General features: G+C 41.0%; 10 protein-coding genes across 13 annotated transcripts; 3 read left to right on the plus strand and 7 right to left on the minus strand.

The window, feature by feature from the left end:
* Positions 1–2,076: 2,076 nt before the first annotated feature.
* rbms2a (RNA binding motif, single stranded interacting protein 2a) lies at positions 2,077–28,341 on the minus strand. 3 transcript variants are annotated; one of them, XM_031747954.2, is made up of 14 exons: positions 28,185–28,341; positions 17,333–17,493; positions 11,383–11,441; positions 11,017–11,108; positions 7,767–7,924; positions 7,535–7,614; positions 7,300–7,409; positions 7,084–7,127; positions 6,795–6,888; positions 6,434–6,484; positions 5,633–5,743; positions 5,422–5,502; positions 4,453–4,540; positions 2,077–2,696 (listed from the first exon to the last, which is right to left on the minus strand). In XM_031747954.2, the coding sequence occupies exons 1-13, from the start codon at positions 28,254–28,256 to the stop codon at positions 4,460–4,462; spliced, it is 1,194 nt and encodes a 397-aa protein (XP_031603814.1). In that variant the 5' UTR covers positions 28,257–28,341; the 3' UTR covers positions 2,077–2,696; positions 4,453–4,459. The 3 variants fall into 3 exon arrangements, with proteins under 3 accessions (XP_031603814.1, XP_039468588.1, XP_039468589.1); XM_039612654.1 differs by having other exon boundaries at positions 17,333–17,490; positions 28,185–28,338; XM_039612655.1 differs by lacking the exon at positions 28,185–28,341 and adding an exon at positions 27,940–28,058.
* Positions 28,342–40,874: 12,533 nt separating this feature from the next.
* Positions 40,875–137,148, plus strand: lrp1aa (low density lipoprotein receptor-related protein 1Aa). The gene is made up of 89 exons (XM_031747979.2): positions 40,875–41,546; positions 58,652–58,774; positions 72,334–72,471; positions 76,779–76,898; positions 77,477–77,605; positions 77,723–77,986; positions 88,897–89,059; positions 90,744–90,966; positions 92,625–92,814; positions 92,898–93,041; positions 94,115–94,351; positions 94,670–94,850; positions 95,898–96,120; positions 97,436–97,625; positions 97,729–97,854; positions 98,443–98,583; positions 99,012–99,137; positions 99,224–99,340; positions 99,448–99,528; positions 100,387–100,554; positions 102,041–102,223; positions 102,340–102,537; positions 102,665–102,910; positions 103,799–103,996; positions 104,984–105,188; positions 105,338–105,502; positions 105,589–105,833; positions 106,382–106,513; positions 107,329–107,556; positions 108,058–108,232; positions 109,747–109,841; positions 109,948–110,097; positions 110,212–110,352; positions 110,586–110,711; positions 110,830–110,961; positions 111,081–111,215; positions 111,479–111,608; positions 111,718–111,844; positions 111,933–112,084; positions 112,233–112,357; positions 113,415–113,789; positions 117,527–117,716; positions 117,816–118,020; positions 118,171–118,363; positions 118,923–119,048; positions 119,639–119,767; positions 119,863–119,982; positions 120,073–120,186; positions 120,282–120,431; positions 120,694–120,816; positions 120,909–121,025; positions 121,886–122,014; positions 122,137–122,259; positions 122,351–122,491; positions 122,856–123,043; positions 123,150–123,333; positions 123,424–123,509; positions 123,602–123,721; positions 123,906–124,093; positions 124,819–125,024; positions 125,109–125,297; positions 125,407–125,555; positions 125,646–125,739; positions 125,836–125,952; positions 126,055–126,174; positions 126,748–126,870; positions 127,273–127,398; positions 127,485–127,601; positions 128,267–128,373; positions 128,463–128,595; positions 128,706–128,828; positions 128,942–129,064; positions 129,259–129,396; positions 129,490–129,627; positions 129,721–129,840; positions 130,131–130,402; positions 130,531–130,712; positions 130,826–130,932; positions 131,046–131,165; positions 131,274–131,450; positions 131,577–131,717; positions 131,825–131,998; positions 132,188–132,349; positions 132,484–132,667; positions 132,760–132,867; positions 133,042–133,112; positions 133,205–133,298; positions 134,204–134,348; positions 135,236–137,148. Exons 1-89 carry the CDS (start codon positions 41,450–41,452, stop codon positions 135,374–135,376), a joined length of 13,671 nt encoding a protein of 4,556 aa, XP_031603839.1. The 5' UTR covers positions 40,875–41,449; the 3' UTR covers positions 135,377–137,148.
* On the minus strand, positions 113,925–116,287 carry LOC120440209 (delta-type opioid receptor). Its single transcript, XM_039612149.1, has one exon. It carries the CDS (start codon positions 115,486–115,488, stop codon positions 114,454–114,456), a length of 1,035 nt encoding a protein of 344 aa, XP_039468083.1. The 5' UTR covers positions 115,489–116,287; the 3' UTR covers positions 113,925–114,453.
* Positions 137,149–137,204: 56 nt separating the features above from the next.
* Positions 137,205–141,334, minus strand: LOC116326633. Of its 2 annotated transcripts, none has more exons than XM_031747981.2 (9): positions 141,223–141,334; positions 140,828–140,933; positions 140,584–140,646; positions 139,787–139,985; positions 139,511–139,659; positions 139,351–139,428; positions 138,053–139,246; positions 137,713–137,930; positions 137,205–137,607 (listed from the first exon to the last, which is right to left on the minus strand). In XM_031747981.2, exons 2-9 carry the CDS (start codon positions 140,909–140,911, stop codon positions 137,538–137,540), a joined length of 2,055 nt encoding a protein of 684 aa, XP_031603841.2. In that variant the 5' UTR covers positions 140,912–140,933; positions 141,223–141,334; the 3' UTR covers positions 137,205–137,537. The 2 variants fall into 2 exon arrangements, with proteins under 2 accessions (XP_031603841.2, XP_039468081.1); XM_039612147.1 differs by having other exon boundaries at positions 140,828–140,950; positions 141,223–141,257.
* A 2,231-nt stretch (positions 141,335–143,565) lies between these two features.
* Positions 143,566–146,866, minus strand: dtex3l2.1 (deltex E3 ubiquitin ligase 3L2, tandem duplicate 1). The gene is made up of 7 exons (XM_031747982.2): positions 146,761–146,866; positions 146,400–146,472; positions 145,421–145,619; positions 145,120–145,286; positions 144,929–145,042; positions 144,704–144,790; positions 143,566–144,556 (listed from the first exon to the last, which is right to left on the minus strand). The coding sequence occupies exons 2-7, from the start codon at positions 146,448–146,450 to the stop codon at positions 143,741–143,743; spliced, it is 1,434 nt and encodes a 477-aa protein (XP_031603842.2). The 5' UTR covers positions 146,451–146,472; positions 146,761–146,866; the 3' UTR covers positions 143,566–143,740.
* Positions 146,867–149,618: 2,752 nt separating this feature from the next.
* On the minus strand, positions 149,619–158,330 carry LOC116326632. Its single transcript, XM_031747980.2, has 8 exons — positions 158,044–158,330; positions 157,717–157,768; positions 157,040–157,235; positions 156,747–156,913; positions 154,888–156,642; positions 150,422–151,540; positions 150,081–150,298; positions 149,619–149,987 (listed from the first exon to the last, which is right to left on the minus strand). Exons 2-8 carry the CDS (start codon positions 157,753–157,755, stop codon positions 149,918–149,920), a joined length of 3,564 nt encoding a protein of 1,187 aa, XP_031603840.2. The 5' UTR covers positions 157,756–157,768; positions 158,044–158,330; the 3' UTR covers positions 149,619–149,917.
* Positions 158,331–158,887: 557 nt separating this feature from the next.
* Positions 158,888–177,330, minus strand: esyt1b (extended synaptotagmin-like protein 1b). The gene is made up of 52 exons (XM_031747953.2): positions 176,648–177,330; positions 175,572–175,613; positions 174,522–174,656; positions 174,337–174,410; positions 174,172–174,244; positions 173,916–174,005; positions 173,696–173,751; positions 172,981–173,101; positions 172,714–172,890; positions 172,411–172,493; positions 172,177–172,225; positions 171,993–172,082; positions 171,786–171,881; positions 171,222–171,293; positions 171,050–171,136; positions 170,803–170,952; positions 170,552–170,653; positions 170,271–170,447; positions 169,904–169,989; positions 169,773–169,821; positions 169,564–169,653; positions 169,381–169,476; positions 169,211–169,282; positions 169,028–169,114; positions 168,790–168,936; positions 168,231–168,337; positions 167,964–168,141; positions 167,689–167,862; positions 167,520–167,602; positions 167,222–167,270; positions 167,043–167,132; positions 166,843–166,938; positions 166,429–166,500; positions 165,920–166,006; positions 165,650–165,796; positions 165,433–165,569; positions 164,973–165,081; positions 164,793–164,887; positions 164,492–164,627; positions 163,495–163,671; positions 163,316–163,398; positions 162,957–163,005; positions 162,750–162,839; positions 162,478–162,573; positions 162,311–162,382; positions 162,129–162,215; positions 161,845–161,991; positions 161,615–161,763; positions 160,539–160,670; positions 160,345–160,447; positions 160,063–160,112; positions 158,888–159,918 (listed from the first exon to the last, which is right to left on the minus strand). Exons 1-52 carry the CDS (start codon positions 177,008–177,010, stop codon positions 159,891–159,893), a joined length of 5,487 nt encoding a protein of 1,828 aa, XP_031603813.1. The 5' UTR covers positions 177,011–177,330; the 3' UTR covers positions 158,888–159,890.
* Positions 177,331–179,061: 1,731 nt separating this feature from the next.
* Positions 179,062–183,080, minus strand: zc3h10 (zinc finger CCCH-type containing 10). Its single transcript, XM_031747970.2, has 3 exons — positions 182,902–183,080; positions 181,241–182,529; positions 179,062–180,185 (listed from the first exon to the last, which is right to left on the minus strand). The coding sequence occupies exons 2-3, from the start codon at positions 182,384–182,386 to the stop codon at positions 179,673–179,675; spliced, it is 1,659 nt and encodes a 552-aa protein (XP_031603830.1). The 5' UTR covers positions 182,387–182,529; positions 182,902–183,080; the 3' UTR covers positions 179,062–179,672.
* A 298-nt stretch (positions 183,081–183,378) lies between these two features.
* LOC116326636 (dnaJ homolog subfamily B member 9-like) lies at positions 183,379–185,031 on the plus strand. Its single transcript, XM_031747985.2, has 2 exons — positions 183,379–183,755; positions 184,641–185,031. The coding sequence occupies exons 1-2, from the start codon at positions 183,524–183,526 to the stop codon at positions 184,934–184,936; spliced, it is 528 nt and encodes a 175-aa protein (XP_031603845.1). The 5' UTR covers positions 183,379–183,523; the 3' UTR covers positions 184,937–185,031.
* Positions 185,032–185,223: 192 nt separating this feature from the next.
* On the plus strand, positions 185,224–191,862 carry si:dkey-28n18.9 (sorting nexin-6). The gene is made up of 14 exons (XM_031747971.2): positions 185,224–185,485; positions 185,713–185,823; positions 185,952–186,059; positions 188,090–188,150; positions 188,260–188,384; positions 189,703–189,786; positions 189,867–189,941; positions 190,037–190,067; positions 190,248–190,335; positions 190,463–190,502; positions 190,585–190,671; positions 190,830–190,919; positions 191,089–191,154; positions 191,286–191,862. Exons 1-14 carry the CDS (start codon positions 185,480–185,482, stop codon positions 191,421–191,423), a joined length of 1,110 nt encoding a protein of 369 aa, XP_031603831.1. The 5' UTR covers positions 185,224–185,479; the 3' UTR covers positions 191,424–191,862.
* Positions 191,863–204,524: the final 12,662 nt, after the last annotated feature.

Raw genomic sequence — 204,524 nt, forward strand, 5'->3', positions numbered from 1 at the left:
ATAATATCGGCAGGCAATATATCGGTCGGGCTGTAGCTGAGTTCAGTAAAGTCTGCTCACATGCTGTCCTGCACTCATTATGTAAGCTAAGGGGAACTAGGGTTAACCAGCTGGATTGTTCTTTTCAAACTTTCTAAGACAGAGCCGAAAAACTCCTCAAACTGTAGTCATAATTTGGAATATTGAGTGTACGTTAACACTCTTATTGCCATCTTTCTCTTTCTTAGAGTCAATAAAAGGCATTTTATACCGTTACACAAAACATACGAGCATCTTGGGAGGAGAACAGGAGATTGGAGACAATGATGGGTGGCTAAAACATCTTTGGTTGCAGAAATGTACAACAGAAAAATTGCAAAAAACAACGTAAGCCTTAGGGAAGATTGTTATCTCGTTCGTCTTTTCACTGGATTCAAACATGAATGGTTAAAGAACAGGAAGAAAAGCTCCTTGTAACCCTACGTCTAACTCAACTAACTCGAAGTTCAAACAACCCTGCTGCCATTTCCACAGTATATACAAACTCATGTCAAATCTATGTGAAACCGGGCAGTTCGTCCAGAGGAAAAACATTAAGGCTTAGCTAGAAAGAGTTTTTGCAGACTTCTTTTTTTGATCACTCACAAAGTCATTCAGACTTGCTGTCTCACTAAAGGCTGTAAGAATCATCTTTAATGGCACTTCCATGGTCTAGTGAGCAGTCCTTTGTAAAACCATTATTTCTATTATCTACATATGTACAGTTTTTGATATCGGTATAAATTAAAGTTCAACATGTTTGGATGTACGTGGTGACAGCTTAACTCGGTGTGCTGACTTAAAAAGCTGAAAACAGCCCAGGTTTGTGTGATTTTGAGCTTGTCCGAGCCCGATGCAGCAGCATCAGTAGAAGTGATTTGGATCAGCACTAAGTAAAGTCACTGTTTGGTTCAGCTCTCCATTCTGGAAGGCTTTCTGCTAAAGAGGCCAGACGCAATGTCGGGACAGACGACACGAGGTTCGGAACGGAAATTCATGTGAAAAGAAAACGATGTGCACAAGAAAACAGCGTCAACAAAACAAACAAAAAACCGACTCCATAAAAAGCTAAAATCTAATCTACTTGTAAGATTAACTCATCAAAAAATAAGGCAAATTAGCTCAAAGACTTTCAAGTGAAAGACAAAAGAGAAAGAGAGAAAAAACAGAAGACACTTAACTTTCTACAAACTAAAAAAAAAATCACTGACAAAGAATCAAACTCAGGTGACAGCAGCATTGGAAAAAAAAAAAAAAGACTTACAGCTCCCTTTCCTCTCAAACTAATTATTCTCAGGGATTTTGTTAGTCTTCCATTCGATATCCCTCATCGCTTTCACTAAGCTATGTCTTAATTTAGTCACTGCATTTGCTCTTTTTTTTCACATAATCTCTCCTTTGTAATGCGTGCACACGTCACCACTTCAGGCAGAGGATGAATTCAATGATACCTGATGGTTCGCCACCACAAAACCGCTTAAAACCACTTCTCATGGACGAGGATGTAGTAAAGTATTAACTATTAACAGTAGGTGCAGGTTTTTTTTGTAAGCATATGTGGACTGAGAGTGATCCAATCGTAAAAAAAAAAAAAAAAATAATTAAAAATTAAATTCATGAGCCAAACACTGGAGCTCAGCTAGGGGGGAAAGCTCTTTCATGTCTTCATTGACTACAGTATTAAATAACTCCTTTTGTATAAACGTATGCCTCGCTGATCTAAAACCTCTAAAAAATAGAACTATAATTCAAATATAAATATAAATAATTGATTGTCTTTTGTTCTCTTCTGAAAGAATGATTTAAAGTTAAACAAAAAAACAAGAAAGAGAAGAATTAATTTGACTAAATTATAAACAGTCGATGTTTGTCATCATCTGTGCGTGATGAGAAATCTCTGCAGCAGTTACAGGAAGAAGTAGCTTTAAACGGTTTGCCTCCCACAGTCAGAGCGACTCGACACACCAGACCAGCGGAAGTGTTTGTAAGGTTTTTTTAAGTTTTTTTAAAATCTGTACAAATCGCCCCCCCCTCCCTCCCCGCCCCCCCGAACCCCGCACACCCCAACCCGTCCCGCTGCTGCAAATAGAATGTCAAACAACAACAGACATCAGGAAATAAAAATAAACCTTTGCATATTTTACAAAAAGAAAAAAAAAATCAAAAAGACACATTGTGTTTCAACTCTTCCTTGAATCACTCTGAAACATCCAGAATGCTCAGTTAAAAATAAGAATTTGCTATATTACGTGCACAAAAATAATGCTCTGTCTTTTCCTCCTCTTTTAATTTTTTTTTTTTAAAGAGTTTTTAAACTTCTTTTTTTGTTACGTTTCTTTTTTTTTTCAGTTATCAAAATAGATCAAAGCTTCTCTTGAAGAAGATTCCCACCTTTGGTTGATCAGCTCTTGAGGATGTGAGCTGAAAAGTCTGATGATGTTAAGTGTTGTCCTTTTTCTTTAAAAAAAACAAAACAAACAAAACAAAAAACACAGAAACAAACAAACAACAGACACACACACGCACACAAACAAACACACTCGCAGGCATACACGTGTTCCTTTTGTTATCCATGTTCAAGTCGGGTTGCTTGGTGATGGTATGGAGCACAGATCTCTTCCAGCTGAATCCTGTTTGGTTGGATTGATTTCACGCCCTCGGCCCCACCCTGCCGGGAGCTGTAAAACACACGGCTCAGCGTTGACACTCTAAACCCACTCACGCAATTCCACTGATCATAGTTTAGAAAACATTACATGAGATGCTTTTAGACCATAGCAGACATGATTAGCTAAAGTTTGCCTTTTAAAATCATATTACGCAATATCAAATGATTCCTTTCTACTCCTTATTTTATTTGAGTTTTTTTGGCCGATGGACACGCGGTGTGACCGCCTACGCCTACGATCACTGAAAGCACGAACCACACCTGATTCCGGTTTGGCTGCTATTGCGTTTAAGGTTGCGTCACTGTGCATACCTGGACCACTTCCAGCGCTGCAGCGATCTTTAGATGCCTTACTGGAAGTCTGTTCTTAGCACCCGCTGACCTCAAACTTGCCTCAGAGCAAACATAAACTTGGTGTCAGATAAAGCCGATGGTGATGAGAGTTGGCTCCCACTGAGGCAGTTTTCAAACCTTCGAGTGATTTATCACCTCGGGAAAAATGATCCGTCATCTGTTTTCTCCTTTTCTTTCTTTTCACAACCACCGGTTAATGCACCAATGAAGTCCCCCAGAGTGAGACGACCACTCGGTGCAAACAGCCTCAGCCGTGCTGCGGCCCGGCGTGAAAATGTTTTTTAGTCACAGCAGCACAATCTTCACTCACCGCATGCCCTGTGTTTTCAACCTCTTCACCATGAGGGTTGCAATTTTGACGCAGCAGAGAAGATCTGGTAACCACTGCGGATAGTTTAAAGTGGGAAGAATGGGGACTTCCAGGGTGGGATCTAAACATGGCAGCAGCAGCCCTGGATGTGGTGCACATGTCCAGGCAAGGATATGACAAACAGCATACAGGCTTCTAATCGGAGGAGTCACAGAACTTATTTATTGTTCTTCATATTATGAGCGTGTTCGGCATAGTCTTCTTCTTGATGCCTCTAAGCATAAATACTGAAGCCATGATGTGTTTGACTCTCGACATCATAACATATATAACTACCTCCCATAACTAACTACTCATAATTCCAGGTTTTTATGCAATCTATACTAGAGTGTCTCAAAAAAATTATTGTGAAAATGTTCTTCTTTGGGTATTTATTTGAAAATGTAATCCTCCTTATATTCTACATGTATGCTGACAAATTCACAGCCTTTTTCTACATTTTGATGGCTTACAGCTCATGAAAGTTAGAAATCCAGTATCTAGTATCAGATTATAATCTTTCATAAGATCAACTAAAAAAAGGATTTACAATACAATAATGTCCAGCTTCTGAAAAGCATGTTCATTCATACACTTGGTGCTTAGTTCAGGCTCCTCCCCCTTGGCTTACTGCATCAACACGATGTGGCATAGAGGCGATCAGCTTGTAGCACTGCTACAAACAATTACATTTAAAATATTTGATATTTTGCTCTTAATCAGCTCCATAACTGAGCTGTTTAACTGAGAAATTTTTAACCACATATGTAGGTGGAGTGTACAGAGAATTTCTCAGTTTTAAAGTCCCTATACAAAGAACTACACACTCATAAACAGACAGCCACAATGACCATCATCTCTTTATTTTTCTCGAGTTTTTGATTTGTGGAAACCTCCTTTAAAAAAGTTATTTTAACTTAGTAATATTTTCACCATTGCAATCATCGGTGTCACTTTTGACCGTTACTTATTATTTTATTTTCATTGCAATTAAGCTAATTAAGCAATTTACAAACGCGTGACTACATATTTGTAATTTGCAGGAAGGAGCGACCTTACCTACCTTAGCTTTACTTGGTGTGTTGGTATGAGTAGTTTGTGTGTTCTGTAGGAGTCTCCATTGCAACCTGCTGCTGCTGGCCACCGTTTTCCTGGGGTAAAAAAAAAGAAAAAAAAGTCAGGTTTAGCAACTTAATTATTCATGACAACCACACAGATGTTAGCATAAAGGAGACAGACGATATTTTAAAACTCCCTTTCTAATCACATTAAATGCATCTTATCCTTTTGTGTACATGCACAAAGAGCAAATATTAGATTTACAGAAAGAATCTGTGAACCTAAACTCACAGCCTCCCCCTTTCATGTGCTTTCTGTTGCACTTCATTCATAAATCATCCATTTTCTCATTCACAAGGTCACCTAAGAGGCCACCACTGCTATCACTGAGCTCCATTCAGCAAATGGCTTAAAAACACCCCACAGGCTCAGAGGCCCTCCTGCAGAGCACTCTGCCTGGATCTGCCACAATACAGCCCTGGAGCACACAGACTGCGCAGTGATTGCCAAAGTAAATAAAGAAAGACATAAAGAAATTGCAAAAGCCTGCCCAGTTAGGTAATAGTCTAAAATCTGAGGTTCGCATATGGCTGGATTCAGGTTATCAAAGGTTACGCATGGACTCAGGCCAATGTTGGGCAGAAACTGAAGCAGACACTCCATTTATACACGTTCTCCCCTGCTGGAAATATTCTCTTTGCTTCAAAATGACTTCACAGACACAGGGACGTACACCGCAGTTAAAGGTTTAGCTGGTAAATTCATGATCACTCTAAAAAGGCTCTCAGGATATCGAGTGAATTCAATCAGCCAGCTGGCACCTTTGAACAACCACCTTTATTACTTTTGTCTATTTCTTTAGCCACGTTCAATTATTAGTTACACAGTATGTCCCACAAAAGAGTTTTCATTTTGAGCCAGCCACTTCATGGAAAAACAAAACATCATTAAGACATTAAGAAACGCTTCATACCTCTACTGGGACGCTGGAAGGAGGCACTGGGGTGTACTGGGGGATGTAGGTCCCCTGCATAGTTGTATTGGCCGGAATATACTGTAGGGAAGGCAGCAAGGAAAATGAAATCTGTAACTGTGTGTTTAGTATTTCAGGCGAATAATTACACTTGTAAATTTCGTTAGTGACGGGGACAGTTGTTTGTGTTTGTGTGTCTGTTGGTACTGACTGTGCCTGTGCTGCCCAGAGACAGGTGGCTTAGTTGCTGGGTGAGAGGTCCCATCATGGATGTGGGCTGGATGGACATGGCATGTTCCATTGTTGGGGTAATAACTGTACCCTGCGAACGCACAGAGACACACACCTAAATGCAGTCCCAGAGTGTGACATGTATCACCTAGTAACTACATTTTGTTAAAATGTAGAGGTTAACATTTACCATATTTTATTAATAACACTGGTACAAGTTTAATATTAAAAAAACTGTAGAAATCTACTGATGAAACAAAAGCCCTTTCAGGTGTGCATTCCTCTTTAAGCTTTCCACATGGCTTCGGCACGCACCATAAAAGTCACCCCAGCAGAAGATATTTGTCCTTTCATTTGGTTAATGCAAATCATAGCTGCCACTGGTCAAGTTCAGATAGTGGCAGCAATGCAACTGATGCTGGGCGGCCATAGATACATTGTACAGTTTAACATGCTGCGCAATTACAACCACAAAAAGTATTAAGACTAATTCATTAATGGCCTTCCCTAAAGCAGGTCAACGCTTAAAGCGTACGCTTAAAGATCACAACTATCAGGGATCCAATAAATATTACAGCTTCCTGTGTGACCACTGAAGCCGCTTGTTCCTGTTGATTTCCATGTAACAGAAAGAACTCTGTTCTCTTTCATTATCACTGCTGTGACACTTTGATTTGTATATCCTGCTTCAAGCGCTTTTTGCATTTACACTTTTGTTTATGCCTTTTTGCCCTGTGGGCCAAGCGAGAAGACCAGAAGGCGCTAAAGGAGAAATACTCACAGCTGGCTGCATGAGGTATGACTGATGGTGCATCCAGGACGGGTTGTGTACCTGTAGAGACATCTCAAAATTACTTTTTGATATTTTTCATCTGGTGCTGTCACAGTCCCCTCAGAGCCCTTAATGTGTAAGCTGGCACAAAAAGGTCACAAGAACAGAGACAGAACCTGGATGAAAGCAGCCGTCCTGCATGTTAACTTACATAATGTGACCTTAATGAGGGATTCGGTACAGAAAAGCAACAGAAAAATACATGATTCACTTTCATGCAGATTTTAAAAGCCAGCAGGGCTAAAAATGAACAAACAAAGAAAAAAATAACTACTAATAATTTGAATATAAACAGAGTGAAAAGTCCCACCTGGTAGGATGAGACAGGAGAATGCATGTAGGGAGAGAGGGAAGTCTGAGCAATCATTCGATTTGGAGCCAGACTGTAAGGTGAGGAGTAGAAGCTGCCAAACACACAGAGCAACAAGAAGAAAACATGAAAGAAACTGCAACATGTCGACAATTCTCAGCTAATTTAGCAACATTTCTGAGTTCCTGCAATGTCCAGCAGAGGGCAGCCTTTTACCAGTCTCTGATTGCTATGTTTATTTTCCTGGAGGGCTGGGACTGTTTTTAGTCAGTCCGTGCATACCACTCACCCATTTTGTAAGGCTGTGGGGTCATACGCAAGCGTCATTCCTCCCTGGGAAAACAAAAAAGGGATTCAGAACCAGTGAGGTCATGCAAACACCGGTGCAGTATGTACTAAAACAGTCTGCTAGCACAGAGTGTGGACGATCAAATTCAAAACTTTCCAGTATGTACTTGATGTGATTATTCTCCATAATTTGAGAGGAGAAAAAAAAAGACATTACCGTATCTCCGTCTCTAGCCCAAGGTCTTCCATTTTGGAGATATTTGCTCTGGTTCTGCCTCTTCTTCTGACCTCCGTCTGCAAACTTACATAATAAAGGCTCTGTGGGCACTGAGAAAGCAACAGGTCAAACAAGAGAGTGAATTCACTGATCACGGTGGGGAAGAAAACACACTCAGCTCCAGCACTTACAACAGTATCAGGTTTCTACAATACAAAACAAACATTCCACGCACCGGGTACTCCTGGTGGAGTCTTGATGAATTTGCCATTGAAATGCTGAATTATGGCCTCGCACTTCTCCGTGGATTCCATCCTGAAAAACCAGACAGAGTCAAATTTAATCCCTCTTGAGAAGCACTGTTTGCATTCGCTTGGTCCGTGCCAGAGCTGCACAAATTACACGTAATTCAGAGCAGAAAATGTGCTCAAGACACGATGGACCACCATGCGACCCCACAGTCTGACCTGGCAAATCCGACGCCGCGGCTGGTCCCATTAGCATCTCGGAGGATGCGTGTGGAAATGACCTGGCCAAAAGACTTGAGCATGCTCTCCAGCTCTTGCTCATCCATAGACACGGGCAGGTTGGAGATGTAGAGGTTGGTGGGGTCCTGCTCCTGTTGCTATACAGAAAGTGAGAAATGAGAATCCATTCACTTGTGCATCTTTTTAAGCTTTGAATGAGGAAACGCGGCGCCGACTTTTTATTATTTATCTCAAAGTGACCGTGTCGGTGCAGACGCCGCTGCTTTAATCAAGTATTTACAGCTGCCTAAAGCGTGAAGTTCTCCGACTTCAATTTAAAAATATATTTCAGCACACTTTCCTGGCACTCTTGCAAATAGAAAAATGTTGTCACTTTCAAAAATCTTTTTTTCCCACATGGCACAAATTTCTGTGTAGGCAGCAGTGCGACCCGTCTTTCCATCAACACCTGCCACTGCACTTGGCAAACTGATTAAATCACATTTGCGCACCGTGTCAAGCATAATTTAGTAACAGAACCTGCTGAAATGTTTTTAAGCAATTAGTGACAGACCAATAAAGGGAAAACCTGAATAATCTCTCACCGCTTTCTATGTGTCACTGCCACAGCTGAGGAGGATTTGAAAAACCTTGCGTGCACGCTAAAAAACCACTCTGACATTTGCAAAATATTAATTTGTGCACAGGGGTAGAGAGTCGCGCTTTTTTGGTATAATTTTGACTAATGAAGAGATCTTGATGGCTGCGAGTAAATTAAGAGGAGAGATCATTTGGTGGCACTAGCTTGAAAGCGAAACCTTGTGTGACTATGCAGAAGCAGACAGGAAGCCAGGCGTGAAGTTAAAGAGTTCACAGAGCAACAGGAACCTGGCAACCATGAAAAAAAAAAAGAGGCTGGGCTAAAAAACAGGGGAAGGAAAAAAAAAACGGAGAGCAGAGAAAGAGGGAGGAAATTAATAACTCAAAAGGCTGATATTTTGTTACGGAAGGAGGAAACTAGCAGGGTAGGACCTACCCAGGCCTCTGCAGTCATTTGGGCAATTAGAAAGGAGAACGACACAAAAAGAGTGAAACTAGAAAAGAAGACAGATTGGTGTCTTCTGACTAGCAGGCTGCTCTCTATACCATTTTATCTCTTCTTTTCAGTGCCTGCTGCACGCAATCAGACAGCTCTGCACACCACAAATAACAAAAGCTTTTTAAATTTGGATAGAGAAGAAGCTGTCAGAAGCTGTCAGCGAGCGAGGCAAATCGAGTTACAACTGTTTAGACTGGACTGATCCAAGCAACAACCAGGAGAGGACAGCCAGTACCTCAGATACTTGCCAAGCTGTTCGGGCACATTTGACAGAGGTGGCGATCTGACAATGAAGAATTCCTAAGAACATTTATGGCATTAAAGTATGTCAACAGCTATCTTAAATGTTTTATAGCCTACGTATCTCCTACTCTCAGCCATCTGGTGGAGAGATAACCTATTTTCTGTGATTGCCGTCATTCCTGCTAACACAGCTATTATGCAACAGAGGAGCAAACCGCAGGGGTCATGGGCCAGCTGAGAGTAATGGAATTCAAAGCCATATGACAAAACAAACACAAACAAAAAACTCCACCCCTTTTCCCTTTTTTTGTTTTCCCCTTTAGCTCGGCCAGCGCACACAGCAGACGCTTTGATATTCTAACAATTTTCCTCCTGCTGTATTAAAATGTTGCCGCACGCAGCTCAGGCGCATGAATGGGATTTGCTGAGGTGTCACCGTGTATTGTCTGTGCCAGGCCTTCACCGAGCCATGTCTGTTAAGGTGTGTCTCTGCGTTAGCTCGCTTGGCTGTTTGTGTGTCGAGCAGCGTGTGGGTGATGACGTCTGAGTTCAAACAGGGAGGTGCTGAGAAGTAAAAAAGAAAAGAAAAAAAAAAACAGAGGGGGTGGGGTGGGGGGCTCTATTTTTAACTTTGCCATTGTTTCGCTGCCCCTACACACGCAGCTCCTCTGGGCTTGCAGCCTGGAGGCTGGGGTGGCCCGTTCAGGGACTTAGCACACACTCTAAGGACATCTAGTTCAAGGTGTGGTTCATTGTGTTTGTGAATAACACTCTGCAGCAGCCATGGTGAAGCTGCTGGCAGGTGAACCTGCCCTTGATATTGATATTACCATTGACTATAGCTCTTTTTTTTTGCTGACCTGAAATACCCACTGACTCTGAGACGGTGGTGTATATTTAGGTTTATATAGTGGTTATCAACACCTCTCACTGAGCACATGCTGTCTGGGTGAGTCAGGTTATGGTGTCCAGTTGCACTTGTCAAGTACAAAGATACGCAGGATTGTATGGCACTCTTAGAGAAGCGGCTCAGTGAACTTAGACTCAGGGTTTAGTTGCACTGGACTGTTTCAGGTCAGCTGGCAGTGTGTATCCGTTACAGTTCTCCAGCGCTGCTCTGAGGGAGACCCTGGTGTTACGTTGCTGCGGGTCTGTTTGGGTGCAAGATTGAGGGAGGAGGTAGGGACGCCGGGGTGGAGTGTATTAAGTGCTGGTGTCTGCCCCAGGCCCAGGCCCAGGCGATGGACAATGCCAGTCCATTGTGCCTGTCCCATTGACAGCGGGTGTAGTGGCACCCTCCCCCCCGGGTTCCTTCAATGGGGAGCCTCAGAGCCAGAGGGATCAGCTTAATGGGCCGACAAGAGTAGCTTTGACTTCAGACACTTGGACAAAGAGTTCAGAACAAGTGCTACAACAGGAGCAGGTTTGTAACATACACAGCGCAGAAATGAAGTACGTGAGGGGGGAGGAGACAGGAGGTAGTGCGGACGACATTGAAGAGAGAGGCAAAATGAGGATTTGAGAGGAGACCGAACAGAGCGGAGGAACAAGCAATAAAAAATATGATCAGCAAACTGTTTCTGCAGGTCTAGTCTGGGCTGTGCATCACTGGGACATCTCAGTACACACACACCTCCCTATAGACAAGAGTTTACTTTGAACCCTTTCCAACAGCACAGTCGCTGCCAATTAGGCCACTGCATGTAACAGTTTTTAACCTTTTACATGATAGTGTGTGTACGTGCGCAGTAATGGGGCCATGACTCTTGAGCTGATGGCTCTCTGAAGATCAATAAGGGTACAAGACTGGGTGATGGGCTAAACAAGCCATGTTTAAATCTAATGGTGGTTGGTAAACTTGGAAGCAACAAGCGGTAGATGGATACAAGATAGTTGGCTAATTCTTACCTTGGCCATCTGAGCCTGGACCCCAGTGGATTTCAGAGCTGTAACAGCTTTCTGTGCTGCTGCCGGACTGTCGAAATCCACAAAGCCATAGCCTGTAAAACAGACAAACTGATGGTAAAAATGCTGTAACATCGGGAAGTACATGAAAAGATGCCATGTGTTTGCTGAATATAGCACCTCTACCAAAGTCTTGAGCCACATTTCTCTACATTTTGCTGGAAAAAATGGGAAATGAGCGTTTTTCACAAATGGCATGCTTCTCCACAGCAAAAGAATGACTGAAAATGACATTCAAAAAAATATGCATATATAATAATAAAAAACAACCCAGTCTTTGAAAAGATTATTAAAAAAAATGGAGTTTACCTTTACATTTGTTGGTAGTTTTGTCCAGAATGGCCTTGGTCGACACAATTTTGCCATAACTTCAGGGAAGAGACAAGAGCGCAGAATACAGGATCAATGACGAGACAAGGTTACTATGAGGCAGCAAGAGGAATCTGCTCCTATCACATGCATGCCAATATTTATAAATTTCCCCTGGCTGCCAGACTACAGGTGTAAACACGAATACAAAATCCTTTGTGCAATCCTTTGTGTGCATTTAATGATCTTAAGAGGCACCTAAAACTTTGTCTGACTCCTCCCTCGTGTCTTTGTTCAGGCCGCTGTACAGTAACTCTGTTCCCCGACGTTGTTTTTGAGGACAGGGGACGGCACCCCAGGGCCAAAAACAATTTGTTCCAGGCCCGTCTTTACCAGACACACACACACACACACACACACACACACACACACACACACACACACACACACACACACACACACTCTAACACCTCTCTTCTAAAAACAGCTCTGCTCTGGAGTATTTTTGACTTAAATACAGCTTAAACGTCTTGTCACTTGCAACATCAGACTCTCAAACTGAGATATTAATTTTAAGGAAAATGCATTCTCATCCACCCATCTACAAACAAAAGAAAGAATATAGCGTGCGTAACACAAGTTTATGTCTTAACCTGTCATTTCGGTTAACAGCTGTCAACAGAGACGCACAACAAGTCAGTCAGTAAAAGATGAAAATCAGTTAATGCATACATCCAGCCACATAAATACTGATAGTATGAAAATCACCTTAAAGGCAGCAAATGAGAAGTGTTATGCAACATGCTGAGACTAATGGAATGCAGTGTTGTAAGACGGTGCATCAGCACTACAGTATAATAGACCTGCCCTTGTCTGGTGAATTTACCCAGTGAGAGAGGCTGGTGCTCCTCTGTTTGGGCAACATGGCGTCTGGGCGGAATGTACACTGTAACCTGATGCTTCACCCCTCCAGTTCGCCTTCCTTCCTTCCCACCACGTCCCGCTCTCTCTCTCTCTCTGTTTTTCCACCCTCACATGGTAGCACACTGCTGGGTCCTACACTCCGGCCTCGTTTCAGTGCACTTTTAACCACATGACTCAGACCAGACTTGATGGTCACAACAGAGACGTGGGTAATAACTGGCAATTCAATTTAAAGACAACGCTACTCCTCCACTTTTGCCCTAAATGCACAGACCAGAAGTTATATAGGAGCAACGTTTATGGCTCCACTTCAGTTACCGCGGTGGGGCATGACTGAATGTTTGCATTGACCTTATTAGCTTATGTCTGTGTGTTAAGTTTGATATTCAAATAAACGTATATATGCATTTTGATTATGATGAATTAAAATAATCTAGAAGTTCAGCTGCACAGTTTATAGTGGTAGACCATAACCTACTTATAAAGAAAAGCTCCTTATTGCAGGCATTAATAATTCATCAGCCATTACCAAATAAACACAGGCTATGTTTATACTGTCCCAGTGTCATCTAACAGCTGCAAAGTGGTTGTTAGGCATGAATGTACACACACCCCTGATATAATGTAACCCATTCAAGCCCAAATGAAGTTTTACAGTTGGACCTCTGGCTTTCACATATGGACACAGTTGATTTTATGGTGGATTTTTGTTAGTATACAAAACTGAACTAGTGCTATGCTGTTTACAGCAATTTGAGAAACTGCAGAATGTGTCCAATGACATTTTCATGTAATTATACTTCAAGTATTTCTATGTTGTGCTGTGTTTTACCTCTACATCACTTTATTCTGGATGCAAATGCCGTACTCTGAACTACAGGACGCTTTGGTTACTTTGAGGCTCCTGTGCAGTTCAACATTTCATTTCTGAACAAATATTCCGATTGCATTTTTTCTACTACTACGATGTTAATGAGAGTGGATAATCATGATAAGGTAAAGCACCGTTCTGCTATGAAAGCAGCAGCCCCACCCACCTGGAGTTCAACCCTTGTGTTTATGAGAGGCAGCCAGTCAAATGAAGTTGACCTAATAGGAGGGTGGCCAGCCCAAATCAGCTGATGGCTCAACCTCTGCAAAACACTTTGCAACCCAACTCCGCCTAATCTCCTCCTTTTCATGTTATTCATGCTCTTGCTGACTTAATCAATGTCACGTACATTGTCAATGAAGCCTGCTGTGTTACATGAAGCATTTGTGGTGGTGCTGCTGCTTTCCCTGTCTTAGGCATTACACAGAACAGTGCCACACTGCCAAATAAAAGAAAAATGCCTGCAGAAGTCATAATAATCCTATTTGGACAAACACGGACCTAACAGAACTGCAAGTTTCAGACAGCGGACAACCTTAGGGACTGCACTAAGGGTTACTTTGAACTTTGAATCATGCCAGGCTAATCTAGCAAGGTCCATGAATAGAAACAAGGAGCTGGAAATTTGAAATAACCAGTCCCCTTTAACTAAAACAGAGCTGAAAGCCACTGGTTTCTTTTTATAGCGGTGTCTTTTCACTGATATAAAGCCTCAGAAGTAAAGATCCCGTACACACATGCACGCACATCCTTCTGAGACAAATTTCATTAAGTTTATCCACTACTCTTTTTATAGAAAGCACTTTGTCACCTGTCACCTAATTATGTCAGAACAGTAAGTGTCTGATTATTTAGGAAAAAGCAAAAATGTCTGGCATTTACAAGCAAAGAGCAAAATGTAGATGAGAGATATAAATGAAGTCTAGGTGAGAATCAAGTCTGAATATTTTTATTATCAATGTAGATTATATGTCAGTACTCGAGGTACAAATATTGTTTGACTGAAACAACATTAAGGTGTAATAAATGTGAGTTTGACCTTGAATTGTACTTAACTATCACTTATCTAGAAACCAAAGGTCTTTAGTGGCATTGCTGTGAGTTCATTAGGCACAGTGAAACTACTATGTTTGTTGTATGGACAACAGAAATGTGCTTAAAAAAAACTGGTTGACCTGATGTTAGGCATCTCTATTTTTTCTGGTTTCGATCTGATACCTTTAAACTAAAAAAATCTAAAAAAAAACCCACTTAAGACTTACTGATCACTGAGAGTTAATTAGAACCAAAGATAAAAATAAAAGCTGTCATTTATGACTTCCCCAACAACAATGCTATAAGAGTTTAAAAGGTCAACAGGCACTGACTGTGTGACCCTGCGCTTACCTCGGCTCCTCTGCAGGAGAACACCAACCAAGCACACTATGGAGGCCACAGGGGCTTAAAAGACAGCCCTAACCCATATATGGTCATCTGACATTCTTTCCCAGCAGGCCATGCTACTTTTTTCCCCGCTCATTTAAGTTTCTCCTTCAACAGTAGCCCTCCCACCCTCCTCTAAAGTCTCCGTCCTCTTTCCACTTCTCTGCCAATCCACAATGGCTTCTCTGTAAATCTCTTTAACACTCAAACTTCCTGTGTTTCACATCTGCACATTTCTGATCTTCTTAGATTGCTCACACACACAACAATTCATGAGTGTGTGTATATGTGTGTGTGTGTGTGGTCACAAGCCAAGTAAATTCTCCCTGTAGATTTTAATACTTCTGATACTTTTCTCTGTATGGTCAGGATGATTAAAATCAAAGTTTTAAAGATGGATGGTCTGTGATGTTGGAAATTTTACCGGGCATTTTTAATTAGAAGTTGTGTACGCTTCTTCGCAGAGACGCGCTTTTACTGTGAAAGAGCCCTGATGGATGTGGGACTGAAGTTCACTTCTGTGGCATACAGCACTCACTTGCAGCAGCCAAAAATCAGTTTGGGTGTTTTTGCCTGCATGCTTGTCTGTAAAGCTAACAACACTGGCTAGGCTGTTTGTTTACAGGTGTACGAGTCTGGGTTCACTGAGTTTAAACCAATTCTCAAAAAAATGCAAAGTTAAATGAGGAAATATTGTAGGTTTCTTTTCTTTATCTCAGCACCTATCCCATCAAGATTCATTCAACTGACTTTAGTTGTGATAAGGCTCACTCTTATCACAACTAACCTTTTTTCTTTCCTTCCTGCCTAAAGAGCACCCCCCCCCCAAAAAAATGTAATTTTGCTTTTGTCGGAGGCATGAATTTAATTTCACGCCTCCCACTGATGAAGTGCACAGCTTCGGACAGCACAGGTCTTATGACTCTTTCTCAAACTTATTCATTAACCATAAACCTACAAAAAGCCTTCAAATAAACATAGAAAGTACAATCACCTTTGAACATTCAGATAAATATTAATGTTTTTGCTCTAACAACATCATGCGTATAAGAGAATAACAGTGAAACAACGACTCTCAGAAACATCACCAGCTCCATACAGCCTTTGAACATTATTTAGGCATTTATTATGGAAATACCACTGCATGCCTGTATGTTTTATTACCTTTTAGAGTTTGACTTGTAAAATCATATTTACCTTTAACAAACACAAAACGGCTTTTACACAAAGTTGTGAATAAGGCAGGCATTTTTAAGTGCTTCATAGACCCAAACTAAGGTTACACCTTGGTATATATGAGCACACCACCACAAGTCCAACAGTGTGAATATCTTAGTTTAGGTTAGAATAAACTTAGCTTAGCAGCTAACCTGATTCTGTTTAAAGGCCAGAAGTAGCAGCACCTCAAAGGCCCCAATCAGCATTCAATACACATGTGTGTCCACTAGCAACGACAGATAAGTCTCGGTTTCTTCATTGTTATGAGACGAACATGTGCGATGAACAAAATTCAACCTGAAAGGCGTGCACCACGCATTCACTCTCAGCATGCACACACGTGGCCCATGGGACAGACTGCTACATACATGAGATTAAGTCTGGAGCTTCATCTACCACTGCAAGACTTAGATGCAAACACAGCATGTCAGCTAAAGGAATCAGAGAAACGTTGCAGGATGTTCTCTAATGTGTTTGCAGCTTCTTATCTCACACAAAGCAGCAAGAGTCCTTTATCACTGCACCCGTTCAAACACAGCAACAGCATCTACACCTAATGTAAGCCCCACACCAACCTAAGGAAAACCCTCAACCGAACTGTATAGCCGTTGTATTGCAAGTCATACTGTCATCTAATCATCACACTGTAGAACAGTGTTATTGCATATCACAGATTATAGTAGGACTTCTGTCTACATACAGAAACAAACATGAATTTGCCTAGTGCATCTGGTTTACGATGGCTACAGTCAAAATAAGACTCAGGAAAAAATGTGAAGTTGTTTGCCAAAAAGTCTCCATTGTGTATCCATTTTTAGTTCTCTGTGTGTGTAAAATCAAAGGCTGTATTTAAAAGATGGAAGTAGCCTCCACATCTGGAAATGGAAGCCAGTGAAGAAGTGCTTTCTTTCTAAGGTCCAGCAGGTGGCTGCAAAAAGAAGTCTGGTTGTATAACACCCCGTGGCTGTCAAATAGCACTTTCCTGATGGGTTTATGGTCTCCGTCAGTAGTTTCCATTTATACTGAAAACGGCACAATGTTCCTTTTGTCTTTTTTTTTTTTGGTCAACAGTAGGATTGTGAAGGTGGTTTTAGTGCCTCAGCTTCACAGTCAGATCTATCTAGCACTCGTGACTGGTTACAAAAAGCTAGGATGGTGAGGGCGAACGCACTCGGCTCGAAACTTGAAACAGAACTTAGCTTATCAATCAGTGATGTCACTGTGGTCACGTCTAATCCTTTATACACAGTGTTTTTGGTAGGCGAGGCTTTCAAAGATGGAATGAAGGCAAGCGAGATTCTTCCTTCGTCCTGTGTTCATGTTATCCAAAGCTAACCCCAGCCGACCTATAGTTTTATGTTCCACTTGACAATAGATAAATGGTATTAGATGTCAAACTTAAAAAATGAGAGTGAAGATGATTTTATAACTTTATGAAAATTCGACTTGCTGTGCTACGTACAAAATAACCACATCTTACAGAGACATTATCAAAAAGTTTAAAAAATGACTTACGGTTGGCAGAGCTTGACCAGATCTTGGTCCGTGGTCCCCGGATGGAGGCCGCGAATATACAGATTGGTTTTGCTCAGCTGTTCCCCTCCACTGCTGTTGCTACTACTGTTGGTGTTGGGACTGGGGGGTGCCATCTGGTGGCCGGAGGACACATAGGTCTGCTGCAGCAAAAAAGAAACCTATCGATTATTTTACTGTGCACAAACATTTATAGGAATAACCATCGCTGATATTCTCAAACGCCAGCAGAAACTGCACAAGTACGCTGAAGTTTTTATTAAAAGTGTGAAAATTCAAAGGCGTGTTTAGAGATGTGGAGAAATGGAAAGTAATCCTGCATGAAACAGATGATTATGTGGGAGCTGCGAAAAGTGATATCACACAGCCCTCATGTCAACACTCACCAATACCGCTTTCTGAGGGGAATGTGGGGCCTCTTGGCCGACTGCTACACACATAGGGAAAAGGGGCCTCTTATGCTTTCTCAATGTTGGGTAACCTTTTTTTTTTTTTTTTTACTTTTGGAACCACACAAAAAAATCCTGTGGTGCAAAAACCAAAGACCTAAAGATCTCAGACCAACATTTAGTTAGTCTCATGATGCAGAAATAAATAATAGCCTTGATGTTAACAATGTCTACTTTGTAGTGCAACTCGGTGCCTCGTGTTACCTCAAATGAAAAAAAGCAGATACGTCAAAAACGAGACACTGACAACGCTGCATTTATTTGCGCTCCCGAAACTCGCTGAAGTCTTCACTTTAACAGTGTAATCTTTTCCCCTCTCAAACAGTCATTAAGGTTAAAGGGTTAACAAGATCCCGAGCGGCTAGATGCAAAAACAGGGATCAGCTTAATCCACGATAATTATGAGTCTGAGAACCCCATCGGCTGATGCCTGATGACAGATATGTGGTTACAGAAATGACTCAAATCTAAACAGAAACAAGGTGAATTTAAATAGATTAATAAACTTGGAGTTTATCACTTTATTAGAAAATATGAACAAACATGCTCATGAGCCAAACATTTGACATTTACTTCAGCTATTATCTTATTTTGGTTTGTTCTCTACAAGGATGCAGTGGCAGTGAATTCTGCTTGTAAACTAATGGATGACTCACAGCTAGGACCATGAAACGGATGTTGCGCAACAAAAAGTGCATCATCTAATCTCTCTGTGGGACCGTGGCTCTCCTTGGAGATATCAAACAAAAAGATTGTGTAACTGTGCAGATGCTTTCATTTTAATGGAATAAATATGATTTTATTATTGCTTTGCCAGTGAAGAAAGAAAAAAAAACTTCTCCTTCCAGGAATAGATCTGGTAGCTTTTTTCCAAACATGACTGGGGGAATAAACACAGAGCACACCAGCTTCACCAGAACAGGCGAAACCGGCTGTCTGCAGTGAGAAAATGACTTCAATCACATTAATTTAACAGTCCAATTTCTTTAACTTGCTGTTGTATAGGAACGAATTAGATCAAGCATGCTTTCTAAATAAGCTCAGCAGGGTGCTTCTGTGAAGCTGTGCAGGAGGACAATGGGTTTATTTCATGACAGAGGAATAAAAACGGCTCGTTGATCAATCTGGTCGGGTTTAAGAAAAGCCCAGCAGGACGACACGGTCGCACCAGGATCACCAACGGCATCGCTCAATTCCGCTAATTAGACAGTATCCATAAGGGCGTGAGGTCCCTTTAAGACAGGCCTTCTGACCTCTACTTTCAGCTTCCACAACAGCAATAACCCTCTACTCCACCACCGACTTAAGCTTGAATGTAGACTTTTTTCATGACATGAGATGAGATGGGAGTACAGCCTCCCTTTTGTCCATTTTCGTTGTATCTTTTATTCCAGGAATATTTAAACATGTTCACAAGTGTGTTAGACTTCACCTTCAAAGAATTTAGCGAAAACAACTAATACTAATATTGGTGTACATATATCTATATATCAATTGCAATCGGAATGTCGTAATGAAAAGGAACGATAACAACTGAATAATTTCAGTATTGTGTTCTTAGTTTTTCCTTTTTTAGGCCTAGTAGAAAAATACATTCTGCTGGACAAATACACCCCGAGTCTGCCTACAGGAGTCGTCCTATATCGTAACAGTGAAATTCTTGATGAATATGTTTTGCAGGCAGCTAATTTGTGAATGAAAGAAGAGGACAGCAGAGGCCTATAATCTCATTCAAACTCTCTTTACCAAAAAGCCAAGTCTCATTCAGTGAGCGTATCACTGCAACAACACCCCTTAAATCACCGGTCTGCAGTCACACGGCTAACTACACACACATACCGCTGAAGCGTTGTTAAGGCTAAAAATGTGCACAGAGAGCTGCATAAAAGTTCATATTAACAATCAGACAGAGATGACTGAAGCTCAGAAGTAACTCTCTGTCAGGCTTTCAGAAAATTCTCTTTATTGCAAAAAGCTTTGAATTCACGGTGCTGTGACTATGCAGTTGATGCTCGGTCATGTTATAGTGGTGACGTGTAATCTTTCTCTCTTGGGTCCTACATTAAAGTGTGCGGGTAAATTCTTATACAAGCAAAAAATATTAAACTTAACTGAAAAATACAAGTTTGAAAAAGCTTTTTTTCCCCCCCCCCAACGGTTGGTAATTAGCTTTCACGTTATTGCAGTAATCATATTTTGTAGTCCTGATGCTGCATTTCTCCTTCTCTGTGAGACTGGAAATATAAATAGATTATTTTAAGGACCAAAGATAAAAATCAAGAAGATTTCTATAAATAAAACCATTTCCTCTATTTTTATGCAAACCTGTATGAAGACTCTGAAGCTGGAAGGAAGTGTCTATTTTAAATATAGTGTACTGCTAGCATTTAGCCCTGCCTTTAATCTCTCAAAATATCAAAGACGTACCCCCGCATTTCATGTGTTGTATTACAGTAAACTCTCAGAGGTGATTCATGCACAGGAACAGCTCACTGGCTTAAGTGAGACGTTTTACCTAATTGAATCGCATGGCTAAAGGTTTAATTCTATCAGAAATATCCTCCACCAACACCCTGAAGACATTTGACACGAGGTGTCACATGAGTGCACCTTCTTCAACCGTCCTTTAAGTCTCACGCCACCTCTGCTTTTATTTTTATTTTATTTTTTTAAATCTCAGCCTCTCAAGCTGACTCACAGAAGTACATGGACTTCCTGGTTGCGGGGGGTCTGACCACCTCCCCATGTCCTGCCGGCAAGAAAGAGCCATGACTGCCTGTGTATGGCAGCCGACTTCTATGCTAATGCACAGATTTAAAGTCCAACTAAATGAGGACACAGCTTCCAGCGTGTATAGAATTACACTGCTGAGCTGCCGCTTTACATCCGCCTCTCTTTAGGACCAACCAGAGCAATGAGTCATGGGAATTCAAAACCTAAGATCCTTCTGAAGCATTAACAAACCTTCCGGAAGAGTTATCCGATGTGTGTAACCACATCCTTTCTTCTTTGCCATGTTGATAAAAACCATACAACCAAAAATGTAACCGCTAATCTACACCCAACGGAACGCTCCGTCCCAGAAAGCAAAAGTGCTAATAATCATAAAAACATAAAGCAGGTATCTATAAAAAAGTTAAACAGTCTGTACATGTTAGCGGAGGATAAGAACAGGACTGTACGTCTCATAAAGTGGTGAGTGACAGTATGGCAGCAGGCAGGAAATCCTGTGTGTCTGCTCCTGATCTTATCACACAGCCCTCTAAATGAGGAGCTCTGCATTCCAACCAGGTGACAGGGACACCAAACTCACGTCCAGACTCGTTCCTGAATCCTCCTTCCTTTCAGTCTGCAACGCTCCCCTTCCTTTCGTCTCTTTATAGGCACCTATTAATCTTGGAATTGTCTGTCTCTTATTGTCGCTGATCACACCTATGTGCGCACGCACGCACAGGCCAAATGCACATGCCTGCGTGGCTTTCAAGCCGGGTCAGGTGGCAAAGGATGGAGAGCTTGCAAACAGATACTCTCAAACACTGGGCCAGAGCTCAGCTAGAGATCTAACAAAATGTGAGACAGAGAGAGAGCGTCTGGCATCAGTGCAGGCCTCGGCATTGGATTTCTGACAGCTGTGCTTTCTCCAAGGACTCTGTCTCCCTCTCTACCTGTTCACCTTGGCCGGTTCATGCGGCTGGCACTCCGGCCAGGGACTGATCCAAAACATCTGACACATTAAACAAAGAGACAGATAAACATATACCTGGCATGCGACCAGGAGGACAAAGGTGGCTGTACAGAAGAGTTCAAAGAAAAAAAAAACTCGCTGCAGCAAAACAGCTGGTTTTTTTACACACAACTGTGTGGAGTAGTTTCTGATACCTTTTTCAGTAGTGACTGATATAAAGGATTGGCTGATTTCAATACAATATAAATAATCTTGATCCATATTCCTCGATCTGCGTCAGAACACGCGTGCATTCTTGTTTAAATAAAAAGGTTTCCAGTTGAAACGCATTCATTTAATTGATTATTGGTACCCACTAAAATCGTGGTATCGTGACATCCCTAATCCCTGCCAATATTTACTTTAATCTTTGTCTTTATCCTCCATTTAGGGATGGGCAAGTCATGTACTGTGGGTTTTTAAGAGATTATTTGCCTGAAAACAGCTGCCTACTGCTTGCTGAAAATAGGATTAATGAAAGCAACAAGACTCCACAACAAAGTAAATGTGTGCGCTGTAAAAAGTACCCAAATAATCATAATTATAATTTTTAAAAAGAAACAGCCACCAAATATGGTTTTTTCCACTCATTCAGACTTCCAAAAACAATTGATCAATGGAAATTAAAGCCTTTGGGTGTACCTATTTTCAGTGTCAGTGTTTGAGCAGGGACGATATTAACCTTAATATGCATTAAACTGAACGTGTTTGTGTCGGGGCACACAGTGTAGAACTTTGTTGTATCAGTGAGAGGGTGACGCAGATGACTGACAGCCAACCAAACCACAGACAGTTTTCAGGCCCTCATTTAATGTGACTGCATGGAACGTATTTATGAAGCAGCGAGACATGTACCAAAAATTTAAATACAAATTGAGCCGTGTTTGTGTGCAATGAAACTGTGAATTAAGCTTGAGACAACCACCTGCTTTCTACCTCCTAGACATCAGCTGGTTTCAGTTCCTGTCACAGTGACAGGAAAATATGACATGAATGAGGACATGAATCATGTTTGACACAGCGCACAGTTGTAATGTATCAAAATGAATCCTAATGAACATTTAGTTCGCTCTACCTTCTTTCTAGCAAAAAAGAAAAGAAAACTCCACCACAGCTGTGTGGCAAAACTATTTCTTTGCACTGTGATTTCACGTACTACATCCAGGTGTGCACAGTTGTGGCTAGCAAAATCTTCACAGTGGTTCTGCTCACTGCTGAGATCACACATGTTTAATATCATAACAGCTAATCCACCTTAAAGAGAAAAAAAAGCTTGTATCACCTCTTTTTCATATACACGCTACTACTTTTTTCATAAATAGTCAGGTCAGTCCTTAAGCTGCAAATTAAAACAAATGAGGTGTATAAGGCATTTATTAATCTCATTTTATTTTTTTAAATTACCTTGCCTTCAGTATGAGGGGGCAAAGACTGCTCATTTACAACAAATAAACACTGAACAGTGTATATGAGTGCTGTAAAGTGGTTGACTCAATAAGCTAAACACAAGCTCGCTATGCTGCACCAATTAACTTACTGTTTAAAGATGTTCTAATTATCATATGAAAGCATGATTACATGTCACTTTATTATCCTGACTAACCCCAATCACTGTTCCCTTTATTTCTCCCAGAGTTACTGAGGCTTTCCATTTATTCTTTAACTCTAAGGTAGGGCTGTGCGATATGACCAAAATCTCATATCCCGATATAAGACATTTATTCTCCCGACAACGATATATAATAACAAAAATTTGATTTATTACACGGCGTGCTGCGGTGAAAAGCCTGTTCTAAGCTTTATTTTTTTTTAGCACCTGACGGCTCTTTTCAGCTTCTCATGCGTAAACACTCTGCATTCTATTTCACGTGATTCAGTTTATTTTGAAAAATCTCAACAGGATCTTCAGCTTTATTGTGAAAGGTTTATGTGGAAAATAAACATGCGGACGGCGATGGTTTTACCGTCGTTGTTGCTAACGGCAACGCATAAAAACAATCGCTTGTCCGTCTGTAATTTGGCTATATTAAATATAAGAGAAAGAAAGAAATTCAGGAAATTATACAGTGACCATCAAAACGATTAAAAAATATTGCCGTAAACAGTTGATTTTGAGACACCACGAAACAAACGATAGCTTAATATGAAAGATAGACGTTTTCATATCGTCATCCGATATATATCGTTATATCGAACAGCCCTACTCTAAGGCATTATTTTTATTTACTTTTTTACAATTACACTGTACAACAGGCATCAAACAAAGAGCTCGCTTAATGGAAAGGACTTTTTATTCACTATAATACACAAATACAGTTTAACAATTTAGTTTGGCTTAAATTTCTAAAATATTTTAGAAATCTGTCTAAAAATGTAAAACTAGATATTATATTTAATTTATTACGCAAATAATAAACTGAAGTCATGTTGTTATAGCCACATTTGAGCTAGCGTACTGGACTCAGAAATTAATGAAGCGTAACATTCAACCACTAAAACTAATTCTTCTGTTTAGGAATGTAAGTAAATAAATGTAATACGTCATCCTAATATAACAATAATAATGATCTTTACATTTTTATCTGCTCTTTGCTTGTAAAACAGTACATGGGAAAATCCATGGATAACAGCAATAATTAGATTTTAGCATTAAAAATATAATTTTAATTCAAAGAACTTGCAGTTACTGGTGGATTAAACATCGCAGAAACGTAAAAATGGCAGCTGTGGCATAAACCTTCCATCGGATGCTGGTCTATTAAATTTGTTGAGCACTGCATATGTTTTATTTCTTTAGTGCATTTAGTGCAATCATTTTGGGAATTTTGAGCAGGTCAACTATTTTCCGCGTGTGACTACAAACTGCACAGTCACGTTAAGGAGAGAACACACCGTACCAAACAAAATCAAACTTCTTAAATGACCCAGTTTACTCTGAGCACGATGTTACAGTGAGAGAGGTTTTCTTTAAACATCAGTGCTGCAAAGTAAAATCAGTTGTTCTCAAATATTTTTTAATAAACATCTGTCTGGAAGCCTTACCATAACTTACTTACATCAACTCTTATCAAGGAGTAACGTGAGAAAGCTAAACATGTGCACTTAAATGTTGCTGGTTTACATAATGCTTGAATTCAGGAATGAATACTTGTGAAAGCATTTGGAGTTAATGTGTAAAAGGATCAAACTACCGAGTCAGAAATGCATTCGAGACTTCACATCTGCTTATTTTCCATCAATGGTCCTTTTAAAGCAAATCTTTCTATCCGTGTGTCAATTTAATGCTCCAGTCAATGTGATTTATTGATTTCTTTGATTTCTTTTCATATACATAGCTGTGCTTTGACTTAGCAGAGTCAATGTTGAGGCATCCACAGCTTTAAATCACAGCACTAAGCTGACATCTGTTGAAAAGGTCTCCAGCCAAGAGGGAAACAAAAATGTGAATGACAAGTACAAAAAAAAAACAACCCACGCCATTCGATGCCGCCCTGACTGAGACTCACGATACCTTAAGAAGCGACAAGCCGCCTCCTGTTATTTTTCCATGCAGGAAGCTTTACACGGAAACCGACCAAATTTGATTTGAGAACATTAATTCTATTTATTTGAAGGAGGAAATGAGGTGCTGAGTCAGGGGAGGAGCAGCAGCCTTTAAGCACAACAGTAACCGAATGCCATTTAGCAGTCGGTAAGTCAGTCTCAGTAATCATCGTGCTCACACAAAGAGCGCTTTTCTCACCCCTGTGAATGGGTTTATTTCTCATTCTGTTTCTTATTTGATGCACTTGTATAGCTCAGGTACGGCAAAATGTGAGCAAGGGACCAAAAGAATGAAAGGAGGTGCGCGCAAATGCTGAGAAACAAAACACAGGAACTTGACCTCTCTGTGAACTTTGGCTCCCCAACATAGAGGAGCTTGGTACTACTAAAGCAACTGAAGGATAAATGTTTTGCCTACACCTTAATCTTCTTTTACATGTTGCTTAATGCCTTTTCACCTTAATTATTCCTTTGAGAAGTCTGAAACTAATCATTATGCACTGAAAACACATATAGGCAAATTTAAATCAACTGAGTATCACACATTTAATTCAGATGCAAATATATTAACTAAAAGAAGTGCTGATACTTATATTTGAAAACAAATTTGACTAATATTTAATGCTGATATCTATTTTATGTCTATTTCATGAAAATCTAAGTAGTAGAGATGGGAGCAACACTCGTGAAGCGTGCTATGACTGTACATGTTGCATGAGTTGACCACAGGAGAACACTTCCCTGTTGCCAGCACACGTGTTTCATCTGAGTCAGGCACAACTAGTAAATAAATAACTACACATAACAAAACGGTAATACAATTATTTAATGGTGTAAGCGTCAGAAAGGAAAAAAATATCACCAATCAGTCTATCTATGAGACTAATGGATTTTTAAGATGATCAGTTATCGGTATCCGTCTTAAAAAGCCGACATGATATGGGATATCATCTTTGCACTCTTTTTTGAAAACAACAATTATTGCAACACAGCAGATAAACAAAGGTCAATGGCAGATGTCATCTGCAGCCTTCATTATACTCGGACACGGTCAGCTAGCAGAGACCTGACGACCAAACAGACAAGCCTGTGTGGATATGCAGACATCCACACAGACTTTCATGCCCACTGTCTGATGATGAAATATAAGTCACTTTGAGCCAAGTGGACCGTAGCGGACTCGCAGATGCAAAAGATATAATCAAGGCCTTTTATTTGGAGTCTGCGAGGCCAAAATCAGCAGACATTTATGATCAGGTGATATCTGGTGTCAAACTTATTTAAAGCAAAGCCCAAAACATTTCAATTTCCTGATTACCAGGATTGTAAGTGATGTACACTAATAAAAAAAAGAAAAGAAAGAAAATTAGATTTAAAAAAAACAATCATATAGTTCTTGAAACATCAACACACATGGGAAAATGAAAGTCTTAATTTCCCAGTGGACATTTTTAAACATCTGAATTCTTTTGAGAAAGAAAAGTGGAAAATCTAAATAGTGTTGGCAATTCCCACAAGAATTTAATACATCACCAAAATATCTGCTTATGCAGGCAATGAAGCCTATTAAATACTGCCACATGATCTGTTGTGTACATATATGTCATTAGAAGACCAAATTAAATAAGTGAAACTGAAAGTGCTGACATGCACACACTCCACTGCTCACACTTGAGTACTTCCTTAAAAAACTGTTGACAATATCTCTTAGTCCCCAGTGGAGTTAAAAAAAAAATAAAAAAAATAAAGTGGGCTTTGATAGTTTAGAGAATGAATCATTTGTCAGAAACAATATAAAGCCCAACCTAGTAACAGCAGTGCATTTAAAAGTCTATTCAGTAACAACCCAGTGCCACTGCATCAAAAACAAATCGCTAATTGCGTTTGAGCCTGCACAAACCAAACATTTTAAGCTATTTGCCCCAGACAAGCGCAAGTGTTGACATCAGATCTGGTAGGATGAGCAGTCCACAGACAATATGTCAATACACATTTTCAAAATGCCATTCGGGGTTCAGGAGCTCACAGCAACACGCTCAGTGAAACGCAGGAAGATCAGCAGGAGATGAAAAGCCACTGTTACTCTACTGGATGTAGAAAAAAAATCACAACACGATGCCTTCACTTTCAAAGGAAAAGCTTTTACCGTCACTTAGAAGTCATTAGGGTCCACAGGGAGAGGTCTGCGTGACTAAACAAAAACACCACTCTGGAATATGGATTATAGGAAGCGAAAAGTTCTCGAAAAGTAGCTTTGCTACTTCACTGTATCGAGCCACTTTTGTTCATTTTTAAATGGCTTCTGTTACGGTGTACAGTGTACTACTCGAAGCAGAGTAGTCAGGCTACATTTGCCCTCACGCAGTTGCTACAAAAAGTGACAATGTCAACAGTGAACGCAACAGAAGAGAGCGCGATTCATAATTCTGGGAATGTAGTCATCGGGGTCCGGTGGGATTTTTCAAGGGGTGGGGCATATTCCGCTTTCTGATGGGAAACGAGGGAAAGAGGAAAAAAAAACTTTGCTAACTTACGCGGCGGCGGAGACAATAAAGACCTGATTTAACACCAGATACTTGTGTCCGGAGCTCTCTCACGGAGGAAGAGGCAGAATTCATTTTGTAACATGTTCCCTCTCAGCCTGCGTTTCTCCCTACCCCCACTTCCACAAACACCATCCAGGCACTGACGCGGTATCCCAGCACCGTACAGTAACCCACAAAAGTTGCTCCCCACCATTGACTTTTCTCAAATGAGTGAGCAGAGCCATAATCGACATCCCCCGCTTGTAGTACCCGCACACAAATACTACTAAATAAAACAGCCAGGCGTCCAGCGTGACAGGGACCGAGCGGTAGAAGGAAATTTCCCACCTTGACACACACCACGGAGCGGGCCTGCTCTTTAAGCTGAATATTTGACTCCACGAAGTCTGAAGTTAAATTCAGCTCGTTTAGCTTCTCAAGGACACTGCAGCTCACTGTCACAAACCCTCTCTCTCTCTATCTCGCTCTCTCTCTCTCTTTTTTTTTTTTTTTTTTTGGTCGCGACAGACGCAGGCGTGTTGCCCTGCAGGGCGAACAAGCCGAAAATTGGGGAAAATCCCGAAAGCGTTTACCTTTTTGCTGTTTCTGCTGTTATAGCCGTTGTATGGGTTGATTCCTGGCCTTGACGGTACGGAGAGCAGCATTTTTCTCGGCGCTATGTCCGGAGCGGCGAGCACAGCCCAGGCTGCCAGCTGACGTCAGCAGCTGGGGAAGTGAGAGCCTGGAGTCCCGCTGCTCGACGGCGAGTGGTGCTGCTGCTGCGGCAGGACAGCCCCCCCCGACCTCCCCCACCTGCCCCTCACTGCTGGCCCCTGGGATCCTTCGGGGGTCCTTCACGCGCCTTTAGGGGTCCGCACAGAAGAAGGGGTTTACCTCAGATTCATTCACCGCCCTGTGTTATTTCACTCAGCAGGGGGATTTCGAGTAGAAATCATCAGACAAGAAGGGTCTCAAAAAATTAGCTTTGTCGGAGCAGAACACCCCCCCCCAAAAAACCCCCATCAAAGTTACAGTGTGCGGTGCTTTTGTCTGAAGGTCCTTGACTCACTCTTGACTTCACAGGCATTCACCTTCTTCAGAATTCTCATTCATTTTTAAAAGCATTGATATATAATAAGGGTTCTCGATCTTTTGATGACCGGGTGGTAATTAAGGAAGCGAGCAAATGACTGAGGCCAGATAGGAAATGCACCAGCACTGCATCTTTCATCTGTAAATTATTGACAAAGTTAAAAACATCCTGTCTCAGAGTGATCCTGACAAACTAGTCCATGCATGTGTTAGCCATCACTTCATCCAAAACCCTAAGTGGGACTATGAGAGAGCACATTTCTGCTACATTAGTTTCTTCTCGTGGACTCCTTGTTAAATCCAGGACTGAATTTGAAATGAATCCTGAATGATAATATCCCAATGATAGCTTTAAGACCTCGCAAAACCATGTCATCCCAAGAGAGCACTTCTCGCTCAGTCTGCAGCCTTACCTACACATTCTGAAAGTAGAATGGGAGGCAGAGTCTTCAGCTATCAGGGCCCTCTCTCGTGGAACAGCTCCCAGTTTGGTATCAGGAGACAGACACCCTCTCTGCTTTTAAGTGCTGGCTTCACGTTTTCCTCTTTTGATGATGCTTATAGTTAGGACTGGATCAGGTGAAACTTAACCAGGCTGCAGAGGGGCATACATGGCGCACTGAGCATTTCTTGTTCTCATCTCACCTCTTTTCCCTCTGGATGTGTTTTTATATTATTATCTTTTGTCTACCCTCTCCTTTAGTTTGTAATTTTTCTGTTACGCACATCTTCCAGAAATATCTACTTTCACCTATTTTTAGCCTATATATAATTTATACTACATTATTCTCCTCATTTTAGCAACGAAGACAAAAATCTAAACTTTAAATTTTGCAAGAGGTGCCATACAGAAGACAATAAAAGCGTAGTAGAAAAGCAGATGCCATCATTTATTTATCTTAGATGTAATAAATTCATAACACCTCCACATCCTTTTCACCCACCTGAAGGGTTGGCTCTTTCCCGTGGGTGTTTTTTGTGCTGTCTCTCTTTGCTCTCTTTTCCCTCACCCCCCTCAACCAGTTGTGGAAGATGGCTGCCCCTGAGTCTGGTTCTGCTGGAGGTTTCTTCCTGTTTAAAGGGAGTTTTTTTCTTCCCACTGTCACCAAGTGCTTGATCATACGGGGCCATCTGATTGTTGAGGTTTTCTCTTTAATATTGCAGGGTCTTTTTCTTTCAATATAAAGCACCTTGAGGTGTGATTTGGCACTATAAAAATGAAACTAAATTGAACTGAACTGAAGCATATTTAATTTTGCTGCTCCTCCTTCCTTTGCATGTGTGGCTTTCTCTCTCTATTTGTTTATTTTTTACTGATAACAAATGCATTTTAAACTTTCTTAAGTACATTTGCAATACAGCGACTCCTATGAACTGAGAATGGTTAATATTTCCTCATTAAACACTGAATGCAAACGTTCAGCTAGTTCACATAAGTCAGTCTTTTCTGGATATCATTATAAAGATGACAAGACATACTGTTTTACAGTTACAGTTCTCTAGTTTCCATTAACATGTTCTCATCACTCCAATCAGTTTTATCCGTGCCATTCTCCTGCTGAATGTCTTTAGATCCCGTTTATTATTATCTTATTTTGCCCAAGAGGGAAAGAACCATTTGTGACAACTCCAGACTGCTGATGCTTATATCACAGATCCCCCAGAGTAGCTGGAGCTTCGAGGATCATTGCATGATTTAACATGCCCCCACTTTAGAACATCTTGTTTGAAAATGTCTAAAATGTAAAATCTGCTCCTAAAAACCATTTTTTAAAAAGTATATCTGTCTTTTTTTCTCTATGATTAATGTCAAAGCAACATGTCTTTTGAAGACATACAGAGCCTTAAAACCTTCAGTCTGGCACAAGAGAAAAATAAATGAATACATTTTATAAACCCAGACTTATAATGTCATTTTGAAGGTTCTCCTTCGCTAGTGCCGCCTCCATTGTAGTCATTAGTTCATCAGAAGCAAGATGAAAATAATTTTATGGGCCAGGGAAGCAAAAAATAATCAAGCTAAGTATGTTGTGTACAACTTGAGATCTTCCTGTTTTGGTCATCTGGAGGGAAAGAGACATATTTAGACATATAGTCAGCTTCTTGCTTGTGCTGTCACTGACCCAATGACTTGTGACCAAACAGAAACAAAGCTATTTTTTGTATTGTTTGTGTAACTCAATTAAGTATCTCAGACTCACCACCACACAGTAGAAATTATTGTGGAACACCATTATGTGGTTTTGTCACAGTGAAATGGGTCAAATGCAACGCTGTGTTGTTTGTTCTGAAGGTCACAGACAAATACTATCAAAGAGCAGACACACATGAGGTGCTAACCCTACAAATTTGACATCAGAGTGTGAATGAGCATTGTCCTAAAGTTACCTTTAACATGTTATCCATGGCTGCCTAGTCACTGACTCTGGTTTCTTATCTACTACTGCTATATTTGAATGGCTTTTCACTTTCTCTTGTTGCCAGCAATTGGCTGGAAGACATATTCCAACACAGATGGCAATTGAAACCTGATTCCTAAATTGCAGTGGCATTCAGTGTAATCAGCACTGACACAAAAAACCCAGCCCTGCTGCTACTTTTAATCTCACACTGCAGCCATCAATTATGAAATTAGCAATCTATTAGTTTCATTTCAGTGTTTTGGACAGTACATCAATATAGAGTCATGAATGATTTATGAGTCAGTGTATTCTTTCAAGCATGGGGACTCTTTGCAAACCAGAAGAAGAGTGATTTGTGTTTTTTCCAGCATGTACACACCAAAGCACAATTTCTGCTGCTGATACAAACACCAGAGATGACTTTTAAGAGCAATGCATGTGTTCGATGGATAAAACAGGCTACAACTGGTAGGCAGAACTGACTTTCCCTTAGGATTGTGTGCCTTCTGTTCAATAAAGCTGTAGCTGTTAGTCTCCAAATTCTCTGTGCATTTTGCTTATAATAAGCTTTGTTTAAGGTAAATTTAAAAACCACAAAAAAAGTTTCCTCTGCTATCATTTGCCTTTTGTAGATTTTACATAATAGCTCTACAGATTGCAGACTTTGTAGAAATGGCACATCCCTGTATAGTCTAGTGAGCAAAAGGCTTTCCTTCCTCCACAGACGGCCCACTCTGCCAGCTGTGAGCACTGCGTGTCCTCTGTGTGGACAATAAAATGACAAGTGCAGCGGTATGGTCAATATTTCTAAGAAATGAACCATAAGCACTTTGTGTTAGTCTGTGTATCTCTGGCTTCAGCAGCCCGTGTGTGTCTGTTCATTCATTTCCCTTTAGGAACACACCAGCGAGACTGCTGCACCAGCAGCAGAACCTCAGTCTGTTACAACCAGCCGCTTTGACGACATGAACATTGTTTGGACATCAACAGGCTAGTTGCTAAGTAACCCAGCCCCCTCCACCCCAAGTGTTATAGCCTGTGAATCCATACTTATTACCTCAAGAGTAGCTAAGTGGTTTACATGTGCACACGGGCATGTGTTTATGCTTATGTGTGCACGCAGGCGTATGTGTGGGATAACCCTAATGCTTTATATTAGAGACAAAAAAAAAGAAAGAGGTGGTGCATTGCCTGTTTCTTTTCTTTTTCCAAAAAAAAAAAAAGTTTAATTTATCATGGCCTCAAAGTGGGAGTGAAACTATGTTTTGAAGCATGGGTCAGAGTTCTTTTCATAAAATGAAAGCTGCATCTGGTACAGACTTGCATTAAAAATGTTCTCATTTTTTTTATTTGTCTTCTAAAATAAATCAGCCTTAGCAGATACTTTTTCTTTGCAAGTTTATTATGAAATGCAGCCAAATAGCCACAGCTATTTTGCAGTGTGGAAGCCATTCAGGACAAAGGCAACTGTTTAGGAAATTCCACCCTGTGGTTTGCTATAGAGAGCATGAATGCAGTGGGGGTGAACCCCTGTCATCAAAGTGGGTTGTTGTTTGGGAGGAAGGGAGCCTGTGTGTGGTGGAAAGGGGATATGAATGCTGTGAAAGGGTTCAGGTAGTTCATGTGTGAGGAAGGGTCTGGGTCACTGAGATTGTCAATGTGGGGTTCAAGGTCAAAATGGCTGAGAGTGGTAGAAAGGCAGAAAGTCACTGCAGAACTTCTAGAAGTGGGCAAAAATAAGAAAAAGACAAAGGTGTCAATCAAAAATGACCACTGAGCACTATGTGGTTAAGGGTGAAAATGAGAAGCAGCCAGTCTTTCTTTCTTTAAATCTTCACCTCTGACAGAACAAACCCTTCACCCAACACCTGCTCCACATAAAGAAACAGCTTACTGCATATTGAAGCAATCTCTGCAGATATGTGAGCTCGAGTTTCATAAGCTATGGCTTTTATTATTTATGTTAATTCATGTGTTTTTCTTTATTTAACATAAACCATTCACTCAGCAGCAGCGTGAGAAATACACTGGTAGTCACGAAATAAACTCTTTTTAATTACAGTAAGCAATAAAAAGTGCAATATCTCACAAAATAGCTTTTTGCCATTTTAATTAAAACCTTAATGAATTTAATTACACATGTGCGTGTTGCTTGTTCTCAGTGCAGGTTAAGCAGCGAATGAATGGCTACAGCTCTGTTGTAGTGAATAAAAGCCATAAAAAAAGATGCATTATCAGAGGCACAGACAAACAAATGGATGCATTCGCTTGCTTCACGTGAGAGTAGCTACTTAACACGTCTGCCGAACAGACCACACACACACCCCTAACACTCATCAAACAATCAGTCAGGCATTCCCTGTGGCTGGAATGTGTTTTTGAGGGAGAGTGTGAAAAAGGAAGTTTTGAGGGGCGAGGCGGCTTGAGGGGAATGGATGGTGACTTTTAGGTTTCACCATAAGATATCGTTTGTGTGCACATGTCCATTCATTATCTTTTTATAATGATAATTAATCTGTTAGCACAGTGAGTAAAAATGTGCAAGCATCCCGGACATCCTGATTCTTCTGAGGCACTATTTCAGATTGTATTGGAGACAAATGGGAACAGTTTACAGTTTTCATTCATACAAATAGGAAATGAGAAAACTATTAAGACAACTGACCTCAACAATCCTCACCCTAATATCAACACTGACCTAATATTAGCATAAAACCTACCTGTTTAGTCTTTAAATCCGACACAATTTTACAAACAACTTTAGGACTGTTACTAATTATTATTAATTTTTTTAAATTTCATAATAATGAATAGAAGCTATTATAAAATAAAATAAAGCACGTAAAGCTGTTTTTAATGGGCATAGTATTTGATCTATTCACTGACAGCAGTGGTGGTTGATGTGTGCTGCCTCTAAATACAAATAAATTAATTAGAAAAGAGAAGAAATGAGTTTTCCTTTTATAATAAACTGAGATTAAAAGCTCGACAGTGTGTTACAATTTCTTTGTTCTGATTTTTTATTTTTTGTTCAGTTCATATTTTCTATTTATAAACTCTTGACAGAGCCACTGAAGTGAGGCCACTGTCTGAGACATCTATATTTTTTAAATTTCTGGATTCCTTTTCCTCCCGAGTTCATGATTACTTGTTTTGTTTTGCTGATTGTTGTTGTGAAAGACTTTCTGAGCCTTATCCAAAAAGGTGCTATATAAAAAAAATGTACTTACTTGCTTACTTACTTAATACAAATAAAAAGTATATATTTTTTAATAGTTAGCCATATCGCTTGATTGGTACACATCAGTTTAACAACATTTCAAAACTCACCATCTGAGGATGTAATTAACAGATTATCACTGAGAAACTATTTGGTGTTAACATGCATAAACATCGGGCTCATTGTCATGACACCACAATCTAAATGTTGCACAATTTATTTTTGTTTCTTTTGATTTGATTTTTTTTAACCCCAAGTCCCAGCTGCAAGTAATCTGAACAGATTCTGAGTGTAAAGAGGCAGAAAGAAAGCCTGATGATGGAGTGGGAGGAAAGGAGAGAAGGGGATGAGGGAAGGGGGAAGGGGAGAGATTGAGCTAAGCGGATGGGGGAAGGGCTGTTTGTGCATGCCTCAAATTCCTTAGGTGTTATCAGCATTGCCCGCTCCATAATTGTTTCTTTCGAGGAGGGGAAAAAAATACACAGACTGTACAACATTGTAGAACTTCCTCTCGTAGGTTAGAGGACATAAAACAAGGGGTCGTTTTTGACTTAGCTACACTTGTATCACTGTAGACTAACATTAAAAGGGCGGGTCTGACTTTTAATGCATAGCACGGAATAGAACAGGGAAATGGGCTAATCAACTGCACAAAGTTAATTGCGTTTTGATTGTGTACTGCAAAAGTCTTCACAGTTTTGAAGTATTTAAAACTAAAAAATTACATTCAAATAATACGGTGTAATCTTGTCTTCTGGTTGCTTACATAAATCAGGCCATATTTCACTGCTCAGCTATGGAATTCTACATACACTTGTCAAATTAAAAGCCCTTGTCCCACCTACAAACAAGAGCACTCACATTATTTTGATTGTGTCATTTTGTCAGCTCAAACAGGCTTTCATGCATGAAGAAAATGAGCTGCTTCCTGTGTATAAGCAGATGAAGAGAAGTGAATGAGACAGAAAATGTCTTTAAATATCTTTTTTTCTCTGTCTTCCTTAAAATGAAGACACTGTAGCGTTGGGACACATGCGCATGCACGCACACACACAAACATGCACAGACGCACACATGCACAAGATGTGATTCTAGGAACTTTGATTGATGAGGTAATCCATCTGGCTCCAAAGCAAGGGAGGGGAGGGAGAGCGCATCAGTGAAGGGAGGAGGGACGGGTGAGTAGAAGATGAGTGATAATCTACTTCAGAGACTGATGCATCCCCGTATCCATTTGTGTGTGCGCGTATGAAGGAAAGTTGAAAATGCTCCAAGTTTTAAAAAACACAAAACAGATATTGACATGAAATTCTAAAATCAATCCATAGTTTATTCATTAGTTTTGGAAAAAATAATAATCCAACATCTTAACATTAACACACTGGAGGGGAGCAAGTACAGACTGCCTCCTCCGCTCTGCGCTTCACCCTGGCTTTCACCACAGCTGCAGTAAACTGGGCGTAGGTGCACCATGAGCCTTAGTTTGAGGATGAAAGAATGACGCACAAAATCCTTGCTCCTTGCTCATGACACAGAGCAGATGAATGGTGTTTTCACTTACTTCATCAATAAAAAGTGCAACGGAAAGAGACGTACCAGAAGCCCAGCACAGCTCTCGGAGAGTTCTCCACAGGTTAGGGTTTCCATTAATACGGTAATTCAATGTCACTCACATCAGATACATTTTGTAAGGAGAAGAGATGTTTTCCCGCTGCACAGTGTGGACACTTTACTTCACATGTGCAGTTGCTTCATCCATGTTTTCATTTAGTATCATGAAACTATCATTTGAAGGGTGGCTGGGGAAATAAAGCATGTCAAAAACATCAACCAAGAAAAGCTACAGGCTACGATGGCTTTACTGGCAACTAGACAGACCAAGAGAAACAAGTGCTTCCAATCCTGATATAGCCTATCATGTGCAGGACTCAGAAGCATGGTGTTTTACAACATGATGGTGCAGAGATACAGAATATAGTGGAGCTACAGGTAGAAAGGGAAGTGCTGAGCAAAATGTCATTATGGTGAAAGATGCGTGGGTGTATATATGCACAGCATCAGAGTCACTTTAGGATCGCTGCAGGGATAAATATTACTGTTAGCTGTTAGAGCAGATCTCTAATGTGTTTCTCCATTTGTTTCGCTGTCACACATAAAATGCATTAAAACTGATCAGAGGAGAAAAAGTGAAGATCCCCAGAGATGGATCTAAATCTGACAAGTAACACATGAGACTTCTACAATAACTTTTAGAGTGGTCACGAGCAGGGTTAGAGGGAATTATGGAAAGAAATCATGAGCGATGTGTTAATAGCAGCATATTCTTGTTTACTTTTTCCTATTTTACTGTTGTTTATAGATTTCATTCATTAATTCCTGCTTAAAAATAGTTAAACCAAAAACAGTCATTTAGTCTAGTCGTCGCTTTTACCACACACAGGGCTGAGGGTAACATGAAAGTGACGTTTGTGAGAGCTGTGGACTCCACGGGCAAGTGTGTCACCTGTGTTATGCTTCCATCTGCTGGTATAAATTAACAAACACCAGCTGATACCTCAACATTTCCCCCATAAAGAGCCTTTTTCAGAGCAATGGCATCAGTGTTACGCATCAGCAACATGCTTGCTATAGTTTTGCAATGTGTGGGTTATATGTTTACATGCACAAACAATGCTGCAAGTCAGTGATGTGGCAGCTCACTCCAAGACTGATTTTCCCTTGTTTCATTAGTTTCACTTGAGTATGTTTTCCAGAGCTGATTAACAAGAAAGAGCAAAAAAGGGAAGAAAAGGGAAACACAAAAGTGAATTAAAATATGATCACCTTTTAGAGTTCTTTAGAAAACTGAAAAAATCATTACACAGCAACTAATATCTCAAGAGTTTAAGTATAGTCTAATTAAAAATGAGGACAAAATCATCTTTCTGCTGCACCCTTTCCCTCTCACCCCATCCCTACCACCCTCCTCTGTCACACTAACTCTGCATGTCCTCCTTCACTATATCCAGGAATCTCTGTGGTTTTTCTCTTTTCCTTCTGCTTGGCAACTCCATATATATCTACTCCAAAATATCCACTATCCCTACTCTCTACGTCTCCAAAGTATCCCAACCTCACCTTGATGCGCTCATTTCTTTCTTTCTTTCTTTCTTTCTTTCTTTCTTTCTTTCTTTCTTTCTTTCTTTCTTTCTTTCTTTCTTTCTTTCTTTCTAGCACCTTGATCTCTGTCATCTCCAGCTCCACTTCCTGTCCTTTTGTCAGTGCCACTGTCTCCAAACCAGGACAAAAACCCAACATAAACATTAGAGTTAAATAAAGACAACACGGAAGACAAAGAGGAAATGAGTAAAAACAATCTTTCAGTTTCTATTTCTTTCCTACAACTTTGATGTATTTTGTTTTTCAACCGAGAAAAGCAAAATGAGCACTGTGTGACGTAAGCGATGTGAAAATACATTCACAAAAAAATTCAAAAAGGGTTCACACAAACATTTGCGCTGTTACTAAGCTCCATAAATTCAGAGTTGTGAGAAAGGTGCCATTGTGGGACAAGGTGGTCACAGAATTATGTCAAACGGCTGTATTTATCACACGTGCATGTCTGAGGTTTGTGTGTGTGACTTTTTGATGCTGTCTAAGAATTTTCTAAAGACTACATGTTTCTTTTGTAAATATATCTCAAGTCTTTTTCCCTCTCTGTCTTTCCATGCTTTTTCAGTGAATGTCTGGTTTTAGTTATGTAAGCATTGCGCAAAAGCATTTGGTATGAGGACATTTTTGGACTCAAACACAGCATTAGATAAGGTAAGAACTGGTAGTGTGGCGCTGTTATACTGTTAGCTATGCTGCATGCACTAAATAAAGCATTTAAACGGCTTTAAGAGGACGATTTGGGTGAAAAATGTGGAATTCCTGATTGAATTAACACCAAATAATAGTTTGTTTAACACTGTAACTGTAACTGTAAATGAAAATTTCAGTTTCATTTAAAAAACAAACCTCGTGACTCATAACTCTTCCTGAGAGGTTTGGCTTCAGCAAATATAATGACCCTGAAATCAAGAAAAGACTGAGGTTAAAAGGACAAGTGGTACTAACATTCTCTCTTTCAGAAACATCTCGGTCAAGTGTTTTGCTGGATATTCTTTCTGCTCGCGTTTGCAACTCATTTATTTTCTTATCCTTGTAAGAGTCTTGAGGGGGGGAGCTGCTGAAACAGAACAGAATACTTAAAGCTATGCGTCACTTTGGTAGTATTTTAAATACAGTCTTCTTCTGTTTTTTTTCCCACTGACACAAAAGACCTTTTGTTCTTTGGCTTTAGAGAATCTGGCACTGTAGACCCTCTAGGTGTCAGTGCTGCACAGCATTTCACAGACAGATTCTGGAGGTCACTTGATATTATTACTCTAAACTGGTGCACACACACTGGGGATGTGTAAGTAAAAGCCGGATTCATTTGTGCTCTCAGGAGCATACACAACCTATAAAAACATTTTTTTTAAGGGTCACTCTAAAGACTCCACACCTGGTCTTATGTTTCTTCCAGTTCTGCGTGATTGTGCCACTTTTTTGTGTGTGTGAATGAATTTTACACTGTAGTTGGGATTAAATTAAATATGTAAAAAGTCACAGAAGTTAAAAACAAAATACAGTCACAACAAATATAATCAGAGTTAACCAGAATAACACTTTGACTCGTCAGATATCAGCGTCAGTAGGACTGTGACCATGAATGACTTGTTTTAATAAAGAGGAAGTAAACCATTAACATATAGCCAGTGTCTTTCAAGCTGTTTGCATGATTTTTTTAAACAATGAAGTTAGAAGGGTTCTTAATAGAAGCTGCAGGCCTTACTTTACATATTTTAAAGAGCAGTTCAACATATGTCATACAATAATCCCAGCAACCTGTTTGTAAATGAAGAACTTTGCTGAGCCACAAATGTTGAACTGATTCACTGCTTAAGTCTATTAAATTCATCTAAGCCATCAATAATTCACCTTATACAGTCACACTGCCATTTATTGCATGTAGTCTTTCTGTGTATTCATCAGATTTTATCATCGATGATTATATAAACCAGGTAATCTAATCCCAAACCTTTAGCTTAGGCTTTTTCTCTGGCATTATATCCCCAGCTCCCTGGAGTGCTCTTCAGTAAAATGAAATATGTGTTTCAGGGTGTTGTTTTTGTTAAATGATCCAAGTACTGCGTGAGAGTAAACCTATTACCTAACACGTTCAAGTAAGCAGTTTGTACTTGATGAATGTAAAGCGATGGTAATGATCCAAAATACCATCAGTTCTGCTAACATTTCTCCGTGTGCTGGAGTATCAGTGGAGAAAGCAGCAGCCTCAAAATAGACAGGATGAGCTTCTCCATATCTTGAAAACCTTAAATTAAGACAAAGCCAAGGAAACCCTCGTGTCCACTGCCTGGCTGTCATTTTGGATAAGCTGGTTTAGCATCCCAACAACATCAGCTGTCATCATTCGGGGTAAACCCCCCCCCACACACACACACACATTTGTTGATGTACAGATGGGTGTTTCCTTCCATACTAGGCAGTTCACAGCTTACAAAACCCTAGTGTGTCAGCTTTGTCTAAGATTGGTTACTTTTTGGTTACGTTTTTTAAATAGTAAAATGGTTGCTGTGGTAATTATGCCTCTGCACACTATTTTCTAACACATTATGTGACTTTCTCCTCATTATCACAGTAAGAAGCTTTTTCATTGGTACTGTTGAACCCTCTTGAAGGCAGAAAGCAAGCATCAGATACCAGTCATGGCCACACACATCACTAAAAAGTACGGCTCTGATTCTTGAGTAAAGCATTCTTCCACTAAAACGTCATCCCATTTCAAGGATCACGTCCTTCAAAGTCGTGATTTCAAGACTATGTGCATCATAATAGTTTTATAGGGCCATGTGGGGTCTTCTTCAAATGTCATTAAAGTAAGTTCTGTGAAGGCCACATCCAGAAGGTAGATGAAAATCTGCAAGTCATTGGGTCCTATCAATATGCAAATTGTTTGTAGTGCTTAGCAAATTTATTAGACCATCAGTCATACAAATAAGAAAGCACAAATATTTTAGAAATCTGACAGAAACTTGTTTAAAGCTAAAGATTAGGTTGGTTTTTATTGGGCAAATAGCAAACTGACTTAATGATGTTAATCAAGCATATCATTCAAATACCTAAACTACATATCCTGTTCAGTGATGCATTTGGCATCTTAAATGAAATAATAATATTCTGCTTTTCATGATTGACAAATGACAAATGATTTTGGTAATTAGCAGTACTGACAAATTTAGGGCAGCCGAAAAATTCATACTAAATCAACGTCAAATCACGATGAAGATGAAGTTGCAAAGTACTTGAAAATAAAGACAATACTGGAACGATCGGATGTTTTTTATGTCACAATCTAAATGTCAAATCCGTTTAATAAGGTGGCCTGAGAATGCCTACCGTGGTAGCAACTGCAGCCTGCGAGTTTACATGAGTGAGCCTAATTTGAAGGAGGGGAATGGTGGTGGTGTCGGGTGGTGCTGGAGGTAGAGGGGAGGGCCAGCTGAGCCCCTGATGTTGCGACGTCACTCAGACCGCTGACTGACTGGGCTCCGGGCTTCAGGCTCAATCTGTGGCCAGCAGCAGCAGCAGCAGCAGAGGTGGCGGGGAGGAGAGGAACATTTGATCCACTTCTTATTCCCCCCCTGTGACTTCTCCATCGGGGCAGGGAGAACAAAAGGCGGACAGCTGCATGATTACAGGCGCCAGCGAGCTCCTTCATCTCGCCTACAAGCCGGGCTAGCTTGATGCTCAATTCAGCCTGCTAGCCTTTGTGGCAGGGCTCTCCATGCATCCGAGGACCCCTTAAGAAACCCCGGGCTGGGAGAAAGCCTCGGCTTTTTGCCTGGACAAGTCTGGAAGACTTACTCTCCGAGTGTGAGCAGACAGCAAGCAGCAGCCCTGTCAGCACTCACTGCGCACCCAGACAGCGGATTTCCAGCAAGGAGCATCCCCGCCGGGGCACACGGTTACACGTCGTCGCCTGTCTGCTCTGCAACCTCCAGCTTTTGACAGGAGCAAGAAGCGATTGATGAGTAATATTCTTCCAAGATAGGCTACAATGTTGCGCATCGCGGCCAACATGCTGGCAACAGGATTGCTTTTCTTGGGATTCATACACAATTTGGAAGTAATCGCTCCAGCCAGGGCCATTGATGGTAAGCAGAGCTGATTGAATGTTACCCAGAGTGTTGTGCCAATTGCTCAAAAGAACTATAGCCGTTAGGGGATGTGTGCACAGTGATTAGTGCGGGATTTATTTTGCTCTGTGTCTGCGTTGCAATGAGAGTAGACTGCACCCGATGGAAGGAGGAATGACTGCCCCCACTGAGCGGAGCAACGTGGAGGGGATGAAACCGAGGCGAGACAATTAAAGCGGTCTTTTGTTACTGTGTCCCGGTGAAGCGTGTGAATGTTGCAATGTCACAGCACCCCCCCTCCAAACCCTCCACCAGCACCCCGCCACCCTTCACTTGATTCAGGCGCTCGCATCCCAGCATAGGCCCCGATAACAGCTCAAAGCTCATGTTTACATGTCGATACCATCATTAGAAAAATGTGTCGACCTGCAGTCTGAGGCGTTTTTTTTTAAAGCTATGATAGTACCATGTCTTATATTAAAAAAAAAAGACAGCTGTGAGCACCTCTGCCGAGCTGTAATCGAGCCTATCTGATGTGTCTCGACTTCAGTCAGTTCACGTTCAACAGTTTTCCCCGAGAGTGCTGATGCGATGACAGCAGCCGAGATACCCCTCAATCAAACCGCACTGCCACACTTTTGTCCCAGCCGTGGCTGGATCGTGCTTTATTAAGAGCAGAGGACCCGTTCGTGTCCATCACTGCACACTTGTGTTTTTTCTGCATCTTTAAGCTCCGACGATGTGCTGCCATCAACAGGCATGCGTAACGCTGTGCACTGTTGCTGTGTGTCGGTGCCATTATTCAGTTTGTCGCCTATCTGTGCCCCCTAAAATGCCAACAGTCATATTGTGATCTGCAGGCAGACAGTGAGCAGCTCTAAACGCCTCTGCTGCCCGCCCCCGTGACTTTGTGAACACACACACGCACACACACACACACACACACACACTCTGGAACAACTTCTGGAAACTATTAAGCTTCACCGTCCCACTCAGGGTTCCTGTTTTTGTGTAAGAAAGGAAACAGGTATTCATTCAAAGACAAAGATTTGCTGACAGACTTCTTAAAATCTTTGCAGGTGCAAAGAAAATCTATAAGCTCGTTCTTCAAACACAACTTTTTAAAATGTAATTTATTTTTGGGGGGATGTCACCAGCGTCAGCAGGGCTAATCAGAGGTCCTGAATTCACCATGTCATTAAATTCAGCAGGACTTGGATTCAAATCCCGAGCTGCATTTTGAGATTATTCATCGAGCCACAAATGGCTCCCTGTGTCTTTTTGAAGTCACCTCATCTCACTTGGCAGCCCAGTGCGGTGAGGTTCTTAAGGAGCACAATCCCCCACATAAAAGCACTACCTTGGAGATCGATAGCCTGCAATCACCTGTAAGTTGAGAGAGAGTTGAGAGGCTGCATTTAAGCGTTTAAAACAAACAGCTTCTGCCTCAATTCACAGTGATTGTTTTAGTAAAATCTTCTCCCCTCGGAGTCTTTTTTTTTTCTTCCCTCCATTTGATGAGTCAGACCAGTGCAGTGGAACAGAGGAGATCACCAAACCTGAGTTTTTCCTAACAATCCACTGGGATGCAGAGCCTGCTGTGCTCGACGGCGTCTGTTAGCAAAGATACTAATTTGTTTACAGATGAGGTGTTTCATTAAAATTTATTGGTTAGACTGACTGTGAGATTTACCAAATAGTCTCTAATTGTAACTCATGCATTTGGAAGATTTCTTCGCTACACTGCCTTCTTTCTAACATAGTTAAATGGCTTTTATCTTTTAGGGCCCCTTCAGTTACACATGCTACTAGTAAACCCTTTTTTTCCCAACTTGACTTCAAGTCTTCTTCCTTTTTTTCCATAACTCTAAAGGCTTTTCTTTCTTTCTTTTTTCTCATACACTGTAGTTAGTGTAAAAGGCTCTGGGTACCAACAAACCCAAAGTTTAATTGGGTCTAAATTGCTCTTTGTTTCCCAGAAGAGACCTCCATGAACAGTCTCAGCTTGTTCAGAGAGCTCTGCTAATTGGAGGCCCAGTGGAAAGGGCCCTAATGAAAGAATTCCCATCACTTCGGTCTATGAAAGTAATTTCACTCTAGAAAGAGATCACTGGCCCCTTACAAATAGACAGTGTGCTCCCAACCCCCACCCCAGGCTTTCAGCGCTAAATATTTTGCTCAGAAAATGACAAAGCAGAAGTGGTGCCTTAAGATCAATCTCTTCAACTTTTGATAATTTCTTTTACTGCCTTTCTTCCTTGATGATGAAAGTGGCACGGGTTCCTTCCTTGTTAATTAACTCACGATGGAGCGATTCTCCTGGCACTTCCCCTCTGTGCATCTCTCTGCTGCAACATTTGGTGGAGGCCTAAGAACTGCCCCATTTGGCTGATAGCGGGGTGCTACTCCCATGACAATGACACCATAGGGCCAAAAGGCTTATTGTTTACTGACGACTGTATGGAATACAGAGTAGGTTTGTGAGAGCTTCACAGCTGTTGACCTCATCTCTCCCCTAAAACATTTAAGCGCAGCAGCTAATGTAAACAGCAGATGAGACATACATTTTTTTAAATATATATATATATATATACATGTCTTATATAAATTTCTAGGTCAGATCAGTTAATTTGTTTGTTGTGAAATATTTTAAATGAAACAATTCCAACCTGCTCCAGCTGCATGAATGAGGAGCTTAACCTGGCAAAAATAATCAGGTGGTTACATAAAGCTCATTCACGTCATTGCACTTATGGATTAAGTGGCTCTGGCCCCACAGGAATCACATTTTTTAAATTTTTTGCAAGATTTTATATCTTTAACTCTTATAGATGCTAGCAGACAATGAGCAGAACAATGGTAGCTGGTCACATTTAGGGGTGGGGGATATAGCCTCAAAATTCTATTGTGGTATTTTGAGGAAATTTGTAATAACAATATTTCTAAAGATATATAGAGAAAAAAAATACTGGAAAAACATTTTATTGGTGATTGTAGCTCGCAGGCAGCAGCATTTCTTAGTGCAAACAAAATGAAGGCCATTCGCCGTCCTTCGTTTCAAATAAGCTGCTGTAGTTGATGACAGGCGACCTGATTCAGAGTATAAATGTAATGCCATGAGGTGCCAGCAGCAGCAGCAGCAGTATTAAATGTGAGCACAGAAGTAGCCTAGGTAATGTTCTTTAAGTAGTGTAACAATAAAGCATTATCAAAACTGCAATTTCACTATAGTCAAAACTTAAGCACAAAATTGTTGGACAGATTGTGAGTCATATTAGTTTTTAAGATAATTCAGTTTAGCTAACGGTGATGTAAAAGGCACAGGTAGCACAAACAGTTGAGAGGTCCATCGTAGTGGCTTCAATTAATGGAGGTGAGGCATAGCAGACACCTATGGCTGCAGATGGCTGTGTGCAAACATGCCATTCAGAGCGATGATGCCCATTATGCATTAGAGTCTATTGGACTGACTTGTTTTGGAGCCAGCCTCAAGTGGCTGTTAGAGGAACTGCAGTTTTTGGCACTTTGACAGGTTCATTTTCCAGCTGCAGAGGTTTTGCCAACACTAGTCTTTATTTAAAGCTAATGTAGCTGTCTCCTGAAGCTCATTTATACTCAACAGGTAAATATAGACTGCAATGCTACCAGCTGGTTGTGTACAAAATCTTCATAATTAGGCGGTACACTGTCAAAATCTTTGAAATTGCAACGTCTTTCTAGCCACTCGGCTCTGGGTACATGTACACTTTTTAGAGCAGTCCTGTGACCCACTTTAGGCTTGTGACCCACTGATTGAGATATGCTATCTATATGGAGCTATTTAAGGACGGAAGATGCTGCACAGAGACGGCTGCTGAAAGAACATGAACGGACAATTGCTCTTGGGATGTAATGATCGTGAAACTTCTTTACATTCACAATACATTAGCCAGCAAATTACTGAACAACCGTCACCGGTACTGTATGTGAAGGTGATGATATTTTAAATAACTGCTTATGAATTGATGCTTAGTTAAAATACCACTCCATCTCATGTCAGGATCCTTTGATTTGTACCTCAGATGAAATATAATCCCTGGAAAATGTTAGTCTTATTCACAGGTCACCTCTCTTGAGAAACAATAACAGAAATAATCCTGCATTAAGACCAAAAATGAGTACAAACTAATACTACAAAACCTTCTAATGACAGTTAGAAGAAGGGAAGAATGAGGAGATGAGCGCGCTTCAACGTGTTTCAGGAGAGAACAGGATTTTGGGGCAGTAGCGATGAGCTGCAGAGAGCTCCATAGTTTACCTAATATAGTGTTCAGGATTGTGAGTCAGTGTCCAGTTGAAATTTGGCTCCGGTGTTTGCAACCACCTGCAAATATTCATAATCGTATTTGATGGGATTTACAGTGAAGGCTAGGCTCAGGCTATGCGGCCTGTTATTTTTTATAAATTCACATATCTGCTTATTTACTGCACTTGTTTTGTTTTTTTTTTAGGTGCAAAGTCCTCAAACACAGATGTTTATTCTGCTTTTATGTGTTTTTGCTGCCTGGTCTTAAGATTTACTCCCGTTTGGAAGCCTGTTTGGCTATTCAGCAACTCCTAAGGGAACAATTTGTCTGTTTTTGCAGCTAAATTCTCGACTGCGTCCAGTAGTTAGCTGGCAGTTTTTTGAGGTTTGTTTTTTGTAATCTGCAGTTTGTTGCCAAGCAGGTAGGTTGGTTTGTAGAGCTTTAGTAAACAGCACGGTAAGAGTGACCCAAATCAGTAAAGTCTCAGTCTGGAACACCAAAAACAAAGAAAATCTGATTTTCAATTTTTCAATCTGAGTCAAAGTGAGGAGGACTTTTTTTTTTTTTTTTGAGCAAAATGACCACTATGATGTTGGATCTGTTTTGATTAGTCGCTTTAAATCCAAAGATGGCCTGTAGATGAAAGTATAGCTATGAAGAAGACAGTCATTTCACTCTTGTATTATACTTGTAGTCTTATGTGTAAAACTCATCAGTACACCTTCCCTCGATATGTACCAGGGCACAGACAATTAACTTTACTTCTACTGCCGCAGCTACTTTGTCAAATTATTGATTTTTCCATACCAGACTTGAAAGAGTTTTAGTTTTCATTTCCTGCAGTATTGATACGCTGATTTGAACTGCACTTCTTTGCTCTCTTCTCTCCCCATCGTCGAGTTCGCACACACACACAGACACACATTGCAGTGCCCACACAGCCCAGCCGCCTCTCACTGACTTACTGCCGTGCTGTCTTCTTCTTCATTTTTCTCATCCTCTCAGGTTAAACAGCATTTTTTTTAATAGTGCTAGAAAGTGCACTTTAAATCAAACGCACCTTTTGGCCGTATTACAGCCTTAATATGTTTCTCTTTTAATAAAACTCTAAACCTGCAGCGCTCTTAATGTTGTGGCACTGATTCCCCCTGGTACTTGTTTGAAATACTATTATTGCATCAAAGTATGTAATTCCATTATTATTGCAACACTTAGTGGAAAGCCGTGTTATCTGCTGCCAGTTGCGAGCACGTGTAGGAGTGGTCTACGTAAGTAATCGAGCTGCCTTGAGAATTCAGCAAAATAAAATATCGGTCTAAGTGTGTGTGTGTGAGAAACAGTTTTCATAAGAAGTGGATGACTAACCTTTCATAACAACCCAATTGTCATGATAAAACAACAACAACAACAAAACAATGACAGTGACACAAAGGTGCTTAAATATTGTGTAATTAGTCCAGTTTTAAGGGTTTTGCCAGATTTGCAAAGAAGTTGCTTTATAGGTGTGTAATGTGCATTATTCATCAACGTCAACAACAACCACATCATGCTGATGCGAGGCAGTGCCATGGTCAGGCTGTAGGATTTGCTGGGACCCTTTTGTCACCGATAGCAAACATGAGGTAAACTCACTCCTCGGGCGTCACTCTGAAAGGATGTCTGTGGGTTTTTTTTTTTTTTTATATATATATGTTAATGACTCAAGCTGTGACCTTCTCTCATTGTTTTTCTCTTTACCGAGTTTCAGATTACGTAAAGCACGAGGGAGGCAATGTGATAGATTGTCCCAGCATAAGGCAGAATTTGTGAATTTATTTCTTTTATCAGTTTGCTAGATAAATTGCTTCATTTTCCTGTTGTAAACGTTGTTGAATTTCAGCTCCGGCCCCGGGGGAAATGTCTTTTTTATTTGTTCGAAATGTTCCCAGTCTTGGTTGCACCAGCAGATATAACCAATATGTAGTCTATTTTATTTTATTTTATTTTTTTAGCACCAGGCCTCTAACAAATACATTTATTAACATCCATTAGGACCTCTCCTAGAAACTTTTTTTTTTCACTGACATCCATTTGTTCAGGGACAGAGTGGACACGCGTCCAGAGGTCTGCACAAACAGGCCTCATCCTTTTCTCCAGCCTTTGCTGATACATCACAGTTTGTATCTAGGCTCCACAATGTAATAAGAGTCCCCCGGCTTCATGCCAGCGAACTCTTCCTAACTCGGATTCAAACAATGAGCGCTGAGCCACAGGCCCAGATGCACCAGCACCGAGGTTATTATTCATAGCACTGTGATTTGGATTCATTTACAAAATTCTAATGCAAAATGTAAATAACAACAACCTTAACATAAGCCTAATTGCAAAATTAATCCTAAGAGCAGACAGTAGCCTTGACTCTGAGGTAAAAAAAAATAAATCTCCTCACGTGGTCTGTAGTGGAAAATTGAGCCTGAGGAAATATAGCGGTCCACTGGGAGATTATTTATGGAGCAATTCTTGGCAAACATTTTACACATTTACAGTTAGGTCCATATGTTTTTGGGCAGTGACATATTTTTTTGATGATCTTGTCTCGGTACACTATCACGGTGTATTTTAAAGAGAACAATATGTGATTGAAGTGCAGAGTTTAAGCTATTCTTGAATAACATGAATAACAGGGAGATTAATGGCCAGGTGAGGTCGCAAAACTGACAAACTTTTTCCATGAAAAGTAGATAAAAGATCTGGAGTTGATCCCAAGCGTTGAATTTGCATTTCATAGCTTCTTACTGGAACTTTCAATATGATGTCCAAAGAGAACCAAAGTGAACCTATCATACAGACAGCAAAAACTTTAGGAGTGGGCGAATCAACAGTGGCCTGCTCAGCAGCACCAAAAGGCCTGAAAGACCACAGAAGACAAGTGCATGAAGAATTAACTCCATGGTTTAAAAAAAAAAACCCAACTTCAAATCTAACTAAATTAACACTCTCAACTGTGTATTGTCAAAGTCTGCATTCAAGACATTCCTTCGTGAATGGAGGTTTTATAACAAGGTGCAAACCACTGGTTATTCTCAAGAATAAGAAGGCCAGATTAGACTTTGACAGAAAATATCCAAAAGAGCTTGCACAGATCTCATGAAAAATAATCTTTGGACAGATGAAACCAGAATGAACTTGTACAGAAAGGATGGGAAGAAAAAATATGGAGAATGAGAGAAAAGGTTCATGATCTAAAGCATGCCATAACATCAGACACGGGGGAGGCAATCAGAAAAGGAAGATAAAAAATAGAAGCGCTCTGTGGTATCTAAAAAAAATACATACTAAACAGGTGCTTCTCAGTGGGATAAAAAAAAAAAACAAGTCATAAAAGCAGAAAACTTGCAGAGACACTCTGTTAGTAAGAATTAAAAAATATATTTAAAAAAAAATAGTAAAAGCACAGCAAGAAAAAACTTGACCTACATGTATCGACTAAAGAGTTTTAGCAGGGTCTGATGAGGACCTTGATGAAGGAGGCAACGCTAGAGCATGGGCATGCATGGCTGCCAATGGAAGCGGGTCACTAGTTTTCATTAATGATGTGAGTGCTGATAGAAGTAGGAGGATGAACTGTTAAGTGAACAGGGCTAAAGTCTCTGCTTAGATTTAGGCAAACTCTAAAAGACTGATCACATGTTGTTTCCCAATCAAAGCATGCTGAAGAAAAGCACAGGAGAACAGGCCTTAGCGACTGTGTCTAAAAAAATAGCTGTAATTCCTAAACAGCTAAGTACTAAACCCCTTGAATTAAAGCTGAAAACCTCCACTTCAATCACGCCTCGATTGTTTGATTTAGGATCCATTGTTGTGGTGTGCAAAGGCAAAAATACAAATGTATCACTATCCAAAAACCTGTGGCCCTAACTTTATGAGCCACACTGCAAATGCTGCACGGAGTTTTTAAGCAACTGGGTTCTTGCATAAGATTTCCCACATTCAAATGTATGTGTGTAGGCAATGTGGTCTCTCTGATTATGTGCATTGTGTGCTTCTGGGGAAAGAATGGGTCGCTGTTTGGTCCGCTGTTATTAGCCTACACACACTAAACTAGTTGGAATACATTTGGTAAAAATCCCTGAAGAAATTTCATTATTTATATGAGGTATTTTGGAGTGTGTGCAATTGCATTTTTAAATATACGAACTGGCTGAAGGAGTGATTTGGCTTTCAGATTAAGATTAGGATTATATCACTCGCTCACAGTCTTTTCTCAATGTGCCAAAGGCCAAGAAATCCACCTTACAGCAATCACATATATTTACAGCGATATCAATTTCTTACATTTTCATGCAGACTTGTTTGAATTCCCAAATTTCCCCAAAAAGGAAATTTCAGCAACCTTTAGATTTAAATCTATGTTACTTTTTATGCAAGAGGATTTCTTCCGACTTTGCTTTTTGCTCGTCAGTGTCTCGTTGGAGTCTCAGCCAAGGTTGCTTTAGCACATGGAGGCCAAATGTGAAAAAACATTCTGGAGAATCAGGTCTTGTTGCATAGAGCTCATGCGTCACACTGAGACTTGAAATTTGTACTGGTCTTACGAAAAGGCACTAAAGAATTTCATATAATCTTCTTTAATATGTTCCCCTCAGCAGCATGCTAAGCAGGCTTAATTGTCATTTTTCCCCCCTCTGCCACTGCATACGGCGTGTGCTTCGGTGCTAGTGCAGCAAACGGATTTGTCTAAACTGACTAAGTTGATAATGATGCATCGCACCTTGTGGTTTTCTCCTTCGTCCCTTTTTCTTCTTTAAAAAAAAAGGATTAATCCTTATGTGGAAGCGAAGGAGTTCACGACCTCCTCCCCCCCTGAGTTCTAACAGTGAGCGTAGTAGTACAAATAGCAGTCATGGTTGATTACCACACCGGGGCTGAGACATGGTGAAATCTCAGCCAGACATCCAAATAGCTCTTAATTATGTTCACATTTGATTACTCTGCTTCAACTAATAGGTTCTGCTTCTATGTGCTTCACAATACCACAAAGGCTTGTTGAAATTTGTGGAGTTTTTTTTTTTTTTCTCAGATTTGACCTGTAAAAATCAAACAGTCACATTCAGGAATGTGTTGCCCTGCACAATGAAGCCTCATTTGACTTTGCAGCTAGCACCAGACTTGAGCCTAATGCATGCATGACACACACTTTCATGTATACAAATGTACACATGGCACAAATTTTACATGCATCCAGAAGGTGATTGAGTAAGTCTGCACGCACAAGCCAAATTTTTGACTTGGATTGTATTTTTTTTAAAGGCCTCATTACCTTAATGTAGGTGACAAGTACAGTGGGAGAGATAATTATTGATCCCCTGCTGAATTTGTAAGTTTGCTCATTTACAAAGAAATGAAAACTGTGATTTTTATGGTAGTTTAATTTTACTGGAAAGAGACAGAATGTCAATTAAAAATCCAGAAAAAACACATTATGAAAAAGTTATTTGCATGTCATTGAGTGAAATAAGCATTTGAGGCCCTAGCAAAACATGACTTAGTCCTTAGTGGAGAAATCCTTGTTGGCAAGCACAGAGGTTTCTTTAGTTAGTCTTTAGTTTTGCCCACATCTCAGGAGGGATTTTCACCCACTCCTCTTTACAGAAACTCTTTAGGTTTCTTGGCTGCTGCTTCATCAGTTGAAGCTTCACCTCTTTCCACAGGTTTTCTATAGGATTCAAGTCTTCTTTTTTTCATCATGCCTTTGTTGTCTTGGTGTTATGTTTTTGGTTGATGGTGGAATGCGCTGGAAGATCCATCTACAACCCATTTTGTTTAAGAGGCACAGCTGGAGCCTTTTTAACTCTTGTTTTGTAACACAGGAACTTTTTCCCTCCCTCTTCCTTCTCCTCCTCTTCCATTACAAAATTCTGAAGTGTTTATGGCTCAGCTGTGGAGGTGGATGAAGAGTTGGCAGACTGCAGCCAAAGAGGCTGATATGCTCATCCCTCAATTTTGGCGCTTAGCAGAACCCCCTCAGGTCAGCCCATAGGCCAAGTAAATAAACCCATATCCCATTTCTTTTTCTCTCAACCTCAGTGTTTTCTACATCTATACAAGTTTGTCAGATGCCATTTCTTGAGAGTGAGAAGCGTGTTGTCATGAATCCACTGCGGAATTTTTGTTGTTGTTGAATTCTGTCAAGACATTTCGCTCCAAGTCGATATCAAACCGGCTGGGTTGGGTTCTTTCCTCAGTGGGTGACTCAGTAAAGATAAACTCCAACTCAAGGTTTTCCTGAGTCTGAGTCAGGGTCAGGACTTGCAGCACACAACTCAAGATGTTAAACTTCCTTGGTTAAATATTAGAAAACATAATGATGACATATCATGTTGAGAAGCGAAAATGTTTAAAATAGTGACAGCATCTTAACCTTTGAGAAACTATTGAAGTGTTTCATTTGTGCGAGTACACGTTATCTTCTGTAGACCAAACTTGGTGTTTGTTTCCCATTAGACATTTCAAAACTCTCTGTAAGTGTTTAAAATGACTTCACTGTGTGTTTACTTCAGCCAGCACGCCCACCTGGTACTTTTCTGCTCCCTGTCAGCTTTCTTAGTTTTAGTTGAATTAGTTTTCTTTTGTATAAAGCTTTCATATGATACTTTTCCTGCTTAGTCTCAGTGTATGTGAATGGCATGAGTGACTTAGCTTCACAAAAGCCAGGGAAAAAACCCAACTCTTATTTCATAAAGACAGTCAGATTCCAATCTTGTGAGATGAAGCTTGTGTAGCAGGTCTAACAGTCAAATAACAATTGTTTTATTGTATACTTTAAAACAGTTTGCTGTTAGTTATTTTATGGCTTTCCTGGTGGAATGGCCACAGGCATTGCAATATATTTATAGCTTTAGAGGTTTGCTATTTAAAAAAAACAGGTGAATTTCTGATTTTCCATTTTTCCCAACTCCAAGCAGTATAACATGTCTCAACAGCTCATTCCAAAGAAATCTGGTTTATACATGTGCTCAGTGTCATTTTTTTCCTCAAACACAGTATCACCACCCCATCAGCCTCATCAGCTTCAGCTGTACTAACACACTAAACTAAGATGGTGTGCATGGTAAATATTTTACCTACTTAACATCAGCATGTAAGGCTGGCCAAGAAAGCTGATTCTTAGTGAGCTGAGAGTTTGGCCTCAGGAAGGTTCTATAACCTATATTAATACTAATAATAATACTAACCTGTATTCTATCTACTGTTGGTCCTATCATAGTGGTGGGTTTACTACACTGAAATTCTTATTTTTGATTTCTAACTCCACTCTTTGATACATTGTCACTATCCATTTTAAGGAAAGTACTCCTGTGATGTGATTAGCAGTTTCAGGACTGAACCTTAGGACTAGCTGGTGGTTAGTAACTACTGAGGAGGTGTCCCAGGAACTAAATACCTTCCCCTGTTTAATTTGAAGCTATCTAAGATCTACTAATTGGAATGCTGAAATGATGCAATAGCTTCCCAATGGTCAGGATGTATGTCACATCTTGTGGACCTTTATTTTCTGTGAATATGTCAGTAAGATTAGAAAAGTACTATACATTCACCAGCCCTTTCTTTGCTTCCTCAACTACTTGTTAACTTAAATCAGTACTCAACCAATAATGTGGCAGAAGATCTATACATTGAGGCAAGTAGATTTAGTCAAGGTGATCAGCTCTGATATTCAAACTGAGCATCAGAATGAGGAAACCCAAGAGACTTAAGTCACCTTTGTTGGTGGCAGATGTGACTGATCCCACAGTTTTAGAAACTGCTGATCTATTGGGATTTTCCTGCACAACCAAAGTCTGTAGAAGAGCATGTCTGAACACACATTTTGAGGCAGAGAGGCTAAAGCAGCAAAAGAAGAAAAATGTTGCCTGATCTGACAAATCCTGATTTCATTTGGACAATAAAGTGAGAAAACAACATGACAGCACTGAGCCATTGTGAACTGGTAGCAATAGTTCACTTTGGTGTTGGTGCAATAGTGTGGGGGACATCATATTGGCACACTCTGCGCCCCGACTGATCATTGTTTAAACACCAGAGCCGACATGAGTATCGTCCATGCCTTCATGACCATAGAACACCTTTGGGATGTGATGGAATGGGACATTAGCTTAATGGATGTGTAGCCACCATAGTGCAGCAGCTGTGTGATGCTATCATGGACCAACATCTCTAAGAAATGTTTCCAGGACCTTGTTGAATCTACGCCATGATGAATTAAGGCAGTTTTGAAAGCAAAATGGGTCTAAACCAATGCTAGCAAGGTGTAACTAATGAAGTGGCCAGTGACTGTACAAATATTAGTCCATAATGTCTGTACCAGTGCTTACGCTGGTTTTCAATGTGTTTGCAAAAATGATGTACATTTATAGACTAGTCACAGTATAACTACGTCACTTGGGGTTCTTCCTAGGCTGATGAAGTATCTAAATAGTTAAAAAGGAACCACAATGGTCTCTAGTTTCTACAGTGTAGACAGAAGAAAAGTAGGCACCAAATGCAACAGTTAGAGCTCTTAAAAAGTTCCTGTATTCTTAAGGAACCTTTAAACAACTAACTTTGAGACTTCCTGCTGTTCAGAGTCCTTTCTGCCCCACAGCTGACAGTACTTTAAGTCTTCCTTCATCTGAACCGCTGCTGAGCAGTGTGTGATGAGGCCACAGTCTCAGTGTCTGCTGGAGCTTTGTCCTGGTTGATCTCAGAGGGCAGACTTCCAACTTATTTATAGCTCTGCTGTGGGTGTCTGAGGAAATGCTGCAGTGACTGGGGGCAAGGCTTGTGTTTGCCTTAGTATAGGTCTCTTCCTCCCAAGCAGACAGAGCTCATCTTAGAGGGCTCGCGGGCAGCGGCGGGGTGCAGAGGGCAGTGGGTTGTAAACCGTCCCAAATGGCGACAATTCAAAACATTTTCCCGCAGCCTCCGCTTTAGTAAACACACAGGCAGCTCATTGATAGCAAGTGTTACATTCCTCCATCCCATCTCAATATCCCTGCCCAGCTCAATGTGCTCTCTGATCTTCAGGCCTGTCCTGAACACTGAGATCACTTCCCCCAAGGAGTTTTAGCTCACTGCCCACTCTCCATTTCCTCTCGCATTGATGGCGTACATCTAATTTGTTCTCTTATATCATCATTCGGCCTATCCATCTGTTGACCTCATTTATTTGCTTTTCAGTTAAAGCTGTCCTTGGATCTCTTTAAACCCTGACTTTTAACCATATTAATGCAGATCGTGCCAGCAGCAGATTGCTTTCACAGCTAACATTAAAATGGTCTATCTTCTGTGACTGAATGCTTTTACCTCAGTTCACTTGCAAATAAACGTGCATCTTCAAAATATGATTGATTTTTTTTTCTTGATCTTGCCAAAATTAAGTATTTTGTCATTATTTGTCATTGCCTGCTGTTTAGATTGGGTAGCCCAGGACTTACTTTAATGGTTTCCCTTTGCCCATCCCAGAATGAGCTTCACTTTTCCTTAGCTAACCTCTTGACCTACTTCTTATTTTCCCCGATATGATTCTGTCAGCAGCCGCTTGCAGCTGAGCCTGAGGTGCTTGTTAACTCCCCCCACAGCCATTTTGAAAGCGGAGTTCACAGCAGAGCGTGTCAGCATCTACATAAACAATAGACAGATACACCACAACTGCTGCCTGCTCTGGCTGGTGCTGATATCCCTAAACAAACAAAAAAACATGATCGCACACACCGAAGAAGAGGGAAGAGAAGCAAAGAGGAAACCCTTTAACACAAGCTTGGTTGCATTTCATGAATAATTCAAAACCTTGTGACTTCTGAGAGAGAGAAAAAAAAGGCGACCCTTTACACACTCATCCACAAACCTCCACACACACACACACACGGTGATCACAGTGGTACAGAGCGGAGGATAAGTGGGGAGCGTGTGAATGTGCGCAGCAATATGTCAGGTTGAATTCATGGTTTTTAGGTTGAGCCCCATTTGAAGATTCCTTTCACTGCTGGAGTTGAAGAGTAGCTTTACATGTAGATGCAGTCATCCTGTTTATCCTTCTTCATCCCATAAGCCACTCCTATGCTATCCTATACTCCCCCACGTCCTGTTCGTCATGCTCTCTCTCTGACTAAGTTGTAGCTCTGGTAAAAATGCCAATGTCTGGCCTTGCATTCTGACCCAAAGAGGCTGACTCGTCTGCACAGTGGCGTTACATAATCGTCTATACAACACACTTTTTAAGATGACACTGAAAATGTAAATCATCAGCCGTGCCGCGGGACTGAGGTGGGTGGATCGCTTCAGTGAGGCGAAGCTGTCAAAGATGGTGGAAGAATCACCCTCAGACCACTATATTCAAAATAATGACAGGACGAAATAAAGAAGGAGTCTATTAAAAAAAAACTTTGAACTCAAATGATGCAAAAACACCAGCCTCGTGATGGATATTTAAACACTGAATATCCACAAAGATGGTCAAATTTTAAAGTGTCGGTTTGTTCCCTTTAAATGCCATGAAAGACTTGTGCAAAAGAATAAAAACAACCATTCTTGGTCATGTATTAAGCTAAATCTTTAGTACAGCAGCAGTATATTATTTACCGTATGGTCCCATCTTACTACAATGCATGAAATCGCCATCTGTGTGTTTGTTTCTTTGTTCACAAACTCCTCCTAGACCATCAGGAGCTGAGCAACCAAACTTGGCATGCAGGTTCATCTTTGGTCCTTGATGGTTGTTATCTATATCAGATATTACAGTGCCATCAATTTGCCTAGCAACGGTTTGAAAATGGCCTGTTTTTTAGAGTTTATAAACCCGTAACATCTTATAAAATCATCATCTGATGTAAGATCTAATTTAAACCTAGAAAAGCTGAGTTATGCATGATTATTGTTGATACTATAATGCCATCACTTTGCCTGGCAAACACCTAGCAACGTGCTAAAATGACCTGTTTTTACCCTTTAGACACCTACAGCACCTTGTGAAAGCATCCTATCATTTTAATTTCACAACAGTAACATCTCATTTATGTCCTCAAAAGCTGAATAATACATGCTTAGCAACCACCTAGCAACGGGCTAAAATGACCCATTTGTAGCATATAAACAACATCTACCGTCTCTATTTTTGTACTTTTCTCAGTGTGATAAAGTGCCAACAGCACAAACAAGCCAAACAATACTCTAACATGGGCATTACTAGTTAGTTAACAAAAATGTCTGTAATTCTACCTTTATTTTATTTATATCTTTAAATATAACTAGAAAATTATATTTCGTCAGTAACATAATAAAAAACAGTTTTAGTTAAACGTACTATTAAAATTAACAAAAAATTTTTTTTAGAATCAAGTAATTATATTAGTTACCAGTATGCCAGTAACTGTAATATAATTAGAGGAATATGTTGTTTGGTTCAAAGTCATCTTAGTCTCTCCGTCTTCAGCGTGGTCTGGCATGTCTTAGCTTAGCACTGTGGCTTGGGTTGTGCAGCTGCAAGCATAGACTGTATATAAAAGTCTAGTTTATGTATACAGTCTTTGTTCAGAAGAGGAGACTTCTGCCTTCTGGTATCAACAAAGTAATCTTAGCTAAGCTAGCCGGTTGCCTGCTATCAGCTTGCGCTCACAAATCTGCTGGGATTTTTGAACCCTGTGAAGCGAGTACTTATGAGATGTTGCTGCATGTGGTCATAATGGCAAATGTTAAGCTAGCTGCTGACAGACAGTAAATACCATAGACTCTGGTAAACATCCACAGATCGTAGGCTGCTGTCTGTGAAACCACAAAAAATCATCACGGCTGTATGATTTCCTCACAGTTAGGTAGAGCAACTGAAAGTTACACATGTTAAGTAATGTAGGAATCACTCTTTCTGATGACGAATGATTTAAAAAGAAACTTGTGCAATTTATTTTGCAGTGATTACCTTATGGGAACTTATCAAACACTGGCAATAATAAATAACATCTGCTCTGGATAAAACACAGCTTTACAAGAGGACGTGAACAAAGAGTGCTCGGGACAATGTGAAGAGCAGTCCATGTCAGAGTATTCATTAATCCCTGCCTTTATTTACATTTCAGTGACAGCTGAATACATGTTGAATGAAATATGGTGAAAAAGCTTAGGTCAGTGTTTACGTTTTCCTACTAAGTTTGTAAAATCTTGGAGACCGAGATTATTTCTTCCATTTGTTTTAACGGGTTTTCAAAGCCAAAGACTTTGTACTCCATAGTCTGTTTTTTGGTTACCGCTCAACAGTAAGTCCTGCTCATCCAAAACCAAAGCTGAATGACTCAGCTTTGTTGCTTCTCTGTGTGTATATGTGTTGTTAAAGTGTTCATGTGCTGCTCAGAGAGGACTTGAATTAATGTGGCTTTGAATATTCGCTGCCATTTGGCTGTGGCTAGAGTGGGCAGTTTTTCCTCGCCCTGGAAGTTTGGACTGAAGGGGGGGTAATAGAGGGAGGGTAATTCAGTGAACAGGATGTTCTTTGATATCCTCCAGACGAGCTGCTTCTCTGCCACCGGCTTGCAAATACTGACCTGGATATTTAGGTGCAGCAAGTTTATGCAAAGCTGCTTCCAGGCCTGCTTCAGTGCGCATTTTGCTTTTTGTGTGTGTGTATCCATTCTCTATTGCCCTCCGTCATGTAACAACGTTCCAAAACCTAATTAGGGCCAGTGTGAGCTTCTATTGACTCTGAGCACAACAGACACCGCTTGCTAATGAGACCTCAGGAATAAAGATCATTGACAAAAAAAGAGCTGCTTTTTTTTTTTTCTCCCAGAAATCCTTTTAGTCTTACTTTCTTTTTCTATCTCTTTTTAGCCCCGAGGACCTGCAGCCCAAAGCAGTTTGTGTGCAAAGATGGGGTAACGTGCATCTCAAAGGGCTGGCGCTGCGATCGGGAGAAGGACTGCCCGGACGGCTCTGACGAAGAGCCTGATGTTTGTAAGTCTTTCAAAAAATAATGAGTTTAAAGACTCAAATATGCTGCATCCAAATAAATCATCAGGTTATTGAGCCTGCTGCATCTCACTTGTTCAGCAGAATAAACTATCTGGCAGTTAATCATTCAGAGACAGATAACTGTTGTCCTGAGAGGAGACATTAAAGAGTAGTTACGTTGCTTCTCTTTCTTGTTGTATAATAGAGTCCAGAGCGTACTTTATGTGAATCATTCTGTGCTCAGGTTACTGCTTATCACATTTGATAAGAATAAGGGTGTGTTTGAGGCAGGTTAAGACAGGGAGCATTTTCACTAAATCAGTTAAAAATGCAGTGTTATGCAGACCTTACATTTTATTCAATCTCAAAATAAAAATGCGAGCTCACTTGGTTTAAAGAACATCTTCAGCTTCTCTGTGCAGAATACGTTCTTTTGGCAATGTGTGAATTATGCACGTAACCAACGGTCACCAAGTGTGAAATTGGCTTGGAAATTGATCAGAACCTGCATGGGTAGATTTGTAAAATATATCTTCCTCGGTATCCGGGGTATGCCAATATAATACTGCAGCGTTTGTCCTCTCAAACACACGCTAACAACAGTTGTTGACTAAAACAGCGGCCCCCAACCCCCGGGCCTCGGACCGGTACCGGTCCGTGAGACATTTGGTACCGGTCCGTGAGGCAAAAAAAGGTTGGGGACCGCTGGACTAAAAGACTGAGATTGATGCACTTTTCGATTTATTTGGCTAACCACCGCCAGACGAGAGAAAACAATGGGATGTTCTATCAGCAAATGAGAGGAGGTCGTTCTGCCGTTGAATAGCTCTGTCACGGCCAATTACAAGATCTACAAAGTTTGTTTTTCCCTGGTAAATGTGATTTCCACTAACACGCAGACCCACAGAGGACACAGTCATGACACGAAACCAAACAGAAAGTGCTAGAAAAAAGAAAAAAAAAGACAGCTCTTGTTTCAAAGTCCACAACTAGATGTTGAGATGCTTTGAGGCCGAATCCCTGGGGTGAGGATGAAAGCAGCAGTCTTTTTGGTCATCCTCTGAGACTAAAATGCCTGTAGTTATCTAAGAGGACAGAGGGCTCCGGGTGGGTTGGGGAGTGGTATGTGTCTGTGTGCGTGTTTTTGGAGGGGCTGACCTGGGAGAGAGAGAGAGAGCAACTGTGTGGCTAGGGCAGAGAGCTGTAGCTGCAGTCTAGACGCATGAGGCTGGATGAGAGCAGGTCTGGAAGTCATTAGAGACTCGCCCAGAGCAATGGAGAAACCTGCTGTTTTTCACAACCTGCCTAGGCCAACACACACACACACACACACACACACACACACACACACACACACACACACACACACACACACACACACACAGCTTCTCATCTTGGCCTTTCTTCTTCTGTGTCTATCTGGGACAGGAAGAAATGATTTGATCCTCTGTTTCTTGCTACTCCATCTATCGTATGCCAAACCTCTCAACAGCAGCAGTCATAGGACCTATTGCCTCCAGGGACCCGATTTTATACAGTTAGGGAGGAAAACTCTAGAAGTGAAGCAAGGTCAGAAAATAAACACCAGTCCTTAGCTTTCTTAGAACTTAAAGTTGAGCTTGCTTGTGCTGTTACTGAGAGGTTTCTGTAAACTTTCCTCTCACCAGAGTGTGACCAGCTACCAGCCTCAGTACAGGTGGTTAAACCATCTGGCACAGGAGGCTTTAATTGGGATCGTGAATTTCTTTTATGCTCAGTTAATGCTATCCCTGCCGTAATCAAAATATACCAGCAATCAGGTTTTCCGAATCTCAAGAAAACACCCAAACCAACAATGAATGGATGCTATTGGCAAATATTAGGCAAAGCCTGCTGTAGTTCATTCCTCATGTAGTCACAAACAAACATAATAATGAGCCACATGTAACATTAAGTGGTTAGGACTGATGTCTCACAGCAAGAAGGTCCCGGGCTTGAATTGACAAGCTGCTCGGGCCGTCCTGGGTGTCCATATTCTCCCAGAGTCTTCCTCCCGCAGTCAAAAGCCATGCAGGTTATGTTAATTGGTAATTCTAAACTGGCCATAGGTGTGAACATGAACATGAAAGGTTGTCTGTCAGTATGTGTTATAGTCCTACGACAGGCTGGTGACCCATGCTGTCGCCCCATGACACCTGGGAAAGGCTCCAGCTTCACCATGACCCTGAAAGTGATAAATTATGCGGTTGACAGACACACACACACACACACACACACACACACACACACACACACACACACACACACACACACACACACACACACACACACACACACACACACACACACAAAACTCCAGCATTAAGAAATTGTTTTTCCTTCGTTTGTGAAATTTGGCAAAAAAAGCATGGGAGCTAAAATAGGCATGTGAGTCTGTAACCTCAGTAGGCATGGAACCAATACTGGGCTTTGCTGCTGATGTTGATTACAAGCCACATTTTCCTCCTTCACACACACACATTCATACAGCACTTTATTTTGTGCCTTTAAATACTTTCTATTTAACTATCAGACGCACGCATTGACACTCCGATAGATGCCTCGGGGGCAATTTGAGTTCAGTATCTTGCCTAAGGATACATCAATCTTTAGACTGGGGCTCAAACTGCAGATCTTCCGAAGCCACAGGCAATATATGAGCTAGTTTTAAGTTAAGATGGTCTAAATTTTCAGCTTTTAAAAAAATCAATGAGAGTAAAAATAAGGATGAGTGACACTGTGAAGGTCTTGCCTAACTCTGAAACTCGTCTGCTTAGCTGTGATGCATACACACATGCGTACATGTGCCGCATACAACACTGAGAGTCTGAGCCGCGCCCCTGCTGGATGGTCTCTGTGATGAAGCAATTTTTAATTTGCTGCAGTACATTAAATTTTAAATGACGGCATTACGGCCAACATAACCTAACCACCTAAAAAGCTGCTCTGAACCAGAGTTTTCAGAGAATATGACAAGAGATAAAAATGGACAGCAAAAACTTTTACACACACGTTTTCCCCCATCATATACTGACAAACCTGCGTTTTTATTGTTTTTATTAAAAGTGCTCTTTGTGGAGGGTCTTTTGCAGATGCTTCTGGTTGAAAGATGCATGAGGTGGTTTATTTATTCACTCATGTGGACGGAGCTTCACAGTGGCCTTTGTTGAGGTGTTGGCTATTGCCAGTGAAGTCAGCCACTGTCCAGTGCAGCTGCTTTGCCCTGCTGTGTAACCCCTACAATGCTGTTCTTTGTACCCTGGGGCGCTGGGTCAGACTGGCATAGAGGGATACTGAATGAGTAAAACAAAAATAAAATGGTCTTCTGGGCGTGTGGCCTTTATATAGAACTTTGAACTACATTTCTAGTCAATGAACAGTTAAAAGCCAAAAGATGAATATCAGTGTGGTCTGCAGCCTTCAGGTAGGGTGTCAGTTCCTGCCTCGATAGCACAGGAAGAGCGTGATGTTGAGATGATGGCCCTCCCTGTAGCCTATAAGTGCATTTTTAGACTGATGTTTCCTGTTTAATCTGCTATTAGCTTTTTAGGAGATGAAACATATTTGTAACAGCCACTTTTAGAGTGGAAAACAACTGATGTAATGGGGCATCTCACTGATGCCTATCAGAAGAAATGAAAGACTGTCATGAAAATAAAATCTAGTAAGTTTCATTTTTAACCTTGGAAGGTAAAAGTGGTTATAATCTGCTAATATACAGTTGACTGTTGTATAAGACAGCAGTTATAAAAGGAGCAACAACCCAGGTCATATTAAAGCCATTAAATTAAATACTAGGTTAGTATAAGAGTCTGTTATTCCTATAAGGATTAAGGTGTGAGTGCTTCCACTTTTTTATACACATTTTTACCTCTCATAATAACAATTTTAACTATTAACTAAAGAAGATGAGGAAAATAGCTCTCAAAGACCATGAATCCATGCCAAATGAATGCAGCAACATAGTTAGACAACACTTTAACCAACTCAGTAAATCTGATGCTCGCAGTTGAAGGAAATTTAAGATGTGATGCAGACACACGTGACAAAGATGACTCATAGTAGTAATAGTTAAAGAAGCTGTAAATGTGACATCTGGAATCGCTTATTGTTTGTGTGTTATTGTACCTATAAATGCATTCAACAGAGAGTATTACTAGAGCTGGTCTGAAGAGCGCTTGTAGCATTTATATTCATAGGTTTCATTTATATGGAGCTTTTTTCACGCTTTTTCTATGCAATCAAATAGAAAATGTTTGCAATTAAAAAAACTGAGGAGAAGCTAAAATTCAAAAAAGTGTAAGTAAAATATATCTGTAGTTACTGTTATTAAAACAAATCTAAACATTTTTGTTTGCAAATTTAAAAGTTGTTAATGAATCTAAAAAAAATTGCATGCATTTCATTGGAATCTGAAGGATTTCAGTCATGGCTGGTAGCCATAGGTGTGTAGGTAATAGGTGAGTAATTCTAACACAGTTATTTTGCATCATGACCGGGTGTCTTACCTGACTACAGCTGCTAAATTTACGCAGTACACAGTAAACTGTTACCGTGGTTGAGACTCACCAATAGACTTGCTTTGCATCTTTTAGTGTAGGTTATGCCTGTGAAATTAACCTCAAAAACAAGCAAACCCCTTTGTTTGGATTTGCAAACAGAACTTTTGGATTCACATTTTATTGCCTAGTCTAACATAACTCTTGTTTCATTGCATTACAAAAGACTCCAGTGTAACTCCTGAGGGAAATTTCCTGCTCCTTACCTTTTATATATTCTACTGATGTCGTTTTCCTTGCCATATGCCCCATTGGTTTCTCAAAATTCACTGATATTATTCTGCAAAATAACATTGTGTGTTATATTTAATACTTCCTATATTTAAGAATAAACTCTGCAAGGATTCAAACCATTCCCTTTTCAATTATTTTTAAAAATATTTCCAATATGTATGGCTACGTTCATATTATCTTTCAAGGATTGTGTAAAAGTTCAAATTAATAAGTCTTATATTTGATTTTTAAGCAGTCCATAGGTGTAAAAAAATAAAATAAAAAAAAAATCTAAAAATGTGCAATACATGTTGTATACACATGATGGATATCAAAAAATGTAAACATCTCATAGTTATAGGTAAAAGGACCCAAATGCTCCAAAAACAGGCAAAAGGTAACTGAACACCATTTTTCTTGCAGGCAGCAAAAAATCCAAAAATCCAAAGTTGATAAATCCACAAAGGTCGTAAAATATCAAAGACCCAAAAGGAAACAGCAAACTTAATCTCTGTAAAGGCAGAGTGGTTACAATGAGGAAAAAAAAAGACACAAAGTAACAAGGGAAAACTAAACACAGGTGAACATAATCAAGGTAAAGAACAGACAGGAAATAAATCTAAAGAAAAGACACCAGAGACAAACCCTGTAATGTAAAAACAGGAAGTAACAAATTGAACACAGAGGGTAAAGTCATAGACAGGATACAGGGACACTAATATCCCAATGGCCACGACAAAATGTGTATATAGCCATTCATTCATCTATTTTCCCCCCTGCGTATTGATGTCGTACTGTAACATAGGTATGTTTTGAAAACATAATGCAGAAGATATTTTTTCTTATATTTCGGGTACAGTTAAAACAAACTACAGAAAAAAATACTTCCCCTTATAAAACCTCAGTGCAAGGTGCACTTCTGCAAAGTTTTTCAAGGTAGTTGGCAAGAGTAGGTGGTTTGAAGCATCTTGTTCTGTTGATTTAAGTTCCTTTATTTGCTTCAGTCTCTTTATGTAGACTGACTCTGTGATGCTGAGATCAGGGCTCTGTGGGGGCCTTACCATCTGTTGCAAGCCTCCTAGTGTTGCTGCAGTAGACAGTTCTTTATGACAGGCTCGTTCTCTTGCTGCAGAAGGATTTTGGAACCCATTATTTGACTCCCTGATGGTATTTCACGATGGCTAAGAATCTGCCCGAATCATTAGAGAAATCACTAATTCCGACCTAAACCCCAGCTGCATTTGCAGAAATTCTGCCCCTAACATGAGTAAATGGGACCATCCTTTCCTGCTTTTTACATTAGACTTGCTCTCATTTATTTCACTGCAGTTCCTTTTTTTATGTGTAAAATAGAAACCTGTGGGTCTGTTTTCACCTCCGCGGAATGTATATTGTGCATTTACTGTAATGACTATATTGAAGGATGTGGCGAGCCAGATGTGACCCACCGACTAAGGGGCCATTTTTAGATGAGGGGTTGAGGCTGGGGCAGCGGAAAAGGGCAAAGCTGGCGCCCGAAGCAGAGCCCTGCCTATGTTTACCAAAAAAAAAGCATGTCAGGGGTTTCAGTTTTTAAAACGCTATTATGTAATCTGAGCAGGTCTCTCCCCAAAAAGAGGTGCGGTAGGCCATAGGCACCCTAAAGCGAAAGCAAGCCTAAAGAGAAATATACAGCGGGCTTTTCAGCTCAAAGAAAATCAGTAAGGTGAACTAAAAACAAAAAAAACAAAACCCTACATTTTTGAATGTACAGACAGATGTTGAACACCTGGCTTTGCCTTGCGGCTCATCTTTCTCACCACCTGTGTCTGATTAGTGGCAGCAGTGAACGACTGCAGCCTGTATCCTGTAGTGTGCATTATTGAACACACAGCTTGTCTCCTGCAGCATTTGTTTAACTTCACACTCCTCTTACAATGATGATTACTCTCATCCCGACCCCCCCCCCCAACCCTTGTGTTTCATTTATCTATTAATCAAGGTGATAATTAGTCTGTCCTTTGATTTCATTTTCTGTTGGCCTGTGTAACAAATTTAAAAATAACTCTTTGGTTTGGGGCTCGGTGCTCGATTTGTGACGATTAAAGTCAGCCTGCTGCTCTCTGAGTAAGAGGTCTGAGCCAAAGTGGACTGGAACGCCTTTCAGATATTTAGTCATTCTGGGCCAGCAGTAAGTCTTCTTTGAGGAAAATGTGAACAAAACTGAGAGTTAAGCCTCACACCATGGTGAGGAAAGAAGTCTTTTCAATCTGGGAAAAAGAGGTGCCGCGTAAAGACCTTATTTTAGTCAGCGACGGGTCTGTTCCTCTTCTTTCAAAACTCCAAGAGAAAGAGTGAAGGGTAGGGAAAGAGCGTCTCGTTTGCTGTGCGAGAGAAAGATGTGTTAAACTCCTTTCTGTACTTTTAAAGCTGAAGGAGAGCAAGTGTGTTTTGGATCAATGTCCCCACATATTTAAATTTCACACCACACCAGTTTTTTTGCATGTATCGTTGACTTTTTCTCTCTCATAACCAATACTGGAGTTTGTCCACTCTGTCTAGGTGGTTGGGGTATTCTGGTGATGTTGTCCTGTTCGAATCTTTCAATTTACTGCGCTGACAGCACTGTTTGCTTAGTGGTTGCTCTGCCCCGAGGAGCAGTGGTGCTTGTGTGTTTGGAGAAGGCTCAGTTTGTTGTGCTTTCAAAAGCTAGATTTAGCCTTCCTGCTTTGCTTGTCCCCCTGCCAGCCACCCCAGAAGCCCACCCCCCCACAAGAAGGGAGGAAAATGCAGTCTTGATATCTTAGAATTTAAAAGAGTGAGCAAAGATCCAACCATTAAATGCAGGGTGGTGGGAGACGACGCACAGTCAAGCCAGATATTACTGGAATAAACTTTTATGATGTAAATTTTTGTTTAAAAAAAAAAAAAAAAAGACAGCTAATACTGAGATGTGGTTGCCTGTACAAAGAAAATTCAGATAGCCTAACTGAAAATTGTACCACTGTGGTACTTGTCAGTCACCCACAGGTGCGGTTCGAGTGGCAGGTTAATGTGTTGTTTTCCACCTGCGGAGCAAAGTGTTTATAGGATAGCTGTCAGAAAGAGGGGAAAAAACAGCTGTGAAGTGCAGCCATTGTTCCCTTTGCCGCTCGGCTGTGCCGTTGCTGTGTTAATTTTTGGTGTCCTAGTTGTTTGGGGTTTTGTTTTCCTTTGGCAGGGCAGGCAAGGGGGGTGTGGGGTAGGGGAGGGTCGTGGGGTGCCTCTGTGGCGCTGGGTCAGGATCTGGGCGCTTCATCCAAGAATATGTCATGAGGCTCAAGAGCATCACCAGTGAGGGCCCGTGAGGACGTGGTCATGAGTTTACATTTACAGTATATGTGATGCCTTTGATTAGATTATTCTTTTCAGTACAATTTGCTTTTACGTTTTTATACTTAACCGTCTGAAGTATTTCACATGTAATAAAAGGCAGTGGGGTAGAATTGGTTTTCTCTGCAGTGAGCCTCATTCTGGCTCTCATAAAGCTCCTTTTATGTTTTACTGTAGCACCGGCAGGATCTTGTTATTTGTATTTGTGTTTTTATTGGTGCATTAAGAATCCATTTGACTAGCAATATGGGGGAAAAGTGTGAACTACTCAGTGGAAAACCCTTGCAGCCAAACAGACTTTGGGCTCTGGGACAGCCTAATCCGGACCCAGATCATGACTCCCTCTCAATCAGCTTGTCTCCTTTCTACTGGTGGAGAGCGAATGCAGATGAGGAAGCAGTTTCCAGGATGAATCATTCGGCATTCATTTTGTGAAAGAAATAAAAATCTTAAAGTTGCAAAATTATGAGTGATTCCTACATGACACATACAACATTCTCCTCATAAATCACAGAGTGCCAACTGCCCTGTCATCACTTTGCTCCTGTGCCCCGTGGTCCTTACCCTTTACTGTTACCCCAGCTCTCCCTCCACGTGGCTGTGCCACACTTCAGGTCAGGCTTCGCACGTGACACTGCTTACAGCACTGTGGCTCAGCCTGTTTTGTAGGGGGTCACAGCCGATTTGTGTGATCCAAACAATGGCCTTAGTTCTTTTCTTCACCATCCCACTACCACCGCCCCCTTCTGCCCTCATTCCCTTGGACCGGAAAAGTTCATGTGATCTACCTCAGTGTATAGCAGCTTAGAGACTCCACTGGTACAAGGTGTATGAAATCCTGCATGCCTCAGCCTGGTTTTGATTGGTGCTTAAAGAAGAAAAGCTTTGTTTGGCTCCAGCTGTGACCGCCAGTTGCTTATACTGATTAAAAAAGGGGTAAATCATAAAATAGATGGTTACTTCAGCTCTCATATTGCATTGCAGTTTTAATTTTTAAGGGATATGGAAGAAATGACACCTGTCCTATATCTGCTGACGCCTCTGTGACGTTTGTAGCAGAGAAACTAGGTCTTGGAACAAATTCTGGTTCTCCACAGGAAAAAGATAGTCAAACCCCCCAGCTTTTAACCACCGTCAGCATCACAAGAATAGCTTGTAGGGGTCAATAATGCAGGCACTAAGATACTTTTTCTTTTTCGTGGAGTGAGATAGAGAATAGTTGAATCTGTACCCAGTAGCCCTGTGCAGGTCTTTCAGTGAACTAGTCAATGAGCTCTGTACAAAAATAGAGCAAAGGAAACTTCTTAAAGGAAAAAAAAGGTTCAGGCCTGCTAACCTGGCTCACTCACTGTAGAGGAATGTTGATTAAAAAACCCTATTTAATTCAAATTAGAAATGCCTTTTCTACCGCGGCACCTTCGCCTGGTGCCAGCTTGAAGAAGAATTGAGCCTTGTGGGTTTCTGGCCACTTCCTATGGATGAGGTGTTTCACATGGCCTTCTGTGTCTCCTCTCTCTCGCTCTCTCTTTTTATTTCTGTCTGCCTCTCGGTCTCCGTCACGTTACCTTGCCTTTGGAGGACAAATCATTTTTTATGTGCTGTTTAAAGAAGGAAAGTGAGTAGGCATAACAACATGGAAGAAAGGCAGAGCCAACAGTTTAACTTTTCACATATACAGAAAAAGCATCTGCAGCATATAGGCCAGCAGTCTGTTTGAAGTCGGTGTGTTAAGCAAAGAACAAAACCTAATTCCTACCACTTGTATATATCATAACACTAAACACAAGAAATAATGTTTTTTTTCCATTTTTAGGTTATTGTTTTATGAATGAACGAAACTTAAAGGATCAGTTTGAAACTTCTTTCTTGGCACGAGTTGATGGGAAATTTGATCCCGGTCTCGAGTGTGTTTGTGCTAACTGCAGAGCTGGGACCGAGCTTCGCATGAAGATTTGAAGCAGAGGGAAATTGTTACAGTAGCAAAGCTGTCTCAAAAAATGTGCCACCTCGAAATATCACTAATCTTAACTGGAAAGCATTTTAAGTAGTTTAAGCAACTCGGCTGGAGCTTCATTCTGGTATTGATTTTCTCATTTAACTCTTGGAAAGAAAGGAAAGTGCTTTCTAAATGCCAAACTATCACTTGAGCAGAAACATCTCACCGTCTATCACATTTCCAACACAAGTATGAAATCTAATTAAAGCATTTGTTCTCAGCTATAGCCTCATTCTGCTGCAAACTGGATGTTATCACTGTGATGATAAATGTTACAAGAGCAGCCGAAAGTTGTGGATTATTGCTTCAAAATTTGCTGAAAGGAGTTTGGAGATACCAGCCAAAGTTCTGGGCACACACAGAGGGTTTGTACCGGGGTTATGCTGAGTCATTTAGTCTGTGGGAAAAAAAAAGTCTGGTCAGAGTTACAAAACAGCAAACTCAATCCCAGAAAAAGGAAAAAGGAGTTCCTTTGCAATGGACTTTGTCAGTATATGTTCTTTCTATATCCAGTTAAAGTTTTATGAATTTACTTTTCAAAGGTCAACATGTTTTCCTTCCCAGAAATCCCAAAGTTCTTTCTTAGCGCACACTCACATCGGGACTACATGCCAGAGCTCTGGTGTGATTATTGTTGGTGTTTTGCCTTTTGGAGAGAGATGTGTGCACACTGCAGATTCAGTGAAGGCAGTCATTTGGCTGGTCCAAGCTAGGATAATGGTGTGTTTTTATAGTTCCTCCTACTTTTCTTTAGTGGCCATCTTTTGCTGCCTCAGTGGTGCTTTGGATGCTTGCTGTGTCTTTCTGCCGGTTAAGTTGGCGAGCAGGAAAAATGCATGGACATCCACGATAAAGAAGTACTAGGAAAAAAAGCATTAGAATTTTTTTTTTTTTTTTAAAATGTAATCTTTCCTGTTTGCATTACACAGAGGAGACACTTAATGTTTCACAAAACCACAGCCAGTGTAAGAACAGGATCTTATGTAGCAAGGTTTCCCAACTCTAAAACTCCAGATATTACAACATGTAGCTCTGATTAATTCCTGCAAAAGAAATCATTAGTCACTCAGCACAGTGACTGGGTCAGGTGTACTCTGCAGTGTATCTGGACAAAGGGTAATATTTAAAGGTTCTAAGATATAATATTACCTATATTGGTTGATTCACTGAAAGCCAGACTATGGATTCTTTATTCTTGTGATGTTTTGTGTTGAATCCAGCAGCAGTGGTACACTCCACAGAAATTTAGGAATGGATAGCTTAACTCACTGGGAGAGGTGGCAGAGAAGGATTTTGTGTTCCTTCGGTCTGACAAATGTAGTGCCCGGGGACTTTGTCAGAAAGTCTGTCATCTACTGCTAGAACAAAAGGGCAGTATTTTTGTGAAGACCGATTTTAAAGCATTCCTGCTTTACTGCATGGTTTATAGTCGAGAGAAAATTGATGAAAGAGATAAAGGGACAAGGCATATGATGAAGATCCAGAGGATAAGATTATTCTTAGGCTGTGCTGTATGAGCCTCTGTGGCTTGAGACAAAGCTGCTTTCAACAAGGGTTTGCAATGGCACAGCTAAAGGTGTTTTCACAGATGCGGTGATACAGTACAATTTTGGTATCCATCACACTTGTGTGTATTCCTGCCGTGAGTGGTTCTTATTGGAAACCCAAGCACAGTGACGGGACTTAAGTAAATACTTTTAGCTTATCTTATTTAGTTTAACTATGTAGGCACTAAATATACAAGTGATAACAATTATAAATGTAACCAATTAATCTTTGTTTGGGTTATATTCCTATGTTGAATAAACTAAAATAGATCTATCTATATACATACAGATTATTCAGTACAAATCATTCATGCAGACAACTAATCAGGCACCATCTCAAAGCATTAGGGCATGAATACATGAGCAAGATGACCTGCTGTAATTAAAATTGAGCATCATAATGGGAAAGAAAAGTGATTTGAGTGACTTTGAAGATGGCACAACTGTTGATGCCAGATGGGCCGGTCTGAATTATTTCAGAAATCGCTGATCTGCTGTGATTTTCCCACACAGCCATCTCTCAGGTGTGTTGCTGATGTCAAAAGTCTGAGGAGAATGGCCAGACTGCTTCCAGCTCATAGAAAGCCAATAGTAACTCAAATAACCACTTGTTACAACCAAGATACGCAGAAGCGCATCTCTGAATGCACAACAGGTCGAACCCTGAAGCAGCAGAGACCACACTTGGTTCTATTCTGCCAACTAAGAACAGGAAACTGCGGCTACAATTCACAAGTTTACCCAAACAGTAGAAGATTGGTAAAAATGTCGTTTGGTCTCATGAGTCTCAGTTTCTGCTGCGACACTCAGATGGTAGTGTGAAAATTTGGCATAAACAGCGTAAACTCATGGAGCCATCCTGCCGTGTATAAACATTTCATGCTCCCAGTCTGGTATAATGGTGTCGGGGATATTTTCTTGGCACACTTTGGGTCCCTTAGTAGCAACTGAGCATCACTTAAACACCAAAGCCTACCTGAGGATTGTTGCTGATGATGTTCATCAATTTAAGACCACAGTGTATCCATTTTCTGATGGTTGCATCCAGCAGGATATGTCACTAAGCTCAAATCATCTCAAATTGATTTCTTGAACATAACAATGAGTTCATTGTGTTCAAATGGCCTCATGATTCACCAGATCTGTTTAGTAGGGCAACATTCATCATAGATATGCCAATTTGCAGCAACTGCATGAATCTATCATGTCGATACGGACCAAAATCTCAGGAATGTCTCCAACGCTTTGCTAAATCTACGACTAACCCTTCAGAAGCCTGAACCAAAAATCCAAATTTTCTGAAAATGGAGCATTTATTGAACCTTCTGACAAATGTTATACATAAAAAGAAATAATGAGTTTTAATTTGTATCATATTTGCTACGTCCCAGATTCTTTTTGTCTGCAATTTATTGCTATTTATATATATTAATTAATAGAATGTGTATTAGTGGGAACCTTCTGAAAAGTACTGTCAACTTTGAAATTGTTTGGATGAGAGGTTATTAAATTCAGAGTTAGATGTTTTCAGTTCTGCTTTTACAAGCATGCATTGATGTCATAGAATACAAAACAGTTGGGGAAGGTGCACTTGTACTGCATGTGCATCCATCTGTGTCATTTACTTCTGCAAACTATGACACCAGAAATTTGACTTCCTGTATGCAGAAGAATTTCCAGCCACCACTGGAAATTTGAGCAAACTGCAGCGAGCGCTAAAATTTGGGAACAAAAATTCAAAGAAGGATGTTAATAAAACACATTGTTACAGAAAAAGGAGAATAAAAGCTACATGTGGAAATAGTAAAGATTAAGCTGGCATTAACAACTACAACTTAACATTGTCAGTCAACCGTGTTTGTGTTTGTCTTCCCTCAGGTCCACACAGCACGGTATCACGATGCCCTCCCAATGAATACCAGTGTGGAGGAACAGAGCTGTGCATCCACATGAGCAAACTGTGCAATGGGGTCCCAGATTGCACTGATGGCTGGGATGAAGGACCACACTGCAGAGGTATCACTTAAGCCACATTTTTATGCAAACCCCCCCCCCCCCAAAAAAAAGTCACTACACACAGATGAGGATAAAAATTTTAGCTCCCTATGAAAGCTTTTGTCAAATATTCCCCAAGTGCTTTTTGGGAGTAACTGAATTTTAACATAGCATCTCTAAAAACACTAGTTTTCTTTAGAACGCATAAATTATTTCTATTTGCACACAACAACAGAATTACTTAAGAAAAAAAAGAAAGATTACAAGGGTCAGTATTATTAGCCTCCTGAAAAAAACTGACCTTTTTATAGAAAGCTGAGGGTTATCTTCCAGTTTACACACAGTATAAATAGGTCATTAAGACTTGAGCACTGACCCTGGCAGCTTCTGGTTTTTGTGAAGTGAAATACTCTAAGTGTCCAAAATTAAACTAGAATGTTTGGAAAACTATTTTGAAAACTTCTTGTTCTTAACTACATACAGTTTTCATAAGGAAGCTCATAATTCTGCCCTCATCTATGATTATGCAACATGGTTGTATAAGACTGTGTAGGTTAATATTACAGATGTGGATCTGTGTGAAACTGATGGTGTCTGACTGTCTTTTTACTTATTTATTGTACAGTCTTCACCCATGAAATGTGCACACCGTGAAGCACCGCTGACATCGCAGCAACATGTTGATTTACCACATTCATGTTATAACATTGGATTGTGCTGCCGCCTGCGTATGTTCCCACCGGTTCTGTATGCTGTATTTCGTCCCAAGCGGCTGTGTGTATTTTTAGAGCTATAAAGTCTTTATGATTTAAATTAGGGAAGCGGTGATTTTGAAACCAGAAACTGGGAAGTAATTTATGATGACTCCAAGGAATGTGACATTTCTTTTTTTAGAATTTGCTGATTGAGCTCAAAAGAGCGGCAAAAAGTAGAATTTAATTGTGCAAAACACTTTTATATTATTGGAGGAAAGGGTAAAGATCTAAAAGGAACTCAACCTGGGGACTTTAACTTAAAGGTCAGCAGAGGAACAGAATTGATGATGGACTATCAATTACTATCAGACTGCTTTATGTGGCGCTGGTCAAAAGTCAGCACACATCACAAACCCAGCATCACTCACCTGTCCTCTGGAGTGTCCATTAGTCTTTAATAATCGTAACTGTCAATAATGGTAGAGTTTTACTGTGGAGGACACGCACCGAAACCTGCCTTTCTCACATCCAGCATGTACAAAAATCCTACTCCTGCTGGATGAAAAATATTTAATTAATATTTCATTATTCGTTTCAAAGCTGGCTTCTTAGATTCTGAATTAAATATCTAACCTCGCCGTCTTGCTCACCACCTCGCTCACCTATGAGTCCGTCCATCATTCTTTTCCTTCATTCTTTTCTGGGTGTCCCCAATACTCTTAGTTAAAAATGAGCTGGGATTAATTATTTATCGAAGAAACACGGAGAGAGCCACTGGGAGGGGCATCAAATTTTCATGCACTTTCAGGCTGGCTAGACTTCTTTAGGGTATATATGTGTGTGTGTGTGTGTGTGTGTGTGTGTGTTCACCTCATAGTTGGAGTGAAACTCTGTCAGCATATGGCATGCCCCCGTATCCAGGGGTACCTTCTGCACTATTAAAAAAAAAAAAGAAAGAAGAAGAAAGAAATCATTTTGGGGCCTGTGACTTGGTTTAAGGGTTAGAGTTGGAAGTGCATGTTTATCTATTTCGTCATGACATCTTAAGCTTTTTTTGAGACGTCAAGTGTTACATTTAAGGGTCGTCTGACTGATTTTAAGGTTGCATTCTGCATTTTATGTAATTCAAAATAAATATTTTGCCGTGTCTGTCACCGTAGGTTGTTTACATTGTTGCCCATGTTGGTTTTCTAAACTAATCTCAGTTGCTCGGCGCTCAGACTTGTTTTGGAAAATTCCGAGCATGTCTGTAATTTCAACTGTGGTTGTCCCAGCAAGTCTCTTGAGAGGAGCAGAAAGACTGGTGTATTCATAGGATTGTATAAGGATTGTCAGCAGGACGGTGGTTACACGGGGGAATTCATCCCTTTCTCATGTAGGGGTCTGGGGTCTTTAAAAATGCACAAACCAAAGAAATCTGCTGATTTGTGTGGTTTCTTCTCTGTTTCCCGCTCAGCGCTTACAGATGAAGTTTATTTTTTATTTAAGAAATTCATTCGGTCAGTAGTTCAGAGGTTTGCACAGCACTGCGACAGACTCGTGGGATTTTGTCTCGGAAATGCGACACTTTGACTGCGCCTCTTCTCTTTCTAGAGGTGTTTTTTTTAGTGTGAAGAGTCTTCCAGTGTTTCTGGGAAAAGTGAATCACTTGTGACTGATAGATCTCAGCTTGGTTTGACATGGCTGTGCGTTTGTTTGACTATGACTCATGTCTAGATTTATATCTCATGGCGTGTTCCCTGCTCTTTTGAAAGCTCTCCTGATGTCCCATTATGTAGCCGGTCAGCTGACTGGAAGATGTGATTGTAGCATGTTATGTTTGTACTCTTTTATCTCAGACGTGTACGCAGCCTTGGAGATGGTCTGTGATAACACTGAGACATTGATTTTGAATGCTAGGTGGGAATATTTGGTTATTTTTTTTATGTCTCTTTTCTTACTCACTTAGAACTAAAACAATCTTAAGATCACTAGAATATATATGTTATACTTTAGTGATTTGAAGCGTTACCGGTGAGTTGACCTGAAGATTAAGAGTTCCAGAGAAATAACTTTAGTGAAATGGGTTACATTTCTCCCAATTTAGAGTTTACTTTGCCGCTACCCCTGTAATCATTCGTATCAGTTTGCCAGTTGCACTTGGCACTGCTGTTAAATTTACTTTCTACTTTTGAAATACCTAAGGGTAACATGACAAACCATAAAGTCCAAACAGCATATAGGCACAAATGCCTCATACCAACTGTAAAGCACAGTGGTGGATGGATGGTGATTTGGGCTTGTTTTGTAGCCACAGGACCTGGGCTCATTGCAGTCATTGAGTTGGGCATGAACTCCTCTGTATACCAAAGTATTCTGGAGTCAAATGCTTTGTGAAAGCTAAAACTTCCCCAGAATGGGTCATACAACAAGTCATTGATCTGAAGCACAGCAACATATCTACAACAGAATAGCTGAAAAAGCAAACAATGAAGTTAAAATCTACCAAAGTCCAGACCTCAACTTGACTGAAATACTGCGGGTCCTTAACAGAGCTGTGCATAAATGAATGCCTCCAAATCTCAATGAACTGAGGCAATGGTGTAAAGAAGAGTGGCCCAGTATTTCTTCACTATGATGTGAGAAATGGATGAAGTCATATAGGAAACAACTCTTTCAAATTATTGCTGCCAAGCTACTTAAACATGGAGTGTGCTTAGTTTTTCATATGACTGTATGTGTATGTTTGAGTTTTTTCTCTGTAAGTTTAAAACATTTGTTGTCATTTTAGGGCGAGGCTGGTACATTAGTTGTTACTAGATATTTGATACATTAGTTTGACCAAGTCTCATGATTTCTGCGTTGAGCTGAACAGTCAAAGTTTGATCCTGAAAACTCCTTAATGCAACAGCAGAATTATAATGGGAACCATTTGTACCATTTACACAGACACAGTCATATTTTGAATAAACTCCCCTGTATCTATTTTTCTACTGAGAACCACTTGTTGTTGTTGTTGTTGTTGACTCTTTTTTAAATCTTCCTTACAGTTATTGTTGATTTGATTTATTTTTGAGGGTTTTTTTTGGTTGTTTTTGTTTTTAGGGACATGTTGAGGCACAGAACAGTCAAGGAAACTGTAGATCATGTCTCTGTCAGTTCTAGTGTCTTAACTGATGATATAACTGAGCTGACTATAAATTTTTCATGCCCGTTATTTATATGTTCTTCACAGTCGGGAGGAAGCCACAGAGGGTGAAATTGAACAATTTAGCAATGCACATGAAGATTTTATGCAGTTAAGCCCCCTGCTGAGCTCTAAAAAGAAAGCGTACAATAGCAGATTCAGCAGCACCTGTGCCTGATACCTACAGGCATCCTCTAAGCTCTGTGTCTTCTGATAGACAGTACTGAGCGAGATGAATGGAGGCTGAGTGATCACGGTATAATATCTGGGTGTATAGTGATATGTTGAACGGATTATTGCATAATTATTACAAATCCCTTTCCCCGTTAGAACCACCGAGGAAGCGTTTTCAGTGCAGTAGCAATATAAGTAACAGGAGACAAACATGATTAAAAGCTGTCGTTTGTTTTTAGTGTTCATTTATTCATCATTCCTCTCTTCCGTTGCTCTCCTTCATTTTATTTCAGAGTATACCACCAACTGCTCACACATGGGCTGCAAGGAACATTGTGCCATTACTCCGGCAGGGCCTGCTTGTTACTGTAAGACTGGCTATGAGATCAGCCCAGATGGAAAGACATGCAAAGGTGAGTTCCTATAAATTCCAATAGTCAAGTATAGACCGCAAGTGTCTAATCATCGTGTCACGGCAGAAAAACAGCCTGTGATTCATCTGTCTGTCCTATGCGCACATTTTTTTAGTAATAAACATGTTGTTTACAAAGCTAAACCAAAGTTTATTCAGGTTTTATAGAAGCCAAACTAAGTGTGGGTGGGTTGGGTGCTGAGAAACATGTGGAGCATTTCCTGCAAAAGTCTGTCTTGAAAACGTTGCATTTTGGCAGGTTTTTGGAGGACTTACTGGCAATGATGAGCGACACTTGTAAACCCCATTCATATCGTGATTATTTTTGCAACAAACCTGGTGTCTATCTACAAATACTCACACCTTTAAGAAATTAGAAGCCAGTGGGAACATGAAAAACAAATGAGGGATGTATTTGCCAGCTTAAGCAAACCGAAAGTAAATATTAATCAGCATCTTTTCTTAAAATTATACCGTGAAGTTTTTATCCTTTTGTGTTGTCATTTCATTTCTGAGCTGAAACCTGCTATTTGGTGTATTTACTGACTAATAACACCATCTGCGGTTTCTTGGATTCAGACTTTGATGAGTGCAGCCTGTACGGGACCTGCAGTCAGAGCTGTACTAACACCGAAGGATCCTACACCTGTTCCTGTGTGGAAGGCTACTTGTCTCAGCCAGACAACCGCTCCTGCAAGGCCAAGAATGGTGAGTACAGTCAGGCAGCAGTAGAACTGTAGAGTGAACCAGGTTGTCTGAGTGCATATCGATGATCTCCTCGTGTTCCTTCTGTTTACTCTCAGTTATGTCCGTCCTTCTTTCCAGTGCCAGTAGAACGTCTTCCTGTCCTGTTGATCGCCAATTCCCAGAACATAAACGCCACCTTTCTGAGCGGCACCACAGTCAACAATCTGCTGTCTACCAGCACCAAACAAACCACCGCCATGGACTTCCTTTATGCTGAGGAAAAGGTCTGCTGGATCCATGTAGGAGACTCCCCCTCGTCCACAAACCTCAAATGTGCCTTCATCCCCAATCTGAAGAGCTTCACAGACGAGAGAATCATCAATATCTCCTTCAGCCTGCACCGTAAGTACAGCGCAGCACAGCATCACAGCTAAACCATTTAATGTTTATAATGTTTACAAATTACGCTTTAAATGCTTTTCAAATTATTCGATGAGCCACCGAACTTGCTCAAAAAACTCAGCACAGTATTATCTGCATAGTGCACCAGAAAATGGTCTTCTATAGCCTTCTCTCACACTTTACTCACACTTTAATACGAGAGTGTATTATTTATTTGTTTGTATTGTAATTCTGTTTCTGACAGCAATTTAACGTGAAAATGTTTTGCTGTAATTGCTCAGTGTAATTAGCTCAGTAAGGCACACTTTACACCACCTGTGGCTACATAGCAATCTGCCAAACCACTTGGGATCTTTTAAGCTTTGGCTTTTCAGTTTTCTTCTGTAGGCCTTTTGGCATAGTCAAAAACACATGCGTGCACTACACTCCAGAAATGATAATTAGACTTTTTCTCTTGGTTCATATGAAAAGGAGGAGGAACGTTTCAGCATTTTTGTAGCTTTGCGTGCTTCCGTTATACATGCAGGTCTTATTAAAATGAATTGTTGATGTAATGCGTGCATTAGCTGTGACATAGCAGATATCCATCACTCCTTACTTACTACTTACTACTTCTCCTGCAGCAAGGTGGACATTGTTATCTGGGAGTGATTTATGCGTCTTTCTGTGTGATGAACATACACCCATGTTTTTGTCAGATAGACAAATAAACATCCATCCACCAGCCTTCTTTCTCCAGCCGCTCTTCAATCCTGATTTAATATTTTTGCCTTGGTTGTGCATTTTTCAGATGGCAGTTTGACAGAGCTTGTCGTTCACCTTGGGGTAATTTAATCCGATTAGTACGGTCCCACCAAAGTCAGCCACGAGGGGACCACAAAGCAATGTTCTCCTAGTCCTGGTCTCAAGCCCAGATAAACAGGAACACTTGTGTCACAAAGTGAACACGGCATAAAATTTTTCGCCAAATTAAACATGTGACTCATTTGTAAGATTTCCATACCGGATCAGCTGAGGGCCCAGTTAAATTCTTGTCTGGTCCTGTTGGCCAACAGGGTGCTGGTGGAAACTGCCCGGCAAAGACAAAGAAAGAGGAGAGGGGGAAGGCATGTTCGGGGGCATCGAGAGAGAAGTCTGCTCACTGAAAGAAGAAGAAGGAGGAGTAGAAAACATTTTCAAATGGGGTTTTTTTGGTCATTTTTTTAAAGGTTAAAGAACCTGAAAGTGTATATCAGAGGGGTAAATAAATACTTAAAACACAATGTAAATAGGCTAACAAAAAAATGTCCGGAAACTGAGCCAAAAGCTGAGCTCGGCTCTGTGCACAGTGAGTCACAGATATTATGGCAACACATTAGAAGCAGCTGTATTTTTCCATGGCTTAAGTCTCCTTTCAAAAAACACTGTAGAGTCCTTACTTGTGTAAAAATGAAACTAAAAGTCAAAACCTGAGGAGAGTCACTGAATACAGACACGAGTACTTGCATGTTCCTGAGTGTAGACATCCTGCAGGTCAAGCAGTCACACCCAGTCTTTCTCATCTTCTTTTTCCCCTTTATCGCTCCTTTGCCTTCACACCCTGTGTTTCTAGTCATACCGTGGCTTGGTTTCGGGCAGCTTGTCTTCTGTGAGTCAGAAGAAAACAGCGACAAAAACAACAATCTCCTCTCGAGAAAGCCAACTGCGATGCCTCATTACAACATCTTTTGGGAAGTTGGTTGACAGGTGGTTTGTAATCATTCGTAGCTGCAAACATTAATCGGGGACTTGGCCCTGAATCAGAACAACGCTGACTTTCTCCCTCACTTTGCCGTTATGTTTATTTTCTACTCTGCGTGCTTCTCCCCACAATCTCTTACCGTCACTTTAAGGGAAGGCTAAAATGAAAGCGAGCCTATTTTGCGAGCGCACCGGAGAAAGTCGAAGAAGTACGCAATGTCTCATTTGTACTTTATAATTGCTGAGCGGCGCCAACAGAGCTGTAACTCGATGAAGGAATGAGAAGTATTGAAGAACTGGCTGGGAGAGATGGGAGGGCATGCAGGACTTTTGATGAGCTTAGCGAGCAGACCTCTGGATATTGGTTCTGATGAGAACTGGAGGGGATCTGACACACTAAGTAGCTCCTTACAGCAGCAGGGAAATGAGTAGTTTTAAAATTCAACAGAGGGAAGATAATGTGCTCACGAAGGTCGTGACAAAATCGAATCGGTTTATTGGAAATAGGGGAACGCCCTCAGTCCGCTGACTGAATTTGAGCGGAAAATGAGAAAGAGGGTGCACATTAAAGACCGTCTTCCTTGTGTGAACTTTCACATATTTTCACTTCACTTTTGATTTCAGGACTTCAAGCAGCCCTATAGAATAATGTAGCATGTAGTTTTGTCCCTCTTCTTTTCCTCCCCTCACATCTGCTTGAAGTGCAACCACTTGTCTCTCACTCTCTCCACATTCCTTTTCCATGTGACTAAAAGAATGAAGTAACATGACAGAAATGACTTGCTCAGCGCCGACCGTCATAGAAAGTATAAAAGCAGAATAATGACAGACAGGCGAGCTCTGGTTTCCACATGCACACACAATGTGGTGCAGCTGCCTTTTGGAAATGTGCTAGTTGTAAACCAGATGATACTAGACAAGCTTAGAGCAGGAAAAATGGGGGATTTTATCATCAGAGTGGAAAAAAATAAATAAAAAAGCATTTCTCTGTGTGTGTTTGCTATTGCTACATTTGTCACGAGCTCATTACTGCACATCAGTACATCATAACGCCCATCTCAAAATTACAGAAAGTGCCACATCATTACAGAGCTTGCCTTTAAGGATACAGCGTTTGTGAGTAGTAATAATAATAATTATGATCAAAGTCATTCAAAAACAAGAATTATCACAGTTGCTATAATTGTGCAGCTGTAACCAGAACCTTACAACCGACTTGCCAATTTAAGAGCCAGAAGCATTTTTTATTTATTTATTTATTTATTTTTGACATAAAGGAAATTCCATCAGCCTCAGCTGGTTTCCTCACGCCTGTCCTCCACGCACATGCACGCCCACACACACTGCAGTGGTCGTTTGTAGACACAGACACATGTGCGCACACCCACACACTGACAAAATGGAGCACTGGCTGCACTGAAGAGCAAGGACAGGATGTGCATGACAGATGATGCGGGATTAGAGATGCTGTAAATGTGGAAGCAATCGAAGGGCGCTGCTTTTTCCTGTATCGTTGTCACCATATTGTGGTTTCTGTGTCATTGTTGTTGATGGAAAATGCATTTCGGTTGCTAATGAGGCAAATCAAAATATGCTGAATTAAAGCAAGCATATCCGAGGCACAAAGGGGTTGCTGGGTATGAGGTACAAAATATGGAAAGATGTGTAGATCTTTATACTATAACTTAAAAAAAAAACCCATTTATGGCTGTGTACTTTGAGCCGTGTAAAGAATATAAAGTACAAATGGGCAAGAGTTTTTGTCATCCGTTCCAGATGATGATTTGAAGGGACTGCCTATCAGAGTTGATCTTTTGTACAGGCTGGAAGGAGGAAGGAGCAGATTTACACTTGCAGTTAACGTCGAAGTAGCCAGCAGGATCCGGTAACAGGGATTAACATAGGAAATGACGCACATGTGATCAGAGTGACTCATGACCTCACTATTTGACAGATGAGTTGTCCAGATGTGTCTCCACCTGCGAACACTGTCACTCTCTTATTTTAGCCACATTGCCTTTTTGTTTGGTACTCGCAAATTTATGAAATATAAAACTTTAAAATCAGGCAAACTTTTAATGGGATGACAGAACAAGTCTATAGCCATGATGCAGCACGTTTAAAGTGTGCTATAATAATTAGCATTCCTATACACAAAGCACAAACTAAAGCATATAACAAATATGCATATTGATAATCATACTACTTCAAAAGTACTACAAAGTAATGCTACTACTGCTTCACCCTGCTTCACCCACAAACATCTGCGTCCTGCTCAGCTTGAGGAAAAATCATGGGCTTTTGCAGTGTAAGTACGTAGGATCCATCATTCTGGCACATTAATGTCCGCCCTAAATTTCATGTTGTTAACGCCAAAAAGCTGGAGCTTCCAAATAACATTTACATTTTTAGAACCTCTGTTCCCGTTTGATGTACGATGATGGAGGTCAGAGGATTGTTTAAAAAGGAAAGTTGCAAAAATACCTCCTTAACATTTGTTGATTTTTTCTTTTTCTGTTTATCTCAGCACTTTCTTACTTAATAAACTGTATGTTGTTCTGCACCATTTATTCTACACTGTGGCTCTGCAGGAAACAACAATCCTTTCAATATACAGGCCAAAAAACCACTCAGAAAGCGGAGTAAACTTTACTGTGAGCAAAATGTTAATAAAAGCAGCTGCCACAAAAATGACAGAGGAGCAGGCAAACAAAAAAACCCTAAAAGCTAACTAAACTAACAAAGCTTAATTAAGGCTTAAACAGAAATCACAGAGAAGTTGAGAGCATGAGCTAGAACACTTTTCCTTGACCTCAATGGAAAATGTCATGAGGTGAAGGAAAGGTGTGTAGGAGACGTGATAAGGCTAAGTCTGCTTAGCCTAGGCTCCTTAACAGCACGATGTCAGATATCTGCAGTGTTGAAACTACAACATCCAGTAGATGGACTACAACATGCACGCCTTACCTGACCCTTTTGTTTTGCTTCTCTCTGGTAAAGGATCTACTACGAGCCAACCTGAAGTATCTGTATCTGAAGTGTTTTCAATTAAAATCTGAATGTTTCAATATATAACTACTAAAAAAAATAAAAAATAAAAACAAAAACAAAGCAATGTGCACATTTACATGGCACAGCAACAATACCTTCATCATATCAGCAACATACTGGCTCTCCTTCAGCTGCCTCTCACTTGTCTGCTGTTTTACACTGTATTGTTTTGGTTAGTACGTTGCCGGCTGCCTCATCGGAGATGTCAGTTTGAGCTGCTCTTGGCAGAATATTATTAATATAAACTTTTTTATGCAACTTAAAAAATCACCCTGCGATTGCAGCACCGTGTTAATTTGGCCCCCTTAATAAATCTGCCTTGTTGCCAATAAAATAAAATGAATCTTATTTTCTTAATTTTGCCTGCTGGGTAGTTATAATTCCTCTCCAGCTTGTTTATTATTTCTGTGACTGAATTAAAATGTTTTTTTTGTTTTTTTTTTTATTATTTGATGATACTCCTAAAGGTTACAATGCAACAGACATCACTAATACAATCTGAAGGATACAGAACCTTTACCAGACTTTGATCCATTAATCTCAATGTAAACTTGATTTGTGGAGCTTAGATACGATCCCCATGCAAGATAACAGTTTGACGAGAAGCAGAGTTTACTGCAGCAGCGTGACATTCAGAGTTCAGCTGCGCGTTTATCAGCCTGTTCAGAATTCAAACCATATCAATAGGTTACGGCACGAAATGGGAAATGCATTTATAATTAACATTTAGGTGATCTGCGCAAGCACAGAAGCGCCTTTCCGTAGTATTTATTTAGTTCCTCTTATTATGACTGCGACACAGATACTTCCACGTCTCCTCTCTCAGTTAGAAACCTTTCTAAAGGAAACTGACTTGACAAAACTTGTGGTACACATAAGCTCTGTCAAGGAGACATTGTAACAGGAAAAACAAATACCAAACATATTTCCCTTTTTTAGGGAACACAGAAAGACGTGACAGAGGGAAGGACAGACGGAAACAACAAGGACACTAAGCGAGCAAATATGAAACTGAAGCGAAATACAAATTAAGCATCCAGAGCTAACGCTAGAGCAGCAGGACAGTCTAAACTGGTACCCAAGAGCTCAAATGAAATCAAACAGAGATAAGTTTACATTCACTAAAAATCAGCCTTTGATGCTTCATGCTATGCACAGGAGGGCTGATCCCAGAGCTGCCAGTAAGCCCCCCTCATCACAGCTTGTACTCTAAGAGCCAAAGTACCTGCTACCCTTGCACAACCAGCTACAGTTCGCTGCTTAGGACAGACACTGGGCTGAAATCTCCTTAAAGGGTCATGTGCTGTTAAAAGGCAAGCCAGTCAGCACATTTTTAAGTCTTTCCATTCAACACTTGGTCAGCTTTAAGTTTCCTTCTCTCCCTTTCTGCTCCTTTACCCGCCTCACTCATTTTAGTTTGCAGTGTTTCTTATTTAACATTCAGCTTTCTTATGTCTGTGAGACACGTTTTGTGTCTTTTTTTTCTTTCGTCTCCGTGTAACACGGGGACTGGGTTGTGCAGTATGAGGGATTGGTGTTAAAGCTTCAATTAAACATTTCAAATTGAAAGGCGTGAGGTCTCAAAGCCATATCGGCCGCTTTAAACGTGATGATACTGATAGAAGCACGCTAATGCGGCCTTCTGTTAGCGCCGTAGTACAATGCTGGGCCCCTGTGAAGACGTAGGTCTCTCACTTCTCCTCCTACGTGCACAGTTGCTGGTGTAAAACTTTGTTGAGCTCCTAGAAATAAATTTTAACTCCATTACCTAGTCATGCACTTGTTTTTCTTAGACCAACGGGGAGCAGCCTACGAACAAGAAAACACGAAGAAAATGGGTTGTTTAGAGAAAGGAAGGGTAAATGAATAAGGCAGCTGTTTCTGTTTTTTCAATTATACGGTGTTGTTTTTTATAGCATAGTTTCAGACAGACAGAGCTGCAGTTAATGAATCCAGACTGTTTTCCCACCTCTGGGGAACAGACAAAGGGGAGGGATGGGGGATGATGCATGGAGGAGGAGAGAGAGGAGAATGGGAGGAGATAGAAAAGTCTGTGGCTTTGTTGAGGCCATTTCTGCTCAGCAGAGGTGCAGGAAAACCGAGACTTTTTTTTTTTTCATGGTTTTCAGTAATCTTGCACAATCTTCCTCTTTTCTCCCTCAGTTGTTTATCCAGTGCTTAATCGGGGAATCGGTGTTGTGAGGCAGCTGGAAGCATTTAAACAGAGAACTCTGTGTTAAAAATTAAGAGCACCTTTGGGACTTACGGCCGCTGATTCCATAAACCTCAGAAATGCTGCTGCACAATGGCCAAGTTTCCCTAGTGGAAATCAGATCTCTCCCTCGCCATCTTTCTTCTCTTCTCTCTCTTCTTTTTCTCACTTTTTTTGTCTTTCTCTGTACTGCTGCATTTTTTTTTTTTTATCCCTTTTCCACTTTTGTTCAGGCTCAAAATATTTGAAGGTGGTCCATTTCCCTTCCTTTTGATTTTTAAGCTCTTTACAAAAAATGTGAGTTATGTTTTTTCAAACAAGAGTTTAAACAGATTTATTGGTTCACTTCTGGTGAATTTTCACTATGGGCACTTTTACTGCATTCTTATACTAAGGAATCTGCTTCATCATTTCCCGAACCCAAACGTTTCTTTCCTGGTTGAAGAAAATTGATCCTCAGGTTTCCCCTGAAGTCAGCACAGGGACCTGATCACTCTGGTAAACATACTGCCATGTTACACCACCACCCAAACCTCCGAGCGCTGCGTGACCAAGGACCCCTACAGTATGACTTTAGCCCTACATACGAAGTGTTTGCGTAGAGTGTGTTAGGATAGTTCTGTGGAGAGCTGAGCCAAAGCAGCTGTGAAAATACAGGCCTTGTGATATGTGAAGCCTGCCTCACCAGGATTTCTCTTACTTTCTCTCTAGTATATGCACAGTTTGTATCTGCCATGCCAAAATGAATATTTACAGGTACTTTTGCCGGTGCTGGAAGAAGTGTTCATCTGCTTTGCATAAGTAAAGGTAGAAAAAGTAGCAACGGGTTATGTTCACAGCTTGTTTCTGTGGCATCTCAAGTGACTAAGAGCAAAGAAAAATCATTTTATGTTGGTCGGTTGCATGAAGATGGCTGATTTCATAGTCAGTCATCTGTCATATGTTCCCCCTACACAGACTGCATAATATTTTGCCTCCATGGAGCCAGACTTTTGGATTTTTGAAAGTGATGAGCAATAGGTCTCCAGGCTTTCAAAAGGTCTTTGACAGGCATGAGAGGCACAAACTAGTATTTCTGCACCAACAAGTAGATTCCCAAATTTGTAGAAGGCTTGGCACATTTCGACATACAGTCCAGTATGTCCTAAAAGAAGATCTGAGGAAAGTGGACAAGCAGAGGACAAAAAAAGAAAAGTGTAGGGACTTAGGAAAAACTATCTACAGAACATGAAGAGTAACTTAGTCCTTTGGAAACAGACACCTGACACAGGACCTGAGAGATTGCAATTTCTTTAAGTATTGTTTAGGAATAGTTCTCCAGGTTTCTTAAGGGACATTCACAGCTCTTCTTTGGATGCCGGCTGCCTTTTCTGTTCTGTTCTCTATCAAGATGATCCCACATTGCTTTGATGATATTGAGGTCTGAGCCCTGGGGAGGCCTATGACCCGTGGCTGATAGTGATCTATTGTGTTTGGGATCATTTCATGCTAATCAGATGTTTTCCTTTTTCCACATTGACATTGATTTTGACAAGATTCCTAACACCACTGGCTGAAATCCAGACCTAAACCATGACAGAGCATGCACCATGTTTCACAGATGGCTTTAGACACTCAGTGTTGCACCTCTCTCCTGAACTCCTCTGTAAATATAGATTCATCACTCCATAAGAACTGTTGATGCTGATTTTCAGCCCAGTTGTTGTGCAATTTGGACACCTTTTCAGCCTTTTCGCTCATTTTCCTTTCCTTAGGAATGGCTTTTTCACAGCCATCCTTCAGCTGAGAGCATTTCTAATTAGGCTTAGGCAAAGATGGATCAACTAGATTTTATTTTGGCTGCTTGTTTGTGTAATTGTTACTATTTTTTTTTCTTTTTTGCTGTCTTTAATATATTTTTATGTCTGTGAACACTCTTGAACCTTTTGCGTTATACAGATAAAATTCACTTGACTAACGCCAGCAAACTCAGTTACTAAACTGCTTCCCCAAACACAGATAACTGCTAATTAGTGCTGCGTAACATCCAAATAAAATACTGTAATTTCCCTCACCAAAAATGGAGCACAGACTTTGCAGATTGGCTGTTAGTACAATTACCCACACAGCAAGCCTTATCATTTGTCAGGTAATTGCATAAAGACACCAGCACCAACAGAGAAGTCCAGTTCAGTGACTTGAGTAAGCAGCCTAGCAGTCATTTAGGGGCAATTTCAGCCTGTGTCGACACCCACCTGTCACAAAGCATCCCCACGTCTAATAATGCTTAACTTTAAGCCTTAATTTAATCTAAACAGGTATGTAACAAATAAAAACCCCTATATAATAACGATGAAGGTGGAAATCAGACAAAGAAACCAAAACAATGAAAAAGCAAAGAAATGTAATGCGAGAACATTTTAGAACCTTGTAATGCCATCTGGCACTGGTGATGTCATTTCCTGCAAGATGTTTGCAGTAATGATCGGGGAGTTAAGATGCAGAACTGAGGTTCTGGCTACAGCTTCCTCCGAATGTCCAAATGTCAACACACACACACACACACACACACACACACACACACACACACACACACACACACACACACACACACACACACACACACACCTACCTTACTTTGAGTATGACTTAAGAGCTTGCTGTAATTTTGCCATGAATCAAATATAAACACCAGAAAAATTGAACACACATGGCGATGAGAAGCACTTTACTGTGAGAAAAAGTATTTGTTAAGCCACTTTTGTTAAAACAGTATTGGAAATCTGCTTTATTCATTTACCAGCAGTCCAATCTGCTGAGAAGGAAAGAGGCTAATCATGTTTTACAACTTTATATGATGTATACTTTGTTAAAAGTATAGAATTAACAGTAAAAAAGTTACAGCACTCAAATGAAAAAGGAGTATAGACTACAATATATTACTGGATTATTCCTTACTTAGTGATGTGTCTGGCGTTATTTCTGGTCTGAGCTTTGAGCTTTTTTTCCAACCTGCCAGATATATGAAGGTATTTGAAAAATATATACATTTCAGCATTAAGAGTAGGTATAAAGATGCAAAATATAAAGATCTTATGCGTAATTCTCTTGCCCTTGTGCTTCACCAATGCACTGTACTTAAATTGGTACCATAAAGTGATAATTCCAGGCCTTTAATATCCTCCCATCTCCATTCATCTTCAACAAAAGCTTTCTGTCTCTGATTGTTGGCTCTGACTCATTGCGGCTGAGCTGCTGTTTGATGAAAGGAAGAGGAGGGAAGAAGGGGGTCTGTTAATGTAACGTTTCTTTTTACTCTATTTTCTCCTTCCTCAGACCCCTCCCCTCCTCACCGCATTCGGCACAGTTTTGATAGGGGAAGGGACGTTACAGTCTTTATGTCGGTCTGATGTTGAGCTTCTGTAGGCTTTAAATGTTCCATAAACTTTGCGTGTGGTGCCGTGCGCACACGTCTACGTGTTTGATTTTTGTCCCGTGGGTGGGGAGTGGAGCCTGGGGAAAATAAACCCAGTGAAAAACCACACAGAGCCGTCAGCTCTGAGGTACCACTATGGCAACATCACATAACCCGAAGCAACAAACAGGCTCTCTCATATTTTGCTGAAGTGATTTTAAGTGACAGACACAGTACTTAGACTCTGGCTAATTGGCGTTAGCTGTCGTCTCGTTTGTCAGTCAGGGAAAGCGATCCGAATGCGAACCTGACGTCCTGGACTGTGTGCGAATGTGTGCATGAGAGAGAGTGTCTGCAGCACACTGCTGCAGACAAGCCAAACCTCTTACCCATCTCCTAGAAATAAAAACAACATCATCGCACGCCACAGGTTCCATACTAGTCACTGAATCATTACAAGTACAGTTTTTGCTTCACCTTGCTCCTTCTGTGTCCCATCTTCTCCCCCACCCCGCTTCCAACTTTTCTGTCCAGATGTGGAGCAGATGGCCATTGACTGGCTGACCGGAAACTTCTACTTTGTGGATGACGTGGATGACAGGATCTTCGTGTGTGACAAGAATGGGCAGACATGTGTTACCCTCCTGGATCAGGAGCTGTACAACCCCAAAGGCATCGCTCTGGACCCCACCATGGGGTGAGTGTGGTCACTTTCTTAAAGTACAGAGGGAAGAACATCACACAAACTTTGTCCAGTGACTGCGTCGTGTCATCCATCGCCGTTAGTCAACTTTAAAACATGTGGAAATAGAGGAAAAAAACTGGATAAATTGGATGTTTGGAAGCCGGAGTAATTGAGCGCAGATGTTGGTGGTATGCTGACTGTATAAGGTTTTGAGAGGAAAAGCATGTTTTTGTTTTCGGCTCTTTTGTTTATAACCAAACTTTCCAGCTGAATTCCTGAAAGTGTGTCTGTATCTGCGGCGCGTGGTCGTGATTCTGAGAGATTGTTCTTCGGAGAAAACTGCACGAATGCAAGGATGTGCGTTCGCGTGCACGTGTTTGCTTGTAGTTTTCCTCCCACACAGCTTTCTCTGCTGTAATTGGTTCGTTCAGGAACGGCATCAGGTAGAGCTGCTGGAGCTGGCTTTTTTTTTTTGGTAATCGGCAGCGTCATTAGAGGGAGAAAACAGCAATAACAAACACTGGGACAGCATAAAAAAAAAAAGTCTTAGTTGTGCTTTTAATAATCTGCAGGCTGACTTACTTTGAGTGACATACAAATAAAAGACAAAATTTAAAAAATAAATAAATAACATCGTTCTATTTTTCCTGCCTTCATCTACTCATTAGCAGTTGCTCCGTTTCTCTGTTATGAAAGGATTTTGAGAGGTCTACTTTAGAGAAGGACTCACAGCTCGCTTGTGTAACACATGTTTTTCACAGTAGACGCTGTTTTTTAACACATTTACAGGGACTGTGAGCAGGATTTGTGATTTGATGTCATAAACAAGTAATTTTATTTTATTTTTTTAATATTTCTGCTCTGGCAACAATGAAAACTTAGGGTCTAACAAACTGGTTTTGGAAGGAAAAATGTTATCAGATCTCAAATATCCATCAAGAAGCCCAATAATGAAGTTTTCAGTATTTTGTCCAACCAGAAGTGAAAATCTGTAAATCAGGGGCATCTCTGGGAGAGGGCTATAAGCTGCTCCCGACACCTCCTGAAATATGTTTGGTCTCCCTGGCACCCCCCACCCAAAAAGCCACTGGACTAGAGTGCTGTTAATCTTACAGTACCCAACAGTAATAGATGAGAGCACAGATAAGACCAGTAGGAATGTAACTGAGTACATTTACCCAACTACTTTCTCAGGTTTTATGTACTTGTAGTTCATTTACAGGTGAAGGTCTTGCTTGTAAATGAGACATCGAGTCTGTGTGGGATTACCTGTATAAATAAAGCTTAGATAAATAAAAAAAATTCAAGTATTTCCATATTCTCTGTATTTCATGTGTAATTATTGCTTATAGATCAAGATACTCAGCTATATATATGTCCTTAATATAAACAGCTGCAATATTAAAGAGATATAGATATCAATAAGTCAATAATAATATGATGCAATCTGTGAACTATAATTTTTAGTTACTGAAAAAGTCAGAATACTTTTTTTTACTTTAAAAAGTATCTATTACAAGATTATGTCTACATAATAAATCTGCAATATGACACAGGGCTGCATATAACCGTGAAAACTGTGCTTTGCAGACCAGTTTGCATCTTTGGTGCCCCCTGTGCCCCCCTTGTACTCCATTAAGAAAAATCATGGAAACACCCCTGCTATCAATCCATTTATCCTCGCTTCTTTCTATAGGAAGGTGTTCTTCACAGACTACGGACAGATCCCCAAGGTGGAGCGCTGTGACATGGATGGCCAGAACCGTACCAAGTTGGTGGACAGTAAGATCGTCTTCCCCCACGGCATCACGCTGGACCTTGTCAGCAGGCTGGTGTACTGGGCTGATGCCTATCTAGACTATATTGAGGTGGTGGACTATGAAGGCAAGAACCGGCACACCATCATTCAGGGACTGCTGGTAAGAAAATAATCTCATTATTATCTCTCTTTAGCTGTAAGAAATTCCCCATAACGCTGTCTAACATGCTCTGGAGCTCTATACACGATACGTTACCCCTGTGCGCACCTTTAATGCGTTCTTAGCCAGTGAGTTATTAGCAGGGAGAAGATGGTGGACATTTGCCTTTTCATTAAATAAGCTGATTAATCGTGTCCAATATTGAGGCTGTTGATGTTGCCGCGCTGTTGAAGCACATTGGCTCTTAAACCTGTTACCATGGCTTTTACTGTGATCTGTGGGGGAAGTAACAGCTTTCATTTACTCACTGAACCTAAGGGCACAGACATGCACACACACACGCACATACACCGCCACCTCTTGTTATATATGTGTGTGTGCGCACACCTGTGATAGACCATTAGTGCATGCACATCCTTCACTTACAGGATAAAAAGAACCGTGGTTATGGATGGTGCTGAGTCAGGGCTGTTTTACCAAGTCAGTGTATGTGTTTGCTGAGACTTAGCGCACACTCTCTTAAAGGTGCAAGCTGTGTAAAAAGCAATAACGTTCAGATCACACACTGTGGCCAGCACAGTCCGTCAGTCTGGTTTGTGTTGTCTACATCTGGAAGCTAAGGTGACCTAATGCACTATTGTTAATTGTTGCCCGAATCCAGATGATGATAGGAAGCAGTATGTAAATGTAATCTTTAAGGTAGTCTGTGTTTATCAGTGTGTCTGATATCCACAATGATAGGCGTCAGTTCCATGTCAGATTTCGTGTTGGTGCTGACGTTGCCTCTGAGGAGACTGAGCCTGTGGTCTGTGTCTGTTCACATCTGTAAAGTTCCAGTGTTTTTGTATTTCTTCCTGACTTTGTCAGCTAAAGGCAAGTGCTGTGTGAGCACTCATCATGTTTGCGAGCTCTGGAATATTTTCGGTCTCGGTCACAGTTTGCACCATGCTGACCACGGGAAATTCTACTTTTTGGACAAGTGGCTTTTTAAAATTGTATATTGGGGCACCACAAACAGCTTGACCACTGTTCTACACATGTGCGCATGGTTTATTAAACTAAAGGTGACATGGCAACACAACATCTGTTTAATGGTAAAAGAGTTTTTTAAAAAATCTAACCATTGGAAATGTCACCAAAGAAGATCACAAAGAGGAGAAAACTATTTTGTTTTGGTGGTAAGTTGCCATGGAATGAGGAAAATAATAGCTACCAAATTGTCCTCACACAGAGAAAATAAAAGACTCGCTCAAGTAAAATGTCACAAAGCAATGAGTGACAGATCCATTGTTGTATACTGGTGATGCAGGGGAGTGCACTCCTAAAAAAACAGCTTTTGGATTGCATTTATTTGTTCAAATTTATGAAAGTTAAACCCCTTTTTATGAGGTTACACACAAAAGCAATACTAAAGTGTTTCTGCGTAGACATCACAAGGGCTTAGACAATTTTTTACAGTCTCTGCAGACTAATAAAGCGCTTGTAGATCTATTATTTTGTAAAGACTGTTAGTCAGAGAGGCTTTGTTTATGAAAAACTTATTTTGTATGAGTATTTGTACATGTAAGTTTAACAACAAGAGACGAAACACATGAAATACTGAAAAAGATTAAGCGGTTTCTGTGCTTTCCTCTCCCTCTGATTTGTGTTGTTTTTAGATTGAGCATCTGTATGGGCTGACTGTATTTGAAAACTATCTCTACGCCACCAACTCAGACAACGCTAACATGCAGCCCAAGACCAGTGTGATCAGGGTGAACCGCTTCAACAGCACAGACTACCAGGTGGTGACCAGGGTGGACAAGGGAGGAGCTCTGCACGTCTACCACCAGAGACGGCAGCCCCCAGGTAGACATGCCTGCACATATACATCATTCCTAGGTGGATATTTTATTATGAGACTCATTTTTTCCCTCTTTCTTTGTTTCTAGTGCGCAGCCACGGATGCGAGGAGGACCAGTTTGGGAAAGCTGGAGGCTGCTCCGACATCTGTCTGTTGGGGAATGGCCAAAAGACGCGGACTTGCCGCTGTCGCTCTGGATTTAGCTTGGGTAGCGATGGCAAATCTTGCAAAAGTGAGTGGGAATGAACGGTGACTGAGCTCCAGCGATTGTAAATCAACACATCCATCAAAAGTTATCTGCGTGTCGAACATTCACTGTAGCAGTATTCCCAGACGGGGGTGGGCTCCTGAATTTCCCAGTGGGTGTATGGGGGCATAGCTCAAGTAATTTGAAAGTTGACTAAAAAAATAAGTTTGTTGAATTGTGTCGTGCATAAGATATTTACATATAGAAATGCAATTTTTAAGAATTTGGACGGTCTTTTTAGACTTTCTATGTGTGCCCTGTGAGAAGGTATTATAAAGGCCTTTCTATGAGAAGAGCTGCTTTAAGTGTATTTTGGTCTAAACTGTTGCCTCGGCTCGGATCCATGTAGATTCAGTTTGAAGTCACCAGATTAACAGATGTCTCGAGCAGTTGCTGTCTGTCTGTGTTCATTCTCCTGTAGATTTAATCCTGCCTGTCTCACTGTTTGAGTTTAAACACATAACTCTCTCCCTCTACCTCAGTGACTCTATATCAAATGATCTGTGAACAAAGTTGTACAAGTCATTTATCGATGTATGAAACAATCCCTTCTGCTGTCCTGCATATGCAGTCTTTCCGTTCTCAAGTTTTTGGCAGAGTTGAGTTTTCTGAAAGTAACGTCGACACTGAACTCCAGCATTTGTTTTATGTTTTTTAACAGCATTGCTGGCTCTTTGCTGGCCGCTCCACAAAGCTGTCAGTGTGATTCAGCTTATTCCGAGAAGTGTTTTACTATCCACCAATAACAGCTTTATATTGATCTGCCTACTGAGAAAAGAACGTCCTTGAAAATGGCAATATTGATTGACCCAAAGGGCACCCATCCTCTTCTTTCGCTATCTCATTAAAAATCACTTAATTTTCATTTTTGGGCTTTTGTTGAACTTGCATTTTTTTTAACGTTAATAATCAATATAAATTATTCAGAAATAACTGTGTCAGCATATGAGTTGGCATCCAATTTTGATTCCTTTTTTTTTTTTTTTAAAGTAAAGAACAGTAAATGATGGTCTAAGTTGAAGTGTTTTACCTTTATTCCCTTTATTGTTTTGCCACAGAACCAGAGCACGAGCTCTTCCTGGTCTATGGTAAAGGTCGCCCAGGGGTCATCAGAGGCATGGACATGAATGCTAAGGTGCCAGATGAGTACATGATCCCGATCGAGAATCTAATGAACCCGAGAGCGCTGGATTTTCACGCCGAGAGCGAGTTCATTTACTTCGCTGACGCCACCAGCTACATGATTGGGCGCCAGAAGATTGATGGAACGGAGAGGGATACCATTCTGAAGGAAGGTACGGCAACAGCAGCTGATTGGAGAGACCAAAACGACATGCCAAGATTATGAGCTAGTTCAATGATTTTCCATAATAATCTCAAAAACACATTTTTTAAAATAAAATTTGTAGCCATATTGTAAAAGACTGTTTTTGTTGATCTGGCTTAAAACTATTTGAGATTAAAAAAAAGTGCTTTACAATATGACTCTTATTTTCAGTCCAGTTTATAACAAATAGCAACTGCATCCTCTTTCAGTACCATACTTATAAAGCATGTGATGTGCTTTATACTATGTAGAAAAACTTCACAGCCACTGTTTGTGTTTGTCTCAGCGATCCACACGGTGGAGGGTATAGCTGTGGACTGGATGGCTGACAACTTGTACTGGACAGATGATGGGCCCAAGAAAACTATCAGTGTGGCTCGACTGGAAAAGGCTTCACGGACCCGGAAAACACTGATTGAAGGGAAAATGACTCACCCTCGTGCCATTGTAGTGGATCCGCTTCATGGGTAATGTGGATAAAGAGATGAAGGGAGGGATAGAGTGCAGAGAGAACAGATATCAGTAAAGAGCAGGTAGAGGAAATTATGCCAGAAAGGTACAAGTGAAAGCAGATAAGAGATAATAATAGGCGATCGTTACATCTGGTCATCTGTCTGATGACTCAAGTAAAAAAATACCCACCCTGTCGCTCACCTCTCAGTAAAACCAAAGCAACATTTCTGTCTGCTCTCTTTGTTTGCTTTTATCTGTTGCATCAGAGATTTCTGTTGCCTTTCCTTGTAATCAGTATCTTTGTATCATCCAACCGAAGGCCTTTGGTCATTTTTCACTCTGTGCTGCTGACCATTTTCCCCTCGAATTGGCGAGTCCTTCCTGATTACACCTATCACACCTTATTTCCTAAAACAGATGGAGCATTTTGTATATTAGCTACATGATACATTTCATTCGCATGCAGCCATATCACTCTTTCAAATAATTCTTTATAATGGTGTACATGGATGTGTCTTATTGATAAGACCTCCTGTGCTCTTTCCTGAGAAATACATGCTCATAAACCCACGCAAAGACACGCACACACATTGGATTGCTAGTGACAGGGTGATGTGTGTCCACACACTTCCCTGGGGAAAGGCACTCACTTCTGCTAATGCCTGTAATCAATCAGGCTCAGCAAGGAGGAGGAGAAACTAGCAGAAACTACTAGAAAGCAGAAAAGGCAAAGGAACTATAGAATGCCACTGTTAATGTCTGTCATATTATGGCAAGAAGGGACGTTTCTAATGTCACACAATAGTGTAGACATGAGTGGTTGACGGGACCTAGAGTACCTGATGACAAACACCGGTATGCCTGTGGGCATATCAGCTGAGAAACACTGCTGAGCATTCCCCACCGGTTGGTTTGATGAGTATTGGATGCTTTAGGGCAGCTAGATAAAACGTCAATGCTTTTGTTAATCCTAAGAGATTCTTCAAGATGCACCAAAAATATTCACCTTTTCCTGTCTTGCTATCACTTGTACCCATAACAGTTCCCTTGTTATTCCTCAGGTGGATGTATTGGACAGATTGGGAAGAGGATCCCAAGGAAAGCAAGCGTGGAAAGATCGAGCGGGCATGGATGGATGGCTCAAACAGAAATGTGTTTCTGACCAGTAAAACAGTGCTGTGGCCCAACGGCCTGAGCCTGGACATCCCCCAGGGAATCCTCTACTGGGTGGATGCCTACTACGACCGTATAGAGATGGTCTACCTCAACAGTTCCGGACGCAAGGTCAGAATTAAAATTTGTTTTAGAATTGAAGGTTAAAACTGTTTTACTGGAGTCTGGCAACTTCAGACAGGATTTAAAAACGGGTGTCAATGCACTAATAAGGAATGAGCTTTAAAGCAGTGGAATAATGTGGGTGGTCTATCACTGTGTAGTACAAACAATGTGGCCTTGAGTTTTGTTAACACTGGTTTCTCCTTGTGTCTGAACTGATATTTTGATTTCACTGAGCTGTGGTGCTATTGGTGCTGTTTTTAGCGTTTAAGATTTATAATGCAGAAACTGGAAATTTCATGGCCAATGTTAAATGAATGGAATCTAAAAATTACTCTCACACACACACACACACACACACACACACACACACACATATTAGTGACACAAGTGCCGGTCAATGTATAATGTGCATTTTTATATTGCTATTGCCTAGAAAATTATATGTTACTTAACCCATGTAACTAATAACTAGTAAAAAACACCAGTCATTGCATCATACTTTATCATCACCATGAAGTAATACGAGCAAGTTTTGAACTTCAGTGCTCAAAAAAATTAAAGGAAAAAAAAATCATGCTGGATATCTATACTGATGGCGTTGGGTGGACCGAAACATAATGTCCCAAGGGTGTTCGACTGATTTAGGGAGAGGTGAATGTGGGGGCCAGTCAATCGTATCAATTCCTTCATCCTCCAGGAACAGCCTACAAACTCTTGTAACATGAGCCCGAGCATTTTCAAGCACCAGAAGGAACCCAGGACCCACTGCACCAGTTTAGGGCCTGACAGTGGCTCCAAGGATTTCATCCTGATGCCTAACGGCAGTCAGGGTGCCACCCTATACCATCACTGAGCCATTATCAAACAGGTCATGTCGTCATCTGTGCAGAAGGTGAACCTGCCATCATCTGTGAAAAGCACAGGGTGGCAGTTGTGGACCTGCCAATTCTGGAATTATATGGCAAATGCTAATCAGGCTCCATACGGCCCACTAGAGACCCTCAGCCCACCCTCATGAAGTCTGTCTCTCATTTTCTGTGACGGTTAGACACGCTAAGATTTAGACCAGTGGCCTGCTGGAGGTCATGTCGTAGTTCTGGCAGTGCTCATCCTATTGACACCGGTCCAGGTGATGGGTTAAAGGCCTTCTACGAGCCTATCCATCTTCTCCTCTACTGTAACTGTTATTAATTTCATTAACACCAAAGCAGCTAAAACTGACCAACAACCCCATCTGTTACCTAACTGACCATATATATGCAGTAGTGGTTCATTATAAAAACATGCTTTACAGTCTTGCCTGTCCTTCTCACATCACCAGACGGTGTATGAAGGTCAGGAGCTGAACCACGCCTTTGGTCTGTGCCACTATAAACACTTTTTGTTCTGGAACGAGTACCGCAGTGGTAGCATTTACAAGTTGGACACCACCACAGGCACCGCCACTCTACTGCGCAACGAGCGACCTCCCATCTTTGAAATTCGAATGTATGATGCTCAGCAGCAGCAAGGTACTGGGAAAAGCGTTATACATAACATCCATCCAAACATGCTAACTGAAAAAGTATTATTGTCCACAGAGACAGTATCTCATAAGTGCCCATTCATCTACAGGTTCTAATGCATGTCGCGTAAACAATGGAGGCTGCAGCAGTCTCTGTCTGGCCATACCAGGAGGCAGGCAGTGTGCCTGTGCAGAAGACCAAGTACTAAACAAAACTGACAACACCAGCTGCAAAGGTTTGTGCATGAACTCTTTGTACGTGCTTGTGTGTGCGTCTGCAGGGTGTTTCTAGTGGCACCAGTTTTGCTCCATTACCTACAAGGTTAAGCTTCTTGTATGTCAGACAAGATGAGTCAAGCAGTCTGACTGTGTGTTTTCTAAAACTGTTAGTCCTAAAATGTTTGAACAAATGCAGACAGACAAGAGCAGGCTATGAAAACATCTACATAATGTAATGCAATCCAGTGCAAACTGTGCAATAAACGCTGCCTTTGTGAAGCGTAGTCTTCAAGGTGTTCTTGTTGTTTTGCAAAAAAATCAGAGATTACAGTCTTTGTACAAGTGGGTCCCCTCTTGTTTTCTTGATTGTTATGCAAGCACCGGTCAGCTGAGCCCCAGCCTGCTATGGGTGGGTTTTGACTGATGGATTTCAGGAATGTTCATGTAATTGTGCTTTTTCACAAAACCACGCATTTTTCTCTTCTGTGGAAAATTTTCAGAATTCGTTGCAAAATCCTGCTGCTTTTATGTCCTTCATGACCTTTGTTTTTTGTTAGTTTTTTTTACCCCCACATTGTCTTTAACCTCCTTCTTCTCTTCTACAGCAAACCCCTCTTATGTACCTCCTCCTCAGTGTCAGCCTGGAGAGTTTGCCTGTAAGAACAACCGTTGCATCCAAGAGCGCTGGAAGTGCGACGGAGACAACGACTGTCTGGACAACAGCGATGAGGCTCTTGAACTGTGTTGTGAGTTACTGCCCGTACACGCAAACAAAACAGCTGCCCCTCCTTTTGCTACTGAGTCAGATGGTGTCCTGAATTTAACAGTGTAGTGGGGCCAGAATGAAATGAGAGATTTTGAATTGAGTGGGCGAGAGTTTGTGTGTGTGAATGCCCGTGTATATGCGGGTACACGATTTCTGCGGCTCGGGAAATGCTCTCTGTCCGTCTCTCCGTCTGTCTTTCTGCCTGTGGTCAAAAGTGCAGACAGGTTTCCCTTCCAGACAAAACAAAACCCAGTCCAAACCAGCTGGAATATCTGCCCTCTCTTGTATTCGTTTTCACCTCACATCTCCGAACTCTCTCACCTTTCCGTTCCCCATCTCCACACACGGCTTCTTGTATTCCTGTTTCTCCCTCGCCCTTCAGTGCGCCCTTTTTTTCCCCCTCTCCAGACCAGCACACTTGCTCCGCAGACAGATTTAAGTGCAAGAACAACCGCTGCATCCCTCTGCGCTGGCTGTGTGACGGGGATAATGACTGCGGGAATGACGAGGATGAGTCCAACACCACCTGTTCAGGTAGACAAAGACTCATTTATTTTGGGTTGTTTCTGTTTGTTTTTTTTTTCTAATTATGACGTGAACTCTGCTATTTTGTCTTTTAGCCCGAACCTGCCCGCCCAATCAGTACTCGTGTGCTAGCGGGCGCTGCATCCCCGTCTCCTGGACATGTGACCTGGACGACGACTGTGGCGATCGATCAGATGAGCCTGCTTCCTGCGGTTAGTCAACTTAATTTCCACCCGACAGCTCACTGTACAAATTGTTTTGCCATATGAGCGCCATGTGAGCTAGCACTTTATATCTAAAAGTCTTCCTCTGTCCACAGCCTACCCCACCTGTTTCCCCCTCACTCAGTTTACCTGCAACAACGGGCGCTGCATCAACATTAACTGGCGCTGTGATAATGGTCAGTTTCTCTTTTTTATTATCTCGTCTGCGTGTCTTTTATGTCGACGTACAGTAGCAACTCATTGTTTGTCTTTGTCCCAGTTATCTGTGCATGTTTGGCCACCAGCCTGATTTTGGCTCTTCTTTTCATCATCTTTTGCGTTTGTATGTGCGTGTGTGTGTGCATGCATTTGGTTTTGTTGTGCTGTTAGCCCAATCTGCTGTCTTCCATTGGTTCTGTCTTTCAGAAAAGGATTGTGAGGACGGCTCTGATGAGTTGAATTGTCCAAACCTGACCGGTTAGTGCATAGATCAACATGCACCACAAAAGCCTTGATGCTAGCCTCGCTTTAGGACTGACCAGGCAGGATTAGAAACAGTTAGGGCTGCTTTTCTGCTCATCGAACATGGCCACAAGCTGAGACCAAAACTGCTAGCATTGATTAGTCCATTGTGCACAAATTTGATACTAAGTAAACTATTCATTAAAACAAATACATTAAATAATCAAAGTGTGCTTTTTTTGAGGAATTACTGGAAGCCTTAACTAAAAGATAAATGATATTTTCCAGATGACTACATAGTGAACTTGTTTAACAAATACTGAACGTTATGCATTCAAAAGTGCTCAAAATGCTCTGCTTCCAAGCTCAATGTATCAGCGCTGGGTACATTCTCTCATGGTGCATGGCCTGATCTATGCAGTTTCTGTGATTACTTTGACTCTCATCTTTGATGTTCAGTTTAATTTGTGTTAAGTTTTTTACATTTTCTCTGTCGTAATTGTGAAAAGATGATATCTATCTATCCATCTACCTGTACTGCATGCCTCACAAAGTGAGTAAGTTAGCGTTGCTTCACTGCATTTGTTTTTCAGATAACGACTGCGGGGACAACAGTGACGAGGCAGGTTGTAGTCACTCCTGCTCCAGCGCTCAGTTCAAGTGTAACAGCGGCCGCTGCATCCCAGATTACTGGACCTGTGACGGAGACAATGACTGCGGAGACTACAGCGACGAGACCAATGCAAACTGCACCAATCAGGGTCTGTATCTAACCTCCGTATTGTCTCTTTAAACTTTTCCACTGCTGCAGAATATTGCTTTCTAATTGAATGCACCTTTAACTAGAAAAAGCAGTGTGTTCAAATATCCTTAAAAAAAATCAGTGTGTTAAGAGTCAAGTTTTCTGTTTAGATAAAGCCTTGCTCCACTCGTGCAAACAAGTTTTGCCTTGACTTCAACTTGAAGACGTTTGTTTCATCTCTGTGTGAACTTCATGTTTCTGTTCACGCAGCACTCCCATTCAAGGATGTTATGTGATGTTATTCAGACACTTGAAGTCGTTTAAATATCAGGCAGGGAAATCTGACACAGTGCTTAGCGCAGTTTTATGGTGTATTGCACTTGGAAGGAACAAAAAACAAACATGATTTAAAAAGTAGTTATCGAACGTGACATTTGTATTTTACAGAAATAAAATAATAGAAGAAAAGGACCTGCAGCTGATGGAACAGACTGCATTCTATTACCAACCTCTGTTGTACCCATAAAATGTACGATCATTGATTTTCCCTGACAAATAATTTGCATTTATGTACTATATAATTAGTATTCATATTTAATAATAAAAGCTTTAGTTGAAGAATGGCTAAGAAGGAGCGCTGGCAATAAAAGTTGTGAGGAAAAGGGAAAAAGACATTGTGCACTAAAAGTTACGGGCTACTGGCTTATCATAGAAGCTACTTTCGGCTGGTCCCTTATTGACAAGGCGTCGTCACAGCTGGAAGCTCCACATGTTTGATTTGGCAGAGTTTTTACGCCGCGTGGCCCTTCCAAAGGGATTTGAGTCTCCTCCCGGGACCAAACCGTGGCGATTTCGCTTGTTAGCCACTACGCTACAGAGCCTCTACGAAGGCTACTGGCTGATAGTATAGGTTGGATATTTTGCAGTGTTTCTTAGTTGAAACAAACAAGACTGAATGAGTTTACAGAAGTCAAATTTATGTTAAACATTCAAGCTCATGTTCAAGCTGGTGTTTATGAAACACAGGTAGCTGTTAGTGTCACCGATGGTTCTGCATCAATCTCTTTATTTAATCTCTTTCTTTTGTTTAGTAAATTAAATGGGTTTCGTGTCCCTAAGTCACTCTGTCTGTTAGGTACAACCTTTGACACCCAATAATTCAGATATACCTACCTATACTTTTATAAGTAACTTCTCTTAAAAGCAGCGAAATAAATCAAATATATTTTGCTGCTGTAACGAACTGCCTGCTGATGTGTAGAAAACAGTGACCTTCTGAATTCACGCTTAAAGCTTTTCTGTCAAATCTGTCCTTCTGCGTGCTAATTTCTAACGGGCACCTCATTAGTTTCAGTTCTCAGTCTTTTGAAGTCGTAGATTGTTTTTGCTCAAGGCTGTGTGTCCTGATGTGATTAATGCGAGAGACGACGCAAAACGGCGTCACTTTCGAATGATGTCTTTTTGATGTCTTGTTTTTTGGTTTGTTTTTTTGTTTGTTTTTCCAGCCACTCGCCCGCCTGGAGGTTGTCATACAGACGAGTTTCAGTGTCGGATGGATGGCCTGTGCATCCCCTTGCGCTGGCGCTGTGATGGGGACACTGACTGCATGGACATGAGCGATGAGAAGAACTGTGAGGGTGTCACGCACATGTGTGATCCAGCTGTCAAGTTTGGCTGCAGGGACTCCGGTGAGGAATCCATACTTCTTAAAATGCACCGACTAATTTCACCCTGCTTTTAATAGCATTTTATGCAACGTTCTGACTGAGGTTGCTCGTGAAATAACCCTGCCTTCTGTCTGTAGCACGCTGCATCAGCAAAGCCTGGGTTTGTGATGGCGACAGCGATTGTGAGGACAACTCAGATGAGGACAACTGTGAGGCACTGGTGTGTAAGCTCTCTCACCATGTGTGTGCCAACGACTCCACCATCTGCCTGCCTGCGGAGAAACTTTGCGACGGAGCTGATGACTGCCCAGATGGTTCTGATGAGAAACTCTGCGGTAAGGAACAACACCACCCAGGCTATGTCTCATTGCAGGGAACGCAACGCAGCGAGTGAAGGCCTGCATTTAAAATGATCGCTAAAATAAAACAACGGTTAAGTACATCTGTTCCTTTTATCTACAGACTTGTGTTCGCTGGACAACGGCGAGTGCAGCCATAACTGCACAGTGGCTCCCGGAGAGGGGGTCATTTGTTCCTGCCCCCTGGGCATGGAGTTGGGGGCTGACAACAAGACTTGTCAGATCCAGAGCTTCTGCGCTAAACACCTGAAGTGCAGTCAACGCTGCGAGCAGAACAAGTTCAGCGTCATATGTTCGTGCTACGACGGCTGGGAACTGGAGCCTGACAAGGAGAACTGCAAGAGCACGGGTAAGGGATCGTGGAAACAAAAGTGGCAGATTTGTGTGTGTGTCTGTATAGAATTGAGTTACACAGGAGGGAGAGAAAGCTCGAGAAGTGACCCCTACTAGACCTCATCACTGTCAAAGCAGCAGAATCGAAGGGTGGTTTGGTTTCGGGATGAAGGAAGGGAGAGGCAAGCCAAGCAGGAAACTGTGGTTGGAGAGGATGCATAGTGCCAGAATATGGTATTCTTTTTGGACAATAGACAGTACACTGGAGACGGGGAAGGGGAACATATTACATTGTTTTCATGAGAGTATATGACATGTAAAAAGATTCATGAAGAAAACCTAGCTAGTTTTCTGACTATCAGTTTTAGTTTATGAAAAAGTGATTATTAAATGTCAAAGAAAAAACTAAAGAGCTGACGTGTTTTTAAAAAAATGTATTAAAGTCATTAAAAGTGCAATTTGGGAAAGACAGAAAATACTTAATCACTTTATATCAACTTTGAATTTTGTAATCCACATAAAGAATGTAGTTAACTCCCTGCAGCAACGAGGACACAGATTTATGATGCTGCCTCTCACTGCCAGGTCTTAGAGACTAGCCACCAGCACCCTGTCATTCATCCTGCTGCCTGTATGGCTGCCTGTTAGGTACAGATAACTCCTGTCTTATTTACACTGAGTTTTAATTACCAGGGATTAGAGCCACTTTCAACATACCCCCTCCTTTGCTGGTCAAGCCACACACTGCAGAGGAACAGGGCTGCAGGGTTTTCCATGCTGCACAGCAGAGCCATTTTGGAGCGTTTTGAGTACCAATCAATGGTGACCAAGCAAAAGTTTTAACCCTTTATGATCTGGTTAGCTCCATATTTTAGGATATTGTTTCTTTTTCCTCTGTCCACAGATCCTTTCAAACCCTTTATCATTTTCTCCAACCGCCACGAGATCCGCCGCATTGATTTGAATAAGGGAGAGTTCAGCGTGTTAGTTCCTGGGCTCAGAAACACCATCGCCCTGGACTTCCATCTTAACCAGAGTGCCCTCTATTGGACTGACGTCGTGGAGGATAAGATCTATCGTGGGAAGCTGTCTGAGAACGGAGGTGAGGCCTTGTACTGTAACAGGTTTTTATGCCTAAAAGACCTAAAAGCACCATCTCTTGGTTTGTTTTGACAATCGGGGGTCCGCTAAGTTTCATGCCACAATGCACAATCTTCATCAGTGGAAATCAATTCTATTTGCAGTTGAAAACATCTGGAAATTGGCGTTCCAATTGCAGTGCATTGATTAGGTTTTCTAGGATTTTATTGAGTTGAAAAGAACACATTAGAATTCAGGGCCCCTTTTCTGTGCTTAAAAGCAGAATAGACTGTAGAGTGTGTACAGCTATGCTGCTGGAGCTGTATCGTCTGGGTAACGGAACATCAGATACTTCATCACATAAGGTCAGACCGGTCAGTCAAGACCTGCTGCATCAGGCAAGCAAGGCGTCATCATGGCTGCAGCAGCAATAATGAAGAAATTATGTGCACAAGTCTCCACTTATATTGTGCATCTTACTGTATGTTTATTTGCTTGTTGTGTGTCATGTTTACTTACACAGTCCATAGGCTACATGCAGCAGTATGTGTGTGCTTTCATTGTGGCAGAGAGGATAATGACTTGTGTAATTAGACCCTGATTAGGAGCCCAGCGGAAAATGAAAGGGTTAGAAAGGGGCTGGAAAATGTGTCTCTTTGTTCCTGGAAGACACCAGACATTTGAGACTTTTTCTGCAATTGTAGCATCACCACCCATGCTTAACAATACTACTGTATTTATCATTTGATTAAAGAAAATCGCTGCGTTAACTTCTTATCCAAATAGCTCCATTGCATTTACATAATTTGTCAAACTAAAACTGGATTAGCAGTTAAGATTAGAAATGTAGTCATCAGCAAATCCCAGCCTTCGCAGCCTTTAATGCTACATGTTGAGATACTGTGTGAATTTAAAAAATGTAAGCACCCCAGAGGAGCGTTTATTTTATTGAGTAGTGAGATGAAATATGATGTTTGAACATATGCCCTGATTTTTTCTCTTCTTGTAGCTTTAACCAGCTTTGATGTGGTAATCCAGTACGGGCTGGCGACACCCGAGGGTCTGGCAGTCGACTGGATAGCGGGAAACATTTACTGGGTGGAAAGCAACCTGGATCAGATAGAGGTGGCCAAGTTGGATGGAACCATGAGGACCACGCTACTGGCAGGGGAGGTGGAGCACCCCCGAGCTATTGCTCTTGACCCCCGGGATGGGTAACAACTGTTTATTCCGCCTCCTTCTCATATCAAGGAGAACACGTTAACATCACGTTACAATGGCTCTAATTGTTTTGGCAGTAACTATGGAGCTTTTTCAGTTATAAACCTTGCTGACTGGTTCACTTCGTGTTACGGTTCTTTAGGATTCTCTTCTGGACAGACTGGGATGCCAGTTTGCCAAGGATTGAAGCTGCATCCATGAGTGGAGAAGGCAGGAAGACTATCCATAAGGAAACGGGCAATGGAGGCTGGCCAAATGGACTCACTGTGGATTATTTAGAGCGTCGCATCCTGTGGATTGATGCCAGGTTGTACAGAGGGGAAAAACATGAAAATATTTGCATACATGTTCAGCAATACTCAGAAACATAGCTAAAAATTGTGCTTTATGCAGGTCTGATGCCATCTATTCAGCCAAGTATGATGGTTCTGGACTAATTGAGGTTCTGAGGGGCCACGAGTATCTGTCGCATCCGTTTGCCGTCACCATGTACGGTGGAGAAGTTTACTGGACGGACTGGAGGACCAACACGCTGGCCAAGGCAAACAAGTGGACCGGGAGCAACGTCACAGTGGTGCAGAGAACCAATACGCAACCCTTTGACCTTCAAGTGTACCATCCATCCAGACAACCACAGGGTAGGAAACAGACACACACTCACGTACGCGCCACCATTATAATCAATATATGGAAAGATTACAATCTGAAATTATCTACAAGTTTCTGCCTTCAAAGTTATTAATTGTTCATTTTGAGTTACTGACAGTTATAAACTGAATCACCCCACAAGAAAGTTTGTGTAAGTCAAGACCACTACAGTCAGTATTTCCATCTGCAGTCATTTATAGTTGGCCGTATGGCTTGTTCTGAGACCTCTCTGACCTCCATCTGCTTACAATGAAAGCCTAAGCCACGTGACGAGACCGACAACACAGAAGAGAGAAGGCATCGATAAAACTGGCAGAACAGTAATTAGACAGGAACACCATACAAGGGGGGAGCTGATTTTGGGAGGGGGGCTGCAAAGTGGCTTGCAGAATCAGCAGGGAAAAGAAGTTGTACACTATACTGAATTTTACTGACCACTAAGAAGTATGATTGCATCAGATTTTAAATGCACGTTAAAACATTTCATTGACCTTTATACTTTCAAAATCAAACCTTTTCTGTGCTCATGTCTCCATAGCTCCTAATCCGTGTGCAGCTAAAGACGGCAAAGAGCCCTGCTCTCACCTGTGCCTCATCAACTTCAATCAGACGTTCTCCTGTGCTTGTCCTCACCTCATGAAGCTGGGCCCTGACAAACGCACGTGTTACGGTAAGGCTGAGCTCACGTACACAAATGCAACCACTGTGGAAAACAGACTCTTTGATTCTTCCTCAGCCTCCACGCAGTCCTGTCCTTTTCTTGTTTTAGCTTGAATGTTACTGTCTAATCCCCGTCCTTGCAGAATTGTTTATTTATAATGTATTTTATTTTTCTCTTGGAGAAAAAGAGAAAGGATTAAACATTTCTTTTTTACTTTGAGGTCTTTTTGCCGTGACAGCTTTGGAGTGTATTGAGGTGTCTATCCGTAAAAAAGTGAAAGCTGGCCTGTTTATTCAGTCTGTGAGTTTAGTATTCAAGGCAGCACTTTCTATTATCTTCGGCGGTAATGGAATGGAGAGCCCCATTCTGTCTGATGCAGGCATCAGACACATCCCCCAGCATCCACCACCGGCTCTGGGATGGCCAATACAGCCCGCCGCTGTCATTACTCTGCCCTCTCCGGCTCTCTTTCCCTCTTTTGCTGTCTATCATTTAAGCCGCACACAGTTAAATGATACTTGACTGTTGAGACCAGTGCAATTGCAATGTATCTTCACTGATTGAATTCGCTCGCTCTGCCCTGGCTGTGCTATTGAGTTAGCCAGCCAGACACAATCATTAGTCAAAAGATGCAATTGGATCAACTGTTTGTTCAAGTGGCAGGAATAATGCGTGGATGTACTGATCCATGCTGTAACCATCTATCCGCAGCTCTGACTCATGCATTAGTGTGTACTCATGCATTTGACTTGAAGCTACATTTAACTCCCGATTACTCACACTGAATACTAAGGGTCCACGTCGACATCTTGTGTCTCCCGCAGAGTCTCGCCAGTTCTTGCTGTACGCTCGGCAGATCGAGATCAGAGGAGTAGACATCGACAACCCGTATTACAACTATATCATCTCCTTCACTGTGCCGGATATCGACAACGTGACTGTGGTGGACTATGATGCTTTGGAGCAGCGTATCTACTGGTCAGATGTCCGTACTCAGACCATCAAGAGGGCGTTCATCAATGGCACTGGAGTTGAAACTGTGGTTTCTGCTGGTATGATGGAGGCAACACAACACATAATTAAAAGGCTCATTATTTAGTGCCTTACTTTTAATTTTATCAGACTGCACCTAGATTCGTGTCCAGTAGTTAAAAATTAATGCTGTTATGTACAAGGGCTCTACACAACAAAAATCGTTAGCTAGAGTTTGGGGAGTGGTGATCTTTTGCCTGAAATAACTCCTTTTGCGTCATCCAAGTGAGTGGGCATGTTTTGGTGGATGATCTATGTCAGCTAACTCTGTCTTTTAAAAAAACAAGATAGCTGGAAACAATAAAAATAGATTTTAATAGATACAGGTGATAAAATGTGTCATCATTTGTCCTGTTAGTCAACAAAATCAGTTTCCGTAATTTAGAAAACATCTATTTGAAATCACTAGGAAATTTGGGATGCCTTCCAGTATAGTGTAGTAGTATCAAAAAAGTGTTTTCCTCTTTTAAAAAAAAAGGTTGATTAATAAGACTTTGTTCGTGTTCTTCATCTTTCATCAGATTTGCCCAATACTCATGGTCTGGCCGTCGACTGGGTGTCCAGGAACCTGTTCTGGACCAGTTATGATGCCAACAAGAAGCAGATTAATGTTGCCAGACTGGACGGCTCCTTCAAAAATGCTGTCATCCAGGGCTTAGACAAACCCCACTGTCTAGTGCTCCATCCAGTACTGGGGTTGGTCTCGCACACAAATGCACACACACACTCATACTATAAAGCTGTCATGTGTCGCCACACTGAAGCTTTCAGAAATTGCTCACAGACACCCTCCTGGCTTCACCTATAACTTGCAACAGATACAAGCAGAAGTCCGCACAAAGACACACACAAACAATCATACAAAGTCTGTCTGGCAGGTTCGCCTCTGTGTGCGCTCACAGTAATTCGGTTCCTGACCTCAGAGTGTTTTGTCACTCAGGAAGTGGTTCCAATCCTTCTCCCCTCATGCCGCCTCTCTCTGTCTTTTTTTTCTATTTCTGTTTCAAAAGTTTCTGTGCTCGGATAGAGTATAAATAATTTACAGCAAGTGTCTCTGTTGCTTTGTGTCACTTTTTCTGTTTCTCATCACTTTCTTCTCTGTGTTTATCTTACATCCTGTCCGTTCCTGTCTTGCCTTGCAAAAGTCTATTTTTTTTTTTTGCCAGCTCCAAACATGAACCTGGCCTCAGTCTTTTCTCAGTCCATCAGAGAATAAACAGTCCATCTGTATTCATATACTCAGTTTTGATCCGCCGGAATACGTGTGCTTTTGTGTGTTTGAGGTCAATGAAGAAAAGATATTTTCTTAAGACAAGCCTCTGCCTCTGTGTGCATTATTTCCACTGTACTCCTTCCTCTCTGTGAAAGGCTTTAGCCTCCTTAAGAGGAGGAATGTTTCCGATCCGAGCATTGTTGGCGTGAGGGAAAATGAGAAGCAGATGTGAGATCTGTGAGCTCTCCCCTTTTTCTGGCACACAAACACGCTGACCCCACCAAAGGTGGGTGGGGTCAAAGAAAGTTGAGGCGGGGCAAAGAGTTGGGACGGATATGTGTGTGCATGTGCACACAAACATGACAATAATAGGGGTTTATATGCTTCAGAGGCTTTATTTAAGGATAGTTAAGAAACAAAGGAAGGGCGTGGTGGCTCTGGCTGGATTTAACAGAAAGTGGATGAACATAGAAAATGTGCAGTCCAAACAAAGTGGCACACACACGTATATACATGTTACCCTCTACACTCTGCATATGTGCGTTTCCTCATGACAATTTGAGAAGCAGTCATTTATGTGAGTGCATCTGGTGTGGGAGATTAAAGCTGTCAGCGGTTGATCGGGACGTTAATTAACTGTTGAACTAAACGCACTGAAATATAGTTTCTTATTTGTCAGGTTTTTGCCAGCTTTATTTCTGCCTCACTCATCGTCATTACAGTCTGTTGATGCGATTTTGGCTTTGAAATGAAAACAGCAGATTGCGTTTTAGAAAAGTCCAAATAAGCTCACGTGCAGTTCGGTGTCGCTCACAGACCAGATGCTCTCATTTCTTATCGATAATATTACTGTTGTTCATGCTTTGTGTAACTATAGGTTTTGTGGTTTTTGGTGGCGTACTACCACCGTTGGTTCAACAAGTTTAATAGTGATGTAGTAAAATTTCTCTCTCTCTCTTCCTGTTGTGTATCATATCTTTGTGTGCGCCTCCATCAGGAAGCTGTACTGGACAGATGGGGACAACATCAGCATGGCCAACACAGATGGCACCAACCGCAGCGTCCTCTTCACCAACCAGAAAGGCCCTGTTGGTGAGTTAGCGCCTCTTTTCTGTGACTGTATAAGCGACAGCACCCCCTAGTGACAGGGCAGATGATTACAACTCAGAGCTCTTTTTTTCTTTTCTTTTTTTTTTAGGCCTCTCCATTGACTTTAAAGCTGAGCGGCTTTATTGGATCAGCTCGGGAAACAGCACCATCAACCGCTGTAAACTGGACGGCTCTGGACTTGAGGTGCTTGAAGGGGCCAAGGGCAAGCTGACCAAGGCTACTGCTCTGGCCATCATGGGTAGGTATCCAGAGTATATTAAAACTGCAATATTTATCTTATCTGGTTCTTGTAGTGGGAGGTCAGGTTTTAATGGAGAACGCTGATCGTCCTCATGTGCGCTGTGTCCTGTAGGAGACAAGTTGTGGTGGGCGGACCAAGGAACTGACCAGATAGGAACCTGTGACAAGAAGGACGGTGGAAACTGGAAAGTCCTGAGGAACAGCACTTCTCCCATGATGCACATGAAAATTTATGATGAAACTGTGCAGAAAGGTGCAGAGTTTGGTGCTGCAAGCCAATTTTCCTTTTTTTTTTTCAGTCTTTTTTGCTTTGTGAAATTGCTCTGCCAAAAAAATAGGAAGAAGATATGTCCTTGTTTCATTTAAGGTCTGCTGTGCAGACTGCGTGTAGCCCAGAGCTTACGTCTGTATCTAAAGCACATCTGTTTATGCCTCCGTTACTAGTCTTTGATTTGTTATATTTGCTCTTTGCTTTTGTGTTTCCAGGCACCAATCTTTGCAGTAATAACAACGGAGACTGTTCGCAGCTGTGTCTCCCCACCTCCCCGACCACCAGATCCTGCATGTGCACTGCAGGATACAGCCTGCGCAGAGGGCAGCAGTCTTGTGAGGGTACGATGCTCCCATATCCATGTCATATGCCTGATTTTTAGACAATGCTGGATATATGAAGCGATGAATATGAAGTGATGTCACGCTCAAAAATGAATATTTTATTTGTTTGCTGCAGGTGTCGGCTCTTTCTTGCTGTACTCGGTGCACGAGGGCATACGGGGTATTCCCTTGGACCCATCAGATAAGTCTGATGCCCTTGTACCAGTGTCGGGCACCTCCCTAGCAGTGGGCATAGATTTTCATGCTGGTAAGAAATTCTCTAGTCCTGCATATTTCGTGTAGCTGAATTCACTGCTCCATAAAATATTTGTTAAAGCTACTAGTTTCCTTTTTTAGTCCAACTCTATGCTTTACTCGTTCCCACAGACAATGACACTATCTACTGGGTAGACATGGGCCTGAGCACCATCAGCCGGGCCAAGAGAGACCAAACCTGGAGAGAGGACGTGGTCACTAATGGCATCGGCAGGGTAGAGGGCATCGCTGTGGACTGGATTGCTGGTGAGAGAAACTGCGTCCCTGCCCATGCGTACCACATTTAGATCATGACAGCTATACGTATTGATAAAGAGTGTTTCGCTTTTCCTCTCTGCACATTTATCATGCTTGCACATACTGCCTGTCACTGTTAAAAGCAACAGTGTGGACCTGTTGCACTAAGTGAGAAAACAGAAAGTAGATGCAAAAACAGAGAGAAAAAAGTGTTATTTCTAGGTAAATGTGGTTTAAAAAGCAGGAAATTGTTTCTCCGTCGTCCTCCACAGGAAACATCTATTGGACGGATCAAGGCTTCGATGTGATTGAGGTGGCCAGGCTGAATGGTTCCTTCCGCTATGTGGTGATCTCGCAGGGCTTGGACAAACCTCGTGCCATCACTGTCCATCCTGAGAAAGGGTGAGAACGAAGGACACTGTGCCAGGTTCCTACTTTAGCTTCTGTGATTTATCTCAGTATTGATTACTGCGGTATTTGGTTTGCTGTCTTTGTATGCGTGTGCGAGCAGCTACCTGTTCTGGACAGAGTGGGGCCAGTATCCCCGCATCGAACGCTCTCGCCTGGATGGATCTGAGCGAGCCATCCTCGTCAACGTCAGTATCAGCTGGCCCAATGGCATCTCCATCGACTATGAGGTACACCGCAACAGGTCATTTTTTACACTTATATCGCTGACTTGCAGCACAGAGAGTGGGCCTAACATTACTTAATGTGCGAATGTAGGATGGTATGCTGTACTGGTGCGATGCCAGGACCGATAAGATTGAGCGCATCAACCTGGAGACTGGAGAAAACAGGGAAGTGGTGTTGGGCAACAACAACATGGACATGTTCTCTGTCTCTGTGTTTGAGAGCTACATCTATTGGAGTGACAGGTCAGATACACCATTCCTACTCAGTCTTATCCTTCTTTTTGCAAATGGTATTCACCCACAGTCCTAATGTTTATTTATAAATATATATATTTATATCAGCAAACTTGAGCTTGTGTTTAATGCTGATAATCTGTCTGGTGTCAACCAGGACGCATGCTAATGGCTCCATAAAGAGAGGCAGCAAGGACAATGCCACAGACTCTGTGTCACTGAGGACTGGCATTGGGGTCCAGCTCAAAGACATCAAGGTTTTCAACAGGGCCAGGCAGAAAGGTAAGCAAAGTGTGCTTTAAAGGTGACCTGTTACGCTCATTTCCAGCTCCCTATTTTTTATTCTGGCACTTCCTGGAATAGCTTTGCATGAATTGCATTTCAAAACACTCCTTATTTACTCTTTAAAGGCTTTTATGGAGCACCTCAGTTTATCATATCTTTGAAACTTGTTATTTTTGCTCCTATATCCTTAAGCTTCTTCTTTCTAAAACCCAGATTTTCTTATGACTGGCTGTCCTTGCAAACAGGACGCAGGGCTTGGATATTCATGCTGAGCTGACGTCATCTCAGCCCTGAAGTGGAAAAACAAAGTTATAGATGTAGCGCTATGTGAACCCTGAGCTTATCACTTGACAACACTTATGTATCATTATTATTTAATATACAGCAGTGGAGAGTAAATTTTCCCTATTAAGTTTTAATTTCCTACATTAAAAATGTCCAATAATTAATACATCGACATTAAATCTGAACAGAAAAGTGAACAAAATCGTGTTTTTGCTTCTTAAAGTTTCAAAACTTCTAGATTAATGTGCAAAAGTGGTTTTTGCAACAATGCAAATACATAAATCCATAAGGTTTACACTAAAACGTTGATCAGTCACAGTAAACACAGTGTTATCACTACAGAAAAATCCCCAGTATCACTAAAGGGGCAAATTTCACTGACGGATTGGCCAGGCATCCCTGGGCATGTATGAGTGCGCTGAGCACGGGTTTCCCGTGATAGCTGAGAAGCTTGTTGGAACAAAGACCTGGGGTAAAATAGCGCACTGCTTACTTGGAGTTTACACATCAGAAACTGTTTGATAAACTACATTTTTTTGTGACATATTTTTGAGAGCTATCTGCAAACAGCAAAGCTAAGATAACAAACACAGGAAATGCTGGAAATGTTCTTGATGACATCATTGCTTGGCTCTTTTTGTGCGCTGCATCGTCTGCCTTCACATGCCGTCACATATATTCTCTAAAATTGGTAAAAGTATAATAAGAGTCAGGTGGAAATATATTATAATTCAAATGTATATTTAATTGCATTTTGTTCTCTTTACAGGAACAAATGTGTGCAAGGAAAACAATGGTGGATGTCAGCAGCTTTGCCTTTTCCGTGGCAAAGGACAGCGTACCTGTGCCTGCGCCCACGGCATGCTGGCTGAAGACGGCCGCAGCTGCCGCGACTACGATGGCTACCTTCTCTACTCGGAGCGCACCATACTGAAGAGCGTTCACCTGTCCGACGAAAACAACCTGAATGCCCCCATAAAACCATTCGAGGACCCCGAGCACATGAAGAACGTCATCGCACTCACTTTTGATTACAGAGGAGGAGGAGGCAAAGGAGCTAACCGTATCTTCTTCAGTGATATTCATTTTGGCAACATCCAGCAGATCAGTGATGACGGGTCTGACCGCAAGACTGTAGTAGAGAGTGAGTTTTCCCGATTGTTAAGTTAGTTTTCTTAATGCTTTGTGCTCTGTCCAAGTAACTAACATGACATGGTGATCTGGCCTAAACCTCCCACCCCACCCTACCCCACCCAAGGTTTATGGCTCCTGTCATTTGTCCAGTCATAAGACTCCCTGATAAGGAATCTTCCTGGAGAAGAAATCTGCTGGCTTTTCCCCAAAATACTCATATTTATTCTGTAGATGTAGCCAAAGTAGAAACAAAGGAAAAGCATTTTTTTGAGAACAGAGTGAGAAGCAATACAATCAGGCTGAGAGACAGATAGACTTTCATTCACCTTATCTCAGCACAACAGAACACGGGTGCACCGTTAATGTTTTACTTTAATCTCTTTTACAAGGAATGCGTGATATTCCCGCTGTGCATGTAAAGCAACAAATCCCAGAGCAAAGTTCCTGCTCAATTCAAGAGCAACTGTTGTTCAAAGCAATGATGCTGACTGTTGCTGTGAGAGCTCTTGAGTTGACTTTGTTCATGAAGGCAACGCTGACGTCCAGTTTATCTTTAGTCTTTGATCAAGTTTTTTAGCTTGTATTTTTTTGTCGATCCCAGTTGCCAGCAGTTCCTCGCTGTGCGCGAATGAAATAGTCGCGTTATTTCAAGTTAGTTACTCGTGGCAATACTGTCAGGCAGCAGCCATAGCCACATCCCCGCTGTCTCTTTGTCCTTCCCTCTTGAACAGCCTCAGTAGGTCCTGCCTGAACTTTTCAGACATCAGCACATAGAGAATAGGGTTCATCACTGTAGAGGAGGTTGCCATAAAGCGTGCAAACACAGCAAAGGGGCCATAACGTGGTGAGGCTCCAGTGGCTCCTGTGCCTTTATCTGCCAGTAAGGCCAGCGTCATGCCATAGGACGGCAGCCAGCACAGGGTGAAAGCCAGCACCAGCATAGCCGACGTTTGGGTCACTTTGCTTTGGTAACGCTCCACCTGGGGGGCTCTTCCAGCGTGCCGACTCCTCCATAGGAACATGTAGATGCTGCCATATGCCACTGCTATGGTAACTAGCGGTAGAAAGAAGGCCACAAAGAAATGAGACAGTCCATAGATCAACTGGTCACGGTGGGTCTGGAAAGCAAAGCATGCAAGCCCGTCAATGGCTTTTTGTGGGGTTCCTACAGAGCGAAAGACTAGCTGTGGAACAGCAAGGCAGCAGGCTGGGACCCAGACCAGTATGGCAGCTACAGAGACTCGGCGAGCAGAGAGAAGGGAATATGCTCTGGCAGGCTTCACCACAGTCAGATAGCGACACACAGCCAGTGTGGCCAGAGTAAAGATGCTGGTTGAGGAGCAGGCTGATCCCAGGAAGCCCACCAGACGACACATGAAGTCACCAAACGGCCAGTGCTGCATGGCTATAGCAGCCGTGTGGAAGGGAAGCATGGAGAGCAAAAGCAGGTCTGAAACGCTCAGGGCCAGAAGCAGGATGTCTGTCCCCATACCCATCACAGAGTTTTGGGGAGACTGTCCAATACGTCCCACCCCTCTCCTCCATCGCTTACATAAGATTACTATCACTATGGTGTGTCCGCTAACTCCCAGCACCAGAATTAGTGAATCTAGTATTGGGACTAGAACGTGTTCCACATTGTCCACTCCAGGGTCACTGCTACTGTTGCCCAGCAGATCCTCTGAGCTTGTAGAGTTCAACAGCAACATTTTGTCTTCACAGTTTGTTGGGTCAGTTTGTTCAATCCGGTCATAAAACTTCTGATCATAAATGTAGGAATGATTAAGGACATTACAGTAGCAGCGTTCTCAGAAATGACAACACACAGATTTACAGTTCAAAGTTTAACATGAATCACCTCAGACTGAATCATGTTAAATACATAAACACATATGACATCCATTCATGTGACTGTGCTGGCTGTATAAAAACTGACTAAGTGTACAGTTAAAGCTGCTTCCTCTCGATCTGTTCCACCTCTTATTGGCTTGGTATTGTAGAGGGGAACAAAGTCAGATCAGGCCCCTCCACTGAAGTCACACACCTGATTTCTGAGCTGCTGGGTTAGTCATTCTTCTGGTTGAACTCCTGTTAAGCGCAAGCGGGTGTTGAGAGGTGAATGCTGTAGATTGTGTGAGTTCAGAGCAGGCAGCTACTCCACATGGCATTCGCCTTCCACAATCAGTATTCCTCATATATCCAGGAAAGGGACTTCCAGAGAAAAATGCAACAGTGGAAAGGAGAGGTAGATAGTTTGACAGGAAGACAGGATGAAACCAAGTAAGCGGTAGGTGAACTCTGGACTGATTATGATAGAGCAGGACATGGATGGGCTGTCCAACTCTCTGTGGGAGGGCCTAATGAGGCCCAACATATCAACATAATTTTTTTTTCCCATGCTCTATTTAGTTTCTTCCCATTTTGTGGAAAGGCCTCTGCATTGTCTTGACGTGCATTTGCAGCACAGCCTGCACAAAAACCCGTGCTGATACAAAAAATAAACAAAGAGCGACACAGTGAGACAGTGTTTGCCTTCAGAATCGGGGTAATTATTGACTCCCAGCCTGATGGCAAACACTACACTACTATCATACCTACTGTAGATAAACGGCCATAAAATCACTGTCAGTGTAACCACGTGAGCTCAAGACCTGTATATTCAGCTTACCTGTTTTGGCACAAGCGGCGCGTGAAAATGTACAAAATCTTTGGTAGCCCTAGATCAACAGTAATGTGATTTGAGCAGACAGTGGTGGCAGTTTGTGATTTAAAATTCATTAACACTGCTAAAGAAGGAGGAAATGGGGGTGAATGGATTTCACGCCGCTCTCTATCGATTGTTAGGGTGTTGATTTATGAGTGCGAGAAGCGGGGGAGAGTTGCCGTGCGTGTTGCAATGCTCCGCTTGATTTTCAGTCGCTTTGCTTCTCTCAGAGTCTCATAGCGTGCGCTGGACGCGCGATGATTCACGTCTGTGGTGTCGCACTGGAGATGTTGAGGTGTAGTGTGAACTGTCCCACCTGGTGGTAAACCTCAGTGTTGCTTTGGCCCGACATCTGATGGGATGAGATCATGTCCAGTCCTAAGAAAAGGCTGCTTTAATCATTAGACCTGCACTGTTCCATTGCAGCAGCTGCAGTAACAAGTAGGTGACTATTACTTATTATTTGGAGCGGTCTCTGACTCCATGAAGCACAAGTTACAGTATTTGTTTGTGTGTGTTGTGTGTTTTCTCAATACCAGTGCAGCTGTTCTCCATCTGATGTTGCAGAACTTTGTGTTCCTCCATCTTGGCTGACTCTTGTCTGTCCTCTGGCCTCTTTTCAGCCATGAAGCTCCCAACTTCTTATTCATTTCAAGGCTGGGAAAGCAGACAAAAATGACCTCTTGCTTCTCATCTGTTGATGAGGCAGTCCAGTGGAAAGTAATATGCTAGCTGGTAACTGTTATTGTGACCTTTATCCTCCACTATTTGCTGGATAAAAGCCTTGAATCACACAGTGTTCTTAGTCATTAATACTAAGCTGTCATGCCCAGAGCCCTGACTCCGGGTTGCCACACAGCAGTCTGCCAGCTCTGAGCTGCTGCCAAACGGTCTACACTTGGCCTTTTAACATAACCCCGTAGTTGACGTGCTTCTTTTTCTTCTCCCTTTTTCCTCTTCTGTCTACTCCGTCCCCCACCTCTGGTCGTTGCCTTCTCTCGCTGTCTGTATGCTCTTCTCTCGATTCCTTCATGCTTTTTCAGATGTGGGCTCGGTGGAGGGGTTGGCATACCATAGAGCCTGGGATATGTTGTACTGGACGAGCTACACTACCTCGACTATTACCCGCCACACTGTGGACCAGAGCCGCTGGGGTGCCGTTGACCGGCATACAGTAGTCACCATGTCAGGAGACGACCACCCGAGGGCCTTCGTTCTCGACGAGTGTCAGAGGTAAGATTCAGTTGTTCATATCGCCGATTTGCAGGCCATTCTGCTCACGCCAGTTCATTACACCTGTTTGTATCACTGATTATTATGTTTTCCCCACAGCCTGATGTTTTGGACCAACTGGAACGAGCAGTCTCCCAGTATCATGCGCGCCACGCTGACTGGTTCCAACGTCCTTGTGATCATTGGCACGGACATCCGAACCCCCAACGGCCTGGCCATAGACCACCGCGCTGAAAAGCTTTATTTTTCCGACGCCACACTGGACAAGATTGAACGCTGCGAGTATGATGGCAGTAGGCGCTATGTGAGTGACAAAAACACTAAAGATATTTCTAATGCTGCATGGCTGTGCAATGTGACTGTTTAAATAGCAACCGTCAGCTTTTTACTCTTTCACTGGTTTGTTAGAAAAAGACCGGGGTTCTCATGACTGTGGTTTTGCTTCCCCCTGCAGGTCGTGCTGAAAAATGAACCGGTCCATCCATTTGGCCTGGCGGTGTACGGAGACTACATCTTTTGGACCGACTGGGTGAGGAGGGCTGTGCTCCGGGCTGAGAAATACACCGGGGCAGATATGAAGGTCCTGCGTGCTGATATTCCTCAACAGCCGATGGGTATTGTCGCGGTGGCCAATGACACTAACAGCTGTAAGTCTTTACACCAAATGAGGAAATTCAATGTAAAATTTGGGGGATTTTTCATCACAGTCCTCTGTCGTAAGGCTACGACTGCTGGACTGTTTCATGTAAATGTGTGAAGCAAATCTTACATAAAGCCTGTGAACATTGGTTGAGCCTGAGCCGGTAAAACACTCAACATCTTTTTCACATTTATGATAAGTGGATGAATCCTGAATTTTTCTCCTATTTTTTTTCCCTCTCTGCATTTATCATTGTTCGTATTTTTTTTATTTCAATCAAGTCAAGCATTTTTCCACTCTACCGTATCTTCTCCCTCGAGTTCCCTTATTCAGTAAACAGTTTTGCACCAATACCCGCAGCACCGATGCAAGCTGAGAGCCCGCTGTAACAGCCGCAAATCCTATTTAGATAGTCACATTGTGCATTCAGCTGAGGCAGAGCCATTGCCGGGTTCACCCAGGTGTTTCTGTCTGCTCGTGATGTGTGTTCGCCTGTGTGTCAGGAGATTGGATGCGAGATCAGAAATTCTCAGGTTTGTGTGCTAACTGTCCTCCTGTTTGCACAGGTGAATTCTCCATGTGTCGTATTAACAACGGGGGATGTCAGGACCTGTGTTTGCTGACCTCTGAGGGAAGGGTCAACTGCAGCTGTCGGGGCGACAGGAAGCTATTAGAAGACAACACTTGCATAGGTAATTCAAGAATGGGACTCTTACAGGACACGCTTATATGGAGGAAATATTTATACACATGAAATAAAGCGATTTCAAAATTCCGACACATTTTTTTTTTTTATAGCTCCATAAGTAAACAGAAACACTAAATCAGATCAGTGTGCCTTTAAAACACAACAACCTTGAGATACATTTGTACACTGATTTTCGAGGTAGGTTGTTCCAATCTTCTTGGAGGACTCATCACACTTCTTCCGTGGATTTAGGTTGATAACTTGATAACTGAAGAGAAGGGGGCTGGTCGGGGACTGTCTTTGGTAGAACTTGTTATTGTTTTTGCTGAAGATAGATGTTAAAAACTCTTGGCTGAGTGTTTGAGGCCGCACACTGCCGAATGAGCTGAGACTGAGCAGCATTACTGTGTTTCCCAGATGGTACTGTTGCGTGGTATTTTATTTTACTCTGCTGGTGATGATGAGCAGACACTCTTCTGCGGGCAGAACTTGATGTGATAAAGTAACAAGCAAAGACAGATATAGGCTCTGTGCCTGCTCTGATTGTCTTGGGTTAGGCAACTCTTCCTAAGTCCCTATTTCTCTCTTTTTCAGCCCTCAACACTACATGTAACAGCATTGATGAGTTCGAGTGTGGAAATGGAGACTGCGTTAACTACACCCTGACTTGTGATGGCATGGCTCACTGCAAGGACAAGTCTGATGAGAAGCAGTCATACTGCGGTGAGTGGAACCTTTTTTTTGCGTGTCCAAACACTATCAGCCGTGTTTTTTCTTGTTGGATTTTGTAGTTAGAATCCATCCTGTCTGGTTTTCAGCCAACCGCGTCTGCAAGAAGGGCTACAGACGCTGTGTGAATGCCCGCTGTGTGGGTCACAGCTCCTGGTGCAACGGGCAGGATGACTGTGGAGACAACTCAGATGAGCTCTTCTGTAACAGTGAGTGTGTTTTTCCAATTAATCAAACGTTTTTGAATTCGCATTTCTTAAAATATTGCTCTCACTAACCGCCGCCTCTCCTGTCGCCAGCCACGCTGTGCTCGGCCGATCAGTTCCAGTGCAAAGACGGAAGCTGCATCTCCAACTCCAGCAAGTGCAACCAGAAAGTGGACTGCGAGGACGCTAGTGATGAGATGAACTGCAGTAAGTTAAGATGATCAGATTTGTTTTTAAAAATTAAATGTTGACATTTTTGCTTCTCTGAGGCGGTGGTAAAATGTTTTGCTTCTCTCTTTAAGCCGCCACAGACTGTTCCAGTTATTTCCATCTGGGAGTGAAGGGAGTAACATTTCAGAAGTGCGAGTTCACCACACTCTGCTATGCACCTTCTTGGCAGTGTGACGGAGCCAACGACTGTGGAGACTTCTCAGATGAAAGAAATTGCCCTGGTATTTTAATTACATCTGACAGCTAAATCTACTTGGATTGAGGTTTTTTTTGTTTTTTGTTAGAGTAGAAAGAACTATTTGGATTATGCCACAGGGAACAGGGAAAAACAATGAATGTTTTCATCCATTAAATTGTGGTTTGGGAGGTAATTCTCCTTGAAAAACACAGCAAAGTAAATGTAATTTGTTTTTCTCTCTTCATGCTGGATTAACTCTTTGATGTTTCCTTTTCAAACTCACCTCTTTTCTGCTGCTCTGCCAGGGAGCGGGAAAACAAAGTGTCCGACGCCCTTCTTCGCTTGCCCCAGCGGACGTTGCATCCCTATGAGCTGGACCTGTGATAAGGAGAACGACTGTGAGAACGGTGCAGACGAGGCTCATTGTGGTAAGTTCGTATACGCTGTACAGGACAACAGACCGTTGCTTTGTTTCGATCTCTTTGCTTTGCACTTTACACGTTCTCACTTTCTCCTTTAGACAAGTTCTGCTCAGCCACCCAGTTTGAGTGTGGGAACCACCGCTGCATTCCTAACCGCTGGGTTTGTGATGGAGCGGATGACTGCGGGGACAGCAGTGACGAGGACAGCAAGTGCAGTAAGTGCTGAAGACATATTTAGACATGGACAAACACTGAACTCCTAAAGTTGAGTGAATATTGCAACAGTTTTTAACCTGCAGCACTGATTAAAAGTATGAGTCACTCCTCATTTCTGTATACTTTTATAATCAGTAAGATTTTCTTGCAATTTTTAGTGGTCTTGATCAGTAGATCTCCAGGCGTTCAGTTATTTTCAGTCGAGTTCTTGTACCTGAACATTTTCTGAGAATTTCTTTTTGTTTGTTAAGCCACGTGACTGACTCATGCGTCAAAGATAAGCATAAAAAGGCACCTAACTCAAGGTATGGATCAGTCTACACTGACAAACAACTTAGCAAAGAACCAATAAGTTGTATCCAAGGAAACTGGAGAAGCAGAGTACAAATGCAGAAGAGGCATTGAGTATCTACAGCAGATGAACAATATCTGAAATCCATGTCCTTAAGAAATAAGAAGAAATCCAGACATAGGAGCTGAGATAGAAAAACACACAATGGAACACTATGAGTCATGGATTTGCGTCCCCAAAGCCCGGACCTCAAAATGATTTAAACAGTGTGGGACAGTCTTTATAGAGAAAGCAACAAAAAGCAGCCATCATCCAAAGAAGAGCTTTGAATGTCCTTCGAGAAGCCTGGAGAACTGAATTGTACCACATGTTTGCATGTGCTTTGCTACCTACCTCACATTTTCATAGCAAAATATAAGGAAATGATGAGTGGTCTTCTGCACACTAAACATAATTTTAGTTTAATAAGTGCAAAACATTAGGCTGTGTACAAAAAATGTGATTTTTTTTTTTTAATATTAAAAAACATTAATAGGCATTCCAGTCAATCACCTCTTTCTATTACAGAGACTAAAACCTGCAGTCCAGAGACATTCCAATGCCCCGAATCACACAGGTGTATTCCTAAACGCTGGATGTGTGACGGAGATAAAGACTGTCCTGATGGAGCTGATGAGAGCGTGAAAGCTGGCTGCTGTGAGTTCCAGCTGAGGGCTGAGTTTGATCAAGATGAATAGATTTTAATAACTCTCATAGACTAAGGAATATGTGTCAGTTTTAATGATCTCACTCGTGCGCCAATTATTTCTGTGTCTCAGACTTCAACAACACATGCAGCAGCAATGAGTTCATGTGCCAGAACCGACAGTGTATTCCCAAGCACTTTGTGTGTGACCATGACAACGACTGCAGCGACGGCTCAGACGAGTCCCAGGAGTGCGGTGAGTGGAGCCGTGACCTGTGATTTGAAACACTCTCCCTCCTCCTGAGTGTTTTTTTTTTTGAAGTAGCATGTACCGTTTGTCGCTGCAGAGTATCCGACGTGTGGACCGAACGAGTTCCGCTGTGCGAACGGACGCTGTCTCATTAAAAATTCATGGGAGTGTGATGGAGACTTCGACTGTCATGACCACTCAGATGAAGCTCCAAAAAATCCCCGGTGCACTGGCCCAGGTTAGACACACAGAGTCTCTCCAGAAGTACTTTATTTATTCAGTTCATGTATTCAATATATTTATTGAATTAGTGTGATAAAAAATACAAAAATAAAGGGACAATAATATTATAGCATATATAGAGGAGGCTCCAGGAAAGAAAGTGAACAAGGAGAAGTCACAGTCTTTATATTGTAATTAAATACTGTATGCTAACAAGCCTAAAAGAGAATAAGACTCCAGTATCTTTATCTTTTTGGCAATTGTAATCCGCTCTCAGCATTTGTGACTGAAAGTAATCCCCGAGGCTTTTATATCAGCTACGCCGGCTGACATTTTCCCTTCATTTGTTTCTCATTTCATTGCTTCACTTTGCGGAGCAGAGAAGAAGTGCAACGACACCACGTACATCTGCAATAATGGAAACTGCGTGAACGAGACGTTGCTCTGCGACCATAAAGACGACTGTGGCGACGGCTCTGATGAGCTCAACTGCTTCATTAACGAGTGCCTGAACAGCAAACTGAGTGGCTGCTCCCAGCTCTGTGAAGACCTGAAAATAGGGTTTAAGGTAAGTGAACAGCATGAAATTGGGACTTGAGTTCTTAAGTAATGGATGTGTAAAAAAATTTGCACGTACCGCTGCTTTACCTGCTCTGTGCTTTGCTCCCCCACAGTGCAGATGCCATCCCGGCTTTCATCTGAAAGATGACAGGAAGACTTGTATTGACATAGATGAATGCACGACCACTTACCCGTGCACGCAGCGGTGCATCAACACGCACGGCAGCTTCCACTGTCTGTGTGTGGAGGGTTTCCAGCTTAGCCCTGAGAACCCCACAATATGCAAATCCACTTCTGGTAAGAAATGTGACAGATTAATAGCATTCAGAGATGTGTTTAAGGGAAAGCCTCTCATAATATGTCATATTCTCTCTTCACTCCTTGCAGATGAAGAACCCTTCCTCATCTTTGCCAACCGCTATTACCTGAGAAAGCTCAACTTGGACGGCTCTAACTACACCTTAATCAAACAGGTGAGCCCTGCAGGTTCAGTCCTGCTGATGTGATTGGAAAGTGCTGGAGTTTATCTACACAGCAGACTAATGCAGCTCCCATGCCTTGACAGGGCTTGAACAATGCCGTGGCTCTAGACTTCGACTATCGCCAGCAGATGATTTATTGGACAGATGTGACCACCCAGGGCAGCATGATTCGACGCATGCACATCAATGGCAGCGATGTTCAGGTCAGCGTAGCAGCGTCTTGGTGGAAGGAGAGAAATAAAATGTGCTGTTAATACCTGCTAGAAATTGAAACTATATTCAAAATGATGAATGTGTCCGTGTCTGTGTGTGTGTACATTATGTGCAGTGAAAACCAAAGACGCGCATTCATTTTCAGAAAATAAAACCTGCCTGTTCATTTGTCAGGTTCTTCACCGCACATCACTTAGCAACCCAGACGGCCTGGCAGTCGACTGGGTGGGAGGAAACCTGTACTGGTGCGATAAAGGACGGGATACTATTGAGGTGTCGAAGCTTAACGGAGCTTACCGAACAGTTCTAGTCAACAGCGGCTTGAGGGAGCCTCGCGCTCTGGCTGTGGATGTACGCTACGGGTAAGAGTGACACTGCAAATTGTTCCTAAAGTGCTAACAGAGAGGGGGTTTTTTTCTTAAAAGAATTTGTTGGTTTCTGTTTGAAGTGATGGGCCCACTTGTAGTCAGTAACCTACAACTGTTGTAGGTTACATGAGTTGAAATGAATATGAGACTCTAAATCAGTTTCTCAAGCAGGAGTAATAATACCTCTTGTGGTGCTTTGGAGAACTGCAGGCAGAATAAGATTTATTTTCAAAAATCTTATGTACAATTCCTAAAACAAGTAGAATTAGTAACATTTTAAAAAATGTAAGCTTGATAAAGCTCGCTTACTAGATTCATGTGTGTTCCACCTTGTTTGATGAAACTCCTGTGAAGCACTTTGTCTCTGGTCTCGTCTTAAAAAGCACAATTTTAATACATTTCTCTCTCTTACTCTCTAGTAAGATAGTCTTCCTGTTTTCAGTGAAAATTTGTATCCAGTTTAACCTGTCAGCTGCTGTAAAAGCTCACAGAAATGTTTTCCATCTTTTTAGTTGTGAATTTTAATCCTCAGAAATGACGTATTTTTCCGTTTCTTCAGACATTAACCATTTTTGATGGTCAGTGCATAATTGTCAGACAAAATATCTTAAAATGGATACATTTGTGCAGAAGGTTGAACGTCTGGGACATCTTGCACCTTGTAGATGTTAAATTTTGATTTGCTATTAATCAGTAAACCTTATAAATATCCTTCACAGGTACTTGTACTGGTCTGACTGGGGTGATAGCCCCCACATAGGGAGGATTGGGATGGATGGCACCAACAGGAGCGTCATTGTGGAGGATAAGATCACCTGGCCCAATGGTCTAACTCTGGACTTTATTAATGACCGCATTTACTGGGCCGACGCTCGGGAGGACTACATTGCGTTTGCTAGCCTGGATGGAACAAGCAGACATACAGGTAACGTATACATAAACACACAAGACCAACTTCAGGTGTTGATTTTGTGACTAAATCCTCCGTCTTTATGCTTGCACCTTGTAGTTCTGACCCAGGATATTCCCCATATCTTTGCCATGACTTTATTTGAGGAGTACATCTACTGGACAGACTGGGAAACAAAGTCCATCAACAGAGCTCATAAGACTCTGGGGACCAACAAGACGATGCTGATCAGCACCTTACACAGACCCATGGACATCCACATTTACCACCCATATCGCCAACCTGATGGTAGGACAAAGATACTCGTCATTAACTACCACGTGTTAATCTTCATCTGTGCCCTGGTTCTGTCTGATTTGCTCTGTGTTCTCCTTGTTAACACGTCTCTCCTCTTCAGTGGAAGGCCACCCGTGCCAGACAAACAATGGAGGCTGCAGTAACCTGTGCTTGCTCTCTCCTGGAGGAGGTTACAAGTGCGCTTGCCCCACCAACTTTTACCTAGCAGCCGATGGCAAACACTGCTTGTCCAACTGCACCGCCAGTCAGGTAAAAGCATATCTGCCTGTATTAAAACATGATCACACATCACACTACCAGATATTAAAAAAATCATCTGTTTTTCTTCTTTTCCTTCAGTTTGTTTGTAAAAACGACAAATGCATCCCATTCTGGTGGAAGTGTGACACTGAAGATGACTGTGGTGACCACTCAGATGAGCCCGCAGACTGCCGTGAGTGATCAGACTGTAGCAGTCGGGAGACATTACTGTTGTTTTCTGATGTTTTGATTATGGTGGTTAATAATGTGCCACGTATTCTCCCTGTAGCTGAGTTTAGGTGCAGACCAGGCCAGTTCCAGTGTGGTACGGGCATCTGTACTAACCCGGCCTACATCTGTGACGGAGACAATGACTGCCAGGATAACTCTGATGAAGCTAACTGCGGTACAAACACCTACACATATCTAGAGAGTCTAAATTGGAGTTGAAAATCTTTATCCCATGTAATCACTATTCATTGAAATTTGTTTGCGTTTTTTCCCCTAGACATCCACGTGTGCCTGCCAAGTCAGTTTAAATGTTCCCACCCCAGTCGATGTATCCCCGGCATCTTCCGCTGCAATGGGCAGGACAACTGTGGAGACGGAGAGGACGAGAAAGACTGCCGTAAGTCATTAGTTCCTCTGCTATTTTCTTAGTGTCTGCCTTGCCCGTTCACTACAGTGTGACTGCCTTTTTATCTCAAACACTTTGGTTGGGAGCAAGCTGTCTCCGTCACTTGTAGCAAATTTGTCCCCAGAGGATGAACCCATCGGATTGCAGAGAGGCCTTAACCGTCCTTCTTTTGTCTCACTTAGGCCACTATACTATTAAGGAGATGGGAAATTGCTAAACGCTGTGTCCCTCCCCAGAGGATCTCTGTCCTTTTTGACCTTTCCTTTAGCAACGAAGCCCTTGGGCCAAATTATGTTGCATAATGTAATTGGGATGGCATTTGCTAAGGACATTTCATTTTCCCTAGAGGGAGATTACATGAACTGTTCAGTTGTACCATCCAGAGGTCAAAATTAGCATTTTAGCACCTTTATAGCAGAATCTCCATGTTTGCAGTTTGAAGGAGCCGGTAGCAGAACCCAAGCACGGCAGTCTTTTAACATGTGAATTCTTCAAATGGGAGAGCAGCTTGTCTTTATTTAGTGTGATGAAGTAAATGGGCCCATGTGTTTGCCTCATGTGCAGCGGAGGTGACGTGCGCCCCCAACCAGTTCCAGTGTACCATCACGAAGCGCTGTATCCCACGGGTGTGGGTGTGTGACAGGGACAACGACTGCGTGGATGGATCTGATGAGCCTGCCAACTGCAGTAAGACAAATCTTTTTATTACGACACCAAAACAATTGCTCTGCTTATGAAGAGCGTCTCCTCCGCATCGAAATAAAATGGCTCAGTAATAGAATCTGACCAATTATACTGATGAGACGCTGTGAATGTCAGCACCAGAGGAAATCTGGATGTACAGAATATTGTGCTGGAGTTTAAAAGAGAAATTTAAAACTACAGAGCGAAACAGAGTCGCATCTAGATTTTTATCACGTCATCGTTCACTCTTTTATTGTCGAGTCTGAAGCTGATTAAAACCCAGGCAATTCTTTTTACAGCATCAGTGAAGGAGGCATGATCTGTTTATCCGTTAGGAGGGAATAAGCCTGTAAAGTCCCATATCTACTTTTGAGGGTCTAATCCAGTCAGTCTCCTCTGTTGCAGCTCAGATGACATGCGGTGTGGATGAGTTCCGCTGCAAGGACTCGGGCCGCTGCATCCCGGCACGATGGAAGTGTGACGGAGAGGATGACTGCGGGGACGCGTCGGATGAACCCAAGGAGGAGTGTGGTAAGGAAAGAGTTTTGGAAGGTGAATAAAGATAGAAGATGCTGGCAATGAGGGGAGACTTGTGCTAAATATGTGTTTTTGTACAGATGAGCGGACGTGTGAGCCTTACCAGTTCCGCTGTAAAAACAACCGCTGCGTGCCTGGACGCTGGCAATGCGACTACGACAATGATTGTGGTGATAACTCAGATGAAGACAAGTGTGGTAGGTCACCCCGGCTTTTCTTACTTTTGGATGAGACCACGCCCACTAACACTCTCACCCACCCTCGACGCACAGTGATTTGTAATATAATTGTTAAGTAGTCTGTTCCATTAGAGTGGGTTTTAGTGGTGAGCAGTGTTTCGCTTGTCACTCTGCGTTTGTGTCTTATATTTATACACGCATGGTTGAGATTTAATTTGTTTTTAAGTTAGTTGGCTCTACGGCCATTTGCACATCTCACGTTCACATCATCTCATGTCTGTTTTGCATTTCACACTGGCCAGTTGCTGTGAGCCAGAGGTAGGTGTTATCACCAGTTACCCAGCCCTTTGTGTGCCCCCGGCTTTTCTTTTAGTCCTGCCAGTATTTTTTTCCATTTTATTTGTTTATTTTTAAATCCCAGTAGCTCTTTTAGCTCCCGTGTTACACATGCCCGATTCTGTACCCACCGAGCCAACCCTGTGATATCAACTATCTGACTTATTTTATCCACGTACGTCCGGCTCTCAACAGAGCTTCTTGTGTTGTTTTTTTAAGTCTGCTCTATTCCCGCCTTTTCTCTTCTATTTTCCTTTCCTTACACCTCTCCTTGCTCCTTGCTTCGACTCTCCTTGCTCCTTAATCATGCTCGCACCCTTTCTGAGCGCTTGTCCCTGTGTCCTCAGTGCCTCGTCAGTGCTCCGAGAGCGAGTTTGCCTGCACAAACGGCCGTTGCATTGCAGGGCGCTGGAAGTGTGACGGGGACCACGACTGCGCTGATGGCTCAGATGAGGTATCGCTCACGTCTTAACTTCTGACTGAACTTTTTGGTTTAAGATCTGACGTGCTATAATGAAAGCAATTCATTTTTTTTCTTTTCAGAATGGCTGTGATGTGAAATGTGACAGAGATCAGTTCCAATGTAAAAGCGGCCACTGCATTCCCCTCCGCTGGCGCTGTGATGAAGATCCCGATTGCATGGATGGCAGTGACGAAGAGAGCTGCGACAGCGGCGGTAAGAAGCATGCGTCATCGTACCACCACTGGATATTTCTAACAAATCAAATTCTTAAAATATCAGCATCTAAGACCGATGATGACTGAGCGCTCGCCGCTTTGTTTCAGCTGGTAGACACTGCCCCCAGGATGAGTTCCAGTGCAACAACACCCTTTGTAAACCCCTGGGCTGGATGTGTGATGGTGAGGATGACTGTGGAGACAACTCTGATGAGAACCCAGAACAGTGTGGTGAGAACCAGTGCATTCCTCACATTGCTAGAATTACAGAAGACCATTTGATAGCCTGCTCTTACAGAGGTTTTCCTCTCTTCCTTAATGCTTTTTCTCCTTTGGTCCTTCAGTGAAATTCCAGTGTCCACCCACAAGACAGTTCCGGTGCCATAACGACCGTGTCTGTCTACCTGTATCAAAACGGTGCGATGGTGTGAACAACTGTGGGGACAACAGTGACGAACTCAACTGCTGTGAGTGTGCTTTTTTGAAAATGAGTATTTATTATTGGACTGATAAGGAGGGCAGGGTTTTAGTAACTTACTGTGAAGTCAGTTAAAAGCTGCGTATTGTTTTGCAGTTGGACGTAAGACTTTTGTTATGGTTAATTTTTCACATGTAACATGTTAAAAATAACTTCTCTGTGACTCTTGTTCTCTTCCAAAAGGGAGTACTTCCAAACCAGCGTGCCAAAAGGACGAGTTCGGGTGCTCGAATGGCCGTTGCATCAGCTCAGTTCTGCGCTGCAACTACTTCAACGACTGTGAGGACTATGGCTCTGATGAAGTCAACTGCGGTAAGAAAGGTATGTTGGGCCACAGTGAATTTGTCAGATTGGCAGTGTACACCCTCTGTAACTGTCTGCGTGACCGCCTGCTGCCCGTTTCCTTGCCCGCAGACACAGTGCTGAATGACTGTCGCAGTAACAGGACGGTGTGTGGAGACGGAGATGAAGCTCACTGCGTGGTCAACGGCACCGACTCTTTCTGCTCCTGCAAACCTGGCTTCACATCCAGTGGACGTAACAGATGTCAAGGTACCCTGGCTTCATTTTTCATGTGTCGTTTTACAACTCTAAGGTGCTTTGTATTTGCGTTGTGTTTCATGTGGTCTTTGGGGTGTTTTACAGATAAGAACGAGTGCAAGGAGTTCGGAGTGTGTTCCCACATCTGCAACAACACTAAGGGTTCCTACAAGTGCAGCTGCCACAAGTACTTCAGCAGAATCAATGACACATGCAAAGCTGATAGTAAGTACTTCTAACCTAATCCAGCAATGTTTTGGCTTCGTTTGTTGTTTTGGTTAACAAGTAAAAGGTTGCTGGTTCGATTCCAGCCAAAGACACAAATCCTATTTGGGGTTGCTTTAGGAAGAGCGTCCGGTGTAAAACTGCCGAATCAAATATGCAGAGTTACTCGCTATGGCGACCCCTTGTGGCAAGGGAGAAGCAGAAAGTAGCTTCTATATATACACTGTACATTCTTTGTGTTTGCTTCAATGCCTTTCTAATCCAGAACTCTTTTTGCTCTTCATCCCCAGCTCAGAGACAAGTCCTCTACATCGCTGATGACAATGAAATCCGCAGCCTGGACCCTTCCATGCCAAACTGGCGCTATGAGCAGATCTTCCAGGGTGATGCCAACGTGCGCATTGACGCCATGGACCTGCACGTGAAGACGAATCGCATTTACTGGACCAACTGGCACACGGGACGCATTTCTTCCTACGATTTGCCTTCTTCCTCCTCGTCCCCCAACAGCAACAGCAACCGCGACCGACGCCAGAGTGACTCCAGGATCACCAGCCTTGAGGTAACTTTGCGTTTCTTGTGTGTTCTTGCTGCGTGCTTACAGAAATCTGATCTACCATAAACAAAGAAAGAATATTTGTCCACTTTTGGAGATTCTTGTTGCAGTTTCAGTTTCTTGTTTGTTTTCAGATTCCTGATCTGAAAATGCCCCGGGGCATCGCTGTGGACTGGGTGGCAGGGAACTTGTACTGGACTGACTCTGGTAGAGACGTGATCGAGGTGGCCCAGATAAGTGGAGGACGCCACCGCAAAACCCTGATCTCAGGCATGATTGATGAGCCTCATGCAATTGTAGTTGACCCCCAGAGAGGGTAAGTGGTTTGTGGGAGGCGTAATATGCAGTCATATCGGAGAAAGGAGTTTGAAGAATGCACACTGTGTTTTAATTGTGTTGACATCAGAGAAATTACTTTTCATTCATTAGGAAAATGTACTGGGCCGACTGGGGCAACCACCCTAAGATTGAAACAGCTGCTATGGATGGAACCATGAGAGAGACTCTGGTTGAAGAAAACATTCAATGGCCAACCGGTAAACCACACAGCTATACAAAAGCAACACTTTCTTATCATCTTGCCTGCAGTTAATATAAAGTTTGAGTATTTCCTCTTTTAAACTTTCTCTAATTTACTGTGTTTGCATAGGCCTGGCGGTGGACTACTTTAACGAGCGTCTGTACTGGGCTGACGCTAAACTCTCAGTGATTTGCAGCGTGAAGCTGAACGGCAGTGACGCCATCGTGGCTGTAAACAGCATTAAAAACAGTTGAGTGGCATCTACCTGCATTCCACAGCTCTTCTTGTAATCACTTCTGATCGATCAGTCTTTATTAGTCGGGAATCCTTTCCAATTACACCTTTGTTTCTACTCAGAGCTCCATCAGCCCTTCAGCATCGATGTGTTTGAGGACTACATCTATGGCGTCACCTACATCAACAATTACGTCTTCCGGGTGAACAAATTTGGCAAAGGCCCCATCGAGAACCTGACAACCGGAATAAACCACGCCACGGATATCGCCCTGTATCACCGTTACAAACAACCTGAAAGTGAGTGTGAGGAAAAAAGAAAAGAGCAAAAGTTCAAACAGCAGCAGCAGTGTGTAATCAGTTAGTGCACTGAAGCAGCTGTCTCCCCCATTTTTAATTCTTGTTCTCACGCTCTCTTTCTATCAGTGACTAATCCCTGCGACAGGAAGAAATGCGAGTGGCTGTGCCTGCTAAGCCCCAGCGGACCTGTGTGCACCTGTCCCAACGGACGTACGCTGGACAACGGCACATGTGTAGAGCTTCCTACCCCCACACTGTCTCCTATCTGTGAGTCCACAGACAGAAAATACACACTCGTACACACAGAATGTACGCAGGCACTGCCTTGTATATGTATGTATATACATGCTACTGAAGGATTTTGTCGCCTACAGCTCCTCCTAGCGGTCCCTGCTTAATCCAGTGTATGAACGGCGGCAGCTGTTTCCTAAATGCCCACAAGCAGCCCAAGTGCCGCTGCCAGCCTAATTATGGAGGAGATCGATGCGAGATTGACCAATGCAGGGACTACTGCAAGAACGGAGGCACATGCACACCTTCCCCTACAGGTTAGATATAAAAACGTAGCTTACTTTGCTATATTTATAATGCCCGATATTGCAGTTAACAGCTGGGTTAAAATATTCCTTTATAGGCTACCTTCATGGTTCTGTTGGCTCAGTAAAATAATGCACACTTTTCTCCATTCCCCATCCATCCTTCCCTTCATTTCTCTTCATGTACCTGTCCTCCCACAGGCTCTCCTACCTGTCGTTGCCTGACAGGCTTTACAGGACCAAATTGTAACCTGCACACTTGTGAGAATTACTGCCGGAATAAAGGCAATTGCACGGTCAGCGCTGGAAACCAGCCAACTTGTAACTGCCCCTCTGGCTTCCTTGGCGACCAGTGCCAGTACAGTGAGTGTTTGCGTTGTCTGTGTGACGCCACAAGTTTCAAACTGTTAAAATTAAAATAGAAAGAAGAAGAAAAAGAACAGTTGAAATGAGCCTTTATGATGTGGCTAAGAATTAATGTGTAATCCTGTGTGCAGGAACCTGCGAAGCCCATTGTCAGAACGAAGGCACGTGTCTGGAGAGCGAAAGCGGCACCAAACTGTGCCGCTGCCCGCCCCAGTACACCGGTAGCACATGTGAGATTGACAGGTGTCACTACTGTCGGGATGGCGAGTGCATCCGCAGCAATACTTTGACATCCGTGATGAACTTCACCTGTCGGTAAGAGCACTTATAATTTGCCTCAGATTAACGGAAAAGAAACATACATGCGTGAAGCTGTCACATTTTGCTCAATTTCTTTTTTCCCATAGCTGCACAGATGGCCGAGTCCAGCCCAGCTGTTACACGTGCGATACGAATGAGTACTGTGCAAATGGCCAGTGCTCTATAGACCCCAATACTCGCCTTCCAAAGTGCATGTGAGGAGTGCATTCATCCATATTTGTTGTCGATCAGTCTTGGTTAAATCCTTTGCATTATCTCATAGTGTGCATGAATATTTCTGTTTGCGTATATCTCTGTCATTATAATACTGCATAGTTTACATATTTTTTATTGTGTCATCTTGTATTGGTGTCTGTGTTCGTGTGTAGATGTTCACCTGGCTGGGAAGGGCATCGCTGTGAGTCTGTGGCCAGTGGTGATGCTTCAGGTTCAGGCGGACGTGAGTCAGCTCTTCCACAGTGACGTTGATAACAGAGGTTTCTTGAGTTTTGTTTGATGAGGCTGTTTGTTTTTAATTCTGTGTGTGAGCAGGCACAGTCTCGATACTGATTGCAGTGCTGATGCTGTTGCTGCTGATCCTCCTGGCTGCAGGAGCGTTGTTCTGGTACAGGAGAAGGATGAGAGGGTGAGTAACACGACATTATTGAGATGGCTTTGACCTCTTTTTTTGTTTTTTTCGTTTCCTTTTTTCTTCCCCCTTTTCTTCCTTCTTTCCGTTCTTCGGTCTGCACTTTTACTCTCTTCCTCTGTAATGGCATCTCTTCTGCTCCTCAGGTCTAGCCGGCCCGGAAAAACCGGCTCCAGACGCTTGCGGTAACGGCTGCCAGGGTTACACTTTTCTCTCCATGCCCTCTTTCAGTTCTTCATTCTGATGCTCTCTCTTTCCCTGCCTCTCCCTTAACCATGAGTTCCTGTGCTGTGTTTGGTCCTCAGTGTTGTGCCATTTTTTTTCTGATGGTCATTGAGGCTGTAGGTCATCCCGCTCCTACAGTGTCCGTCCTGTGTAGTTATCCTCTTTCAAAGCAGGGCTCCAGGGCAGATCTATTGAAAAGATTAAATGAATAGATCTGTCTGTGTGTTAGCCAGTGCTGTAGGTCTTTCATATTGTTGTCCATCATATTGTGCCATAATGTACTGTGTTGTGGTTTGAGCTGTGGTAGTGTCTCTCGTAGTGAGACATGGAGAGTCCAGTAGCATTGTTCCAAGCTCTGACTGGAAAATGCAACTTCCCAAAATCCAGCATTTACTTAGCCATGGATACTTCATGCATAGAGGACTGATTGTGGATTTATTGGGAGTCTGGGAAGATATCCAGGTCCAGTATGTCTGGATCTGACATTACCTCCTGTACATGAATGCTGGGTTTGTGTTGGTCCTTGTGCTGTGGCTTAGCCTGGATGGTGGTGAGAGTCATGCAATGCCTCTCCCCTCCCGTCGTAATGTGGCTGTGTCCCTGCTTGCACTCTTCAGGCAGCTCTACTCTTGAACAAAAGATGAAATTGTGACTGCTCTCCTTATTATTTTGTATAGGGCCAAGGGCTTCCAGCACCAAAGGATGACCAATGGGGCAATGAATGTTGAGATTGGAAACCCTGCTTACAAGATCTATGAGGGCGAGCCTGATGACGATGCTGGGGAGCTGCTAGATGCAGACTTCACTCTGGACCCAGACAAGGTGGAGAAAAATATAAACGTGTGCAAAACTCGAGTCACTCCTCATTTCTTTATAGTGTTCTTGCAAGTTGCCAGACTATTATAATGCAATTTTTATATTTAAAAAAAAAAATGTCCTGAGCAATAGTTCTTCAGGCTTCGCTACTTTTTGACCTATTTTCAGTCCAGTCCTTGTACCTGACTATTTTCAGAGGGATGCTTTTTTGTTTGTTAAACCACTTAATGCCAACTTATTAATCATACAAGCATAAAAAAGGCACCTAACTCAAGAGATGAAACAGTTTTCTGTTTACACATAACAAGCAACTTAGCAAAGAACCGATTTTATCTTTAGGCGCTTTGTTATTTGCAAAATGTCGCAAACATCATCATCAGGCAGCACAGACAAGCTTAAAATAGTATTGTTGCACCAACAAGGTGATTCCCAAAAAAGCTATTAGCCCAAAACTTGGCATCTCTCAGCATGGTGTGCAGTGTGTCCTTAAAAAACACTTGATGAACAGTAGGTCATGGGAGGTCATGTAATTAAGAACCAAGAAAGGTTCAGCAAAGACCTGACACAGGACCTGAGAGATGCAGGTGAAGCGATTAATCCAAATTTTCAGTTTTTGATTCAAATTGTCATCAGTGTGTGTGGAAGCGAGATTCGAATGTCCTTCAAGAAGAAGAAGCTTGCCTAAGAGAGTTCAGGGTATGTTGAAGAATAAAGCTGGTTATACTGCATTTCCATGTATGTTTGCACAATAAATCCAGCATCTTTTCCACATTTATCTTGCGAAATATAAAGAAATTAGGAATGGCGAAGACTTTTGCACAGCACTGTATTTACATGATGCTAAACTTTAGTTTTCTAAACATTATGTGATGGATCATTTTTCTTCCTTCCAGCCCACTAACTTCACCAACCCAGTTTATGCCACTCTGTATATGGGAGCTCACAACAGCCGCAACTCTCTGGCCAGCACAGATGAGAAGAAGGAGTTGCTATCCCGTGGAGATGAGGAGCCCCTTGTGGACCCACTGGCATAGACCTTGCCGGATCACGCTATTCCAAACACACCCCCATTCTTGCCTTTTAAAGAAAAATTGAACAAAAAAAATCAATAAAAAGTGTGAGAGAAAATTGCTAAACCATGTGAACACTGTATAAAATGTACAAAAATGAAGGACTACTTTTGTATGTGATTGCAGTATTATATTTTGTTCTTTTGAGATTCCTCTGGTCAAAAACAAATAACATTTTCTATGAGAGATTTTTAATTTCCACTTCGTCCCTTACCCTTTACCTAAATAGCCACTACCTCTGTGCAAAATGAAATGGAAACATGGAAATCATAAGAAAAAAAAAAAAAAGAAATGCTATCATTGGAGCAATTTTAATTTTTTATTTTTGTATGAATTGTATAGAAAAGACAAAAACATTGTTCCATTTCACCAGTGCCAACTGTCTGTTGTTTGTGTCGACTTTGAGCGGGAAAAGGCAAAAACTCAAAGTTTTCGAAATCGGTACATTTGTCATCTTGCCGAGCTTCTTGGCAAGAATGTGTGAGACAGATTTGTGATAGCACCGTTTGTGTATAGCACATGTAAAATGTCAGTACCAGATGGCAACTACAGTATTTCCACGTAATTTTTTTCTTTCTTTCTCAGAGAACAATGTTCATAAAATGATTGTGTTGTCTTCCTTGCACAGAATATCACATTTTACGGTATAGTGTATACTGTAGGCTTTATACCTTAAGATGTAAAGAAAATGTGTTTGTTTTTATCACTTTGTGTAACAGCTGGAGCTGATGTGTTGCTGTGGAGAAAGGATAAAGAGGCTTGTTGGTGCGTGATTGTGCAGTTATATGAAGAACGTTGTAGGTGGTTATGGGTTAAACATTCCAGGCAGAGTGATGGATGGAGATTACGGATGTAAAGCAATAGATGGGGTGAATACTTTAATGGGTGGGTAGCTGGCTGTGTGTACATGCCCAGAAAACAGCTGGCTGACAATGGCGGGGGCTTTTTTGATAGAAGACTTATAGTGTCATGTTTGCACTATTTAGCGTCTGTTTGCTGGCCTTCCTGTAGAGGCTGCAATTATGGTCAAATGTAAGGAAGGAAAGATTTCTTTTCTATGTGTGTTTTACTTCTCCAGTCCATTTTTGTTCTGTAAAGACCAGATAGCATCCATCTGGCTTTGTGAGTAAATTTGCCTTCAGAGGATCAAAGTCTGTATGTTCACAGTTTTGTAACGACTCTGTCTTAAGTGCATTGTTTTCATTATTTGATCCTTAGCGTTTCTCTGTTTTCTTTCTTCAGCCCTTCCCCATCTCTTCTCTGTGCCCTGCTGCTGCTAATGCTACCATTCTGGTTGCTCTGACACGTCCTTACGCTCAGCCTCTGTCCCAAAATGCTGCTTCTGTCAGAAATGTGTCAGCCATATCTTACTGCATGTGAAAAGTAACACAAGTCTTCAGTGTAACTACAATAACAAGTTTTTATTTTGCTTACCTGTCAGGCCAGCGTTATTTTATGCTGTTGTGTATGTTTTGTCTTTAATTGAGAGAGAAGTACAATCATTCTACCGAAAGGACATTTTTGCTAAATCATATGTGCATTTCCAGACTTTTGTTTTGATTAGTCCTTGGTTTTTTAAAATGAAAAATGACACATAGCTTTTATAGTACACAATGCATGGAGGCGCAGACTTTCTTCTGAAAAGAGAATAATGTTTAATTTTTGCTGGAGTACTTTACAAACTAAATAACAGATATTGTTATAAATAAAATTTTAAAAATTGTACAGAAAACAAACCAGTGTTCTGTGTTTTGTTCACAATCAGTCCTGATAAAAGGAAGAATTCAGTGTGGAGGATTTAATCATTTATTAGGCAGACAGAAAGTCAGACCATCAGCACTGTAGACCTGAGATCATATAAGCCAATGTGTTTATGCAAATCTACATTTTATATTGTTACATGATGAAAACTTTGACAATCAACAACAACAAAAAAGAAATCACTTAATATGTGAAGATAATATATGTGGCTAATGAAAGAAGTCAATTCTAACCCTTACTGATCATTTGAAACATTAACAGAGAAAAGAGCAAAACAGTATTTGAATTTCAGTGTCTGTTTAAAGAGTCATCTTGTTTTTAACCTCTTTGATTTCTAATCCAGCTGCACTTTGTATCAAAGACTTCACTCAATGCCTTTGGCCTTTAACTCCTCTTTGACTCTGCTCAGGTACTCAGGGTCAGGATACCCAAAGCTGTGGAAACAGAACATATCCAAGGTTAATATGTAGTATTTTATTAGAGTAAACGGTAAAGGAAAATATTTACCACAACACTAGGAAGAAAAAGGGCTACTCTACCAATTTGGTCCTCCTGACGTGGATGTTTTGTGGTGAATGTCATTCCAGGTCACCTGGCCGTCCAGTCCAGTTGTTCTGGATGTCCCAACAGTAAAAATGAGCCTCTGATCAAACGCTTTTTTCAGCAGTTGCAGCACTTCATTGCCCTCTTTGTTGTTCGGAAGATATGCTGTTCTATGAATACCATGGTAGGGCTGTCCAGGATTGGGATGCTTTGCCTGTAAGAGAATGGAAAGTAAACAATATTAAAAAATAAATATATAAATAGACAAAATGAAAACACAACCATGTTTTGCTTTTTAAACGGGGACATAAGCATTCAAATAAAAATATCATTTACCGTCTGTATTCCACTTGGAATATCATAGCTGATAACTATAGTGCTGCAGTCTAAGTATCCAGGGAGGGAAGAGGGTGATGTATAGTGTGATATTCTTCCATCTGGTTGGTCTCCCATTATCTTACCAAAGACGTCTCTGCATATAGGACAGATGGGCCCATTCATCTTTTGTGCTTGTTTCAGGCAGTCTTTACAAAATTCATGTTTACACTTGAGTTGTTTCTTATTTTGGAATGTATCCAAACATATAGAACACTTATCATCTTTTGGGTCATCTGCTGATGTCCCACTGTCAGTTGGTGGGTCAGTGTTGTGCATCCTGTTTGCTGATTGGTCATTCAACACTGGCTCATTGGAGGCCCCCTCTGATTGAGAAATGGGTGCGCCATTGAACTCAGTGGCACCATAGAACTGGGATGAACTCATGGGGGATGCAACAATTTTCTGATAAAGACAGAGAAGTGCTCTGACAGCGTGGCTCTCCATGGAGGCATTTCCTTTATCTTTCATGTATACAGCTTTGACATTGACTTTGCCTTGACCAATGTCTGATTCTTTCAGTTCCACATTAAACTTATCTTTGATCCTTGTTACTTGCTTGTTGTAAGACCTAGCCATGGTCTTCCAGAAACTCTCCTCCATGATTAATCCTGCAGGGATGGGATGGTCTTTGATGGTCATGTCAATCTTCAGTGATGTGTTTTGGAACTCTTGTTCATACTCTTCCCGAGAAGTATCTGTCTTTCTTTTCTGCATTGCATCAGCATTTAAGCACTTACTGATGGCCTCTTGACTATGTGTTGGCCCGCGTACAGTCATTGTTTCAGAGGTCAGAGTAACCAAAAGCTTGTTTTCCTTTCTTTGGATGGTTTTCAGTGTGCTGCTCCACTGATCCGGATCAATGAACTTGAGAGGAATAACTGAGCTACTGGATTCAACTAAGCCTTTCTGGACAAGGCTTACAAATTCATTGAAAGCATTGAAAGCGTTGTCTGGTCTCCCATTTTTCTGATCTACTTTAAATTTCACCATCACTTCTGCCTTGATTTTAACTCCATTCTTTTCCTCTATACGTTTCATTTCCTCTTCATACATGTGGTTCACATACCAGAAATGACCCAGTGGGATGGAACAAGAGTGCATCTCTTCATCTGCAGAAACTGTGCTACTCTGTTTCCAAACCAGAACTTGCTCCTGTTAAAAAAAAAAAAAAAAAAAAAAAAAAAAAGTAATTATGCTGATTTATTAAAAGATCACATTTTTAATTTTAATATTATTTTTAATGACACAGTACATACATGTTGTGGCTCTGGCATGAAAGACGCACCCATCTGATCTTCAGCTGTAGAACATGCTTTACCCTCTTGAACTTGGTCCTGTTAAAAAATATAGTACAACATTTAATTCAATAGCATGCATTAATATTTGTTTTTTAATGATTTGCTATCTTGCACATACAGTTTGTGACTCTGGCAGGGATGCATCCTCTGGTACTTGTGTATCGAGCTCTTGAGATGGCAGTGTCAGACTGATGGATGTTATGGTGACTGAATTTCCATCCTTCCCAGTTAGTGTTTGTTTACTCAGTTTCTGAAGCTCAGCCAGGGCTTAAAAAACACAAAGAAAATTGATTATACTTTAAAACTGATATAAATATACAGAATGAAATCAAAATATTTTATTAATGAAGAAGTTAGAAAAGTAATCAGATGATTATGAAGGACTTTACTGCACCTGCAGCTGGTTTAATGCTTATCACAACACGCCCATCACCTAAGGTCCTTTTCACTGAGCAGTCCACCTTATGTTTGCATTTGCTGAACCAAGTCTGAAGCATTTTCTCTAGACTAGTCTTTAGTCTCTTCACTTTTTGTGGTTCATAATCAGGCTTTATCCACTTCAGTGAGAGAACAATTTGAGCTTCATCTTCAGCCTGTAATAAAATAAAACAAACAAATAATAATGCTACAAAACTTTGAGATTCAGCTGAAAACACCTTTAAAAACAAGCCTTTTTTTTTATCATTGTTGAAATATCTATCTTTAGAACTTTTGTTTCTTTATTATTATAATGCAGATAAATAGTGTGAGGTTAGCTAAATGTCATGTTTTCACATTTGCCACATTGATGTTACCTTGCAGCCTTAGAACTTTACAAATGTTTTCACTGGTGATCACAGTAACGCTGAACAGATTTACACACTGTTAATAATATAACATTTCCTCAGTCTAAGAGAATAACCATAGACAACCTATGCATTCCATCTAGTGCCACTTTACAACCTTTACATGTTATTACAAGTTACATGATTTTTCACTGGTGACAACAGCCACATTAAGCAGCTTTACACATTCTGTTCATGATGTATTTCCCGAACCCAAGAGCAGACCAGCTGAGATTATATTTTTGATCTTGTGTACTCAATACTTTCACTTTCACATACTCTTTATAAGAAGACAGACAAAAGCTGGAATGTGTTACGTGTTATTGTGCACTTAAGCGTAAACAGGCAAACTCATCAAAACACTTACTGCAGTAGATGGATCGCTAGGTGTTGAATGTTGCTGGCTTTTACTCACAGCAGAATTATTCACCTATAATAATGATGAAAGGCTTTTAGGTGCATAAAAAACAAAGTGGTGTCAAAAATAAAATTTAAAACAAGAAATAAACTACTCCTACTGATGATAAAACTCTGGATATTTAATGATTGCATTAAAACCAAAGTTCCTGTAACAATTTTCTTTTATGCTGATTCAGTGTTAGTTTACGTACTTGGCTCATGTCGTCAGGTTTGTCGATGTCAGGTTTGTCGATGTCCATGGGCTCGTCAGTGTCCACGGACTGTCCAGTAGCCATGTTTCCGATTTTGATCTTCTTCCTTCAAAACACACCAAACTCAGACGACATAACAACAGTGTGTTGCACTCAAACAACCAACAATTCTTTATTTGGTGATTTTTATATAAAACCGTTTCCATAAATTAGCTAACGTCGCTCTCCACCTAGCCTGCAGAGCTACACTCTTGGTTACACTCCACTTTCCAGTTTTCTTATGTCTTACATTTTAACCAAACCTGTAACAGCCACAACGTTATGTAACACGTTGTATGTATCATCTGAACAGAAATATACCTGGAAAATATGAATTTATTGCACATTAGACTTACCTCTGCCTCGCTACTTAAACACTGGTACTTCCTTATAATCGAAAGTGAAAGCTTACAGCTCCGCAATAAGGAGCTGCGTCACCCTCCAAACACGCAAGTGCACCTCTGTCATTTTCACCAGGGTGTTGGCAAGAAGTCTGTTAGCTCAGATGAGTGTGGAAACTAAATCCTTCTTCACTGCATGAAAAGAACAGAAATGTTCTTTCTGTAACATATAAGCTGTTTCTTTGATATCTCAGATATAGTTAAGAGTTTGTGTAAGATCACCTACTGTCTCATATGAAACAGACAAACATAAAATAAAACATTGCGTTTTATTTTATGTTTGACTCCTTTCAGGCATATGATACTTGGGGAAAAAAGTATTTATTATATGCCAAGGTTAAATTTATGAGCCAGAATCCACTGACAAAATTGTTTTGAAATTTAGTGTACATTAAGTATATTTTCTGTTAATATTTTCCTAATTCTACTCATGTTTCCACGTACGTTGTGGTGCTGTGTTTGTACTTTTATAACAGTGGCTTGCAAAAGTATTCGGCCCCCTTGAACTTTTCCACATTTTGTCACATTACAGCCACAAACATGAATCAATTTTATTGGAATTCCACGTAAAAGACCAATACAAAGTGGTGTACACGTGAGAAGTGGAACGAAAATCATACATGATTCCAAACATTTTTTTACAAATAAATAACTGCAAAGTGGGGTGTGTGTAATTATTCAGCCCCCTGAGTCAATACTTTGTAGAACCACCTTTTGCTGCAATTCCAGCTGCCAGTCTTTTAGGGTATGTCTCTACCAGCTTTGCACATCTACAGACTGAAATCTTTGCCCATTCTTCTTTGCAAAACAGCTCCAGCTCAGTCAGATTTGATGGACAGCGTTTGTGAACAGCAGTTTTCAGATCTTGCCACAGATTCTCGGTTGGATTTAGATCTGGACTTTGACTGGGCCATTCTAACACATGGATATGTTTTGTTTTAAACCATTCCATTGTTGCCCTGGCTTTATGTTTAGGGTCGTTGTCCTGCTGGAAGGTGAACCTCCGCCCCAGTCTCAAGTCTTTTGCAGACTCCAAGAGGTTTTCTTCCAAGATTGCGCTGTATTTGGCTCCATCCATCTTCCCATTAACTCTGACCAGCTTCCCTGTCCCTGCTGAAGAGAAGCACCCCCAGAGCATGATGCTGCCACCACCATATTTGACAGTGGGGATGGTGTGTTCAGAGTGATGTGCGGTGTTAGTTTTCCGCCACACATAGCGTTTTGCATTTTGGCCAAAAAGTTCCATTTTGGTCTCATCTGAGCAGAGCACCTTCTTCCACATGTTTGCTGTGTCCCCACATGGCTTGTGGCAAACTGCAAACGGGGCTTCTTATGGTTTTCTGTTAACAATGGCTTTCTTCTTGCCACTCTTCCATAAAGGCCAACTTTGTGCAGTGCACGACTAATAGTTGTACTATGGACAGATTCCCCCACCTGAGCTGTGGATCTCTGCAGCTCGTCCAGAGTCACCATGGGCCTCTTGGCTGCATTTCTGATCAGCGCTCTCCTTGTTCGGCCTGTGAGTTTAGGTGGACGGCCTTGTCTTGGTAGGTTTACAGTTGTGCCATACTCCTTCCATTTCTGAATGATGGCTTGAACAGTGCTCCGTGGGATGTTCAAGGCTTGGGAAATCTTTTTGTAGCCTAAGCCTGCTTTAAATTTCTCAATAACTTTATCCCTGACCTGTCTGGTGTGTTCTTTGGACTTCATGGTGTTGTTGCTCCCAATATTCTCTTAGACAACCTCTGAGGCCATCACAGAGCAGCTGTATTTGTACTGACATTAGATTACACACAGGTGCACTCTATTTAGTCATTAGCACTCATCAGGCAATGTCTATGGGCAACTGACTGGACGAAGACCACAGGGGGCTGAATAATTACGCACGCCCCACTTTTCAGTTATTTATTTGTAAAAAATGTTTGGAATCATGTATTATTTTCGTTCCACTTCTCACGTGTACACCACTTTGTATTGGTCTTTCACGTGGAATTCCAATAAAATTGATTCTTGTTTGTGGCTGTAATGTGACAAAATGTGGAAAAGTTCAAGGGGGCCGAATACTTTTGCAAGCCACTGTAACAGTGCACGTGCAACGACTTTAAAAATGTTCTGTGATGAACATTGTTGTCCCAGCCTTAAAAATGCCCCCTGTCCTTTTCAATTATAATTAAATGAAATAAATATTATTTATTATTTATTTAGTATATGTACAGAAAGTCGAAAAAGCAGCATGGGTGGTTTCTTTAAAAAACAGGGAGAATCAAAATAAAAGTAAAGTTATTTCATACAAAAACAAACATGAAAACATTTTTTTATTTTGTGTTTCCATTTTTCAGCAAACATTATTCAGCCTGATCTTTTGCAAAGGTTTCAGAGAAACAATACAAAGATTCGTGGTAACATTATGAAATAGATAAAGATTCCACTTTAAGAATGCAAATAACACAAGACATTAAACAGTAGACTGAGATTACAGCCATGGCCATGACCAACTCCACATTCCAGAACTGGACTGGGAGAAGTTCATGGGAGATGTGGCAGTTTTCCGATATAAATGAAAAAGCTCTCTCATAGCATGGCTCTCCATGGAGGCATTTCCTTCATCTCTCTTGTATACAGCTTTGACATGGACTTTGCCTTGACCAATGTCTGATTCTTTCAGTTCCACATTAAACTTATCTTTGATCTTTGCTACCTTCTCACTGTAAGAGGTAATCATCACCTTCCAGTAGCTCTCCTCCATCGTTAGTCCCGTATGCATGAGATGGTCTTTGGTAGTCATGTCAATCTTCAGTGATGTGTCTTGAATCTCTCTTTTATACTCTTCCCGAGAAGCATCTGTGTTTCTTTTCTGCTCTGTATCTGCATTTAAGAACTTTTTCATGGCCTCTTGACTATGTGTTGGCCCACGTACAGTCATTGTTTCAGAGGTCAGAGTAACCAAAAGCTTGTTTTCTTTTTTCTGGATGGTTTTCAGTGCGTCGCCCCACTGATCTGAATCTATGAACTTGAGAGGAATAACTGAGCCACTGGATTCAACTAAGCTATTCTGGACAAGGTTTGCAAACTCCTCTAGAGCATTGTCTGGTCTGCCATGTTTTTGGTCTTCTTCAAATCTCACCTTCACATCTGCCTTGATTTTAACTCCTTTCTTTTTCTCTATAAGTTTCATTTCCTCTTCATACATGTGGTTCACATACCAGAAATGACCCACTGGGACAGAACAACAGTGCATCTCTTCCCGTGCAGAAACTGTGCTACTCTGCTTCCCCAGCTGAAGTTGGTCCTGGTAAATTATAATAATAATAATAATAATAATAATAATAATAATAATAATAATAATAATAATAATGATAATAATAATAATAATCATTATGTTTGTTTGTTAAAGATCACATTTTTCATTTTTTATGATTAATCACACAGTACATACCATTTGTGGCTCTGACATTGGGGAAACGCCACTATCTTTTTCAGCTGTAGACCCTTTGCTACTCTGCTTTCCTGGTTGAATGTGCGCCTGTTAAAAAATAAAGTACTTCATTCAATTCAACAGCATCCATGCATACGCACACACACACGTGTATATGCATGTGTATATATATGTCTGTGTGTGTGTGTGTGTATATTTTTAAATGATTTACTACGCAGTGCATACAGTTTGTGGAGCCGCCACAAATGGAGGATGGTTTGTCGAAGCATCCTCTGCAGCACCTGTCTGTTCTCCACCTGCTGAACCTGCTTTACTTTGCTTTCCCAGTTGAACTTGATCCTACAAATACAGTACATCATTTAATTCAACAGAATTCATTTATATTTGTTTTCAACAATTTACTACATTTTACATACAATTTGTGGATCTGGCACAGATGCAGAAAGGTTCATTGAAGCATCCTCTGGTACTTGTGTATCGAGCTCTGGAGATGGCAGTGTCAGACTGATGGATGTTATGGTGACTGAATTTCCATCCCGCCCAGTTAGTGTTTGTTTACTCAGTTTCTGAAGCTCAGTCAGGACTTAAAAGACAGACAAAATGGATTTAAAAAAAAATCAATATAATTATACAGAATTTATTAAAAATAAATGTTTTTATTGGAGAAGTTATACAGATAGTAAAGTAATCAGATGATTATGTAGGACTTTACTGCACCTGGAACTGGTTTAGTCTTTATCACAACACACCCATCTTTTAACATCCTTTCCACTGAGCAGTCCACCTTATGTTTGCATTTGTTAAACCAAGTCTGAAGCATTTTTTCTAGACGAGTCTCTAGCCTCTTCCCTTTTTGTAGCTCATCATCAGACTTTATCCACTTTATTGAGAGAACAATGTGTGCTTCATCTTGATCCTGTAATTTAAGAAAAACACACATTAAAAATATGCAAGTCTATGATATTAATCCAAAATTACATTTATTTAAATATGTATATATTTTTTTAAATTGTTAAAAAATATATTTTAAGAATCCATTCTTTAGTATTATAGAAAAGACTAAAGCTTGTTTTCTTTTTGGTCCAAACTAAGGTTTGCAAACTTAGTTTTTCTTAACTATTGTACTTATGAATGTAAATAGTGTGACGTTAGCTACTTTTCATATTTTCACATTTGTCACACCGATGTCACCTTGCAGCCTTAGATATTTACAATGTTCTCACTGGTGATCACAGTAACGCTGAACATGTTCACACACTGTTGACTTCTCCAGTCTCACAACTCTTACAATACAATGCTGAAGCTTTGTATTGCAACTAGTGGCACTTTGAAACCAAAAAATTACACTCATGACAACAGCCACACTGAACAGCTTTACACATTCTGTTGATGATGTATTTCCTGAACCTCCAGAGTTGATAAGCTAAGATTATGCTGACCTTGTAATCTCAGTACTTTCACTTTTATATAATCTTTACAAGAATACGGGGAAAACCGGAACTCAATAAGCACAAGCACACAAAATCACCAAAATGAAACGCTTTTCAAGTATAAAAGCAAACCGTGGCCTCAAAGGTGCACTTTAAAAAAGTAAGGGTCCAACTGGAGATAAGCACTATGGATATTTAATGACTGCATTAACACCAAAGTTCCTATAACAAATTACTTTATTCTGATTCGGTGTTAGTTTACGTACTTGACTCATGTCGTCAGGTCTGTCGACATCCATGGGCTCTGCACTGGCCATGTTTCCGATTTTGATCTTCTGCCTTCAAAACACATCAAACAACACAGACGACATAACAACAGTGTGTTGCACTCAAACAACCATCAATTCTTTTTTGGTGATCTTTATATAAAACCGTTTCCATAAATTAGCTAACGTCGTTCTCCACCTAGCCTGCAGAGCTACACTCTCGGTTACACTCCACTTTCCAGTTTTCTTACGTCTTGAATTTTAGCCAAACCTTCAACAGCCACAATGTTATATTACACGTTTTGTGTATGTGAACAGAAATATAGCTGGAAAATACGACTTTTCTGCACATTAGACTTACCCCTGCCTCGCTACTTTAAACTGTTTTTTCCTTATAAATGAAAGTGAAACCTTCACAACAGTCACGCTCCAACACGCAAGTGCGCCTCTGTCATTTACAAGATGACTGTGGATACTGAACCTCCCTTTATTTCCAGAAAAGGACAGAAGATGTCTTTTATGCGATTTTTATGTTGTTTGCTCGATATGTTGATATTCACAGTTCGTGTAAGCTCAGTTGTGATAAGTATCTACCGTCTCATATGATTCTGACACAGCACTGACTTGTTTTATTTTGCACTCCCTCAGCTATACAGGATGATGCTGTAAATAAAATAATTTACTGCAGGCTATAACTCGTGCAGCAGGTAAAATGTATCATTCAGAATACACTGTAATTTTCTGTTTGACATTTTCTTTAGTCTAAATCAGAAATATTTTCTGATAATATTTCACCAATTCTACTCATGTTTCACTTGCTATAGAGAATTTCAGGTGTTGTGTTTGTACTTTTACAAAAGAGCATTTCTTCCACCAAGTAAAAAAAAAAAGTGATGAATATTGTGGTCCCATCCTAAAAATGCTCTGCTATTCTTTGCAGTTACAAATACATGAAATCTTCTTATGTAGATTCGATATGCAGCAGAAAAGATACTTTAGTATATAGTATCTCCAAAAGTTGAATCTGTTCATCTGGACGTAGCGTTTTGTGGGAGAAACGTTTCGTCACTCATCCAAGTGACTTCTTCAGTCTCAGCTGACTGCAGGTTTCCCCAAACCTTATAACAGTACATTTGCATAATGACTGAAACCAGCCCACTGAAGGAACAATGGGCTGTGAGGTCAGTTCCTTAATCATAATTATGCAAATTCCCATGACCATTGATCAACAATCACTGACCAAAACCCACTGATCAAAGAACACTGATCAATGGCCATGAGTACCATTCACAGAGAGTAGTACTTCACATTTACATTACAGTAATCCTAAATCTAATATTTATGCAGTATGGGTGGTTGCATTAAAAAGTAGGAAGAGACACAAAATAAAAGCAAAGCCATTTCACACAAACATACCTGCAAAACTTGTTTATTTTTCATTTCAGCAAATATTGTTCAGCCTGATCTCCAACTTTTGCAAAGGTTTCTAAAGGCACAACAGAGAGATACATGGCAACATTGTGAAACATATAAAAAATTCCACTCTAAGCATGCAAATAACACAAGATTTTAAACACTACACTGAGATTACTGCCATGACCAATCCCACATTTCCGTGCAGCATGGGACTGGGAGATGTGGCAATTTTCTGATATAAATAAAGAAGCTCTCTGACAGTGTGGCTCTCCTCTTTGTGATTAATCCTGCATGTGGGAAAGGATCTCTGGCAGCCAGGTCAATCTTCAGTGATGTGTCTTGAAACTCGCTTCCATACTCTTAATGAGAAGTACCTGTGTTGCTTTTCAGCTGTGTCTATAAGAAGGAGTTGCTATCCCGTGGACACGAGGAGCCCCTTTCCCTTGGCCTGGATCACGCTATTCCAAACACACACCCATTCTCGCCTTTTAAAGAAAAATTGAACAAAAAAGAAAAAAGTGTAAGGAAAAACTGATAAATCACATGAGCCCTCAACTGTACAAAAATGAAGGACTACTTTTGTATGTGATTGCAGTATTATATTTTGTTCTTTTGAGATTCCTCTGGTCAAAAACAAATAACATTTTCTATGAGAGATTTTTAATTTCCACTTTGTCCCTTACCCTTTACCTAAATAGCCACTACCTCTGTGCAAAATGAAATGGAAACATGGAAAACATAAGAAAAAAAAAGAAATGCTATCACTGGAGCAATTTTAATTTTTTATTTTTTTATGAATTGTATAGAAAAGACAAAAACATTGTTCCATTTCACCAGTGCCAACTGTCTGTTGTTTGTGTCGACTTTGAGCAATAGATGGGGTGAATACTTTAATGGGTGGGTAGCTGGCTGTGTGTAAATGCCCAGAAAACAGCTGGCTGACAATGGCGGGGGCTTTTTTGATAGAAGACTTATAGATAGTGTCATGTTTGCACTATTTAGCGTCTGTTTGCTGGCCTTCCTGTAGAGGCTCCAACTATGGTCAAATGTAAGGAAGGAAAGATTTCTTTTCTATGTGTGTTCTACTTCTCCAGTCCATTTTTGTTCTGTAAAGACCAGATAGCATCCATCTGGCTTTGTGAGTAAATTTGCCTTCAGAGGATCAAAGTCTGTATGTTCACAGTTTTGTAACGACTCTGTCTTAAGTGCATTGTTTTCATTTGATCCTTAGCGTTTCTCTTGTTTTCTTTCTTCAGCCCTTCCCCATCTCTTCTCTGTGCCCTGCTGCTGCTAATGCTACCATTCTGGTTGCTCTGACACGTCCTTACGCTCAGCCTCTGTCCCAAAATGCTGCTTCTGTCAGAAATGTGTCAGCCATATCTTACTGCATGTGAAAAGTAACACAAGTCTTCAGTGTAACTACAATAACAAGTTTTTATTTTGCTTACCTGTCAAGCCAGCGTTATTTTATGCTGTTGTGTATGTTTTGTCTTTAATTGAGAGAGAAGTACAATCATTTTACCGAAAGGACATTTTTGCTAAATCATATGTGCATTTCCAGACTTTTGTTTTGATTAGTCCTTGTTTTTTAAAATGAAAAATGACACATAGCTTTTATAGTACACAATGCATGGAGGCGCAGACTTTCTTCTGAAAAGAGAATAATGTTTAATTTTTGCTGGAGTACTTTACAAACTAAATAACAAATTGTTATAAATAAAGTTGTAAAGATTGTACAGAAAACAAGCCACAGTGTTCTGTGTTTTGTTCACAATCAGTCCTGATTAAACGAGGAATTCATTGTGGAGGATTTAATCATTTATTAGGCAAACAGCAAGTCAGACCATCAACACTGTAGACATGAGATTATATAAGTCTATGTGTTTATGCAAATCTACATTTTATATTGTTACATGATGAAAACTTTGGCAATCCTCAAAAAAAATCATCATTTAGTATTTGAAGATAATATATGTAGCTTATGAAAAAAGTGAATTCTAGCCTTTACTGATCATTTGAAACGTTTGAATTTCAGTGTCTGTTTAAAGAGTCATCTTGTTTTTAAACTCTTTCTAATCCACCTGCACTTTGTATCAAAGACTTCACTCAATGCCTTTGGCCTTTAACTCCTCTTTGACTCTGCTCAGGTACTCAGGGTCAGGATACCCAAAGCTGTGGAAACAGAATATATCCGGGTTTAATATCTAGTATTTTATTATAGTAAACACTGAAAAAGAACAAAAGCAAGAAAACAGGCTACTCTACCGATCTGGTCCTCCTGACGTGGATGTTTTGTGGGGAATGTCATTCCAGGTCACCTGGTTGTCCAGTCCAGTTGTTCTGGATGTCCCAACAGTAAAAATGAGCCTCTGCTGAAATGCTCTTTTCAGCAGTTGCAGCACTTCATTGCCCTCTTTGTTGTCTGGAAGACATGCTGTTCTATGAATACCTGAGTAGAGCTGTCCAGGATTGGGATGTTTTGCCTAAAAAGCAGAATGTAAAGTAAACAATATTAGAAAAATATATATAAAACCACAAAATGAAAACGCAATCATGTTTTATGTTTTAAACAGGGACATAGGCATTCAAATAAAATTGTCATTTACCGTCTGTATTCCACTTGGAATCACATAGTTGATAACTATGGTGCCACAGTCTGAGTATCCAGGGAGGGAAGAGGGTGATGTCTGGTGTGACATTCTTCCATCTGGTTGGTCTCCGATTATCTTACCAAAGACAACTCTGCATACAGGACAGATGGGCCCATTCGCCTCCAGTGCTTGTCTCAGGCAGTCTTCACAAAATTCATCTTTACACTTGAGCTGTTTCTTATTTTTGAATTTATCCAAACATATAGGACACCTTTCATCCTTTTGGTCACCTGCTGTTGTCCCACTGTCAGTTGGTCGGTCAGTGTTGTGCTTCCTGTTTGCTGATTGGCCATTCGACACAGGGTCATTAGAGGCCCCCTCTGATTGAGAAATGCAGTTTGTCTTCATCAGTAAGTCACAGTGAGCCATCCAGTATGGTTGGAAAGCAGATTTGAGACTGCAGTCCTTCATGAAGGAGTGTCCTTCATCTTGTTTGTGTAAAGTTTTCACACCGACTTTTCCTTGATTAATGTCTGATTCTTTGATTTCCACATTAAACCCAGCTTTGATCCTGTCTACTTCCTTGTTGCAAAAGGTAGTCATCGGCCACAAGTCTTTGGTGGTCCTGTCAGTCTTCAGTGATGTGTCTAGATTCTTTTTCTCATACTCTTCAAGAAAAGCACGAGTGTTTGTATGCTGCACTGTATCTCCAAATAACGACTTACTGATGACATCTTGACTATGTCTTGGTCCTTGCACAGTCATTGTTTCACAGGTCAGAGTAACCAAAAGTTTCTTTTTACTTTTCTGGATGGTTTTCAGCGCATCTCTCCACTGATCTGGATCAATGAACTTGAGAGGAATAACTGAGCCACTGGATTCAGTTATACTGTTCTGCATGAGGTTTTCAAACTCTTTTAGAGCATTGTCTGGGCTCCCATGTTTTTTGTCTACTTGAAATTTCAACTTTAACTCCGCTTCAATTTTAACTCCGTTCTCTTTCTCAATACGTTTCATTTCTTCCTTGTACATGTGGTTCACATACCAAAAATGACCCACTGGGACAGAACAAGAGCGCATCTCCTCTTCAGCTGCAGAACCTGCCTTACTCCGTTTTCGTGGTTTAACATGTTCCTGTGAAAAATAGAGTACATATCAGCAGCTTGTTTTTTAATGTAAAATTAAAAAACAAACACAAGAAACTGTGCTACTCTGTTTCCAAGCTGAACTTGGTCCTGGTTTTAAAAATTATTCTAATTCATTAAAAGATCACATAGTTTATTTTAATTTTAATATTAATGTGTTTGATTAATGGCACGGTGCATACATTTTGTAGCTCTGACATGAAAGAAACTCCCATCTGTGCTCCAGCAGAACCTCTGTTACTCTGCTTCCAGGGGTGTAATTTCCAGGGGGGTTAGGGGGGTTATGACCCCCCCCCAATAATCAGACCCAGCCAATATAACCCCCACAATAAAATTATGAATTATCTTGCATAAATAGGCTGTTGATTTTCTTTACTCAGTTGTTACCAGCAAAATAGTTGCATGTTTAATCATGTGGGAATTTACCCAGATTTATTTATTTATTTAGACAGAGATCTTGACCCCTGCAATGTTAAGCACAAAGTTACGCCCATGTCTGCTTCCCTAGTTGAATGTGCTCCTGTTAAAATCACAGTACATAATTTAATTCTATAGCAGACATTAATATTTATTTTTTAATGATTTACTACGCAGCACATACAGTTTGTGGATCTGGCAAAGGTGGGGGAAGGTTTACACAATAATCCTGCGCCTATAATAATGAAGAAAGGCATTCAAGCATATAAAAATCAATCAACGTGTGGTGTCAAAAGTAAAATAAAATACACTACACATACTGAAGATTAGCACTCTGGATATTTAATGATTGTCTTAACACCAAAGTTCCTGTAACAATATTATTTTCTTCTGATTCAGTGTTATTTTACGTACTTGGTTCAAGTCGTAAGTCTCCATGGGCTCTTCCCAGTTCATCTTTCAGATTTTGATCTTCTTCCTTCAAAACACATCAAACACAGACGACATGACAACAGTGTGTTGCACTCAAACAACCAGCAATTCTCCACCTAGCCTTCAGAGCTACACTCCTGGTTGCACTTCACTTTCCAGTTTTCTAATGTCTTACATTTTAACCAAACCTGTAACAACCACAACTTTATATAACACGTTTTATGTATCATCTGAACAGAAATTTATCTTGAAAATCACTTTACTCCACATTAGACTTACCCCTGCCTCGTTAACTTAAACTGTTTTTTCCTCATAAACGAAACTGAAACCTTACAGCTCCACGGTAACGCTCCAACACGCAAGTGCGCCTCTGTCATTTGGGACGGTGTCCTCTGTTGTTTATAAGAGGTCTGTTTGTTCAGTTAAGATGACTGTGGATACTAAACTTCATTTCCAGAAAAGGACACTAATATATATGAATATACAGTGTTGGGGAGTAACGGAATACAAATATGAGTAACTGTATTCCGTTACAGTTACCGTTTAAAAAGGTGGTAATCAGAATACAGTTACTTTGTTGAAATAAATGGATTACACGGCGGTCTTTTCCTGTTTCATATGTTAGGCTGTCCCCTCTCTATTTTTGGTAACTTCAAACAAAACCCAAACAAAACACGTATTAAAAGGCTCTAATGCCTGTATCTAAATCTCGCAGCCCATGTCACCTCTACTTGCACCCGCATAATTACATGAAGAAATACTTGTCAAAATTATTATTCAAAAAATTATTTAATATGAAGGCTGTAGGCAGAGTGTTACAGGCATAGCCCTAAAGAATGTAGCCTCATGGGCTGTGTAGTCCGTGCTGCAGGGAGAATGGACTGCCGTACCCGTTATGTGTCTGTGAGCAAGTACGAATTGTCACCGACCGGAAACAGGAGATGGAAGGATGTAAATATAATAATAACCACTGCAGCCAAAAACAGTGCCCGGTGAGCCCAGTTCTAAGTAAGCTATTAAAACTCGACTGTACACTGTGTTCATGTTTTCCTCCGAAACAATAAGTTCCATTGGAGCAGCCTGTCAACGCCTCTCTCTGTCTGTCGCTAGCAAAGTTGACCCAGACAACAAAGTACAGCTAGTTTCCAGCTATGAGCCCAACATGGAACCTGACGTATTAGCCAGAGGTCCCTTTACTACGGCTCGGAACCGCAAACCTGTTTTATACACGCGCGGAATAGTTTTCTATGTGAGATCGTTACAAAAAGTGCAGCCTCACCTAATGTCCACCCTACTGTTATTCATTTTATATAAAGATTTTAAAATCTAGTTGGTATTGGTATGGCGAGTAACCTTCAGTAATAGTAATAAGTCACACAGCAATAGTACATTCATGTAGCTGTAAAAAGCATGATAATATATTAAGTAATCCAAAGTATTCAGAATACGTTACTCTCATTGAGCAACGTAACGGAATACGTTACAAAATAACGTATTCATTTTGGGGCATGTATTCTGTAATCTGTAGTGGAATACATTTTGAAAGTAACCTTCCCAACACTGTATCTCTCTATCTCTCTCCCTCTCGCTATCTATCTATCTATCTATCTATCTATCTATCTATCTATCTATCTATCTATCTATCTATCTATCTATCTATCTATGTATATATATATATATATATATATATTTACACACACACATACATATATATATACACACACATATATATTAGTGTCCTTTTCTGGAAATGAAGTTTAGTATCCACAGTCATCTTAACTGAACAAACAGACCTCTTATCAATAACATATATATATGTATATATATGTATACATAGATATAGGTTCCCAGTTCAGTTCGTGTAAGCTCAGTTGTGATAAATATCTACTGTACCTACTATACTGGATGATAACTCATGCGACAGCTAAAATGTATCATTCAGAATACACTGAAATGTTCTGTTTGAGATTTTCTTTAGTGTAAATCAAAAACATTTTATGATAATATCTTACTAATTCTGCACAAGTTTAACTTGCTATAGAGAATTTCTGGTGTTGTGTTTGTACTTTTATAAATGAGCATTTCTGCCACCACTTAAAAAAAATGTGTTGAACATTGTGCTCCCATCCTAAAAATGATCCTCGATTCTTTGCAGTTACAGATAAATGAAATCTTATTATGCAGATTCAACATGCGGTGAGAAAGATCCTTTAATATACAGTATTTCACATTTGCATTACAGTAAGTCTAAATCTAATATTTATGCATTATGGATTGTTGTGTTAAAAAGTATGGAGACACAAAATAAAAGTAAAGCCATTTCACACAAACAAACATGCAACGCTTGTTTACTTTTTGTTTAAGAAAAAATTGAAAAAAACAATTTTTTCAAGGCATAATTCAAAGATACATGGTAAAATTATGAAATATATCAATTCCATTGTAGGCATGCACATAACACAAGATTTAAGCACTAAATTAAGATTACAGCCATGGCCATGACCAACCCCACATTTCAGTAGCAGTATTGGACTGGGAGATGTTCATGGGAGATGTGGCAGTTCTCTGATACAAATAAAGAAGCTCTCTGACAGCATGGCTCTCCATGGAGGCATTTCCTTCATCTCTCTTGTATACAGCTTTGACATTGACTTTGCCTTGACCAATGTCTGATTCTTTCAAGTCCACATTAAACTTATCTTTGATCTTTGCTACCTTCTCACTGTAAGAGGTAATCATCACCTTCCAGTAGCTCTCCTCCATTGTTAGTCCCATATGCATGAGATGGTCTTTGGTGGTCATGTCAATCTCCAGTGATGTGTCTTGAGTCTCTCTTTCATTCTGTTCATGAGAAGCATCTGTGTTTCTTTTCTGATGTGTATCTGCATTTAAGAACTTTCTGATAGCCTCTTGACTTTGTGTTGGCCCACGTACAGTCATTGTTTCAGAGGTCAGAGTAACCAAAAGCTTGTTTTTCTTTTTCTGGATGGTTTTCAGTACGTTACTCCACTGATCTGGATCTCTGAACTTGAGAGGAATAACTGAGCCACTGGATTCAACTAAGCTTTTCTGGACAAGGTTTGCAAACTCATTTAGAGCTCCATCTGGGCTCCCATGTTTTTGGTCTACTTCAAATCTCACCTTCACATCTGCCATGATTTTAACTTCATTCTTTTTCTCTATACGTTTCAATTCCTCTTCATACATGTGGTTCACATACCAGAAATGACCCACTGGGACGGAACAAGTGCACATCTCTTCCAATGTAGAAACTGTGCTACTCTGTTTCCCCACCTGAACTTGGTCAAAAAATTGAGCAAGAGAACCATGTGTATTTGTTGTCTGCATTGCATCTCCATATAAGCACTTACTGATAACATCTTGACTTTGTGTTGGCCCACGTACAGTCATTACATCAGAAGTCAGAGTAACCAAAAGCTTACTTTCCTTTTTCTGGATGGTTTTCAGTACTTTGCTCCAGTGATCTGGATCTATGAACTTGAGAGGAATAACTGAGCCACTGGATTCAGCTAAGCTTTTCTGGACAAGGTTTGCAAACTCATCGAGAGCACCGTCTGGTCTCCCATATTTTTGGTCTACTTCAAATCTCACCTTCACATCTGTCATGATTTTAACTTCATTCTTTTTCTCTATACGTTTCATTTCCTCTTCATACATGTGGTTCACATACCAGAAATGACCCACTGGGACGGAACAAGAGTGCATTTCTTCACCTGCAGAAACTGTGCTACTCTGTTCCCCCAGCTGAACTTGGTCAAAAAATTGAGCAAGAGAACCATGTGTATTTGTTGTCTGCATTGCATCTGCATATAAGCACTTACTGATAACATCTTGACTTTGTCCTGGCCCACGCACAGTCATTACATCAGAAGTCAGAGTAACCAAAAGCTCACTTTCCTTTTCCTGGATGGTTTTCAGTACTTTGCTCCAGTGATCTGGATCTATGAACTTGAGAGGAATAACTGAGCCACTGGATTCAGCTAAGCTTTTCTGGACAGGGTTTGCAAACTCATCAAGAGCACCGTCTGGTCTCCCATGTTTTTGGTCGACTTCAAATCTCACCTTCACATCTGCCTTGATTTTAACTTCAGTCACTTTCTCTATACGTTTCATTTCCTCTTCGTACATGTGGTTCACATACCAGAAATCATCCACTGGGACGGAACAAGAGTGCACCTCTTCTCTAGGGGCATTACTTTGTTCACTTTTTTGAACCCGTTCCTGTTAAAAAATACAGTACATCACACATACAGTACAGTACATTTAATGGAATGGCATATAACATTTCTGTTCCATTTTTTGATGCTTTATCACATCGTACATACCGTTTGTAACTCTTGCAGAGATGCAGAAAGGTTCATTAAAGCATCCTCTGGTACTTGTGTATCGAGCTGTGGAGATGACAGTGTGAGACTGATGGATGTTATGGTGACTGATTGTCCATCCCTCCCAGTTAGTGTTTGGTTATTCAGTTTCTGAAGATCAGCCAGGGCTTAAAAGACAAAAAATGAACTCTTTTCTAAAACCAATATAAATATACTGAATTAAGTCAAAATATACTTTTACTGAATAATTCAGTAAGGTTTTATTGAATAAGTTAAGAAAGACTATACTGCACCTGGAGCTGGTTTAGTCTTTACCACAACACGGCCATCTTTTAAAGTCCTTTCCACTGAACAGTCCACCTTATGTTTGCATTTGTTGAACCAAGACTGAAGCATTTTCTCTAGACTAGTCTCTAGCCTCTTCACTTTTTGTGGTTCTTTAGGATTTATCCACTTCAGTGAGAGAACAAATAGAACTTCTTCATCATCCTGTGATAGAAACATAATAAAACACTAAGATTTTTAATTTAATTTAATTTTCATTTTTAATTTATTTAAACAAGCTTAGATCTTTCTAACATTGTAAACATAAATGTTTTAGTGTGCATTTCTCATATATATAGTATATATAAATAATGTGAGATTAACTACTTTTATCATAATTTCAAAATTGTCACGTTGTCATCTTAAAACTCTAGATAGACTAAATACAGTTGTATCAATATATGTTGGATGTTACCGACTGTTAGTAGTTTACTATAAAACCGTAAGGGAGGAAAGTATTTGTAACTATAAAAGAAAATCAATGTGTCGAAATGCTGTTTTTCTTAACTATTGTATGTCTTCTATTGTAGCAAGTCACTGTGAAAATGTATTGATCATGTTTAATGCCAGTGCTCCTTTTAAAACTATTTTTCAGTCTGATGCAGTGTTGGTTGGCTGGTTCATAGCCGTGGTTTCTGCAACTTACGACTTTCATGCGCTCAGCTTCATAGACATTCGCTGACATTGTGACTTTTTCCCTTCAAAACACACCAAACAAACAGCTTAGGCCCACGAAACAAAATTACGTTTTTATTCAAACATTCAAAAGTTCTTTATCTGGTGAATTTTAAAAAACATTTTCTCAGTAGGCCATTGTTCAAAATGGCGTACTGAGAAGCGTTTTTATCTCTTCACTTCATTTCCTTAATGCAAATATTTTTTTTTTTATCCGTCATATTTAATTTAACGTTATGTTACACATTGTGCTTACTGAATCACATTTACTGCTCGTAAATATGAAGCTTCCACTTACCTTTGCTGGCTACTTTAAAAAGTGACTTTTGCTGATAAATGAAAGCGAAACCGTTCTGCCTCCACAACAAGAGCAGCGTCACGGTGATCGCGCCAAATTTTTAATGTTTTTTTTCTTTTGCTGCACAAATAAAATCCGTTGGCTCAGTTAAAATGGCTGTGGAAATAAACTATCTGTTTATGTTTGACTTGCTTATTATTCGCTAGATATTTCAGATAAAGTTTACAATTGATGTGAAATATGGTGTGTTAAATGCCTGCCATTGTATGTATGTGTATCTCTCTGTGTGTGAGGTGGTGTAAAGTATAGTGAAAAAGTATATGCTCCCTTCCTGGTTACTTGTTGTTTTGTTTGTTTTCATATTTGTCACACTGACATGTTTTAGATCACCAAACACATTTTCGTATTAGGCAAAGAGAACCTGAGTTTATACAAAAATTCTGTTTTTAAATCATGATTTCATTTATTAAGTTTTTTTTTAACCTACCTGACCATATATGAAAAATGAATTACTCCCTAAACCTTATTACTGGTTGTGACACACTTGTGAACTACCATCGACCATGAGTCTTTCACATTGCTGTGGAGGCTCATTCTCATTCTTCTTTGCAAAATTATTACAATTCAGCCACACTGGAGGGTTTTCAAGCATGGGCAACCCGTTTAAGAAAATGTCAAAGTATTTCAATTAGATTTAAGTCCTGACTTTGACCAGGCCACCCTAAGACTAGTGTACTGACTGTGCCTACAATAACTCTTTTATATATCAAACAGAATAACAAAAATTCAGTAGAAATTGTATCACAAATATTCACAAAATAAAACTGTTACAAAATAGAAATAATAAAATTCACGATTCTATTTGTTCCTACTTGCTGTACATGGTTTTGACAGTTTTTTATATGAACTGGGAATTTGTTTTTTCTAGCTTTACACACATCCTTTCATTCTTTATATTCTGAACTCAAGTTTGCAAAAACATTTCTTTTTTAGACTCAGAAGAGTCAGAGCTTTTCGTGTACAGCACACCCGCAGTAAATAAGCAATAAGAAAGCAATTCAAAAATAAAAAGAGCAAAGTACAAAAGGTAACAAATTTATACAGAAACAGTCTTTTGTTCTGCAGAAATGTGAGCTGTGCAAAATCAGTTTATTTTTGTTGCCATCTTTCCACAAACATTTTCCCACCTGATCAATGACCTTTGCAAATATACACAAATTAAACCATAACTGGGGAAATATGTGTAACACATCCTTAGCTGTAAAAAAATAACCATACAAAAACTATTTCCAAAGGCACTCTCAAAAGCTGTGTGGCAAAGTGAAATATAAAAAAAATCCACCTTAAGCTGGTAAACAAAACAAGATTAAAATACTGAAATGGCATTAATATTCATGAGTGATACATGAAAATCAACTAAAAGCTATAATGTTGCTGCACTTCAAACAAGATTTAAAACAGTCTCACAGCAACAAGGAGCAAACAAAGCAATAAAATATAACATGACACCTTCAGGCCACTTCATCCATCACTTTCTCTGTTCAGTCTTTAAATTCAATTTCTTCATATAATTTTCAATCATAACTTACTTACACCTTTTTTAACTTAGCTGCTTCTTTCTACTTATCTTTGGTGAGTTGTATGTATGTGGTTGTATGTGAATACGAGAGCTGTGCACTTCTATACTAGATGCTATAACACAGTGAGCTGGGTGGATACAGGTAAGGCTGCCATGCTGGCACTGTGTGCAGAAGTACAGAGGAGAAGGCATCGGTGTGATTAGCAGCAGCAGGATTTGAATGAGGACGTTTTCATCGCTGTACTACGGCATCAGCAAGCAGCGACTTCTATTCAGCTTCATCCTTCAGAGTGAACCTGGAAGATGAGGTGGAACAGACATTGAATGATAATAAGAGTTACTGATGATCAATAAAAATGATCAGAAATAATGACCATCAAGCTTGAACATTTGAATAAATGTAAATACAGTCTGGATGAAACCAGATCTCTTCTGCTCACCATTCTGTGACACCAGACAAGAGGTTCACCTCAGCCAACTCGAGCTGCACCTAAAGAATGGGAATGTCATGTCAGCATCTGCATAAACACAGTTTCTGCCTGTATTCACAGCATTTCAGAGGGAAAAGATAAAACAAATTTATAGAATGAATGAAATTTACGCTACCAACTAGAGCACAGTGAGGAGATTGGACCCAAATGAATCTCAGTGTGCTGTTTGGCAGTATATTTAAAGCCATGTAACAGATGCAGGAAGAGCTACAAATACGATTTCAGTCTGACCTGTCCAATGACGTCTCGGCTTCTGAATGAAGAGGAGTTATTTTTCACTGAAACACTGAGGCGTCTGAATCTTATCTCGTCCTTAGGCAGATCATACTCAAACCTTTAAAAAAAGTACAAAAAGATTATTACAACACTAAGTCAGATCTTTAGGGATAACAAAACCTACAAAGAAGAAGAAAAGGTAGTGCAACCTTTCATTAAATTCGGGGTTGAGGTCTCTCTTCTTCACTCCTGTTTTTTTCTTAGTGGCCTTGCTTTTATCTGGCAGCAGCATGAGGGAGACGTAGCTGTCCACACCATCCTTATGTTGCGACAACAGACCTCTGTGTGGATAAAAAAATAAACAATATAAAAATGAAATACAGCAATGATGAATAAAAGTTAACTGTAAAAATGTTTTAAGACATGCCAGCAGAGGTGGGAGCACTTTGATGTTTGAGTTGTTCATGAACAGTCAACTTCAAAAGCAAAAGTACAACAAACATGAGAAACTCAGAAACCACGTATAAGTTGCAGCTCTCACTCCAAGTGTCCACTGGACAGGGGGTGCATTTCCTAAAGATGCTTCATTGTGTGTCTATTGGTAAAGCCCACAATGTCTATGAATATATTTTCTACCTAACAGAAAATCTGCTACCATTTAGATCATTCATACCCTGGATAACTCTGTTAAAATCTAGCATCTGTTAAATGAACATAAAGCATTAGCCTATAAAATTAGCGGTCTCACAGTTTGTGCAAAAAGGGTGTCATATCATATAATGGAGACATATTATTTTTCATTTAGTCACTGAGTCCCAGTATGTTAGAGCAATACAGTTCCTTCTTCAATATATGGAGCAGTCAACATAGCATGAAATATTCTTTGAGTTATCATGAATAATTTCCCTGTTTGTGGGTTTTTCCTAAATTGTTAGAGGCCAACAGAAATGCAGAGCAGAATGTTTTTGAATGCAACAATATACAGACATTTCTGATGGACTCAGGTGTGTTTCCATCATGTGCTGAATTCAGTTTTCGTACAGCCACATCAGAAGATGTGCAAAATGAATTCAAAATGATCTTTCTGTGAGTATAAAGTTGGTGAAAATAAACATGAATTTCTTTTATGACCTGTTTTTGACCCCACACAGAAACATGGTAAGTTTATGATGAAGTTATGATGAGTTTGTGTTAGAATATTACAAACACCTTCCTTTAACACAGCCTCAGACGCATAATATTCATATGCAGCACTCGTGCGATTTAAATGTTTTGTTTGACACACCTGCAGGCGTGAACGATGACAATGAGCTTTCTCTCTTGCGAGGCGTATGAAAGTGACAGCTTCACCTGCCCGTTTCCAGAACCGCACCCAGAAGCAGCACAGGGCAAAGTCCCTGCACCAATCAAATCCGTCATTTTGGATGCCAGTATCTATAAAACACATCCAGGATAACAGTAAGAGGGTGCAGTAACAAGTCCAGTCATTTGCTTTTATCTGTCAGATGTTATCACCTTGAGTTCAGCCCTAAGCAGGATTTGACTTTCAGGTGATGCTCCATCCAGATGGAACCACTGATCCTGAACCAGCTGTGGCTCTGCAAGCAGATTCTTGACAGGAACCACCAGAGATCCCATTGGCTGGTCCCAGCCACTCGACAACTGCGATGCAAAAGACAGTGAGAATGAAAATCACCCCAATATTAGTACTCTTACATATAAGCAAACTAAATCTGTACACACAAATGAATGCAAGGAGTATCGCAAAATTTAAAAACAGATGTAGATAAATATCTTACTTTCACCACAAGCATCTGATGCTTAGGATCATGGACCACAAAGTAGAAAGACTCATTCCACTGAGGACTGGTACAGCGGTCACAGAGCTGATAAAGTGTGATGACATGATAAGATTAATATAGCAGTAAAAAAAGCAATTATCACACCGAGTTGCAGAGCAGCATGAGAGAAAGAGCCTCACTTTGGTTTTGTGGGCTGTTTCACCCAGAACAAGCTCAGCTCCGGCTTTTGGTTCTTTTCCGCTCTTCTTCAACTATGAAGCAAAAGAGAGGCATTCAAGTTACACAACACGTGGGACCGTTTCTGTCAACTTGCGCACAGTGTGTCAATAAACTGCGGGTGACTTACAGATAATGAATGTGCTCTGTCTATATGGACAAAGAGCAGAGCTGCAGCAGGGACAGCTTTGTTCTTAAAAGTCTGGAGAGACTGAAGCTGCAGCACCTGTGGCATGGAGCACAGCAAGTTAGGTCAGGTGATTTTTTTGCAAAGTGAATATACCTCGTGTGGCGCTATGTTGCTAAACAGCATTCTAGGAGGCCAGAGGCATATCACTCCATGCTTAAATGAACAGAGTGAGGCCGAATTGAGTGAGTTTATTAACACGGTGCGGGGCCCACCTGCTCCAGTCTGGCTGTGTTTGACACTGCAGGAACCCACTCCAGTATCAAGTGAACTCGTCCAGATTTCACATCCTTCAGAGTGTACCACTGCAACAGAGACAGTTTCTGTTAGAGAAGCATGGCAACACCCTTTGTATGAGGAAAACAGGCAACGCTGAGTTAAAACAGACAGGGTGTGGCTGAAGGTTGGCGTGAGTGACTAACCTGATCTGTGTACTGTGATCCTATGACCTCATTTAGCTTAATACTGAATCTGTGAACACAAATACAGGCAAATGATTAACAACAATAAGGGTTTAAGTTCACATAATAAAACCATGTTTACTTCAGGCTGACTTCCAGATGTCAGCAGTTTTAATGACATCGGAGACAGGCTTTGTGAAAAAAGCAGTCAATACTGGATTAATAACAATAATTTAAATTGTATTCTCAATTCCTTTTATGCAGGTGGAAATGTGTTTTAAATAAAACAAAAATATGTTATCTTTCATTTTCCATAGCTCGAGCTAATTATTTTTTAGTTAACACAGTGCAGATCAAAAGCTATATTGCAGGAAACACACCTTCCTAGGAAGTCATCAGAATCTATATCCTTATCAAATGCTTCAAACTTGATCTCCTGGATGCTGTGCCCATTCAAAACGACCTGTTCAAAAGTAAGAGAAGCAAACATTCATTTAAAAAAAACATACTTTAGGCAAATCAAAGCTCAGATAATGAACAACAACCATAAACAGCTTACCTCATACATTTCGTTCCATGTTGGGTTTAGATTCTCCTTGATAACATGGCTCTTGAATGTGACCTCGCCTACGTTGATCTTGACATAGGGATCGCTCTTGCCCTTCACCATGCCCCCCATCAGGTTATCCTTTGCAACCAGATTCTGGGCCTCCAGCAGGTGAATCCTCAGGAGCCCCTACAGCATGAAGACTGCAAGTGTTATACAGGAAGTACCACAGAACAGAGCATACGTTCATTGGATTTATTAAGTCTGTATAGATTTCAGTGTGATCCAGATCATTTCTGTCCTTCCCACAAATGACTGGAAAACAGGAATTTCTTGCTTCTTCTGTCACTTTCATAGATAAATCTTTAGAGATAAACAAATCTTTGATTGATGGTTAACTACTTAATGAAAACCTGTTTTTCTTGTTCAAATTAGCAAAGGATCCATCATTAAGAGCATCCTACATTATACATCCTTCCTTGAAGCTGGTATGACGCAGGTTCATAGGCAGAAGTTCAATATTCTACAAATAAGATAAACCAAAACAGCAGGGGGAGCCATTCTAGTAGAGCTTAAAGTAAAACAGCAAGAGGAAGAAAGGAAATGCTGCTGTTTGGAAAGAGACACGAGGGGCTGTTTAGAAAGCCACATGATAAGTTGAATCCCAGCAGCATCCATTTATTTAATCATCACCACGGAATATCTGGGGACAAATGGAATCGCTGGGAAGACATTGTCTAATGTGAGTTAATGAAAAATCACAGGCTTAATGGAGCCCTGCATTTCAAAACATTCGAATGTCTAAAGACCTTCATCGGGTTTCCTCGACTGATACTGCTACAAAATCATCAAGATAAATTTAGGCAGGGGGTGGGAAGGGGGCCTGTGTGTTACAACACACTGCTTTTCTAAGTGTTAATGATCTGAATATGTATATATGAAATCAAAAGCAAATTACACAATACCGCTTTCCTTTGCATGCTGATAACAAAGACAGAACTACACCCACCTCTTGAGCAAAGCCCTGGCTCGGGGTTGTGTGTGGTGGAAGAACCTGAGCAGGTTTGGGGATTTCAGGAACCACTTCTGGCTTTTTAGTGTCAGTGGGAAGACCTGCCACTGTGGCGTGAGCAAGATTGCCCAAACTGGCAATTCATTCATATCCAAACACAGAAAAAGCAGAAGAAATTTTTTTTTTTTTTCTCGTTATTTTTTTTTGTCCAAATTCTGTTTGTTTGAGGCAAACATGACAAAAAATATGAAAAACTGAAAGAACAATATAGTTGTGTTTGCTGTCACATGGAGCTCACCCCTCTGTTTGCTTTTTCTGTGATTCAAAGTCTCCTCTGTCTGCTGTGTGGGGCTGTGTGCGGTGCTCTTCTGCATCTGCTGGTTTGTCCACAAGCTGAGCAAAATTACATTAATGTTATGAAGACGAAAACAGACATCTGGGGCAGAGTAACAACTGACTATTGTGTGACGTGACTCACTGCAGCAGGAGGGGATGGGTCATGTGCTGGTTCAACGTGAGGAGCCATCTCTTTAGCAGTTGCAGGATTTGCTTCAGGTTCTTTAGGCTGGTTTGATACTGCAACAGACCTAAGAGCAACATTATTCTTAAAAAACATGAAAGTCTGCAATAAAGCTTGTCAGACATAAAACCATCTGAATCCTGTGTCCTGTGCAGTCCTAGTCTATGTCTTTACACTTAAGTGAGATATGACTTCAAGGAGCGCGTTTACTCTCCTATACCTTCACTCACCAACAGGGAGCACACTTAACATCTTCCATTTCTTAAGCTTGTTTAAGTTTAAAAGTGTATGTACTGCTTATTTTCCTCAGCAGCACTTCTAACTTTGGTTTTAACTGTTTCTGAATAAGACTACAGTCTCGGGTACAGCAGCATTAGCTCCAACATTAGATCATAGATTTCACACATAAATGACTCACTTGTGTGTTGGCATCTCTGAACTTTTTTCCTCCTTGCCAGCTGCTGCGGATGCCTTTTCTGTGGGGGTGCTGGTGTCCTCTTTCTTTACTGCGGTCACAGTCGGCCGTGGAACTTCAGCCATCCTCGAGTTAAGAATCTGTTAACGACACATTTCCAGTTGGGGTTTCTTGAAGTCATTAACAGTAGCACTAATGTAGGGTGTGCATGTCTTCATACCTTGAGCTCAGCCCTCAGGAGGAGCTCGCTTTCAGGTAAGGCTCCATCCAGAGGCATCCACTGGTCCAGGACCAGCTGTGGTTCAGAGAGGAGCTGTCTCACAGGAACTACCAGAGATCCCATTGGCTGGTCCCATGCACTGGAGAGCTACACAGACAAGGACACATTTATGATATCAGTCAGAACTTGAGATGATGATGGCAGCAGCCAGACTTTAAATGCTGTTGTATTGTAGTGTGTATTGGACTATAACAAAGTTAGTACATTTACCTTTATGATGAGCATCTCCTCTTTGGGATTGTGCACCTTGAAGAAGAATCCTTCATTCCACTGAGGAGCTCTGGTGCGATCGCACACCTTCAGACAGAAAATGGATAAAGAATGATAATAAATTATTTCTCCTTAAAAAAAAAAGGAAAATCATCTGTTTATTCCCAGAAACAGTAAATTAGTTATCAGGAAGCTGTGATAGAGACTTTACCATGACATCAGATTAAGTAAATGAAGAAGATGCTGATAAAAAATATAGACTGGGGGATCCAGCACATACCCCATGAGCTCAACTGCCCAGAATGGGGAGTTCCCAGATGGAGCATTAGCTGGATGTCATTCTCCTACTCTCTCAATATTTCCTGTCTGCCTCACAGTTACTTTCAATAAATGCTCAAGAATAAATATCTAAACAATTATAATATTATAGATCAATAGCTGTGACAGTGAGAATAAGCCCTAAACTGGCCAAAAAATGTGTCTCTGTGCACGTATTATTAATTTCATACCTTAGTTTTGTGGACTGTGTTACCAAACACCAGCTCAGCTCCAGCCTTGGGCTCCTTTCCACTTTTTTTGAACTGTACACAGAAAGAAAAAAGATTAGATTACATGAATAGTTTGAATTCTTTTCATCTATTTTCTTAACTTCTCCAATTCAAGGGTGGTCAGAGTTTATCCCAACAGACATTATTCTCCGTAATTATGAGATCCAACACTTTCTTAAAAAATATCAAACATTTCTGAATCACGTCATAAAATCCAACAATGACTGTCATTCATCAGCTTTTATTCAGTCTTTCCTTTTTAGTAAAGTGTTACTAGTTAAAAGTGGCAATTTTTCACTTTATACCAGTAAAGGAACTCATAATGAAACTGTCTATTATAGCGATTCTCACTGTGCCAAATTGTAAGGGACTCACAGGCAATGAGTGCGCTCTGTCCACATAAACAAAAAGGAGTGCTGCACAGGGAACAGCCTTGTTCTGGTAAGACTGGAGAGACAGCAGACGCATTACCTGCAGTGAAGAATCAAATAAAAAATACATTAGTGACTCAGCACCGATGTGCACAGTGAATCAAAGTAGGAGCATTTTGTTTGTGTACAAAAACATGCACTAACTTGGTCTAGGCTGTTATTATGGGACACTGTTGGAACCCACTCCAGGATCAGACGGACACGGCCGGACTTTACATCATTCAAGGTGTACCACTGAAACAGAGGTGCTCAATCATTGGATTACAGTCTATAAATGCACCAAGCGTACACACATTTCGGAAGAAGATATATAAAATACCCACCTGGTCCAAGTACTGGGAGCTGATTATGTCTGCCACACTGATTTTGAATCTAGTCACAACAAAGAAGATTATGCACATTATGCAAAAGTCCTTAACAATACTGTTTCAACTATTCTGCATTTAGAAACACTATTTTTTACTGATGCACTGTGATAAACATCACCTCATGGTGGACTTACAATGTTTTTGCCAGTATAGACATTTGTTTACCATCGCTATGCTCAGGTAGATATCTTTGTGTGATTTGGCGCCTCTGACTCAGTTCTGAACAAGTGGAGACCTCGACATTAGCCCTTACCTGCCCAGGAAGTCATCTTTATCCATGTCTTTATCATACAGCTCCACTTGCATTTCCTGTCCTGACTGAGGCTTCAAAACCACCTTAGAGAGCGTAAACAAGTTTAGTCAAAGTCACAGATGTTAGGTGATAACAGGTCTTCTGATTTTATGCAGCCCCTCAAACACACCTCATACATCTCATTCCAGACCGGGTCGAGGTTTTCCTTGATCACGTTGCTCTTAAAACTGAATTCTCCGACACTGATCTTGGCGTAAGGGTCACTCTTGCCTTTTGCTATACCCATCACTTTATCTTTGGCAACAAGACTCTGGGCCTCCAGCAGGATGATCCTCAGCAGACCCTACAGGGGGGGATATTTTCATCCATGCTGCTTTTTAACAAACAGGATTTTGTCGTGCCCTGCTTCTTGTATCTGCTTCTGTAGGTGTGTTGTGATGTTACCTCACTGGCAAAGCTGATGTCTGGGGAAGTATGAGGGGGCTGTGTTATGGCAGGACTTGGTGATTCTTCCATCTCATCTTGAATCAAATCAGCTGCAGGTTTTTTGGCATCGGCATCTTCATGCGAAGTCACCGAAGAGACAATAGTCTCCACAGGAGGAGTGTCTACTGAGCTCGACCTAAAAACACAGCGATTAGAAATAAGCCATGTTTAGAGGGAAATCTGATGGCTAAACAGAAATAGACTTTACTGAATAAATAATCTCACTTGAGTGTTTTGTCTGTCTCCAGTTTCTGCTTAGCGGGAGAAGGATCTGGCACCGCAGTTGCCTTAGTTTTATCAGCGGGAACAGGACATTTGCTTGGAATCAGCATCTGTAATTAAATGTCCATTGTTCTAAATTAACTATGTAATTTATTACATAGTTGTCACACCCATTGCAAAAACTAATTTCATTAGGGCAGAGGGCACAACAGCAAGAATAACAGCGAGAGCATAGAGCAGGCAACGACATGTCACACACACCAGGATACTAGGAGCTGGAGTGGAGGTGGGTTGCAAAGCAGCTTGCAGGGGTTCCACAACTAAAGCGGCTCATATAGTGTGTCCTATATGAGGTTTTCCAGTTGGGCGTGTAGAAAGATGCCAGCTGAGCCCTCAGAAAATGCAGACTGGCACTGAGATCAACTGATATGTTGGGATTGCGGCTGAGCTTGACGCTGTGGCTCACTTAAACTACAACTATGCTTGATTTAGAAGATAACAAAAAAACCAAAAACAAACAATAAAAAAAGCTGAACTGAAGAATTGACAGAGACTGACACACCTTGAGTTCAGCTCTCAAAAGAATCTGGCTCTCAGGTGAGGCTCCATCCAGATGGAACCACTGGTCCAGGACCAGCTGTGGTTCAGAGAGCAGCTCTCGAATAGGAATAACCACAGAGCCCATGGGTAGGGTCCAGCTGTGGGAGAGCTGGAAAAACACAACGTTTGGTGTTAACAAGTTCTATATGAGAGATCTGTTTACATGAGGATAAGTTTTAAAATACACTGAATCATCTGACCTTAACAAGAAGAATATCCTCTCTGGGGTCACGAACCAGGAAGCAGAATGCCTCACTCCACTGAGGTGAAGTTGTACGTTCACACACCTTAAGAAGAGACAAAAGAATCAACACATAGAGTACTTTGGCAATCTTAGTACTGGAAGAGAAGCAGAAGTATCAGGATGAGGGCTGGAGTCTTACTGTAGTTTTTCGAGATGTTGCTCCAAGAGTCAACTCTGCTCCTACTTTTGGATCTTTTCCACTCTTCTTCACCTGCAGGAAGAGAGAACAGTCGGGAATATTTATTTGGAGTCCAAAGGTCAGCTCCTAGTTCTACAGTCTGTCCTTTAAAGCAGTACTAAAAGACTTACTGACAATCCATCTGCCTGCTCGACAAACAGAAACAGCAGGCCTGCCGAGGGAACTGCCTTGTTCTTGTAGGACTGTTGGGAATAGAACTGAAGAACCTAAAGATGCAGGAAACAAGCGCAGAATATAAATCAAGCTCAGCACAAAGTGTTCATTAATTCGTCGTTTGTTTCGATATTACTGACCTGGTCCAATCTGTCTGACTCTGAGGCTGTTGGAACCCATTCCAGTATCAGGTGTACGCGACCAGACTTCACATCACTGAGCGTGTACCACTGAAAAATAAAGAGAAATCATTATAATGTCTGAACTATCTTTAATTAAGTAATTTTAGAGTAAAATTCAATTTTTCTAAAATGTCATATGTGTCTGTAACACTGTAGCATATGCCCACCTGATCAGTGTACTGAGCATCAATGAGGTCCTTTAGACTGATCTTCAGCCTGCATGTCAACACATACAAGATTAGAATAGATCGTGTAGATGCTAATAAGCATATGTGATGCTTGATTTAAATGTAGTTACCTGCCCATGAAGTCATCCTTCATGTCCATGTCTTTATCAAAGACCTCCACATGCAGGTCCTGGCCTGGAAGCTGGGTTAAAATCACCTGAGGGGCAAACCAAGTTAAACATCTCAAAGGACCCTCTTCAACTAATTACACTGAAACTAAATAAACTCAGTGTACTCAATCAAAAAGCAGGTGAAGACTCATCTTTCTAAAATCGAATTTAGATTTAATTTCATTTTATTTTGTCTGATTCTCTGTTTTCTTGTTTGTTGTTTTTATTTGATGTAAAGCACTTATCTTGAAATCAAATTCCTTACTCACTTTCACACAAAAGCGCAGATCATGCTTTAAAATGTCACCACAATTTTACAGTTTCTTACCTCGTACATCTCGTTCCAGGTGGGGTTAAGATTGCCTTTGATGACTTCGCTTGTGAATGTTTCACCCCCAATGCTGATCTTGACATAGGGGTCACTCTTGCCTTTCACCATGCCTCCCATCAGGTTATCTTTGGGAACAAGATTCTGACCTGCCAACAGGTGAATTCTCAGCAGTCCCTGAAATAAAATTTGCATTTTAAATTTTAAAATAATAATAAAAAAATACTACCAAGATGCTAAGAGCCATCAAGGAAAAAAACTAAATAACTGGACTGTATTACCTCTGTAGCGAAGCTAGGATGGGAAGAGGTCTGCTGTGGGAGCTGTTGGGATAAGCTCGAGGACACATCAGATGGAATGCGCTCTTCATCTAACCACAGGACCTTTGGTGAAATGGGGAAAAAGGAGAAGCAGAAAGACAAAAAATCTTAATTGAATTTGGAATTAATTACTTCCTATAATCCACTTTTTTTGTTAGTGTGTTTATTAGACATTATAACAGTGCAGGATTACAGGTCTTAGTCCCGTTTACCCTGAGGATCGCATTGAGATAGATGCGACTGGCTGATCCAGAGTTTTCCAACTGGAACCATTGATCCAGAGAAAGATTGGAATTTGATAAGAGACGAGACAACGGGATGGTCAGGTTTCCCAGCGTCTGCACACGGTCAGCATCCTTCACCTAATGAAGAAAAGACAATTTAACACCATCACCCATCAGATTATCAAAGATGAGTTTTAGTGCATAGTAAATGGTACATAATCTCATCATCTACTACCTGAATGTCTATGTCCTGGTTGCGAGGATCGTGGATGAAGAAGGTAAAAGCTTCTTCAAACTCCGGATTAATGGTTGTGTAACAAGTCTAAAGAGAAGATGGAAAAATGTGCATATGACAAAAAAATAAAACATATCAAGAGAATTTTAAATGGCTTTCCCGGGAGATGTACCTTGCTCTCTCTAGTGACGTCCTTCACAGATAACTGCACCATGGGATTGGGCTCTTTATTTCCCTTCTTCATCTAAAACATACACAGTTGCGGACAGATATGAATACAGAGTAAGACACTGACATTCTGTAACCAAGAGCAGCACAACAAATAGATTTATCTACTATTATAAGAACATGAGGTCAGTCACAATGAAAGTGTGTGCATGGCTACCATAGCAACTGCACAAATAACTGAAATGAAGCACCGTGCTGCATGGCACAATCAGGAAGTCTAAGTTTGCAAAGGGAAAAAACAATAAGCTGGGGGGTTTTCTTCCAAAGCTTCTGTAACTTTGTTTTTCATTTAAAATTTATGACAAAATTAAGGAGTCTGAAAAGTGTGTAACAGTTTTGGATAGAGTTACCCATGTTCATCAACAGTGGAACAGATTAAACTGGGTTTCTTGTGGTAAGTTGTGGAATGCGAAACAAATAGCAGTTACAGCTCAGTTTCACCACACACAGGAAGCAGCTCTGAGCTGTGCACGAATGTGGGCACAGAATGCACACTTATTTGACTCACAGGAAGCGCTTCAGCCTTATCCAAATAGATAACCAAGATGGCTGAAGAAGGGAGATCAGCATTCTTGTTGGTGATGCTCTCGTTTCTCTTCAGGACCTAGATGATGATTTTACAACATTTCTTTTAGTGTAATTGTTTGACAACAAACACAAGTCTCCTCAATGATGCACAAAAAGATGATCATCAGTGAAAATTAGACGCTCAGACCTGCTCTAGTTGATCAGTGCTTGGCAGCAAACTCAACCACTCTAGCCTGAAGTGAACCCGTCCAGAATCTGTGTCCTTCAGAGTGAACCACTGGGAAGACGCATTCAGACATACTTTCACCGTCTTATGATTAAAAAAATCATCCACAGTGTGGCAAAGATAAAAAAGAAAACTGCTCACTTACATCATTGACAACTATGGATTTCTTCACAATGCCCAAATCCAATTTGGTCCTATAGGGAGGAGGAGTGCAAGACAAGAAGGATTAAAGACAAAATACAGCAGTGCAATTTCAATGATCAACAGAACAGAAAGGAGACTCTGTACATTCGAAGTACTTTTCCCCACCGTTCATACAGGTGACAAATGAAAGGTGACAACATGAGATTCAACCAGGACATGAATTATGCATATGTACCTGCCCAAGAAATCATCCTTGTCTGGGTCTTTGTCATATACCTCAACCTCCAACTCTTGACCAGGTACTTCATGGACAATAACCTGATGTAAGGCACACACATAAGGACATGACGACTGACAAAGGGGCTTGTATGGAAGCTATCTGCAGCCTCGTGAATGAAAATGGACAATGCCAGTGACTGACATATCAGTATAAGCCCTCAAATACAGAACAAAGTGAAATGATGTGTGAAAGACAATATTTTCCCAGACCTTTACGTGCTGATGATTTACAAAGAAAACAAAAAACCTTTCTCCTCACCTCATACATTTCCCCCCACTTGGGGGCGTCTGTGTTGTCAATGTGTTTGGAGGTGAAGGTCTGAGGTCCCACCCTTAATATGGCGTAGGGATCAGACAAGCCTGCCATGACCCCTTTCACATAGTTGTCCTTGGCTGCTAGTTTCTGTGCCTCCAGTAGGTGGATGCGTACAACACCCTGAGAGAGGAGAAGAGGTTCATATACTAGTGTTTTAAAGCTTGAAGTACAATTGTAGTCTGAATGTGCAGATGAATCTTCAGGCCTTACCCTGGGCAAAGGAGAGCGTAGCTGGGCCACATGCAGGCCAGGAACCAGCGGGACAACCAGGCGGTTGGGCAGCACCAAGAAGGAGGCGATAGCATCCATAATCATGCTGTCTGACATGACACTAAAACATAGAACAGAGTAATATTTCAGTGGCAGCACTAAAAATCATTTAATTTTCATTGTACAATAAAAGTAAATTATAAAATGACATTTTTAAAGGGAGATGTTGTACTTTCTTTAGTTTCTCTTATAAATATACTGCTAATGTTGCATGCACATCTTAAATATGACAGAAGTTTCAAACAATGAAGTCAGCCTATGTGCAGGTAATTCCTCTGAGCCAAACGATCTTGATCAGGATCTTGGTTCTGTATGATGTCAAGCTCACATCACTAAAATGTTCATCTCTTGCAAGCAGCTCTGCCTATGAGGGCAGAAGCCCCGTCCACTTGTCTGTTTATGAAGGGCATTCAATTAGGAGAAATTTGCCTTGAATTTGCAGAAGGGAAGGGAGCTAAAGCTAAACTGTGGGGCTTTACAAAATCACTGCATAGGATGAGTAGGGATTATTTTTAACTGTGAATCATGATCATGCAAAGCTTGAATAGTGTACATGGTGTTGGAAACATTTAGTTGGAAACAAGCAGACTTGGCTCCCTTTAAAGGCTATGGTTATTAATAATGTGTAAAGCAAGATTTTTTCAGCATGACTCACTTCAGTCCAGGAATGTCCAACAAATTAGTCAGTCCAGTCCAATTGATGTCTAGTTTCTGGGAAGAGATAAGAAGGAACTGTGTAGAGCAATCTATAAGGACTGATAGCAAACCAATAGCATACAAGACTATAGGACACGTGTTATTGACAGGGATGGGGGTTGGAAGGTGCAACAAGAGAAGGACTAATGGAGGTGAATTGCAAATATAAATTGACCTACAGGCCGACGGATGAAAAACATAGAGACTGCACCCACAATGGGCACATCTCCAATCAGAGGCTCAAGGATCACTCGCATCATCCCATGTAGCTGAAGCAAAAAAGAAACAGAAAGGCCAATTATCACTAAATAAAGAAAGGCAGATTTTCTTTGTATTTTACTGAATTCTGGATCTTTAGATTGGCATTTAAAAGCTTTACATGACTAATACTAATGTCACCACAAAGTAGTTTGTAGCCTGCATAAGAAGACAAACCTGTATGCCTTTGACTCCAGCTTTGCAGAAGTACCGTTTCACTTCAACATTGATCTCCACGTTGCCAACATAGCTGAAGATATACGCAAAAAAATGTCACCAATATGAGCACCCAGGAAACATTCCAATAAAGAGAGAGTAAAAAGCAAAAGGGTAAAAAGTCACCTAATATACAGATCCAGCAGGACTTGTCCCTTGTCATTTTCTGTGTGTGCCTTGATCCCTACAACCTTCATGGCCTAAAGCAAACATAAAGCACATTTGTTTGAACAGTATAACTCCATCATGCATCTCTTGTGTGGATCTTTGCAGCAAATCCATAGCATTGTTTAAACTCTCAGTGTCGTCACCTTGTCCCCCATGTCCACCTTGGTGAAGCTGAGGGTCTGGAGGTGGCTGCTTGAGGCTCGGATAGAAGGAGCGATGGTTTCTACCAGCAGCTTCTCCAGGTACTGGCCGACAAAGGGCCACACCTGCTGCAGGACCTGGCCAGGATATCAAGCACATGCTTTAATACGATGCTTTTATCTTTCATAAACATAACAGAGACGACTGCTTCAAGTAAACTTCTGCCTTCTGTTTGAAATACCAGAAAGAATGACAGAGACAGCTGGAGTGTACTAAACCTCCTCAGCTGTTAGTGTTCTTGTTTGGGGTCACAACATGCAGTATGACATCTGTGGTCTAGATGTGGTTCTTTTTGCACAATATTAATACCGCTATGTAAACCTGTGCAGTCTTCATACTATTGTCAATGAGAAAGAATCTAAAAACAGAGCACAGTTTGCTTGCGTGCCTCTGACTTTGTGAAAAAAACAAAAACCCCACAGTTGGTTAGAGTCTGGCATAAGTGGAGAATGAGTCATCAGCTGCCTGCTCTTATGGCGCATGAAGCATGAGCAGTAAAGCAATCTGCTGACCTCCCCTCCAGTAAGCAGTCTCAAACCTCTGCTTTGTCGGCTTTCTAACGCTTACGTCTTGTGATCCTGCTATCTCGAATGCTTTTTATTTCTTTATGTCTGTATTAGAGGCCTTACTTTCTCTAGGCTAGAAGAGCTAGAAGGAGATGGGGGTGGGGCTGCAGGGTTTTTTTTAGTTTGGGGAGCTATGTGGCTCCTCCCCTTTCCTGTGAGCCCACTAGGCTGCAATGAAATGGAAATGTTGAGTGGGATGTCTGGCACTGGGCCTCCCCTCTGCAGTACAGACAGAGTGGCCACAATGGTGGGGGTGTGGCCTTTTTTCTACTAAGGTAGCAACAGTATTTATCAGCGAGCACACACTAAGTGTCAATCAACACTACAGCTGGGCTGTTGAACGGCGTGTGTTTGCTGAGCTTGAGGGAAAATGGACAGCTGTACAATAAAATCATGAAGAAAAAGAGGAACTCGCTGATGTTTTACCTTATTCAGCCATTCAACCTTCTCAACATCCGGAAAGTTTACCTGAAGGACAGAAACAGAGGGCAGGAACACACTTAAACTGTGTATAGAAACAGATAAACAAACAAGAGGAAAGGGAAATGATTCATTCACAGATGACCGGCAGCTGATATCACAACAGTGCTCTATCCCTGAGGGTTCGGACTGGAAAAGGCTTTTCAAAAACACAACATAATATGGATGAATGTTGTATAAAAAGATCACTTTAAATGATGTGGCTATTACACATTAAGCCTTGTAAGTCATTTGTGAAGATACTTTGCAATATAAGTGCTTGGAGTGTTTCCCCCCATGTATATTTCATAGGTTTCTCTCAGACAAAGCATTGCCACATGACAACATTGAGAAATCTGTTTTGAACCCTTCAGTGAGGAGATGCATTCTGTCTGGTTATGCACGCAATCATTTTAATCACTCCTGAAACAGGAACCCACAGAACCTCACTTGGGTGTGGCCAGATACTCCTACATGACAGAGGCACATGTGGGTTTCTGAATTTGCATTCTGTCTACAATTACTGCAAAGATGTACTATAGACTGCAGGTCTAGTGTCCTCACACATTCTCCATTCAGTTTTGATTAGACGGTTTGAGTGTTTTTGGAGCTGTTTTTGAAGCAACAATCTCCCTGTGTGCTTTTAGACATGTTTCGTTTTAAAATGAAACACGTGTGCAATGAATTTAGGAAGTGTCTTTGTATGAAAGGAAAAGGGACAAAGAGTTCTGCAAAACATCATACTCCATTGAGGAGCTAAAGAGCAACGGTTCAGCAAAGTTTTTCAAGGCTATAATAGGCTGTGATGCATATAGTTCCATTGCAGCAAATAATAAGTACTGGTTGGGGATAAATCACTCAAAAATACTCATTACACCCTACAGTAGCCTCTGTAGTGGTATTGTGATTGCATGTCCAGTGCCAGGCTTTGCTTGATTTGTGTAATGTAAGGTTACTCTAGGTCAAAGTGGGCTAAGGGGGAGACAGTGCAGCAGCAGAAAGTTTAATATGCTCTCAGACCATCAGCTACATTCATGTCTTACCCATGCAGGAAGGTCTCGCTTGATTTTGGACACTCTCGTGGATGTGTACTCTTGCTCGTTGTCGAGCAGCTTTATGGCTGACTTGAGGCGCGTCTCCTTGGCTTCTCGGGCATGTTTCCATCCCGTGTAGATCATCATGCCGAACACCAGCAGGCTGGTGCTGACCCGATAGTATCCGGCAAGGTAGACGGGGAGCAAAGCACCCAGGCATTTCCCAAAGGTCCAGAGTACCGCGACTGCACTTATCCCCTTGGGTTTTTCAGTTTCTGCCTCCACGTTACTCAGGGCTTTCTTCTCGCGGTCGCCTGAGCTCGGACACTCGGCGCCCTTGGATTCGCTCGGCTCCGGCTTGTCGCTCTGCATTATGGTTATCTTCTAAAACCACTAAAGTACCACAAAGCTGTTCGCTGAATGATATTTGCTATCTTGAAAACGGTGATCGAACTTCCCTAACACTTAATCTGCGGTTTCATGACTAGTGCGAGCCACTGTCTGAACAAACGCACTGCTGCTGCGCGTCAGCTTTACGAGCACCGCCGCTAATTCGCCGTTCGCGAGTGTTGCATCTTATACGGACTACAATAAAATGTGATTGCGATCGCTGGATTGGATCGGTGGTATTGATTGATCTCGGAGAAGTCCCCGATCGCTGCTGCTCACCCAGTACCGTTAGCTGGATGAAAACACGCCCACTAAAAAGGCGTTTTTGACTGCTTGCTGCGTCAGACTACCCAGTCACTGTTATTACTGCAGCATTATGTAGAAGTTCAGAAGTTTTTTTTTTATAATCAAATTATCCGAAAAAAGGGTATTTATTTGTCTGATGAAGCACAGACCACCCATTAACTAAACAATACACGCTTGGAAATAGTTCCGACAGCTTTATCATCTCTCCCCAAACCTCCAAATAACGCACAGGCCATTGTCATAATGATTTCAGTAAGAAGGGTTGGATAGTAACTAATTACATGTAATTAGGATTACGTTATCAGATTATACAAAATAAGTAGTATAGTAAGTAAAGATGAACTGTGATACATTTGCAGTTAGATTATAATTCAGTTAAGAATTGTCTTGAACACACAAATGTGGAAACACTTTTGCATTTGAAACTGCTTGAAGTCGATATTTTTTCCTCCTCTTGGCACAAAATGAATCACTTTCTAAGAGACACCACGTGCCCACACTTTTCATTAGTCATCATGCGGTTTCTAAAGCATGGCCACTTTATTAAGCATATAATACCCTACCCCCCACACCGAGAACTGCCCCAGTTCTTGGTGGCATAGATTCAACAAGGTGCTGGAAACATTTTCTTCAGATTTTGGTCCATATTATTATATCAGATTTGTTGGTTACACATCCATGATGACAACCTCTCGATCTACCAAAGGTGCTCTCATGCATTGCGTTGTGATGACTGTGAAGAGAATTTGAGTAAAGTGAACTTTCATGTTTAAGAAACCAGTTTGCTCTGTCCTTTGTGACATGAGAAGACAGGTACACCATGGACATGATAGGTTATATTCAGGTAGGGTATATGCCACCAGTGATGCACAATTGGTCCTAAAGGCCCAGAGAAAATATACCTCCACAAACACGAACCACTGATAGAAGGCACGATGGATCCATACTTCCAGGTTGTTTGTCAAGTTCCAACCCTACAAACGAGCAGAAATCGAGACCCATGAGACCAGGAAATACTTTCCAAACTTCAGTTGTACAATTTTGATGAGCCTATGCAAATTTCAAACCGTTTGCTGTCCGTTGCTGGCTGGAGTGGTACTAGTGTTATCTGCTGCTGTTCACCATTTTATTTTCAGAGGTGTCCTTCTGCATACCTTTGTTGTTAAAAGTGGTTATGTGGTTTCCTGTTACCTTCCTTAAAGCTTGAAGCAGTCTGGCCATTCTGCTCTGACATCTGACTATTTTACAAACACTTTACAACTTTTTATTCCGCCAATTTCAATGACCACTTTGAACTAGACATTTGGATGAATGAGCAATTAAACAAGCATACCTAATAAAGTGGGTATATTTTAAAAGCTGGTACGGGCTTGCATTTGAACCACTTTCCCCCAAATAATGCTGTGATTAAAGAAAATGTTTTGGTTGCACCATGTTTAGTATGAAGGTCCAATATCTGCAATATCTGGTTTTGAAGTAATTGTTTTCAGAAATATTTACTTTGCAGTGGATTACATAAATACTAAACTGACAGTAACTAAATACAACTTGAAGCAGTCCCACCAGGCCCCAGAGTGTGAAGTCAACGCCAGATACTTAAGCTGTTTAAAGTGCCACACGGCCATGAAGTTACTAAACAGGGATTAAGCTCTAGTTTACTCAGCATGACTCCTCCCAAACAACTAGACCAACAGTATGTTAACATGAGCACACATATCACTTCAAAATGAAACTATATCCATTTATGACATATGTAAACATAAAAAAGCAACTGTAAAAAGACAGAAAACACAGGATTCACTGTTGAGTGGTTGTAATTCTTTTTTTTGTTTGTTTTGTTTCAAATGTGCAAAGTACCAAAATTAATTTACACCAGAACAATAAAAAAAACAAACAAACAGTGTCCAATGTCTTTGTGTCTTTAGATGGACAATGCTGCAGCCTTGCCGAAACAATTCGCATTTCACACACCACAGATGACGGCACGAGTTTTAAGTCTTGTCATTTTTAGTGTATGCGTGTATGAAAAGATCCCTTTGGTACAAAGACCTTCGCCAGGGCTTGTGTCAGTCAATCTGCGAAAACAAAACAAAAAAACCCCAAAACCCTCAACATTTGTAACGTTGCCATAGAACATAGTTCTGATTTAGGGAAGGATAAGCTTTTATCCTGACCCCTGGTGGAGAAAAAGAAGTGTCTCTATCGCACATCTCTCATTGTTCAAACATCTGAGTCTCATACACAGAAAAAAAAATCCATCTGTGTAAAAAATCAAAACCCATTAAAGTTCAAGTACATTTCCAGTTCGGCTCATGGGTATTACGGCCCTTGCATTCATTCAGTGTTGCAGGGTTGTGATCCTCATGCTTTGACTTGCAATTGGGTACGACACCATTGGGGTGGTGGCGTGACTCATCGTGATCCCAGGAATTGGCTGAGTCATGGACACTGCCACAGGTGCCACAGATACTGCCACTGGCGCCATAGAAACAGGGGGTGCCATTCCCTGGGCAATGGTCTGTGCGAGGGCGGCTGAGAGGGGGGTTATCTCAGGATTGAGGTGTGGCGGAGGAGCTGTGGGTGGGGCTGCATTGGTTGGGGGGGCTGCAGGGGCACCAGTGGGAGCTACGAGGTCTTGCTGGGTGACTGGCCGAGCTTGTAACGGAGCACTGCTCAAGGTGGTGTGAGTCTGGGCGATGCTATGGTTGTAGGAACTCACGGACCCTACGGGGGGCGCCAGATTCTGCTCAGTGGGTGCAGGAGTTGAAGACAGTGTCATCACTTTGGCCTGGCTTCGGAACTGGGCGTTCTGCTCCAGAAGAACCTCATTGGTGGCAATGAGATTGGAAACCTGAAAAACACATAAGAAAGAGCTTAGTATAAACAGGCAGAAAGTTCATGACAGGAAACACAGAGACATTAAATATTGGAAATACGCAAAGGTTTAAAGGAAATCATTTACAAGTAGTCTTACACTTCATGTTAACTAATCATAGTTTTACAGAAAGAGAAGGCAAAAAACTGCAGAATCTGAGTGTTTGTGTGTCTCATGATGTTACAGTGTCTTTTCCTTTTACCCCCAAAACATCCAGTGGGCCTTTTTGTCAGGTGACTAAAGGGGAAACAAATTTTTCCCCATTTACTCCTGCACAGCCGTCACTTCATATTAACTCTTCAGTAACTCATTCCCCTTCAAGTCCACTATTCTGGCCAATAGGCAGAGCATTTACAGCAGTCTAAATTCTGTGCTTCTGGACATCAGATGATCTCAGTTCTTACTAATAACATCAACCATTTTAACAGTGTGTTGCTGGGTTCTTTTCCAACATTTAAATCCCATCTGATATGATGGGATTTAAATGTTGAAAAAGAGCCCAGCAACACAAAAATGTGTCATTAGCATCCTCCAAAAGGAAGAAGCAACAAATAAATAGGTTCCCGGATGATTCTTTGTTTAGATCAGCAAAGTTTGCTTAATTGTAACTACATGAAATAAAGTCCTCCTTTGTCGCCAACTCCTTTCACCTTATATTTACATTTTTATTGTAATGTTAATGTAAACTGTTGATTGCTGGGATTTTAATATGCAAGTCTGTCACCAGACACCTAATCACACTTCTAACAAACATGGGACAATAATTCTGGTGGATTTTTGGATATATCGCTGAGATGCTGTTTGGATCGGCCTTTTCTTTGAACTGGTTATGTTGAAAATACTTTAATCTTTCCAGGATGTGTCATAAAATACCTCAAAAAAGTTTCTGTTTAGTTGGAATTTGGCAATGCTTGTTTTGCATGTATCTCAGTAAAAAAAAAAATAAAAAAAATATGACTGAAGCCATTTACGTCCTGCATCGGTGGCATGACTCCATTCCCAGGAAGTCATAATATCATTCTTATACCTACCTGCTTTTTCAATTCTTCCACTCTCTTCCTTAGCAGGGAATTTTCTTCCTCTAGGAATCTGTACTCCAAAGGACGAGGTGGCAAGGTGGCTTGAACTCCCAACTCGTAGTGCCCACCTCCACTCCCATCTGTCAGACGCAGCCCCTCCAACCGTCGCCTCTTTAACTGTAGAGTGGTGTGGTCCATAGAGGCCTCCAGGGAACCAGCATCAAACAGACCACTTTCAACCAGAGGGTCAAACATTGAGCATGTGCTCCTGTCATAACGTCGCTGTCCGGATGAACTTATGGACAGACACCCACTCATTCCACTTCCACCTACTCCTCCAAGACCTGAGATACCTGGATCTCTGCAACCACCCAAGCCGGGGCAGCTGGTCCCCATCATATTACCTCCACCCCCTGCGCCACCTCCCACAAGTCCCTGCATTCCTCCGCAAGCACCTCCTCCTCCACCCATGCCTCCTCCAGCATTCACAATGCCACTGACACCTGGCCCCATAATGCCACCCACTCCAACCCTGGTTGGTTCATATTCACAGTCTTTTTTGACATGGCGAAATTTACATTTATTGCCCCTCTGGCACTCTCCCTTCAGGAAGTCTCTACAGATGGGAACCTCACCGCGGCTATGGGGGAGGTCCATGGGGGAGAGGCCTAGCCGTGCAGCAACTTTCCCTCTTAGTCTGAGAGGTAACTCTCCCGTCTTCTTGTAATAGTCCTCATCCTCTTTGGATCCGTGGACAAAGCGACAGTTGGAGCGCATGCACTCCTTATTTTGATGATCGTGACAAAAGATGAATTCGTTCTTCTGCACTCCCAAGTCTGGCACCTCGTTAAAGTCTGGGTGTCTGAAGCGGCAGCGCTTCCCTCTCTTGCAAACATTGCGTATGAAGTCCCTGCAGACGCCATCCAAGGCCAGTCCAGCACCTTGGCCTCCACCGTTCCCATAGCTGTTGCCATTTCCGAGCGCTCCTCCTCCACCCATACCCCCAGAGCCAGAGACGCTTCCTCCAACACTACTTCCCGAACCTCCTCTGCCCTCTGCCGCACTCCCTGCCAAACCAGACCCGGGTCCCCCTTCTTCACCCAGACTACCACCACTCCCACCACCACCTGACAGGTAGGAACTGTCCCGGTCAGGCATGGCGCTCGGCCCAGCTCAAGGAGAAAGGAGCACTCATATGTGTTTGGGAATGGCAAATGTGAGCTGGTAAACATTCATATACACAGTAGTAGTCATTAATTGTTTCTTCACACTCGAAGTATTGCAATCTGCCGTTTAATTACCTGCAAGACAAAAACACGAACCCAGCATGAGATACTGGCGATAGAACTAAAGGGGGAGATTTGAATAGCGACATGAAAGACAATAGGACATGTAAATGATTACCTTAGAGAAGGTTGGGACAGATATTTAGCACGTGACAACACGTCGTAAACAATAAATAGCCTCGCTTCTGTTTACATGGTTCTTAGGTAAAACACTACAAAACATCAACTAAATTGAATGCAACGGATTTCAACCAGTAAATAATGCATACTCTGTCGTATTATATTCCAGAATAGGTTAGCCTAAAATGGTGCTACGAAACCGTCGTCTACCGTGGGTAGCTAATGGCTAGCGAACATCTAGCTAACTGGGTACTACTGTAGTCTTACCAAATCGAAGGATAGAGAAGGATCCAAAGTACAGCTGAGAAGCTCCCACGAAGAAACAACTTCCTCTAACTGAGTCAACAGACACCGCTGCTAACAAAAGCAAAAAAAAAAACGTGTTATTTTTAGCAGTTCCTCGAGGCCCTGGTGCTGTTTACCACTTTTCTTCATGCAGCTTTCAATACCAACGAAGAAGAGCGCCGGCGTCTTCCTTATTTTTTCGCTGATTGGGATTTTCTGCCCTCTATTGGTGGAAATGCGGAACACCACCTTAGCGTGTTCATTATTTGTTCACTTTTAAAACCACGAAATAATTTCGTGCACGACGTAAAGTTGGATTCACGGAGTCTTGCAAAGTCTGTAAACGAGGTCACTTTTTTCTTTCGTGCCCCTGTTTTTGTCGTAAGCTCCACAGAAATTGTCGTAAATACACCAACAACTGCTACTTTTGGTGTACTCGTACTACAAACACAGTGCTGACGTGGAGGCTTTACGGCGTTGTGTGGATATGAAAATGAGACGCTAAACCACAAGGTCTGCCACACTTCGAGATAAACTGTTGTGCACATGACGACGTTTGTTTTGAGTTCCTCCTCACTCTCTCTGTGCTGGGGCGCTCCTCGACATGGCAGTGCAAGGTGCTTCCTACTGGCTGCGACCCTGCATGCTTCTGCTGCTCTGTCTCTCTGAAGCCTTGTCCGAAGAGATAAACAGAAATTACTACGACACTCTTCATGTTGAGCCAACAGCAACGGACAGCGAGATAAAAAAGTCTTTCCGAAAACTGGCCGTGAAGTACCACCCTGATAAGAACAAGAGCGCAGATGCTGAGAAGACCTTCAGGGAGATTGCTGAAGGTAAAGGATGAAAGGATGCCTCCTCCGACACACTGAAACGTTTACATTTTACAGTGTAAATACGTGAACGGTTTTATTACTATTATCAATATTATCATTAGTACAATATTTTATAGTAAACTAAAAATTACTTCACTATGGAAGAAGCTGAGGTACAACAAAGCCACATAGAGTTAAGTTAACTAAAACTACTCAGAAAAAAGTTTGAAAATAGTAGTTAAAAAATAAATGGAAGTGTGATTTCAGAAAAAAATTCCCCGTTTAAAAAAAATCGCTGTTCTTCCTGGCAAAAGTGCAAAAATGTACTTGTTATTCCCATCAAACAGGCTCTTTAAGAAGCAAATAATGTTGCTCAGTAAGGTACCTTATTAAATTGCATGCAATAACTTCCATGAATAGCTGGTGATTTATGGAGGTTTATTATTAATCGGTCAATGTCACTGTCCTGCTCTTCTGCAAGTGCCTGTTGTGGATGCAAAGCTCTGACATTGATGATCTGATAAATGCATTGCCTAAACAGGATTTCACAGAGCAGCAGGGGTGGGGCTTTTTAAAGAAGGAACTTTTCTGGTCCAGTATTAGTGTTTCAAGGTTTAGAAGTCAACTACATAAAAAAAAAAAAAGATGTAAATAACTGGAGGCCAGCTGGCTCTTGCAAAACGAAGTTAAGCTGCAAGTTTAGTTTAGCTACTGTCTAACATTTCACGCAGGTTGATGTCTGAGCAGCTTTAGCTTTACCATTTGACTCTAGAGGACTTTGGTACACAGACTAGTTCATAGTTGAGTCAGTGACTGCCAGGTGCCCAGGCGTTGTGGTTGCTTGTTTGCAACCACACCCCTCCATCACCAAAGTTGACCTTTTCCCCTCTAACTGTCTTTCCTTAGCCTACACAGTCCTCTCAAACAAGGAGCAAAGGAGGGTGTATGACCGTGTGGGCCACGAAGCTTTCCTGAAAAATGAGGACCTAGTCAAGCCTGAGGATGAGTATCAGACAAGCTTCCACTTCAGCTTCTCAGACGTCTTCCACGACTTTGATGACAGTCTCTTTGGTGGACAGTGGGGCTTTCACCAGGAAGAGGATGAGGAGGATGGTCGTTATGAACCCTACAGTTTTGAGGGGGAGAGATTTAGCTTTTATTTTGGCGATCCAGATGAATATGAAGAAGAGTACTACTTCTAAAAGTTTTTTTTTTGCCCTGTACTTGGAATGACTGTAACCTTTTAACATGTTTTCTTTTATCGATAATAAAGTATTCTGTCTAAAATGCTCTCTCAGTATCTGTTTCTAGTATTCATTATGTAAAAAAAACATCACCTAAACAGACCCTTTGAACCTGTTTGCATTCTTCCCCCTTTTATGAGCTCACTTATAAATTCAGCAGCTGTGGGGTTGTAAGGCTGGCTGCTAGATAACCGACTGAGCCGTTATGCCACTTTTCCTGTGTGGGTGTGTCGAAGGTCCAGAGTTACTCACTAACACACTATTTACTCATCTTTTTCCTTGCGCCAGCACTTTAGATTTGGCACCGTTTTACTCCATTTCTCATGGGACCATTGTGCACTTTGACCCAAAGGATATCCTGTGCATTCTCAACACTTGGAGCTCGAGCAGACTAAAAGGCAACAGGCAAAAGCTCTTTCCAGTTTTATGTACTTTTAACACGCGAAAAGGACAAACCACAAAGGCAGATAAAAGATAGACCGCTAGTTTGCAAAGCTGACAATGATGGTGAGTACGCCTGTAGATTTTACAGGATTTGTAAGCCTCTGAATGTCATGTGACAGGCTTTTACTCCTCGCAGACGTTCATGAGTACAGTGTCCTGAACTATGTTTTGTTCTCCCTTTAAATTTAGTTTGCGCATGAATGTGACTGTAATCTCAGCCTGTACTGAAGCCATTTGACTGCTTCTGCTGTGCTGTACTGCTTTTGACCGCTTTGTTTTTTTAATTGCAGGAAGAAGTGAAAGAAGCGGCATCTGTTCTGAGTGTCCATGACGACAGCATCAAAGTTACAGAGGTGCTGAAAGACGGGGACACTCTCACCTTTATCATCGTATCTCAAAAGGTGAGATTCATTAAACTGTCGTCTGGTTAGATCCAGGCGAATGACGCAAGAACCATAGAATTTGTCAGCCTATTTATTTGAACTATGATTTTCCAAAAGCAGTTGGTTGTCTTTCCTTTCTGTTCCAGCTCTCTGGTACAGGGGAGTACCATGTGGACCGGACCTATGAGGATTTTGAATGGCTGCAGCAGCACTTGTTCTCTCAGGAGGATGTGCCAGGGATACAGGGAGTCATAGTCAGTACTTGTTATTCTTGAATATAGTTTATATGTGCTTATTTGACAATAACTTGATCAGGGCTGGAGTACTGGTGGCTTTAGTGCCACAAATGTTGAATCTTGGAACAGCCTTTTTGTGTGTACAGCTAGTGCTAGCTTGAAACTACGGAGAAACTTTCAGACCAATTCAATTCATCGACTGACTCTGTTGCTGCTAAGAAAATGTGCTGTTTCTATCCAAGATACAGTCATGGTTAAAAAAAAGTAAACCCTCTTTCAGTTCTTGTATTTAAATGTCAGGATATAATAAATTATCCAGTCCTTAGAAGTTCAACCTCACATGAACAATAGCACATGACATATTACAGAATGAAATCATTTATGTAACAAAAACTCTGCCAAGCAGAAGCAGTGTGAGAAAAACTAAGTACAACCCTTGATTATATAGCTTGAACCACCTTTTGGCAGGAATAACTTGGAATAATGTTTTTCTGTAAGACTTTATCAGTCTCTTACATTATTGTGGAGAAATCTAGACCCATTCTTCTTTATAATGTGATTTCATTTCATCAAGTTTTTTAGGCATTCATTTATGCACAGCTCTCTTAAGGTCCCACCACAGCATTTAGGTCAGGTTGATGTCTGGACTTTGGGTCGTTGCAACACCTTTTCTTTCTTTTCTTCTTCAGCAATTCTGTGATAGATTTGCTTGTGTGCTTGGCATCATTGTCCTGTTGTAGGACCCAGTTTGGGCCAGGTTTTAGCTGTTGGACAGATGGCCTCACATCTGACTCTAGAATCCTTTAGTGTACAGAAAACATCTCTCCTCCACCACCATGCGTAGCAGTTGTTAGGAGGTGTTTGTCTTGATATGCTGTGTTTGATTTTATTTGTCCAAATGTGGCGATGCACATTATGGCCAAACACCTCCACTGTGGCCGTGTCTGTCTGAAGGATATTGTTCCCAAAGTCTTGTGATTTGTACAAATGCAACAATGCTAAGCTGTGCAAGAAGAGGCTTTGCAAACCTTGCAAACTTTCCAAACAACCCATATTTATGCAGTCTTTTTCTAAATTTACTCTCCTGACCTTTAACATTTAACAAGCTAGCTCTTGAGATTTTTCCATAGATTGCAGTCAGCCCTGGTGGGCTGGGTGGGATGTCCACTCCTGGGAATATTGGCAGCTGTCTTGAACTTGTCAATAAGCTTTCTCACAGTAAAAAGATGAACTTCAAATTCTCTGGTAATAGCTTTCATAACCCTTCCCAGACTGATGAGCAACCACTATTGCTGATGAATTTCCTGGAACTGGGAAAAAGTGAACATCTGTTAAGTATTTCTACACAAATCTTTATGGCTGCATAGATTCAAAACCCCCAAAATGCACTGGATTCACCCAGACCCACAAACATGGGCTGAGTAACCAAAACATGAACACCACACAAGGGTCAAATGAATAAAGACACAGTGTAATATGTCATGTATTGTTGTGTATTTGATGTTGTGTTTAAATAATGATAACGATGAGTTTAAAGTTAAATTATTTAAACCCACCAAGGTCCAGATGACTTTTATTGTGTCCTGGTATGTAAAGAATTAAAAGAGTGTACTTTCTTCTTGCCATGATTGTACTGCTTTTGTTGTTTAAAGTCCTTCCTGCTTTTCCTTCCTGTGTCCTCCTTCTCTTTTGTAATCAGCTGATTTTATCGTTGCTATTTTTGCCAGCTGCCCCAGTACTGTAGGGAATTAAGTAAACAATGTAGGGATTACTTTTTTCAAAGAAAGTCAACAGTACACCATCAGGATGTATTTTTTTATGGTACTTCCTACTATGACAGTGTGTGTTGATGTTCTTTGTAATGTATTACACAAGCACATTGTGTAATATCTGATATAGTGCATAGAGTCTGCAGTCACAACCGATCTAAGCACAGAGTAACTTTAAAATGCATGAAACTTTCTCAAGCTTTTCATTAAGAAATGTTTTAAAAGACAAATAATGGGATAAAATTTTTGTAATAAAATAATATTGTGTTCTTTTTCAAGTTCCCGCCTCTTCCTGCAAAGCCCCAAGTGAATGCATCTTCCAGATCTATAAAACAGCTTGGTGAGTACACCTGAAGACTGCCTGTGCACAAAGACAAACATTTCACAGTTCTGATGTACAGTGTCAAATGTGATGTGAAGTGGTTAAAATGTCAATAGTTTGCTTGCAGGTTTCCTTGCTTTAGGAGAGTGTCAGCCCTACTGTAAAGCATTAGAAACGTTCCTGCAGCAGGTTGCTGCACACAGCATACTCAGCAAAAATAAAGCTGTGGAGGTCTTTCTGACCAGCTCGGATGTAAGTGAACACAAACAGCTTTTTGGCAGCTTTGCCAAGCTTCAACTTTAGAGCTAGAATCTCAGTTACAACAGGGTGTCACATGAAACCTTGTGATGAGAGAGACTGACAATAAATGGTTAAACTTTCACCAACATGATAGAGATCCATGTGACAGTGCTCATTCAGTCGGCTCTTTATATATAAATATATATGGCCTTCCAAATGAGATTGTAAACAAAAAAAAGTTTTTTAAAAGGGTGAGAGTTTGTGTATGTAACCTCTACTGATGAATTCACATCAGTCAGATATCACCCTGCAAATAGTCAGCATACAGTTCTTGTTACAAGAAGGTGGTTGTTTGGGTTAGAGCAGGGTGGCTAATAATGAGGTCAGTGGTTAGATGTGTGTGATGCTGATAGCACTGCATATACAATAAGAAGCACTGTAACTGTGAGGAGGTCAGTGTATATTTGATATGAGCACCTTTAGTCTTCATCACAGCCTGAACTCTCTCAGATAAGCTTTCTTATCATTTCTTCAAGTAGTGTTCAGGAACAGTTGTCCAGATTTCTTTAAAGACATTCAAAGCTCTTCTTTGGATGTCGCCTTCCTTTTGTTCCACCTTGTTTTACATGTTTTACAGTTGGCTATATACATTCACTTTATAAGAACTGTTGCCACTGAGGCCTGTCAGACTGTTATCTTTGGATATTTGTCATTAATTCAGCTAAAGAAGTGGGAACAAATGACGTGCTTTTGTGACAAGTAGCCCCAACACTGGTTCAACCCTCAAACTAGGTGCTCTTTTTATGCTTGAATTATTCATAGGCCACTCATAAGTGGCTTAACAAAGACATTCCTCTGAAAACGGTCAGGTACAAAGCCTCTACTGAAAATGAGTGAAAAAGCAACCAGTGCCCAAAGAAAAACTTTCAAAGATTTTCGGAAACTGTGGAGAACTATTGCTCAGGACAACCTTAAACATGACAAGAAAGTCTGGCTGCTTGGACGCAAAATATCAGGAAATGAGGGTTAGCACAAGACTTTTGCACAGTACTATATATCCAGAGTCAGATACACATGTAGAAAGAATATAATATCTTGAAATATATAAAGTCATTGTTGTGTGTGTTACATCTCGATGATGCGTTTTTTTTTCCTGTGTGTCTAATTCTGGCCAAACGTTTATTTTATTAAGCTTTAGTAGTTTTCAGCTTGTACATTTTACCAGCATACTTCAATGGACATTTATAACAAAATGCCATTTGCTGTGATATGTTATGATATTCTGTGTAATGATAAATGATTTGGGCTTTTATTATGTCCTTACACTCAGCCTCCAGGCAGACAGAAAGTAAAGAAGAACATTTTCAACAGACTGAGTCAAGCTGTGGAGGAGATGAGAAAAGAAGGCCATAAGGTACGCATCTGGGACTCATATATAGGCAGAATGTGTCCAGAGAAAGTGGGGGGTTAATGCTGTTATCAACGTGTCTGCAGGATGTGGATGAGTTCTTTCAAAATGAACGGGATCATAACCTCGTTCTAACCGGCTGTACCAAGACTGCAGCTGAGGTGAGACGGTGACTTATTGCTTCTTGGTCTGTTTATTTGTCGTCCTTGTCTTCTTTTCTTAGTTTGATTTCTGAACATTTCCCTTCTTCTTGCAGAAATTCCTAGATGTGGTGGCAACAGAGCAAAGTGAGAAAATTATTAAAGTGTCAAAGCACAGAAGAAGAATTGATCCGTCGATGTTGTTTGAGATTTGTGTGATCAGATTCAGCAGATGATAATTATGGGGTTATGTACACATGTTTTTAGAGCTCAGTGTCAGCTGAATTCATCCAGTGTGTGGTATTAGAGTGCTTTGTTTGCTTGCAGAAATAGCAGTGGCCTGTGGACACTTCTCAACTGCTCTGCATCTCTGCGTGGAACCAGGCGAGGATCCTGACAAACAGGCTTTCTCTAGGTTGGAAAAAAAAACAGTAGTACTGGACTCACACCATTATCATGTTTATTCAAAGGAAAAGCATCTGAATGATTCATATAAGTTGTAATAAAACTGCATACATGTATATATGTGCCTTTTCTTACAGGGTTTGTGTGAAATTATCAGAAGTGTTTGAATCTATAAAGGTAAGCAGCTTGTCTTTTCTAATAGCACCATAAACAGCAGTGCACTTGTGCTTTGCCGCATTGTGTGTTTGTGTGTGGGCAGAAAAATATGACGAGTGTTGCTGAGAACAACGTGAACACTCTTGGACTGGGCCTGGACCTCGAGTCACGTTATCAGGAGGCGGAAAGGGTGTGTTTTCTAGTTCTGCAATCCTTTCATGCTCATTGTATGCATGCTGCCTTCCTCCCTATATTGAATCTTGCATTTCTGGTTAGATGCAACATGTTTGGAGTGAATATTGTGACTAAATTGTTCAGCGTGTAACACGATTATTATGTCCAATAAAGGAGATGCTCTTCAGGAGAACCTGCAAACTAGTGGAGTTAGAGAACGCCCGAAGGAACACAGAGAAGGCGAAACCTGTAAAGAAGGCTGCTGTGAGTGTCTGCAGCCATACTTTAAAAGCATGGTCAGATCTGCACATTTTCTTGTAACCAGCAGGTGTCAGCAACGTATCTGTTAGTAAGAGGAAACTGCATTTGTTGTGGGCTTTCTGATGTAGACTAAAATATATAAGGATAATAACATGCACTTCATATTTATCAGATGGAAGAAGTGAAGAAAGCAGCAGAGACTGAGTTTGAGCACATTTCTGGAGTGGCTAAGCAGGAGGTAAAGTCCACAATAAATAACTGCATTCCCCACTTTCACGTGTCTTTCCACAGTGGATTGGTTTGCTGAATTCATGTTGTTGCCATGCATTTTCTGCATCTATTAATATTGATGTGACGTGTTTCTTTCAGATTGAACGTTTCCAGGGAGCGCGCGTGGAAATGCTGCAGCAGGCTCTGGTTAGTTGGTGTGAAAAGCAACTTCTTACAGCCAAAGAAAGTGCTGACCAGTTCAACCAGCATCTGGAAGTCTTTAGGGGAATGGCCTAGTGACCTCACTGGCACCCTCTCAAATTAGCATCCTCAGTAAATCTAATCATAGCACGGGACAACCCAAACCTGTCCTTCACCGTGTTGTGCTGCAGTCGGATGCTTTATTGAGTGTAAATAGGGAAATGTAAGCAACGAAGAAAGGATGGCTATGCTGATAATTTCACACACACACGCACGCACACATGCACGCGCTCTCTTATTATACCCCAGTCTCTATTAAGGCGTACTCACCCCAATAAAATCCAGGTAGAAATGATTGTTTTGAGATCTTATCGGTGGGTTTCATCATCCGATAACACTGCCGTGCGCGCGCCAGTGTTTATGTGTTCTATATTACACTGCTGCGTTTGTGCTGAGAATGTATTGTGCTGCTCTCTAGCCAGTACATCAGCTGGGGTCACACAAAATAAAGTGTGATGAATTGATTCCCAAAGTACCTGCTTGCCTCTGTGTGTGTTTCTTACTCCTGGATCATTAATCAGTTGGTTTGACTGCTTCTGCAAGGACATGGCAGCAAGGACAGCCTGTGCTGGCCTTTTTGAAATGATTCTGGCTCTTTGAAAATCTCTTGAACTTTTCTTTTGACACGATTAAGACCTCTTGTAGGGTTTGCCATGATACACATAAGCTAAAATTTTCTAATATAGTCTCAATAGCTGGTGATGTAGGCCTGTAGGTTCATATCTCAGTCCTGCTGTGTTCCTCACTGCCTCTCTTGTGGCCTGTGATCTCTTTGCTGGCAGAATTAGGAGTAATGGTTTGCATCCTAAGGAACGAGTCAGACAGAAAGATGAGTGTCCTCTTAAGAAGAGAGGATGGAAAAGAGATTTAGCTAACAAAGGAATTAAAGGATGCAATGCAATGCTAAGAGTTTCCTCCCAAACAGACTGATAAAAAAAATATAAACGAGGGGAAGGATTTGGTATCGTTGTGGCTTGCAGTGAAAGACTGCCTGCACTTGGCATTAGAGGGCATGCTGTCCTCCCCTTGTGATACATTTCCCTGATGGTCTTACAACCTGAGATCATTTTATATCGCTATCCTCCCCCCTCACAATTACTGCCCTTCCTCAACCTCAGGCGGATGCTTACCAATAAAAAAATATTCCTAACCTGCTTAGATTGTGTTAAAAACGTCCACCATTGTACCTTTTTGAGGGTGGTCTCTTGAGAAATTAATTAAGTGCGATCTCATTTACAAGAGACGTAAGTGCCGATGTGCTCATGTATAAGATTGCAATGTTAACCCTTTTTGGTTCTGCATGTAACCTTGTTATCATTTTCTACAGTTAAGGAGATTTAAAACACAATTTTCAAAGAATTGATCTTACTTCAAATACCACAAAGGTCCAGCGTTCATCCTCCGATCAGCATGGAGGTCAGTACTAATCTCCAGACGGGCCTATTTCACAGCAGCCACTTTGCCATGAAATAGCAGGTAAACACAGGTGTTCAGTGTTCTGTGGGTACAGAGCATTAAATTTATGTGCTATGAAGCACCTGGGTTAACCAGATATTTCTTGTCAAAATGGCTGCTGGGAAAAAAAATCTCATCCATCTAGTTCTTGGACATCTTACTGCTGCTAGGACTAAAAGCAGGGGATCAATAAACTCATACAATTATGAGTGTACATTATTCCTGGCAATCTGTTCACATGGATCCAACATATTTCTCCGAGGCTCAGCTTCATGTGACATGTGAGAGAAACAGTTGATCCAGTTATTAAAATATCTGAGATTTCTCCCAGGAACAATTTGATCTCATGGTGGTGCAAAAATAAGATCACCTGCTGTAGGCCCACTTAAACATTCAAAAAATGCTACAACAAGATATTCACTGCTCAAAATAATTAAAGGAAACGCTTTCAAAATGCATATATACTGATGTGTGCTGGGTATTGTGTAAGGAACAAAATGTTGCCACATTGCTTGATAGAAATTTAAATGATTAATCAACAGAGGGCCGAATCCAAAGATAAAAAACTGAAGTGAAAGAAAAGATGAGGCAAGCCAGTCTATTTTACTGAAATTTCATTGCAGTCACTCAAATACTGACCAGATCAATATCTCTGACTGACTTGATGCTAAAAAGCTATTTTTTAAGCTATCCTTTAATTTTTTGAGCAGTGTATTTACATGTCAAACATGCATTTTAATCCCATAAATGTGTCCAGGTTAAAACCACTGAAACAAAGAAAAAAAAAATTCTTCAAATGAGCTTTCATTTAAAAATGCACGTCATTATTTTGGTCCCATGTTTATTGGAAAAGCAACATTTAGACTAAGTTTACAGCGGGTCACCGGCAGGTCACTGCAGTGCTAGTCCACATTTTACACCCCTTTTTTTAAATGCTGTCGAGAGGACAATAAAAAGACATTAGTTTTCGGCGCAGCAGGTCTATTGATCATTAAATCCGGCAGTTTCATCATTAAGGTTTTGCTCCACATTTCTGTGGTTTATTGGTTTTAATGGAACACAGTAAATGGTAAATGTGAAGTTTATGGAGCATTTCTATTAAGTTTTAGATTTTACTTTTATCTACCCAAGAAAAACATTGTGAATATGATACAAACCAGTGAGCTACATGGTGTGTAATGGGACAAATGCATTGGGCTGTGCTTACAGTAAGCAATCCAAACAGATAAGCCTGCATGTTTTTTTTTCTACAGAATTCATCATATTGCAGCATTATACTTTGTGTTATTACTCATTATCTGTGACGCTTCCATCCCTACTGCTTGTCACTAAAACCAGATGAATTTCACATCAGGGGAGCCTGATTTTTGGTGCTTTCATTCTGGTGTTCGCAGGTAACCAGCACATGATGAGTGCTCTCTCTCTGTCTCTCTCTCTCACCTACACACACACACACACACACACACACACACACACACACACACACACACACACACACACACACACACACACACACACACACACACACACACACACACACACACTAATGAGAGCTGTTCTCAACTGCTGAGAGCATGACCCAGATCAAGGACAGAGGGATCATGGCAACACTGTGTATGAAGTGTGTGTGTGTACCTGAGTGTACTTCCCCCTCAAAACATGGACTTGGAGCTGCTTCGCAAAAGTAGCTCATTACTGGTGGATAGGCAGCACCAGACATACCAGCCTATGGCTTGACAAGCACTGGTTTGTTGAGTGCAGAGAGACGAAAGCAGCTTGTCTGAATACTCGGCGTGACAAGGCATTATGACTCAACCATTCCCTCGAAACTGCACTACACCAATTTGATGAGCATGACAGCCTGTTAGGTAGGGTGTAGCTTCTTTGTTAAGTTTATTCAGTGTTTCCACAGGAGGTGTTTTAGTGTTGCTTGTGTGTTCTTTGCATTGAGTTAAAAAAAAAAGAAGTGATAATTGGCCAATTAATTTCAAAGCAAAACCATAAAATGAATGCACAACAAATCAATTGCGTAAAAAAAACTTAATCCACCATCTGCATGCGCTGGCTATAATAGATCAGAAACTCTGTTTCTTCTTGACTTGTCCCTGGATTTCCCCAGATAGCTCTTTCCCATCTTCAAAGTCATCTTTGATATCTTTGAGACGGTCTAATTCCTGGTAACTTAAAAGAACAAAATTTGATTACAGATGCTAATGTGAAAGTCTCTCCCTTTAAATCTTCCAGACAAGACTTGGCATTCCTACCAATTACACAGGGCTTGAAGTCAAAGAGAAGAAAACACACTTTGAAAGCTTTAATCCTGTCTTTTCGTGCATGGGGCTTCTGTCATACGGTCCAAGGCTTGGCTGTGGTCTATCACAAATAAATGAGAGTGTTGCAGCTCAGCTGAGTCAATCCAAGGTTGTTGGCACCTCATTAAATCTAATCACCGCCGTACACAGACTCATTAAAAGTTGGTAGGATGGAGAATGAGACAGGAGGAGAAGGAGAGAAAGAGACAAATGCCATAATGCAGATGCCCCAGCCATCTGTAGCTTATACAGCTTCATAAGGCACATCCTATTCTGAATGCCGAGCACAGCACAAGGTAAATGTAGAACCCCTCAGCCCTATAATCAACCCTGATGGCAGCACTCCACCGATGATTTGGATAGTGCATAGTATATCAATTTCCACCCCTTCGCAGTGCAAAGCATTAGACTTGCTAATTTTGTCTGTTTTTTTCCCCTGTTCACTACTAAATGGATCCATAAATATTAATAGATTCACACTCCCCTCCTGGTTGCCTGTCATGCATTCTAGGGATTGTGGATGATGATATGATATTGCTAATTAGTTTCGCAGAAATAATGTTAGCGGTGAAGCTATGGACAGGCTGACATGCTGAGGTGATGACATTCCTGCCATTTTAATGCGCAGCAGAGTCCTCTGAATATACTGTGACATGGGAAACACCTGCAGGAGACATGGAAAGGGGAATTGGGGCTGCCCATCTTCTGAATTTACAACATCATGATTTATTCAGAAAAATAACAGCGCATAGACAGACACATGCGCATGTTTTGCCATGCAAAAGTGCAGTATAATGATGCACACCATTATTATACACACAATAAAAATGTGCCCATTAGAGTAAAATCAATTATTCATCAATGTTTCCGACACAGCTTTGATCAGAGAAGGATCAACACACATTCGAGCTGTTCACTCCAAAGGTCATTGTTGTCACATGTTCTCCAACGTGTGGCCTTTTTTTGTGCGCTGCTGACATGTGCTTACTACAAAATCTATTGTAGTAGCAGCTTTTAAAAAAAGGCTCACAAACACAGCAGAGCTCAAAGAATGGGAAAGGCTCGAGTGTTACATTTGTTGTTTCCCAAAACAAAACTATTTTTCACTGTCTGAGTAACTTTTTTTTGCCACCGGAGCTGCACAGGATTCACTATTTTGTTCAAGGACATCTGAGTGGGATGACACTCGCTGCCACAGGGGCTCAAACCACTTTGCACTACTGTAGCTGAAGAACAGCCTCTCTCTGCTCACCCAGCCACCTTCATGTTCCAAACACACATTCAAGGGTAAGGCAACCAGATGGAAAGTCATCAACAAAACAGAGGTTCAACATCTGTTGCCGGGATGTTTCCAAGACAAGTTTCGCCTCACCTTTCCCCCGCCGTTGTTTCCTCCCATTCGTTCACGGCGATGGGATGCAGACGGGATAGCGAATGCCCTCTGGATGCTGCTATTAAATTTCACTTTGCGATAATACTTACTAAAGTCTCATTAAATCCCAGTCAGAGATAATGCATGGTAAACTCCCATTATGGTTTGATTAGAAGGCGCGGGGCCTGCCATCCTGCTGATTGTGTTTTTAATCAAATCCTTCCTGCTGCAGAGCAAACGGGGGCTAAGATGAGAAAATAACAAAGAACAAAGCAAAACAAGCTGAGCAAGCAGAAACAATTTACCTTTTTTGTTTTGTATTATTTTGCGGCACACTGGAGGCAATTAAGACGCACTGGATATTTTTTTCTCACTATTATTTCAAATTAATATTTTGTTGGAAAGGAAACCAATACACAAGGAAACAGAGCGAGTGATTAGTTCAATGTCTTTTCTCTCTAAATGCTTTTAAATAATCCTTGGTCAGCTTCAAAAATCCGTTATTGTTCAGTCACAGTTCTTACCGGCAATGTTTCATGCAAAACTCAATCATTTTGACACAATACTCAGCAGTTACACAATATATTTTGCACAATATGATTACATCATTTAGCCGGATGAATGTGTTTTGCAACCGCCTCCCACGAGTAGTGTTCACTACACTGAAAATTTACACCGTACACCTTAACCTGTGTGCTGTGTTGGAAACAGTTGAGTCAACTGAAAGTGAGCAACTTCTGTGCGTGCTGTGGATGAAAGGATGGGAGTACCGCTATCTGCACCACTAAACCCTGTGTGTGTAAGAAAGGTTTAAGTAGTGACAGAGAGGTGAGGTTCTAGTGTAATAATTAATTTCAAGGGCACTAAAGTTTCTGCCTTTGTTCCATTAGGGAGTATGCAGAAAAGCTCATTTTGTCTTTTGCTGAGTTGACCTGTGTGTTGCAAACACTTAAAGAAAATAAATGGACTTTTTTGTAGAATTTTACATGATAGGAATTTATAACTATATTAGGCTACACATTTCACACAGATGGCACGAGGTTTTTAAAGTACTGTCAAGAGGAGCAGAGAGGAGAGGAGCAGCTGTCTCTGTGCTTCTTGCTTGCTTCAGGCTTGGAGATCTATCACTGCCTCCCCCAGTATTATAGGAGTACACTATGTTCAGCAAACTCAAATCAGGGTTGGTCAAAAATTAATTATTACTCTATACAGTATTTAAAGGCATGGTTGTAATTAAAGAAGAGAAAATAAAAGAAATGGGTGATTTCACTCTTATTTAATTGAAGAACACAAAATGTTCACAATCAGTCAGTAAGTAAAGAAAATGTTCGTCTTAAAGAGCTTTTGTGAAAGCTTTGCCTACATGCTCTTAATGTGTTCACATGCATGTATACTCGACAAGCATCAGTGGGAGTGGGGAGAGATACTGCATCCAAATAGAGATAAGCAGTTCATAAACACACAGTACTGCACAGCAATGCAATAATGTTAAGGATGATAACCACTCATTAGGCACCATTAGGGAGCTCATTAAGAACTGCAGTGCAATGCATGTGCTTTCCTCTCATATATACACATGAAACTGTTTGCATACTTCAGGCTACTGAGATTCAAAGTCAAGTGAACAAGGTTTGCAGGCATCCTTTTATGCAGAGCTCTCTTACGGTCTTGTGAAAATCTGTTTTTTTACATGACTGTACAAATTGTAGATTCAAAGCATAGTTTTCTAGCTCAGGTAAAGCTAGATGAGATAAAGGATGTAGATAGAGCAGGCAGCTGTTATTAACACTCACTCAGCAGAACTACAGCACCCAGAGATGCATATCGTACAAGGAAAGTGATCTGGTTTATTGAGAGTAGAGAAAAAAATGGCACTGACAAACAGAAAGCCAATTCTAAGCCTGGACTGCTTAGACTGACCACTGACCAAGTCAGACCAAGTTTGATAAAATATTCATCAAGACTACAATAAAATTGCTTTTTGCCTAAGCCTGAACAGAAAAGACTGCCTAATCCTACTAAATCTAGGAAGTTATATAGACCTCTAAGACTGCAAGAATAAATAGGGTTGAAGCCTGGATTTGAAAATCCCAAGTGGCGTGCTTCTTTAACCCATAGATCATCCTCTTTAAAAAAAAAGAAAAAAAAAAAGATGGACTCCTTTTACGGTAAGGCCACAAAATGCTACCTTCCCAAAAAACTGCTGTAAAAATATTATATAGTAATATTTTTTTCTACTTTAAATGAGTCAGTCTTTTAAAACTACTTCAGCCTGAAACATCCATTCTCTTCCACCTGGAGCCTATCCCAGCTGTCTTAAGGCAGGGTACACTCTAGACAGATCGCCAGTCTGTCGCAGGGCTAACACATAGAGACAGACAACCATTTGCACTCACATTCACACCTATGGGCAATTTCGAGTTACCAATTAATCTAACCCCACTAACTGCATGTCTTTGAACTGTGGGTGGAAGCTGGAGCACCTGGAGAGAACAACAAAACAGAAAAAACAAATAGATTTTCATTTTTTTCTGTAATGTAAACTTAAAAAAAAGTCACACTCAACATCCTAAGGACAAAAAACGACAGCTTCCCAAAAACTGCTGTAAAAATATTACAGAGTAATACTTTTTCCAGTTTAAATGACTCAATCTTTCAAAACTACTTCAGACTGAAATATAAATATCAATGACTAATTATATTTAATCATATTTTTTGGATTTTAACCCTTTAAAGAAAAGGGGACTCCAGCTGAGGTGGGTCAGAGGCTGCAAATGGACAGACTGTCTGTGCAAAAGTCACACTGCCCTTACATTTGCTAATGAGAGGGGCCTGCAGATCTGAATTGCTTAATTTTCTTGACCTGTAAACACAAAATGAGCATTTCTACACAAGGCTGCAGTTCCTCTGTGTCCACATAAGCCACTGAGTGTTTCCCATGCAGGTTTGTCATGGCCACAGTTTCCCGCAGGATTTCATCACTTAGCAGCAGTGCATAGCTGGTGGCATAGTGTGTAGGTCCTGGGATCAAACCTCTGGCTGCTGGGATGTAGCAGAGCATTGCAGCCTTTGTGGAAAACCAAAATATGGGGATGACCAAAACATGGAGACGGAGACATCCGTCCTGTCACTGCTTCAACCTCCTTTGCCGTCTCACCATCAGATGAGTCAGAGTTGGACTCCAGCTGGTCTGTTTCTACCTCCGAGGCCTCCTCCATGTCAGCCTCAGAGTCCTGATGAGAATGAGGAGGATCATCTTCAGACTCACAATGCACGATCATTTCCAGAGCCTCCTGCGTGTGTCCTACCATCTCCAAAATGACTGCTCTTACACTACTGCTCATACTTCTATCCACAGCTGCAGTTAAGCTGCATAAACTACCTGTTGAAATAAATTAGACAGAAAAAAGTGGGAAATTTTGCTGAACGTTTTGACTGGTAAAAAAAAACAAAAGTAGCGCCACCTGGTGGACAAATATTAAAATTTAAAATTGAAGGTGAGCAGTCCAAAATAAAAACAACATAAAGGAATGCAGTAGTAGTAGTAGATTTCGAGATAAATGTGGGTTAAAAAATTATATTTTCAATTATTTTCAATGGGGCATTTTGGCCTGGGGATAAAATGTGGTGGTTTTCACTCAGCTTAGCCATTTTAAGCTAATTTAAGGAACCGAGACAACGATCCTAAAATTAAAAACAAAACAAAAAAAATCTTCTGGCAAATATGAGCTATATTTATTCAGCACAGCCAAAATAGTATGAAAATAAAAACAGGAATGTCAAAAAATGTCCCCAGGACTATCTAAGGGTTTAGAGTAGAGAAAGAAGAGGGCGCTAGTCTCTTGATAACTTCTTCTTTGAAACAAAGAGATCAGCCTGCTGTGTTAAAAGGTAAAAATACACCAGACTACTATTTCATAGGTAATAGTTTAATTGCATCTAGGGGAAGCCAGTGCTAGGAGGCCAAAACTGGAGAAATATAGTAAAACATATGGGTAACTAGAATTTGTGCTGCGCTATTAGGACCAAACATGTTTCGTTTTTCATAAATGTCACAGCAAAAAAGGGACAGGGAGGGAAAAAATCATTAAAATGGATTATGCACACATTAGCATTTAGCAAGCTTTACAAGCCATGTTCCTGTTTACTCTCCACCATAACACGTGTCTGCTGATGTACATGTACAAACGACTGCTCTATCTCTGCCGTCCTCTTGGTGTGAAGCAGCCAATTAGAGGCTGATTGGGTGAAAATGAATAGCACACGAGGAAGACATGAGGGGAAATTGGAGAAGAGGTTGTTTGTAGTGGCAGCGGGAGGAGAAAGGCGAAGAAAATGGGATACAAATGAAACAAAGGAACAGTAGAGGAAACAGACACACAGTGCATGATGAAAGAAGGAAATTAATTGGACAACCTGTAAAGAATCCAGATTTTTGTGGCTGTGGCGTTATCAATCAGTCTGATAGCTGAGTGAATTATTCTCTGAGAGTGACAATGAATGATTAGCGAGAGTGTGTCCAGTCCTTTCTGTGACAGGAAGAACTCCTCCACTCATGGAGTGAAGTCACTTATGGGAGCTATCATTACTACACCCACAAGCCCAAGATAAATGATGACAGGTGTTTACTGTCACAGGGTACTGTACTGATGTATTATTAGGAGATGAATAATTAATACTGTATTCTCAGTGAAACAAGTGGAGCCTCTCCATGTAAAAATAATTAAGTATTAGATGACATGTTAATGCTGAGCTGATTAGCGCATACAAGCACTGGTGATGTACACGACTGCTATAGTTATAGTTGAATTTCTGTTAACTTTGCCTGTCTGCCATTTGCTGCAGACAGGCAAAGTTTTTGTTATTGTTTTTGTTGTTTTTTATTTCTTTATTTTCCAGGCCTGGTTGTTGCAATGAAGTACACTCAAATCTGAAAATACACACATGCACACACGGAGGCACACACACAACAATTATTACATTTTCTCCCTCTCCAACCTGAAGAGGATAATCTAATAAATTTTCTGGCAATGTAGTCCAATTGTCTGGAAAACAGTATAATCACTTTAAAAAAGGATATTCTGCCCAGAGTCTTTTCAGGATAAAGTTTAATTCGAACTCCACCAGTAAGATTATAGAAATCCTCGATGTTTGTCCTCTCAAACAACAGCGACTTTCAGCTGCTTCCTTATTCACAAGATACCCGGCACAGCAGGTAGCTCTGCATAATTGATTCGGAAGATTTTTAGGCTGGATGCCCTTCCAAGGGATTTTTTTTTTTTTTTTTTTTGGCTCCTCCTGGGATGGAACCGGGGGTCTTTCGCAGGTTAGGCAAACGTGTAAACCACTACATTATGGAACCACTGTCAGCTCTCAAACGATGATCCGCAGAAATGCACACAAAGCTCTCTAATCTGCTCTGCGTGTAACCAGTGATGAATATGAATGAGCGTATGAATATAGATGAGAGGAAAAAATAAATTAATATTAATAAAGGCCGTGCCTTCTCTCTGACTGATGGTGTGGGCACGGAGAGTGGAACCAATCAATCATCACACAGGAACCCCATGATTGGCAGGCAGGCAGGCCCTTTGCTCTTTTCACCATATTACAAGACCACCTCAGGGTGTGTGTGTGTAAGTTTTTAAGTAAACATATGTGCTCGAGTCCTTGTATGGTGTAAAAATCATAGAACGCACCTGGATGCATTTATAAAACACTATTTTGCAATGAACTACATGTAGTCTGAGTGATTATGAAGCAGTACTTGTTGTGCTGGTTAATTTGAAAATAGAATATAATGAATGCATCTACCCTGACAAACTAATGACATTAGTGCAGAATGGTTGTTGGGCTTAAAAATTACATGCAAAACAAGTACATGTGTTTTCCCCGTTGGTTTTATTATCATTATACTGATTAAACCAACTCCAGAGCTTAATGAGGCATGCCAGTCAAATGGCAGATGCATTACAGGGTGAGGTCAGAGGTCCAAATTCCTTATTGGTCTAGTCATTAAATTATACAATATCAGTGACGCTGGATGGCACAGTTTTGATCTTTTCAGCGCCACGGAGTGAGTTCCCTCAGCTTCAACTTCGCTCTCAAAAGAAAAACCTTTCACTGGGCAAAGCCTCTCAGTGCTTCATTAAAAGGCTAATGCAGCGTCTCCTGTACCTACAGCTGTGGGATCATTTGCCACCTCTTTACCTTGCGCTTCTCCCCATTTACTCCAAGCCTCCTATTCCAGGTAATTGGAATTGGTAGCCTCGAGTGGCTGCACGGATTACGCTGTTCCCCAACCATCTGTAGGGTATCGACTGTTTAGTCCTTGAACTCTTTAAGAGATAAATGAGTCTTGGTCAGAGCTAAAATGTCACAAGGAAACCCACAAATGACTGCATTAGTAAAAAGTCACAGTGAGTTCAAGGGCTCTTCATTAAATGATTGAGGGAGCTTACATATCTCCTGTTAGAGGACTACAGTGTTTATGAATGCTAACCTGATGCACATAAGCAACATACACCAGTCAGTATTTTCTTTTGCAATGCTATACACCTAACCTATAGTTGATTTGTCTTAGTAATTTTAAGCCTTTAGAGATTTTTAAAAATATTTTATTGTATTTCACATCCCCTCACCAGCACCAATAAAGTTCAAATTACATCTTATTTACTTTAACACTGGGATTTTTAGGTGTAAAATATGCTTTTGCTTTTCGACAACAAACATTTCAGCTGAGGGCTAAACCCAAAATTCAATAAAAATAATAAATCAAAAAATATGTTTTTACCCTCAATAAACATGAGGCAATAATTTTGAGTAAAGTGCAACTTTTTATTCGTTTATTTAGTCAAATGTTTTTTTTCTCTTTAAAAAAATGTGCTTGGCATAAACTGAGTGCAAACTAATCAAGTACATTTCATTTTGACCAGATTCCGTTAAATGTAAATTTTATATTGACCTTATGTAACAAAATTGCATGTAAAATTTACATATAAATAAATATGTTAAAGCCAGCAGTGTGGGTAGAATTGTTTTTTGAATTTGTGATATTTCTGTTGTTTTTCTATTGATTTTTCACTATATTTCATAAAGACTGCATATAAAATATGAGCAGAGCCACCACATCATGTTTTACTGCCACCATCTTAACATTTTGAAGTCTAACATGACCATTAAATTGTGGATCTGAGAGTGAAATTGAGGGACACTGTGAGGGAGACATTAGAGCAGGCCCACCTTTCCTCTTTTCTGACATCACAGAGGATCAGACTTGAAGGCTGTTCTATCCTGTCAGACATGAAACTAGAAACAAAAAGTTACCCAGAAATAATCTTTAACACAGTCCATGACATCTCGTCTTTAAGAAATGAAAAATTCTAACCAGGAGATCATTCTTGTAAATCAAACCAAACACTGAGAACACTTGTTGAGGCTTGTTCTGTGCTCTCCAGTGAGCAAACTACAAACCTTTTTTATCTAAATAAATTGATGATCCAATAAATTACTTAACAGATTAACATGTGGTCTCCAACTGTAACATACTAAATAACATCAGTTTTATAAGTAATTTGCTTCGTTTTAGATGAATTTGAAGGAGAAACAGTTATTTTGTGTGGCTCTACACAAAATAATGGGCATGAACAGTTAAATAATCCTTCATTAGTTTCTAACGTATACTAATTTGAGCTACCCTGCTGCTAGCCAGCATTTTTCATATTGTATAGACACTTATGAAAGTAGTTCTGAGCTAAATCAGTCTGTATTTCCCACATTTTAAATAGTTATTTGATTTGACTTTTTGCTACAGGTTTTTATGCCGCACATCCCTGATGCCAGTCTCCCATTCCACCACATTCCAAAGGAGATATTGGAATGTGATAGTACTGAGCAGCCCATTCTGACCGTGTGGTGTTGGAGCAAAAATCAAGACTCACATCAGATCAGGCAACATTTTTCTGTTGTCCAGTTTTTTTCAAACTAATGCAAACTGTA

The sequence above is a fragment of the Oreochromis aureus genome, linkage group 5 (assembly GCF_013358895.1).
Source record: "Oreochromis aureus strain Israel breed Guangdong linkage group 5, ZZ_aureus, whole genome shotgun sequence".
Lineage (NCBI taxonomy): Eukaryota > Metazoa > Chordata > Actinopteri > Cichliformes > Cichlidae > Oreochromis > Oreochromis aureus.

Bases quoted from the DNA above. Each gene is read 5' to 3' on its own strand.
- rbms2a (XM_031747954.2), bottom strand. From the start codon at position 28,256: ATGCTGCTCTCCGTACCGTCAAGGCCAGGAATCAACCCATACAACGGC. The intron at 7,410-7,534 runs GTGCGTGGAATG...TTGCTTTCTCAG, and splicing joins GACTCCACCAGGAGTACCCG to TGCCCACAGAGCCTTTATTA. The intron at 5,503-5,632 runs GTCAGTACCAAC...CCTTCCCTACAG, and splicing joins CTCTGGGCAGCACAGGCACA to TATATTCCGGCCAATACAAC.
- lrp1aa (XM_031747979.2), top strand. From the start codon at position 41,450: ATGTTGCGCATCGCGGCCAACATGCTGGCAACAGGATTGCTTTTCTTG. The intron at 117,717-117,815 runs GTAAGATTCAGT...TTTTCCCCACAG, and splicing joins GTTCTCGACGAGTGTCAGAG to CCTGATGTTTTGGACCAACT. The intron at 125,025-125,108 runs GTAACGTATACA...TGCACCTTGTAG, and splicing joins TGGAACAAGCAGACATACAG to TTCTGACCCAGGATATTCCC.
- LOC120440209 (XM_039612149.1), bottom strand. From the start codon at position 115,488: ATGTTGCTGTTGAACTCTACAAGCTCAGAGGATCTGCTGGGCAACAGT.
- LOC116326633 (XM_031747981.2), bottom strand. From the start codon at position 140,911: ATGGCTACTGGACAGTCCGTGGACACTGACGAGCCCATGGACATCGAC. The intron at 140,647-140,827 runs GTACGTAAACTA...TCATTATTATAG, and splicing joins AACCTGACGACATGAGCCAA to GTGAATAATTCTGCTGTGAG. The intron at 137,931-138,052 runs GTAAATGATATT...ATTCTCTTACAG, and splicing joins TTCCAAGTGGAATACAGACG to GCAAAGCATCCCAATCCTGG.
- dtex3l2.1 (XM_031747982.2), bottom strand. From the start codon at position 146,450: ATGGCCAGTGCAGAGCCCATGGATGTCGACAGACCTGACGACATGAGT. The intron at 145,043-145,119 runs GTATGTAAAATG...CTGTATTTGTAG, and splicing joins CTGTGCCAGATCCACAAATT to GATCAAGTTCAACTGGGAAA. The intron at 144,557-144,703 runs GTATGTACTGTG...ATAATTTACCAG, and splicing joins CAATGTCAGAGCCACAAATG to GACCAACTTCAGCTGGGGAA.
- LOC116326632 (XM_031747980.2), bottom strand. From the start codon at position 157,755: ATGTCAGCGAATGTCTATGAAGCTGAGCGCATGAAAGTC. The intron at 157,236-157,716 runs GTAAGTTGCAGA...TTTCTATCACAG, and splicing joins AAGCTGAGCGCATGAAAGTC to GATGATGAAGAAGTTCTATT. The intron at 150,299-150,421 runs GTAAATGACAAT...TCTGCTTTTTAG, and splicing joins TTCCAAGTGGAATACAGACG to GCAAAACATCCCAATCCTGG.
- esyt1b (XM_031747953.2), bottom strand. From the start codon at position 177,010: ATGCAGAGCGACAAGCCGGAGCCGAGCGAATCCAAGGGCGCCGAGTGT. The intron at 172,226-172,410 runs GTACATATGCAT...TCCTCCCTATAG, and splicing joins AAGGATGATTTCTTGGGCAG to GACCAAATTGGATTTGGGCA. The intron at 171,294-171,785 runs GTGAGTCAAATA...TGTATGTTTTAG, and splicing joins ATAAGGCTGAAGCGCTTCCT to ATGAAGAAGGGAAATAAAGA.
- zc3h10 (XM_031747970.2), bottom strand. From the start codon at position 182,386: ATGCCTGACCGGGACAGTTCCTACCTGTCAGGTGGTGGTGGGAGTGGT. The intron at 180,186-181,240 runs GTAGGTATAAGA...TGTGTTTTTCAG, and splicing joins TGGAAGAATTGAAAAAGCAG to GTTTCCAATCTCATTGCCAC.
- LOC116326636 (XM_031747985.2), top strand. From the start codon at position 183,524: ATGGCAGTGCAAGGTGCTTCCTACTGGCTGCGACCCTGCATGCTTCTG. The intron at 183,756-184,640 runs GTAAAGGATGAA...GTCTTTCCTTAG, and splicing joins CTTCAGGGAGATTGCTGAAG to CCTACACAGTCCTCTCAAAC.
- si:dkey-28n18.9 (XM_031747971.2), top strand. The intron at 188,385-189,702 runs GTAAGTGAACAC...CCTTACACTCAG, and splicing joins TCTTTCTGACCAGCTCGGAT to CCTCCAGGCAGACAGAAAGT. The intron at 190,068-190,247 runs GTGAGAAAATTA...GTTTGCTTGCAG, and splicing joins TGTGGTGGCAACAGAGCAAA to AAATAGCAGTGGCCTGTGGA.